We start from the raw sequence: 283,133 nt of genomic DNA, 5'->3' as shown, positions 1-283,133 counted from the left end.
TATTGAATAAAACTAGTATTTCTTAGGAACTGGTCCTCATAGGAGACTGAAAAGGATATTATGCCTTAAATTTAGGACCATCACAGTCTTTCAAAAGCATGTGTTTTTGTTTGGAGGGTTATTCTGGACCACAAAGTATATTGCTTAAAAATAAAATTGAAGTAGTCTTACAGTTTACAAATATCTTATATACTTTTTTTCCCCATATCAAAAGACTATTATGGTAGCTGTATTGCTTAAGGTAGTAGTAGAAGTTACTTGAATGTTTTTAGGAGTGTTTGTACTGCAGTCCTCAAATAGGAAGTACTAGTAATAGTAGTTATTAATCACTTCCAGGAAGGCGTATGACTTACTATGTTGGTGGTGTTATTATAGTCCTCCTCCTTTTTGTTCCTCTACCCAGAATGAACCAGTTCAGAAATACGTTCAAGAAGTGATCACTCGAGAGAAAGCAGCTCAAAGTCTGCGACCCTCTTTAGGAAGCTCTCAGCGAATCATTCAGGAACTCCGCTCTTCCAAGCAAGAGAAAAGGAAAGAAAACCGTTACCGTGTGATAGCCAGCCATCGACCTAACTGCACCGAAACAGTTACACCTGTCAGAAATGGTGAGGCGTCGATTGACGGCGACAGATCGGACTCTGAAGCAACAGAAGATGCTTCACAAAAGGAGAGCAGTGCCATGGATAAGAGTTCGGACTGCTGTGGGAAATTCCAGTTGTTTGATATTGAACAGGAAGAGGAGGTCGTAGGAGATGCCAGTGTAACTGCTGCAAACCCACAGGTCAGCAAACAAACTTAAGTGTACTTGAAGTACTTTGATATCACTGTTGACTGGTACATGTGGGCGAACTGACTGCTGTGTAAGTTTTTTTGCACTGTAAGTATTCCACTATTTAACAAGAGCTTTAACTAGAGATTTGCGAGCTGCAATATTGTACAGGGAGTTAACTTTTATGAGGATCCTTAAGTGTGCTAATCCTTAAGTGTCCAGTTCTGGGCTCCCCAGTTCAAGAAGGACAGGAAACTGCTGGAGAGGGATCAGCAAAGGGCTACCAAGGTGATGAGGGGACTGGAACACCTCTCTGATGAAGAAAGGCTGAGGGACCTGGGTCTTTTCAGTCTGGAAAAAAGACAGCTGAGGGGGCACCTTATCAACGCGTATAAACACTTAAAGGGTGGGTGTCAGGAAGATGGGGCCAGGCTCTTCTCAGTGGTGCCCAGGGACAGGACAAGGGGTAACGGGCACAACCTTGAGCATAGGAAGTTCCATCTCAACACGAGGAGGAACTTCTTTCCTGTGAGGGTGGCAGAGCCCTGGCACAGGCTGCCCAGAGAGGTGGTGGAGTCTCCGTCTCTGGAGACATTCCAACCCCGCCTGGACGCGTTCCTGTGCCACCTGCTGTGGGTGACCCTGCTCTGGCAGGGGGTTGGACTGGATGATCTCCAGAGGTCCCTTCCAACCCTATGATTCTATAATGTTGTTGAGACAGACAGATGTGTGGAGTTGGCTGGTACAGGAAGGGCTTGTACCACTCTGGTTTTCCTGTACACTGCTCTGATGTATAAATTCTCACATTCGTCTGTCAGTTGGATCTCGGTGGTTTTTGATTAACTTCTCTACCTAGAAAAGAAAACAATCTAATTTGGTGTCTTCTTATCTACCCAGATGCCTAGGAATGTTGCTTCTAGGCAAGATTCACTGAAGGAAAAGATAGTTTTGAGCCTCCCCTTCTCATACTTCCTATATAAGGTTTTATTGTATATTTTGTTTTTAGCAGAGCTCCAGGTGTTTGACAGGCTGCGTAAGCCTCTATGTCCTGTTTTGATTGGTATTATGAATTCAGTATGTTTTCAGTTGGAGGAATATCTGCTCAATATCTAGCATGGTTTTAAGTATGAAGAAGCTCTGCCTTCTATGTAGGGTTGCCCCTACAGAGTGTTAAGAAGATTTTCTATCAGAGACTCATAACTATATGGAAAAGAAGGTAAGAGGGCTGCGTATGCTTTCTTTAGTAGTCCCTTCACTGTATGTAAGTACACGTGGATGCTTTACTCTGAGGAAAACTTAAATGCTTAACGTTAAAGAAGATACTTGGGTGAGGAACAGCCCAACCAGCTGTCATCCTCCAGCATTTCTTATGGCTTATTTCAGGACTTTGCCATCAAACTTCAGTATGAACTCTCACTTTCCATTAAGCACGTATTTCAAACAGACATTTGAGATCTGCTAGTTATCTATCACTCTGCTGATTAGAAAAACAGAAATGAAACTGAGGTAGCATCAGAACTTACTAGCAGTAAGTTTTTAAAGTAAGCAAGCTTTCTTTTTCATTCTGCAAGTATTTAGAAGTGGCTGAAAGGATGGTCTGTAGCTGTTCCTTAGAATTACTTAAGTAGCTCAGGAGACACCACTGTGGATCGGACAGGAAATTCTGAAATGCTCTAGCAGAGAAAAATTGGCAGCAAAAACCTGCCTGTGTAGACCTTCAAGTGCTATTCACTAAAGCAAATACATTGGAAATAATTCATTAGGAAGGAGAAAGCATGAAGAAATGTCTTCTGTGTTTATGTTGAAGTGACAAAATAAAAAGCGTATCTGTAGGGCCTGTCAGCCTTTTCCTGTTAATCTGTCACATTTTCATTGTTTCTCCTGCACACTTTGTATACTGTAATCTGCCTGCATGTTATCACTGCTACTGTATGCATATCTTTCCTGCAGTGTTGCAAGTGTAATGCTTTACAAAGCACAGGCTGTCTTAAAACTTGTCTTTTGAACCAACATGTCATCAGAAACAGATGGGATTAGTCATATCCCCTTCAATAGTTTCTAATGAACTTGTCCCAGAAGTTTTCTCATGCTATCTGAAACAAGGCCTGCCTGGCTCTATTACATTAATTGGAAAATTCTTTGGTGTCTTTCTGTTCTAATGTTCCAAATACCAACGGTCCGATGCAAAGGTGTTCTGGTTGAAGATTTCAGAATGTCATCCTTAGCCAGCTGTTGGCTACTGTCTACAAAGGCAGTTGGCTGTACTAAACTAAAACATTGCACGACTTCAGTGAAAATACGCATTTTTTATTTATTTTTCTCAGCAGAAGACTGATCCAGATGTGATTCTTTGCAATGCAGTCGAGATGATCCGTGAGCATTTAAATGTTTCTGAAGATAGTAAAAAAGAACACCGTGAGAAAGACGAGTACGTTTATGACATCTACTATACGGAAACATCAGCCCCTGGTTGGATCGAAAATATCCTTTCTGTACAGCCATATAGAGAAGAATATGAACTGGTAAGGATGTGGGAAAACAATCTTCCTTAAATAGAGAGGTCACAAATAAACATGTTTGAAGTCCTATTGTTAGATGTTGCCATGCCAAGAAAAATCCTTTGAGATACTACACGTATGCTCAGTGAATTCTGTGTTAGGCTGCTTGTAACTGCCAGTCCTGTGTTCTTCCAGGTTACTGGTGATTCAAGCAAATTATGATATGACAATGAAAACCAAAGGGATAGTGCTCATGTACTGTGAAGAATTTGTCTGGCTTCAAATTGCCAAATAAATTTTGGCACACAAATCTAAGCTTGAAGTAATTCACATCTCATTTATGACTAGGAGGCAGCAGTTAAAATATAGTTGTAAATACGGTTGGATAAAAAAAAGAAGCAAGGGAAGTACACACATTTTTTTTTCAGTATTTTGAGGACTTGACTTTAATCTTAATATATAGATATTTTCTTGCAATAGAATTGTCCTTCAGTGATTGTGGAGTTAGGAAGTTAAATGTAAACTTCAGTCTTTCATTGTATAGATACTGTGATCTATAGACTTGCATATCAGGAACTTGAAGGTACTTTTTCTGCTTCTTGATCTATTACATGACTGCTGAAGTGAGTAGGAATTATTTAGACATTAACCTTGGCATTTAAATGCTGCACTGGAACATTTAAATGCATGACTTCACTGATTTTTTTTTTTTTTTTTTTTTTCACCTAAAGCAGATTGCTGTGCTATGGTGAATATACTGACAACTGCTCTGTGCAACTGTTGAATAACTTATGCTTCCAGTACATAAGCATCTCTTGGTGCTTTATGATCTGTATAGTATTGTATCAGGGGATGAAAAACTGCTTTCTGCCAAGTGTCTGTATTTATAGTGAATGTTATGTTTTGCGTTGATATGCAGGTAGATAATGATGACGTTCCAAGGGAAATATATGAAGATGAAGATGATGAAAATGATGAAAATAACTGGCGTAATGATTATCCTGATGAAGACGAATTCTTACCTGAGGAAGATGGGGATGGAGAAAAAGGTATGCCTATCATAAATATTGTTTGCTTTCACGCTGCGCACATTTAAGTCCCATCCATTTTTACATACCGTCTCTAAAAAAGCAACTAACTGAGCACTGCTGGGGTAGCGCTCTGCTCTTAAGGATAAATCTGCTTAGAGAAGGATCATCTTTCTTGGAACTACAAGAGATCTTAGTGTTTTTGCAAAGTCAAAATTAAGAACTCCATTTCAGGCTGCTGCACTTGCAAAAGATTGCTTGTTTGGAGAAGGAATAGATTCCAGATACTTGTGAAACACTGTCTTTGCTTTCTTAACTCCCCATACCAGTGCACTCCTGGCACAATTCAAACTTCCATCTAATACAGAAGTTAATCAGATTTTATACTTGTTAATGTGTTACTCAAGAAGCTTACAATAGACTGGTTAACCTAATTGTTTAACTTAAAAAAAAAGTATACTCTAAAGTGATGCTCTTTCTTTAGAGTCTGACGAGAGCTCCAGTGATGAGGACCAATGTTACAGGAGAAGAACATGGAACAAATACCGACAGGAGGTTCTACAGGAATTTGGATATGATGAGATACAAGATTTGGATTCTGACTAACAGCCCTTTTTTGAAGGTGAAATATATACTGAAGATGAAATTCTACTGTTGCAGTAGAACTGAATATCCAGACAGCTGCTAATGGCTATGCATAAGAATGTTGAACTAAAAAAAAAAAAAAACCACCACCAAACAAAAAAACCTGGAAAACTACTGTCTGGTAAAGACTGTGCTCACTGGAACAGAAGGAAACCAATCTTCACGTGGATGAGCTTTAAGCTAAATTTTTGCCTATCTGGCCTTCTGAAACTGCCAGCGACTAGCATGGTTCACCCTAATGCTTACTGACTAGGCTTGAGTATTAGATACTAGATTCAGATTCTAGTAAATACTAAAACCTTTTACAGTCTATCTGAGCTGTTACTATCTGAGCAGCCAGCTTAGCTGGTAGGTATCAAACAGATGGGTGCGAGTATACCACTTAACAATACAAATTTTTGTTCCAAACAAAAGATACTGTAGGCTTTAAAGTAGATTTTTCTGTCCATTCTGTAATGCTGAGGTTCTGAAGAAACTGGTTTTTTTTAAAAAAAAAAAAGCTGCATACCTAAGCATTTGTACCTGTACTGATGGTACCCTCCACATTATATATGGAGGCACTTCTTTGTCATGATGGGTGTGTCAGGTTTCACAAGAAGATCAGCATGTCTGCCGTGACAGCAAATGAAAGTTCTGGAAAGAGGAACTCTGTCCTAGTGCTTTCTACTGTGTTTGTTGCTAAGTTTCAAGTTACCTTCTTTAGGTGTGTTTGAGCATATGAAATGCCTTGATCTGTCCATTTTATTGCTGGATCTACAGTAATTTTACTATTGGAGTAGAACAATATGTGTGCATTTAAGTTGTAAATAAAGAGTTCTTGACTAAGTTTTCTTTACTCTTTCAAAGATCATAGGAGTTGGTACAGCTGAAGCCACGTTAGCATTTTAACTTGCATTTACTTTTAAAACAATTTCATCTTACCTGTTTGGACACACAAAGTATTTCAGCACTGTCCTCCTTGAATCTGTGAGAAATAGCTAACAGGATGTTAGATGTATGTCAGTCATGAGCAGCAGGTTGCAGCAGTGACTGTAGGTCAATTAGTTCTGGCTGGTGCTGTCAAGGTAGTCGAAGCAAAGTATTTTTTCCCTCGGTTTCACAGAAAGGCTAAGATGGCTGTTAACCTATGCCACAACCCTAGCCTCAGCTTACCCACTGAACAGATGTCTCAACTTAGATACCGAATTCATTCTAATCACATGCATGATCAAAAAGCTGCATTATAATAGCTAACCGCTAATTTTCATTAAATACTGAAGAGACCCTACATGTTTTTGTGCCAACAGCGCACAAAATTCCTCAGCTAGAATTAAATCCCAATGCTGCTTCATAAAGGTAGCCCAAGACTCTGTTTTATGTTAGTCTTCATCATCTACTAAAATTTGCCATTATCTGTAGGTTTTTTGTTTAAGATAACCTTGGTCAGGGAGTCAGTACAAGAATCCAAATATTCTCACTATTATTCAAGTGACAGATGCAAACGTGGTGCAGCATTGGAAGCATTGCTTCAGCTATGTTCTTGTGATTACAAGATTTAGTTCAACTTCAATGCACAAAAAGCTGCACATGTGGACAAGCTCAAGTCAACTGAGGTAAACATGCTGAAATGAGGTAAAAATTCCAGGTATGTTTTTGAAGTATATCTTGCTCCGCTGGCCAAACAAGCTAGCTTCGCATTACCTTTTGCTGCACCAAAATTCAGTATCAAGTGTCCTGATGTTAGGCTTACAGCTTTGGAATTACAAATAGTACTAACTAGCATCAGTCTGTATTGCAATACTACTTTTTATTTCTGTTTTTATTGCTATTTTCTCTCCCTGCTACTTAGCTTTCAAGATATAGTTCTGCTATAGAAGAAAAAAAAGAAAGCAGCTTCTTCTGTGAGTTTGTGGATGCTCATTTTCTAATGAACAGCACTGAAATTTAGAAATGGAATTTTCTGACTGCTGAGGTAACACTGCTAACGCGTGTTCACTGAAACAGTTCAGAAACAAATGCATGCAAGCTTCAAACGGAGCATTTTAATTTTGGAAGTTTCACAAAGCCTGTCAGAAGTTGACCAAGTACTAACAAACTAACAGGAAAGAATCATCAAATGTTAATCAAGTCTTCAGCGCCAAGGCGCTTTGTTGATTAAATCCTTGCCACGGTCTGATACCGTATTTCCACATAACATACAGAATAAAATACTTATCTGTCAGGAAGAGAGGTTGGTTCAGTCTTTAAATAATGTAGCACAACTTTATTCATTTTTCTGCTAATAATGACAAGTTAGGTAGTTCGTTGTGACCAGTTATATTCTGGGATAAGAACCAAGATAGCACAGCAAATCATCTCATGCAAACATCTGCCAGATTTAAGCTGGAAATGAGTTTTGGTCTTTTGAGTCAAAGTAGTTTTCAGTCTAACTTAAAAATGCATTACTTCACCACCTGGTTCTGCAGAAACCTAATTTGATCCATTAGCTCTTACCATTTTAATACCAATTCTGAAGAAGGAACAGTATTGACACATAGCTTGTGTGCCTGAAATGAGTAGGTAATCATTATCCAGTGAAAATATGCCACAGTTTAAAAGGGTGACGCAAGGGGACGATTTATGTGAGAATCCAATTGCAAGTACATTTTCAGCATTTCTGAAAGACCACTGGAAACAATTTTCCGATTTTTTCCAGTTCCATCTCTTCCCTTTTGTTGTCATAATTGCTTTATCCTCCCTTCTGTTGCTTGTAATGGCTTTGAATTTTTAGCTGGATTTGATTTCTAACTTCTTCTCTTTACTTGTATCCATCTCTGTTAGAACACAGTAACAGAGCAGCTGCATGTTTCGTGTGACGGCACCTGCATAGGAAATTGAAGATAAATCAGAAGAATAGCCACCTATCTCAACTCTAATTATACAACATGCATCTGAGTAATGAAAGTTAGTTGTCACGAACACTGCCTCACTTCTCTTAAGGGAAACAAACGATAAAAGTTAATACAAAAAGTGTCTTCCACTCCATATTTTTTTTTTTAACAGATAATGTTTAAAACTGTTCTGTTTATATCCTAGGGTGTTTTTCTTCTGAGGCATCCCCCCAAGTGACTGAAGTAAAATCTTTTTTCTCTATACTTAAGATTATTCTCTATAATTAATATAAAATTGGTAGAATAAAAAAAATAAACCAACAAGACCTTCAAATAACACACAGGAAAGTGACAAGATTACTGAGTATTTACATATTCATTGGCTGTTTGATTCTACGATTATGCTATAAACCTTCCTTTCCACATCCCTCATCATGGTTTTCTCACATATTAACAATGACAACAGTGTACTGCTGGAGAGAAATGTACAATTTAACTGCAACAATCCAAAAGAAGGCAAAATTCTATCTGTGACTGACATAAAATCTATCTTCAAACAATTGATTCAGTAAAGCAAGACAGTTACCTTCCATTAGCAAGGATGCCCAGCCCTTTTACAGTGATCAGCCTTGCTTAAGAAAAAGGCTTTTTGTGTGCTGATTAAAGAGAAAAGTATAAAAACGGAGGACAAAAATCTGTAGAAAGTGGGTGGTCTTTTAAATATACAGTAAATATATATAAAATCAGTATGCTCTTTTACTGGGTCTGGCTGGGATGCAGTTAACATTCTTCATAGCGATCCACATGGTGCTGTGTTTTGGATTTGTGGCTCAAACACGGTGGGTAACACACCAATGTTTTGGCTTTTGCTGAACAGTGTTTGCACAGTATCAAGGCTTTTTTTTTTTGCCTCCCACTCTGCTGTCCCTTCAACCAACAGCATGGGGCTGGGCAGGAAGTTCAGAAGGGAGATGGCCAGAACAGCTGACCCAAACTAAGCAAAGGATATTTCATGACATATAGTGTCATGCTCAGCAATAAAAACTGGGGCAGAGGAAGAAGCACGTGCATGTGGGAGGGTTTCTTCAAGGTGGCTGTTGCCTGGAAACTGGCTGCGCAATGGTCTGCTTGTGGGAGGTGGCAAGTGACTGCGTTTGCACTTGTTGGGTTTTTTTTCCCCCCTCTTTCCTTCACTTACTAAACTGTCTTCATCTTGACCAACAAGTTTTTTCACCTTTGTTATTCCTATTTTCTCCCTTATTCTCCTGCAGAGTGCTGGTGAGCGAGCGGCTCTGTTTGGCTGGGGTCCACAGACCACAAACCTCTGTTTGGCTGTGATCCACAAAAGACCACAACTCTTTTCGTCAACAAACTGCGATTCACTTATTTAATTGTCCTCTTTCCTAAGATCATCTCCATATACAAAGAAACTTACCTAAAATCTTGTTGATAAACTGAGGTCTCCTTGATGCAGGTAAATAGACTCCCAAGAAAAAGACTGGAATTCCAGATAAAGCAATGGCAATTCCAATCAATGAATTGATAGTGTCACTATAGAGTGGCACTACCACCAGAAATATTGTGCATATACAGAATATTATTGGGAAAGCCACACTCAGCTGCAGACAGAAAAGACAGAACAGAATGTTATTGAACTACTCATTGTCTACAGTTACAAGCATTTGGTGAGAATTACAGACTTTTCGCTCTCAATCCCACTTTGTAAAGTTACCTGCTCTTCCTATTATACATCTGGCTATTTGGAATCATAAGCAAATTGCAGAATTATTCTTGATCAGAATTGCTGCTAAAAATTGCAAAAGTAATCAGGTATGGTAACTTTGCTGTGTTGAAACAAAGTGTATAACAGTATGAGGTGTTTTTAGACAAATCCAATAAATCCCAGGAAACACGAATGACTTTTTCATGTAGCCTATCAACTTCAAGTATGAGAAGGTGGTAAGATGATCAGATATTGAACTGAAACACCATCAGAGCTAAATGTGGTCCACATTGACAGAATTCATTAAGTATTCCTAATTTGGTATTTCTAAGCCAACAAAAAAGGCTAACTACTATGTTAGCCTACCTAGACACTCTCCAGTTGACAGAAGGGCTATTGATTGAACTAACGTACAATAAGAGTATGCTATTACAATAATCCCTTATTCTTAGCTAGCAGACTAGCTAGCTTTCATGGTACAATATAAAATGAAAACCATGTTTTGCATCCTGATCAATTTGTAACCTTTAGGGGTAACATGAAAGGTACAGGTTTTAGATAGTACTTTTACAATATGTGGAAGAGAGGGACTTTAAACAATTCTGTAAAAAGAAATATTACCTTAAGAGGCCTGGGTCGATCTGGTTCCTTCCAACGTAGATATAATTGCCCAGCAATAGACAGACCAACAAAAAACCAATAACTGAAACTAAAGTAATTAATAAGCTTGAAGACATCTTCCACAGCCAGGTAAATAAGGGTCATAGCACACTGTCAGAAAAGAACAGGAGTCAGATAAACAACAAAAGTTTGAAACTTATTGTTTATGCTGCTTTTCGCATGGAAGTAACACCTTTTTACTCCCTGGTGTTTGGCATGATTTTACACCTCTCAAAATTCACTCTCTCAATGACAATCACCTCAATGACAGTAAATCTGAAGTTCTCTCTTGTGCTTTTTTAAAGCCTTTCTTCAAGTAATTCATATAATCACATCTGAACAGTTGAAAAGAAAAGCGATAACAACTTACATTGAAAAGCAGTGCTGGCACAGGTGTGAATCTCCCTATGTGGATCATAGACAAGAGATCAGGAAGGTGACCTTCTCGAGATCCTACAAAAAATAGCCTGAAAAACACAAATCAGAAAACAGATGTTGAGGCCACAGGTGAGAGAGAATGTATTACAGAAAATCAAAGAACAATGGCAGTCAAAATAAGGATTTACACTACTGAATTTCCATGCTTTAAACTGGAACATGGATTCAGTCCTGCTGGTAAAGATGTATTGTACAACCACCATTAAAAGACACATATAAGCTTTTAGAAACATGGTGTTAACACCCATTTTTATAAAACAATCCCACAAGTAAAACAGAAAACGTGCTATAGTAACCGAAATAAATTTCTATTTTTTTGAAAAATTCCAAAAGCTAGCAGTGAAAACATTCCAGCTTATCGCAGAATAGTTTTCAATGCCAAGCAGAAGAGATCACCAAGTGTCTAAAAAGAGCTCACTCAACCACATGCTCAAAACCCAAACACACATAATTTTATTAACGACTGCGAGTTATTCTGTATTGACTACTTCACCAGATCAGATTCACATTTGTTCTCAGTACAGAGGCACTGCGCATACATTCAATGGACAGGAAGGATGTCAAAATGCCTGAATAAATCTATTTAAAACTTTCACTAGTCACATCCATAATCAGTGCTCAGAGAAAAGCTTCTATACTGTATCTTAAGCTTTTTGACTGCAGCTTCATAGCAGTAGCAACTTTTAAAAGTTTTTGAGAAAAACTTAAAAGATACCGGGATTTTAGAAAGTCAGTAAGTTTTAAGTAAATACATTTGAAAACATGAACTTGCTAGAATTATTATATCAAGTAAAATAGACGATAACTCAACCCAAATAATCAGAAAGCCTGAGGACTTATCACACAGACAACATTCACTTGGTCTTTAATGGTACTCTGCATGCAGCTAGGAAGGCTTTGGGGAAGTAAGGCAGCGTTAAGGGCATATGTGCACACACACAGAGGTTTATTTAGGTCTGTTATTTTACTGTGGCTATTAATTACAGGTTTGGTTACAAAAGTATTTTTGCCCCTCATAACAGATGAGCATAACATTAACATGTAAAAACTTACGAACATTTGTCAAACAGAAAGAGATATGCACTACCTCGATGATGCTAGAATTGACGCATTAAGTCCACCAAAACAAGAAAAGGCTACAGCAATGGGAATTGTCCAGCTGAAGATACCAAATACCTGGTCAGCAAATGTCTAATGAAAGGGAAAAGAAAAAGGCAACATGAAAATATCTGCAACAAAGCATATGTAAAACAATGAGAACAAAGCTTTTGTAGTAAGTGTGTATGGAACAATAGTAATATAGTAAGGACAATCCATAATGCAGCACAAAGAAGCACACAGCTTTTTTTATTTATTTATGGATTCCAAATAAGCACAAACTTCCTTAGCCAAGCACCTGAACTTACATGTTCTGCTCATAAAAATAATGCTCACAAAGGAAAACATTTTTTTTTAATTTTCTCACCAATCCTGATATATTTTATTATCTAACTGAACTACAGAACTCAAGTATAACACAGCGACTACAGAGAATAAAGGACAAAAATATTATTACATATCCAAAAAAGGAAGTGCCGTATACTATGCATACATACTAGTTCAGCTTTCTGCAGATCTGTCTTTTCTATTACAAAAATTTTCTTCAGTTTTTAATATGTTGAAACCCTTGACCTCCCCTTTAAACTATTGGTCTTCATTATAACATTTATGAGCTACGAAGTTCAGTCAAAGCGGACCAACATTCAGAACTGTCCTTTATTTGTAGCATATAAAGCTGTCTGGATTTGACAGCGGTCAAGTTTTTCATTTAATTACTCCAGGAACGAGATAACCAAAAGCAGTTCATTGTGATCTGTTTTCTGAAAGTTGTTTTGTAGGTCAAAAAAGCCTAAATGACTTAATATAGATATTTATATTTCTTTTTTGTGAAACGAGTGATTGATTTTCGTGAGACAAAACCCTGGATATAATGTCAATCTTTAAACCATAAAATGCAGAAAAAACTACTGACATAAACAAAAGCTTGGCCGGTTAAAGTTTCCTGTTCTTTGTCTGGGTTGACAAAGTGCTTTGTTCAGCACGTCATCCAAGTTAAGGTTCAGAATCCAGCTCTGCTTAGCTGTAAACCATCATCTACACTAAAAAGCAAAATTTATTCCATCCTTTTGTGCAATTTAGTTGAGCCCTTGCAAAGGCAGATAGGATTTCCTGCTGCTAGGGAACAATACAAAAAGTGTATAATCAGTTCAATGGGAACCTTGCCAAAAGGTTCAAAGTCAATGCATCAACTGTGTTAGTCACCCTAATTCCTGCTAAAGCACCTCTCTTCCTGAGCTCTTTTAGTTTATACATGTTAGTATAGCTTCCCTCAAAATGGAGCTTCAACACAGGGGTGGAAAAACACACGCACACAGATTCCAACAGAAATTATAAAAATTAACACATGAAAAATATAAAAGAACTAATCCACGCATGAATCCTATTCCATGCTGAAACCAGAACATCAATTTAGCAAAAGACCATGCCATAAGAAATGTGTTCTGTATACCACAGATTACCCATTTTCAGTCAATTGAAACTGAACAAGCAACTAATAATTTAAATTATTTTATATAAAAGATTTCTGCTGCTCAGAACCCACAGTGCTTCTCTCAGATCCTTATTTGATCTAAATGGAGCTCTGAGAAATGTGGTCTCCCAAAGCAGAATGCAAATCATAATGATCCAGTGAATGGATCAAGACAACTTCCCCAGAACAAGTAAGAATGAGGACAGGATGAAAATTCTAATATGCAATTGTTGTAATATTTTAAAGGATGATGTAAACCTCGACCGCTGATTTCCGAAGCCAAACAGCAAGTGAAATTACTAGACACCAAACTTAAAACTGCTAGAGGATTTTTTTTTTTTATATATATATATATATATCTATCTCTCTACACACACACACAAAGCTAAGATACAGAACTCACTCAACAAGATGTTAGAGAATTAAGATGTTTAGTTAGGTTGCCTAAAGCATAAGCATTTAGGTAAGTAATATTAACAACTAAAGTTAAAGAAGAGAGAGAAAACATATGAATGTCATCTTATGCTGCAGGATGCAAATTAGCTAATATATCATGTGGAGAAACTTCTCCCCCCAAAAGGCAGGTTGACATTTGTTCTTTGCAAGCATTTCCCATTTCCTTTTGAAACATCTAGTAATGGGCCAGAGGCGAGACTAACTCAGAGGCCATTTCCATCCTACCATTCCTAAGACATGCTAATGTGTTTCACACATCCTCGAAAACAGCAATCCCTCATATGAGCGGGAAAAGCCACAAAGAGTTAAGGCAAAGCTATGGTATCACTGCCACAAATTATACACAGATCAAGACATTATACATCCAATTCTGGATGCAAACTATACGATGTATAACAACTGCTGATCTAGCTCAAACTCTAAATAATTAATATCCCTAGATTTGTACGAGTCAGCCCCTTCAAAAGAGAGAATAACCTAGTGACAGCCTTCACCAAACACTGTCGTTTCCAATGTACTTTCTAATGATGTAGTTGGGATTCCTGAGAGACCAAAGGGTGGAGCATTAACTTCAAGAGCTTAACTTTTCCCTAAGAGAGGTAAAGCAAAGGAGTATTTTAATTGAGAATGATCTAGAAAGTTCAGCTTGGTTTGCCAAGTAGATCTGCCTGCAAACTGATCTTTCAGCAAAACAAAGTTGAAAGGTACCTGAAGTTTGGAACTTTCTACTGATATTAACTAGCTTAACATGACAAGTATAGACCCACCTGCCTTTATGCAGGTGTTTTCTGACTGGGTTTCACCCTCATTTCTAACATAAAAATCATCCAAGTTTGTGTATCACTACTCAGACAATAAACACACTGTTATACTTCACGTTTATAAATCCTCCAACACTCCCATTTTAACAGATGCCAAGAAACGTCTTCTCCAAAGCTGAGCTAGATCCCTACAGTGTTTCTTGCAAAAAGTGTCACTGAAGCGTAAGTAAAAGTGGCCACAATAAGCATTCATCTCTGGGCATATCAGAGGGTTATTTTGCATAAGAAAGAAGGGCAGAGAAAAGTACAAAAAGCAATCAAGTTACCAAGCACATACATTACGTGCACTGTACCAGAAGAAAAAAAAAAGGGGGGGGGGGGGAGATGCAGAAATGTTAGTGGCTGCTTTCTGCTAAAACCGCAATTGTACAATCATGGATCCTCCACAAATAAGCTAGACCTGGGCTCTGAACCGAGCACCTGACCAAATCCACTTTAACTACCACTACTTCTGGGAGTAGTGAAGTGCATTTATAAAAACAAATGAGCTGGTAACAGGGGAAAGAATGGAGCATTCGCAAGGGTATGCGGAGGATGACAGAGGAGCCTACCTGGAGGCAGCTATAGCAGAAGCATTTAGTCCACCATAACAGGAGAAAGCCACCACTATGGGGATGGACTTCTTCTCAGGTTTCTTCTGAGAAAGTCTAAAGAGCAAGAAGGATTAAGAGATTAAATTGTCATCTCTGCTATAGTCTGACAAGTCCTGTAGTCCAGACTTGAACTATAACTGCTTCTAACAGCTAGGAAACAGTAAGAGAATTCAGTGGCTGATACAGCACTTGCAATTACAGATAAAGTCCTTTTATGCCCTCCCATCCATTGGACATGTAAGATATACATATATACACGCACACTGTAGAAAGACATGCACCTGGAATTGTTCCCCTTAGTTCTGATTTTTTTTTCTAAACCATCAATAGGGAATAATAATGAAGGAAGAAGCTTCCAGCCATGCACTTCTCAGCTGAACATTTCGTCATGGCTAAAGCCTTACATTACTCCCAGAAGAATGGTCAAAAACTGAATTACAGCTTTGTTTGAAGACATGAATGACTGATTTAACTACACTTTATTTTTATCTTGGGTTAGTTTGATCTCATGATCATCGGGTGGTAACTTGTGAGTGGTTTGCAAGAACACTTTTTTGTCCTTTTAAAGGTCCAAACAACAGTTCTATACAAACAGGTTGAACTAAAAGCAGCGCGAATTGCCCCACATAAAGAGCTGCCACAACAAAATACACAGGCTACTGCCTCACACCCAGTAATTCAGGCACACAGACGATTAGAAAGACCCACATTTACGTTACAAATCACAAGATGAGAGCCGTTTTCATCACACTTCGACACATACAGGAAGTGTGCTTACAGGCACACAAAAAATGTCACACTATGCTGAGAGAATATGGAGCTGTGGGCACATGCTAGGCTGGCAAAGCACTGCACAGTATTGATGAGATGGATAAATGCAAAGAGAAGGTAGTCTAACATGAGTAAGAAACTTATGAGGTGTTTCTACCAGGAAGGCTTAAAGACACCTACAGAGCCTCTTTAAGTACCTCAATTCCAGATCCTATCACACATATGACCTTTTCCAGGCTCAGTTCTATAACATTCTTACCCTGAAAGTCATATAAAGCAGTAAGGAGATTAATATACATAAACAATCTCAATAGTATCCTGGAAGCGCAATTAATTCTGCTTTGACTTTTCTCCTGAGGCAGAGTATAAATATATTCCCACATTACAAGAAGATTTGGCAGTCAGAACTACAGCCTGTTTTCTCAATTTTTAGCTTCTCAGGCCTTTAAAGAGCTACTTCCTAAAGGAAACAAAGAAACTCTGATTTATGGCAATCACAAAGCCACACATGCAAGAAAGCCACTGAGTAGATGAAGTTTTCTTTCACTGACATAGATTACATTTGTCAAGATACTGTATAACATCTGTTCAGTTTGACCAAATTAGATTTAACATCACATATATTAAAGAAAGGAGAGTGTATATCAACTAAAAAGAGAGCCAGAAAATTGTAAAGGTGCAAAAGAAAGCAATTTAAATGTTCAGGTTTCCTCTAATTCTTGTTTCCACCATCATTCTGATGATTGCTTCTACTCAGATAAAATTCTCTCCTAGTATTATTCCCAACATCTTTTCTTGGAGAAAAAGGTATAAGTGCAGTGCGAGGTCCAGCATGAAATTCTCTCTTCCTCTTTAGGTCACTTAATACGGTCTTATGGTAAGAGAAATCAGCATTACTCTACTGCATTATTATATTGCATACGTACGGCATGTAACATGTCTCTTCTGCATGGCCTACATTAAGATTACAGATGCCAGCTCCAACAGCACATCAGTTTTGTTTATGTCTTCATGGAGGTACTGCAGATACTTGATCGAAATCATCTCAGGTGTTTATCATGTTCTTAGCATTTTTAATAGCTAGCTGTAGAATAAGGGTTCAATGTTTTCCACGGTCTCTTATTGTTCTCATATTGAAAATGTTACATAGCTTGGCCTCCAAAACCAAAGAACTTCTACATAACTGGCGACAGGAGTGCTGCATTATAGCGAACTATGGTTGACTCCAAGAAAGCAGCAAATGACTTACTAAGCAGCTCTTTTCTAAAAGCAGCTGCCGGTCCCTAATGAAGAGTTCTTCCATTAGGAGGTACAGAATATGCACTTCATCCAAAGGAGCCTTACTGGGAGGTGCCAGCGCAAGCAAAAAAGGGGACATGACACTGGCAGCCAAAGACAAACAGATGTTCCTCTTCAGAAAAGAAGCCAGTGACTGGCCAAATGAAGGAAGAGAAATAATACTCAAAAGTCTAAGAGTCACGTAAGAATTTCCGGCTGAATTCAGTTAGAAAAAAGACACTCATCATTTGTTTAACTATACACCAAAGAAGAATAAAACCGCTAGAGCACACAGCCTCCCACATTCCTGGTTCACTGAGGGAGAGGGCACATCTAAGCAAAGTAAGTCTGCTCTAGAATATGAGCACGCCAGGGTAAATTGGATTGATTGATGCTGGACTTGCCAGATAGTATTCAAAGATGCAACTGAAGTCATCATCTTTAACCCCAATCTACCAGCAAAGCTGTAAAGCTCCAAGAAAGATGACAGATGGCTATGCCGGACAACCAACTGTTTGCTTCAACCAGGAATCATTTTTAGCTTTTGCAAGTAAAAGAAGTAAGCTGCCAAATATCACCTATTGTACGAACTCAATCAAAAAACCACAGACATGACCAAACACAGGAGCAGGTAAGAAGATATGTGCTGGCAGCCAGGATGATGGACCAGCCCAAAAAGCACTTGTTGAGCCAGCTGCCCTCTTCACAAACAAAAAATACAATGGCACTTTCAGATGCAAAAAAATAGTTGTTCAGTGACAGTGTAAGTTGAGATAAAATTTCTGCTTTTCTTTATTTAAAGTGTGTTTGTGCTCCAGAGTAACTGCTTCATATGCACAAAACTTAACAGTAAAGGGCTGTGATGATTTGCATAAAGAGGTAAAACAGAAGTCAACTGTGAAACTCAAACCACAATCTTTGAAGAAGGAACCGATTTTTACATGATCAGCAACCACCTGAGGAGCATTTGCAGACCTTCTAAGCTAGCTGTTGCTGTGTTACTGAAACTACTTCAACAAAAAAAGAGCTTAGAAAACTGATTTTCTTAGCCCCAACACTGGGACTATACCGCAATGAGGCTAATACTGAAGTAAAGGAAGGACATATTATCGTTTTGTTCCATATCATCCCTTGCTAAGACTTCTTTCACCTCCCAGCCACCAAGAAAAACAGTGTGTAAGGTAACGTGCAAAGATACACTATTACTAGTACTTTTTTTACTTATAATTTTTACTCTCATCATTTAGAAACTGGAAATAGCTTCCCCCCCTTTCCAGCTCAAAGCCTCTTGACTGAAATGAGTAGGAGAAAGCTATTTCATTCCTCCCCAAAAAAGCAACATGGAAAGATTAAATTTAACTGATGCTTTACTACACAAAAGGCTCTAAAATGCAGCAATATTACTACCACATTTCTTTAAAAAAAAAAAATTATTGTAATTTTCATCCTACAACTACATAGAGGGCAATAAGGAAACTAGAGCAATCTGTATCATGTATCACATGTAGAATATGTGAGCAGATCAAAATGGCTTGTTTTCATCAGATTAGGTTTTGGATTTACTTAATTCTCATATCCTTTCTTCATTCATCCACTGACCACAATGCCCTAAGTCTTCTTAGAGATTCCATTGAGAATAAAATTCTCTTCCACCACCCAGAGAAATTTCACCATGAGTGTTACATTTCTCTATTATAGGAGGGTTTTCAAATACAGACCATTACAGTTAGTAGCTTTCCCCCCACCCCTATCCACTAGAAAACTATGGGTGCATTGTGAGTGTTTTAATTTGGACTGCAAGTGCACTTTTGACGCAACTCTCACAATTGTTGCCACTTACTGCTTTTTGGTTCCCATTGTTTAGCATCAGAGCTAAAGGGAGCTTCACTTTTAGAACGGGCTAAACTGGAAGATGAACTTCAAGAGCATACCTGTTGCACTCCCCTGCTGCAGTCCAACCACACATAAGCATTCAGTCCACGGGATCTCATTAGAGGTAGTCCAAATTAAAATACTGCTTGAGTATGTACAGTGTGCATATCAGGTCCACAGTGTCAACTGTTCCACCCTACAGACACCCTTCCAGAGGTCCACACTACTGGCTAATGTATCAAGCTTAAATTTGGTTTAATAAAACTGGGCAATTAAATTCATATCAGCAATGAAAAGGAATCTTTAATGAGTCATGTGTTAAGTATTAAACTTCAGCTCCGTTTTCACCTTATCATTCTAAAAGGGATATAAGTAGTGGCAACCAGAAGACCATTGTTTGCCAGCTGATGAGACATCTCAGCAAAAACATCTTTACACAGAACATTAGTTAAGCTAAGTATTTGGCAATCCTGAGATCTAGTGAAAAAACCACAGCTCTAGACTTAAAAAGTCATTAATTCGGTTAAGTTCCATTAAAACTACACAAGAGGTAAAAACCCTAATAACTTTGTAAATCACAAACACATTTTTTTCATTAGCTTGACTAAGGACTTTATATCATTCTTACGTCTTCCTCTTTTCTCCTCCATGTCCAATACATCCTATACTAGAGAGGAAGACCTGATCTGTCCATTTCCAAGTATTACAATTTCATGTAAAATTACACAGCCACACACAAAAATAAATAGATACTCGCTTCTGGTCAAGAAAAATGTTAAAGAAAATGAAATGAAGAGTATATAAAATCATAAAAATGTAGGCCTGGGTTTCACATGTGTAGTAAAGTTCAGGCATCCATCATCCGTCCTTTATCTGGCTGCCCATTGCTGCTGCAGTGCTACCACTTGCTGCATACAGTAACATAAATTGGACAGGCCCACACTGAATCATCCCTCATCATTCCCCCCATCTCCCAGGGTGGATCAGTTTTCCTGATCCCACGCACCAAATGGCTGTATAAACCTCTGTGATGACAAAGCCAGGAGCAGTACAGTAGGCACAGAATACTCTTAGGGGATAGAGGCTGGATGGGAAAATTTCATTGCTGTCAAAGGAATGTATTTTCCAAGTCTTTGTTAGAAAAAAAACAATAGCGTATTACTTTACACAGTCCACCGTCTGTCCTGACATCTGTACTGGCTTTTATTTTTGTCTGGATTAATTAATTCTAGACAAGAATCAAAAATTCCATTGTGAGTCATGGGAAGGTACTTTATACGGTGAAACTCTGGAACAGGTTGTCAGGGGAGGTGGTAGATGCCCCATCCCTGGAAACATTCCAGGTGAGGTTGGATGGAGCTCTGAGCAACCTGGTCTAGTTGAAGATGTCCCTGCTCATCACCGAGGGGTTGGACTAGATGACCTTTATAAGGTCCCTTCCAACCCAAACTATTCTATGATTCTATATGGGATACTAAAGGTTACAAGAGAAATAAATATTCCTGGAGATTTTATTACCCTTTATCATATGCTGATTCAAAATAAAGTGTTTTCAGTCCTTGTCTTGCTTTGTTTCATTCTGAAATATTTTACCAAGTTTTTCACAATATATTTTATGACAATTTTGTATTTCCATATTTCAGCTAAAAAGAGGCAAAGAATTAAAGTTTATTTACTTTCAATACATTTTGAAATAAACATCTGCATAATTACATTTGAAATTACAAGTTGCAGCCCACATTTACCATAAACTATTTTGAAAGCTTACATTAAATATAAATATTTCTCAAACTCGAAAGAAAGTCAAGTAAGTACTTTTGCAGAACCATCTGCCTAAACACCTGAAACAAGTTTGCTGATTTGCTAAGCCAGTTTCTAATCATAGTAATCCTGTGTGGGAACAGAGTGAATACTTCCTTAATTTTGATGTATTTAAAAAACTCTCTGTCCCTTGTCTGACTACTTAAATTCTGAAAGCCAATTGGGAATGTAAAAGGGAGGAAAGCTATTTCTTTTCACCCAATTTAAATAACAAAAAAAAAAAAAGATTAAATTTTCCAAGTCTCAAGTCTAAACGATACAGTAACCAGAACTATCCAATTAATTCACTAGCTACAGGGAAAAAAAAAACAAAACACCTTCACTTTTGTTTAATGATTAGCTTTAAGCACACAACATGTTTTGACCAGCTTTTATTTAAGAGGCTTATATATTTTAATTTGATTTAAACTTCCATCCACATGCAAAAATAATGAATTTCAAAATATTAAAAATTGTTGGAATTAATACAATATTGGTAAGACAGTGATTTAAGTTATTAAAAAGGAGATACAACGCTAAACTTTATCATAGCTGAGCTGCAACACATCCATTTACAGATATGCACTGCACCAATTATTAGCTCAACAGAGTGAAGCTCAGTGCAACACTGTTCTACGTACCACTCCAGCTTTGTAAATACTACAGCATAAAGGAACAAAGACAATTACATACTAATGAATCTAATTTGCAATCAGCTCAAAGTGCAAAAGTCTCATTAGCACCTTTGCAAACCACATTAACAAGATGCATCTGTGCTTTTTTAATAAGTCTAATAATATATTACTATTATATGTTATTTCATTAACTACTTTTCTATTTAAGATTAAATTATTCACGATGAGTTTTTCTGTCCTCCTGTATTCACTGAAGTACTATTCCTGTTTTGTTCCTCAAAACGAAATGCATCCCTAGAAGGTGAAAAGTGAATAATATAGCAAAATACCACACGGTCAACTTACCACTGCCACGGCATCACTAGAAAGAACAGCTTCGACATCCAGCACTGTATAGTAAGCTATATTGGTCATAATATAGATAACAGTCACAATTGGCATAGACACTGCAATAGCCAGTGGCAAGTTCCTGTAAGACAAAAATCCCAAAACCCACAACTCAGGAAAAAAAGACCCATTAATAACACAATAAACTTATTTATTTGCATTCTTTACCTTAGAGATAAAAGACAGAATAAAGATTTCAAAACAGGTATCTCTGGGAGTGTTTGGCTTCTTTTAAAACTAGAAATTCTAACATAAAATACAGAGAAAAGAAATTGAATTTTTTGCTATAACTTAAAACCTAAATTATGTGTAAAAAGGGATTCTATGCAATTGCTCTTCATATACCCTAACTTCAGTGTTTCCAGGTCAGTAATAACAGCCTTCAAATATACATGCTTTTAAATTATTACCTATTTGGCCATGTTAATTACCATACTATAACTAGAACCCAAAGGGGCAGAGCTCTGAGTCGCTGAACTCATACTCCCTGGGGAACACTGCTGTTCTTCTAACACCTACTTCTAGAACTGATGCAGGGAGATACACTACATCAAACCAAACCCCTGATTCTCATCTGCACTCACCACTGCAGAGAAGAAACTAATTGGGCTGCATAACTGCAGAAAATAGAGATGCACAGGGCAAATCCAAAATTGCTACACAGCTGTGAATCTTGGGATGTGGTGTACCTTACTGGTAAACACATGTCTAGAAAGCAATACAAAAAAAGTCTAGAGTAATATGAAAACACTGCAAACCTCTAGATGTAAACAGACAAAACTTAATTTAAAGATGAGATAAACTCACAGCCCTGAGTCTGCAGCTCCACAGGGAGAAACTCTGCAGAGGACATGCAGAAGCAAACTTTTAATTTTAGGCTCTGGCTTTTCTCAGCCTTTTTATTTCCCCAAAGCTTGTAGGGATATTCAAATGTCTCGAAAGGGAAAGCAGAACTGAGAGTGCTAACTCTCACATTTGCCCAGTTTGAAATCAAACACGACATGGTGACATGGATGAGTATTTGCCGTGAACATGTTTTCCAGTAACAACACCACCACCACCCCAACAACACAGAAAAATGAAACACACTTTGGAAGTTTCCTCAAAAGTTTCCTGAAGCCCAGAACTCCAGCTGGGTCTCTCTGATGCTGCGGAAGAAGAAACCACCACGCTCCTTCCATATAAATCAGTAAATTAGTAACTGAGAGTTCTGACTCTGCTCCCAGGTTGCACACTCACAGTAAGGCATCTGTGAACCTCAGTGCAGACAAGAAACAGAATTAGAAACCACTTATAAATTAATTCAGAAATGTTACATAATGTAAGAAAAACCTGAAATGGCATTTTAAGGACTGCAGCACCAAAGATTAAAGCCAAAGGACTATTTAAAATTTAACTTGTGGATTGTAACTTTTGACTGGACAAGCATGAGGGCACTATGAATCAAATGAATATAAAAAAATCTGTAATTCTTGGAGTAATTTTATAGAAGTCTGGAACATCTCATTATTACTAATAACTGTCCATGAAGAAAGCTGGAATTTGAAGTTCACTTTATCAACTACAATTGTTACCAAGAATAAAGCTGGTATTAGGCACTGATGCCTATGAATAGCAAAAGAATCTAAAGAAGTTTTCATCAGCTAAATATCCTGTGAGAAAAATTACTTTCCAAAACAATACATCTAATAAAAAAGTTAACCAACTGATAACACAGAAGAATACATTAACTCTAAGAAGATGAAAATGCATTGCAACAGCACTCAAAAGGGGAGGTCTTTCAGTGGAAAAAACAATTTGAAGGACCAAACGACTGATGCAAACACAAAATGTACATCTCTTCTGAATATGTATGACAAATCTTTGCAAGACAATTTAAGGAAACACTGTCAACCTGAACTTCAGCCTGACTAAAAATAGCAGATAAGTATTTTAACTCTAAAAATAGCTATTTTATCTTTTTAATAGGTAACTTTCCTGGTTAAATAAATGCACAGCATATTACTCAGGGATAAAAGAACAAACTGCAAAAGTCAAAATCAGTTGGGAGAATGGAAAAAACTCTCTTCCACTCTCTTTCACTTGTAGCAATCTAAGCTGTTGCTTGTAATAGGATGTAAAAATGATCAAATGGGATTCTATTTTAACATAAAAGGTATCTGCTTACAGACTGACGACTGAACAAGATTAGTTTAGTCAGTCAAACTTTTAGAGCATAAATTCATAGAAAAGATAACATTCTTAAATATGAAATCAGAATTATTGCACAAACAGCACAGACTACACTCATGTAACTGTTTTACTACAATATTAACACCTGTTGTAATTAATAGTAGCAACATCTTGTACTGAAAGCTTATCAAGCACTGAATCTGCAATGGCCTGACATACTTATTCCTATCTTTTTTCTGTTGTTTTTTAATGTAATTTAAAACTAGTAAACCTTTGCTGGTGGTTGTTCACAGCCTTACCATCTAAGTATAGAGCAGTTCTGCTCATTTCTGTATAGGCTCAGAACTCATTAGTCAAAGACAGCCACAAAATGAGCAATTTGGTAACTATCAAGGTTTAGAAAGCTCAAATCATTTACCTTTCTGGGTTTTTGATCTCTTCTGTCACAAAATTGAGCGTATCCCAACCAGAGTAAGAGAACAAGGCAGAATAGAGTGCGAGGGAAATGTCTCCAATATCAAAAGAGGATCCCTCAAAAGAGTTTTCAAAGTGTGATGAATGTCCTGTATGTGGAAGAGACAATAGTAAATACAGGATAATAAAATACAGCAAGTAATTTTTTTTCAATTTGGCACACAAATACAAAAAACCTCAGAAATCCCAATTCCTTAAAAACTGCTTATTAAGCCCTTTTTGCAAGTCTACTCTGTGCTTCAGCCACGAGAATGAGCATGGCATTTAAACTACTAAAAATCATGTCCCGTGGATGATATTTTTCTGTAATCAAACACCTAGTCTGTCCACAATGGCACAAAAAGTCCAGGAACATTAAGTTCAGACAAAGCTACAAACAACTGGCAATGACAGCACTCAGGCTAAGGGTTTTTTTTAATAAGATATACATTTATAAAATAATCCACTCCATCCTTCTGTATCCTTTTAAATTTTCTATCATTTAGCCTATGCAGAAAAGAAAGATTACAGTTGATTTTAGATAACTATGACAAAACAGAACAAACTGCTAAATGAATGTTTACATTTTAGCTATGAAAAATAGAAAACTGAGAACAATTAACAAAACATAAACTATTATTGTTACTTTGGATAAAATTTTCCCATGGTAAAAGAAAAAGCACATGGTTTTTAGCACCAGTATTTGTGAGAACTTGTGCCATCTTTTGACTTTAAGCAAGTCAAGACAAGCTCATCAATGGCAGTTTTATGTATTCAGACTATTTTACATACACACACACAAAAACACCAGATACAGAAAGGCAGGCAACTATGTCAAAACGTGCCCTGTGCATTTTGGAACATCCTGAAACGCTTGGACTTCATCAAAATCGGCCAGGGGAAATATTTGAGGCCTCTAAAATATCTTCACTTCTTTCTCTTTTTTATCCTAATCAGACATTGCTATTCTCTTGGCATAAGCAGAGTAACTGCCGAGTTCGAGAAGTGAGACAATGTCAACGCAGCCAGTAGAGAACAAGCTCATGATTTACAAAACAAGGGATGGGCAGATGTGCTAAGGAGTTAACACTCCAGCATGGTGCTCACATACGCATATTCTTGTTCCGTTCACAATAATTACCTTGCTCGGGGACTTTCAACAATAACCAGTTGGAGCAAAGGACACAAATTGCCAGGGAAAGACCTTTACGGCAGGTTTGAAAGCAGGGAAATTTTTTTTAAGCTAACACACCATTAATTCTCCCCAAAGGAAGGGCTAAGAACAAAACTAAGTTCAGAATACCTCTAACTTGAAGGCACAAGGCCCAACACACACAGATTCAAGAAAATAAATAAATCCGATACCCCAGAAACTTTCTAATTCTTAATAGCTATAATAGAACTCAGGACTTGAGCAAAAATAGAGCTGTTGTTTCACAAATCGACTTACATACTCTTACAAAACTATTTTTAAGTTCAGTCACTTTCAGACTTGCCCAAAATTCATTTTGTAAAAAAAATATTCAGTTGATCTCATTGTAAAGTAGTATGTTCCTTACAGAAATTTACAGCTTTCTCCACTCCCATTGCATTTTGCAAGCTCTGTATTTTGCTGGTTTCATTTCCTTTATTATTCCATACTGCAGGCTGTAAATTGCACAACGTTGCCGAGCAATCAGTTACCTTCTTCTACCCCGTTCAAAGTCAACTGAGATAGGATAGCTTCTCATGATATAACAACATGATAACATCTAACATTGGTATTATTGGTGCTTTCGAAGTGGTTATATTATGCTTGTACTGAGGCATTTGATAAGACATACAGAAGCATTTTACAGTCTTTAGACCATTTACTCAGTTTAGCTGATAAATACAAACCTTTGCTTTAATTTTATAAGCTTACCCTGGAATATTTTAACAAGTCCGGTTATGATGATGACAATAAGTGCAGCGACTTTAGCATAAGTAAATATATCCTGCACCCGTGTTCCCCATTTAACGTAGGCACAATTTATAAATGTTAGAAGACCTGGGCGGGTGGGGGAGACAAAAAGAAAAAACTATTTGAACAATATTCAGTTTAATTCATTTTTCAAAGATTTTAAGTTATAATCTAAATATGGACTTACCTTTTATACTAATACTTAGGTTAAATTAACAAAATACACTGGTACTGAAAACACACTGGTTTAAACAAAAGAGTAGGAAACAGATGTTCTAAAGATTCATAATACACAGTTTCAAAAGATGGAAGGAAAGACCTTCCCATTCTCTGATTATATGCCCATTTTCCTAATGTTACCCCGATCAGCTGCCCTCTGCAACTATCCTGAAGCTAAAGAAACAATGACATGAAATTATTAACTTCAATTTATCAATGTTGTTCTGATAAATTAAACATTATCTATAAGTTCCTTTAGGCAAACGTATTAAAATAGTTTGTGAAAAGTTTTTTCCACTTCTGTGTTAGTCTGAGAATGAGTTCAACATCCATGGAGTATTTGCTCTACTGAATATGGTCACAGGTGATTCAAAACTCTTTTCCAGTTGTATTAAACTGTATTACTAAGTGAGGTTAGAACAGATCTGACCAAATAACAAATGCTTTACAGCTAATGCAACATTAATCTGGATTTTTAAGAACTTGTTGTAAGTAATGAGTACTCTGAATATATTCCTCCCTCTATCCCAAAATAAATCAGTGTCAGACCTATTGCACAAGACTGTAATGGAACTTGAAGTGAGACTTTCAGATTTCACAAACATTTTAGTAACAGCAGCTGCCTAAACTTACTCATATGATCAACTTCCCCAACAAACACTGCTCGAGCAGTGTTGAAATACACCATTCCCATGGCCCTCAACATTTTGCTTTCGCATTTATTACTTTTTCCTCAAGTGGAGAGCCCGACAACTTCTGCCTGAACTCAAATGCTGACTATTGAATAGGGTTCAGTATCTTCAGTATTCTTTATTGAACAAAATACTAATTGTGTGCATATTTTTTCTTATCCAGGTTACCATTACATTATTGATTCCAACCGAGAAGTTTAAATATTTTCCCCAAGTCTTTTTTTTTTCCTCTAGCTAGTAAAAAAGTGATTATATTCTACTGTACTTTTTTCTCTACAAACAATTTTCTTGTACTATGTATTTTATATATGCATATAAATAAAAACTAAACTTGATTGTTTAAGGAGTAAGGTAGTAGCAAATCAAAATTAAATTAAAAAATGAGATAACTTATTTCCCTTCCCATAATCCAAGAATAATGTGATACTATTAAGATAATAATGTACTTAGCACAGTTACCAAATAGGAAAGTAATAATTGCAAAAAGATAACAAAAGAAAGGTAATGCTCTCAAAAGCATGGCACTAGTATACTAGACAGTTCGGCCAAGTGGAATAGCTGAACGAGATTCCACTGAGCTTGGCAAGATGAAGGGAAAAAAACAGTTGTATCAAATTTCAAAAGTCAGGACTGCTGCAGCTCCCAAAGAGCCCTCAGGAAAAAAAACAACTCTGCTTGGTCTCATCTCTGCTCTTCAGTATTAATGATTCATATTATCCATGGAGTATTTGCTCACAGGATTTATTTCGGCCATTATTTTTTTAAGCAACTTTCATTGGGAGCAATTATTATTAACTCATTTTAGTGAGTTAGGGCTTGGTCTCTACTTCAGATCAGATTCTACTGTCTCTGGTATCAAGAATCTGAACAAGCCACATCCCCTCTCTCTTTCTTTTACCAAAATTATTCTCTCCTGTTTTCTTCAACCTAATTATCATTTAGGTAATTAAATTTCCTAAGAACTGTCGAGTTCTGCACCACCCCCATTTCCAAAATGAGTGACAAAGTAATGCTGTATAACACTAAGACTGATCTCACACTAGATCTAGTATTGTTATTACTAGTTCAGACAAACCAACCCACCCATTCTCACAAACAATCCCTACCTAACCAATGTTCAGACTTCCACTCCCAGCAAATTCATTACCAAAGTATTAATCGTATCCAGAGATAAGGATTTGACACACAGGCCGGGCAGAAGTGTAGGCTTTAACAGGAAGAGCTAAATGAAATTGTAGAGCAGGGGTGAGAGCCTCAGCACTGACACATGGAGCAGGGCAGAACAAGCATTCAAACCATAAAGTGGACTGTTCAAGTAAGTTGTTCCACCTACATGAGAGTGATCTTGCTGTCAAATTATCTCCAGTAAAGAAAAAGGTGCTAAATCCCCTCTCTTAGCAGCAAGTGTAGAGGACATCGAACTGTTTTTTCTACATCTACTATATAATAACTTTAATTGAATCACTCTGTCTAAATTTCTTGCTTTTTGATAAACTACTTTTTATAAACTCCCCTCAGATGCGAGATACCTTAAATAGAAGTGCAGATTCCCCTGCGCTCCTGAATCTGTGCCCTTGGGACAGTGTCTGTTTAAGGAATGCGAACATGACATTACAGGTCCTTCATTTCTTTCCTGAAGTTGTCACAACAAAATGTGGACGCATATTTGGAAGGGAGGAGGGAGACAGAGGGAACATAACTGAATAAGCCGACAGATTTTTTGGAAGAAGTTTGTTATTATTCTTCCCACTACCTGGACACAGACCGGCATGTTAGTGCTTTCCCAACAGTAACAAATTAACTTACAGAAATGGAAGGGGAAGCTCTAATGTTCACAGCTAGTTATAGCAGTCAAATATTTGAAACACACACCACTGCGCGCTCTCTCTCTCTCTTTGCCCTCTCCTAGTCCTACATAGACAACTGTAGTAAGGAACATCAGAGCTATTTCAACAGGCTCCCTGTTGCCTCAAAAAGGAATCAGGTAGGAACAGCACATCTCCTCCCCGTAGCATATTGTTGGCAGTAAAAAAGTCCAAGTTCTGTATTAGCTTTATAATAAGAGCATCAGGTCAATAGGGATAGCAGACTCCACAGCGCACCGCAAAAATGATCAGTACATGATGATGGACGGCCATACAGACTTTCTGAAAGACATTTTTCATTGTTGACTGGACATGTAAAATACGTATATAAACACTTTTAATAAGAAATACCTAAAATTAAGACATACAGAGTACAATCATACATTTTCATTCTCTTGATACAGCAGAACAGTCCTGATTTGTAGCACATGGACAGTTTTTCCTCTATATTGACTAACAGAGCTGGCTATCCGATCACAAACATTTCAAGGTTTTATGTGCACAGAAAATTTCTGCTTATCAAAACAGCTTTACAACAGGTACTGTTGTACTGATGTTACAGTTAATCATGAGCATGAAGAATAACCTTGAATGAATGATCTTTTGAAACCCTACCAGAGCACTTACTTAAACACGTCTACATTGAGAAGCTATTGTAAAATAAATTACAGCAGAATTCTATTCAGCAGAATTCAGCTATTCTGCAACAACTCTTAGACCACTCCAAGAGTATCCTGAGGTTTGATCTAATATACTTCTCTGAGGGGAAAAAAATTCTTCCCCCCATTTTTGACATGTGAGGAAACTTGGAAGAGTTAAATACCTCGTTCTGCTTCTGAATGAGAAAATGGTTAATTCACTGACCGAATACCTGCAAGTTATTCATGTGCTGGAAATTGTTCTTTTCCCCACTGTAACTCAAACCATTGCAGATTCAGTATGCAACAATCCTGGGACTTGGTAGGATTTCTTTTAATAAAACTTAACCCTGGACAAAAAAATAACATCGTAAATTTCAAGTACTTACATTCACAAGCAGCTGCTATGAGACGGCAGGCCAAATATGGAGGATCACAGGAAGGGAAGAAAGGTTGAACTACGTAGTTAGCGAAGGTGATGGCAATAATCGCCTGACTAGTTGGCTCTACAATTAGGAGTGAGGTCCACAAACGAATAAAAGCAATGAAGCTCCCAAAAGACTCCAAGATATACGCGTAGCTGGCTCCTGACTTTGTAATAGTGGTTCCAAGTTCAGCATAGCACAGAGCTCCAAAGACTGAAAAAACCCCTCCAATTGCCCAAATTATTAGCGACAATCCATAAGATTTGCTGTAGATGAGAACTCCTTTGGGAGATACAAAGATACCTGAACCGATCATGTTGCCTACTATAAGGCTTATGCCATTTATCAAAGATATTTCTTTCTTCAGTTGCAATGTATTTTGGTTTCCATCCTGCATTTCAGAGCTGTCACTTGGATCTGTCCTGTCTGATTTATTGACGGGGCTGTATTCTGCCAGTGAACTATGCGACTTCGTACAATCTGTCCTTTCTCCCATTGTGGAAAGACTGTGAATTCTCCACGACTCCAAATCACAATCTAAAACAAAATACAGACAGCTGAAATCACTATAAATTTTTTATCCCAGGAATTTCTTGACAAATCTTCTTTCCACCTTTTTACCCTATGATTTACAAACATAAATTGAGAAATTCCCTTTTGTTGTGTCACACATTTTCTTACACAAAGGTAAATTCATGATAGTTAAACAGAAAAAACAACACACAGAGCAAGAGACAAATTCCAATATAACTTAAGCTGAGAAAGGAACTTCTACCTTTAGAAAAAAAAAAACAAACAACAAACACAAACAAAACCATAGGAAGGACAGAATTAAGGGATTCCAAAGTTGAAAAGGAAGAAAGAACAGATAGAAGCAAAGTGAGGTGATATAGAAAAGCAAGCACCATGCAACCAAGCTGAAGTTCTAAGCATGAACATAGATTTATTGCAGTACTATAAAAATTAATCAGATTATTGCATTGACACATGTAAGTTATGAGTGATCTAGTAACAGGGTTGCACATATTATTGATGTGTGGGCTCTTGCTAAAAGCAATATGAAGAGATACTTACTCCAGAATTCCCTTGATCCAACTCTTGACTTTTAACTGATATTACAGTTCAGTCCCTCCCGCCTCCCCAAAACTGTTCTCAGTTCCCACTTCCTCATTTCTTGGAGTTATCCAAGAGTGCAGGCTGTACATGAAAAAACCCACAGTAGTTTCAATCCAAATTCCTCCATTAACAACTGTATTTAACAGTACCTAAGAACACAGAAATTAAATAAACTTGTTCCTCTGCTTCAGCATTGACCATTTGGAAAAGAGCCACCTTCTTCTCAAGTCTCCAGGAAATTCTCCCATGCCTTGCAAAAGCAAATTACTGCTAATAACATTTATTAGCACAAGAATATACTGATAATTAGCAGTAATTCCGAATAAGGCTCATTTTATAGAAGTTCAAGAAAGAAATAATCTATTCAAGGAACAGTCTTGTATGGAAACCACTTAAATTGCAAATGTACCTTTGATTACTAGGTTATCAGCAGCATTAAAGAATAGGCCCTACTTAATTGCCAGAATGCACTCCATTCATATGCTCTGCCCCTCATTAAACCCCCAGTGTACACTTCAGCTATTTACCACAGAACAGAAAAATTAAAAAGCATGGGTCAATTAGAATAAAGCAGCTGATGTATGGGGGGGGGGGGGGGGAAGTTTCTGCACTTTTTTTGGGTAACGCTAATTTTACAAAATGTTTTGTTATTCCAACAATAAACTTGTCAACTAAGAGAACAAAAACCCTGAGTATGGGGATTTTGAAAGGTCAGTATGCAATCACCCAAACTACATATATATCTATGTGTCCAGCAACATAGGAACATACAAGGTTTTGCTCATGCAGTTAGAGGCACACCTTTCTGGTGGGGAAACTTAATAATCATACTCTTCCTTTGTTATAAAGCCAACATCTGTATACTACAGTACAGAAAATTTGACTTGACATCCCTGAACTAGAACAGTTTTAAAAATGTGAAAATAATATTCTTTTCAATCAATAAAAACGTAATTTCTAGCGAAATGGAGTACAAATCATTTACTGAAACATATTACATGATTCATCTACAACTCATGAATCTTGTAGCTTTTTCCACATTAAAACAGAGGCTGTGTTCTTTTAACTAATGCAAAAAGAGATCCTCAATCTGTTCAGTCAGATGCCTTCTGATTTATTTTCCCCTCAATATTTCAAAGAAACACTTTAAAGATGGTTAATTACTAAATACATATTTTATCACTTATACATGAGTCAACATCTTATCTAGTGTCATACATATACAACACAAGCCATCAAACTTCACATTTTTAATTAGACTAAAAATTTTCAACCTTCAAGAAACTAAACTATGCTGTTTCAGAACTTAAATGCTTTAATGTTATAATAAGGCATCTCCAGCAAAATTAAACTAATAAGGAGAGAGGGATCCACACGTTTTCTACAGATGAGCGTGCCCAAAACTGCAAAGAAAAACAAAATCAAATTCATCTCACCAGTTGCTACCAGTTCTCCTTGTCATCTGCTCTTCCATCTATCTTGTGCCAAATTCATTTGCAACCACATGCTGGCTGATTTTCTGCTACTAGTGTAGTGGAGCTAAGTCTTCAAAAACCCATGTGGCCTATGAGCTTGTAAGATTATTGGTTTGCTTTACAAGAGAAAGTGTAGTTATTACTGTGTTAATGAATATAAATTATTATAATAATTAACTGCAAATGTGATGCAATCATCAGAAAGCATAAATGTGTAAAACAGCAGGACAAATAATCAAAGCAGATGTCTTCATGACTAATTTGACCATAAGAAGTGGATTTAAAGAACACTTGTGACCCATAAAAATAACATTCAGCTTCAAATTGAGTCTTTTCATTTCTATTTTTACTCGGACAGGACACTAGTTGCAAATGTATTTCAGAAGGCAAACCACTCTGAACAAATGTCAGTGGAAAAAATAAGACTACTACAGCTATTGTTATGACATCCATGAGATCCAGCTGCCAGTTTGAAAACATGCCATGTTCATGCTTAGCACTTCCAGCTAAAGGATTAAGCTGAGTAATATGGTAATAATTGACTCATGGATGTAAACCATCATTTTAGTGATACTAACACAGCTTTATGATTTCTTACTCCACATATCCTAATCATCATTCCCATTTCTTCCTGGAACACCTTTCAAAGTACGACTTGTGCAGAAGCATAAACACTACTTTGAGTACTCAGGCATTTTGATGATTTGATTTGATCAAATCAAATCTGACGTGTTCACACAAAGGCAGTTTTGCACTAAATCACCGTGATTTACCTCATGGTCTGAAGTTCAGAAGTACATTTAATAATTACTTGTAACTACAGGCCCTGTCACTGCTCAAATGCTTCCACCTCAATTAGCAGCAAGTGACTGTAGTTCTATACAATTTTCTTACTGATGACCTTGACTGTTTCTTGCCCTACTCTACTCTACCCAAGCAAGAACAACCACAGTATCTCTCAACCTAGCTTGTTTTATCCCCCAATATCTTTCTTCCTCTCTGAGTCTGCTTTTGTTATTTGTAAATTCAGGTACCTGCTAACAACTAGGATTTGCATGAAGGCGTGTGCAACAGCTCACTCAAGATTTGGTGTTTTCATTCTCTTCTCTGACCTTGTTTGTTTTACATCCTCAAAGCCTTAAAGGCAGGAATTGCTTATTTGCCTGAGTCACGTGTCTTACTTCACCATCTCTATGACAGGAAAAAAAATATTGGCAGATTTTTTCCTACGAGCACTTCACTTAATCTTAACTGGAACTGAACTCAGCAGCTTTGACCAACTGGAAAAAAAAAACCTACAAAGGAAGAGGGCGAGCAAAGACTAGAGAAAACTGAATCTATGTCGAGGTTAGCAATACAAAGAAAAAAAACCACATATATTAAAATTCATGATTCTGTCACAAGACCATTACCTCGGTGGAAACAGAAGACAGGCTTGGAAGAGAAGAACCAGACAGGAATAGTATATATTTTCTAACATACAACAATCGCGTAACACTGTTAGAACGATCTCTAATGCTGCCAAAGCCTTGCCACAAGACCGCTATGGCTAATGCAGGCTTATGCCTCCACACAAGGTAACACGTGGATTTCCTCATCGCTCACCCTTGTGCAATACAAAGTCTTAAACTCTTTTTTTTTTTTTTTGCTGATTGTTGCAGCTGTGAGGAATCTTTTTGCTGACGTGCATTAAGATTTTTTTACTGAAATGACACTGCCATTGATATAGAAAGCTTTGATACAAAACCAGGACAGAGTGACCTGAAACAAGGATCACTTCATTGTCTCACTAAAAATATATATTCTGATAAAGCCTATCACACTTTGGCCATGTACCAAAGGAGCTAATGAAGGTTAACGTGCAGTTAGCAAAGTAGTAACACTGCATTACGGGGTGGCATTTCTTTAAGAGAAGGGAAGGAGGAACCATCCGCCAAGATCCCCTCTCTCCCACCGAGCAGGACAGCAGCTGACCTGTCAATTGTTCAACTTGAGGTGAACCTGCAAGTGGGTTAATGACCGATGTGAAATACCAAACTGCTAAAAGCTTACTGTGTTTTGCTATACTCTTATACAATACCAGCTCATTAGCAAAGATTTCTAGTGTTCTTGCCTTTGTCTTCTGGAGTCATCTTGACTGCATAAAACAGCTCTTGCTGTAACATAGCTTTACATATATACTTCACATACTATTCACATATACCAGCTGTAAAACTCCTACTTCTGAACACAATGACTCTTACCCTTCGGGTAAGAGTCAAGATTGCCCTACACAGGCAAACAGCACGAAAGTCTTCAGGGAGTTAAGCACCAACAGAGCAAAGGTTTTAAGTCCCTGAAATGCCTATTCCTTGCAATGTATATATCTAGGCACCTCACAGTCTGAACTTTTAAGTGGGAAAGGCTTAGAGTTTGTCCAGTATGCATTTTTCTTGTTTCTGGTGAGAGAAGAATCACTTCCCTGCCATACATACAGTTAGCAGACAGGAAGCCCTTGCAACAAAAGCAATTCCCAATGTAAAGATCTAATCTGTTGAACCAAATCTTTTTGTGCTCGCATATGTAAACACACCATCTTTAGCACTATAAAAAACAACATAAACCTTTAAGCAAACAGAATTGGTTGCAACATCCATTTTTTAAAAAGGGACAAGGTGTGCTTATCATGTAAAAAGGCATGAAAGAGAAGTCACTGTGTCAATTATTCCCTTGATAGTGTATCACAGCCGCACAAGAGATGTTCAGCAAATACACATATTATCCACGTTTGGACAAATCCTGAGTAAGGCTATGAACATTAAATGAGGGAAAGACCTATAATCAGCTCACAAACAGACATTCAGTTACAAGGTCTCAGAAACTTTTCAAAATTTTCTGAAGTACCAATCCTAGACAAATCCACCTCAGTAATATTAACCTTGATTTTAAAAGAAGTTACTTTAAAATTAGGGAACTGTGCTAGGTACAAGCGGACATACCACTGTAGCTTTCACACTTCTAATTTATTTTTATATTTCCGAGGTAAAAAATAGAAGCAAGCTCACAACAACAAACTTTGCAGCAGACAGTCTTGATTTAGACAGAAGGGAGGTTGGTTTAGACAGAAGGGAGTGAACGAAGCAGGTGCAATGAGAGGAACATCTCGTGAAATGTATACAGTAAGACCCAGATAAAGACAGAAGGGACAATAATACAATTTGTTAAAATAATTTCTCTTATTTTTTATGCTGGGGCACAGAAGTGGAAACCTCTCAAAAACGGGGGAAAGTAATGTCAGAAGGCACCCGCTTACCTACAAATCTGTACCCATGTCTACTCTTTAGCTGTAACTCAGTCACACCCAAACAGACTGCACTTAAAAAAACACATAAACAATCAAAATCACTACCAAATGCCAGTAAGCAAAGTCATGCTCACTTGAGGTTATTACTAAACCCACTTCTGTTCCCTCCGACAGCTAGTTAACAGAGCAGTTACAATTACGCGCATCCGCCGCCAAAAAACATGCTCCTATAACCCGACCTGAGTACCAACCCTCATACCTGCCGGCTGCCAAACTAAACAAAACACGTGGCTCCAAGAAAACCACCCTCAAAAGTCGGGATGGGCGCGACATGACGGGCTTGTCGCCGGCGGGAACAGCGTGAGGAGACGGGCGGCCCTCCGGGTCGCGCCGCAGGAAGAGAGGAGGATCTGGGGTCATTTCGCTCCCTCGGTGGCCGCTCCTCCCTCCCCAAGCGGTGGTTAGCCTGTTTTTCTTATAAAATAAGCGAGATTCAGGCATGTTTCACGCCTCCGGGACAGCCCCGGGAGGAAGGCGGCGTTCCCCTTAGCCCTGAGGCGCCAGGCAGCCGCTTCCTTCCTGGGGCTGTCAGGGTTGAGGTACCCGCAGGTGCCGCCGCTGAGGCACCCTTTAAAAAAATTAAAATACACGGCATTTGTCATGCTGCCACTCTGCACACCTGCAGCCCGCCCAGCCCCGGATGCTGAAGGGGAAAGACGCGGAGAAGCGCCGGAAACCTCCGCGCACGGCGCAAGCTGAGCCGCCGGGCAGCCCCTGCGCCTAGCTGGGTTACGCGTCTTCCCCGAGGGCTGGGAGGAAGACAGCACCTCAGCCGCCGTGCCAGGGTTCCGCGCCAGACCCTTCCCCACCGGTTAGTAGCAGCGCGACCGCCTGGGTTACCTCCGCTCCCGCCGGCCGCGCCGTTGCCCGTCCCGGGGATGCTCGCTCGTTGCCGCACGACACGTGATGGCGGCCGCTCTGCCCCGCCCCACGGCCCCGGCCCCGGGCCCGCCGCCGCAGCTGTCGTCGCTTACCCCTCCTCTCCCCAGCAGCAAACCGCCGCTGCCTCTTGCCTTGTCTGCCTCAGGGAGAGGCCGCGGGGCCCGGCCTCCCGCCCGCTTTACCTCAGCCGCACCCAGCCGGCTGAGGAGGGCGGCGAGCTCGGAATGGGCGACCTTCCCCCTACTCCCTCCCACCCCCCACCCCCCGCTTTCTCCTCAGGCGGGCCGGGAACCATCCTTCCCCTTTCCCTCAGGCTTAGCGTTGACGGTACGAAAACGGCGCGTTTTTCCTCAGCCTCAGGCTCGCCTGAGGAGCCGTGGGCCCGCGGCCTGGCCCTGCAGCCACCGCAGGTGGAGGTTGGCTCTGCCCTTGCCCTGAGGGGGGGTGAGGGCCTCGGGGACACGGAGCGCCCGTCAGATCCCCAGGAGGTGAAATGGCCCAAAGTTACACGCACGTGAGTTTGCTCTATAATAAGGGTCGAAGCCCTTAAACCTGGCGACGTTTTGGGGCGCAACTACGAGGTGGTCAGCGCCAGCCATGGTTGTTACGGAAATAAAAAGGGAGCCCCTAAAATATTAGCATGTTCCTGCCCTCAAAAGGGGCACAGCCATACCTCAGCTTTGGCTCCAATAAAGTAAATCTAATGGAGTCTCAAAATCGTGATTAAAAGCACCCAGTGGTATCTGAAAATAACAGTGAGTTAGCAATTTGCTGTTCAGCAGATTTATCTGGGGTAGTGTAAGGAAGGCATTCTTGTTTGCCTTCCTCTGTCAGGTTAATAGTTTTAGCATGTCTAATCCAGTGAACTACAGCCCCCTCTTAATGTTCTTTACCACCCTTTTTGGTGTTCCCTATTAGGTAAAGAGAAGGTCGGTGTCTGGAAAGACAACAGGGTTCAGGAGATGTGATAGTCTTTGTCTTGCTCAAAACAATCTAATTATCCCTCCGCCAGTACATGGTTATTATCTACAGTCTCAAACAGATGAGTCAGAGGTGGACTTTTTTTCAATAGGATATACCAGGGTAAAAACCTTACAGGCAAGTAAAAATTATAAGGCTGTAAAAGAACAGGGGAAGGCAAACTATGCACTATAATACCCATAAACATGACAGTAAATGTGATGGTGGAGTCCAGTTCTGTTACCACGAGCCTTAGATTTCTGATTTCCATACTATTTCCTCTCTCAAAGCTTGCTTGTCTTATCGAGGAGGGGTTTTTTTGGCTTTTATTGTTACAGAGACAATCAGCATACAAAGCAACTGCTGCCCTCCTCTATATCTCCAGATACTCTTTACATTGTGTTTGGACAACAATGAGTGAAGAAAGTCTTTTCTGTTACAAGTTGGCTTTTTAAGTGCACATATGGGAGAGAACTACATTAGATTTATTTTCCAAACTATATGGCACAATAGCAAAACAAACTGTAATTTGCAGGTCATAATCTGAAGGAGCCTGATTATCTCAGCTCTTTTAATTATCTTTGTTTCAACTCGTTGTTTGGCTTTTTTCGGGTTTAGGTCTTGTGCAAGTACATGTATACTAAATCTGTCACCTACTAAAACTACTGTCAATGTTGCAAAGCCACAAACAAAAACAATCATCTGCTTTCTCCTGGGAGCTTAACAGCCCCCATACATGACTTAAACAGAACTGATAGAAGATAAAAACCATAGAAGACATCCCCAGAATGTAACTCAAATTTCTACAATATGAAACTAATTGATTGCCATTATAAAAATAGTATGAACCAAAAAGCAGTTATTAGATGGTAATACTGTTTAGTCATTGTTACAAATATTGATAGTACTCTGTTTTCTGCAATACTAACACAGCATCTTTCAGGTAGAGGGATACTTGCAACAGTTATCTTGCACATGATTAATGGATTGAGTGTGAACGTAAAAGATGTAGCTGATTTCAGCTGTTGCTAGACTGCCTTTTAAGCTCTCACAAATTGAATCTACTGGAGACAGTATTCATTCCTCCATAAGACGGACTCATAAAATGTGAGCTGATTATAAAATTGCCTTTAGGAACAAGAAATAAGTGAGAGCTGAAAAAACATAGGAAACAAATTATTAGGCATATGCTGGAAGTACAGAGAATGACATTTTATTTTAGAACCTTTAAAAAGATTTTTTTGAAAAAATGCTGATTTGAGATTTCAAAATAGAAGTTCACCCTTTGGATTCTGAAAACTTACAATACTGTAGAGGCTGGTATGAGATCCAAGTTAGGACATCATCATAAGGCTGGACAATGCTTCTAAAGTGTTTGCAAGTGACCAGAAGCAAACTTCAGAATAATCATCCAGATAAGTATTTTTGTCCATTTTGGCAAGGTTCATAACTTTATAAATCACTTCTTAAATTTTACTGTGGAAGCCAAATGTAAGTCTGGACTCCTTACTTGAATTCTTCTCTTCTTGCTACAGGTTACCTCTACAAACTGTATGCCTCATCCCTGATCATCCATAAATGGCGACTTGTAAGTTATGTTTATACAGGAATGTGTATTCTCTAACCGCTAGCAGAGAAAACCTAAAAAAAGACTCTGTTTCCACTAGGATTTTATCTGATACTAATTTAATCAAGTTAAGATCAAATCTCTTTTAGATAGTGAGAACAAAGTCAAACTGAGTTTTGATAAATCTGTGAGTTTTGCCCTGTCTGACTTCCTTTCTCTGACTAATCACTTAAATACATCTTAGAAAATTTAATTCAACTAAAAAAGCTCGTAGAATAAACAGATTAAATACCCCTAAGCAAACCAAAATTGAACGTGCATCAGACTAAAGAAAACCAAATCCACAGGATATTCATTAAATAGTTCTAGAACATGACAGAGCCAAGGTAAAAACTGCTGTTAAATCTAAGTGAATCTGAAGCCCAGTCATCAGCTTTGTGCTTGTTAGCAAGTTAATTCTGGTGTGCAGGGTGAGTTTAAGCATATCTTTACTGCATAAGTCCCCCAAGAATGTGTTGCTCATGCACTTAATTCATGGAAGAATGAGCATGTACTGAGCTCCTTAAAGGTCAGCATTGAAGGTGTGTTGTGTATATGTAAGTACTCATTGCAACATGGAACTTGTGCTATTAATTAGCGTGAAGATGTTGCTTATAGCCATGTGTTTGAGAGTTTATGTTGGTTCCTTTTGTTGCCACACACAGCGAGGCAGGATCACTTTCGTGCTTCTTTTGAAATGTACGCTCTGTGGATACAGGAGTTATTCACAAGCATAATAAAATGATGTGGCACAGTAAATCTGTGGCTTTAGCCAGATCCCAGCAAACGAAAATTTGTATAAGTACTTAAAGGCAGAGATTCTTTTTAGTAGTTTTCCACCTTCATCATCTCAGACAACACAGTGTCAGCCATGTACTCTGTAGTCTTTCCTGAGGACGACAGAAACAGTTCAAAAATTAAATAGTGCTTCTGTTTCTTTTCTTTGATTAAAGCTGAGTGAACTTCTTTACAAAAACAAATTAGCTGATCCTTTGCCCTGTCTTTTTTCCTTCCTCTTCCCATCACACAAACTTCTGCTTTAGGTGTTCTAAGCAGAATAAGTATTACTTACAAATGAGAGTGACTACAAGAACCGAAATGTTAGGCAATTAAAAAAAAAAAATCTAAATTTAGGCTTCTAAATTTATCTTCCTCTGCTCCTAGCTGCATGTCTCCTCCTACTCCACTGGCTTTCAGCATTTGACTGGCTCTGGCACTTGCCTGACCCCCTCTGAGAGGCAATTTTGCTCACTAAGCTCGCAGAAAACAATACTTCTGTGGAGGTTAGGTTTTTACGATCGTAATCACAAAAGTACAAATGTGGTGTAAGCTAGGAGCAGAGAGAAAAGGAAAAGGATGAGGTAGTGGAAAATGTCCCCTCAATGATCAGAAACTGAAGGATGGCCAGTGCACTCTTATTTAAATACTGTGAAGATTAGCATTAGGCCTTCTTTTACGGAAAACTTGGCTTCTGTATACTGCAGTTTTTAAAAACAGACTGTAAAATAAGCTTCAGCATCCCATCTTTTAATTTTATTTTTCCTGTCTGGTTCTGTTGCCTTTCAGGTGCCTTTTCCTTTCTTTTCACTGCCTCATCCACTCACGTCAAAGTTTATTATTTGCTTATAAAAATCTTCGTTGCACAGGATTACAGACTCTTTTTGTTCAATGCTATCCATGTTGCAAAGAGGAAGTGGGAATAGATATCTTCTAAAGCACGGACAAGTTTTCAAATGTTATCAATAAAACTTTGCTAGGAGAGCAAAGAAACAACAGCAAAAAAATACAAATCTTCACATAAATTTCAAAGGACTCCAGTATTTTTTCAGCATTATTTTGATTAATGCCCCAAATTTTCTATTTTCATTTTACTTTTTTCTTTTGCTACTGTAGTCTTCTCTATTACGACTGGAATGTGCAATACACCTTGTTATTACCAGTCAATTTTGAAGGTTTATTTGGAAAAAATAATCCTTCGTAGTTATTTTTAAAGAAATGGTTTGATTTAATTTTTCAGATAACTAAATCATTCAACTTTGATAATCCTTTGTAGTTATTTTTAAAGAAATGGTTTGACTTAATTTTTCAGATAACTAAATCATTCAACTCTGAGACCCTACCTTTGATGACACAAATTGTCTTATCTATGTTGAATTACCTTCATAAGGACCTGGCTATTTATTAATGATAGTGGGTGAATCACTGGCTTCATTTTCTTGGAAAACAGCACAGGAGTTAGAATCATTGTTTCACCAAGGCTTTAAAAGCTGCAGGCATTTTTAAGGATAATGCTCTTTCTCCGTGTCTGTTTTGAAGGCTAATAGAAGTGAATATGTATAAAAACAAGCTAAGGAAGATTTCTAGCTTTAAGAAATAGCTTCTTAAGAATAAATATTTTTTCTTGTTTCAGGTCCCAAATTAGTATGTGGGTAGGCATAGACGCTACCCTTAGTGGTAGCGTTTGTAACCCACTTTCACAGTATTTAAATAAATTTCTTTTAGATGAGACAGTTCAAAGACATCTTTTGGGTTTTTTTTATATTATGCAACTCAGCCTTCTAATATAACTGCTCAGACTTTCTTCAAAACAGCAAAATTCCTTTGTGCTACAGATTCCACTATATTATTGTCAGTCCATTTTTGCTATACTTTCTTCACTCGTGGTACCTGTCTCTGTGATTAAAAGCAGGAGCATGGAAGCTTAGAAGATCCTAATAATACTCAGTGGTAGTTACATTGATACCCTATTTGCAAGCAGCTAGTCACTAGAGGCTGAAGCCAATGTCATCATTTTGTTTGTATTATCATGCTGAGTCCAAACTTTGCAATTTAAATTCAACCAGATGTTCCTTCGCAGAGCCACTTTGAATTCAGCGTGCTACAGTACAACTCCATTGGTGCTGACCCCACTGGTGCAGCTTTGCTTTTAGTGCACTCCTGTCACTTTTCTCCTAATTACTGAACTACCCTGAAATATTTGTACAATACAAATAAATTTGTACCTTTTATAAAAGAGTTCCCTCTCATTTTATTTTGAGAACTTATAATAGCACAGTACTTCACAGTGGTGGGAACAATTGTTGGGTGAACCAGATGATAAGGACAGCCTTTATTCCCAAAACTTTCAGACTTCTGCAGGATTCTGTAGTTGTATTTGCTCCAAATTTAGACTGTCTTTAAAATAAAAGTTTTCCAAAAACATAAACCCAAAGACCTTTCTGTATAGATTCCCACACAATGTATGCAAATTAAATATGCCTATGGATGTTGACCTGAATCAATACATTTTGCCTATGAAGTGAACAGATGAATGTGTACTCCTTGAAACATGTGGAAATAGTGACAATTAAACAAGTTATAATTTTTAAGTTTATATAGCGTAGTTATTTCTTGTAAAATAAAGAAAACCATGTTGTTTCACAAATACAAGATCAGAACTGCATTAAAGGTTTTGCTGAGTACTTGCCTAAGACTGCATGTTCCATGAGTAAGGTTTTCAGAATATCTAAATGTTTAAAGCACACCTTAAAAACTGAGATGTAAAATATTTTAACGTTAAGAGAGTCTTGAAGATTAGGGAAATTGCATTTTATTGAAACACAGGAGGATTTATTGCCAGTCCATTTGCCTTTGCAATAAATAGGATAGCCCTATTAATAGATTTAGTCTTTTCACTGCTAGCGCAGTTGTTCCAATTTCTAATCCATTCTTTGTTAATATTAGAAGGTATTCAGCCCTAAAATTAAAATTATGGTTGGCTTTTCTAACTTTTCAGAAATGATTTCTCAGCAGTCTGTCTGTGTGCGTTTTGCACTTTGCTCCTTTGTTCCACACTTGGCTCTTGATTACTTGGTGTATAGTGTCCCACAGAGCAAATCGTGGTGGACTAATTAAGAACTACCAAGAGCTTCCCAAGTTATCCCCACAACTATGAAAAGCTTTTTCAGCCTCCCAGTCACATACTGTGAAGTGCCATAAAGCAAACTTTTGAAAACACTCAAAGCTGTGCTGCATGTACTTATAGGTATATTTTAGTTCCAGTGGTCGTCACTTGTGTTAAAGTTTACTGCTGTTTTTTTTTTCAGTACTATTTTTATTAGCTTAAATCCCACAAGCTAAGAGCATTTTGAATACTAGTAACATTGATTAAATGAGACATGATCATTTATGCAACACTGGTGATATAATTGTCTTTACTTTCACATGAATCTAGAAGAGTAAGTGGAAGTGAGAGCAAGTGCTTGGGCTTCTGTGTCAGAGCTCAGGCAGTATGATAAAGGAAACTAAACCTCATGGTTATGGGTGTCATATTACTGCTTGTGGAGGTCACGGAGATATTTTTATCACTGTGTCACTAGTATGGGAAAAGTTGGAAGACCTCAGCTTCTTTTGAAACTGTAGGGGATGGCCAGGTTAATTGCTAAAATGGGTCGTCAGTGTCATCTCATGCAACAGACTTTATGGTTGGAGTCCTGTAAGTGTCCTCATCTCACACTTAAATATGTTGATCTCACGTAGGTTGCTCACTGTCATGCTACAACAACAACTCTGTATTTGTCCAAGGACAAATTTTATTACTGAAGTGTTGTATCACTGGAGAAATTGTTCTTTTGGATTATTCTATGCTGGAATAACATACGTTATAGGTGCTCATAATGTTTTGTCATTAAAACAAAAAACAAAGATTTACATTAGGTGGTTGTACTGAAACAATCGGAAGACAGCTGCATTGCATGCTCTTGGAGTTAAATCCAGTGTATACTGTACAGTAAAGTTAGAGCTGTGAAATCCTGATAATTATATTTTATTTTGCTCTTTACAAAGGCTTCCTTTGTCCAAGAAAAAACGTCTGTGATTAAATAGTCAGCTGTAAAAACAGACAAGAAAAATCCTGTCTACGTGCCCAAGCATACCTTAAAGTAACAAATCCATAGTGAACCTTTACCTCTGCAGTTGTCACTATGCACTGTAATTGTTAGAGTTAATTGGCACTGTTATTAGCAGGAGAGGCCTGGCCACAGTGCGTGCACCTTCTCTTGCTACTGAAGATGAACATAAGGAACATTAAACAAGAAATGACAGCTTTCACTGCTGGGGGCTAGTTTGGGCAAAGAAATGGTGAGTTGCCGTCAGATTTAAAAAAAAAAATAGTCTCAGACCAGCTGAGAATAAATTAAATTGCTATATTGATATACTAGTAATAAAATAGCAGAAAACATTCCTACTAAACGCATTAAAATAAAATAAAATGCAACAGCTGAAGAGTTCAAACCCTATTGTTTCTCTCGTATAGAAAATGAAATCAAAGATTATCCAATTTTGGTTTTGAAAGATATGATAATATAAAACAGCACCCAAATCTCTCCTCTCTTGAATATTTCATTAATTCTATACCTAAGTGAGAGATTTCTGTAAAACAAATACATCTGCAGCTTTGAATACCAGCAGTGTCATGGTTTAACCCTAGCCAGCAACTAGGGCCGTGCTGCCATTTGCTCACCTCTCCCCTGCACTGTGATAGGGAGAAGAGGGAGAAAAAGAAAAAAAACCCAAACCTTGTGTGTTGTGGTAATGATAGTTTATTAAAACAGTAATAGAAGAGAAAATAATAATAGTAAAAGAATATACAAAATGAGTGATGCAATGTGATTGCGGATTCCTGCCCCCTGGCCAACCCCCATTTATATACTGACCATGACCTCTATGGTATGGAATACTCCTTTTGCCAGTTTGTCCTGCCTATGCTCCCTCTTGGATTCTATGGGAAGCTGAAAAAGTCCTTGACTTAATATAAGCATTACTTAGTAACAACTAAAACAATATGTATTATCTACATTATTCTCATACTGAATCTAAAACACAGCAGCTACTATGAAGAAAATTAACTCTATCCCAGCTGGAACCAGGACAAGCACACAAGTGATTTTAGCAGAGAGAACAGGTTTTAGCCAGAGATGCCAGACTGCATTTGAACCGGCTCTGCAGGAGTCAGAGCAGAAGGGAGGAGAGAGTAGTACTGCCTTTTCCCTGAGTTGAAATATTTCTTCGGCTGTAAATCTTTGTCTTATGCAGGGTTTAGTAAAACTTGTCTGGAACATGCAGTCTATCAGATTTCTGTGTGAGGTCATACCAGTTCAGCACAAATAACATTTTTTTTTTTCCCCCTATGGTTTTGTTTGCATTTTAACATTGTATGTCATACATTTTTCTTTATGTTCCTGTGGTTTCATGCAAAAAGAGGGAGGAAAATATATTAACGCAAAGAAAATCCCATCGTAAAAACGAAAGGGAGAAGAGAAGGTTCAGGGTAATAAAGAATCTTAAATAGTTTTAATTAATTTTTCTAAATTAAAAAGATTACATATTTTAGTGCTGCTCTTGGCAAACGTTTGAGGGATTGACGGAAATCTTGCTTGATAAAGATTGCCTTTTAATAAAGATGGAAAAGATGCTCATAGTATTTGAGAGAAGATGACCAAACACGATCTGCAGAGAAGCAAAAATGTAGGAGTGCCTTCTTTTCTTTTTAGAATTCACAGAAACACTGTGGAGAGTGGAAATAATCTCCAGGGCTCTTTAATTCAGGTTTTCTCTATTCCATCTTCCTGACAGCTGGCTTGCCAACAGGAACATGAGTTCACAGGTACATTTTAGTGAAATAAATAGCGATTGAGTTACAGGGCAGTTATAAATATTCATGTTAGCTCTCAGCAAGTAACTCTCAGCAAAGAGATATTCATTTCTCCCTTAAGTCACTGTAAACATTTGTATTTTGCATAAATAAACTGAACAGGCTGAGGGAAAAGACTTTAGCAAATCACTGTTGTCTATATTAAGTTCACCAACTAAAGAGCTCTTGTTCAGGTTAAAAAAAGTTCTGTGACTATTGCTAATTGCTCTGGGTGTGGGAAAGGAGACTGTCTTCATAAAAGGCTTTAAATCTTTTTGAGCAGCTGCTTGAAAGCCACTCCAGAATCACAAAGCCATAAGAACAGACAACTGGTTGGTACCAAGTACTCTGTTTCATCACTGGATGTTCACTACCTCTGCTCCAGACTCTTATATATTTTCCCTTCGCCTCCTGTTTGCTACACCAAACAAACACAATTTTATCAACTTGTCCGTAACGTCAGGTTTCCTTATCAAGCCTTCCTCTCTCTTCTGGGCTCTTCTCAGTCCGTGCTTAGAGCTGAATGCTGTTTTCCAGCTAAAACATTGCCAACATGGAATGGAAAACAATGGTTACTCGGGCACCCTGCACACATGCAAGTGAACGTGGCAGGCACTCATCTCACAGTGTTTTCCATCTAGTTTCCTGTTCTTTTGGGCCAGGACGCTATCACAGCACACGTAAGTGGCATAAAGACAGTTCTGTTGGGAACATATTTTGCAGCTATTCCAAGGTCAAAAGTCTCATACATTTGGTGGGGTTTTTTTAATTAATTTTCCAGATGTATTCCTTAGTCACTTCTTTCAGCTTTTTTTTCCCCAGGTAACATTCTAATGAGCTGAAAAAAAGCTTTGAGCCCTTTTTCATCAACAAAGGAAAACAAATATAACGTTGGTAGTCATTCTGTTACCTAATACAAATGCTTCTTGAAATCTAAAGAAAGGAGTAACTGTACAGAACTTGCTGGAGTACAGCCAGGTTACTTCTGAAAGGGTGAAATTCAGCTGTACTTTCTGCGCGTGTGGATATTGCTGTTGCTATGGGGAAAGTTCAAGACCAACAGTTGGAAGTAGGTGTTGAAATACTTTGGAATGTTACCACATTTCAAGGGGTGAAGAAGTTTTAATTCTAAATCACTAACTGCCATTTCATTCAGCCTGGTTGAGGGAGTCCACAGTTTCTTCAACTGCTGCATCTCTTACTTCTGTGGAAGAGGAAAGGTCAACCTTAAAGCCCAGCAAGGATGGCAGTTTGAGGCTATAGACCTCTGTAACTCTTGCTTGGGATGTATTCTTGGCAAAGAGAAATAATGGCAGGAAATACTGATCACAAAGTTCTGTCATTTCAGCACAAGAGCTGGAAATAATACATCTGAGCTTCTTGTCTACCATTTTTATCATGTTGGGATTAAGCAAAATGCAATGCTGCAACTACCAGCAGCCTTTCTTCAACACATACTGAATTTAACTGTACAATTAATGTATTCTTGCAGCTACACTAACTTTAATGTAAAACAAATAACTCATTAAATATGTTCTTTTCAGACCTTGTCAGGTAGTTTAATTTATGGTGGACTTACCTTCAAAATCCAGGAATTTTAATTTGGCTGACATACCAGCTGTCAAGTCAACCATGTTGCACTCAGTAAAGGGAATGTAGTACCAGGCAAGGGATTACTTCCTTTGCTGAAGAACAAAATCAAAACTATACTAAGGCCTTTTGAGCTCCAGTATAGTATTTTGGAAAGGAGACAGGAAAAGAATGAAAGGGAATATAACACAAGACAGGATTTCTTCATGCATAAAACTCCCAGCTCTCTTAGAGACAACATATATTACTGGAGGAGAGCACAATAGCTGTATAGCACTATAATCAATAAATATCAGTAAAGAAACCTAAATTCTCTATGTCTGCCTTGATGATGTTTGGGTCCTTCCCTAACATACCAGTCCCACAAGTATTTATATAAGCACTTGAACTTCCTTATAAATCTTCACATGAATAGCTCAAGTGATTAAACCTGTGCAAGGTTATGCAGAATTCAGACTTGAAACAATAAAATAAGAATCCTTAAGGTTTAGTATGTTTTCATTAATGCGTTAGTTTTTGTACATTTTAGACTACCAAAGTGGTGTAAATTTGTTCTGCATAAATTAGCAGTCCATTAATGCATTTTTTTTTAATTTTGTAGATTAGTATCTTATGAATAAGCACTTGTTCTGTTCCTCGGTTGTTCTCTGGAATTGTTTTTAACAGGCACTGGTGACAACTATCGAGTGGTATTTATAGCTTGCTTTGGTTTGCTCTCTACTGGAAGGATTAATCTCTTAGACATTTCATTCCAGTACCTCAGATTAATTTTCCACAAATTAACCTCAAACAAATGCTAGTGCAGACGTTCTTACATTACAGGAAGTATCCCAGCTAAGATAAAGGTGTATAGATAAGAAAAAGGGCAAGGGACAGTCATCTTTTTACAAGTCAGCAAAAGAAAGCTGCAATCATATCAAGAAGAAAAATATATTACAGTAAGGTCAGAAAAATAACCATCTGCCTACTCCACTTACTGTTCCTTTAACAAATCTAAATAGCTTCATTGAATTTGAATAAGACTTCTCATTTTAACATCTATTAATTCTGGTTTTGTTTTTTCTGAGTAACTGCAAGGGAGAGTTTTACTTATCCCTTTGTATGGTCAGTCCCGAAGTGACTTATTTTTATTATTCCCTTTGCTGTTTTATAGAATTACCCATGTTTTGTATTTCTCTCCTGGGATTCTAGACATTCTTCACATTCAAACCCTGTTTCTTCCTGTAGATACTAAAAAACAGTTTGACTGTTCTATCTTTACTCTTGCTCAGTGTCATTTATTCTATATTATTTTGTGATATCGAGAACTGCAGAACACAGAAGAAAAGACACTAGAAATCTTAGCTAATGAACTAGATTAGGTACAAAGGAGAATACCATAAGCTTTAAGCAATTTGATATTTCACATCAGTGATCAAAACATTACATTAATGTCTTTGTTACATAGGCAACACATTATAGGCCTTATAAGAGTATGCAATTTTGGTGAGGCAAAATGAAGTGATACTAGTTTCAGGTCACTGTATTCTTTCTAGTTTTGTGTCAAAACTTTTTATATCAACAGCAGTTTCATTTCCATAAACTAGTAGAATGCCTTAAAAAAATACAACAGTTAGACTCCCAACAGCTGCAACTGTCAACAAACCCCCAAATTTAAATGTTTATATTACACAAGGGAGAGTAATGAGGAAGCCTATGCACATGGCTACATCAACTTAAGTACGTTTATAGCAAGGCTTTGGCAGTAGCATAGCTAGTTATAGCAATGCTTTTAGACAAAGTATCAATATTAAAAAAAAATAATCTCAAACTCATGCATTGATTTCAGTTGAGCAAGGTGGCAAAAATCTGATTGTGGATAGAGTTTATTATTATTATTAAATAACATATTTAAAGAGTTCTATTCAGGCTGTTTTGAACATGAAGTAGCAAGTTTACCTTTGTTTTGTAATTGGTTATAAACGGTTTTCATGGCTTATCTTTTAAAAAATTTGGGTAGGCATGATAGTAATAGATCTAACTCTAAGGTCACAATCTATTACAAATACTTAAATTGTAAAGCTAAATATGAGTAGAACAAAAATCTGTCTGGAAAATAGGTAACTTTTGCTCACACTGGTTTGATGCCAGTTCTGCAATTAACAGTTAAGACTGGGCTTAGGTCTGGCATCAAGTGATACTCGCAAGTATGCAGCTGTTTCAAGAAAAGAGCCAAAACACTTTCTATGTCAAAAACATAATGACAAAAAAAAAAAATCAACACAGCCTGCCAGCTGGCACATCTTTCACAAAAGTATGAAGTGTCCAGCAGAACAACTGAATGGAATAATTTTTGAAAGCTGATAATTAAGTTTCAACAATATTACCAGTTTCTCTCTTAAAAGTCTGTAAATATTTCCCACAGGTGAATGATTATCTGGTTTACTCTGATTATTTTATGCCTTCTAATCAGGCAAAACACCATGACAGCAGTTCTTTTCCTCACAAGCAAGACATCCTTTTTTAGCAGAGAATGTTGAAAGTTCCCATTAGAAGTACAGATTGGAAAAAAATTCAACAGCGAAGTAGGTGTTTAGCTCCTTTATAGGCAAAACTATTTCCAACACATTCTGATAGACATTGCTTTTAATTGTAACAATATATTATCTCAAGGCAATCCTAAAGTTTAATGAATTTTTGTGAAAAAAAATATATCTATCTGTTGATGGTTCCAGCAGCATTGTAGTATGTGATGTAACAAATGTCTTATCTCTTAAATGTGCCTAGAAAACATATCATTGCTGCATTTAAAATTGCAACCCGACAAACTACTGAATTCAATAAGCCGTTTGAAACTACAAAGAGAATAGATGCAACGCAGGGAAACAGAGTAATGTGGTTTTGCATTTGAAATACTTGTAGATTGTATAACCAATTCTCACGTTAATCCAGTGCCATGAAGCTTGAAGGAATCCCACTGTGCCTTCAGAAAACCAGCATCTTATATAACCTCATTTTCATTATAATTAAATTAATCTTACTACTTTCCTTCACAGTTCAACAGAACCACCATTTCAAAATTATCAGCTTGGCACCTCTTCTTCCTGTTTTAATTTTACATTTGAACTGCAGACAGAGAACTACACGGATGTAAGGTAATAACATTTTTCCATTTAGCTTCCATAGTTTAAGCCCCATCTCTCCAAAGTGCTGCTATTAGTGCCCCTTTTTCAGAGCATATGACCATTTGTGAGTGAAAATAAAATCATTTATATGCATAATATAGATTTTCCAAGTCTTTCTTATGGCCCTGTTGAAGAAATATTTCTTGACTCTCTTAAGCCTTTCACTCTAACAGCTGGCTCAGATATGAACTTAATGGAAGGCAGTAATTTTTTTCTCCTCATCCAGTACCCTGTTGTTTGCTATCCTTATTTCGAAGGACTTAGTAACAGCCGTTCTTCCATAGTGTGACCTCCAAAAAGTCACGATCCATTTTCCTCTCTTCTAAAAAATAAGAAAATAAGGTGTCATCTGACTTGAACTATATTTGCTCTGGCACACACATTGCACTCCTCCCATCTCTGAGGTCCAAGTTAGAATTTGTTATGCCAGTCTTGGTAATTTCTGCAGGCAGTGGTTGTCTTGACCTTTTAATCCAGCCAGTTTTTTTCCACTAGAGGGCTAAAATCGTGGGCTGTAGGAAGGACTGACTTCAGTCAGTAGGGTTTGAGGAATTAATAGGAATCATTGCCATTGCAAATTACCAGTGCTCTGATGCAAGTAACAAACGGCAAAAAAATAAGTCACAACAACGGCTTGTTTACCTTAGAAGGACAGTCTGGGCAATGGCTGCCTTGTGCCAGAGGACTACATTTGGTCACTGAAAGTACAGTCACTACAACCCGTGCTGCCCTCTCTCCAAGGCAAAGGCAAGTGTCCAACAAAGCCCGAGCACGGCCAGTCACTGTAGGATAAGAGGTAATTGTTTCATAATCCATTCGGGATAACGTTTGCTGTGAGCGAAGGACATCGAGGATGTGGTTGAGGCGTCCTTCTGTCATGCAGCTGAGTATGGTCTGTCTCTGGCAGGCTAGTATTTGACAGCAGTTTCCTTTGCAGCAAGGATCTTGAGTGAAAAGGAAACAAAATGAGATAAATTAAGTGCTCTTTTCTTCCAGAAGTTGTTGGCAAGTGATAGCACCAATACCAGAAACATTAACTCCGTAAAGACTAGGAAGAGTTTGTTTATTTGCATTCTTTGTTCAAAACTAGTCCAATGTACTTTCATCTTTTCTTCAAAACTCATGAAGAGCAGATTACAGAAAATAAGTGTTTCTAAAGATTATTAAATGCTCAGATTGTGTAAGGGGAAGAGATATTCAGGTCTCATGCTTTCATCAAGCATCTGTATCAAACTTTATGCAAAGCAGCATGGCTCAACATAGATGAGAAAACTTTGTCCTGTAGAAAGTGGAAGTGGTACTTCAGAATACTACCCTGAAACTGTGAGTTTGAAACGTGTACCGTGAAACTGGGAACTTGAATGTATGTCAAAGCCAAACTAGTAACAAAAGTAATACTCTTGGCAAAACGATCAATGGTTCTGTCTCTTTTCACAAACTGATTAGACTACTTAGTACTGACACTGGGGTTTTTAGTGTACAGTAAATACCATACACCAAGAGAAAATTAATAACCGAAAGCCATTGTCATTTTGGAGAACACGCCTCTGCCATTCTGCTTTCTGGTTGTTGCCAGTAGAGTTCTGTGATGAACATTTTCTGCATGAACTAGTCTGTTGATTTATCCAGGTATTACATTATCCCTCAGAAGTAAATTGAAGTGGAAAAGGATGGCCAGCTAGATCTGAGAACTATCATAGGCCAGCTTCCAAAAAGCTAGCAAAGAAAAAAAAAAAAGCTCACAAAGCTTCACCTACAGGCAGAGGCAGGCTTCGCAAATCAGAAGCTGGCCTTTTCTGCCTCTGCTCAGTAGGACGAGCTGAGACCGTGGAAGTAAGGAAATGAATGGTCCCTCCTCCTCCTAGTCACCTGTTTCCGTAGTCAATAACTATTTCTGTAGAGGTATAAAATATGCAGCTTAAAATTAAAAAAAATTAATTTCCAGACTTAATTAATGTCTTTCACATTCAATGTGTGCTATATTTTCTGTATTTTTATTATAGTCTTTTCAGAACTGTTCTCAGCCTGAATATGAGCCTGGAAAAGAACAAGCCAACGTTGTCAGCGGCCAGTGGCTGAACTTCTGAGAACACAGGAGTAACTGTAACTCAAGTAAACTCATGAGACATTTGTATCAAGTTTGGAGGAGTTATTACACTAAATAGCTGGAAATGCGCATGAAATTTAGAGAGACCTGTGTCCTCCAAACTTGAAACAATTTATTCACCAAGATCTGGCCAAAGAGAATATTGCCTCCTCAAACTGGAAATGGGGTCTTACCTTTCACTGCTTGTTCAAGATGCATAGTTTGTGGTCTGTGCTTAAGAGCCAGTGGTGGATCCTTACGCTGACTGCTTTCTTTGCCTGCAGTTGAACCAGATAACGGAATCTTGCAAAAGGAATTTGATTTTCTCCTGTCAGAACCTGGGTGATCTAGAAAAAGTTTAAGATGAGTAAGATGAGACCCCTGAATCGAATGAAAACAGAACATATATATGTCAGCTACTGAAGTAGACTGCAACTGAAGTAAAAAAGACTTAGGAGCGTTTACTTACTACCCATTCTTTAGGCCCCTGTCAATACATCATTATTCCTAGGGAGATTTTGGCATACATTACTACACACATCTGACTTTTTCAAACTGTCTGAAGGAATTTGTTTCTGAAGTTACAGAACAGTCTATTCTGTCTGTAAGTCTGACAGCCAATGCTCAGAACTAAAATGTGTGGAAATGCAGATGTTGCTATAAGTGAATTGATTTCCTATGGCTCAACTTTTGTATCCAAAGGCATGCGGAGTACAGAAAAAGCTTTTAAGGAAATATATCACTCTTGACACAAACTTAAACACTTTGACAGGACAAATCCACATCGGAAAGCCAAAGGAAGTTATTTATGTAGGAATGGTGATTACCAGGAATCATTCACATGTTCTTGGAGACACAGGACATGTGGAGACACATATTTGAAAAACATATCTTTTTTTTTTTATTGGCAGATAACAAAAAAAAAAAATATAGTTTTCCTTGGTGGTACATGGCAATAGAAACTGCCATAGTGGTTCCCAGGAAGGATGTGTTCTGTCAAAAGCAACAGGCAATATCTGATGTATAAGAGAAAGGGAGCTGTAGAACAGCTCAAGGTTCTATTAAAAAAAAAGTATTTTTTTTAACCTGAAGAGGATTTTTAATCTTAATCAAAAGATATATTGTGGCATCTCTGGTTTTCTGCAGTGAACTCACTTCAGATGGTACCAGTAGAGGGCACAGCTGTACTCTGAGAAGGGATAATTTTACTTGGAAAATAACGTAGATATGGAACAACGGGTAACATTTATCCTTTTTTTTAGATTAGCTGGAGCTGGTAGAGACCTTGCTTTGTTGTTATATTCTGTGGGATAGTATTTGACAGACCCGTCTCAAGAATATTTTCTCTTCCTGCATTATTTGCACTGCTATCAAGTAGAACAGTAGACAAGCTTGGCACTACAATAGGAATTTTCTTGCTGGTTATGTGGTTGGTTTTTGGTGGACAGATGACCTGAAAAAGATCAAAATAGAGAAGAATTATCTTCTTGGAAACTTGTTTCTAAACTTTTTCTAAGCAGTTTTCTCTTGGAATATAAGGCAGTAGTACCACAGTGCAGTACAGGATAGGTATACAGCTGTTGAGCCTACAGACATACTTAATTCAACTTTAGCTAGTTACCTTGCGGCACTGTGGCAGCACAGATCTATAGGATAACTCTCCTAGGGTTTACTGCAGTCCTGGGTTGCTTCTGCAGCCATGGTGTCACTTAGAACTTGAGCTGTTTAAAGCTGGCTCTGATCGAGGCATGTGAGCTTCAGTTCTGTCTCTGGCTTTCACTATTGACAGGCCTGCCACAAGTGCCAAAATCACTTTGAAAATGGGAGTTCACTGCCTTTTGGAGTTATCACAAAGCAGTTGGCCTTGCTCTAAAGAAATTGGTTGCAAATGCTAGAATTTAGCCTAGAACTTTTTCCAGACATCATTTTGAAAACACTACAAAAAAAGGTTAGATTTTTGCCATTTCATTAGGACCTCTTTAAAGATAGGTTCAAAGCTACTCTTGAGTAGGGGAGGTTGTTTTTGCAGGAGCAACATCAGAGTCAGCTGCTTGGAAGAAGGTAAAGCAGTAGTTTTGTTGGTTAACTGGATGGAGTTATTGTTAGTGACGTTTTGCCCTGCAGTCTTTTTATTACGCATTGTCAGGGCTGGCAGGAGAAACAAGCAGTTTATGAAGTATTCTTATAAGACTCTTAAATGCGTGCTATGTACTCACCTCTGAATTGCACGTGCCTGTCTGCAATGTGTATGTTTCTGAACCTTTGCATGCATTAAGTGCTGTCTCCTGGAAAAAAAAGTGCAGTAACTCTAGTAAATATATGTATGTTTTGTTCAGTTTAGTTGTCAGGAGCACGAATTTATACTGACATTGACAAGTTATACTGACAATATATATTAAACTCCTAGGTGTGTCGTAACACATGTAAGTAGGCATAGAATCTGACACAACTCTACCCTATTACTGTTCCTGCTGTTTCAGATTTATTTTAAAATCCAGTTTTGAATCACACAGGGGAAGATGAGAATAGCCCTGTATTGAGAGAGATATTGGGCTAGCTATAACATGTTTTCCTTTAAGTTTCCACACAGCAGGGCTGTCCTGTGTTTAGTATGCCAAACTGTCTGCAATAAGGATGTGTCAATACTTGTAACTTTTTTCTATGTTGTACATCTGCAGCAGATTTATTCAACTATTTTATTTTTTTAATTTATATACTTCAGCACTTAGGAATCCATTTTTGGGAATATCCAGTTGCATTTTCAGAGTAATTTTGGACACTTTATTGGTTCAGTTGTTTGAACAATAAATTGTGTCTTTGCTAATTTAGCAAATAGAAAAATAAAACCTTGCTCAAGGGAGAATAAAACATTACATTATGGAGTATTTGTCTGTACAATCCTAAATAAACTTCAGGAGTATTAAAAATGACTTGGACTATAAATCGTTTATGCCATCTATTAAAACACTGATCAAGTCTGTTTTTTAATCACAGAATGTGATTGCAACATGTAGAAATAATCCAGCATGCATTAACATAAGCCCAGCAGTGAAACCGACAACACAGCACGGGTTGTGTAAATCCAGAGGGAGTCAGAATACTTGTTCAAAGGCTGAGGCATGTGTCACTAATTTCCCCACTGTGACTATCTAAGTTAACTAGATAGGATATGCTATATTTGTGTCAGTCAGATTTGTGCCAGATTTCCCATGGCAATGTAGACATATATGGAATTAGCTGTATCCCTCAGCTGTTGGCCATTCCCCATCCATTCCTGTGGTATCAGAGAACCCTCTTAGAGCCTAGGACAAGCAGTGTCTTGTGCCTGAAACACATAAATTTAGAAACGGTGAAGCGTACAAAAAAAAGCGCTGATACTAGTATTGCTGCAGCAGTTACTAATGCTGTCCAGGTTTTGGAATAAATATCTTCCTACCAGCACATACCACAAAAATTGGCCTTGGTTCTAGCCCTAATCTGACCTACTTGAGGCTGATATTTGTTCTCGCTTACCAGTCTGACTACAGCTGGTGACTAGAGAGAAGCTATGGTATTTTTATAATTGCAGGTAGCAATTGACATGGTTTCTTAAGAACCTCACCATATTTATTTTCTATAATTCCTGAATGAACCTGAAGTGCCAAAGGGTACTCTCCAGGTCTGTGGCATGTCCAATAAAACAATGAAGATAAAACATTTCCTGGTTCTGGACCACAAAGATTGCAATTGAAAGAATCAGGTAATGTCCTTGTAGGAGAACAAAAATTAATTTTGCACTAACCTTTGCATCCATCAGATTGTAGATTGCAGTGGAAATTGCCTCCTTGTTTATACTAGTCAAAATTCCATTTAGAAGGTCTACACATTCTGGAGGAGGAATAAAGTATTTTGAACAGCATATTGCATATGAAAGTGTATATATGTTTAGGCTTCAATGTATTGCAACTAACTTTACTATTAAGTTGAGTAGCTAGATAAACTACATGAAATTAGTTTAATACAACTTCCACCTTATACCTCCTCTTGGCTTCCTTTTTGAATGGATTTTAAAGAGGGGTTGCAGTCAGATTGAAATCACATTTTCTTAAGTGTTCATACAAATGTAGCTGACTTACTTGCAAAAGGTTTACACATGACTCTATAAATCTATCACGATAAAGCTATATGCAAATTGCTTCCTCAGCACTTGTGTATTTCAGCTTTGAAAATTTGCTCCTAAGTCCTCAAATATCACAATTTTAATATTTCCTGGCTATCTTTTTAGAAACAGAAGATAAACGTAACATTTACATTAAAGTAAACAATGATCACACAACTTCAAAAGGGAACTGATTATGCATTGGAATCAAGACAGGTTGATAGTTGTTGAAATAGTATATATAGCTGACAATATCTCTTCCTTTATTTGTATTCACTTTTACTTTGTACCAGACACAATAGTGGAGACAAGTACACCACCTCTGGTAGGAAGCTTCAGTTAGAAAAAAACATCTACAGTACTCTGATGATTTGAAGATTCATTGATTTAGAGTGCTAGAGTGACATTCCCAGCAAGAGTATTTCCATTACAAATCCTGCAAAGAAAGCAGGTCCTGAATGTTACCTGCAGTATGTGGTCTGTAATCTGGTTCTTGATGCCAGCACAGAGCGATAAGGTGTAACAGTCTGTTCCTCTTGGGCAAATTGCTTGGTATAAACTTTTCTGAAATGCCAGGCCGCAAACTGCTGCAGATTCCTGTCAAACCTTCCAGCAGCGTTGTCTGACCTGCAATTTATAGGAAAATGTCACTGAAAAAAAATTAAATACCTCATAACTCTCATAAAATGATATTCAGCATGTTATTTTGTGTATTTTAAAACAAAGAGTGCTTTCAAAAGCAAAAAAAAAATTAACAGTCTTGTAAATAGATGTGCTAACCTTTAACAATAACCATAGCTACTTATTGCAACAGGACATATCAGAATAAAGAACCCTGTCCAAATGTCACAAATGGCTATGTATACATGCATTGTAAACTACGTTCACAGATACCTCAGGTATACATGTAATTTTTATGGGCATATTTTAAGCACCCAGTTTTATATAAAGCCTTACACTTGCATTATAAGACTATCACTCCTACTGTACAAAAAAAAAAAAAGAAACATCTACAATGGGCAGCCACCAGATGGCAGCCATAAGGTGTAGGAACATTAAGGTACTAGATACAGTATTTCTAAGAGATCCTCAACATGTAAAATACAGGAGTCCTTCCATTTTGCCACACAGAATAGAGCCCATAGCAAAGAAGCTTTTCACACTGATCTCCATGAAACAGGGATCATTCCTAGACTGTGACAATTACTATACAATGCTTTGCAAACTATGTTCTTTAAAACTGCTCTCATCTAAGAAAGCAAGATTCCCTGCTTACTTGAGAGAATTCAGGATGAACTGGCCTCAGCATGAGGCTTTGAAATTCATGGCAACTTTAAAAATGAGCATTCTGCTCATCCAGTTAGCTGCTTGTCACTAAAGTGTTCTCCGATTTTAAAATTACAACTGTCAAATATAAAGTGGTATTCTTTCCCACTAAAGCTAAACAGAAAACCCAACTCAATAACAGAGCACTTCAGCAAGCAGAGAGATAGAAGCGGGTAAGGAGCTGCACCTTTCATTTGCAGGCAGATCAGGTTCTTTGGAAACACTGAGGATTTGTTGAGGGATCCTAATCTTTACATTCCACAACATGGAGCTGTGTGCTGTAACAGTCATATAAGGCAATGGGACATCTGAAAAGACAGTGCTGTTTGCACGATAATTTCCCTACAATAAGGGAATCTGTGAAAAAGATTAGGGCAACACAAAGTCTGACATGAACCATGGAGATAAATACCTTCAAAAGGTTTCCGTCTGCTTAGGCTCTCCCAACACAGTATTCCAAAACTGGGAAAAAGAAGGAGGAAAAAAAAAAAAAAAGAGAGAACAAACAGCAAAAGACTGTTCATTAGTGTGTGATCTCTATCTGCATTCTTGTTTCCAAGAGCAAGTCTATTGGTTTAAGAGAAAGCAGTTTTTCAAGACAAATTCGATCCAAGTCTCTCCTAGTTTGATGATGTCCTTTTTCCTGCATTTTTAAGTTTCAGCTTTCAACTGAGCTGTTCTTATAAAACAATAAATCAGTTAGAATTAAAATTAATATTTTTTTAAAAGCATAGGATCAATTACAATTATATTTCAGGTTACCACCTTATGTCCATTTGCTCTTGTGAATTTCAGAGCCTTCTGTTCTCTTTTCTTTATAATTTTTGGAGGTTTTTTTTCAAGTAATTTAAATAGCAACTGAAAGAGCTGGACTTTTTAGCAGGTGCTGACAAGCACATCAATTAACCTACCAAAAACTTGATTCTGACCCACTGCATGTCTATTTTCTTCAGCAAATTTTGATGGATCTTCAAATACTTTTTTGCTTTTCTAACATCCTAGGAAGTACTCCAGTGATACTATAGATCTACTCAGATGGTATAAAATACAGGTTTTTGATAAAAAGCTCAGTCTGCAAAATCCGAGGCAAGGAAGAGAGAAAGCAGGCTCTGGATGAGTCAGAAGCAAAGCAACCAAAAGGGGAAGAAGCAGCTCTAGGATAAACATAGCTGCTTACTCATATATCTTGTTGTAGTGCTGAATTACAATGTTTAAAAGAACACCCTCTTCTGCCTTACTTACACATAAGATAGGAAAGTGCTTGTACTTAAATACCCTCTAGGAAAGTATCGATGTAATGTGGACGTACGTGTAACTTATATGTACTTAAGTAATATCTCCTGTGACACACAATTTTGTTTTCTCTGTTGGAGACTGCCTGGACACGCACCAAGTCACAACTGAGCCTCTAAAATTATCTAAGAATGACGCACTGGAAGTTGAATTATGCCACCTGAAAGTAAGCTGCCACTCTTCCTGTGCAAAAATCTTGTGTTTGTGAACAACATCAGATTAGTCACATCGTTTATATGTCTCAAGAGTATGTGTTATTTGACTCGCCTTAAAGCCTGCCTCTGACAAAAAGCAGGAGTTTAAATTTGTTGCCTCCATAAAAGCTCTGAGAGAAGAGTGGTCATGCTTAAAGTATTTAGAATTTTAGTCCCCAGGCTGTGTCTGCCAGTTGTAAAGATAAATGTCCATACCGACAATAGCTGCAATTTGAGGTTGTCTCATTTATTGCTGCAACTATGAAGCATGTAACATGGCCAAAAGGGACATGTGGCAATAGGTAATCCTCCTCTTTTGTATAAATCACCTAAGTTAAAAAGTGTGAGTGTTTGAGAGGCTCGGTATGTTATTCCAGCAGAGACTCCATAGGACCTTAATGGGATGCTATTGAGAGAAAGGTCTTATTTTAACCTGGGCCTCATCTAGGCATCAATAGTTCTTCCTGAAACTAAAGCCAACAACAGTTCACCCTTAGAAACTATGCGAATTGTAGTTATTAGGTTTCTAAATGTATAGGAAAAAGTTTTGGCAGCTATGTTACACTTTTAAAACATTTAGGTCCATTCTATAAATATTTATATGACGAACTTTGAGAACAATTCTTAACCTTGGTATATTATTCACCAAATATGGTGAATTTCAAATTGAATTCACTGCAGTAATTGGCCTCATGCAGTAATTGGCTCAGTAGGAGCCTCATATCCTACTGCATTATGTAGATCTGGCTTTTTTACTCTAGTGTCTTTGAAAATAAGTATTTCGTCAACACTGTAGAATGTAGCAAGGACTAGGTATACCCTGCCCTTTAGAAATCCCATTCACCTGTAAATATCACCTTCCTGGGAAGGAAGGCCTCCTTCAAGTATTTCAGGAGGGAGGTACACTAAATCCTGGCAGTTTCTCAGATTGCAGTTTTGCAGGTCTGACCTCAGTTGCTGTTTCCTCCAGTCGATTAGACCGTAATCTGATATCTACAGAGATGTGAGAAAAAAAGCAAGTTTTAGTAACAATACCTCAAGTCTTGGTATTAAATGTTGACTATTAGCATAAATATACGCAACAATAGGACAATCACTGGATTTTACATTAATGGGCTCCCACCTTGGCTCTGAACTGTGTATCCAAAAGCACATTGGAAGGTTTCAGGCTGCAGTGGCAGAGAGCAGGCTGGAGGCTGTGAAGGTAATGCAGGCCTTCAACCACATCCGACAGGATCCTTATGAGTAAGGGAAGTTCTGGGTACAGCTGATGCTAAATAACACAAAATATGGGTTTTGGAAGTGTGAAATTGTTACTATTCGCATTTTCATTTGACAATAGACAGAATTACAATACAGAAGCCAAAGAACAGATTGACTGTGACTACTGTCTGTAATTTGCATGCTGATTGCTCTCTTTTGGCTGACCTTGTAATTAATTTTGTCACATAAAGGATGACTTATGTACCTCATGGATGAGTGAGTGGAGGGATCCATTGTTCATCCATTCAGTCACTATCCCCACAAGTCCATGGTACTGGTAAATCCCAAGAGAAGGCAGGAGACGTTCAGACTCACAGCGTCTGGTATTTGCTATATCCTGAAGTAGCAACTTCCACTCCCTGTAAAAAAAAAATAGCAAGGGTTAGAGGTAGATTAGACTGAAGGGAATTTCAGCTAGAGATGAAATAGTGTAGGATATGGAAATGAGAAATAACCGTATGGTTGAAAACAATCTAATATAATCCTACCAATAAAACCAAGATTATGTCATCTTCCAAACAATCCTAAGAAAATGAAGCAATCCCTTATGCAGTGTATTTTTTTAATATAACATGAAAGACCTCTGGAATCTGTAATATGAACACAAGAGCAGGATTTAAGTGCAAAGGGAGGAGAAAACTGAATTATATGGAATGCTAGATTAAGAAAAAAAAAAAAAAAAATCAACTTTTTTCCCCCTATTGTCCCCGAGAACTTGTATTGTATCCTTTTGCTATTAGTGAGATCCACATTTACAAGGAAATTATGAGCTTCCTTGCTTATCTAATGGGACCATGTTATATAAATGATATACGTTATAGCATGTCATAGCATTATATAAAGTGAAGCCAAATTCGGATTTTACGTAAGCAGTTCCACTCTAGAGACTTTGCCAAATTCGATTCAAGCTCAGCTGCTGTTGAATTGTAGACCTGAATTCAAACAGAGTTTATTTACAGAGAATAACAAAGCTTTGCTTTGATCATCATCAGAAAAATAAAGTTTTGTTGTCCAAGGACTTCACATAGTTACTTCTTCATGCACAGGAAACAGTGAACTATCAATTAGATTGGGCATTTTCATGGAAATAACTGAACTTCTGCTACAGGTTCAGTTTTTGTTAATTTTATGTTTGATTTTAAAGATCTGTTTCTCTCTACTCTATGGTACTTTTGAGCTGAAAATTCATTGAAATTAATTCAAAATTCAGTTGATTTCAACAGGCCTGGAGCTCATTCTCATTATTCTAACCAGTCTTTACATTGAGGCTTCAGTTTCTCATACTTACTGTGTTGATTCATAAGCCTGTAAACTAATGACGGGAAGCAATTCACAGCCCCACCTGTTTTAACACTTATTTCCACAAATATAAATATTTATCATCAGCACATAGTTAAACATTTTGCAGTAAAACACAGTTCATTCTCACAGCTTTCCTAAACGCTGCGTAGTGTAAACAAGAGATAAGAAAGACAGAAAGAGAGAGAAAAGCAAAGCAATGCCTTTAGTTTTAGGGAGCAAGTTTGAATGAAAGGATGGCAAATCAGGATAGCCCGTTAAATTCAAAACAAAGTAAAATGTTGATTTCTGTAACTTTAACTATTTTGTTTTGGGACTTATTTGATGTTAAGAAAATTTTTTCTTTAAACAAGCTACCAAACAAATAGCATTTGTTCAGATGACAAAATTGCTGGACTTCTGTTGTCTAAACCCAAACAATCCTCCTCCCCAGCAAAAAAAAAAAAACACCTGAAAATTTTTAACAGTTCCCAAAATCTGGCAGCATTTGGTTCTTAAAGTGTCACTAACAATTTAAAGTGTCAACTTAAGAATATTTCTATGAAATACTATTTTTGCCTCCCCTGCCTTTATAATGGAACAAATTAAATACTATTTATTTGAGTAGGACACTTGTATTTTACTTTTAACAAAAGCCACCTAAATGGCAGTGTTCTCCGCTAAAAAGAGTAGCTAGTCCGTAGATACACATCAGATACTCCTTTTTTGATAAACAGTCAGGTCAGTGCATTCCCTTAAATGCTTTGGTCTTGCTTCATCAGACCACAGTAGTTTGTGGTTATTCTTGGAAACTGTTTTTGTCACACACTGGAATTTTGTGGTCAGTAGGCTGACGCCCATCAGTTACTGCTCATTTCTTTTTATAATTAGGACATGTACACATCTCACTGCCCTGTAACCCTGACCATTATCCCTCCCTCCTCCCATTTCTCTGCTGTCTCACCTGTACACGCTGTTTTAGATTAAATTCAACTGAGATCTCTTCAGGGACCTCCAGAACAATGTAATACTATAGCATAAGGATTACTGATCAGGGTTTGTAGAGATAATTAATGACTTCAGGATTAAGCTCTACTTTTATAAAAATTTGTAAAAACCTTGGAGCTTGTTTCTCAGTATAATTGCCTCTTGGCTAGTTGGAATTTCTAGGAATGGGGATGTGTTTAGGGATCAGATGATCCTGAGGATATCATAATTCATTCTGTTGCTGCAGGTCGGTGCTGCCCACCTGCTTGGTTAGTTGGTCAAATAAGACACTTACCTTTCTGTAATGTCCTGGCTGGTCAGCAGCTTCACCGAGATCTGAGCGTTCCAAGAACTGTGAAAAGCTTTGAGTGCAAAACCTGAGCTTGTCCTGGTCAAAGTGAAACTTTCCAAATCTTCCTGGGCTACTACAGGTAATGATTTGGCCATTTCTTGATGGCTGGCTTGAAGGAAAAAATGGCAGAAAAGAAAAAAAGATTTAAGGACTACTTTTTGTCACTACGACCAAAGCACAGTGAAGTTGCACCACCCTTTACTTCCCAAATAACTATTACCCTAATCCAACAGGCTTCCATTTACCACTCTGTGTCAGACTTTCCTTATAAAGATAGGAAAAACTCACTAATTGCAAAGGAGTGTCTGGACCATAACTTGCCATCTGAGGCTGCAAGGTGCTAATTAATTGCTCATTATTATTTCCATCTGATGACTTTGAAATGTGGGGCCATTATTTATAATACAAAATGTGATTTTTAAGGTGATACTGAACTATGTAGACAACAAACTAATATCTTACAGTTACATGCTAGGCAGAAATACAGTTTCCCTGCTTCTCATGCAAAAAAAGGCAATAACTCATGCAAGTCTGTTCTGCATCATTCTTGCATCTCTTCTTTAATACAACATCACATATCAATGCAAAAGCAAGGTAAACAAGGTAAAAGGCAAATTTCTTGCTGGTGTAAGCTGGCAGAACTCTGCTAAATGGAGCCGTGTCTTCATAGCAGCCACTAATTTGGCCAGTACTCTGTTTATACTGTAACTCTCTAGGATCACCTGACTGTTTCAGACACATTACACGGCAATGCACATGGATGAGAGAGAACCTCTGCAAAGCATCACTGTATTACTACATGAGTAACATTTTTTTATTACATCTGTGAAGCTCCATTAGACTAATGAATAACCAAAAGTTGGTAGTGAATGAGGAAAATGAGAAAGCAAAGAAAACAGATGGGATAAAACCATTGGTGAGGATTACTGCAAGATCAGTGGTCAGTGAGTCAGAAGAACTCAAACTGGAATACTCCCTTTCAGAGTCCAGTAGGCTGGGGCTAGAGAAGAAAACACAAGGGAACTGAAGTAACAGGCCAAAAATTTGAAGTAATCAGTAAGGACTGTTCAGTGAGAATTGTGTCCTTCTAGAAAATGGGCTCTACAAAAAGAGCTCCTGGGATGCAGAAAGCCTGAAAGTCTTCTGACTTTGAGCACATCACTTGTTCTCCATGAGTAAAATAGAAACTAAAATCTGAAGGTGAATTAGCCTATGCTCATGGCTGAACTGCTTCTAGTTTATGACTATGATTTTTGGTTAATCTTAGTATCTAAGCTGTGCCATGCAGGCACGTTCACAATAACAGAGGGGTACTAGGCTCAGTTTCACATCTAACCACAATCAAAATGCAAATAAAAATTCATCAGCTGATTAACCAGATCAGCTTCAATGTTATTTGATTTTTTTTTTTTATTTTTTGCTTTTGTTAGATTATTGTGGTTTGAAAGCAATAGCTGCCTTAGGAACCTCACTTAGAGTTTCCGTAAAGAATAAATCCAACGTGGTGTGAGGATGACAAGAGTTTAACAAAATTTGAGAAGATTGCTCTGAATGAAGATAAATTTCCAGATAAGCCATTTACACTTCAAAATTGCAAAGACAGATCACACAGATCAACAAATCCTAAATATAAAGGAGGTAATCTGAAGGCTGGCAGGAACAAAATTATGTCTCATTTTTATTATATACTACAAAAAATAATCATTTAAATAGCCAAAACAATTTACTCAACTCCAAACATAGTACAAACAAAATCTAACAATGAATATAAAAATGAAACCATTTCTGAAAGTATCTCTTTCTATTTAAAACTGAATCAAGTAAAGCTGTAACAGGTTGTGGTTTTTTTTAAACTCTTGCTAACTGGCTGCTGAGATAAAAATAAAAACTAGCCATCAGCTCCTATTTTGTATTTGCAAAACCTAATTTAATGAGGAGATTTTCTAAAAAACCATTTCAATCTTTCTCTGTTACAAACCGTGACATGCCAAGCACCACTGTCCCTGTCTCCAAGTTTGTACATCTGTTTCCACACCTAGACTTAGAGCGATTTGCTGATAATCTCCAAAAGAGTTTAACCCCAAAATGAGAGATCTTTTGTCTATCCAGGATGCTACCCGGATTCCTAAAATAGTTGGAGGGATTAATTATGGAATATGGGACTATCATGGAATTACAAATAATGAAGTCTGTCTCTACTCCCTAGATTGCAAGTTTGGTACCAAAGCCATTTTCAGTAGTTCTGCTCTTCTGAATGCTTTCTCTCTTAGACCCTTTTAAAAAACCTCATTATCAAACCACAAACCCAATTTCTTTTGATCTTCGCAATGAAGGGTTTAATCTTATTTTTTAGTAAGACACAAAAAAATCTTGGACAACTTTGTCATCTTCCCCTAGTTGGGGAGGCAGAGGCAGGAGGGAGACTGCTATAAAACCATGTATTTCAAATTTCTAATTTAAAAGGTAATTTAAAAAAAAGTGATTCATAGCAAAGATGTTTTCCTTAGCATGAGAGAAATTCTACATTATGTTAATATTCAGATGTCTCAGTAAAAGAAATTGGAAGCAAAAATCAACTTACCTGTGGAAATACGGGCATAAAAACTATGGAACAATGGAGTGAAACTGCTGCAGATACCAAACGCGAGTCAGGTTTGAACTGCATTCAAACACAGCTCGAGCTTTCCTGTATGAGTCAGCTGCGTTGTTGATCTCTCCTTTTATTGGCTGCCTGCAAACATTGAAAATTTCCTGGTCAGATATACAAGCTGTAACTCTTTAGTGACTGCAGACGGGTTTTCACAGGCTGATTTGTTAACTGTAATTAATGAGAGCGATTACAGAAAAAGAGGTTGGATAAGTGCTTTTTACACAATGAGGAATGCCAAGAGGGAAAGCTCTAACAGTGAAAAACACCATATTGGATATAGCCCAGACACAGAAGCACGTAGAACCGCATGCAGATTGTGCAGCTGACGCTTATCTCTGCAGTAGACCACGCCAATAGCACAAGTACAAAATTCCCTTAAACTTCTTAAGTCGAGTTGATCTTAAAACAGGAGAAAAATGCTGGTTTTCTGGTTAGAGGGTAAGTAAGCATCGGGGTAACATAAGATGGCAAAGAAGTAAGGATCAATAGTCTCTCAAGTAGCCCTGCTGAAAAGGATGTAGGCTTTATGGTGGGAGTTAAGTTGATCATGAGACAACAGTGCGCTCTCAACGCAAGTGGGGAAAATTGCATACTGGGCTACACTAGAAATGCAGTCACCAAATTGAGAAAAGCCACAGAATCAGAATCACAGAATGGTAGGGGTTGGAAGGCACGTCTAGAAATCATCTAGGTAAACCCCCCTGCCAAAGGAGGTTCACCTAGAGCAGGTTGCACAGGAATTTATCCGGCCAGGTTTTGAATCTCTCCAGAGAAGGAGACTCCACACCCTCTCTGGGCAGCCTGTTCTAGTGCTGTGGCACCCTCAGAGTAAGGAAGTTTTTCCTTATATTCAGATGGAACTTCCCGTGTTCCAGTTTGTGTCCATTCCCCTTGTACTGTTGCTGGGCACCACTGAAAAGAGTCTGGCCCCATCCTCCTGACACCCACCCTTTAGATACTGATAAGCATTGATGAGATCCCCCCTCAGTCTTCTCTTTTCCAGGCTAAACAGCCACAGGTCTCTCAGCCTTTCCTCGTAAGAGAGGTGCTCCAGATCCCTGGTCATCTTTGTAGCCCTCCACTGGACTCTCTCCAGTAGTTCATTGTCTTTCTTGAACTGGGGAGCCCAGCACTGGAGGCAGTACTCCAGATGTGGCCTCACTAGAGCAGAGTAGAGGGGGAGGATGACCTCCCTCGACCTGCTGGCCACACTCTTTTTAATGCACTCCAGGATCCCATTGGCCTTCTTGGCCACAAGGACACATTGCTGGCTTACGGTCAGTTTGTCCACGAGGACTCTCAGGTTCTTCTCCACACAGCTGCTTTCCAGCAAGTCAACCCCTAAACTGTACTGGTGTATGGGGTTATTCCTCCCTAGGTGCAGGACCCTACACTTGCCACTGTTGAACTCCATTAGGTCCCTCTCCACCTAGCTCTCCAGCCTGTCCAGGTCTCTTTAATGGCAGCACAACCTTCTGGTTTATCAGCCACTCCTCCCAGTTTTGTGTCATCAGCAAATTTGCTGTGGGTACACTCTGTCCCCTCATCCAGGTTGTTGAAGAAGAGGGATGCCAACAATAACAAGAAGGGCTTCTCAGGTATGTCAACCAGAAAAGGAAGGTTAAAGAAAGCATACCCACCCTGATGAGCAAGAATGTCAAACTAGTAACAACAGATGAGAAGGCCAATATTCTCAACAACTTTTTTGCCTTAAGTCTTCACTGCCAACCTCTCTCCTCACACCTCCCAAGCTGAAGGACCGCAAGACAGGGACCTGGGGTGACAAAGTCCCTCCCACTGTAAGTGAAGGCAAGGTTCATGGTCACCTGAGGAACCTGAACATACACAAGTCCATGGGACCTGATGAGATACATCACAGAGTCCTGAGGGAATTGGCTGATGTAGTTGCCAAGCCACTCTCCATGATATTTGAAAAGTCATGGCAGTCAGGTGAAGACCCTGGTGACTGGAAGAAGGGAAACATTACACCCGTTTTTAAAAAGGAGGACCCCGGGAACTACTGACCTATCAGGCTCACTTCTGTGCCTGGGAAGATCATGAAACAGATCCTCCTAGAAGCTATGCAAAAGCACAGGGAGGACAGGGAGGTGATTCGAGACAGCCAGCATGGCTTTACTAAGGACAAGTCCTGCCTGACCAACCTAGTGGCTTTCTACAATGGAGCGACTACATCAGTGGACAAAGGAAGAGCAATGGATATCATCTATCTGGGCTTCTGCAAGGCCTTTGACACACTCCCCTCCAACATCCTTCTCTCTAAGTTGGAGAGATATGGATTTGATGGGTGGACTGTTTGGTGGATAAGGAAGTCGCTGGATGGTCACATGCAGAGGGTAGTGGTCAATGGCTCAATGGGCCAAATTCTTCTGTGTAGAAACAGGTACCAACCGGTGGCGTAGGCAGATTTCTCTACTTCAGAGTTTCAAGCTAGATGCTAGAGTTTTTATTTTTTTTTTTCCCCCCCATCAGTTGGGTAACACAGTACTAGAAAGGGACACTCAGGTTGCGGAATCTCCATCCTTTAAGCTTTTCTAGAGTCTGCAGGCAAAGCCATGGCTGACCTGATACAGCACTGCTGGTGGTCCTGCGTTGGGCCAGAGGCAGGGCTAGAAAATGCCAAAAGTCTAGAACATCTTTAATTTTGTGAAAAATATATTCTGGCCTAATTGTGTTCCTGCTATGCCCCCAGCATATACATTCACACTGCAGGTTGATGGGACTGCTGGGTTCAGGGTGGAGACTTTAGGAGAAAGCAGTCATTTCAGTTGGTCACATTTATTGACTTTCCACTACATGGAAACTGTCTGTATTTATAGAGTCTGACTTTAAAAACCAGTGTCAATGAGATTCTGTCCACAGACTTCTGTTGGTTTTGGATCAAGTCCTAACCCCCCAACAGGGAGAGAACAAGCAGTAGGGCAGTTACCTAATCCTCCTATGATCACAGGAAAGTCCCCTGTATCTAAAAATCATGTGGCTAGGGCTCTGTGGCCTGAGAGGAAGCACGCTACAAGCAGGAAGCGTGGAGTATGCCTTCATGTACAATGCATTATTTCCTGACAGCCATAGCTATCTGACCAGCATCAGCTTTCTCTGCCCGGCACACCCCTCCAAAAGTGAAATTAGTATGAAGGAGCTGAAGTGGCAAAGGTAAAACAGGCAGGCTGTGATAGTCCTGGAGAAGGCTCTAGAAGCATGTCAAATTGCTGTGGTCACAGGATCCTCCTCCCCTTGGCTTTGATTTGTCAACAACGCATTCATTTGTGTCCGTAGTCTACACTTCTGTAAAGTACATTAAAAATGTTTTCCTCTGTTTAAGGTATTAGCCTGTCAGGCTCAGACTGTACTGCAGCAGAATCACAACTGATAAAAATCCTTTCAACTAATTAAAGAAACTTCTTAGGGGGAGCTTTGTAGACAGTTTGAAGGACTTAATTTTGCAGAGATTCTTTGACACTTAAAGTAGTCTTAGATACTCCTGTATTTTTAGAATATCATGTGCTGGGGGAGCAAAGCACTAGAACAATCCTGCATTTGTTTATTCCTTTTGACAATTGTTTTCAGCTTATAAAGAAACTCAGTATAAAACTATAAAGCTTAATTTTAATCCATATCTGGAGAAACCAGAAACATACAGGCCAATTTGCAGTGCAGGTCTGAACTAATTAATCATCACTATTACTGAACGTGTTAAATAAAAAAACAGTTAGTATTTTACCTACACATAATTTACCCAGAGAAATTTAAAGTTCTCACATAATATGAAAGCTTATAAATAACGGGCAAGGAAAAAACCTGTATAGGCTCACACAAAGGCTGTCTTGTGCAGTAATTAGACAAAAATAAGAAAACTAAAGTTAGTTTGGCTGTAAGTTGTTGGGTTTTGAAGTTTGGTTTGTTTTTAATTATGGAAAATACTTGGGATAAAACCTTCAAGCAAGAAATAAAAGCAAGCAAGACAGACAATGAATCTATCTAATCGTCTATGCAAAGGATTCATTCATTGCCATACAGATGCCTAAATACATAGATGCTGGAGAAGTACAGACAGCGCTTGCCAAAAGCAGTAGCTGCTTGATGCCTAGAGACTGTGTACTATCATCAAGGATGGGGAAAGACCGAGATCCTAACAGAAATACCAGCAACTGAACTTCCAACCATATTCAATGGAAACAATGAACAGGAGGGTAATCTGAAGAGCACTTAAGATGACCATTATATGAGCATCTGCAGGATTCCTTATTTAATGAGTGAATCCAGCCATCACAACAGGATTGGAATTCCATGTAGCAGAAAATGTCTGACTATAACTGCAGGAAGACTTCAGAGATTGCACGTTATTTCTCATATGTACATTTGTTCATGCTAAGTGACAGCCTGAGTCTTTCGGAAAAGCCATGGATCTCAAAAAACCCAAAGACCAGTTTTTATTTCGTTCAGAAGACAAACAAAACTCTGAGCCCCTGAGCGTCAACGAACAAACAGGAAAAAACCACCGTATTTAAGCTTTTCAAAGTGTCCAAAGAAGGTCTTTTAAAGCCTACCCATAACAATGCAAGAAGAACATTTGCTTTTTCAAGCCAAAATTGTTTTTGTGGCTCACTCACAAGCTAAGAAAGTATATAGGGAACACAAACATGTTCTTAACATCCTGAAAGTGGGAATAGTAGTGATGCCTAAAGGATAACACAGTTTAAGACATGAGTGGTTTATAGGTCTCCCCCTCATAATAGTCACACAGAGCGAACCCAGTTACAGTCAAATTTAAAACAAAACAGTAGCTTTACAAGAAGCAGCATTAAAGGTCCACAGTGTAAGACAAAACATTAATAGAGCGAGTATGAGCAATAAGAGAATGACACAGAAGATCGAAGCAGTAAGATGACCCAAATACCAAAGCCTCTGATGCGTGTTCAGTAAATACTACACTTAACATATTTCAGAAGAGTTCCCATCATCATTTCTCAATCTGGTTATTCCAGTTGAGCATCTGTACAGGATAACTTTTGGCAAAGAAGTAGGTTCTAAGGTTTCTTTGGCCCTTCATGTATTTCAGGAGGTCTTGCAAATGAATATTAAAATGTTGTTAGGCTTTGAATTTGTGGGATTCAGATACTCTGTATTTCACCTTTATCAAATGTTATCTGTATTGCATCAGTGCAGCCAATGATATAATCATCTTGCTCTAGAGATAGAGCTCCAAACAGGCACGATACTTGCCCACTGTAATGGGATACTTCAAGATGCAAAAGTATGGTTACCACGTCATGGATTTGCAGTTGAACTAAGGTGCTTTTTTTTTTTTTAAGAAAATGGTTTCCTTAAACACCCATATGATGCTATTTTGGAAAATAGTTGTAACATTCACCTGGTCATTAACAAGATACTCTTTCTAGTTATCACAGCTACAGGCCTTAGGCAGTTTCTGTAAAATAAGCAGTGCCAAGCAGCTCTGCTAATTAAATTGTAACACAGAAATTTATTAATTCTTTACCCAACTGTTTCAAATAGTGGCATCTTAAACAGGTATCACACAATTCATGTAATGTGAACAATAAGATGAAGAACTCCTAGACTGCAGAGAGCTTAAGGTATCACACCTCAACTTGTTAAATGATTTGTAAGAAGTGCCCTAGTCCACATGCCAAGCATTTGCAATCTGTTTTGGAGCATGATATACTAAACAGTATTAAGACAGGGTGGAGAAATGCTAAACCTCCAGGTTGTCCATCAATTATGTCCCTGCAGATAAATAGTTCCAGTAAGCTAATGGTGAAATGGCAGAGGCCTAGATTGTATGACCTTGCTGTGAACGTATAGCATAGGTATGTAAGAGAATATAAGCAAGCTTTCAAAGCCTTTACGCATACCAAGCAAAACTCAAACTCTTCTAGGCAAAGGAACATCACACGCAGTCCCTCCTTGCTCCCCTAAAGATACCTGTTCCAAGGAGAAAGTACAGCCATGTTGACCAAATCCCCAAAAGAAGCCCATCCTATAGAAGAGCACAGCACTAACATCTTTACCACGCAATGCCTGCCTCCGGGATTTTCCACTGGAAAGTGGGCAAGTTTTTTTAATTGGCTTGATCCTAAGTGTTGCATTTTCTTTACCTGACAATTCTGAAATACAAAAATATGCAATTGAGCACAAATAATCAACAAAGAATTTTTTAAAAAGAATCTAATCTAAATGTCATTTTCCATTGTGGGGCTAGTTTGGGTTGGTTTGAGATTTTTTTTTTTTTTTTTTCCAAAGTTGCAATAATGTGTACATTAAAGGCATCTGAAAGATACAGATTGCTACTGACTTCCTTTTAAGTGTTGGTATAATCAAGTCTGCTTGTAGGCCACTTGCATTTAGTGACAGAAAGAATTCTGAATCGCTATAGTAAATGTCAGTGGACTTTCAGTCATCTAGGAAAACGCTCTGCTTATGGTAAAACTGTGTTCCACTAAGATTGTTTTCTATTGAGTTCATTTGGCCATTAACACACTAAACTGGAATTAAGTCCAACGCTGCTGGAGATGAGTACTTCCTACTCTTCTGTGGAAAGTAGCCAACTAACACAGAGGATCTAAAAAAGGAGAATTTACCTTCGTTTCCCAACAGTCTTTCCAACCACAAGCGTCATTGCCCTTTGCGGATCAAAGAAGCCTTTGTCAACCTGAGAAATTTTAGCTGGGCTAAAATCCATGAATTACATGAGTGATGTGAAGGGATAGCATGTAAAAAAAAAAATTAAGCAGATCTTTTTATTCCAAACAAATTTATACATTTATGGAACTTTAATCCTGGTCAAAAATTATTAATACATAGTTTTAACAAATCTTGCAGTAATCAAGAGGGTAAGTACAAGTTTCAGCTTTCATTTGGAGACTGCCAGATCAAAACCCTCTGAAAATCTATTCATTACAGACCCAAGAGTTTGGAAGACAACTAAAAAGAGCATGTGAGGACGTTTTTTATTACATGTAATCTCATTGAAAACATATTAGTTTGAGAGGTGGAATTTTTGAATGTTTGAGATGGCAACATTGCATATGAACTTCTCAAAGGAGGCTAAACATTGCAGTCTGGCTTTTGTCTAGCACTTTCTTCCAGTAAATTTTTAATTGCTTACCCCATGGAGATCACTGTCATTTCTCCTGTGAAAGCAATGAGAGAACAGGGACACACAGCAAGAGATACACGTAAGCAGTGTCCAAACAAGCTAGAGAACCTAAATGCTCTCTGTCCTCAGTACAGTGTTGCCTATTTAGCTATCTTGCTAGCTTTCTTTGGAAGCCAGTGTTTCATCTGTAGCAAAGACAATTGAGGCAAAAAATAAAGAAATTAATAGTCACATGGTTTAAGAAAATGTTGCAATAATGCAGCATAATCTTGGGACTGATATTCTGACTTTTTAGCTTCTCAATTATCGAACTATCCATTTTAATATAGGCAAATTAACTGAAGAGTAAACTACTGTTCTACTAATATAATCTTAGGTACTTTTTTGCCTTTTGCTTTTTAAATCTGAAAACAGCAGTGTGGCATGAGTGAAAACAGGCTGTATGGGGTGGACTTTGTTCTATTGTGTTCTTTCCAGGAAGCAGCAACAAAAAGAAATGACCTATTGCAAATTCCCCCTTTGTACTGTGAGGGACAGAAAACCACTAAGGCTTATCCATGTCCTGAAGCGACATATACACCCACTTCCTCTTGGCTTCAGTAGTACAGGAAAGTAGGTAGCAAAACAGACAACTGCATGGAAAACATTAAAAAGGAAACATTTAGAAGTTGTGCAAGAGAAGCTGATGACCCCTAACACCAGCAGGTTTAGGGAAAAGTCATGGTCTTTCCAGATTACGTAGATGCCAGTGTAGGCCCAGGTTTATAATTGAAGCAGCTGGCATTAAGTATATTTCCACAATATATTAAGTATATTTCCACAATGGTATGCACGTCTGCAGAAAATATTTTCCTCTTGAAGCAAAATACAACAGCACACATTTGGCGGTGTGAGCTCCAAATTTAGCGACTCTCCGGATTAATAGGCAATGGTTTTACTGCCACTCAGAAACAACGAAACAGCATGAAGGAATGAGCAAACGGGAGTCTCACAAAGTTCAAAGGGAAATGCCAAGTTACACACCTGGGAGGAATAACCCCAAGAACCAGTACATGCTGGGGGCCAACCAGCTGAAAAGCAGCTCCGCAGAAGAGAATTTTGGGGTCCTTAGTAGATAAGCAGCTGAATGTGAGCCAGCAATGTGCCTTTGTGGCACAAGGACAACAAGCATCCTGGGATGCATTAGGAAGAATGTTGCCAGTAGGTCAAGAGAGATCTTGCTCAGCACTACTGAGACCACATGTGGAGTTTCATCATGGTTAAGCAACTAAGGTTTTTTTTTTTTTTTTCTTTGCCTTTTAATATCTTTTCCTTCTAGTCTTTTTTCTAAAGACTATTAACATAATCTAAAGTGGGAATTTCCACAGTTGGCTCATGTTTGTATATGCATTCGCATCACTAGCTGCTGTCTTGTTTAAATAACATTAGAAAGCAGACCCATCAGAAAGACCAAACTCAAAAATAGTTTATTAGTAACTAAATATTAAAAATATATCTGTAGCCATAATATATAAAGTATTCTAACAGCATCCTGAATTTTATCTAGTCTCGTGCTTTTGAGCTTCCTGTGATACGGCATTGTCTAGAAAACATATATATTGTTTTTATGTGTTTCTTTTCTACAAGCTATAGAGTAGGATACAGACAGTTAGCTTGGAAAGGTTCAGCTAAACTTCATCAGTTTCTAAACGGTTAAGTTTTAAATTACATTTAATACCTGTTGTCATTAATAAATGATAAATAGGTAAATTGGGCCTGTCAACCCAATTTGAGTTGCCACACATGGTTTAATCAGATAAACAAAATTAAGGTTACCTAAAGGTTTTTCTCATAGTTTTTTTTCCCTCCCCACAATGCCATGAGGAAGTTGGGGTCAGAGGCTCACATGAGTTTCATCACTGCCTTTGCCTGCGTGCCTATAGAGAGCAGTTGCTTAACTTTCCCGCCCTACATTTTTAATAGTCAAAAATTGTTGAAACTGTGTTGCTAAGTCAGATCAGGAATAGCACAACTAGCAACTTCACTATGCTCCTGTAACTGTAAAAGCTCAGTTCCTGAGGCTTGCAGAAAGTGCAGTAGAGTCTCTCTGCAGTGTCACACTGTGATATAGGTGTTGTAAGCATAACATAGATCAAAAGAAATGTGAATGAAGCAATCAGAAAGGCTGACAAAAACTAAAAACAGAAATATTAAGTCCTACTGTGATATGTCACAGTTTATTAACAACAATTCTAACTACAATTGAATTCTCAGAATTCACAATCAAGAGTTCATGAGCTTCCTAAAGCTTGGCCTACAAGGAACACAATGCTAAAGCCCTCGTACCACATCTCAATCTCTACACTGCCCACAGTATTGTAATAATTTAAAAAGTCTGAACTATGTTTTACTCAGGAAAAAGATTCTCAAAGATACTGACTTCCCAAAAGTTGTTTGAAAATAAGGAGCTTGGTAGAAGAGAGAAAGAGAGAGAACATGTATGAAGACAAATCAGCAGTGCTACAGCCAGAGATAAGTTCTTATGGGACTCTAAAGACACTATTTGTCACTAGGTTCATGCTGCAGCTTCAATATACCTGAATTAAAAAAATTTATTAACCACAAGTCTTCAGAAAATTATGCTGTATTAATTTCAACACCAATGCAACTACTTATAATTCAAGTTTTCAATTCTTTCCATCCCAACTGCTCTTTGTCTTGCCTAACTTCACGTGCACTTAACACTACTTCTTTTGTTTACAGAGAAGCAAAAACAAACTGTAAGAGAAAGGCCACTATAATGATTTATCCTACATTGATATTATTCTATATCCGTTAGAACGCTTGTTTAACAAAAAGAAAGTTACTGCATTGCTCCTTTTAGACAACGTTCATGATTATTAGTAACAGAAAGCTGCAAGAGTGGGCTGCTCTGCAAAGGAAGGTGAGCAGGAGCCACAGGGAACAGGATACAAGCAGGGACCATGTCCTTACCAGGAAAGGTTGCAGTACTCAAGCAAGTGGAGCAGAACAGAAGAGGCCTCGCGGTCAACACACAAGCCTAAGCAAAGAGGCAGGTCCAAGAGCAAATCCCAATCAGCAAGGTATAAGCTGAGCTCAAACACACCACCAAGGTAGCTCAGAGGAGAAACACCAGCAAAAGCCTGATCTTCAATACAGTTCCTGGGCCAATGGGCAGACAGCATGTGGCTGGGTGGAGGTCCCAGATGATGCTGATGAGGACAATCAGGGACTGTTGGTGCTCCCAGGGCCCTGACAGGTCATAGCCTATCTTCCCTTATAGGTCTTTGAAAGTACTGACTTTGTGTAAAAGGGTTTAGTGTGGATTTATTAGGCTCTAATGAATTTTTAATCTGTAACTGTTCGGTAGTCTTTGGTGGGATCTGTTTTGGAATGTCTAATGCTAATCTTAAAAAGAATTATTTTAATAATATTGTATGCTATAATGCTACTTCCATGCATTTCTGATTAGCTATTGGTCAAAGCTACAGAATTTAGTATTGTTACCTGTTCTGAAAAAGTCTCTAATTTTAGTGCTCTAAGTGTCTTCTCCCTTATCTTTTTGGTGGTGCTCCCAAAAAAGCATGTTTTGACAGACTGGTGAATAAGTTTTGTTTCCTTTAGCACAGGGACTGTTTCACAGACATTGCAAGTTTCATGTCTGTGGTATCCTTCTAGAGGAAACTCGTGATGTATTTGGAGGAACTTCATCAGCAGGTGGAAAGCCATGAGGGAAGTATCAGAGAAAAAACAGTTTCTCTAGTTTCTAATAGGCTTCATGTGAGCTAGCTTCTTCCTAAACTAGGAGTTAACGCATTGCCGTCTGCTGGAGACTTTAGAAAATGAAGGCTTTGTTCTTGGTCAGTATGTAAAATCACAAAAGTCATTATTAGAATCAGGTTTGATGTGAGAATGGTGTTCAGGTAACACTGCATGTGACTTTTTGTAAAAAGCTGTCTTCAGGCCTCAGTGCTGCTTGGCAGATGGAGGAGGATTACCCTGTTCATGAAGCCTCCTATGCAGTCCTACAGTGACCGCTCACAAGTGCCTACTGACCAGCACTTGACTTGCGGTGGTAGAAGCTAAGTACTCCATGTACAGAACAAGTATCATGAAATGAAAAGAAATACTCACAGGTGAATAAAGATGTTAAAAACTAAGTTATCCTTGTCACGTGAATATACTATATTGATCTTGGGACACATTATATCCCATTTGAAAGGCTACTCTTTTGTCTTCTAAGAAAAATCAGTGTACATGCTGAATCACACAGACAACGACACTTTTTGTTTCATGAGGTCACGTGCTAGTTTGAGCACTGAAGTCTGAGAATTGAAAAACTTAAGTTATTTTTAAACTGAGTTCACACTGCTGTATCTACAAGAATAAAAAGGTACTAAAGAAAATCTATTTTTATTTTACTTTCTCATACCTCAACATAGTTTGATTTTGTCGAGCCGCCACATTACCACTACTTCTCTCTCTTATCCTTTCAGTATGAGGAAAAATATGGTTGAGTTTTTTTCTGCTATTTCATCAGTGGGGTTTTCTGGTAAATTTTTGTAGCCTTACTTGCAAAACATCCACTTTCATTCTGAGAATCTGGGACCTATTTTCAGATCCACTTTAGAGGGAAAACTTTCCCTTTCAGCATAGTGTAACATAACTGCTTGTCCTTTTCATATGTTCTGCTTGCAAGTTTAATCTCAAGATGCTTAGCAGTGTTGCATATGTAAGGCAGAAAATAAGGAATATTACAATTTAAAAAAAAATAGGGTGGAAAACTAATGGTTTGTTTCTAGCCTTGAAACAGTTCATATGTTGAGAATATTGTTGTCCTTGCTGGGCTGTGTTGTGTAGCTGCTGTTTCCCCTTGCTGCCTTTTCCACAAGTTTGCTTTTTTTGTTTTACCTCATTGCTTGGAAGGATTGTAAGCTGTGGCTGAAGCAAGGCTGATGTGCATTTTATTGTGCTTAGCACAAAAAAGTTCTCATCATAAATCAGAGAGTCGCTGTAGCAGTGCTGAACAAATAGGTATAAGGTGAAATGAGAGAGAGATACACAAGTGTTTGAAGTGGAAAGCACTACCAAAGATAGTGGTAACAACTGAGATTTGTAAGGGAATGGGAGTTACACGGTAAACAAGATGGCATTTTCTAATATTATCTGTTCTGGAAGGCATATCCTATGAGGAGTGGCTTGTCTAGTTGGGAGAAAGAGGCTGAGGGGAGACCCCTGAGGAGGTGATGGGGAGAGGGAGGTTCTTGTCTCTTCTCCCTGGGATCCAGTGATGGGACACATGGGAATGCATCAAAACTGTGACGGGGACGTTTAGACTGAACATTAGGAAACATTTCCTCATTGAGAGGCTGGTTGAATGTTGGAACAGGCTTCCTAGAGAGGTGGTTGATGCCCCAAGCCTGTCAGTGTTATAAAGGCATTTGGACAATGCCTTTAATAACATGCTTTAACTTCGTCAGCCCTGAATTGGTCAGGCAGTTGGACTAGATGATCATTGTAGATCCCTTCCTACTGAAATAGTCTATTCTCTATGGAGAGATTTAAGCAGGGAGGTGCACGGGAACTGGATTTTGAGCTTGCCGCAGAGTTGGTAGGTGAGGGAGGGAGGAGAAACCTTCAATCCTAAGGTCAGAAGGAGTAATTTTTTTAAGGCCAAAGGAGGCAGAAAGGTTAGAGGATTCCAGCAGGCATCTGGGAGAGTGGTGGCTGTGGACAAAAGGATGCACAAACAGTAGGAGCCTTAGGGGAAACCCTGGGACCAACATAGAGAAAGGTTCAGCTCTTTAGTTTATGGAGGATGATAATGACAATGTTTCTCTCCCTCCTCTGAACATTACAACAGGCTTTTAATGCTCTCCACAGCTTGCATTTAGGTTGGTTAAGATAAACCCAACGTGCTGGAGGGTTGGATGGGACTGCTGGAGAGGGCACTTTGAACCTGAAAGGCTATGATGGAAACTGAGGATCAAAGTGGTATATTACTTCACGTGGTCCAGGGTGTAAAACTAAAAAAAAAAAGTTAGGAGGAAAAGAACAGGCCTGCCTCGTTTTAGAAATGTCAACGGCTCATTCTCAGATGGTGGGGGTAAAATTATTTGTAATTCAGAAATCAATACTAAAAACTTTGTATATTCTTTTAAAAACCTTGTATTTTTTTCCATAATTTCCTAGTACTGATGTATAAATAGGGATCTTTATAGCAGTCCTGGATGCTCAATAGTCTTAAATTGAGAAGTCAGAGCCCTCATACTTCATAACTCCTACCCTCCAGTGCTGTGCTGAGGAAGTCCATAGGTGCAATCTTAATCCACTGTTGGCATCAGTGTGTCAGTCATACTTCCAGCAAGCCAGCTTGCCACACACATTCACTGTCCTTTGCTTCTGCACATCTGAGATTGAAATTTGACTTCAGAGCTTTTTTTGAGAAATCTTTTTACTCCTGTCCAGCTGAATTTGATGTCACTGGCAGTAGTAAATGAGTAATAACTTAACAACCCTGCCAGGAAACTTTCTGTTTATGGCTGGAGGGTTTGAGTGAGTTTGCTGCGTGCTTCAGCCTTGTTTCACCATGCAGAGGCAGCATGGGATCACACAGCTTTGCTCCATGCCAGCTGTAACATTTTTAGACTGGGCAGTGTGCAGTAATGCTGGACCCAAATTCCTCACATAGACAGTATAGGGGAAGGTCCTGGTCCCTTGGAGAACTGAGGGGAGAGAGGAGTTAGTGATGAGAGGAAAGGGTGGAGTGCTTTACGTGTAGCTCTCACTGACCTAGCAGAATTTATGGTTGTCCAGTACGTCATCAAGATCAAATCAAGAGGCTTATGACTGCTTTATGGGATCTGTGCTCTCATATGATCAGGTAGAGTCAAGAGCTGCAAGCATCCTCTTTTTTCCAGTTTGCATCGCTTTTCCTTGTCACCTGGATGGCGTGGAGTGTAACATACAGGCGTTAACACATGCCATTTACAGTTGGTTGATATTCTGCTGATCCAGCACAGGAAAGGGAAGGACGATCTTGTGATAGGGTTCGAAATCATAATTTCCCCTGACCTTGATGCCTCTGACTTTGATTTTGTGTGTGTCTATGGGCAAGTCACTCAGTGGCTTGTGCCTCAGGTTCCTTATCAGTAAAATTAACAAGAATATTTTTATGAGGATAGTTCCAGATTCATTTAATGCTAATGCTATTCTTGATAACCAGTGCTCATGTTCAAACTGAGTTGTGGGTACGTTCATGCCAGTAACTTGAAAAATAATCTTCTGTGGTTTGAAGCCCTCTTTATTAGTAAAAAGAGGAATGATTTTACCTTTAGGCAAGTCTACTTGCTTTTGAAAAAAATGTTGGTTTAACTTATCTGAAAGAGTATTAACAGCAGGCTCAATTTAGCAGAACAAGTATGAAATAGCGTCATCTGTGCAGCAGAGGTCACTGCTGCATTATTTGGATAAGTGTTGCCATGTGGTTGATAGGCCTGACCAAAAGGATTCACAAGAATTCACAAGAAATACTGTGATTTCAAGCAAATAAAGATTTCCCTGAATTTTTTATTTCTTGGAAACACAGAGAAAAAGCACCAGATGAGCTATATATACAGAATTTGTACTGCTGAGATTCCTCACCTGTTTGTCAAATTTGGTCTTAACAGTTGCAAAGGCTGGTAGGAAAATCACAGACATATAATACAGGAGCTATTTTCATGTCATGTCTTTCACTCTTAACACCCACATAACTGACAAGAATCAGGTCACAATGTTGGGGAGAGTCCGCTTGGCAGGTCTGTTTTGGAGACCACAGGAAAATACAGTGTTCCTGGAATAAAGAAAAGCATACTATTAAACTATCTTGCCACTCCTGAACACTCATTAAAAAATTACTGACCTAAAAAAAAAAAAAAAAAACCAAAAACCCAAAACACGCCATCAACAGTCAAATAAAAAAAAATTTAAAATTTAAAAAAAATTTAAAATAAAAAATTTTAAAATACAAATTAAAATTAAAAAGTTTTAAATTTTTTATTATTAAAAGCTTTTTATTTTTAAAGAAAAATAAAAAATAATAGCAAATAAAAAAAATAAAGTGACACATCAGTTTCCACCATATTTCATTCATTACATTTCTACTGGCATCTAGGTGCTCAAAAATCAACTATACTGGCACGACATACTAATGAAAATTTAGTTATGCATAGAAAATAAAAGGCTGTTTTCAAGTTGCCCATAAAATAAGTATGAACAACCAGAAGAGAAACACTTGACCCTAAAGAAGCTAACAGGCAGCTTTTAATTTACCCTAGGTGAAAGTTTGTCCTTTTACCCGAAAGGAAGACATTCCTAACTACCAAGAGCCCAATTCAGGCAGGACGCATGCTCTGTTAACTGCAATTCCTCATCAGCTTTTCTGCACTAGCAGCAAATTTGCCTTTTCTGTGGGTTTGACGTGGAGTATCTGTAGCATCCCTGAACTCACAAACGTGTCTCCCTGCTCCCCCAGCGCCATGCGTGCAATTACCTGAGCAGCGAGCGGAATCAGCCATGCAGGATTTTCTTCACATGCCGCAGAAGGTGACCTGGGAGAAGAGGAGAGAAATGACCCTGTTTGTCACACCCAGCCAACGGGGATAAGACGGAAGACTCCCACCCCACCTCTGCCCTCGGAAGCGGGGCCGGGACGGACCCTCCACGTACAGAGGCCACCTGGCATGAATTTCATCCCTGAGTGAAGAGGCCAGGCTCCGGGCTGGCAGAAGGATGACTCGCCTCCCCACTGCTCAGAGCTCTGTGCTGGGGACAGCCCTGCCTCTTGAGCTGTGCGGGAAGTGCAGCCCAGATGGACAGCGGATGGTCCAGCCAGCAGACTCTCCAGCTAGTTGCAGCTCCTGCTCATTACCGCTGCCGGCAGTCTTGCCTCTGACAAAAGCATGCTGCAGGCAGCGGACACCTCGTCTGGCTCCAGCTCCTGCTTGCCACAGCTCTCGCTAATCCAAGGCCCCTCTCTGAACTGAAGCTCCAGTTGATTTCAGCTCCTTCTCCCTACAAGCTCCAGCTGTTTGCAACAGTGTGGTCTTTTGACCAGGGTGTCAATCAGTCACCATCATATTTTGAGTATTATGATTAAACATCACAGCTGTAAACATAATAAAATAAATATTAACTGGTTTGTATGAGTAATTACTTAGTAACTATTCTAAGCAGTGCACAAAGAAGAGCTCGACTCGAAGAGGCCATGCGGCGTCTGAAAAGCATCTTTTCCCCCACAGACCATTGAGTTCAGCTAGGTGCGTGACAGCCTCCCGAGCTTCGGGGTCCCACGGGTCCAGACCCCCCACCTCTGGGGAGCCTCCACGCACCTTGCCCACCCCCTGCTTTCCCCAGCAGCACACAATGCCCTCCCATCCCCCTCTGCAAAACCGGCCACCTGGCTTCTGGTCTTGGCCCCCAAACCAGCTCACTTAGTGCCCATTTCTAAGACCCAAAACCCAGCTGCTGAGCCTCTGCCCAAGCCCCAAAAACGCAGGACTTGACCCCTGTTCCTGAGCCCAAAGCCACACAACTCCCTCTGTTTCTGAGCCTCAAAACCAGACACACGAGCCTGTTTTCCAGCCCCAGGAACACGAGTCCTGGTCTCCGTGTCAAGCCCCAAACCAGCTTCCCCTCTCTGCTTCCCGACCCCTTTTGGAGCATCCTTGGACGATGCTGAGGGGCAGGGGGACCGCAGCCACCCCACAGCCCGGCACTCCCAGGGCACCACGGGCACTTTAGGGGAGCGCTGGAGAGCTACGGAGGGCCCGGACCCCGCTTTCTTACCGCCGTTCCGGGCTTTATTTCTCCGGCATCGCCAGCCCCGCACCCCAAGCCCCCCAGGCCGAAGGGACACCGCAGGGAGCCGGGCCCAGCCATCCCCCTCCGACTCGACTATTCCCCCCTCAGGCCCCCCCGTTCCCCCAGTCCACTCAGGGCCCTCCCGGCCCCCTCCCACCACCCCTCAGGGTCCCCTCAGGCCCCCCGCTCATCTTGACACGGTCCAGCTGCCTCACAATGTGCTCGTGGCGGCCCCGCAGGCCCAGCCCGGCCCGGCCCGACCGAGCACCCGCCCGCCAGGCCCCGCTTTCCGCCCAGACCACCCCGCTCCGATTTCGAGCTGCCCGCCATTTCCCCCCAGCCCCCTCCGCTTCCGGAGCGGAGCGGCGCGGCGCGGCGCGGCCCGGCCCGCCCACGACGCGCGCCCATTGGCCACCGCCCGCCCCCCACTCCTCAGGTGGCCCCACTACATTAGCCAGTCGCCGCCGTCAATCACCCCCAGCGAGGCGATCCGACCAATGGGAGCGCGGCGCCCGCGCTCTGATTGGCCCACCCTCCCGCCCATCCGCCCGGGAGCGGTTGCCATGGTGAAGACGCGCCGGAGGGGGCGGGGGGCCGTCGCCGTGGCAACGGGGCCCTGCGGACGGGACCGCCGGCGGGGAATTCACCCAAACCCGGTTTTTTCAACTTAAAAACTTTATAATAGAGTTGTGTGCGGCAGCACAAACGAAACCCGTTTCGCGGTCCGGCATTTCGAGGGCGAGCCGGGCTCCCGCAGCTCGGCAGTGGCACCGGCCGCTGCGGCTGCGTGTGGGCCAGCACCTGCGCGGCCGGGCGGGAGGCGGTGCCGGGGAGAGCGGGGAGGCGGGGCCAAGGGGGCGGGAGGCGGTGCCGGGGAGGGCGGGGAGGCGGGGCCGAGGGGGCGTCAGGCGTCTCTCCAGCTGCAGTACCGGCTTTTGGTCGAAAAGTCCTGAGCTGGGACGACCAGCCTCCCCAGTGCACAGCGGGGGTGGGGCGGGGGGCGCGCATGCGCAGTACAGTGGACTACACAGAGCTCAATGCTGCCGCCTTGCGGACACAGTCTGGTACTGCAGGCGGAGCGCCGCGCATGCGCAGTACAGCGGCTTCGCAGCCCTGAGTGCTGGCGAGTAGAAGCCCGTACCGCAGCTCGGGGCGGGAGACGGGGCCGAGGCGGGTCCTATTTTCCCCAAACTGGTTTCCGGCTGCACAAATCGAGGTGGATTTGGCTTTCCCGGGAGCTTGAAATTGGCTTTTTTTTTTTTTTTGCCTTCCCCCGCCGCCGGGGATGCCGCCCGTGCGGGGCCGGCGCTGCGGTACCGCGGTTGAGCCACGGGGGGGAGCGTCAGCCGCGAGCGGGCGGTGGGGCGTGGCCAGGGAGGGCCGGGGGCGTGGTCTAGAAGGGCCGTGGGCGCCACCAGGGGCGTGGTAACAGAGGATGTGGGCGTGGCCTAGACGGAAGGGTGCGTGGACGCGCGGGGCGGGGCCACGGCGCACGCACGGCTCCCGACCTGCGGGACCGGCCTTCGGCCGCCGGGCGGCAGCACTCCTTCAATTATCCCGCTCTCAGCTCTCATTAGGGTGATGAGCGGTGAACGCTCTCGGCCCGCTTTAGGCCAGCCGGGGACCGGAACCACTTACCGGGCTGCGGGGCTCCCAGCTCTCGGCCCTGTCCGCACTCGCAGCCCAGGCAGCGACAGCCAGCGCCTCAGCACCAAAAACCTGTGGAACAGGGGCTTTCCCCCCGGGACGAGCCCCAGGGACGCCGCGTCGCTGGGCGCGGGGCACCAGGGCCGGGGGGGTGACAGCAGCGAGTCCGACCCGCCGCCCGCCCCCCAGTCCTCGGGCAGCCCCGCTCCATTGGCCCGGAGGCGCCGTCAATCCCCACCTCGCCCCGCCCCCGGGGAGGCGCTCCGACCAATGGGGGCACAGGAGGAGGGCGCGAAGGCTCGCTGCTGATGGACGTTCGTAAAAGGCGAGCGTTCGGAACGAGAAACAGTTCAATTTTGGAAAAATCTCTTTTCTGCAGTGAAGTCAAAATGACACACTGTAGGTTACGGGCAGAGGACATTATTGGAAGCCCCAACTCACCAAAATCACACCGGGACTCGCAGGGCTCTCTTGGAAACGCTGTCGTGGCCCCTCAAACCATGGGTTTTCTTGATGACGACATCCTCAAAACCCACCTTTTTTCACTCACCCCAGGGCCGGGCTCGAAAAAAGCAAATGGCCGGGGGTCGCTCCCACAGCGAAGGGGCCAGGAGGGAAAACTGGTGCCTGTTCTCGCTTTCTGGGAACTGCTTTCATGGCCCAGTGACCGAAGACAGGCCTCTGCTTTGTTTCTAAAATGACTGTTTCTTACTAACTGTCTTACTGTGTGGGAAAATAGCTGATTGCTGACCTCACTGTGTAAAAAATAGTTACTGAGCTGATGTTAGTGATAATGAGAAGACAGTCAGTAGTAGTTAATCACCAAGGATGGGATAACCGGAAGTAGTTAATCACTTCAAGATCGTTCTATACATCAATTTTATATATATATATATATATATATATATATATATATATCTACTCCTATACCAATTAGGATAGAGTTATGGCTACTTCGAAGAACATCCTTATTACCTTCAGGAAGTTGCCAAACTTACAGTAAACTTTCGCTGTCCTGAGATGACTCAGTACCTTAAAAGGATAATGCGAAGAAGGGTCTCCTTCCCCAAACGAGCACCGAGACCCTCACGTTTGCGCAGAAGTGTTTTGCCAATGCAGCAAAACTTAATACAGATGTGCAAAAAGGCTATTCCGTCATCCTAATGAATATGTAAGCCCAGGTGGAGTTACGCATCAGGTAGGCAGAATTATGAGAATCTTTTGTGTATAAATAATGGGTGAATATCCCCAGTAAGGTGCGCTAGATTTGTGGGGTTTTCCCCCTAGCACCCAATGTCACATAAAGCAATGTCTCTTCTCTAAACTACTTTTGGTTTTGAGGGCTTTTATTTCAGGGAACAGCCCCACAAGCCCTCGGGGCGCCAGGTTTTCCTGGCGACTTCATCCTCAAAACCACCTTTTTTCATTCTCCCCAGGGCTGGGCACCCTTCATTTAGGGCCTGAGATACCATGTTAGGTGCTAGTCATCTCATACGTGTGTATATATGTACATACATAATAACTACCAAAAGCTTAGGGAGAACAGTAGAGCTATTCAGATTGATAACTGTGGAGGTAGAAATCGCCTAGCAGCGAAATCGCAAGCAGAAAGAGGAGGAAAAATTAGCCATGTTCTCCCAAAGGTGCTTATTTTTGGTGCAGAAAGATGAGTTTCAGGGCGTTAGGGTGGTCTTACTAACATGATTTATTTCTTTGACTCCCTTGACAGACTGATAAGGGACTTGATGGGGCTCATTTTCATAATTGTGAGAACCTGAGGGCAGGCTTTAACGGCCCTGGGCAGCCTCACCTGGGGTCTCCATCCCAGTCTTCCCCCATCCCTGGGCCTAGAGCCCATTTAAGCTCAGTCCTGGGCCCCTGGTCCCTGCTGGAGCTGTGGAGCATGCTGCTCTATGTGTTGGGCACTGGTGTCTGCTGCTTCTCCTCACCTGTGGTCTGACTTCCCACCCTGACCTTGTCACTGTGGACCTGTTTAGCAATCTGTATCTGACCTGCGTATTGAATTCTGGCTTGACCTTGGACCTGCCTTGTTGCCATGAGCCTTCCTCGTGGTCTGGGCTCTTGGCTAGCCCTGGCTGTCCTCCCTGGGCCTGGTCATGGCAGCCTTCAGGTAAGGTTGCAGGGCTGTTTTTCCAGGTAGCTACTGATTTTCCTAAACTACGTTGGTCTTTTGCTGTTTTTTAATCAGCTTGGAAGCAATGAAATGTTAATTATGAGATAAAAAGCAAAGCCAGAGCTTAGCTTGTGCTGTGGTAACTAATACAGTAGTTAGAGCTACCAGGCAAAGTGGGTTGGTGCTTACCGCCTTAGAGAAGATGTAAGCAAGTTTTCCTTTTTAAATAGGAGTTTACTTCTGATTCTCGTTGACTGTCACAACAGTGTGTTGATACAACAGAGGGCAGAGAGTGGGTCGGACAAGAAACCGCTGATGGGAAAGGTGAACAAATAGCATGACTTAACTGTTGCTGATGGTTTGTATCGTCAAACTGTGTCCTGAGAGTCCTTTTCTTAATTACAGCATGGCTTTGGGAGCTACAGTGGAACACAGTGTATTGAAGCAACTTTCTTTAGGTCGTTTGAAGTGGGTACGAAGCTGTGCAATGAGATTACATTCTCTGGACCAAGTGCGAGGGGGTTGTTAAGATCGCTTCCCCTCAGTGACAAGGCTTCTTGGCTTTAACTGCAGCACTGACTCCATTTCTAAATATAAGCATTAATTAAAAGCAAATTACTTTTATATTTCTCTAATTTGGTTTTGATAGGGTTATAGTACAAGATCAAATATGGGTTAAATGGTTATTGAGACTCATCTGGAATTGTATTGTAGTGCTATATATATGTTTTGTGGTGGCTTAATTGGATCTGAATCTTCTGCTGAGCGTTCCTCTCTAGAAATATGTTTTTATTTCAGATCTCTGACTAGTAGTGGGCGTCTTGCATGTACGACTGTTTTCCGTAGAGCTGCCAGGGTGGGAGCTCACAGGAGCTGGAATCAAGCCCTGGTGTTGCAGTAACACCGAGCTGTTAGCTGCACTAAATGTAGTGCTGGTAACATGGTGTGAGACAAACCATTCCTCTTTGTGTTAACGCTTCAGTTGATCTCAAAAGCAACGTTAAGCAGCCTTTGTGAACAAATTTTCTTGCTGTTATCTTTCTGATAGAAAACCTGGTGTGATAGAAAAGGAGATGTGAAGTGTTAGCAACTTGAAACCCTTGACTAATGACAGCCACTGAAGTTTGCTTTTTAGGCCATTTTTTAAACTATTTTTTTCAGTGGTTCTCAAAGTACAGTTTCTACTGAGATCAGTAATACCTGCCAGGGTGTAACCTCTGAAATTAGGGCTTTGTGATTTTAAGTCACCTAGTTGGGAACATGCTGGTACTTAATTGTCTTGCCAGTGATACAAAGCAAAGCGTTTCTGGTAGCTGAGAAGTGAAAGGTGGAGCTAATACAAAGATGTTATAATGTAAAACACACTGATCTTTCTAATACTGCCTTAGTATCTGTAGTAAACTGCTTGGTTACCCTTGAGGTGGTTGGAGTGGTGTATGTGGGTACATATATATTATATATATATTTGGAAATCAGGACAGTATACCTTACCACTGTGCACAAATGATATTGATATCACCTACAAATGAACACTTCTGATAATGAACTAGAATGTTAGAAAGTTTCTGTAAGCTCAGTCTTGCATTGGAGAAAAGTAGATGTGGTAACTACAATGGAAAACTCTTTTTTTTTTTTTTGAACGTTTTCTTCTTTATCTGGCTTTTAAATTGTAAATTTAATTCCTAATGTCCTCTTGAGATGTGAGTAGTTAAAGGTTGTCTCTTCCTTATCTCAAAGTACGCTTTATTAAGTCTGTGAAAGTCTAAGCTTAGGTAATATTGCAGCTGTTCAGTGCCTGTTAGTATTTATTAGCTGTGTAATAATTTGGGCAGTGTACCTTCCTTCCTGCCTTCTGCAGGAGCAGCTGTGTTAGTTCAATGCAGCTGGTGGTTAGAGGCAGAATGTGCTATTTTAAAGAATTTGTTAGTGTGTTCTTGCCTCCTTTTACGGGGGAAAAAAAAGGCAACAAAAAACCAACCCAAAACATTTGCTCTTCTTGAAGTTTCACGAGGCAGACTTTATCATAGCTTTTCTTGGTGTACCCTTGTGCTGTATGGGCAGGAGTTGAGTGTATTGTTCACTTTGTCGTTACGGAGCCAGAACACGCGTTGTTCCTCTCCTGGGAACACGGTGGTGTGGTGTTGGCACAGGATTTGTTCTGCCCGTTGTAACTTACAGCTATATTATTTCAAAAGCAGAGTCCTATATAGTGCCTTTCATCCAGAAAGCACCTCTTACCTGTCTGGTACCTGCTTTTCCTCTCTCTTCACACCAGCTATTGTTTGTTTAGCTGTTCTGGCTGCAATGGGATGGTTTCTGATTGAGCTGGGCTAAGCAGACTGTCTTCACAATATTTATGTATGTATAATGCAAATAATAACGGGCTGAGAGCTAGCAGCTTGTGAATGTTACTATTTTGCTAATTCATCAAGCTTTAATGATAAAATCTGAATTTGACCATAATACTATATCTAAATTTCTCTTGTCACTGGACTTAGAATGTCTTCAGTGTTTTGTTTTTCTTTCCCCGGTTGCTAATGTTGCTCAGACTGACCTGCCACAAGATGGCACTTCAAGCACCCTGATGGAATCTGTTCCTGTTTTAACATACAGGAAATCATACTGCATTTTAGATCTCAATTTGTAATGTGTTGCCTTTGATTTTTCAGTGTCTTGGGACTGGAATCAGAGTGGACACCTGCATCCCCAGGTAAAAACCCTCTGAGTGCAGTCACATCGCGTGACCTCATTTGGACTATCCTGTTCCGCTTTTATGCTTGTTAAGCTGTTTTCCTTGGAAATCTCCCATCGAAATGTGGCTTGGTCAGTGCTGTTGTGAAGCTGCATGAGATGAAAGCTTCAGGAGGGATGGCTGCAGGCCACTTAATACAGATACGTGGCCAGAAGTCTTCTGAGGGTGTCAGCTGGAGTTCACAAGGGCCATGATGGGTTTAGAAACATGACAATGAAGTACCACAGGAAGAGAGGGAGTTTTTTTATGGAGGGTAATATACCTTATTGATTCAATACCAATGTAACTGTATATAACTTTAAAAGCACTCAAGAAACCATGAAAATATAACACTGGCATACATTTAGTTTCTATTGTGGTGTTAACATACCGAGCGCTGGGATTTTCAGATTACTCATCCAGAGGCATGAAAAATATACTTACATATTTGGAAAAGGCCTCTAATTATGTGGTTAAAAAATAAATCAGATGTTCATCATTATAGTCTGTAGAAATTATCTCTTTAAACTGTTTGTATTAGCTTTTGAAGCTGTAAAACGGGTTGCAATCTAATTTTTCTCAGTGCTGTACAAACATGCTTTGAAAAATACTCGCTGCCCATGTAATATAGTTACAGTCAGAGGAGAGGAAGTTCAGAGAGCTCAAGTGACTCATCAAATGTCACTCAGGTCCGGAGACAACCTTAATATCTGGGTTGCTTTTATCTACTGGGTAATGCTTTTGTTAACTAACAATGTAAACTCTTGGTTTCCTGTAGATGTCTCCTGTTACTCCTCTGCATCTTGCCCACTTTCCATAGAAATAACTCTTTTAATGCTAGAGTGATTGCGTCAAGACACAGGACTTCTGAATCTTTCTACCCCTTGCTTTTAAAAAATTGTGTTCTGAGTTTAAATTAACGCTTTTAATATCTAGGCATAGCTGAAAAGCGCTCTGTGGGACTGAACACACAGAAGTAAAGCCCCTTCTGCTCCTGTAAGGTGACTCTGGCGCTGTCACATCCTCCAGCAATTTGAGTGTTGGGCAGTGAACAGAGAACATCCAGGGAGCTATAACAAGCTGTGTAACCCAGTTAATCCTTGACGAGGATAAAAACCTTTTTGTCCCTTGGAGGATGCCTTGCTTACTGTTAATTTCCCTGGGGACGCACAGGTCGATAAGAGATCATGTCCCTGGGCAGACTAGGTTTTTGCTCTAATACAGTTCGCTATCTTAGGAAGCTGGATGCCTTTGCGAAATAACAGGCTTCTGATTTCTGTAGGTGTGAGTTTCTGTCTTTCACAGTGTCTCAGACTTGTTCAGATTGGACACTTCTCATTCAACAAAACACTGGAACCCTTTCCATTTTTGAATTCTCAGATCTGAATCTTTTATTCTTTGACTCTATGGTAAAACCGAACTTGGAGTTGAGGGGACTGTGATTGCAAAACTGTGGGTACTGTTGTCTTGATTGAGTTCTGTACTACTGGCAGCTGAACTTCATATGTGAGTTGTCTTCAGCAAGTTTTTTCTTGTTAATCACCCATGATGAGGAGACTTCCATTAGCCCATTCCTTGTTTCATCAGTGTGTGCATGAGATGCAGGTAAAATCCAGCTTAGAATATAAACAGGCCTTTTCAGACACAACATGATTTTTCTGAGATCTGATAAAACACTCTGAATTGGGGCTGTTAGTGTAAGGGTAAAGGTAAAGAACTTGCTGGCAGATGCTTAATAAGAGGAGTCAGGGAGGAGGAAGCGAACAGAGGAGTGATCGGTGTGGGTGAGGGCAGTGTCCTGGCTTTCTCAGCGTGAATGAAAACCTGGAACTGAAAAGTTAAAAATGTACCTGTCCACCTCAAACTGGCGCTTCACAGTTGCCTGCCCAGCCTTTGTTAAGGGGCTAAAAATGTGCTGATGCTAGACTGGAGAAACTAGAGTCCATCTGTGCTGCTCTCAGCAGCCGTCAGGGAACTGAAAAGAGCAGCTGAAGATGTTTCGAAAGCAAGAAAGGGATCTCTGAGCTCCTGTTTTCACATAAATGGAAGCAGCATGTGGTGGACTGCAGCAGGCTTGTGTTCAGATCAACTCTGAATTATTTGCACAGGCTGCTGCTGTGAGCCAGGGGAAGAAAAGACTTGCAGTTACGACTTAAAGAAGCTGCTACCATAAATACAACTGCAAGCAGGTTAAGGCTTCTACAATCTCTTCGTTTTTATTTACTGACCCAGAGTTTTGCACAAACATTTAATACTCTTGCATCATGTACGGCTGGGTATTTACTATGTGAGTAGTCATGCACCTTCTTTCAGGTCTCTTGTCCTCTGAGAAGAGTCTGAGTAAACGTCTTTGGTGGAGGTTGTCCCAGAGACAGGTTGGGAGCACATCTGTAAGAAATGGAGAGGGACTGGCAGCCCATGGAGCCATAGGCTGTACTTCTTTTAACTGATGAGCATTACTGTGTTTTACCTATGTGCATGGACTAGAAAACATGTTTCTGGGCTTTCCTCTGATAAATGTAGGATTGAGGGAGGCCGGTCCAGCTCCAAGCTCTAGAAAAGACTTATGCTCACTCTTAATATTAATTTGTCGTCTTCTGTGCTTAGAAATGCAAGTGTGTTTTCTAGGGAAAAAAAGCAAAGCCCCACTAGAAGAGGAGCAGTCTGATCCTAGATTGATGAATCTTCTCTTTGCCAGGTTTCTTCCTAAGACTTTTGAGATCACTGCCTTGATGTATGGAAAAACATTATACCTTTTTTTCTTATATTACAAAAGCATCATAAAACATCAATTATATAGGAAGGCTGTCCCAAATGCCCTTGAAACTAATTGTAATGCCTACCTTTGCTTCAACAGGCCCTTCTATTTAATGTTGTGTGATTTGGCTCAGACCCCTCTTAAAAACAAAGCATGCAAGATGTTCCAAAAGTAAGTTTTTGGGAACGTTGACAGGCACCTTCACCCCGATAGTGTCATTCTTGTTAGTGTTCCAGATGAAGAGATTGAAGTGGGTAATTAACATGTACAAGCTGCATTTACAAGCTGAAAAAATGTTTATTGTTTTATCCCCTAAAGACTGACTACCTTGCTCAACACTAAACTGCGTAAAACCAGGAGCAAAATGATCCTAGTTTTTATGAAGAACGTACTTCTGAAAGTAAGGAGCTAACTGGCTAAGGCTGTATGCAGTTCTGCCAGCTATCTTATGGTATCTCAGCTAACAAATTCCCTTTCCTCCATCGCTGATACTCAGCCAGGAAGAACTCCTTTGGGATACCTGATACTTAGGCTGTTATAATGAAACTCTAGAAACTTGAAATTCAGGCTCGTTTTAATGTGTTGCTCAGACACTTTTTGTATGCCTTGGACTTTTTTCAAGACGGCTTTATGTTTAGGAGTTTAAATAAACAAACTAGCAAGGTTTTGCTTTTGAGTGAGAGGGGTGTGGGGTGCCTGCTGGCACCTCCCAGCAGGGGATTTCCTCAGTAGACAAAGCATCTCTGGCAACGGGGGCCAGCGTCCTTCACATGCCATATGCTATGATCTGTATTTCCCAGTTTCTAGAGCAATTTTGTAGTGAGCAGCGTGCTGTGGAATAGGATGTGCTGTGTGATACCTCTCTCTGCTGGTGGAAGCCAGCTGCTGCTGAAAAGAGCAAGTTTCCTCCATGGAGCTGTTGCCACCTCATCAGCTAGAGATGGGTTTATCACCCTTATGGCTCTTTTTCTCCCCCTGCCAGCTGCACCTAACGAACCCGGCTTCCTGTGCTCGGCACGTTCTTTTGATGCACCAAACGCTTTCAGCAAGCTGCTGAAATATCTGCTCTGCTCCAGGGAATATGCCGGTATTATCCCCAAAGTGGTATTGGGCAACCGATTTCCAAAGACTCTGGCAGAATCTTTAAAGAGCTGGAGTCGGTATTAGGCAGAAGAGGTTTGGCGTGGAGTTCTGCCTGGCTCAGTTGTTTCATTTCCCAACAGAGTCCCAGACACAAGCTCTCTGCTGTGTGACATGTTGCTTCTGACAAGCTTATACCTGCACCAGGGCATGAAGCCACCTTTTGCAAGTTTTAGAAAAGTGTGTTGCTGCCTGGCTGTAGAAATAAGGAACAGGAGAAAGGGGGGTGGGGAGGAAAGAACACTTGCTAAGTTTCAGTAAGGAATTTTTGTAGGGAAAAACCCTTGGAGGCAGCATGGTTGTCCTGTATGAGTCATCTGAACTCCATACATGAATTGGGTAGTAAAGTCACCGTTCGCTTCTCAGAAAATTAAGTTAATTATTATTTCTAGAAGATTAGGAAGAGTGGGGGAGAGTGGATAGATGTTTAACAAGCTGACCTTCCAAAGTTCATGGAAGTAATTTCTCAGTACAGGCTAAAGATAAGATCAGAACCTGTAGGACAAACATGCCTCCAGACTAAGTGCAGCTTACAAAGAGTTTTAATGCAAAGTTCAACGAACTTGCTGTAATAGGCTGCTTGATTTAGTTGTTCACATATATACTAGGAAATAAATGCTTGTATATTGGAAAATATGCGGAGTTTCTGTAGAACCTGCAATTCTGTAGAAAATTGTGACATCTTGGAGAGATTCGAAACTGGAAAATAATGTAGCTATACAGGTGCAGGGATATCTAAATCATAGACTGTTCCTATAGTGGCCTATTACAGAGGGATCGCTGGGGGTTTTCAGCAGGAATGACTGATATAAAATGTACTCTCTCCTGGTGATGCTGACGGGTGCAGCGGCTGCAGAAGAGATGCCCGTTTACAGCAGAACGTGCCCAAACAGCCCTTGGGGTAGGTTACAGGGTGCTGCGGAGACTGCAGAGGCATCTCAGGTCAAAAAACCCCGCTGGCAGCACGCAAATGTGAATTACTTCCTGGGGGGATCATATTCCATAACTAAAGATGAATAGGTATTGTAAATAACTGTTACAAGTCACTTGTTCTATCGTATTAGAAAGTTTTAGCACTTTTTAATGAAGTGCTCAGTATTTGTGATCAGGCACAGAAAGGTGTGTGACATGTGTTTTGTTTTGGTTTTGTTTTTTTTTTTTTTTCTTGTAGCACAGCCAGAAATCTGGGTAATTCTTGTGCTAGAGTAGCCCTGTGGCTGAAGTGCAGGCCAGGAGATCTGGGTTCCCTCCTTGGCTCTGTTATGGCAATTACCAAACAGGCACTTAATCTCTGTGAAGTGTTTGTGTCCTTAAATGATTGGGAGCGTTTACTTGATGCCCAGTCGCACCTATGTGGTACTCGTGTGACAGACTGACACTGCGTTAAGATCAGAGGTTTTCCTTATGTTACGAAAGTCTCCTCTTGTTTTGTAAGAGGATTTCTGCTGTTATGTGTTCATTTGTGTGCAACCCACTTATTTCTTTGGACTTTTCTATTTTCTACTATGCTTTTGTGTACTTGAACTGTGCAATCTTTGAGTGCAGGACAGGTTTGCTTGTGCTTCCCCAAATACACTTTACTTCCAATGTATGAAAGCATCCCAAAGCTAAGTGGTACCCAGAATCCTGCAGCAAGGTTTTATGGGAAACTAAAAAACCCACATATCTTCTAAAATTATTTTTCATTGTAATAATTTGCATTAACACGGCTGAAAAAAAATCATAAAAATTGGAGGGATATATGGCAAGCTTGCATAATTCTGTAGATGAATGTAACTCCAATTATTTTGCTAAAGCTACTTTTGTCGTGTTCTGCCTCAAGGTCACTGTCTGCCATAACATTTGCCCTGAAGTGTAAAGTTTTGAATCAGCAAAGAACTTGAGGCTTTCTAACAAAGACTTTCTTCAGGAAAAGTACTTGGATCACATGTCTGCCCTTAACCATAAGGGCAGCTGCTCTCTTGTAATCACTTGTATGCTTAAATTCAAATTAAAATCCATGAAACAGAAAAGGGAAGTAATTACAGTTAACTGTTTGACAGTGATAGTTTTTGTTACCTTGCAAAGCTTGTATGAAATGCAATTTATTTGCCAGTATAGTTGTGCTCGTAGTTGGTATTTTTATTCACAGGCTGAATTGAAGAGTTGAATCAAGTGTCAGGTGTACTCATGTACTCTGGCAGTGGTTTTGGTAAGTAATGTGAGAAAATGAAAATTCCTTCAAGAATGGAGTGAAGTCTGTTACTTTCCTGTGTTGTTTTTTTAGTCTTAAGTTCAAATTGTTACAATTTAAAAAATATTGCGTAAGTGAAGAAGTAATGTGCTTTCTTAGTGTTAACATTTCATCGTATTTAGATGCGACTAAAATTACTACATGTTTTCCACTGAACTTATAAATTCTTTCAACCGGTACTTTCAGTGGAAAACACTTGTTGAACACTCAGTTTTCCACTCCGGAGTCCTCATCCTTTTTTCAGTCTCAACAGGTGTTGAGAGTTGTGTTTTGCAGCGCCGGTCAGCATGCTGGAGCCATTCTGGGCCAGGAACTGGATTCCCAAGTGGCCCAGAACATGCTCATGGCAGGATGTGCAACTTGATTTTTATTTTTTTTTTCAGAGTCGCTTTGACTTTGCAATGCGCCGAATGCTGAGTGCCAAAAATCTAGGAATTAAGGTTTCTATTACAGTTTACCATATTGGGGACATCAAACACAATTAAATTGACAACTGCCCCGTGGCTTATTGTTGCTGGCGAGACGTTTGTGAATGTCTGGCTGGCTTTTTTTCATGGTCACTAATAGAGAAGTTTTTAATACAACTAGGTAGGTGCTGTAGGGATGGGAAAAGGGTAGGGGAAGATGGGAGGGAGAGAAGAATGAAGATACAGAGTAGGCCACAGTGGAAGGTGGGGTAAGAAACAACAGATGGAGAATGATGTGGTACAGCAGTGACTTAGTCATATGCTGGGATTGTTGGCCTGAAGCGGAGCAGCAGCGCTCACAGGAAGGTCAGCAGAATGGGCTGCTTTTCTAGCAAGTCTGCGTGCAAAAGGGGGTTTGACACTGCGGCGCGAGTAGCACACGTGCAGAAGACTTGGCTCTCCCAGGCTCAGCAGCCTGGTCTGTGTTCCCTGGTGGCAGTAAGGGCAGGGAGTACTTTCGAAGTCCTGCGTGTTACCTTGGTGCCGCTTAATATCCATTGTGCCTAGTCCAGATTAGCCAAGGGTTCAGTACATTCACTGGCTCTGCATGTTGCTTTGTCTCTTTCAAATAGGTATGAATAGCAGCCACTCCTGAGGCGAACCTAGGAGTGACTTTGCATACTGTGTGACTTAAGTGAAGATGTCTGCTTTTTTTCAGGTGGGAAAATAAGAGCAGATCAAGAGCAGGCCGGGGGATGGAGTGCAATCCGAGCTCTTCGTGCTTCTCTACTGTGTTTACCTAGGGCCACCTGCCTCCTGAGGTACAAGGTGAGAACATGCTTCTTCCCACTCCCTTCAGTCATTTTGTTGAGGTTTCTTTGTGAACCAGAAGTATCCAGAAATTCTCCAAGGCTTTCCACTTTGCTTTTGATCGGGCATGCGGGTGCATTGGTTTGAAGAACAAGCTGTGCAATGCTTCCGTACTGTTATGTTACTTCACACTTTTGCACAATTCCTATGTGTTGTCTCGCCCGCTGGCACAGGCCCAGGCAAGGAAGCTCAGTCAGAGCAGGGGCTAGCTTGAACTTGAATCTAAGGTCATGATAAATAGTCCCGTGGAACTGCCAGCTCAGTGCTTGCTGGTAGTGAAGCAAATCAGGTGCTAGGAAAGGATGGAGGCCAAACCAGAAGGCTGCTGCACAAACTTATGGTTCATCTGTGCTTAGGTTACTGGATGTGATGGCTTTTTTTTCCTTTTGGTGTATGAGAGATCTGCAGAAGGTCTAGAGGAGGCAAAACAGGTTGATATAAGATACTGAGCGGTTTCTGTAGTGGAAATAAGTCAGAAGACTGAGAAAGAAGTATATAGAGCTGAATAGTGTGGAAGGGGGTCAGTTGTGTAATCTCTCTTCAACCTAAGTACTAGAGGCCATGTGCAAAATTGGTAGGAACTAGATAAAAATAAATGGAAGGTGCTATCAAGTGAATAAAAACCTCATGAGATTCCAGCTGGTTCCCCCAGCTGCAAATAGTTGGAGGTAGGGACAGATGCAAGACAAACATCATAGAATTGCCTAGGTTGGAAGGGACCTTTCAGATCATCGAGTCAACCATCAACCTAACTCTGACAAAAACCATCACTAAAACATATTGCTAAGCACTATGTCTGCCCATCTTTTAAATACCTCCACAGATGGCGACTCAACCGCTTCCCTGGGCAGCCTGTTCCTATTCTCTTCTGTGGGTGTCTGTTCATACCCACAGCTGGGGATGGGACACCAGGCTGGATGGACCTTTTGAGTCAGTCTGGCCTGTTTTGTGTTTGTGCCCCTCCAGGCAGTGCAGATACAGTGAGCTCTAGGTACCCAGCGTGCCAGCTTGGGCACGTCTTCAGGCACAGTGAGCTGCAGCAGCAGGGACAAGGACATGAGCTCCCCCTGTCATGGCAGACTAGCTCTCATCTGCAGTTATTGCTGATAGCCTAGAATGTTAATCATAGAATCACGGAATGGTTTGGGTTGGAAGGGACCTTAAAGCCCACCCAGTGCCACCCCCTGCCCTGGGCAGGGACACCTCCCACCAGACCACGTTGCTCCAAGCCCCGTCCAGCCTGGCCTTGAACACCTCCAGGGATGGGGCAGCCACAGCTTCTCTGGGCAACCTGGGCCAGGGGCTCACCACCCTCACAGCAAACAATTTCTGCCTCAGATCTCACCTAAATCTCCCCTCTTCCAGTTTAAACCCCTTCCCCCTCGTCCCATGGCTCCCCTCCCTGCTCCAGAGCCCCTCCCCAGCTTTCCTGGAGCCCCTTTAGGGCCTGGCAGGGGCTGGAAGGTCTCCCCAGAGCCTTCTCCAGACTGAACCCCCCCAGCTCTCTCAGCCTGTCCTCACAGCAGAGGGGCTCCAGCCCTCCCAGCATCTCTGTGGCCTCCTCTGGCCCCGCTCCAACAGCTCCATGACCTTCTCGTGCTGAGGACTCCAGAGCTGCAGGCAGTGCTCCAGGTGGGGTCTCACCAGAGCAGAGTAGAGGGGTAGAATCACCTCCCTTGACCTTAACCTTCAGGGTGTCAGAAGTGCAAAAGAAGGCTTCAGATAACACCCTGGTCAGAGCTCCCAGGGAATTGATATCAAAGATAGCTCAGGCTTCGGGTCACCTTGGTGCCCTGCTGTGCACGTATCGGTCCAGACTGATCAACAGAGCAGGTCAGGTACTTCATTGTCACCGCTCTGCTGTGTGGCTTCAGCCTTGAGGTAAAGGGTCGCTTAATATTACGATCTGCAGGTTTTTTGGTAGAGGTTTTGTTTGGTGATTCAAATTTAGCATTTTCACAATCGAGACAAATATTGACTAGGGGACCAGAATCACCACCTCCTTTTCATCCCTGTTTGGGACAGTTTCTCTGTGGGAAAACAGGAAAAATCGAGGCGTGCTGCAGCTGGTCTAACAGCTGCCAAAAATGTGAGTGGATTATAAATGAGTTTTTCCTCTCTATAGAGTAATTATTGGCAAGGGTATAGGACTAATCTAGTGTCACTCATCTCTAGTCTAGAAATAGCTGCTTGATAGACAAAAAATAAAGCAGGAAAAAAAATGCACCCAAAACCAAAGTCATTCAAGCAAAAAAATTACACCTGAAGCAGGAATAATAAGCTTTTGGTAGAATAGCTGGGGAGGAGAAGCCAGGAAGACACCTTTAGTGACATTTCTTCCAAAAAAGGAACTTGAACACGATCTTCAGGGGATTTTGGGTTTTAATCTGTTAGATGCTGAATGTGTATATTGAAAGATAATTCTTGCTACAGCAGCATTGCATGCTTGTTTCATTGACCTATGCTCAGCTTTAAGCTTTGATATGTGCAAGAACGGATGACTGTCAGCTAAAGCTGGAATTACACTAGGTATTTCTAAAACAGGTGTGTTGGGGAATTAATTACTGAATGGCTTTATCCTTGTGCAGAAATCCTTCCTCTTTCTTTCCTATAAATTGACTGTGCCAAATCTTTTTCAGAGTTCATAGTGAATATTTTCTATGCCCCTAAACCACAAAATGACCCCAGAAGATATGCATGTATTTCAAAATAGCACATTCTCTCTTACAGCAAGTGGCAGCTCCTTTCATGTTCCAGCCTCCTTAAACAAGTCTAGAAATAGAGCTGTCAATTACAGGTGAGAAACCTTGACCTATGAAATAATTTTGTTACACTTTAATGCATTACTGTTATACTGTGACTAAGTGATAAGATTGTCTTTGGAAAAGATACTGGTTTATCCAGTTTGGTTCCAGAATGGTTCCAAGGGACTTTAAATTTCACTCCGGGCAGTCAGTGTTGCAGCACGTGGCACTACTCTGAAGCAGAACTGGGGTCTAAGAAAAAATTACATGTAGATATGTCGTGTCAGCTGATCTTTCAATGCATGTGAAAGCCCTGTTAAGAGGAAGGGACTTGCATGCTAAAATCTTAGAATTTCCCAGAGACTCTTAAAGTTACAGCAGAAGGAAAAATGTCGCGAGTCGGGAACATGAGAATTGGTAACCTGGATCTAAGCGGCATCTACTCCTGATAGTCGCTATCAGCTGATTAAGATGAGGATGAAAATAAGCCCTGAGGGTAGGAAGTTGCAGGATAATGCTAGCACAGTCCTCTCCTAAACTCTCACAGCTAAAAACTACTGTGCTGTGCTGCAGAAATGCTTTTTTTCCCTTGAGAAAATCAGTGTTGATGGCAACGCTAGCTCTGGATGCCCTTAGCTGTACATGTTTCAAAGCCTTTCAGGAATGCTACTAAATCCTTTATCTTGATTCAGTGATTCTTGATAAAGTAAAGGAAAAAAACTTTGAAGTTAGGCTAAAGAGCTGCAGAGTGGCTTAAGCTGTGGTGAGGAAATGAATCTAAGAAGCTCCAAAGGCTTTCTGCAGCTCTCTGAAATTTTGTGTTACTGAATTAAACAAGCTCCTTGCATTGCACGCTCCTTTTCCAGTCTTGAATCGCCCACTTTGTATTTGAAAGTCACTGTTTTGCCTTGAGGGAAAACATGTACAGAAAAGATGCTCAGTGCTCATGCTTAGGCTGTACCTCCTACTTCAAGGTTTCTTTTCTGTTGGTTATTCCAGTCAAGAAACCGATGAGCGTTAGCTTTTTTGGGATATCTTCTGCTTTGGGGCATATGCTTGCCAAGTTGCTCTGTCTGGCACATCATAATATGATAGCAGCAGCTTAATAAATTAAGCTATCAGTTGCTAAATGCCAATATAGAACATAACTGAACACTGACTAAGACTATAGAGACTAAAGGCTGTGTCTTCAAATGATCCTGCTATCCTGAACTCATGTAAATATTTATGAATATATTGACATTAAGATAAGAGGAGGAAGATTCCCTACCAGCTTCATGTGCAGTTTAATCTTTGACTAGGTCATAGCTGCCGTTTGTTTGAAATGAAAGTGCACGTGTTTACTTTTGCCCCGAACTGCATCAACGTTGAGACCGTGATGGAGGCCTGAGCGCCGTGCGCATGAGCTGAGCTTTCCTCCATGTGTGGCACTCGGGGAACAATGAATCCGCAAAGGCCCAGTGCTTCTGGGAAACAGGCATGGCTGTAGCCCCTTGAGCCTAAAGGCTCTACCTCTTTGCATCCTACTGTTTTTTGGAAGAAAGCATGTGTGCTGGGAAGCGGAGAGCACACTAGATCTGGCTGTCATCCCCATGCACCGTCATCTGAGGAGAGAACAGCAGTCCTGGCCTGTTTTCTAAGGGGAAAGGGGAAACGCACACACAGCCACCCAGCGCTCTGCACTGCTTTTCTGCACGGGCACTTCACGTGCGAACTCAGAGTGACTGTATTTTTGCAAGATATCCACTGCCAGTCTCACAGGACGGTGGGCTACTTTGTACTTGCTAGGAGCGTCTCTTTCAGGGCGTGTTTATGTGAACTAGCTTGATCTTTGCTAATGCTCTCCATTATTGTCCGTTTAGCCTGGAGAGAGAAGATGTGCAAGATCTCCCAGTAAGGCACTAGAGGGTCCACACAAGTCCTTACTGCAGAGTAGCCAAAGATATGACTGCATGAATGCAGACAGTAGAGCTTCATGACCCTCCTGGGTAGTATGATTGATTCTCGCCTCCCCAGGTTTATTTCTTAACAGATGTTTTCAAGACACAGTGGTGGAAATGGCTGCTGCCTCTGGACAGCGGAGGGTGGTGAAAATCTCCAGTTTGTTCTCATTGATTTAGGGAGACAACCCTCTTAGAGAATGATTTCATGGTAATGAGTTCAGAGCAGGGAAAAGCAAAATTCGCTGTTTTAAAATAGCTCTAGTGAAATGTAAGGTTTTGCTTTTTACTTTCTTCAAACAATTTTCCAGGTTACTAGGACAAAACCATTTCAATCATTTATCTGACTGGGAGGTCAATGTCCCTTTGAATAACAAACAGGTGCGGTGAACCTTTACTTCTCTCCCCTTGGACCCAGCTGCCTAAACATGGCAAAAAGAAGTATGAGCACAGGACAGATACAGCCTTGGCAGGGACACGGGAAAGAGAGACACGCGCTCTGGGCTAAATCTTTCTTTAGAGGAAGCCATGTGAAAGCACGAACGCATGTAGGAAGTCACAAGTATAACTGGGAGTGGAACTGCCTCTCACACATGCAAAGTTGCCAAAGCTGCCTTTTCTGTCAAGCCTAGCAACTATCCGGGCTTCCCCATGGCTTTTACCTCTGTCATTTGGCAGAGCAAGTCATGTATTTCAGAGACCCAGCTGCTGTTGGAGATGGTGTGGCCACAGCTTGCCTCCTCTGCTTCGGGGCGTGCCAGGACATCTACGGGGAGCATCTTGCTGATGTCGGTCCAGGTTACGGTGTTGGTGACAAATGTGGGCTTCTTATTTTTTTGTTTTTTGGGGTTTTTCTGAAGTTAAAGCAAAAAGAATCCAGGTAAAATGTTTCGGGAACTGATGCCAAACCACTTATTATCATGAAATACATGGGTTCTAATTTTGGTGGATAAACTGACCTACAGTTTTGTAGGTGGAAGTTTTCCTGTGTGAAAAAGGTGGAGATGCTTTAGGCAGCGACAGAGCGGAGCTGGATTTTTAGATACCGCATGGAGATTATAAAGAACAAAAACACTCGGACAGGCTTTCCAATACTTGAATTTGAGATTCTGCCTTAGATTAAATGATCTGCACGGGGGTGTGAAGCACTTAATGTTCTCTTAGGCAGAAAACATGCAGAACTTTATATTTGTGTTTTACCATAATTGAAAGAAACACCAAACCATCAAAGCACTACTGTGGCCCATGGAGGGCCAGACTGGGAGTGTTCCTCTAATTATGAAAAACCAGCAGAACATGAAGTTCCATCATGTGAAACGATGTAGTATGTCTTAATCTGTCTCGGAGTTGGTACACCTTAAGTCTGGCTAGACAGGTACTGTAAGAAGTGTCCTGCCACGAGCTGTCTGCAGCAGAGATGACAGCAATGAATTCTGGCACCAGAGGGGTGTTACTCCTTAAGCTCCCCTAAATCAGGAGACAGCAGAATCGGGGCCATCTGACAGGTTTCATGAGCAGGACGTGGATGGGTATAACTTAATGACCTGAGGTGACAAGTCAATTGGTCACAAGGAAATTTGTTGTGGTAGGGGATAGTTCAGGTGCAAAATGTTCTCCCCAGAAAGGTGCTGTGGCATATTCCACAAATTTTACTTTGGTAAAACATAGCATTGACTTTTTGGAGTTCTGAGAACTGTACTGTGGGTGACCTAAAGGGAAACAAACTGACCTTGGCAACAAATGCACCTGGGACTGCTGATAACTGTGAACTGCGGAGTATGACCTGAAGGTGGAATGCATGACCCTCAGTGAAGTCTGTCCCTCTTCCACAGGCCAAAACCTTCTGGGGGGGATGGAGGGGGACACACACACGGGACTGACGAGTGTTTTGAATTCTTCCTGAGACCCTGGTAGGCGATGATTTGCCCAGCTAACATTATGTGCAAGGCTCATCCATATAAAAGCAAACGTAGTGCTCTATCCCGTGCTCTGTGTTTTTTGCATGTACAGAGGTAGAATGGATCCATTAGGCAGCCCTTAATGTCATGGGTCCCATCTAAAAAAAGCAAACAACTTTTTTAAAGAAAGAACCTTTTCACAAGCTACTGCATAAGTATTATTTTGTTTTTGCATTCGGTGGTGTCTTGCTAATCTAGCTTAGTATCTGTTTTCTGGATAATGTTGATTAGAGGCTAAACTTTACTATTTTATTTTTAAAATGAAAAAGTTTAACGGAGAGTTTAGAGGAGAAACCCTTGCAATTAATTCATTTTGTTGACAGTTTTCACTTAAGCCTGACAAATTCAGGTGGAGATGTAGATTCCTCAGGCCTGAGCTGGAGTATAGTGCAATACACCTCCATGGATAAGTCTATAGACTAGTCGTTTAGAAGAGGGTTGTTTGTTTTTTTTCTGTAAAAATCTGAAGCCCTTTAAAGACCGTTAAATCTGTGCACGAATAAAATGTTTTGGTCGGTTTGTGCAAAGTAAGAAGTTAGTATTGTTGGTCAGCTGCATACTCTGACAGCTGTGAAGAGAGATGGTGCAAAGTCACGCTGGGAGTCTCTATATAAGCTTTTTACTTGGGCAGTGAACTAATCTGAATGATGCTGCTTGTGATAAATCAGGAAGAAAATTTAAGTGGATTGCATAAATTTGTAGGTCAAAGGCTGGCTGCCAGGCCAAGTGCGGATTGCACAATTACTTCCTTTTCTGGAAAGTTTGTGTGGACCAAAGCATTGGGCTGAATTATTTGTTTCCAAGCAAGGTACACAAGCAGAAACAGGAATATTGATATCTATTCCACGTGATGTGTCGGTTGGGAGATCTATAAAAAAGAAGCCCCCAAATCGCTGTATTCAATGGTCTTATTGTACAAGCAAATAAAGGACAGTGGGTTATTGTTGTACATTAACTTTTTCCTGTAAATAATTGTACTGTATGCAAAAAATATGGTAGAGCTTGTGGTTTGGGAAAGTCATCCTGGCTTTATTTGCAGAGGTAACAGAGATTCTAGTTTTCCAAATTCTAGTGGGAGACGGAGAGGATCTCCTCTCCTTGTACATAGGGGACAACTTTATTTCTGCAGGCTTGCATGTATAAATATTCCTGATTTTACTGCTTATAAAGCCTGACAAACCATCCTATCGTTTCCTCTTGTGTCTATGCTATGAGCAGCCATGGCCTTGAACGTCTTTGCTCTAAAACGTTTGTCATGAAATACTGATAGATTGAAGATAGTTTGTGAAAAAACTAGTAACAGGACAGTGATAAATCACCTAACTGAACAAATGCCTTAGTTTCTCTGGAAGATTAATTTTTTCTTGACTGATATGAATACGTTTGTTATTTGTGAATAAATGTCTGGATAATGGCATATAAAAGCCTTTGCTCCTGTCAAAAAAAAAAATAAAAAATCAGTATGAGTTACTTAAGAGCTCTGTGCAAATGCTATTGTGGATAAAGAGACCTTAAAAACACAAAAACCAACCAAACAAAACCCCCCCCCCAAAAACCCCACACAAACCAAAACACCCCTCAGTCTGACAAGTATTTACTGAGTCAGATTTTCCGAGGGATCGCTGTTAGTTAAATTTTAAGTGAAAACAATGGCTTCGTATTTATTAAAACAACTTATTTTGGTGGAATTACAATAGATTATGAAGTATCCTGCTTTGATGTGGATTGTGAGAGTATAGAATTCCTTATCAACTGTTTTTTGTTTGTTTTTTTTTTTTTAATGTCACGTGGTTGAAAGTACTGGTTATCAGCAGTCCTCCTGATTCTCTGGAGACAGTAGTTTCAAAATAGATGGCCTCAGAGATAAAAATATGCAGCACTTAACTACTTGAACTGAACACTTTGGCACAGATTTCTTTCATTTGTTAGGGGCACTTTAAATTTAGCAAGCTTTATCAATTATTCTGCTGAATTGAGTAAGACACCTTGGATGACAATCCTGGTATGTTGTAAGTTTTACAGGACGCAGTCTGACTCATTTTACTGCTACTGTGCAACAGGTTTATAAGGCTTTATCTCACTCAAGAAAAAAAATATAAACGGAACCCTCTATTTACAGACCCGCTGTATAATATAATAAGGTGAAAGTAAAACCACAGACTGGTAGGAAGAAAGTCATCATGTTTTCTTGTCCTTTCTGTGGCCAAAAACACCGCTAGTTTTAAAACAAGCACACAGTGCTGTTCTAGCACTTTTATCGCCACCTCTAATTATAACTGGCAGCTTTTCTTTTAAATACAGAGGAAAAACCCAATTCTCCCAGAGGAAGCATTGCATTTTATGAAGCCTCAGGTTTTAATTTGCCCTGAGGGCTAAAAATGAAGGTATTTGTTCAGTGCAGGACTTCTGTCATGCATGGACCCTAAATGCCTTTTTTTTTTTTTTTTTTTGCTGTAGTTATGTAGTCAGCTGAATGTTACTGAGGAAGATCACTACATCATTCATTCACAGGCTGGGAAGGGGAATATTCCTGCTGACTCATGCTTATAAGAAATTTCCTTGCTCCGCCTCCATTCGTTTCAGCTCCTCCTCTCCTCTCTTCATGCTGGGAGCCTACTATATTTAAACAGCTGTCCTGGAGCAGAGGCAGGATTCAGGGCTTGCGCTTTGGTTGGCTTTCCTGACTGTACAGGCGCTTTCCTGAAGATCTCGCTTCTCATCGGACCTGCTGCCAAAGGTAAGGAGGCTACAAGTAAACGTAGAGAGCTCTAGTCCGGCATACTCTAACATTGCTTTCTGAATATCGCGGGGGTGATGTTATTTTTTTTTATGTACCATAAAGGTGATTATTTTTTTTTCCACATGCTTTAAGTGTGTTGTATGGTAACTGGCCTGGCATGTAAGAATGATAATGCAGAGCATGTGTGGGAACAAACTTCTGAAACTTGTAGGCAAGTATAAAATGTAAAAGCTATTGAGATTTCTGGTTTTGTTTTGGTTTTGTTTGTTTGTTTTTTAAAAAGCAATAATGAATTAAACTTTTAAAAACTGCTGGTGCAATGAATGGGTTGGTGAAGAAAAGAAGCTGAAGAAAACCGTTACCTTTGTGTTAGCATTGTTCTTGTTGAAACCTGAGCGTCATGATAGCTCTTCCAGGCTCTTCCATTATTTATATATACTGACCCCACTGCTCTCCTGAACTTTCCCCATGTGCTGTAAGGGCCATAGTTGGTGGGCCACACTTGAGCCAAAGTCTCATTGATGTTACAGGGGGAGCTACTTGCATATGGCTGATGGAACTTGGCTTTTTATTTCTGCTGGAGACCACACTTAGTGTCACTGTCTTGCTAAACACACCTTTTGCTTTTTTTCTTTTACTCATTTAAAACCTGTTTCAGTTGTGCAGCCGGGAACTACTGGGGGGCCGGACTGACCAACTTTGTGAGTGACGGTCCCTCCCGGCTGAAGGCTGTGTTGGGAAGGGATGTGGAATTTGGCCCAGAATGAGCTGGGTCCTTTTCCAAGCCAGAAAAATTACGTAAGGTCACATAGACACTGAAATGCTTTGGAAGCAGCGAGGAGATAAATTGCAGAGCTTGCAGCATGCTCCCAAATGAAGAGGAGAGAGATATCCATTTAAAGTAGGAAGCCGAAAGCAGGAGCCAAAACAGGGATCAGCATTGCTGAGTTGAATAAGCGTGAGTGCCTGGCAGCCTACCTGATGTAAAAGGAGGGTGAGAAGAGCAGTCTTAGGTTTCTTGCTAGCTCAGGCTTTCTCTGGCTACTAACTAGTTCTGGATAGATTTGAAATGAACTTTAGTGTCCTGTGCTCTTTCCAATAGCCTCTGCAAGAACAGGCTTTCATCTGCTACGCTGGATTAGCTGGACAGGTTATCAAGGGATATCTAGTCCCTTGATTTGAAGATTGCCAAAAAACCCACCAATTTACAATAATCTCCCTTTACTTCTACTGGCAAGAAAAATGAACGTTCAGCTTGGAACTGAAATGCCTGAGATGCTCTGAGCTCGGTTTTACCCCCAGAAATCAAACGTTTAGCCTACAGGATGGGAATAGCTGTTCCCATAAAATACAAAAAAAAAAAGGCTGTCAATAAACAAGCTCACCATCTGAGCTTCTACTAAAAAGAACTATTAGCTACAAATTGTAGCTACAGGATGCAGAAGGGACTTCTCCCATTTGTGAAGTCATGCCGGGGTAAACAGAAGCATCTCTGATGGTTCATCTTGATAGAATTGTCCAGTGTCAAACTTCAGGAAACGAAGCGTGTAGCACTACAATGGTCATTCTGGGGTTTCATGAACCCAGATCCTGAATAAAACCATGGCTAAAGAAGGTCATGTATGTGCACAGATCTAGTAATTTCATTGGAATAACAATTGTGCTCCTCTAGCCATTAGAGTTTAGTTTAATTCCAGCAAATGCTCCTTTTGCGTGCGTCAGAAGTTACAGGATAGAGGAGGAATGCAAAATGAGGGCAGTGTTATCACCAAGCCCGTGGCTGCTGGCTTTGCTCCCTATCAGGGTGGGGTAGGGTGGCTAGTGTGGTGGCTAGCAGCCAAGGCAACCTTCCTCTAAAGCAAGCAGGGGTGCCAGCCTGACTTCTGCTGTCTTGAGCCTTTTTTTTTTTTGTCCTCTTCAGGCTCCCCCAGAAAAAGGCTGGCACACAACAGCACAACTTTGCTCCCGAGCCTTACAAAGGGGCTTTGCAGGCTCGTTATTTATATGCTGGGTTTGCAGCTCTCCTGGAACTGTTGCCATGCGCTGTGCCGGGTCGGTTCAGCAGTCCTTGCTTCCAGCAAAAGTGTTACGGATGTTGCTGGGTTACCGCTGTCTATGGAGCGCATATGGTCTTTATGCGAACGCTGCTGCAGGCTGCTGCGGAGCAGAAACCTGGAAGATTGCTTCCAGAGATCTTGCTTTCCCTCTCTGGACTCCCAATAGTTTCACAGAGACAAGAGGTGCGCTCTGTATTAGGAAAAACTAATGAGAACTTGTTGTCTTGGGTAGGGCAGCCATGGAGAAGGATTTATTTGTTACCACGGAGAAGAAACTTCTGCTAAGCTTCAGATAGGTACTGAGGTTTAGCTGGTTTGAGGGAATACCTTACTGGTCACACCAGCGTCCTGTTCTCTTGGTGTCCCTGGCCATCCCAGGTGCTAGTGCTGGATTCTACCAGTTGCAACTCCAGAGCTTTGTGGTGGGGAGTTATTTGGGGGTAAATTTACACAACAGTCTGCTGAAAGTGGTGCAGGTTTTAGTTCCTGTGGCAGAACCTACCCAAAAAGCTGGGGAAATACTTGGATGGTTGGGCTGTGCTCCTGCAGCTGGCGGGGTTGGGCTCAACGTGCCTTAAGGGGTTGATGCACACCTTGGTATAGACACAACACATGGGAGTCTTCATCTTTTGTAGTGCACCCAGCTACCTTTGAGTCTCAGGTAAACTGGGAACCTTGAAAGTTTACTTAAAATCCAGCTCGCTTCAAAGCTAGATGCTTGAAATGACGTGAATTAGAGAGTACGACTATTATGTCTTTTAAGTGGTTCTTGCCATGTCAGGCAAAATGCATGAGAGTCTTTGACTGATGCTTATTGAGTGGTAATAGGCAACCAGTAAGTGTTACTACACTGTGATCTAAAAATTTGGACAAAGCTGCTAGTTCTGAACTCAACTTGCAAGACTAATTATGTGCCTCTCTACTCAGATGAACTTGGTCCTCTTGGAATAGCTCTGTCTAGCCCAGCAATGGCCGTAATTGGGGAATGTGAGAATTGTCACATCCTTGCAGGCAAATGCACTTACAAGACTCCTCTGGAAGCCTGGAATTCTGCAAATCCTAAACTTGCCTGTGGTTTTTTTCTGGCTGCTCCTTCCGTCGCCAGGGTCTTGCTGCGTTACTGTAGTTGCTGGTGATGTAAATGTCAGGCTTTAAAGCGGAGCATTACGCCTGTAGGACGACACTTGCTGCAATGCCTGTGTCAAAGGCGGTGATGTGCCAGACCTGATGGGAGCGTGCAGCGCGCTTGCCAAAGATCTTTCTGCGCTTGGAAAGGGCATGGAGAGCATGCCCTGCTGAACAAAGCCATGCCACTCGCGGCATTTTTTTACTTAGCTTTCCAAAATGACAATAGTGTTTTTATAAAAGAACTGTATTCTCTGTAGAATAACTTAAAAGCTTATGCTGAATTTAAAAAAAAATAAAAATTAAAAATCTCATTATTATTGTGGTAAAAACATATTTTTAACCTCTTTAGATTAGAGACAGTATACTTGAATTCCCTGGAAAACTAAAGTAGTCGTTACTTGACGTGGTGGGATTCCTGCAGGAATGGCAAAAAGCTTTGAGTTGCTGTTCACTGAATATCTGCATAATGATTAGTTTTGTAGATTCTGCTCCAATGACACCTTAGTCTCCAAGAGAATTGTGATGTATATTTTTAAGGACTTGTTATTAACCTGTTCAGACCTAGAACTCTCTATTTTCTGGAAAATTTACAAAGAAGGCTCAGGAACTAAACTAGTACTTAACGAAAAACCCCTGTAGTGGTGGAATGGTATGTGTTTGAAAATGCAGCCAGGAGGCTTCCAGCCTTTGCACAGAAGTCTTAAGTGAGGTTTGCTGCAATTATCAGTAAATGCACGATTTGCTTTAAAGAGTACGAAGTGTTTGTGATAATTATGACAATTTTCTACACAGTACAGGCAAAAGTGATGGTTTCATTAACAAGCTGCAACACTTCAGTTACTGTAGTTGGAGGGTTCCTGAAGTTGCTGGCTGTTCTGGAGGGACTGGAATTCATGTGTGGAAGAGAAAGATAAGGCTTCTCGCCATTTTTTTTTTTTGGTGTGGTGTATAATCAGGAATCATCCTATGGTTTTTGGGCAGCAAGAGGAGAAAACGATAAGTAGTCCTGTCCTGAGTGTGGAAGTGTAATGTGCTGGTCTGCAATGCAAGGATAATACTTTAGATCAACCTGGGTTTGTGAGCTGTAGAAAGTCATGGGCTTCTTTGTCCAAAAGGCAAATAATTCAAAACTTACTTGTTTCAACAGGTGGACTCCAGGATCTAAATGCTTCCGGACAGGAAGATGCACGCATTATTGACCAGACCGCAAAATAAGAGCGGGTTCAAGCCGCTGCCTGTTGTGATCATAGGTGAGCTTTCTCCTGCCAGCATTGCTGTGTTCTCTCCTGCTGTTGTCGCTTTGGGCTTGCTGTTTTTCAGCTGTTGTTCTGTGTGTTCTCACTCAAACCAGAAATGTGTGGCCACAGTTTCTGCATCCTTTCCCTGACAGCCAAACTTTCCCTAGTACGAAGAGAAAGATCACTAAGAGTTGTGGGAAGCAGGGAAGCAGGTATCTGACAAACTAAAACATATATTTTTTTTTTTAAATAGTAAAACTGGTAACCTTTTGGGCATCAGTTCAGCTGAGCCTGATTTTTCTCTGGATACTTAGAAGGGTTTGAAATCTTTTCCACTACAGATAATCACTTCACAGCAAGTTGATTTGCTATCTGTAGTACTTGAATTGGAGGTGTGTTTATGTGATCTTTTATCTCCCTCCCCATTAAGTGTGTTTAGAAAGTGTTCCAGGTGCTGTTAAAGTTTCTTGAAACTTTTCACAGAATTATTTTAAAATGCAAGTCAGCTACACTGATATATTTTTTTTTTTGGATGGATGTAGTAGAATGGTAAAAAGCTGTGGGTTTTCTGGCAGTTTAGCAGACAGGTTAGGCAGTAACTGTCTCGTCTCCCTTGCAAGGGGGGAGGTTTGTAATGGGAGGTGACTCTTGGGGCGAAGCACTCGCGGTGATGTCAGTGCCTTCCCCTCTGAGACCCGCCGCGGGCTCTGCTCCAGCGCAGGTGCCGGACCCTGTTCATCTGAGCACGTGTTTAAATGCCTTGCGGAGCCAGGTTCCTTCCTTAGCTGTCATCTAATTTATAGCCCCCGGGAGAGCTAGTCCAAAGTTAGCGCACCACATAAATCACACTCAGTCCTTGCTAATGGTGAGTTTGACAAGGACACTCCTGCCAGCGGGCTCTAGTCTGAGGGTGGCTTTGTACTGCCCAGTTGTACGAGTCTGGAGGTGGGAGGGAGGGTGGTTTTGGTACGTCCCTAGTGCACCTATACAGAGATCCAGCGCGGAGATGTCGCAGCAGTGTGAAGATGTGCTCTGTGAAGAGGCTGTTGGACTGAAGCAGCTCAGCTGTTTCACTGCAGCTGGACATTGCACGCAGGTTCCAGCTGCATCCCCAGGCCCCGCTCCAGGCGGGATGTGAGCTCCCTCCGCTCTGCTGGCAGCCTCAGCAAAGCAGTTGCTTTCGAGAATAGTTGGAGCTCCAGAGGCAGCTGTACTTGTGACCATCCATATCAAACTTAAACGTGGTTCAGAGTAAATACTTTGCGTGTGTCTCTGAGCGGTGTGTGCACTCAGTTTGGTTTAGGCACCTCCTTGTACTTGCTAAAGCAAAGAAGTAAGCTGAAAAGTGTTATCTTTTACTTTAGCTGCGGTTTAGTTTGCTTTTAATTTCTATTGCTTTTGGATAAGTTTTCCTGCAAGTGGAATATTCCACACACTGACCTGAAGCCGTCCTTGCTCAGCACAGCAGACTTTGACCCCAGCTGTGGTGTGTGCTGCCCTTCAGAGCTCAGCCCCCTGTCGGCTTTACAGCCCGAGCCTCCCTCTGTCTCATCCCCACGAAGCAGCCTTTGCTCCAGTCGCTCACACACGCAGCACGGGCGCTGTGTCAACACGGCCTGCTGTGTCACTTCAGCTCTCCGCCCCTGTATCATCACTGCACGCTGGAACCAGGGGTTAGTCACACACTAGTGAGCAGCAGAGCCGGAGCAGCTGGGGAAGCTGACACCTAGTTATGCAGACGCCGTAAAACATTAAACATGCTGGACAACAGCCATGTGAAAACTTTCCACGGGCTGCTCTCACTGGGCTTTGGCGTCACATCTATCAAGTTTTTCCACTGGCTGTTGGGTGGTCAGCAGGAGGAGTTCAGTCATTCGGCAGCCTGCTCAAAGGGCTGTATTCTGAGGGATTGTCTTGGTGTGGCAGAGACTTTTATTTTTTTTTCCCTTAACACACTCCCTGCAGTACCATGGTGGGGCTGAACGCGTCCTCAAAACCCGTTAGTCAAAACTGCTATTGCCAGATATCCCTTATTAGATGGGATTTCTTGCTGAGCAGAGCGGTTCCCCTTCACTTCAATAGTCACTGTTTTTTCTGGACTTTGTATCCTGTGCATGATGAAATACCCTGTACTGGTGTGAAATGTGCATCCAGGAGAGCTGTGGCCCCCCAGTCAGTGTGTGACCAGTTGCTAAACATTTGAAGATGCTAATGAGCAGTAACTCAATTCATCAGCATGCTAGAGACTTCAGGCTTCAGGTGATGTTAACCTCTGGCATGTTTAACCCAATGTCTCTCCAGCAAGGTCTGAAGACCTTGCAATGCAAATAGATGCAACTGAGGAGGAGAAGGGGACGTACGAGGGTAAAATGATTTCCCCAACTCTATCCAATAGGTCAGTGGTTAACCTGGAATAGAAACTCACCTGTATCCATAGTGGTCTCATGCCCTTTGAATTGGTCCTGGATATTAGAAACATTCCTCAAAGGGCTGCTCTGTCTCCAGGAGTATAAATTCTTCTCCATTGTGTCTTTTTAGGGAATGGACCTTCAGGAATCTGTCTCTCATATTTGCTGTCAGGCTACATCCCATACTTCAAAAGAGACTCTCTTCATCCTCATCCCATTCTTCAGAGGAAACTGGAAGAGGCACCAGATGTCTCCATTTTGGACCAGGTTCGTGTAAAGAGAAACAGTATAACATCATATAAAGTGTCCTAGGAGTACAAATGATAACCTCATTTGACTTTTCAAAGTACACAGGCAGAATAAGCCTTAGGCAAAGTACTTTTAGTTGTCCAGATCTCCCTTGTAGGAAATGCCAGCATTGCTACTGTCTCTTGAGGTAGTCCTTGGGCAATAGCAGGGTCTGTGTGCCAGTAAATGAGCTTCACAGAACACCAAAACCACTGCCTGGAAATACCAGAGTAACAAGCAGCCTGCTGCCTGGCAGGACACGCATTTTGAGCATCTGATCTGCCTTTCCTTAGGATTTGGAGTATCTATCTGAAGGCTTGGAGGGACGATCCCACAGCCCTGTGGCTCTTCTGTTTGATACCCTTCAGCGTCCAGACACAGACTTTGGTGGAACAGCAGAATCTGTCCTCACCTGGTGGCATGAGACCGAAAGAGCCATCCCCCACCTGGTCCTTGGCAGAAATGCTCCGGGAGGTGCCTGGCATGTAAGTGAATTGAAACCCAACTGCTTGGGGCTGCATGTGTTGACTGGAGAGGCAAAAGCTCCTCTATGTGCCAGTCAGCCACGTTTGATTTCACGTATATAGACAAGCAAAGGTTTAAAAGGAAAAAAGCATGAGAGGCTTTTTATATTTCCAGTCTGTTGGTCTCTTTGGAGATGTGAAGAGTTTCATCCATGACAGCGAATCAGAGGAAATCACTGATTTCCTGATCTGTGCTGTATTGAAACATGACAAAATTGCATTTTGCCTCTTGCATTAAATAACTGAAAGCTATTTTGCTGTGTTTCTTGTTCCAGTCTATTGAGGGCTCTATGGTTACCCTGAGCAGAGGTGAATGGATGGGACTCCCAGATCTCCCGTTCAAAGACTGGCTGAAGCAAAAGAGAAGGTAAGATAGCTATGGGGCAAACATCCAGAGGTTTTTTGGGAGCCTGGGGTGGTCTCCTTGAGTGTAGCTACCCATCTGTTATGGATGATTCTAGGGAGAGAAAGCACACCCTTCCACCCCCCAGTAAAAGTCCATTCTGCATTCAGTGATTCAGGTAAAGTTGCCGTGCTGCCTGGAGTGTGTCCTTCTCAACACCTACTGGGGAGGTGGATCACAGTGACCATGAGTTCTGCATAAAGCTGGGAAAAGGCATGGTCATCTGACTTGTGTGTCCTCTGCTGCCGTCCCTAATGACGAATACAGTCAGCTCAGCTACTGTGCAGTCTCTGGGGTGCTTCTGCTCTCGAAATGGGTAATCTTAAAAAGCCTAGGAGTTAAAAGTGGAATGGAAGCAAGATGCAAGAGAAAGGCAGCTTTCTCTAGCAGGAATCCCATCCCTAAGAACATGGTTGCTCGTTTGTGCCTATGTCCAACAGCTTGTGGGCCCGAGTGTTAGCTCTATGTACCAGGAATAACTTTGCCGAAGTCAGGGAAACTAGATAAGTCTTCTCTGATAGTGCCGGGATAGATGGCCCTAGGATAGATTCAGTGGAAGAGGGGAGAAATTTCAGCCTCTTACTTAACTGCTGCTTGACCTTTGTTTGTACTGTATTACAGAGGCCTCAGAAACAACAGAGCCACGGCAGAAGACATTGCTCAATATTACCAACACTATGTGGTGAGGAAAAGACTGCAGAAGAATTTCAGAGCTGGTACTGTTGTGACCTCTGTGAGGAAAGTGAGTGCAGAGAGCATCTCCAGCCATGCACAGAAAGATCTGCAGGAGAATAGTGACTCGCTCTGGAGCTTCAATGAGAGAAGTACGGAGGTCTTCCAGGTGGATGGATTTTTCAAAACTGTGAAAGGCGTTAAAGAGCCCTTCTCCATCTATGCAGAGAATGTGGTCTTAGCGACAGGAACATACGATAGTCCTACTTGGCTTGGGGTCAAGGGAGAGAACCTTTCCTATGTCCATCACCAGCTGTCTGCCCTGGAGGAAGCCGTGAAGAACAACACTGTTGGCATCATGTCAGATCCAGTCTTGATTGTAGGTGCTGGTCTGACAGCTGCTGATGCGATTCTCCTTGCTCACCATTGCAATATTCCAGTAATCCATGTATTTCGGAGACGAGTCACTGATCCGGGTCTTATATTTAACCAGCTCCCCAAAATGATGTACCCTGAATACCACAAAGTCCATCAGATGATGAAAGAACAGTCAGCTGCTTGTGCTGGGCCCTATGAGCGTTACGTTAGCCTTCCTGAGCATCACGTGCTATCCTTCGGCAACGACAAGAAATGTATCTTTCAAGACAAGAATGGCTACCAGAAAGTTTATAAAATTTCCATGGCTCTTGTTCTAACTGGCTCGAACCCCAACCTCTCCTTTCTGCCGAATAACGGCATCGACTTGGCAATGGACAGTGGCCAACCAGTCAATCCAAAGAGGAATCCCATAGATGTTGACCCGTTCTCCTATGAATGCACTCAGGAGAAAGGGCTGTATGCTCTAGGACCTCTCGCTGGAGATAACTTTGTACGCTTTGTGCAGGGGGGGGCTCTGGCTGTTGCCAGCTCTCTGTTAAAGAAAGCAAACAAAAATCCCCCCTAACAAAACAAAAAATATCCCTGCGCTAACTGTGTCTGGGTTACTGCTGTTTTCTTAGAGAAGCAGGTCATCTGATTTGTACATCCTCACATGTAAAGCCCGCTCCTGGTATTCCTCAAGGTTATGCAGGGAGTTGCGAAGTTCTTAGTAGCTGAGCTATTTGGGAAGGTTAAGTCACCACACAGAGTGGGTTTCACACACGGCACTGCCTTCAGGCCCTGGGGATTCAGCTCCTTTCCAGCCCAGCTGTGCATAAAGGCTACAGGGGCTTTGAATCTTGCGCCTGGAAAAACAGGGGGCAAGACATGGATTGCTCTTCTGTGCAACACCTTCCAGGTTGCTGAAAACTGAATTGGGGAACAATCAATGTTAATTATTTCCAGACAGCAGGCTGACAGCCCTGTGTCTCTCAGTGTCTTACAGTAGCTTTTTCATGAAACAGAGTAAGCCGATGTGGTTTTATTAGCTCCCGTAGCTTGGCTGTATGTTCCTATTAGGCCAGAAATTGCTGAAAGATGTTGCAGGTACCTCTGGCACATGAAGTGGTACTCTGCAAACAAAAACTGACATAAAACCAGTCAAAACTGTATTGTCTCATTGACACCAGCAACAAATGATATGCAGTATCTTTTTAATCAAGGGATTCCTGTGATTGGATTTTTTTTTTCCCCCTCCTTCTTGAGAAGGAGTGATACTGATTTACAAACACTTGGTTTGCCATCTTGCAGCTTTCTACTTTCGAAATCCTAAAATTGCAACAGCCGAATTCTTGGCAGCTGCTGTTCTGCAGAGACAGCAGAACCAACGGGTCTGTATGTACCTGCCCAGGTGCTGTGTGGGGCTTCTGCTGCACAGAGGATTTCAGAAAGATGCAATATGTTATACGTTGTATGAATTCCTAATGTAATGTGATTATTATTATTTTTTTTCTAAAGAATACTATTTCTGTAGAGGGGGAATTGGCACAGTCACTTTCTGATAGTTTTATGCTACATACAGCAGGTTTTTTTAATACTAGTTTTCTAAAAGATTTGTATTGGCAAAACATTTTGTGATGGGCTTTCAGTCAGTGTTTTGATGAGCTGGGGTGGGTGGGAATGATGCCTTGTGTTGCAGAGAGCATTCTCAACAGACCTGTGGGACCTTTCACAGGAAAAATGGGAGCCATGGCTGATCTTTGGTGTAAAGACAGGCTCTGCTTCCTGTGCTGCACTGAAACTCACCGATGGGGCAGGATGCTGCTTGTGTTTGTAAAGCCGAGTATGTGGAGACAGAAGCTGTTTGTAAATGAATCGCCCTCAGGTTGGGATGTACGAAGCGTGTACGTGTGGTATTGCTGTATCGCGCTCAAATGTTTTTGCCACTGACTGTTCTTGTATGAGATTTGTCAATAAAGTGATTTCAGACTTAGTTTGTGGTTTTGGTTTGGTTTTTTTTTTTTTTTAACTCTGACTTTGAATCTCTGACGCAGAGAAGATCTAATGAATTGTTCCTCGGCTTCCTGGCCAGCACCAGCTTGTGGTTTGTGCCTGCTCAATCCAGCAGCTTTCCCGTCCCCGGGAGCGCACCGCTATGGATTTGCTTTCTGTGCGTCTTCCTCTCCCCAGCAGGATGGGGAACCCTTGTAGAGGGGTTTGGAGTATCCACCTCTTCTGTGAGGTTAAAACACAATAGGAAACCAAGCTCTTTGCCAAGCACGTTCTTGCCTGGGGGATCTTAGATTTCTTTCCTGTTACCTGCTGTTGTCTCCTTTCTGGAGAAATCCTGAGTCAGGGCCTAGTCCAGTAAGTCAATAAGACAGTTTAGATCAGAAGGAGCTGTTGAAGGTCTGTGGTCCAACCCTAAAACAGGGCAAACTTTGAAGTTAGACCTGGCTGCTCAGTGCCTTATCGGGGAAAGCTTTGAGTATCTCCCAGGATGGAGATTGCACTAGCAACACTTGATTGCCTTGTTCAACATCTGACCACCTTTGTTGAGAATTGTGGGCCATTTTCTTCTCTGGTTGAAGCATCCCTATTGCAGTTTATTCACTGCATCTTGGGGGGGGGGTTGTTTGGTTTGTGTTTTTTTTTTCATTGCACAGCTCTGAGAAGAGTCTGGCTCAAGGTGTTAAAACACCATCCTCATTCTCTTTGGAAGGCTGAGACTGGAGAGCCCCCAGGATTCTGGGGGCGCAGATGTGTGGTGTGGATGAGTTTCCTGGTCTAATTGCCACTGGCCGGAGGGGTGGCTCTCTTTGGTAGCATTGCTTTAAATGAGGTGACGGTTGTTCCCCTGAATCTGGGGATTCCTGAGTGTGGATAATATAAGATGGCACAGAACCATGTGGTTTGGGTACTCTGTTCGCCCTGCCTTGTGTTCCCCTAAACCAGGTCCCAAGCCAGTGCAGGATTGTGCTGTTCCTCTCCTGCAGCTGAACTTTGCTAGAAAGAAATGGGTGATCACCTTTCTAAAAATACCGGTTTTGGCCAAATCTCAAATTCCTACATCGAAAGCAAACGAAGTGGAGAACAAAAGCCAAAGGGCATCTTAAAAAAACAAACAAACAAACAAAAAAAACCAACCAAGGGCCATTGGAGTGTGCTGGAATAAGGGTGTAGGGTTGGCGTCAGTGAAATGCTGCTCTTCCCGTCACTGAGGTCAAGGTCACAGCGTTCATGCTGATCATTCCTGTATCCCGTGTTGCATGACCATGATCTCATTTGCCCTGCACTGGGGAGCTCCTAATGAGGGCAGCAGCCTGTGCCTGCTTTGGGGGAGCTTGAGTGGCCGTGTTTTAAATAGCCAGCTTTCTTGTCCAAGAGGCTGAGCTAATTGCCTGCCCTACGTAGAACCAGGAAGGGAAGTGGTTTTTTACAGCTGATGCTTAGAAAATATCCTACTTTCTGCCCTGGAGGAATGTGGGAGCGGAGGATCTCAATGGCAGAGGTAGTGGTTTCCTCATCAACAATGACAAGTCCTCGGGGCAAGGCTGTGCAGCGCTAATCCAAGTTGTCGTTCAGTTCTCTGTATCCAGGGAGACAAATGTGAATTATTGTTCCAAAACATCAGCCATGAGAGTCAACAGATACCGGCTTTGTTATGTGTGGGATTCACCCGTGCATTATGACCTTGACATACAGCATGTGATGGGACCAGGAAAAAAACTAGTCTCCTGAGCGTTCTGCCCGTCACATGCCACTGGTGGGAGTGACGCAGCTTTGTCAGGCGAGATACTGAACGCTTTCACCACCGTTTCCATTGCTGCACGTGAGGCCCATGTGCAGTTAGCTGGCCACCTGGGCGAGTTCACTGGCTGTTTGAAACTGGAGATCGCCCTGCTTCCTTTCTCTGTCCCCTGCAAGTCCTTCGGTGTCCCCTCCCTGTTGCCCAGGGGGAACCTTCTGCAGACATGACGACCAGAGTGGGTCAGTCTGGGAAGCCTTGAGCAGCTCCCTGCTCTGCTCAAATTTGGGTAGAGCAACGTTATTTTTATTCAGACCTCTGGCTGCCGCTGAGAGGTGATGGTCATCACTCCACGACAAGGGCTCCATGTTGGGCACCCATTTTCTGTCCTTCAGAGTTCCTCGGCCTCCTTTGGTTTCCTCCACAAACTCATCAGTCCCCAGTTCGTGTCTTTGCAGAAAAGCTCCTGAGACCCACTGGCACTGGCCAGGAACAGAGGAAAAACATGCACCCAGAGCAGAAATTCAAGGCTTTGAAGTTTGCCGACAAGACCAAAAAAAGAGAATTGTGGGGGTTTTTTGTTTGGTTTTTTTTTGTGTGCTAGCAAGTCCTTGTAGTCAAGGCTGATGTGTTTTAAATAAACACACTTGCGGGTGTGGCAGAACTGACTGTACAAGTCTAAACTCAGGTACCTTTTCTTATGCAATTAACGTGCAAACTTACTGCTGCTACTTTTTGCTTTGGTGAAGGACTTAGGAGATGTCGGAGCATGTTCGTTGTGAGCTTTCACTTCTCAAAGGAAGGGGAAGGTATCTTCTTTTTAAAAGGAGCCGTCTTTTACGTATCATCTGGGTTGAAATTATTTCAGTAAAATATTATTTCATTCTTGGGAACCCCTCTGGTTGCTCAGCATTCACTTTTTTTGGCCACGCTTCTGTCTTTGAGCACAGGACTAAATCCAGCCACGTCTTGGCCAAACCGCTCTTATTTAAAAGGTCTACAGAGCATTATGATGTATTGCAAGTCCGATGATGCTGTAAATCTTAGCTTTATAAGGACCCTTAGGGAGCTGCCAGGCTATTGCAGGCTGCGGTGCCTTAAATTAACCTGCTTTATTTGTGAAATATAGATATTTGTGTGCAGGCAAGCAGCCAGCGCATCACTGCTGACTGGCAGCTCCCAAGTTGTGCTTGTAATGGGGGGGCACTTGGGAGCGGGGCAGTGAGGGGGGGTCTTCTAGCAGAAGGGGTTTCAAGCTGGAACCAAGCCTGGCGGCTCCAGGGAAAAACATCTGAGAAGTGGGGAGTTAAGAAAAGGGAAGGCAAATTTTGTTGGCTGGATCCCACCTCCGCCAGAGCCTGGGAAGTTGCAAGGATCCGCTGCTCAGGGAGAGTTTCCTTTGCCATCCCTGGGGACCAAGCCCTGAGGACCAGGACAAAACCTGGATCCTCCGCTGTGCAGCTCGGAGACAGGGAGATTCCGCTCTGGCATGGCAAGGAGAACGTCTCACAGCGTTTCTGCCTTTGGCCGTATGAACGTTCCCTTCTGCTCCACATGGGCACCCACAGGGAGCTTGGGTGGTGCCGGTATATACCAACATATCGATTTACAGGAGCCTGTCCGAGGAGGCGCAGAGCAGGCAGCTTTCTGCGAAGGGAGCAGAATGGATTTTGTTTTCCAGCCCAATTTTTTGCTGGTCGCATTCATTTCTTGGAAGCGCGGACGGTTCTGCCTGATGTTACAGCTGTGCTGCAGCAGGCTGGAAATGAGGGAAAGGAGGGGAATCCTAAGCCAGGCAGCAGGCGTGCACGGGCAGCGTGGCCCTGCTCCGTAACCGGCATCACCGCCAGCCGGGAAACCCGGTTTGGAAGGTGAAAGCACTATTTATTTAAGATATTTACCCTGCAGGTGAATTTCCACATCTGGGTCTTGCTGGAAGCGAAGGGACTGGTGAAATAACCGCGGGAACCACCTTTAGGAACTGGGATGCAGCTGGGCGGCCAGGACGGGGCTTTTGGTGCCAGCCCCGCTGTTTTTGGGGGTAAACAGAGCTGGTTTGGGCACAGCATTACATCGGGGCCAGGTCAGAGGGGGTTCGCTGGGTGAAACAGCGGCTCACTGCAAGCCAGGAATGAAGAGGCGGATCAAGAGGGGTTGTGAGGGTGTAAAGTTACTGCTGACAACGAAGTGTGGGGTTTTAGGGTATTATATTGGGTAAGTCTCCAAATTTCAGTTGCGCTTTTATAGCCCACTGAACCTTTTGCCAGGGAGGCAAACCTTAACCAGATGATGAGCAAAGGGCAGGATGAAATCATTCCTTTAATGGCAGAGAAATACAAAACCAGGAGAGCTGTGCTTTTTTTATGAGACCACAGACACAGTTTCAGGCCTAAAACATTCATTCTCTTTGAGAGCCAGCCCAGCGGAGCAAACCTCATTTGCAACTTGGCATTAATACCCGAGTTATCCAGTATTACCGTAACTCCGAGTCAGCAGAGGTCTCAGAGGCTTTCAAAGCTAATAAACTGGCCGGTAGAGCTTTCGGCTGAAAAAGGCAGGGAATTTGTATGTCAGAAAAAAATTCCTTGATGTTTATCTGGGGTAATAAATGGACTTTTCGGTTTAAACATTAAGGTCTAGCAAAAGCAAGCCAATGGCAAAGCGGTGGGATGCTGAATGTGGATGTGCCAGGGGATGCAGTGCTGGAAGCACCACGGGCTGCACCGGGTTCAAGCCGTCCCCTGCAGTGTCCCCTGCTTGGGGACCACAGGGGACACAGGGGCTGAACGGCCGCCTCCAGCCGGGAGGAAAGGGGTACATGCGATGGGCATCGTGACATGGAGGGGGGTGAGAGGTTTGTCTTCCCAAGGCACCTGCAGAGATACAGAGATACAGATACAACGTCGGCACGGCCAGAGGGGTGAGAGCCCAGCCCCGGGGCTGCGGTGTGAGCATGGATTCCCAGCTCGGATGTGGTGATCCAAGTTTTCCCCGAGCCCTTTCCAGCACCTGTTTGCCAAGCTCCCTTTCGCAGGGGTCGCTGGAGCAGCTTTCTTGCAAATGCTGCTCTTGTCGCAGCATCTCTGGCAGCTGCCCAGGAAATTAAGGCAATTAATGAGCAATAAGGCACATGAGCGGTGAGAGGTAAGGGCGCTGTTTCGTATGAATGAATTACACGTGATTCACGCTGCCTGAAGTAACCTATCTGCAAAAACACACCACGTCACCCGCATTGCACGTTCACGAAGTTTAAGCAAAAGAGACTTCTCAGGAGTGTGAACAGCTGGTCGGATTTTTTGCTGGCGGGACTGTAACTAAGATGGCTTAAGGCAGCTTATGAAAGCAGGCAGCACACAACCTCTGCGATATATTGACCCCAACAAATGTGTAAGAGTAAGAAGGTTTTCTCCCCTGAAAATTAAAGCTTTAAAATCCTCCCTCAGTGTTACGTAGAGGTGGAAGTAAGACCTTTGGAAATTTTTCATTAGAAAGAGAGACAGAAACCAGTTTTCGACCGGGGATTTATAGCAGAGCCTCAGATGCAGCGCTCTGACGTTGCGGTGAATGCTGTAACTGCTGGGATTTAGGGGTGGATTTCTGGTTCCCTTTTTGGCGAGCGCTTCTGTCTCAAGGCCAAGAGACATTTCCAGGTTTGTGTTTTCACCAGAGCTGGTCTCTTCCCCTGCATCACTCTGTTTTTTGGTGAACCCGTGTTTGTAAGAAGCAAAAAACATTCCCAGGCGGTGCTGTGGAGGCCTGCAGCAACCACTTGCGCCGTTTCGTGATTAAGGGGACTGTCATCCTGAGGCTGATACAAGTAAGTTCACGTTCCAGGAAATACAAATATTTATATAAATATTTTTCAGGAAGATGGAGAAGCAAGTGTCTGAGAAAAAGATAAAGTTACATAAACACATGTTATCCGCCTGACGTAACACTCCAAATACCTCATCCACTGAGTAATCTGGATGTGACATAACGGGGGCGCTGGCCGGGAGCCGGCCAAGTGAAATGTTCTCACCCCGAAACAAAGGAAAGCAAACCGAAGGGAGGTGGAATCTCCCGTTCCCAGGCTGCCTGTCCCCTGTGACCTTCCTCGCGCTCTGTTACATCCATTTCCAACAAAGGGCTTTTTTTTCCACCCCCTCCCCCTCCCTTTAAACAATGCAATGGATACCCCTCCATCCGTGTGCTGGGAAGCGGCTGGCTGTTCGAGCCACTCTTGGAAGCGATGCGGCTCCGCTGGAGCAGCTCCCGCTTTGCCGTGCGCAGCTTTCTCAGCCTTAGGTGGAGGAAACTACGGGGCTTCGAAAGCAATCCTGCAGCTGAAACAATAAAGTCTTGCTCTGGTCAGATATCATGAGAGATGAACCATCTTCCTCGCTTTCCTTGTGTGAGCAGTCCCAGTAGGCTTTGAATACCGCACTGATAAGGGAAGTGGAAATGATGGAATGGAGGATGAAAGTGCTTATTCTGTTAAGGGCTGAATGACTGAGTCCCAAATTCTCCCTCTTTCCGAGGCCAGAAGGTCCCAATGGTCCCCACTTGGTGAAAGAACCAACACTAAGCATTTTCTAGATGGAAAAATAGTTTCTGTATTCCTCTGATTCCCCAATACTCAGATTTGTCAGGATGATGTTTTGTGAATTATTTACTACAATCAAAGTTTGTATGACAGGGGAAAAGCTCAGCAAGAAGGATGGTGACTAACGATGTGTATTCAAGTAAACACAGGGAGGAGGTGAAGGGGAGCATTGCTGTTCAGATGGGATTTTTTTTGCTACTATCAGTAAGGGGACATATTTCTTTCTTTTTTTTTTTTTTAAATTTTCTTAACTAGTAATGTATTACGTGTAGCTCCAACTGTCCTTGCTCTTTCCCCAAAGCACCGGTCGTCGCCGCCCGGGGCTGGTCCCCGGCAGCAGAGGACGGGACGGATGCTGCGTGCCCTGTAACGCAGCTCTTCGTGATGTAGCATCAGGCGCTTTGCTGATGGAAATTCGACATAGCTCAGGTTTGAGATCAGAGCATAGCTGTTCAGGTGTGGACACAGGGTTTGCTTGGTGCGGTTACCTCATGCTGACAGCCTTTAATTTAACGAATTCAGAGCCGAGACGGCTGCCTAAACAGAGAACAGGGGGACCTGACAGCCTCGTTTCCTACATCCAGTTTTCTCAGCTCACATGCTCTGATTTCCCCCCAGCTCCCACCAGGAATCTGGGCTCTTCTCCTCAGCTGTGGTTTATGACAGTTTTGAGTCCATATCGAGTAATTCCTCTCACCACCCACCAAATATCTCGCTTCTCCCAGGGCATTTGATCACACCTTGAAACTGCTGCTGCCCGTGTTTTCTTTTCTGACAGCTCTAACAATAACAAATGGGGATTATATTCTCTATAAACGGTCCACCCCAGGAGATCTGACTGCCGGCCAAGTTTGGCTTCAAAATCCTTACCGTGGCCGTAGGTAGGCAGCCACCCCACCTACAAGAAAGGTTTCATAGAATGGTTTAGGTTGGAAGCGACCTTAAAGATCATCTTGTTCCAACCCCCCTACCCTGGGCAGGGACACCTCCCACCAGACCACGTTGCCCCAAGCCCCGTCCAGCCTGGCCTTGAACCCACCCAGGGATGGGGCAGCCACAGCTTCTCTGGGCAACCTGGGCCAGGGGCTCACCACCCTCACAGCAAACAATTTTTTCCCCAGATCTCATCTAAATCTCCCTCTTTCAGTTTCAAACTGTTCCCCCTCGTCCCATGGCTCCCCTCCCTGATCCAGAGTCCCTCCTCAGGTCCTCCATCAGGACCTCCTTGATATATCCAGTGATGGGGTCCCGGGTCAGCAAAGAGGCCTGACCAGAACGGGCAGTTGAAGGGAAGAAAAGGTGTAAAAGGCCAAAAGGGGACAAATCTGAAGAAAATAAACTATTTGAGGAAACTTCCTTGGATTTGGGCTGGAGAACCTGAAGGTGGCAACTGTGGTGGTGTGCAGGGTGCTGGTGTGCCTGGCCTCCTTTGGAGGCTGCTTCCATGTACAGCTGGCACTGGGGCAGCAACCAGCTGGGCACGGGCGGTGTACTTCTTGCTCTCCTTCCGATAAAAAATGCATCACGTTCGTGGAGGAGGAGGAGGAGTGAGATTATTACAGGGAGCTGGGAAATGACTGCTTTTTATTGAAAGCAGACATTTCCTAGGGATGCTTAATTGCTCTTCACCAACCCCACGCGGCCCTTGGACGAAGCCTGTCCCTGCTGGATTTTTAGCCTGGGAAGGATGCTTTCCTGTGCTCCACTGTCACGCAAAAGTGGTGTGTTCAGACTGGCCTTCGTGGGAGCCACGGGTACACCCGATGCCTTCTTCTTTCTAGTTCTTCTCTCCTTCTTCGGCAGTCATGAACCCCTTTGGGGCAGGGCACGGGCATCCTCGCCCTGATCTGGGACGTGCAGTACTGTATTTATCACGGCTCACTTGCTGCACGGCCAGCATTCCTCCTAGCATGCCTGCAAGCGTAAAAACCTCCTGCTGCTAGCTGGTGCTTGTGTTTCAGTAAATATGAAAAGAAATCATGGTTTATTTGTTGAGGGAACGGCCCCAAACATGGCCTCCTGGCAGTATCTAATCTGGCTGTCAGAGATGGAGGGCGCTGCCCACGCTTCTAGACATTTTGTGGCTGACCCTGGGCCAGGCTGTTATCTCAGTGCGCTGTATCCTGAGCTCTGGTTCTAATGTTGGCATGTGAGCCATCCCGAGGGATCGAGCGTGGGCAGCTGGCCACCCAGGGGCAGGATGGATGCAGGATGGCATCACGTTGTCTTAACTCCACCCTCAAAAGTCATCGAGAAAACCCCCTCTTGGCAAGTGGACTCAGAAACGCGCTGGACTGTTCTGTCAGCCAAAGCTTTTGGGTTTTGTTGTAAAAACGGAGCATCCAGCACATTGCTGGAGCCTGCCAGGGCGGGTGAGCGCTGGTGTCTGTGGTGGGGGCGTAGGAGGCAGCTTTGCTGTTGGGGACGTCATGATTGCCAGCATGGAGCTTGCCAGCACGACGGAATATGAGTAAGAGCCATAAGCTGGGGCTGGGGAAGGGGCTGGGTTAATAAGCCAGCATCACCCACGTGGCCATTTTCCAAAATGCCAGTCCTTGGAGGGACTTTCCAAAGTCCCTAGAGGGACTTTTTCCCTGGCTGCTTCAGGACTGTGACATAGGGCAGGTCGTAATTCCAACAGAATGCCTCCGGCACCTATCGATAATTTATCTCCCCGGTCCCTGAATTTCCTGGCAATGAGATTAGTCCCAGCAGCACATGGCTGGCGCAGCCACACTGGCGTGGCTGGCCCTGCTGGGGTCCCTGCAGGCGCCCGGGGGCTCTTCACCAGGCTTCGTGCCCTCTCCCAGTCTCATTCCACCTCTCCCCGAGCCCACAGCCCGGGAGCCCTCCAGCCTGATGGGTCTTGGGGACCAAAACATGCCCATCCCTCCCAGGAGCGGTTGTTCGGAGACACACACCTCCCTGCTGCAATCAGAGCCTTTATGTAATTTATGTTTGCAGCAGGACATTAAGGTGTGCCCCGTAACGCTATAAAATAAACAACTCTGGATCCTTTGTTTTAACAGGTCTGAGACTAATAGCTAGAAATGCCTCACAGCCATAAAGAATGAACAGCGGGACAGGAGCGCTGCACTGAGAATCTCTCTGCTGGAGGCAGGATAGTCTTCAAGTCTGTAATGGGCTTCTGGAGTCACTTGCCATAATCCTGGAGGCAAAGGTGAAGCAGTAAATCTGCGGTGACTCAGAGTGTGCACCTGGTAGAGAAACCCTCAGAAACATTTCTGCAAGGCACCAGATTTATTCTGGCTGGTGAGGCACACTGGGGGAATCCCTCTAAAATGTCCCAGAAACGAAGGGAACCTAAAAAAGGATCCGAAACAACCCATGGATGCCATCCATAAGCAGTGTTCCTCTGCCAGGAAAAAAACCAGCAGTTTTTCAGGTAGTTTATCTCACTGCAATTGAAGATTTCTGTACTTCCGCAGTCATGGACGCAAGCTTTATTCTATTTAACTTAGCCACTCCTCACAAACCTGAAGTGACACCTGGTGGCTCTGTCAGCGGGGAGCCTTGTGCCCTGGTACCCAACATCCTGCCTGATGCTTGCGCTTCCTGGATGCTGGTCATGAGACATGGGCTTCTACCATGTCAGAATCAGCGCTAAGGAGCCCGAGAAAGAAACATCTTTTGAGACAGATCCTGCTACAAGGTACTCAGACAATCTGGGTGGCATAGGAGAAGTTAGGATTATAGCATGGCTTCATTTAATATCTTTATTTCTGCCATTTTCATGGGAAAAGTCATGTGGTAAATAATTAGCTTCGTATTTTTACCGGTGTGTCTCATGCTGCATGGTCTCCTACTGAAATATATGGACCCTCAGGTGCACCTAGGAACTGGGAATGAAAGCAACATCAGAAAGACATCACAATAGGGTTTTTTTTACCGCTCAAATTTGCGGTTTGCTTTGGATCTTTTTCCATGATCTTCCAGAGTTACCTGGAGATTAATTGCCGTCCTGTATCTTACCACCCGAAATCAGGAAGTAGCAGACAGCGAGGAAGGGTAAACCCCTCCCGGTATCTATCACTGGTGCTGCAAGAGGGATTTCTCTGGAAATCCGTGCCGGGGAGCCCCCAGAAGATGCTGTCCTCGCTATGCTGGTGGCTCCACGCAGTGGCCTGGCAGCGGGAGCAGACAGCCCCGGCTTCGCCAGCGATGCTCAGGGTCTTCGCACAGGAACGGTGTGGAGATCTCCGTCACGATATTCTGGACATCGTGTTATGCAATTATCTGTGTACAGACTGTACAGACATGCCTTCAAGGAGGGGATTAGGTGTTTTGCCAGTCCCAGAGCACCGATTTGGACTTGCATGGGGTGGTAAAGCTGTCGGGACAGGTTTTACTGGGAAACAGTTTTGGGCTTCTGAAGGTGTGATTCAAACCCTAATTAAGAGGCTAAAACCTGTGTGGCGTGACCTGGGATGCACCCGGCGGTGGGAAAGAACAACTTTAAAAATGCCAAAGTGTTTAATTAAAACCGCTTAAAATCAATATTTTAGTGAGGAAACACTAAATGAGCACATTTGGCTGCGAGTTCTAGTGGAAAGCAGGCTTTCAGTCCTGCTGAGGTGTCCGTGTGTCCGTCCCGCAGCAGCACAGCTCCCTCTCCCGACTGCGGAGCCCACGGGCGCTGGATGAACCCGGCATTGCGCTGGCTGTGACACTGGCTGGTTTCTGCAGAGCAGAGGGACTTTAAAGCATGAACGCATCGCATCCCCACCTGCCGGGAGGGGGTAGATAAAGACATCCCAAATCCGTAATTATTTCAGGTTCTCCACTGAGCTGTGTAGCCCAGTGGGACCTTCCAGATCTCCAACAATCTTTTCCAATTTCATGTAAAGAAAAAAGATGTCTATTTTACAGCGAGGGCCGCTGCCTGAGGAGGGGGGGGTGGGCAGGGGTGTCTGCTGGCAGCGCCTCGGTGCAAGGGGTTTCTGACGATCGCTGCAGCCTGGTCACTGCCACCGCCCTCCCTGCTGCCACCCCGTGTCCCGGGGCTCTGTAGGGATGCGAGCAGGACGGGTACTATGCAAACACGCTTTGTGCCTAAAGCACTGATACACCCCTGTGTCAATCTGCGATGCTCTGACCTTTTAGCACCATGAAGTGGTCTTCAAGTCTTGATTGTCCACCTTCCTCAACAGCAGATAACTTGGATGATCCTTAGAAATACAGTATTTCTGCTTGTACAAGGGTTTGACTAGCCCTGCTTGTGTTGTCCAAGCAGCTTTAACGCACCAGCTTGGCTACAGGTAGTTTGGATAGGAGTATGTCCCCTGGAACCAAGATCAAGTTCCTTACGCTGCAAACCTTATGGTGAGCTCCATCCCCAGGTGCAGTGTTCCGTTAGGATGCTGCGTCTGTGCCGCACTTTGAGAAGCCCACAAACCAGGTATGGGGCTGGAGAGGCGGGCACTGCAAGTGGATGAAGACATGAATCTCACATTCTCATCAGCCATGATGCACGACCTGCGTTACCCCACAGAGCCCAGCTGGGGAAACGGCCCAAAACTGCCCAAACTGTACTTGTCAGAGGAGCTGTGCTTCAGGCAAGGGAGCACGGGCTGTCAGGGAGCTCCAGCTGGGGAGCCAAAGCTTCAGACGTGGCAGACAGCTGAAACGCATGTCAGAGTGCTGTGGTTTGAGGAAGCCACAGCAATTTATTGTCATTCCAACAATTATTCTCTCTCCCCCGACCCAGGAAGGGGAATTGGGAAAAAACAAGGAAACCTGAGGGTTGAAATATAAACAGATTTAATAGAATAAGACTAAATAATTAACATGAATAACACTAAAGAACCAGTACTGATCCCGATACCAACATAAACCACACGAGGACTATTCCCAGCCCGTTCCCCAGCAGAAGCCGTGCACTCCCCGCAGGGACAGCCAATGTGGGACCCTGCGAGCGCTGCGGCTGCGGGAGGAAGGGAAGGGCTCAGGGCTGCGGCACCGGGGCGAGGAGTGCTCAGGATGGCAGCCATCAGGGGAGGGAGAGAGAGAGAGAGAGAGAGAACTCCTCAGCAAACTTCCTAATTTATACTGAATGTGCCGTTCATGGTATGAAATAACCCTGTTGGCAGCTTGGGGCAATGCCCGGGTCTCGCTCCCCCTCGTCCCCGCACCTCGAAAACACCGAGACCTTGAAACCCGCACCCCAGAGCTGGTGATAAAGTAAATATTGTCACCAATTTAGACACTGGAGTCTTCTAAATGTGCAGTTTTCCCAGGCATTAGAAGAGACCATACTGAAAAGTAAAATTACTGAAAGAGAAGTGAGTCCCGTCTCGCTCAAACCAGGACACAGAGCCTTGCCACCACCCCCCTGCGGGACCCTGCTCTCCGGACCACCGCTGCCGCTGGGCACACGGGGATTTTTCGTTGCTGCCAGGGGATAATAAACCACCAGAAAAGCACACTTTGGGGTAAGGCGGTGGCTCCTTGCAGCCCCGGCACCGGGCACTAGATGTCCCTGCGTGCCGTGCCGCGGGCGCGCACCCTGCGGTGCCTCACAGGCCGCCGGCGTGACATTGCCACGGGACGAAGGTGGCCCTTGTCCAGCTCTGGCCTTGCAGGATGGAGGGGACTTCATGGGCAAAAGGCGCTTGCTGCCCCGCTTGTCTTCGTGCTCCCCTGGGGATGCCAGGTCAGGAGCTCCCTCGCTCGTGGGGCGGGGGGGGTCGTTTTCCATGAGATCCCAGCGAGCTGTCGTCCGAGCGCAGCCCAGCACCTGCGGCTCAAAGTCACTTAATGGCGATTTCGTTAAATTATTTCAAGAGCAGCTCTTTGTTGTGGGAAATCGATAGCTGCCTTGCAGGTCTGGTCATGTCTCGGTGAAACCCATTAAATGACATGAGTGGCAAACGGAGCAGCATTTTAAAACAGGGTTGCAGCCAGGAAACCCAGCATCTGCTTACGAAATGAATTTTTTTGTGTGTCCAGCAGTGAGCAGGACCGGAGAAATGGCAGATGTTACTCACCCCAACTCTTAGTGAATAATTACTGGAGCGGTGTAACGTATAAATAATTTCCCCACTTCTGTCACTTCGAGGACAGCAAATAAGGACAAATAAAATGCCACTGGAAAAATGAGTGTGCCGGGTGCCTGGGCAGCAAGGAGCAGCCTTGAGTATGCGACTAAACTGATGGTCTCTACGTGAGAGCCTGGCTTGCTCCTGGAGGCTGCAGCAGGCGTCTTTTGGGGAGCCCTGGCAGACCTCCCCTCCTCGTCGCCCGTGTTTGCTGCTGGGCCGTCTGCTTACCCTGAACCTCATTTCTCCCAAAATCGCTCCTGTCCTACAGCTCCAGCTGCGCTTTGAGGACAGAGAGCAATGCCGCAGGAAAAGGGACACTCAGGCAAGTTTTGTGCCCTACTGAATAACCTCCACGCATTCACAGCTTTAGCCACAGGCTAAATATGTTAAGAATAAGAAAGGTTTCTATTTTATTCCTTTAAAGCGAGCATCCCCTGGGGCAGCTCAGCCAGTGTCCTGCCATGCCCCGGCTGAGCCTGAGACTCTGCCTCGGCTCTCGCCAGGGGCTTTGCCATCGTACCCCATCATATACTGGGTACAGCAGAGGGAGTCCCTCTTATATTGAAAGCTGCCAGATTTTTACCCTCTGAGCAGTAATTAACGGTATTTATTGTCAGTTAATAAATTGGGGGAATCTTGTCCTCCCACAAATGGGGCTAGAGGTGGTATCTGCTGGGCAAAGGAGGAAATTATTTTAGAAATTAATTACAGCGGGCATGAGCAATGGGAAAAATGCCAGTCCCTCCCTCCCCGCCTTTGCTACGAAGAAGGTCGATAGCTCTAATTTCAATACATTCTCAGACACATTTTGTTCATTGAAATGGTGTGAATTAACAGTTTTATGTTGCCATTGGGGAGGTCCATTATAAAGTGGCAATAATTTATTTAGGTGCAATAACTCAAATGTTTTTTTTAATTATCGGTCATGCCCACAGACATGCTTATAAATCTGAAAGTCTACAATTCCCCTTTTCTGTGCTTTTTATACTGTTATATACGATCCGACACAAGGTGTACCAGGGATAAGAAACAAAGGGTAATTTTGAAAGGTCATCAGAAACAGATTAGTTTATTCCAAGGGTTCTTAATAGTTCTGACCTAAGTTGCACGTTGAAGGGAAAAATATTTTGGTCTGCTTTATGTAAATGCTATTACAAGCAATAAACACGCAAGAAAAATGGTACAATGTCTGTTCCCTACAAGTACACAATCACAGGTTCTATCGAGTCCGTGGCCTGTGACTTTAAGCAAGGGCAGGTCGGTTTTGGTGTTAAATGCTCGTTTTAGCCATTGCCAAAACAACAGAGCTGGGTAATGCCCCCTTAATACCCAAACAACAACTCAGCACCCCACCCTCAGAATTTATTTAGCAGCCATCAGCGGAGGGGGCTCCAGGCTTTGTGCCTTCTGCTAGGAGTTCACTAAGTTTGCCTGCACCTCAGAATAACAAAAATGCAATATTCTTTGGTTTTTTAAGGTTTCCACTCTATAGTGATACCTTCCCTGGGGAAGGCCGTGCCTGGAGCCGGTGTGGAGCCCCCAGCCCAGGTGTCCTGAATTTCACAGGATGCCCGGAGCCCGTGGGCAGCCCCAGCCAGGAGCTGTGCTGCTGCTCCGGGCTTGGGAGAAGCCATACAGCTCCAGGGCCCTCTCCGGGATGAGCCTCTGTATGCCTTGGAAGGTGAGTCTCTTAAGATTTGGAGGTTTGATTATTATTTATTTATTTGTTTTTTGTTTCTTGTGGTCTTAATTCCTCATACTGCTCTGGGGAACCCTCTCAGAGCTCTGGGGAAGTCTGGGCATCTGGGGATTGTGATACTAGAATCATAGAATGGTTTGAGTTGGAAGGGCCTTTAAGGGTCGTCTCCTCCAACCCCCCTGCATTGAGCAGGGACATCTTCAACTAGGCGAGGTTACTCAGAGCCCTGGCCAGCCTGACCTTGAATGTTTCCAGGGATGGGGCATCTCCCACCTCTCTGGGCAACCTGAGAGTGTCTCACCACCCTCAGTGTAAAAAAAATTCTTCCTAGTATCTAATCTGAATCTCCCCTCTTTCAGTTTAAAACCGTTCCCCCTCGTCCCATGGCTCCCCTCCCTGCTCCAGAGTCCCTCCCCAGCTTTCCTGGAGCCCCTTTAGGGCCTGGCAGGGGCTGGAAGGTCTCCCCGGAGCCTTCTCTTCTCCAGGCTGAACCCCCCCAGCTCTCTCAGCCTGTCCTCACAGCAGAGGGGCTCCAACCCTCCCAGCATCTCTGTGGCCTCCTCTGGCCCCGCTCCAACAAGTCTACATCCTCCTTATGTTGGATCCAGAGCTGGATCTCCTAATGCTGCAGGAGTTTTACTTGATGGTGAGGTTAGTGCAGGTCATTACAAGGTTCCTCAGATGTCTGGGGGGCGTTGCCTTTAGGCATAGGACCAGGAATAACATGAACTCTCGTGCTGCGCCTGGTCTCCATTTGCAGGAACCGGGTGCGTTGGATGGGCTGTGTAATTCCTGAAAAAAAGTCCCTGAGGAGGAGATGTTTGGGTGCAAGCAGGAGTGCTTTAGAAGGGATTTTTTTTTTTTGCTCATTAGCCTAACCGCAGTTGGAAAAGGTTCTGTAGATATTTAAAATCAAAGTCTACATTTTATCTTCGAGCAAGCACCAGTGTAGCACTCTTAAGATCAATGGGATATAAAACGGTGCATTTGAAGCATTCTACTTGCTCCAGCTCCTGCCCTGGTTGCAAGGCCTGGGTCAAAACCCCCTGACCGCAGCGACTGGGGGGGGAATCCATGCTTTATTAACAGAGTGGGCAAGCTGTGTTCCCCAAACCATGAGCTCTGAACCCCTCAACTTGCAGAGGGGAGGGGGTTTGTTGTATTTTTAGGTGTTGACATACATTGCACGCATACATGGTTTCCCCGAGTCTTCTTCAGTGCAGGCCGGTGCGTTATCTCGGCACGGTTGGCAGCGTGGCATTTTCAAGCTGGGGTATAAATTTGTTATAAAATCACCTGGTGATTACACGTGGCATTATAATAAACCTAAATTAGTGCAGGGACTAACGTGGCATTTCAGCCTCCGGGCTGGGAAGGCAAAGTCCTTCTGCCCAATTCCCATCTCTATAACGGGGTCACCATTTCCTCTTCCTGCCATCGAACCCTTGGATTAACCTCAATCCCTCAGTCATTAGTAAATATTAGTAAGTCATATGTGACATTTTGCACTAAGTGGGGCTGCAGGTCCTGCCTGTTGGAAGTGTTTAATTAAATAAAGCTCCCCGCTGGGCGCAGAGGGGCAGGGGGGAGAAGGCAGAATTCAAAGGGGAGATGAAAGGCGCTGCCTCTGCCTGCCACACCAGGGTGCGGGCAGGACTTCTGCTCTGTCTCGGACCTTTCTTTCAGAGAAGCCCTTGGGTTCTTCAGGTGGCCCCTCATCTGTAATTGCAGCTCATGGTTTGAGCTCCTGCTCCAACGGCCTTTCCAGAAGCTGCTGGAAAATACTGGGCGTACCACCTGAATAAAGCCCCCGATGAAAGCTTGTAGAGCAAATGTCACCAGTGATGGGGGTGAACCAACACTTTGTGCCGAGCACCGTGTGGACCAGGGAGGGAAAACTGCTGGGCCAGCATCAGGCGTGAAACTGGAATGGCCATAGCCTTTTCTTGGGACCTCAGACGTTCTGAACTTGGAGCTGAGGGTGTGGGAGAATAGCTCTGGTCTCTCCCAGCTGTCAACAACCTCCCCGTCCTTACTGGGCCCTTCCTTTGTAGGGCTGCGGTGGTCTGGGACCCGGCGTATTCCTGGCAGGGGCAGCAGTGGGGAAGCTCGCTGTTCAATGTCAGGGCAGAGAAGGTGGAGCCGGAGCTGCCGCCGTCCCTCGGCAGCTCACAGTTGCCGCTGTTGGGCAGGGTTTGAGCTCGCTGCCTGCAAAGCAACCTGGAAAGGAAAACGCCAGTGGCTCAGGAGTGGAGACAGCAGGCTGTGCTGGGCTCTTCTGCCATTGGGTGCTGCGTGGCTTGATTGCTCTGGGTCTGCCAAGAGCTGTAATTAATGTTTGCTGCTTTCACTGGGATGCGCTTTGCCTGGATTTAACCGTGCTTTCTGTTGTCTCGTCTGTGTTCTCTCCTCTTTATTCCTGTGCTGCTCAGCATCTGCGTTCTGCATATGCATAAAGCTTTCAAGGCAACCAGCGGCTGCTGGTGGTCCCCCGCTCTCCACCTTTAATGAAAGAGCAAAAAGCGTGCTGGATGCCAGGCAGCAGCAGCTAAAGAGATGCTCCACCGTCTGGCTGGAGAGGCAGGCAGGTGTCAAAGCCACATTGTCTCCACTTGTCCAGCACTCGTTTGGTTTCTTCTTCTGGGTGATGGCTGCATGCCGGGGACCTGGGCAGTGCAGTGACCAGTGGCACAGGGTGTCAGGAGAGGTTGGCAAAGCCCCGATGCCTTGGCTGCAGGCGTGTTTACTAATGCCTTAGTGGCTGAAACTTTTTCTATCTAGATCCATTTAGGGAGGTAAATGAGTATTTGAATGCCATAAAGCTGGTTTTGACATTAACAAGAACTGATTTTTGACAAAAGCACAGAAATAGCCCCAAACTTCCAAGCCAAGTAATGAATCTTCTTGGCACACAGAAACAAAAATTCAAAGAACCTTATTTATAACTTATTCAGTAAATAATTTTAAATAACGAGCGTATAGTAATTCTAAACTGGCTGTGATTAATACAGTCTGAAGCAGCCATTTAGCGGAGGGATGTCTAAAAGAGAAAGAAGCCTATGAATAATCTGAGGATTGTAAAAGTACGAAAAAAGCACCATAATTCAGGCCATGAGGGGTATGGGCTGAATGGTACCAGCGGTAGGTGTATAGGGATCCAGCCCTCCTAAGCCCGTGGCAAGGATCATAAGATGTGTCTTGCCTAAATTATCTTTGCTGTGAGATGTAAGTGGGGATTGAGCGATGGCTGGCTTGCGCGCCCGCCTGCTCTGAGCATCCCTGTAAACGAATGCAGAGCTATTAAAGTGCTCCACACAGCTCCCATGAGCCAACATAAGCCTCCTGAAGTTCCTCTGTTTTCCCCCATTAATTTTACATTGCTGGAGAAGAAGGGAACCCTGAAAGGCGAGAGCTGGCTGAAAGAGGGGCTCAGCCCACGGGTATCCTGGCCCACTGTCACACTTCTCCATGCCCCACCTATTTATGAGCCTTTCGAGAGCTTCCAGCCATTATCCATGTACTCCAGCAAAGAGAACTGGGCTCCCGCTTGATTTTCTCTGAGCAGCAGCTAAGAGGAAAGTGCACGTTCCCCTTCCTGTCGCCTCGAACGCAGAAGTTTCACCTTAATTTACCTGAATAAAGATGGGTGGTTAGAAGAAGAGACTATATACTACCCCCAGCGAGACTTTGCTGGGGTGTCTGGGCTCTGGTGCACTGCAGTATATAAGCTCTGTTTAAAGAAATAATTTATTGCTGTGTTTTGTTTTTTTTTTTTTTCTCTTGAAGCAGTAGCTGGTCAGGCCTTTTGGAGTGATCGTGCTGATCCTCATTTGAAGATCAGGCATCGGGCTGAGTGTGGGAAGCATGTAATGCTTGCACGGGGGTGCTGGGCTTGCTGGCTCATGTGTCGGAGGTGTTCACATCCAGGGACCTGACCCCCCCCCCCCCCCCCGAGAGGGTCTGGGTTGGAGCTCTCTGCCTTTGGTGCCTTTCTGGGTCAGAACTCGAACAGGGACCGTCTCCTCAAGTGTGGAGGGCAAGATTTAGTGTCATTTTGGCCAGAAGACTTACTGCCTCTACTGCAAGTCTAGATCTTGATCTGTGTAGGTGAGCACAGGAGTATCCCAAAGGAATATCCCCGTAATACAGAATTACAGGATTGGAAATGTTTGTCCATCTGAATGCTGTGATTATCTCTGTAGCCATGCATGCTGCAGTACCCCAGCTGGAATCGCTGGCTATTTGTCGTATAGGGGCTTTTTGGAGTTGGGGTAGGGGGTCAGGGGCAAGTTTTATTTTCCTAGCAAGAAATTTGTTCCCTGCTGTCCTTGCAAAGAACTGCTAAAATCTGTTGTGGGGTTAGGGAGGCTGCAGCGGGGAGAGGACATGCCATAGGAATACTCATTTTAGACAGAAAATGCCTAAAAGGATGGTTTGTGTTGGAGCGGGGTGGGGGGGGCTGTATGGGGGTGGGAGCACGCAGGCAGCACCCAGCGGGGCTACTCCGGGGCGACCTACCCCCACCCCAAAAATCCCCCCGGGTCCCCCCGCGGGCCCGCCCCTGCCCGCTGCCCGCCGTGTGGCGGTGGGAGGAGGAGGAGGAGGAGGAGGGGGGAGTCCCCAGCTCCGGCATGAGGCCGGGCTGAGCGATGTGCGAGCAGGCAGCGCGCTACTGCCGGGCGGGCGTGCAGAGGCTGCTGCGCAAGCCTCCGCCGGCGCTCCGCGGGCTGGACGGGCTGCTGCGCTGGGTGGTGGCCAGGATGGGCGACAAGGCGGTCGCCGAGCGGGAGCTGCTCAACCCGGGCGCCGCCGCCGCGCAGAGGAAGGGCACCTCCGTCATCCTCGATGTGAGTGGTCCCCCCGGCCGCCGGGGATGCACCCCGCGGTCCTCATCCCGCACCCGCATGCCGGCTCCGGCCGCTCCCCCTGCCCGCATCCGGCACCCGCTCGGGATCGGGGGTATTCCTCGGGTCCTGCACCCTCATGGACCGGTTGGGGACGGGTTATATCCCGGGTCCTGCCACCCTCGACTGGGTGGGCACGGGGGTGCGTCCTGTCCCCTTGCACGGGTCCCGCAGCCACGGACCGAGTGGGCATAAGGGGGAAGCCCGGGTCCCGCAGTCTTTTGCCCGTGTCCCGGGTCCTGCACCCATCCAGCCAGCTTGGGATCGGCGTTATTTCCCGAGTTCCGCATCCGAGGGACTACGCCCGGGTCCAGCATCTCCCGGATCAGCTGGGCAAGAGGCTGCACACCGGTTCCTGTACCCTCTTGCCCAGATCCCGCACCCGCAGAGGCTGCATGGGCACAGGAGTGCACAGCGGCTCCTCACCCTTGTTGCCGGATCCTGCACCCCCCGGTCGGCTTGGCATCAGGGTTATTCCTCGAGTCCTGCACCCCCGGCCGGTTGGGGACTGGGTACAGCCCAGGTCCTGCATCTCCCGGACTGGCTGGGTGAAGCTGTGCAGCCCAGATCTGGCAACCTCTTTTCCAGGTCCTGCGCCCCTGGGCTGGCTGGGGATTGGGGTGAAGGCTGGGGATTGGGGTGAAGCCTGGGTCCTGCATCCACTTGTTCAGCTCTTGCACCTCCCGGACTGGCTGGGTACTAAGGGTGCAGTTCAGGTCCTGCATCCCTTTGCCCTCCACACTCTGGGACAATTGGGAGTAAGATGCACCCTGGTCCTGCACCTCCCAGGATGGCTTGTCATGGGGGTGCGCTCTGGGTCCTGCACCCCCAAAGTGGCTCTGCGTGAAAATCCAGCCTGGATCCTGCATGTTTTAATTTTAACCCGCTGGGCATGGAGATGCAGCCTGTATCCTTTATCTGCTTGCCAGGATCCTGCACCCCTGGGCTTGCTGGGTGTGGGGATGCACCCTGTTTCTGCACCCTCTGGACTGGCTGGGCATAGGGGTGCACCCCAAGTCCTGTATCCCTTTCCCAGTTTCTGCAGCCCCTGGAGCAGGTGGATGGGGATGCACCCTGGCTCCTTAATTGTGATATTAGCTTGACCAGATGGGGATGCAGGGCTCCAGGTGCTGCAGACCCCCCCAGTCTTGCACTGTGGGTTGCCCCCAGCTTAGCTGTGCACAGGGGTGCTCCCAGGTCCTGCATCTGCCCCAGGTCCTGGACCCCCGTCCCTGAAGGGCTGCAGGTGAGAGGGACGGTGGAGCGGGAGCCAGGCAGCGTGGTCCTGGATGTCTGCAAGTGCCTGGGACCTGGGGGTCCCTTACCCAGGTGTGGGGGGGCAGGCAGGGGTGTGCTTAGTGCCTCGGCTGTGGTATTTATAGACTTCCTGATTAGGGAGCTAACGAGGCTATTTGCACTTAAATGAATTGGGAGAACCGGGTGGAATCAGCCGGAGTGCAAATGCTGTAATTACACAGTCTTCTTGCAGTATCTAGTAATTAAACACATAGATCCTCAGCTTTGCTATCTCCTAGCTTTAAAAAAACCCCAACAACTTAGTGAATGCAAAAATAAGCTACTGAGGCATTGGCTGTAGTAAAGGATAACTCATGCTCTCCTCCAGCCTCCTCAGAGTTAGGCAGTTGTAGCTCTTCCAGGTGAGCCCTTGCATTTTCTAAGTAATTGCTGAATCTTCTACCTCGTCCCTGGTAGGCATTGGCATGGGCTGGTGAGTCCAAAACTCATTACATCTCTGAGCACCCTGGGCTGATAGGCATTTCGGTTCCCTGAACCAACCGCTCCAGCTGTGTCTGTTGAAAGCAGCTCGGAGAGCAGAGCGGGATGGGTGAAACGTGCTGGCCGGCGGGCAACTGCCAGCTGTAGGAAATGCTGCTTCATGGGGAAACTGAAATGACAAATGAAACTAATACCCTTACGTCTTTTAAGTTAGCTTGCTTCTCTTTCCTTTCTCTCCTTTTTTTTTTTTTTTTTTTTTTTTAACCTGCCCTGAAATTACCAAAATTTTACAAGAATCTGGAATCTGGGCTTCAAGAGCATAAATGCAATTGCGAAGCAATGTTAAATTTATGCAAGAGGTTCTTGAGTTAGGACTGTTTTTCCACGAAAATGGTATCTTATCTGTTCAACTTTACCATCGTATAATGGAAGTTTTTTCCCCCCCACTTTGAGGTTTGAGCTGAGAAAATGAGCCACGGACTTTCAGAATGGCTTAACCGGTAGGAAATACAATAGAGCTGGGTGTGCAGCTCCTGATCCTTTTTCCCCTTTCACAATGGGTCTGGGAGCCCTTTCTCACTTGCTGAAAGTAGAAATGGATGCTGGAAATATAAGGTTTGAGGGTTTGTTTGGTTTTTTTTTTTCCTCCCCTCCTCCCTTAGAACTTGCTCCTCTCCTTTTTCTGTGGTTCCAATAGAAACGTCAATTGAAGCCGTGGCTCCGCTCTAAGAGGCTCTCCAAGCGCACCGCCAGACCCTCCCTTTCATACAACGAGCTGAAACACGGGAACGCGCATTTAGGTTAATTTTCACACATTAGCAGGAAAGTAACAAGGATCACCCTGAATCCTCAAGGATAGGAACGTATTTTCTGCTTAACTCCTTCACGTTCTTGTGTTATGTGGATGTGCTGGGGAAGCAGCGAGTCCCAGCCTGGCTCCTTGGTGGGTGGGGATGAAGTAAAAGACCTGTAAGATTTTTATATTTAACTAACGCGTTTGCATGCGCCTGGTGTGCTATGTAGGCAGTTGATCGGGGGCTGGGGAAGGAGGATTAATCTTGGTTTTGGCTATGAATTAGATAAGATGACGCTGACGCTAATGGTACCTTAGTCACTTTTTCTTCCTCTTCTGTTCCGGCTTTCTTTTGACTCAGCCATCCCCAACATGCTTGTTTGGGCTCCTCCAGACCGTGAGGGTGGCTGGTGGGTCAGTACAAAGTTCCCTACGCCCTTTCCACCAAAGAAACAAAATTGTGGCGTTGTGGGGCAAAACTGAAGGCTGGGGAAGAACAAAATACAACAAAGGGGTTGGATGCCTTCTGCCATCAACCTGGCTACTGCCATTTGGAGGCTGTTCTCAGTATTTTTCTTTTATTTTGCTTGTGTCTTTTTAGGTAACAGTTAAAAAGGTTGAATAATGTTTATTAGTTCATCTCAAAATCATCGATTTCCAAGTGTAAAAAATGGCTAAAACTGCAGATTAACTAAGCCCTTTGTACAAACTAATGAAGAAGATACGCGAGTCCTAAGCGTTGCCTAAAATAGGCAGCAAGTAAAACTAGGAAGTGATAGATGCTCTTCAGTGGCGGTAGTAGATCAAATGGAAGTGATGTGTCATTCCAGCAACCTGGAAAGCATCATTTTGCATTTAATGGTCAGCTCTGACAGCGTCAGTCAAATCAGCGTAAGGGGCTGGGGTTGAGCAAAGGGCCTGCACCCGTCCTGCACTCGCCCTCGGGTGTTGCTGCTGTTGTTTGCTCCGTGGCTCTGGATTGCACCGTCTCCACCTGCAAGAGCCAAGGGCTCAGGGTTGGCAGCGCATGCAATTTGCTGTAGACAACTAGCGCCTATCCACAGCTCATGGTAATGCTGCGTTCTCTATCTGCCCTCTGGGCTGCTTGAAGATGCCCTCCAAAGGCTCTGAGCTTCTCCCTGCATCCCCGAGGACAAAACCCCTTTGTCCTAAGGAAGCTGAAACTCTCACAGGTGCTGCTCGAGTCCACGTGTGGCGGTGGTGGCATTTCCAGTCCAGAACAAATCTGCAAATGTCACAAGACTTATGGAAGGGAGAATATAGCGTGTGTGGGGGATAAGCCTGTACTAGACCGTATTTGCTGAGTGTGGATGAGTCCACGTGCAATAGGGAGCTGCTGTGGATGGCTCCCACGGCGTGGAAATGTCTAGACAGGTATCGCTCTGTCTGGGAGTACTTCAGTGCCGACTTACTGACTGCCCTTACTCGAGGGTCAGCCTTGGGTATGGGTGAGCATCCCCGTGGCAGGACTGTGCGCTCCAAGGGATGGTGACATCTCTGCCGCCTTTCTGGCTTTGCCCATAGCGAGTGGATGAATTGCTTTTTGGCTTTATTTTAAATGTCCGTGAAGAAAGCAGTGCCATTCATTTCAGGCCAGATGAAGCTTTTTGTTTAATCTACTCTGTCTTTTGCTGAAAACCAATTTTGATCCTTGTCTGCCTCTTTCCTTCTTCGACAAGGTCAGAAAGATCATTTCAAATCCAGCTCTCCTGCTTATGGCTGCTCTTGCACCCTCTCTTACGTAGCCAAATCTGATTTGTACTTCATCCCCGTGAGACTGAGTGAAGTGTTTGGATAGAAGATACAGAGAATTTGGTTGTGCCAAGGGTGCATTTCCAAACGTAGATCTCTGAGCATCTATTCTGCACCTTGTGTACCTGTCCAACTCTGATGGGCTTCCTGCTTCTGATACATTTGAAAAGGCTTGTAATAGTTTTCATACCATTTACTTGTTGCTTCTCAAGATCGTTTTAGCATGTCCTCCTATACTCTTGTATTTAACGACTGGGATATACCTCCCTGTCTATTTTCCTCATTTGGAGTCAACTTGGATTTTTCAGTTCTAGGCAGCCCCTTTGCTCTTATGTTTAACCTATTACACTTTTGATTTTTAGGCCTGAGTTTGTCTTTGAGTCTTTTTTTTTTTTTTTTTTTTTTTTGTAAGTGAGTTACGTTTTCTCAAAGACTCTGGTAAGGTGCCTCTAAAAAACTGTCAGAGTTTTCCAGCTCTTTTGTCAATGATGCTGTTTCCAGTGTAAGCAGGTGCTTGAAAGGGAGCTGTACCAAGGGCTGATGCTGGTGGAAAAGTAGCTTCTAGGGCTGTGAAGGTGGTAACATGGAACGCACTCTTGCCTGTCGCGTGAAACTTTTATTTAGGACAACAGGGGAAAGTCTAAGGAGAAGGTAAGGGTGAAAGGAGGAGCTAGGACATGGTGTAAACTGCTCTCCTCTTGAGGAGGAAGGGGCGGGAGGGAGAAGGAAAAAAACCCAGGGAAAAAAAAAAACAGGAAGAACAGGAATGTAGGAACATAGCGATCAGATCAGCTGGGGTTTTATGTACCTCTGTGTATCTGGATGCTTTCTCATCCATAGGCTTTCCTCACCCAGGAGACTTAGGTTGTGTTTGTCCTCAATTCTGCGCTGAGATTATGATGGAAAACGAAATTCTAGCTCGGTTGCACTCTATTTGAAATCAACATCATATTAACCTGCTGAAGGGATAATAAACTCTACAAACTCTGTAATAATTCTTAGTCTTGTTAGGGGAGTGCTTGTGTGAATTCAATAAAATTGCTGAGAAAACCTCTTTGAAGCTGCCTCCAGCGTGGCACGTTCTCATCCAGGAGCTTTGAGCAGGCAGAACTGAATGTTTAAATTCGAAACTTGAAATCACCAATTCTTTTTTTTTTCAAGTTTATTATTATCAAAATGCTAGCGTTTTGAATTGCTTACTTCTGCCAGCCAAATATCTGTAGTAGCCATTTCGGAGTACAGCAAAAATGTACATTTTTTTTAAAAAGCTATTATAAATCTTCACCGGGGATTCTAAATACAATAGATTTTATATTCATCTAAACACCTGGTAAATGGAATGAGTATGCTGCAGGCAGCAAACCGCGTGCATTGCCCGTGTAAATCCTATAAAATGGGTTAATCTGGTCCATACTGTGGGCATCCCGTGGGCTCAGCGTGCAGCTCCGCCTGGGGCTTCAGGAGACTCCCGTAATAAAAGCGTTAGCCAGTGGGGGAGATGGTTGCTGCAGTACTTTTTGGACCGGATAATTTCTCGTTTATCCTCTGAAGGTGGCGCGTTGGAGAGCTGGGGGTGACGGAGCAGAAAGAGCATCCCCGTTCAGGCCACTGGGGACGGTCCCGGGCCGGGGTGGCGAGGCAGGAAGCCAATCGCTACCCAGCGCATGGTAGGACAGGGCCTTCCTCCATCAATATTTCATGGCCTCCACCCTCTCTCAGCTCTGCCTTCACTGAGTCTCAGCGACTTCTGCTGCCGAGCCAGAATCGCACCCACGGAGTCACCGCAGAGAGCGGCCGCGGGGCGGGCCAGCTTTGCAGCCTCTGTGTTGGAGGTGGCGTGGCATCCTCCTTGTGTATATTCCCTTCTTCCCGGAGCTGCTCGGTGGTTCCCTTTCCCCGAGCTCCCTGGGAGCCTGGCACCGAGCTGCCCTCAGGGGTTTGCCCCTCTCCAGTGTGAGGGGCTGCAGTTTCCCTTCCATCACCAGGTCCTACGCCTTTCCCCTTCCAAAAGGTGTAAAATCTTCCCTTCCTTTAATTCTTCCCCTTACCTTACCTTTCCCTTGCCGCATCCCTCCTGCAGCGGAACAGCTAATTCAAGAGGTGAAAGGAGGGCATCTTCAGGTTGTGTGTGGGAGGGCACAGTTGTTTGCTGAGCTGGAGTTGGGTCTTCACAAAAGCCATGATTTTGGCAGCGTTACCGAGTTATCACAGGGTATGTTGTGTTTTTATCAGCCTCCCGATGCTCGTTCCAGTGTTCATACCTTGATGTACTGCCTCCCTGTGTTGACAGATGACTTTATCTGAAATGACTTTCCCGCTGGGGTGTCCTGTTTTAAATTTTTTGTATGCGTGCAAATTTTTAGGTGGTCCAATTAAGTTGGAAGAATAAATCTTGCTCATTAGCAATAAAAACTAAACAGCTTGGTCCTGTAGAATAATCCTTTGTAGGTAACGGAGCTGATGTGGTCTTCCATCAAACCGGTTCATTTACAAATAGTCATACTTTCTAGGAGTACCTGGGGGGTTTAGAGCCCTAAGAAGTTCACTTAGTGAAGCTGCGCATCAATTCTTACATATCTTAACATTTCTTCCATTTCTTAATTCCCCCCGCTTTTGCTATGAGAGTTCCTTGCGAGGTTGGTGGTTCCACAGTGCAAAATGCTGCAGATTGAGCCTTTCTCCCACTGTAAGCTACGTTTTCCCTATTGTTTTTGCCTTCGCGTTCTCCCTCTGCCAGTTGTGCTTAGTGGGGTGGTGATGTCCCACAGGACCTTAAAATAGACATCACCGCTTCTGCGTTAGACGTGATGTGATGTCTTTGTTTCAAAGCAGCAGGAACGGTAATGGAGGGATGTGGTGATGAAACAACAACAACAACAAAAAAAACCCAGAAAAAATCAGCATCTAGAAAGAAAAGTGCTCATCCGGAGGTGCTCAGGGGGAGTGAGGAGCTGGGGTGTCCAAGCTGGGAGAAGAGGAATACTTCATACTGTTGGCAGGGCATGTTGTGGGCAGATGGGTGATGTGTGCCAAAGCCAGGGGGCTGGCTGAGGTCCTGCTTGTCCTGCGTGGCTTCGTTCTTACTTCCTGTAGACAAGCCGTGACTGGTTCATCCTTCAAAATCTATATTTAACCCCAGTGAAGTCCGTAAGTATGGAGCCAGGTGTAGGATTTTCCCCAAAACCTTCTAATTGCCCTAAAAACAAAACAAAAAAAAGGTCGGAAAAGGTCAGCCCAAGAAGTAAGCAGTTTTGGAGTGGTCGCAAACCGAAATTCTGGTAGGGATTTTCTGACCCCCTCTTGAAGCTGGGGCTTGGTGACTCCACCATTTGGGTTGGGCTTAAGCAGGGGGTGTTTGCCTCTGCTGAACTATGCCAGAATGTCCAGCTTTGACTTTGCCCTATGCAGCCTCCGAAGAACCTTGGGCAAAGGAATGATTAATGCTGCTTGATTAAGCCATATTCACTTAAATAGCACATTCTGCAATTCAATTTGTCTCTTGGCTTTCTTGTTTTGTGCAGTGGTTTCTCTTCTGATTTTTTTTTTTAATGATTTTATGACCCAGAAAATAAGAGATTCCATTTTACAGCTGACTCTGATCTGTCCTGCTGGTGCTTTTATTCCCTCCACAGGGAAATTTCTTTGTACAGCCAAAATCTCCGCTCTTGCTCAAATTAATAGGGTCAGGTCTGAAGAGACGACAAGAATGTTCTTCCTTTTCTGCCCAGCTTATGAGCATGTTAATTTTTTGGTAATTTATGGCCAAACCTGTGCTAGCAGCTGTTTTTGGCAGGAACCGATAACATTTCAGCCCTTGCACAAATCTTTTGCTATTAATTGCATTCTATCAGGGGGCTATTCCTAAGACGTGACTAGTCAGAAAAATAGCAGTTGCTTCTGTCTTTCTCCCTGGCAAATTCTACTGTACTACACATTATCCCAATTTTTTTTATTTTTTTTTTTTCTTCTGAAAGGGCTATCTGATTCCTCTCTGTGGGCTGTTCCGCCACACTGTAGTTTTAAGTCTAAATATAATCTCCTTCCTACGCAGGAAACTTGCTTTTTAAAAGAAAAAAAAATAGTAAATAATTTGTTTCAGAAGTGCAGAACTGTGAAACTTGGTTTAAGAGATATTATCAATGCTAGAGAAATTGGCTGGGCTTGCTGCATAGCTGTTGTAGGCTTTTTTTTTTTTTTTTTTCTTGTGTTGGATCCATGTTTCTGGTTTTCCTCTGTGAGGGAGATGGGAAATGCTGGAACTGCTGTTTTGCCTTATCTTTATTTTGCTAGTTAACTCCTTTTCTACTGGTTAGTCCAAAGCCAAACTGGTGGGTACTCTTCCTGGAGGTCGTTGTCCATTATGTGGGGTAGAACATGGTCCTGCTTCTAAGGTGTTCACCCTTTCAAGTTGAACAACATAGTAAAAATGTTTCTCTCTTTCTCTTTCAATTCTAGATTTTCAGAAGAGCTGACAAAAATGGTAAGTCTGTGCATTCATCTTTCACATTTCTTAATTGAACTTTTGTCAGTATTACCATGTTTTGTCATAGTAACATCTAACGGTTTAAATGTCCTTCAGTTTACTGGGCCTGATGCTGGTATGTTTTAAGCCTCGGAAAAAGTATTGTTGTTTCTTTGGCTGAGATATATTCTTAGAGCGGACGTGATACTAGTGTGCAAGTTGGCATGGCAACATCTGCCATGTTTGGGGCAATTTCACAAAAAAAAAAAAAAAAAATCACAGTTAAGTAGTAAGTAAGGATCCACCTCTTGGTAATCTTGGAATAGCTTTGCAAAACCGATCCGATCTGTGAATATTAGTCTGGTTCCCGAAGGATGTGGACACACATGTTGAGGGTGTACTGGTGTGTGTGTTCAGCCTGTGCCTTTAGAAAGCTGACCAACTTTGCTGAAGCCTAATCTTGTCCCGGTTTGGGGAATAACAGGGAGGGGTCGTCTTTAGATGACTTGGGATCCTGAAAGGAGAGAGCTGTTGCGCTGTGAGATAACGTAGTTATGGGGAAAAGCAGCAGCAGGGTCCAGTCCCAGGATCTCTGACAAGCAATCTGATTTTAGCCCCTAGCTAAAATCCCAAGACCTAGTCTCCGTCCTTTCCCTGTTGTACGAGAAAATTAAATATGCGTCAAACCAGAGTGTGTGTGCGGAGGGACAGGTGGGAGGCTTGTGCAGAGGAGCACAGGGGAGAGTCTGGTTCGTCCCGGCCAGATTTAAAAGGGAGGTGCCTGATTTCTGCAAGAGCCTGTGGGTCTGATCACTGCCCCCAGTGAAGGACGCTGTGAGCTGGCTGGCACATAAGCAGTAAATGACCAATTAACACGGACGTTTGGTTATAACAACCGACAGTAATAAGCCATTGAAATGGGAGTGCTGGGGAGGGGGGCTGGTGTGGGGGAGAGCACTCCAAATGCTGATTTCTGGGGAAAAAATGAATTTGTGCTCTTAACACCCAGGCTGTCATACTTCACAGCATCCCGAGCACTTAATTGTTGCGTAATTGGAGACCCGGAGGTTTTGCCGGACGAAGTATGCGATGTAGGCACTGAGAGAGGCTGCCTGCTTGCTCTCTGCTGGCTGGTGCCTGCCCCGTGGCGCCGAGTGCCGGGGTCGCCAGGTGGTCGTGAAGGCTTACCTGCCGCTCGCTCCCCGTCAGACTTCTGGTGAGATGCAGATACCGGGTTAAAACCTCTGCTTGGTTATTCCCATCTCAGTCTGAAGTTGAAAATACAACTCCAGACCTCGACCTATGAAACTGTTCCTTGCTGAGCCTGCGTTTAGCCTCCCTCCTGCTGGAACCTCCTTCCACTTCCCATTACAGCCTCCGTGTAGGGCAGCTGAAACCAAAAGCAGGGGTTTTTCTTTTCCACAACAAATGTTACTCAGCTGAACGAAGCTTGAAAGGATGCACTTTAATGTGCTGGTCTTGATGTAGTTACTTCCAGTGACTGCTTTTCAAACTCTGCCGAATGATGCTGCGCTTTTGTTTCAGTCTCAATTAAATTCATAACAGCTGCCATGGGGCTGAAGAATTGGAACTCAAAGTACAAAATCTTGTCTTGGCTGTTGTGCCATTATTAAGGCCTTTCTAGGGTGGGCGAGTAGAGCAACTCAGAAGTTGCTCTTGAAGCTTTGCTGTTCCTCGCTCACTGCGGCACGATGGAAGGAGCTGCTGCCTGCCACGGCAGACAGACACGTCTTTCAACCCAGCCAAGAGGGCGAAGCTGCCATTTTGGTGGGGTTACCACATCACAAGGTTGTGGGGGTTAAATTTTAGCGCAGCTCTCACCACAGGGACAGTTCTTTTGGTGTATTTGGTAGGTGCCAGTGACAAGCTTGTGAGTCTGTGTTTTGTGGCGTGGGTGACAACATGGGGAAATGATGAGCCTTTGGACCCGCTGGGTCCGGCCTTGTGGTGGGTCTCTGAGAAGAAGGATGTACCTTTGGAAAACTGGTGACTTTTGCTGACCAGTTCCCTTGCTGTTGTTGAAACCCATCCAAAGCTCCTGTTTTTGCAACGTTATATGCTGTTACTAACTGATGGGCAAACACTCCTTCAGTGTTTTAGCATGAACAATGGGCAAAAGCCAAACAAGTTGCTTCCAATAGCAAGAGCAAACCTGTTGTTTTTACCTCTGCCCCTTACCCTGGGGAAAAATATGCCCGGCTTCTCCCTGGATGTCGTCTCCCTTTGTAAGGCTTGAGGAAGTGATCCACGTGGATAACAGGCAGGATAACTCCCCTGCATGTGCACAGGAAGACAACGAGCGGCTCAGGTCCAGTGTGGTGCTTAAAAGCATTTTCTTGTCCTGCTCATTCGACCGGAGTGGGTACAGATGCGAGCAAAGCGGCAGAGATTAATACCCCAGAGCTGACCTCGGGGTCTCCATCAGTCACGCTGGGCACCCAAACACCTCTCCATGGAGCTGCTGTCCTGCCCAGCAGATGTACCCTTCTGGGGACCAGGTACCCTGTAAAGTAATGCCCGTGGGGAGCACAGCTCCTGGATGAGCAGTCTCTTTTGTTGGCCATGCTGTGAGGACATGAAAAGGTGTCCACTCCTTTGCAGGTATTCCCCTGGGTGCTGTTTGTCTGAACATCTTTGTTTCATGTTAACCAGTAATATCCCAATTAAAACTCAAACAGGGATGCTTGCATGCATCAGAAGAACTGGAGATGCTCTTGTCTAGGTCACAAAAATGCTGAAATGAGTGTGGACTGCCAGTGACACGTCTGCCACTGGGTAGCTGCTACCGCATTGGGTGTAACGGTGATGGGCTGATGTGTCAGGACCCATAACCAGCTTGGGGTGGTGTGAACAGGCACCAGCAGGACAAGCCCTACCCTGATGCCTGGTTAAATTGGTGGATCGTTGCCAAAGATGGTGTGGGGCAGGAGTTTGAGCGGGTCAGGGTGAGAGCTGTCACTGCCGGGGAGCGGCAGGTCTGAGCGCTGGGCTTGCAGGGGGAGAGGAGACCAAAGGCTCTGAGCGCAGGCACAAAAGGTGCCCCCGAGCCCTGGCCAGGCTTCTACCTCCAATTGCTCTTCTGAAATTTGTCCTGCCTCTTCCTAACCCTGGCTGGGCACTGCAGGGGGGGGGCACAGCTGGCTCTGTCAATGGAGGCCAGATGTTCTCTGAAGAAAGAGTTCATCTCTGCTTCCACTCCCATTGCTCGCAGTGCAGGTGACCTACAGTTACAATGCCTGGACAACAAAACTCTGGTGGTGCTCTCTGTGGGAGTGACGCTGCCAGGCAAATGGGACGCTGCCTTTTCCTTTTGATGACCTGGATGACAGGCTGTCACAAAGCAGTCTGGACCGAAGTGGCAGCTCCGTCCCACGTTGTCTCCTACAAGGTGAGATGGCCGAGCATATGTCAATCTCGGCGCAGCTGCTTTCCGACCCCACAGAGGAGGGTTGTTTCCATAATCTTGGGGCTGTCTCCTTGAAGGACTGTATGTCCTGCAGTGCCTTTCCCTGCATTTTTCCAGATGCTGATTTTTGTTTTTTTTTTTCTCCTTAAGAGAACACCTGTCAGTCATGGTGGCCAGCTTCCCCAGCCATTCCTATTTGCTTAACTCTTGATAACAGGGTTTGCCACTCATTGTAATTAGCTCAGTGTGTTCCCCTGTAGCCCTTTGGGGTTAGGGCTTCCCATGGCCGCCCCTCGCAGCAGTCGCTGCAGGAGACGTGCAGGAATATTTCCCTTGGCACAGCCTCCCCACAAACGGCAGCTCAGAAGTTTCCAGAGCCAGAGGGTAATATCTTTGCATTTAATATCCCTGGGGATCTCTTTTTCACAATTTTCTCTTTGCCGTTCCGGCCTTTAATTTATTGATTTGTTGAAATTCAGTCTTTTCATGGCTTTACCTGGTACAGCTCCAAGGAACAGTGGAAGCATCAGCCTGCCGCTTGCCTGTCTCACTGCAGGTGGCCCGTCTGCCAGGCACAGCCCTCCACTGAAAAACGAAAATCTTACACTTCTAGATGTTTGTCAGAATCCCAGGAAAGGGCCCAGAGCCCCGGACAGGCTGCTGAAAACACAAGCTCACAGGTTACCCAAAATATTTCACCCTGTTAACAGGCTTCTGCTGTCTCCACACCTGCAGAGGTTCTGATCTGGCAGGGACTTTGCTCCTTTTAATTAACCAGCTGAGACAGATCGTTATCCGGCGCTGCGTGCTGGTGGCACACTGGGGAGAGAGCTCCCAGCGCAGGGAGCGTTGGCAGCTTTGCCCAGAACTGGTGACTCTTGCTTTCCTCGGCGATGCTAAAGCTGCTCTCGTGGACCCGTGTAGGAGCCCTACGGAAACAGGTGAGGGGGAAATCTGAACAAAACTTCAGCTCCTGCCATCTAGTTTAACTAGAACATCCCATTTAACTTTTGCCATCCAGAGATCAGATAATTAAAGGGTCACTCAAACTACAGGGCAAAGGGAGGATTGTAAGCCTAAGGAATTGTGGCATTTAGTGTGCAGCTTCCTATGGTCATAGAGGTCATAAATTTCTAAATGTTTTCAGCATCTTGATTTTATTTTATTTTATTTTTTCCTCGTCCTGGTAAAAATGGCACGTGTTGTGTTAAAGCAATGTGGCTGGTTCAGACGTGGTAACTATGGAGCCTGGGCGTGTGAATTCAAGAGCTTCTCCCTCCTCCCCTTCCCTCCTCGGCGTGAATTGTTAGTTCATGTAAAATCAGATGTTCTTGGTGCAAGATGCTAAAACACATTATTGTTCCTGCCATGTTCAGGTACTTGTTTCAAGGTGACTCGATTCAGTGCCTGCAGGTACTAAGAGACTGCTAATGAGGCAGCTCTTGCTCATTAAAAAATGTCTTGGTCTCCTGCCCCAGAGAAGTGAGATTCTGTCCCTAATGCGAGCTAAGTCCCCAGCCTTGCCTCCATCAATAATACCAAGCATCTGGACTTAACAACGATCTGTGTGATAAACTCAGCAAACACTTTGGAGAGCCCACCTTGAAATGGGGAACACATTGGAGACATCTGGAAAAAACTGGCAAATGGTCTGAAAAAAGGCAAAGGGCTGGGGTGGAACCTTCTGGCAGTGAATAATTCAGCTAGCTCTAGTGATGCTTTGCAGGGGCATGGCTGTTAGTCATTCAAAATAATCTTTCTCTTCTGTGTAGGAGTGTTTTTCCTTTCTCTGCTAATAAATCCACCTACTGTCTTGTAATCCTCACGGTCCCAGTAAACAATACTTAATCGTTTAATTGGCATGTGGTAGGAAAATGGAGGCATCTTGTTTTAGGCTGGTGAAGCAGAGCTGTCAGTCATCTGAGTTATCTACTGTGTATTTTAATCCTCTCATTAGGAAGTTGTTAATCAATTATAAGTTAAATAGCCCAGCATTCTCTTTGAAAGATTACGACAGTTTTATTTTGACAGAACAGCCTAATTGCTAACGATTCATTATAGAAACGTTGCTTCCCAAAAACTGGAGTTTTATTATCTTGAGATCTCCAGTCACTGCAACTACCCAACTCCCATGTCTTGTAACTAAACATGAAGCGCATCCAGCTTTAATCTTGTGGTTTAATTTGGAGCTTTAGCTATAATTAATAGATGATGTTCATGGAAATGGCCGTCGGTCTGCCCCATCCATGGGGCTGGCTTGCCAGGCACTGGGGGTTAGGTGGTTTCCTCTGCTGTGGAAGAGGAGAGATGCAAATGTGCCCAAAACTCTGCAAATGGTTATAAAGCGCCTACAGAGCATGGCGGGAGGAGCTGATGGTGGTGCAGTATTTCACTTGACAGTGACCGGGGGTGAGTTAACATCGTGGTTCGGTCAACTTGGCACCTTCCTATTGCTGGTGTCCTTTGGGCTTCCGCACCGAGAACGGGCCCAAATGGTTGTGCTTTTCCCTTGAATTTATCACATCTAGAGAAGGTGTGGATGGGAACGGAGCCATTCAACACATGCTGTCTTGGATAGCTTCTGCTATTATCAAAACCTAAATACAATGGAGTGTGAAGATGGATTAAACTAACTTTGATTATAAATTTAACACAGAGATCTGGAGGGCAAATGCTGAGAGCAAGCTTCAGTTTTTAGTCAATTGGGATGATCAGCTGAAGGCCTGTAGAGGACATAGCAGAGCTAATAAAGGCAAAAAGGAAGCATGAATGCGGCAGGAACAGGGGTTGGAAAGGGCTTCTTGGTTAAGAGCCACCGAGGGCGCTGGAGCTGTGCCCATTCCTATCTCAGTAGGGCTTGTCCTTTAAATGGCTGCCCACAGCTAGCTGTTAGTGACTTAAGAGCTCATTAAAGGAGATGGATGCTGTTATTCTTTGTAAGTAAAGGTCTGCATATCCCAGGGTTGCAAGCCTCAAGGCAAATTGTGCTACGAACGATTGGGGCACATATGGAGCCAGTTGCAAACGGGGAACATAAATATCTTTGGACATCAGCATCACAACAAACTGGCTAGGGAGCCAGGATCGATGGCGGTGGCATTGTGCCCTTGTGAGTAAAGCAAGCTCCGCTTCTCACCTATAAACCAGCAGCGTTGCTCTGCCCGATGGCTTTGTGCCGATAGTGCTGGTGCCACTGCTGTCTGTGGCGCTCACAAGCTTCTAAAGCTGGAAAAAGGCAGAAAAAGAAAGACGAGGAAATTAAAAGCCTGAAGGTTCGTTTCTCAGTCCCAGTTTGATGTGTTAAAGAACTGAGGCACGTCATAACTGTTGCCTAAGTAGAAACCAGCCTTGTTAATCAGCAGTATGCAAATGAAGAGACTGATGCTTGAGGTTCTTCCATGGATTGGGCTTCTTGGTTAAGAGATAGTGCTGGGAGAGCAGGGAAAGCCCCGGGCCTTCCGCGGAGGGAGAGGGCTGAACCAGTCCTGCTGTGGTGGGTCTCCAGAAGAGTGATTTCCAGCCCTTCCCACGTCCTGCTGTGTGCCTGTCCTCGTTTGTAGGCAGAAACTGTTCCTCTAAGGACTTTGGGGCTCTGGGAAATTTGCAGGATTTCTAATGGTGGCAGCTTTCAAAGTCTCACCCGCCCTTTCCAACCCCCACTTGGAGAAATGATTTCGATCACCTCCAGTGAGCCCAGAGCAGGAAGAAATTGGTGTGTGTTTGTGGATGTGCTTATAGCTCGAATTCACAGCAACTGGACCCCCATCGCGGTGGAAACATCTCCTTTCCCCCTTTCACTCTGAGAGTGCCCCTCGCTGAGCTTGAGTCGTTAATATGGAAATTGGGGCAAAAAGGGGTTCAAATGCCTCTTCGGTTCTGGCAGTGGGGGAGCACAGGGAAACGCAGGCAGAGAGGGAGGGAGAAAACTGGCGCTGGCGAGCAGGTTGTCCAAAGACCCCATTTTTAGTGTCGACTGCTTTATGTCCTCGTGGGCTCCTCATCTGCAGGGCTACAAGTTACAGGAGGCACTTTGGGGTCAGGAAAATGGGAACACAGTCCGAGCCCAGCCCTGCTGTTGTGACATGTGCTGAATGTCGTGTATTGCTTGCGTGGTGTCCTGCCTGTGTTGGGGGTTGTACTTTTAGTCCTTTCCTTATTTTGGGAACCCAAGAAGCTGTCACCGTTCAGCTTGCTCGCCCTGCCAGGGCCCGTCATCTTTTTTTTTTATGGTATCTGACTGCTGGGCAAAAAACTTTAATTCTGGAGCTGTTCTGAGTTTAAAAATAGCAGGCATCTATTATTAATTACCTTGCTAATTTATTGAAACACTTTTGGAAAACTGCTTGATCGGAATTTAGCATGGTAATTGTCCACAAGGTGGTTTTAAGACTTGGAAGTACTTGTCTCCTCGCCTTCATCCATCAATCTGAGGCCCTTTGGCAAAATAACCTTGCACAGGACTTGAATGGTGGTCAGCAGCTGGGACTTCAATAATACGGCACCCAAGGCATCAAGGAAGAAAAATGAAGACATGGTAGCTTTGGGTGCTTTCATCGGATCTTAAAGAGATGCCAGGTTAGGACCGTGATACCTCCATGTTATGTATCAGATTAAAAAAAAACCCAAACGCCTAATAAGCCTCCTGTAGCACACACAACTCTTCCTTCCACAGCAACAACTCTGCACTATTTTGAAATTATGCTGTTCCTGTGAGGTCCCAGGAGCCTTGCGGTCCCGGCCGTAATCCCCTTCCACTCATCAAAAACACTTATCTTCCAGACCTGGGTAATTACCTTCTGCGTGGCTACTGCTCCTCACGCACAGGGAAAACCTTGAGCTATTCATATCCCGCTGGTGCGTCCAAATTAAGTCATTAGTTCTAAGTGCGAATATTTATAATTCTTGCATAACAAAAACAGTATTAGCAGCCACCCACATATAAGTGGAAAAATGCAGTGATGAATCAGGTTTTCTAAGTATGGGTAAATCTGCTAGGTTCTTTCATGACCAGGTGACCTGTATAAATGCATTTATCTTTTTCTAAAAAAAAAAAAAAAATAAGATAGTCTGTATTTCATGCAACAATCAAAAAGCACCTTGTAAAACTGTGTAATGACGTTTATTTACCAGGAGAAAGTTTGGATCTGTTTTCAGTTATTTGGACTCCTGTATAATTTCCTGGCTTTCTCTATTGTACATTCAATTATCCTTCCAAGTCCTTGCAAAGTTCACAGCACATGGTTTTGAAGAGATGACATCTGTTTAAATCGGGACATGCTGTTCCCGAAATAATAAACAAACCTATCAACCAGATGACGACTCTTGAGATCATGTAGAAATTGTGAAAAGTGATTGCTGGCCATGCTCTACAGGCTGTCGCTAGATGTGTCCGGCACTTCTGTCCACCCTTTAAACCTGTGAACTCAGTGGACTGAGTCAGGGCTTGATTTTCATCATTGACCAGCTTGAAAGAGCAATTCTCAGCTGCTTGTGCCGTTTCAGAGCTGCTTTTTTTTCTTTCAGCAAAAATACGAAGGTATTTGCTGCACACTGTGTGCAGCACAAGTGAAGAGCTGAGATTTTTTTAGGACTTGTTTTTCTTCTTGTGTCTCCCCTCATTAGCAAATGCATATTAGAACCAAGGGGTTTTAGTGGTTTTTTTTTCTTTTTTTTTTTTTTAAATACTTTTTTGGCTGGACCACCATAATTCTGCAAAGCAGGTTTGAATTGAGCGCGTAGGGTTAGGATTTGTATCCTCATGTGCTGCAGGCTGACAGTTTTGTAGCAGTCTGGCTTTGATCTGGGCCCACGTGTGGTTTACCTCGTGCAAGGCTTAAACCAGGTGAAGTTTAATCTGGGCAAGGTTTGGATACAGCCCAGAAGCTCCACCATGAACTCAAGCCAATGGTGTAGCCAGGACACGAGCTTTCATTTCTGCAACAAAAACGTCCATATCCCACCTGTTTTTGCACAGCATCAATTTATGGCCCATCGCTCTCTAAAATATTCCTCTCCTGTTCCTAAAGCTTTTCCCTGCTAAAAGAGCAGGCTACCAGAATAGAAGGTGTCATGGAAGCCTTTGTGGATGGTGGGCAATGGAGGCACTGCACGTGTGGGGATGGTGGTGATGGGGCTTCCCTGCATGGGGGCAGTCATCCACAGCTGGGAAAGTTGCTGTATTTAAACAGAGTGCTTGGCCTTCCAGGCTTGCTGACGCTTCAGCTGGTATTTGACAGCTCAGGTGCCCAGCTGTTATCATGCAGAATGTCCTTTCCTCATTATCCAAGGTACAAATCATTGGCCATAGTTGCAGCGTTGGTAGCCATCATCTGTGTCCTCCACCTTTTGCAGTAAAACCTGCAACTAGATTGTCAAGCCAGTCTCAAAGACAAAAAAAATTAAAAAAATCACTATCACCTAATATTTGGAGTTCCTCAGCCCTGCTTGCCAGCCTGCGGGACTCGCTGCCTTGTGACTACAGCATATTTCCAGGTTGGGCTGTCCAAGGGCTGTGCCGGCAGCTCCTGGCTGCCCTCTCTGCCCAGCACCTTCTCTTCTCATGGCTGCTGAGCCTTTCTCTCCACCCTCTCTCAAAAATTCAGCTGCTGTGCAAAACCCACAGTAAGAGTCAATCACTGCTGTAGCCTTCAAGGCTTCCTGGCACTTCTGTGTTGATGATAAATGGATTTGAACCTCAAAGACAGACAGATACCTAAATGCACAGCCTTTCACACCTTCACATGTTCTTATTAGGCTATACCTCAGTGATGCTGACCCGAAGGGCTGTCTTCCTACGAGCGCTGTCTGAGCAAAAGTATCCGTCCTCGGGCTGTTGCTGATCTCTGCTCTCTTCCAGACCTCGCTCGGAGGGGTCAGACGTGGAGGAACAGGCTAGATCAAAGCTTTTGCATTGAAAAGCACCTACCGTTCTGCCCCGGTGCCTGGATTTCCAGCCTGACCCATCAATCAAGCCTTCCTGCTGCCCGCATTTATCTCCGTTAGAGGTTCAGGGTGGTCCGAGACCCACCTGCCCACGGGCATCCTCCCGTGGTTCATCAAACCTCTTCCCCTCAGGAAACGTTGCTCCCCCTGCTTAGCAAACGCTGATCTGGCAGAGCAAAGAGGTGTTCGGGCTCCAACTAATTAATGCGATCGTGTTGCACTGGGAAGTGGGGCAGCCTGGCTCTGTTCAGCCTCTGAGGTGGGTGTCGTGTGTGTGTGATGGAAGCTGAGCGTTTCCATATGCCCTTTTTCTGCTGTATCCCTTCTCTCGCGTGGATCCTCTTTCAGTTCCTCTAATACAGATTCAAACAGCAGCGTTCGGGTGTCCCCAAGAGACGTGGGGAGGGGACATCAAGCAGGGGGTACTGGCAATTTGAGGCTGAGCGTTTGATCTGGAGGGCAGTGTTTCCAAACGCTCACGCTTTGCTTTGAAATGCACCAATTAAGGTTTGACACGCGACATAACCCAAAGAAGACGAGGGTTATTTTCTTCTTCTCTCTGTGGGGCGGGAGATGTGGGCTTTCTTCTACAAACCTCATTAGAGACTTCAGGCTGGACAGGAGCGAATGGTATATATTATGGTGACAGATTTAATGGCCATGTCGCAAGTTGTGGAGGGTGGGAATAAGCGATTATGGTTGCCCAAGGAGATTTTGGAAAAGCTGCTCAATTAGCCAAGAGGATTTTTATAGACATTTTTTTCCGGAGCCAAAGTTGAGAGATTTAATTGGGGGCTGCACAGCAAATGTGTCTACGTGGCACGATGACGGCCAGCAAAGGGCACTATGAAACATTTACGGAGCTGTTACCTGCTTGCGATCCCAAGCCAAAAAGCATGAGCTATATTGGTAGTGCCTTGAAAGTGGTGGTTCTTGCTGTGGCTTTTCTGGAGCACGGAGATCGCTGGATGCTGCCAGCTGGCCCGAAGAGCTGTGGCTGTAGCCATCCTGAAGGCCGTTTCAGTTAAAACATTACGTTCATATATTTTCCTTGCCGATGGGTCAGTCTTTGTGCAAAGCCGCCCTGGCGTCTCTCCCTGCTGAGTTCATGACACAAACCCCAGACCGACCTCAGGCTCCTTGACCGGGTCAGCTGTTGGGAATGTCCCTGTGGACTGGCTGGGGAGCAACCATCGAAGACCAGAGAAAGCCAAAATAGCAGGGCATCCTTGAGAGGCGATAGCTGTGAGGGCTTTGCGGGTCTGCTGAGATGTGGCTGCACCTGATACCTGTGGACGGGGACACAAATAGAGCAGGTTCGGCGGGGAGGGGGCAGCTTCTCTGGCTGCAGCAAAGCCATGACCTCATGGAGATGTGACTGCCATGTCTAACCTTACTGTAATGCCGTGCTCTGGTTTCAGGAGAGGAGGGCATCTACAGGAAGGTCTTTTCTGCACGGAACTGGCAGCACGAGGTGAAGGGAAGGCTCCAGCTGTAATGACAAGCCAGGGAACTGATGGATGTTGAGGGCTTAGCACCTAGGGCGCTTTTTGATCCGTCTCATTAATATCTCATGTTGCCGTATCTGGGAAGCTTTTCAAAGCAGATCCAGCAAATCGATATTCCTCCTGCTAAATTCTTGATGTTGTTTTTTTGGCAGCGATGAAATTTTAAAGTGCTTGGAAAGGAGTTTTGCAACTTGGCTGGCCGTAGTAGTCTGACAGGTTAAATGGGTGCAGGCTTAGGGGACTCAGCTGATGTGTAGGCGTTGACCGCAGGGCATGGCTTGGGTGCAGGGACAAGCTCCCAGGGTGGACGTTTGCGTTTTGAGTGTTGGGAGTTGAACCCTACAAATTGTGGGGCTCTGGCCACCTTGCGTAACTCTCTTCTCCTTTGGCAGGCAATGCTTGCTGCTCCCTTGCGTGTCGACGCTAGGTGTATAGCTCTGGTTTGAGGCTCTTAAATCCTCGTGATCTCTAGTTTCATAGGTGCATCTGCTCCTCCCTGCTCTGTATTTCCCTCTCTGCTGGCTGTATGTGTCCTCCAACAGGGGGACGCAGGCAGCAGGGACCTCACCAGACACCGGACCTGACAGTGATCTCAGGAACTGGCAGCCCCAAAATTGTCCTTGAAAGATCTGAGCCCCTTTGCCACAACTGACCTTAAAAAAGGCTTGGGTTTGTCCTGCTGCCTGGGTGGGAGGGTGTCACTGCCACAAGTGTTTCCCAAGCTGTGTTCAAAGGAACAGGGTGGCCGTGAGATGACTTTACGCATGGCTTCTCGTTAGCGTTCAGTGAATTTCCCTTGGAAGCACTTATGCACGATGCCGCCTTTAGTGGAGAGATGTTCCAGCTGGGATGTTTTACCTTGTTTTAAACCGGATCAGTGATGTGCTTTGTGTCCTCCTGGTGTATTACAAATGAGTGACAAGGTGTGGTGCAGCAATGGTGGTTCACACCCAGGTGGAGGTGACCAGCACACAGGAACTCCTTAAAATGCCTTTGCCGCTGCTACAGGCATCTTGCGTGACCCCCAGCATGTGTTATTTCTCTTGCCACCCCACCTAAATCTCACGTACGGCTTCCATCACTGCTTCTCTCCCTCAGTAGCGGGGCTTTCCTGTGTTTTCCTGGGAAGGACGGTCCCTCAGGGGCAGTGGTGCAGTTCCTGCATGGAGGAAAATCGCTGCTTTTGCCTCCTGCCCCTGGCCCCGGTGCCTGTGAGTCACCCTCCGCTCTGGGCAGCCTGCGAGCAAGGGGCAGCGCCGGGCTCTGGCATCACTTTTAATTAGGTATCTTCTTGCAGATCAGCTGGTATTTATTGAAGATGGTTTATTACAGCTGTTAAAATTAAGTAAGGCAAAAATTAAATCCAGAACAAATACACCGCTGCAAGTAATCCTTATAATTCGCTAGCAATTTTTGCCAGACAATTGCGAGAAAATAAGTTCTGGCAGCCTGCGTTCAGGCAATTGGCCAGGAACAGCTATAAATCATGTGTATCTGTTTCTTCCTATTATCTTTCTCCCTCTTTTAAAATCCACGGGTTACCAGATAATATACATTGGAGAGAGGGGAATAATTATCTTACTGACTTGCATCAGGGAAAGAAATGTCTGAAGTTAAAACAGTCATACATCCAGATCAGAGATCCAGCAAGGATCAGCAAGGACAGTCTGAGGGACAGGAATAGATAATTTTATTTTTTTTTCCTGGGAGGATGTGTTAATAAAGAGTGAAAAACAGATGTTCATGGACCTGAGACGCGGGAGCCTGGGTGTCTTTAGTCTTATTCTTGGTCGTCCGCACTGCGGGAAGGTACTGTGTCACTCTGGAAAAAGAGCCTGCAGTGCTTTCAGAGAGTTTTACAACTGGGGATCGTTGAAAATTGTTTTTAGAGTGGAAATTCCTCTTCTGTGACCCTGCTGCAGAGGGGGAAACCTGTCTGTGTGCCGGCCGAGCCCCATCCGGAGCGCGGCTGGGAGGGAGGATGCTCTGGCCGTGCTCCCGCGGCTGCTCAGCAGCATGTTAAAAGGCTGGTACACGGTGGGCTCGGGTTCAAGGAACGACTCAGCCCAGGCTTTGGCTTTGTATCTGAGGTCGGTCCCTGCTGCCAAGTTTCTGCCTTTAATTAGAGAGTGGCGTTGTGGCACCCAGCCCGACACAGCGCAGGCGCGCACCGTTCCAGCCCTCTCGTCACTCATCGCTCCCAAACCTCAGCCTGTGACAGGGGCCGGATTTCTGGGGCGCTGCTGTCGGTGATGATCAGAGCGGGAGGCTTTCAGGCACTGCTGGTGCTGGGCATGTAAACGCGGGATTTCTTTTCCTCAGGGCAAAATAATTGACTCCAGGAGCCCGCAGAGCCTGTGTACTCTTTTGGCACATGATGGTTTGGTTACGTATTGCTCTGCTGTGCCGGCACCAAAGCAGAGGTTTGTGATTGGTGTGCTAATAAAAATAAGTACGTTGAGACTTGTTGTCCTTTCCAAAGAATTTTCTGTTCCTCATGGAGATGTTACTTTCCCAGCTGGCTGGCTTGCTGGCTGTCAAACATGCTACACCGTTAAGCAAGGCTGCTTTTCCTTCCTCCCCTTTGGAGCACCGTCAGTTGCTTTCTTTGTTTCCTTACACCTCCCACCCCACTTTTGAAAAAAGGTTGAATCAACGTTGGCAAATAGTCCAAGATTAACCGAAATCAGCGTATTTACATTAATAGGCTCCTCACAGTACAATATGCTTTGTGCTTTCTTAATCCCTAATACACACAGGTTAGGAATTAATATCTGATGCCACTTTAGCGGTTTGTCATTCCTAATAGAGCACGGAGGGATTACTTTTGGCTCTGCGGGGGATAAACGGGGCAATCCGCGCTCCTGGCAGGTGGGAAAACTGCAGGATGGGAAGGCACAGCTTGTCTGGCCGGGTTTCAACCTGGAGAGCAGGAGCAGGGGGATGCGCTTCTGTCCCTGGGCTTTATGGGGTTCAGGCCTTGGCTATATGATTCTATATGCAAACTCAAAATGGTCTTGTGACACTTTTGTAGCTGGAGCGCGAGAGGTATCAATTAATGCACTCGGTACGTGTTAAGCAGGGTGGGGTGGGGGGAAAGGTGCGTACTATAATTGGAAGTACTTGCTTGCACAACACTGTAAAACCAAGATGAAACATTTATATTTTTCAAAGAAGGGAACCAGACTTGTTTCCCCTCCCCTGCATCCTGTGATCTAGTTATTGGGAAACAGCAGAGTTTAGATCTTGCAAAAGGAATTCCGAAGTGGGAAACCAGAGGGGGAAATGGTTTTGTTGCATTTAACTGTAAGAAAGAAGTTATAAAGGTGGGACTGCGCATAGTAAGGACTATTAAAACCTCCTATAAGAATAGCTGACGCTGTGAGCAGACACGGTGATAAATGCTGAGATCCTGGCGAGAGGAGGGGAAAAGGAAAACCCAGCGGTGGGGGATGTTCTTGCAAAGCGAATGTGGCTGAGGCAGGACACGGACACTTGAAACTTTTCAAAAACCAGTTGTTGCTTTCTAAATGAGGAGCTCGACATTTTAAAGGTCAGCAGCCAGGGAGAGGGCGACGCCGGTGAGCAAATGCAGTCAGAAACTGTGCTCGCTGGCGTGCCCTGTCCTTCACGCCGGGGTGTGGTGTTGTCTAATCGCCCGGGGAGGCAATTTCTGGAGATGTTTCCTAAAAAAGAGAGATTTGCAGAATGCAGATACCAAAATGAGTGAGGATACTTGGTGTTTTTCCCATTTCTCCTCCCTCTAGGGGAGGTAATAAGGGGGAAGTGGGTGAAGAGAGACCTCAGGGCAGTTTGAGGGTGGCTTTGGGTGGGGGAAATGGCAGCAGAAGGTGCCTGTTGGCAGGGGGACCTCTCTGCAAGACCAAGGCAGCGGTTAACAGCAGCAGCTGCGCACGTGGCCCCTGCCTCGCTAACTGCTGGGGGCCACGGGGCCATGTGTCCCGTGGGGGTATCAGTGTCAAGAGAACCTCAAGCCATCGGTTGCCGGAGACGCTCGCTTCCATCCCGTGTGCTTTTTCCCAGAGCCCTGAAATGAGCAAAGGTGTTCATACAGCAAGAGACCGAATAACCAAGGAATAAAAGGAAGCAGTTTTCTTATGTTCACAAATCACTTCAGAACAGGACTGGGCCATTGCAGTGTAGCACAAGTACGTTTTGTTTTCCCCCTTTTTATAAAAGCAAGAATGAGGACTAAACATTTCTCACAGCACTGCTACTGCAGCACTCGCTGCGGGTACGTATGGGCTGATCTTGTGGTAGGAGACAAGTCATTCTGTTGCACAAACATCCCGCGGGACTTGGGCAGGTAGGAAACCGCTGAGCACGTCAGTGGGCTCCACGAGAGAGACAGATGAGGTTTGGGATTAGCTTCTCTTTAATTAGGGTGGAGATAGCAGGAAACGGCAAACGTTGTGTCATCTCCTGTGCCAAATGTCATCCAAGCCCTCAGTCTGATGTTTCCTATGAACACACGGCACCAAACCCAGCGACACTCTGGTCTTCTTCAGCCAGACCTTGCTCTTCGCTGGGCGGTTTGCTCTGGTTTCCCTGAAGGGGAGCTGTATCGCGGGTCACCCTCAGATGGGCTCTGTAGGGCTTGCTGGGACACAGCGTCTGTGGCCCCTGGGGACAACTTGGCCACTAGCGCTACTTCCTTCTGCCGGAGGCTTTGCCGTAGGTCTGGCTGGCACCACGACCAACACCGACGGTTTTGTAAAGGCTGTTCTGTTTCCTACATCCTAGATTATTCTTACGTCCTTTCTCTTTGTATGTGATTAAGACACAATTTTTTCAAGCTCACATGTGTACAGTGAGGCCAAGAGGTCCCTAAGGACAGGGGGTGGCTCAGAAACCCTGTTAACTTCACCCGTAGCTTTCTGAATAGAACTGGTCTAGAAATGCAGCTTGTGCTAACAGTTTGGAGATGCAGGTAGGTTCAGTGGGGTTCCTGCAGGCAAAGGGGAGCCCGGAGAGAGCTGTGCTCCTCCGAGGCTGCGAAGGTGTTTCTCTGCTTTCTGAAAAGCTTTTCCATGACAGGTTTGGCAGCGATGTGTGAGCTGGAAGACAGAAGACTTCTCTGTTAACTGCTCCTTTGATGGAGCTCTTAGATGAGCCTTCTCCTGCACCGGGATGCTTATTGCTTCAAATGGGTCCAATCTCTGCTAATAAATCACCTCCTTGACGCGAGGAGGGTTTGATTGACAATCACAGGAGATACCATCCAGGGCTAAACCTAACATTTTCTAAATTGGCTAAAGCTCGTAATCGTGAGTATTTCAAAGAAATACAGTGTTCCCTCAAGCGTTTGTATCGCCAAGCCAAGCAGCCCGCAGTGAACTCTCTGCGCACAGAGCGACTCCTGGTTTTTCTTTGTCGGTTGCTTGGTTTATCTTTACTCCCATTGCAAGTCCCGAGCAGAACGGAGCAGGGCTGTGCTCCCTCTCTCAGGACACCAAAACTTTGGGAAAAAAATGTCAGCAGTGGTTCCCGTGGGTAGCCTGTGGAACTTTTCCTGGGATGGCGCTTCTGTGAAATATTGATGCTGTTGGGTTTTGGTGGGATGCTTTTTAAACTACAAAATGATTCTGTTACCAGAGCATGGGGGAGAAGAAAGCTCTAATGAGTGTGTTTTATCTTGTAAACTCTCTTGAGCACCACCGTAAGTGCTGGAGGCCCTACATGCTGCCAGGCTCCTGTCTTAATTCCGTTCTGCCAAAAGCAGAAGGTGGTCCACGCTTCACCCTTATGTCAAACAAGTTGTGTATCTTGACTTTTGTGGCCCGCATTCCTGTTTCCCTCCTTGTTCAGCTCAACATATTTGTTTCCCAGCTGGTGCCCATGCCAGCCTCCATCGCTCCCCGCTCTGTTCTCCAGCCATCATCGCCTCCAGGCTTCCTAAGACCTTAAAGAGAAAAGAAGGGAAGAGAGCGGCAGTTCCCGGTGCAGAGGCTGCTAACGGTGCTGCACTGGAGGATTTGGATGTGCCGATACGAGGAGCGTTGCTGGGTGTTCCCATGGGTGCATCACTTGAATCCCGGTTAAACCTGGAGGGTGGCTCGGGGGAGCTCTGCATGGCAGAGGTCTGCGGCAGCCGCTGGTGGCATCTCCCCGCGCTGCCCGTGTGCCATCCCCTTGGGATGCGGCCAATGCCGGGATATCGGTGATGAGGGAAATGCCGCCTGCTGCTGCAGGTCGCGTAGCTGCAGCCCATGGTGCTGAGACGGCGTGGAGAAAATGTGGATTCAGCAGAAGCTAAGTAGCACGCAGCATTAAAAATTCACAAAGGCTTCTCTGAAACTGCCGGAGAAGCGCTTTAATGAGCTGCAGCAGGGCTGGGGGCGGGGAGCGGGGGACCCTTCTCCAGTGCTGGGTCAGGAGCAGCCCCCGTGCGCTGGTCGCCCCCATCGGTTCATGCACTGACGGTTCTCAATTTTCAATGAAAAACCATACCAGAGGGGTTTTTCTCTTCTTTTCACACTGTCTTAGGAACTCAGTGGAAACTTACTCGGGTTTGCTGTAAAACAAGTAAAATAAAAATTGAGAGGGTGTTGCCAGTGTTCAGGGGAAAATGTTAGGATTAAACCGAAACACGTCGGGTCTGGTATTTTCAGATGTTCCTTTGAAAGCTTTCTCTAAGAAGAGAAGCCAGGTGACCCCATTCTTCCCCTGGAAAAACAAACAAACAAACAAAACAAAAACAAAAAAACCCTGAAAAAACCTTGTGGGCATTTTTCCAATTGGCTTTGTCCTTCAAATACTTTTTTTCCCTCATTTTAGTCGAGCCAAATTCAAGCTGAAGACCGGGCTGAACCGCAGAGCCCTGGAGCCGGTGTCTGGGATGCTGGAGACGGGGGCTGAAAGGAGCCGACTGGGAGATGCTGGGATGGGGAGGGGGTCGGGAGGGTGCTTTGAAACAAGGAGTTTTGGGTTGGTACACAGCTTTCCCTCTGCCTTTCGTGCCGGTACTAACGGGCTTTGGCTGCTTCTGCAATGAAATGGTGAGTGGAGCACGTGGGACGGGCGCTTGGGGGATGCTGCGCCGTGACCTACTTGTTCCACCAGCGGCTGGCGCGGGTCTGCCTTGTGCAGCTCGGTGCTGCGGGGCCTCTCCTTCTCATTTCATCCCTCCTTTGTTTAAATTTATATGTTGCCATTTGTACTTTATTCTCTCCAACGTGGGGGCATCGTGGAAAACACAGCAAAATATCGTTCCCCTCCCTTAAAAGTGAAAAGCATAATAAGAGCCATCTTGTTGTTTTGTTTTGTTTTTTTTTTTTAACCTACTTTTGAAATGAATAACTACAAAAATAAACAGAAAAGATATCAATGGTGGAGCTCTGTTAAAGGCTAGTAGCAGAAATATGTGATTAAAGATGTGCTCGTTTAATTCGCTGGAGCATAAAAATGAATTTAGGAATTATTTTTTTTCTTTTTTTTTCTTTGCAATCTTTTCAGGGCGGATGCGCCTTCCCTGCAGGACTCTCTGCTGCTGTGCTGCTCGGCTGGTTGGCTGAAGCAAGCGGGTGAAAGAGCATGGAAAAGATCTGCATTGTTTGCTGTAGAGATGTTAAATATCTCTTGAGAGGGCAGAGACAGCCCATCCTGCCCTGGACAAATACCTGGAGACACCGAGTGTAGGGCTTATGTTTGTTCTGTGAAAACAAAGGAGAAATGCCGAAGCTTATTAAGCAGGAGCAGGAGCATCCCGTGGGGAGGGACTGCTCTGGCTCTCACTTGTGCAGCAAAGATTAGCCAAAAAAAGTAGTTTCTGGAGGAGATTCGGCTGTTGGCAAAGGAGTTTCTCAGAGAGGGGCCATCAAACACGAGCAGTAATTCAGTTTAGAGCCGTGAAATGTCTTCAACGGGAATTTTGAGACCGTTGAGTTTCAAGAAATGAAATGTTCGGGTTGCGAGAGATCAGCGACAGAGTCAGGCTTATGCCTGGACTTCGCAGTCCAGGGGTTAAGACAAAGCAGCAAGTTATTAATTATGCAGGTTCTGATTTGCCATTCAAATAACTTCTTGTCGGTCCCGGCGCAAGGACGTGAATGTCCTATACGCTGAAAATGCTAATGCAGAAGGGTAGCTTTTTCTGCCTTCTGAGAATGCAAATGAGGTATCTGCTTTGCGAGTTAGTTTAATTTGCTGTCTTCATCTCTGCACAGCTTGTTAGCGGAATGGAAAGCTGTTGATGCTGCCAATGCAATCTGGATATTGTTTCATGGGACTGCAGAAAGCCGTGAGTTTGTAGCTCTCTAATCCGCGGTAATTTGCTGCTAATTTGTCAACAGTCAACAACTCCGGTGGCTACTGCACCAGAGCAGCCAGGATGCCGCTGCTTTCCTCTTACCGGTGTTAGTCAAAGGTCATTTAGAGCAGTGCTTTTCATCTGCTGTGTGGTTTACTAAGCACAGAATAATGCTTATTTTACAGGCGGGGAAACAAAGCCGGGGTGTCACCGCTGCCCGTGACAGAAACCAGGTGAGGTTTCAGACCTGCCCATGACTGGTGGCTCCTTCCCGACTTGGGTTAGGTTGACATGCAACTTCTGCAGATCAGGAAATCACATAAAACGTTCCAGTTGCATTCACAGCAAAAAATTTTTTAACTGTCTTAGCCCTCTGCTTCCCCAGGAAGGGCAGGAGCTGAAACACTTGCCTCTTCCCTTTTTTTGAAGCTGGGTGCTGGGTGTAATGAGCTGAAAAGAGCGCAGACCCTACCTTGGCCCTCTGAAATATTCATCTGCACCTTAGAGAGGAGAAAGCAAGCGAGAATGGCTGCTTAATGAGGAGCAGAGGGGGATTGGGGCTGTTCGGTGCCTGTTTCTGAGCTTTCCAAGAAATCTGGATTTAATAGGCTATCGCAGAGCTGGGGTGTATTGGAGTTGGTAGCACTGGCCTCTGCTTCGGGTTGATTGAAACTTCTGTATATATCATTCCAGGTTCACTTTTTTTTGATGTTTCTGCCAAAGTTTAATGATAAAGTTTGCAAACTTCTGTGCTGGCAGTCTGCCTGGAGCTGACGGTTCCCCAGTGTTTCAGCTAACGCGTTCCCAGTTGGGGCATGGCGCAAAATCACCTACGTTGTCTTTCTAAAGCTGTTTCTGACCTGTCCCCACTCAGAAGCAGGGACGTCCATTTGGCAGAGGAGGGTCAGTATGATGCCAAGATCTTCCTTTCTTTCTCTTCCAGTGAAATAACACCCAAATTCGGACAATATTCTAGTCTTAGAGAAATGGCTACGTGCACGCTTGCTGGGCAAGCTTGCTAGCGGTCGGGCTGTGCTATCGTCTGCTCTGCTGCAAACATAGTCTATATGGTCCTCTCCTCTCGCCTCCCTCATCAGCTGTTTTGCTGCTCTTTTGGGAGCAAGAAGGGCCCTGTGCGGACTGCGATGCGTCTTAGGAACGCGTGAGAAGTTACTGTCAGTAAGCGATGGTGTTTCCCCACGTGATGTGACTGAAGATGAAGAACCTGCTATCTAGAATTTTCTGCCTCCTCTCTCTCCTGTTCACCGTGCTCTTTGGCAAAGCATCCGCTGCGCTGTCTGAGGAGGCCGAGTGCTGGGTGCGTTCTGTGGTCCAGATTTGCTGTGGGGCTCCTCATCTTTGAGCTGTTCCCTAAATCCAGTGGGGTACAGAGTACATCTGACAGCTGTTCCGGAGCTGCTGTGCCAACGCTGTGGCTGCTCCAGCAGTCTCCCAAGATGATCAGTCGTGCCCTCCCCATCTGGCTGGGTGCAGGAGGGAGCTGTGACTCCAGGGTCTGCTTTTCAGCGTAACAGAGCTTTTGGCTGCCCTCGCAGAGGTGGAAATGAAATGACCTACTGATAAGCTTGAGAAGTGATGTTTTGACTTCCCTACGGAGGAACCCAGGTTTCCCTCTTTGCTGCTGAGCATGGCAGGAGGTCAGGCACTGGTGTGTCTATGTGATCAGTCCTCAGTCTCCCGGGAGAGAAGGGACTCTGCGATACGGTACCTGTGGTAGCTTCTCAGAGGCTTTTTGTTCAGCTAAGGTGAAGGTAACCTGGAGTTCAGGAATGCGTCAGCTCCCTTAGGGCCCCATCCCGTTGTTGTAGGAGACTTGAAGGAGAACACGCCGAGTGCCACCGTGGTTCTCCATCCCTGCCCATCACCCTGAGCTTTGTGCCTTTTAGCGTATCCCGAGGGAAGCATCTGGAGGAGGACCATGGCGTGGCAGGGGTTCAGAGCCTTTCAACAGCCTGAAACCATGCGTAGCTTTTGGTGGAGGCGGGCGGAATTGCAAAAAAGTCTCCCCAATAAACCGACTGCTCTGCTTGGGTGGCGGCAGAGCTCAGTGGCAGATTTAAATCTCTCTCTGTGATTCCCAGGCCACCTCGATTGTGCAAAGAAAGAAATACTTAACCTTGCAGGGTATTATGTATAACACCGTGGTTTGCTGGGACATAGGAATTAACTATTTGTTGCGTAGGAAAATAGCAGCAACACTAGCGAATATTCTAATATATGTATCCAAATATCAGTTTTTCTCACATTGTTTATTTTAGTGTATTGTTGATGGTTTGTAGCACTTCCCGTGCAGCATAGGTTTTTTTTAGGGCGCTGTAGGAGGCAGGTTCTGTTCTCTTTGAGCAAGGTCTCCTTGGGAGAATTTTGCCTTAAATGGAAGGAGGAAGTTTTGAAGTCAGGATTTACAGCTTTGGGATGGCTGGAGCACGGAGTGGTCTCACATTAACGACAAGCTGTGCTGTCTTTGTGTTTTATTTCCCCTTTAGATCAAATGTTTGGAGAGGCTGTCAGTAGCTCGGGCGCTTTGACCGGCAGGTTTGGTAGTGAGAGCTTGTGGGGTTTTTGAAATGCAACTTCAAAAGTTGAAGTTGAAGAAGGGGTCTGCAGCAAGGCTGCCTGGGCAATTAAACAGGAATTTTGGGGATCGAGTAGTAGGGATCAAAGGTTGATGGTGTTTGAACCACTTCTCTCCATACAGTCTTTTCTTAAATCCTAGTTTTGTACTACTGCATCCACAACTCCAGTTCAAAAAGGAGAAGGAGGAGGGAAGTGTTGGGGAGGGAGGACGCTGAAGGCGCATTAATGGAGAACGTTCGGGCCAACAGAGAAAGATGGGGCTGAGTACTGCTGGAGAGAGCAAGGCAGGTGTTTGAATACGTGGAGAACCAAAGCCTTTGGGAGAGAGAATCGGGCTGTTTGGGTCAGGTTGTCTCTTCATGTGGACGATTTACCAGGAGGTTGGTTCCTGTAAGCTACAGTTCCTTTTCCCGAACGTTTTCCCACTGGTCTGCCCTGAGCTAGACCAACATGTTCATGTACAAAGCGTCCCGGGGCCCCAGATCGCCTGCGGTTTTCATAAATGATTGCAGAGCAGCAGCAGCACGTGGAGGGGCTGACTCAGTCCTGCCTTGCGCTGCTGCAGATGTGAAGCAGATCTATTGGAATCAGCTGCTGGCGTTCACTTTCTTTTTAAATGGAAAGAAAAGCAGTTTAATTAGCGAGAGGGAAACTGACACAGGTTTTCCATAGGAAAACGGTATGGAATGCTGGCACCTCTGGCTGAATCCTCTTCTAAATGTTTGGGTAACTTTTTTCTTACAGCCTCTGTTAAGCAGCGATTGCACTGAGCCTGGGCAGGCTGTTTGCACCCTGGGAAAATCTGATCCCAGCATTTAGTTCGTAAAGCACTGGGAAATCCTGTGGAAGACATTCCTAGGCTGAAACATCTGAAGTCAATATGTTGGGCGAGTGCAGAATAAAACCCATTTAAATCGGTTCGTAACAGCAGGGTGAGGATTGTCTGGGAAATGGGGGAAAAAAAAAGTAGTCTTCGCAAAAGACAGTGGGAGAAAACGCGCTGTATCACTCCTGCATGTCTCCCTGCCTACCGGCCTACATTCCCTATCTATCTATAGCTACTATTAAAAAGAATTTCAAAATTACTTCTAATTGTAGGATGGCAAAAGGCTTGATTTGAAGGTAAGAGCTGAGCAGCTTGATGAAAATTCTGGCGTGTTAATGGACATCGCTGGGTGCCCAGGCTGTTCCTGGTGAGATGGAGAGGCAGGTTTCTGGCTGCCACGCAAATCCCCACTTTCCCCCAGGCCAAGTCCCGCAGGGAAGGTTGCCAGTCCTCTGCTTGGTACACGCATACTCATCACCCCAGACGAGAACCAGGCTGTAACTCATTCCTCAACATCTTATGCTGACTGATGAGGTTATTTTGAAATGAAAGTTGCTTTTCCCCCTTTTTTTAATGGAAATGAGAAGGTTTAACGCTGGCACAAAAAGGAGCCTCAGTCCTGCTGTATCGGTGCATGTAAAGGATTTTTAATACACACCCGTTCCAGTTGTACCGCGAAACTGCATTGTCTGCTGCAGAGGAGGAAGAAAAAGACCAAAAATGACTTATGTATTTTGTTTGATGAGCTCCGCGCTTTGGTACAGAGAGAAGTATCTTCAAATTCCTGAAAAAGAGCTGATCTTTATTACTGGGCTGAATGCCCAGGGAGGGACATTGCCTGACTTCTTAAGAGCTACTTTTTCGTTTGCCACGTGCAATTTGTGTCTCTGTAAGGTCCTGTCTGAGCATAGAAAGGAAAGATGTCCCAGGAAGATGAAAAATCCCAAAGGTTTGTGTTAACACATGGCAAAAAGAAAATGGCGATGCTGAAAGTGGAGCTGCATGTGGCAGCCTGCTCCGCGGCGAGGAGCACGGTGGGTTGTGCTGGTGGGAGCTGTGGTGGGGTCACAGGCAGAAGACAAGAGACGCTACCGTGAAACTGTGTCAATGGCAAGAAGAAAAGCACTTATCAAGTGTTTTCCCATGAGTTGAGTAAGCAGCACCCCAGCCCCTGAAGTTTGGTCCCTGGCGTTGTCGGTGTGGGAAACTGTGGCTTCTCCCGTGCTAGCCTTTGCATTCCCATGCCCGCGTCAACCAGACGGTCCCATCAGCAATGCCAGCCGGCATTAGGAAGCGCACAGGCGCGTTTCCAACAGATATTATCAGCTGTGATAGAAACATCAATCTGTCTCTCAGGTTATCCGTGTGCATGGCTTGGCGTGGCACCAACCCTGGTGAAAACATCTGGGCTGGGCATCCGTTACCTTTCCAAAAAAAGGTGATTTTGAAGTCATGACTTAAATTCCTTTCACTAGAAAATGACCATAATTGTAGTAATTTCCTTTTAACAATGTGTGTTCCATCTCATCAGCAAAGACGTTTGCAGTAGTTCCAGTGGCGATGGCACCATCCTTGTGAGGAGCCACCAAAACACAGGCTGTGCTTCTCCCGCAGAGCTCCCATGGCATCACGGCTCCAGCCAAAGCTGGGGGTGAGTCACCAGCCCTGCTTCCAACTAAATTCAATTGCCCCCGAAGCAACACTGGGATACTGGAGGCAAAGTGGGCGGATAATTTTCATCTGGCTGCAGGTGACTTTGGGAGCAGAGGTCCCCCTTCCTCAGCCAGCAGAAGGCTTGTGCAATGCCGTGCAAGGTGCAGTCCCAGACCTTTGGTGACGCAGGGGATGTGACCCATGAGCTTCTCCTGAGAGTGGCAGCTCAGCTTGACAGGGGGGTCCTCCACCGGCCGCCCCAAAGCCACAGATTAAGATGTTGGAGGACATCAAGACACTTACCGGGACAGCATCTAGGTAAAAAAAGAAAGGTCTAAAAAAACCCACACTGAATTCTTCTGAAAATGGAAGATGAAATGGCTTTCTCCAGGCTTAGGGACCTATTTATATCCTTCCCTCCATTCAGTATGACTTCCCCTTGCATCTGATTCTCGGGGTGCAGTTCCTGGTGCCTTCCGGGTGTATCTGTGTTAGCCACAGCCCGGGGAAACAGGGTGATAAGCGATGGATGTCCCTGCTGGGACAGGGGGAACATCCAGTTTTAAAAGTAGGTTTTGCAGCTTAAAACCTCTGCTAACAGGGCTATTTTGAGGTCTCACATTTAGTGTCTGATCCGCATCTTTCAGATCCATCACAGATCACATCTCTGGACCTGGAGGTAATTTTTCCTGACAGCCCAGGACTGGAAAATCAAGTCTATATCCAGGTTCATTTAAATGAATAAAAGTGTTCCTGCTGACTTCTGAGGGAGCTGTGGGTGAAGGGGCCGGGGTAGAAAACTAACTGTCCATGTTCTCACTGGCTCTTGTATCTGCACACGCATTTCCCAAGAAAGAAGAAAAAAAATGAAGTTGTCATTTTTATTCACAGGCCACAATAAAATCCAGTTTGCTTACCTGTAGCTCTGCTGGCAACTGCACACTAACCCGGGCTTAAAGCATTCTAGAACTTATACAGTAATAAAAATAAGTAATGAAATATATTCATAATATAGCTAGAAAATATATGAGCAGGCTCAACCTGATGTAATTGGAAATGGATTTAGCAAACTCAGGCTCAGAACAGTGACCTTATATTTTGTAGATGCTTTAAGCTATTTGTATCGCTTGAGTGAATTTCCAAAAACTCAGCCATCAGATTTCCTATATTTTGGACGATTTATGATTTGAGTTTGGTTTTTCCCCTGGCTGTGTTAGTGGGTGAGAGCAGCCTTATTGTGCGAGTTAGAAGGTGCAGAAGCCGCCTCCAGACTCCTCAGATTTTCACGATGGCAAATGGAGCAATAATAAAATCCCATTTGGGGCTTTCTGATGTTCTCCATTATATCTTTGGTTAGTTTTAACTTTGATAACTCTCTTTGGCAGGTAATTTGCTTTGGTCTCTGCCTGCAATTGAGTTATTTTGAAAAGCTAGAGTAAAATGAAGATTAGTGTCTCGGGAAAAAACGGCAGAGTAACTGTAGCCTGATTATCTCTTTTCTCAGTGGTGGCATTTGTCCTTGCTGCCAGCTTCGGTGTTGACTTCAGGTGCTGGGTTTAAAGGGGGAGGGCTGTGCGCAGGTGGAAGCAGGTTGCCAGCCTTTGGTGTGGTCACCCAGATGAAAAAGTCACAAGTCACAAAGACTTCTGTAGGTCTTGAAACTGCTGGAAACTTTGTTTTGTTTAGTGAGATTTGGTGTGGAATCTCAATTTTTCTATTACCCTTGCTATCAGAAGTAGCTGCCTAGGACTGACGTGTCCCCAGAGGATCTCCTGCAGGGCAGGGCACGGGGCAGGTCGGACCGTACGACTGACGCTGCCACTCTGGTACGACACCTGACGGTTTGTCTGGAGAAGTTGTATCTCTCCAGCCCAGGAGCTTTCAGCAAAAAGCAGGTTTCTAGAAGGCTTATCCTTTCTTTGGTGAGCGCAGACACTTCTGCATTCAGGAGAAGCTTGCTTTTCTGTGACTTTCCTGATAAGGCTGCTCCTGGACCACAGCGGCTCCATCGGCTCTTATCACAGCCCCCGCTGGCAGGTAGACCTGGTGTCTGTAATGTGGTCAATCCTCCTCACCCGGGATTTTCCACCAGTTTAATTGTAACTGCCAAATCCCAGCCCTGTCTGCGTCCTCTTATCTCTCGAGTTCCCCCAAGGCTTCCTCGTCGGCTGGGCTCCAGCAACCCGCTGCTTTCAGGCTACTTGCACAATTATAGATATGCAGCTCAAGGATTATCTCGTTCCTCTGGAAGGCTTTTGCTTTTGTGTGTTTGCAGACAAGTATTCCCCCTTGTATGAAATAAGGATCAGCTTTAAGCTGGCTGGTACTTTAAGGCGTTATTTGCGGGGTGAAAGTCTTGAGCACTGTTTAAGAGGGAAATTTGTACTTTTATTCAAATTCCTGCCAGGGGCCAAACCCTTCTGTGGGGTCTCCAAACAATGAAAATTAAATTTACTGTCCTCTCCTCCTCCCTCTAGATCCTCCACCCGTCCTGTATTACTTTGGGCTGTTGAATGCCAGTGAAAAATGGGCACGTGTTGGTACCTGTTCTCACCTGTGACTCCAGAGGCTGCGAGATAGGAGTCAGAGCAGCATTTTAACACAGATTTTAAACACCAGCATTTCAGAGGCTGCAGCAAAAATGCAGCATGGCACACATTACTCAAAAAAAAAAAACCAAAAAAAAACCAGAACCCAAACCAAAAAAACCCAACAAGAAAGAGTAAAATGAAAGAGCAGGTTACAAGATACAAACTAGGTAAAGGAAAAAGACTTTTTCCTTGAATTTAGAAACACTTTGTGCCTTTCAGAAGTGAGCAAACTGTAAATTCAGATTAAAGTACACTCCTGGAAATAATCACTTGCTTTTACAGTTTCCCTTTCCTAGTAAGTGGATTTATGTGACTTTCCTGGGAATTTACTTCTGCCTGCCCTCTGTGCGGAAGGACAATTTTGAGGTGGAAAAGTACTCATTTATGGTTTACAAGAAAAGTGTACCATATATAAAGAACTGTTAGGCCCTCATGAGGCAGGAATGCCGTTATGGTTTTTATGTTGGTGCTTGAAGACCTATTCATTGTCAGTCAGGATCACAAGAAGCCAAATGAGCCAGATCTTGATCTTGGCTTAGGATACTGCACAAACAGGAGCGCTGTGGGGGAAGCTTCTCATCCAGCTGTGGGGATGGATGGTGTGGATGGGGCTCTTGCTCTGGGCACAGCCTTTCTGAACCCCTCGGGTTAACCTCCAGGTGATGCTGGTGGGATGCTTCAAGCCACAGGCACTTGTTGAAGTACAGATCACAGAATCGTAGGGTTGGAAGGGACCTCTGGAGATCATCCAGTCCAACCCCCTGCCAGGGCAGGGTCACCCACAGCAGGTGGCACAGGAACGCGTCCAGGCGGGTTTGGAATGTCTCCAGAGACGGAGACTCCACCACCTCTCTGGGCAGCCTGTGCCAGGGCTCTGCCACCCTCACAGGAAAGAAGTTCCTCCTCATGTTGAGATGGAACTTCCCATGTTCAAGTTTGTGCCCGTTCCCCCTTGTCCTGTCACTGGGCACCACTGAGAAGAGCCTGGCCCCATCCTCCTGACACCCACCCTCTAAGTGTTTATAAGCGTTGATAAGGTCCCCCCTCAGTCGTCTTTTTTCCAGACTGAAGAGACCCAAATGCCTTTCTTCATGAGAGAGGTGTTCCAGTCCCCTCATCATCTTGGTAGCCCTTTGCTGTCCCCTCTCCAGCAGTTCCCTGTCCTTCTTGAACCGGGGAGCCCAGAACTGGGCTTTAGTTTTCTGCCATCAGAAAAATTGGACCCGTGCTCCGAGCTGTGTATTGGTATTCTGCACCCTGCCTGCTGCAAAGAGGTCACGTTCTGGGGAAGGAAGGCAGGAAAACAATATAGGCAGCTGCTCTCTCTCTCTAGCCATTGTGGTGCTCTGGAAATGATACCCTTTTCACTGTAGATTTTGTTCTCCTGCTGTGTTCCTTTCGTAATTGCCAATTAAATAAGTATCTTGGGCTCGATTTATCACTGGTCTAAATTTGTCTGTGTCAGGTAAAGCAAACTGGGTTAGCATTTGGCAATGCAGGTATGTTTTAGGAGCAGCAGACTTATTTAGTTTGGGGAAGAAATATTGATGAGTATGTGGTAAGTTGGCTAATTTTGTCCTCTAGCATCATTTCCTGAAAGAGAAGCAACAGGGTTTATAATTAGTTTGATTAAATAATAAATGATACATTCTCCTACTGCAAAGTAGGCATCATTTTCAGTCTATGAATCTTCTGTGGATATGAATGGAGAGACTCTAAATAGTACGTGACCTGGGGTAGTTATTCCTCCCTGGGCACTGCTCCACACCAGAGCACAAATTAAAGTTTCTTTAAAGTTTCTTTTGTGTCTCTCCCATTGCTTTATTGCTGAACTCCATAGGAGCTTTCTCCAGACCTCATGTCTATCTGTGGCTTTGAAGACGTGCTGTACCTGTCCACAGCACACAGACAAAAGCTCAACATCTAACAGTTAAGTGTGAGCCTTTGTCCCGCTATCAGCAAAAGTTGCAAAGGAGTCCTTCTTGCATCCCCTCGTACATGGATATGATAATTTTTTTTGTTCTTCCCTGGTCATTTAAGGAGGCTGTAGTAATCCTAGTATTAAATTAATAATGAATTAATGAATAATTAATACATAAAATAATACACAAAGTGTATGGCCAGATTTTAAAATCTGGATGATGTTATTTTTCAGTCTCTGAGTTTCCCCCGGGCACTGGCTTTCTCCAGGGCCACTTGGTCCAGCCGGAGGTGAGGCTGCTGAAGTGCCCGCGCGCTTCTGCCCAGAGCCGGTATCCAAATAAACATTCGAGGATGAGCTTGGAGATTGCCGCTAGAATGAGCGCACATTCCTCTCTAGGCGCCCAGGAGAACATCATTAAGCCTCTGCCTTGTGACTCCTTCGCCTGCCGGTGGGTTTGCCAAAAGGCAGCCAGCAGCCTGTAGCCCGTATGGCCGGGCAGATGGATCCTGTGCGTCATCGGGTCCCTTTAGAAGTAAAGGCACAACATTACGGTGACACAGCCCTTGTGCGTTTGAACAGCTGACAACTGAAGCAAGGCATGTCTCGTTATGCTTGGTAGCTGCTATTTTGCGTTTTCTGTCCAGAGCTGGGAGATGCACCATGTTGGGGAAGATGCAGCTGGATGGAGATGGCGAAAGATACTGCTGGGTCTGTCATTAACCTCCAGCCCTGGGTCTTTCCCTATCTATTATATGTTCCTTAATGAGCATTCTGCAGCACTTGAACACAGGGTAGACAAAACACTCCACAATTTCTTAAACGTAATTCAGTTTTAGGATGATGCTTGCAGGCTTTCCTCTTTAGGCTTGAGTCATGCTTTGGGTTATAGCCCAATTAGTTGCTAACGACATCCACACCCAGGAGCAACTGCAGCTTCACCTGCCTCCAGTGCTGCCCTATGGCCGGTAAGAGGTTGTGCCCTGCATTGGTTGAGGGTCAGTTCTGCAAAAGCACTTGGAGTTAATTTTTGGTCCGAATCTTTAAATCTGAACATAACTCTTGATTTTTCAGTCGTCGTGCCCCTCGCTTTGCCTGTTCCCTAACGGCGGCTGTGTTGCTGTTTGCAGATGACGGGAAGCTGTCCCTGGAGGAGTTTCAGGCCTTTTTCTCAGATGGGACACTCAACGAAGAAGAACTTGAGAAGCTCTTTCATACCATTGACTCGGACAACACCAAGTGAGTTCCCTGCGCTGACACATCCTGGTTTCACAGGGCCTTCGGATCATTGCATTAGTGTGCAGCAGCAGTGCTGCTCTGGAGAGCTAAGCACCGTGGAGGCTGCAGGGGTGCAAAACTTTGCAAAAATCTCCATTTCTACTTGGTTTGTGTCTCCTCATGATGGCTACCGTGACTCCTGTTGTCTTGGTGGTTTTCGCAGGCCATTTTCTTTAGTGCAACCTCATCTTTATGGCATCTGAAATGATGCTTAGTTTTACTCGTGATGGTGTTTAAATGGCTCTTCAGCTTTTGCACTTTATCTAAAAGCTTTGCTGTGCTATAAAAGGTAACTGTGTGAATCTCTGTAAGCATTGTCTCGTCCAGCTATTTTACACACAAAAAACTGGAATGATTTGTGGTCTTGTCTCGTTGTGATCTGTCTGCATCCCCCGCACTTAGACCACGCCTGCTTTGCCTCCCATCCAAAATATCCCCTGGCACAATGATCACTCTAGCACTGGATAGAAACCAGCCCCCTTCTCTTCAAGGTGGAATTCAGTGGTGCGGAGGCCAGCCCAAGCCCTGCAGCCGCTTTGCCTCTGCTCTGACCCCAGAAGCCTGGTGCGGCCGTACTTCTGTTCACACAAAGCCTGTGCAAAGAGCAAGGGGATGGATCATAGCATGGTTGTGGTTGGAAGAGACCTTTAAGATCATTGAGTCCAACCATCAACCTAAAACTGCCCAGTCCACCACTAACCCATGTCCCTCAGCACCATGTCCGCCCGGCTTTTAAATACCTCCAGGGATGGTGATTGAACCCCTTCACTGGGCAGCCTGTTCCAGTGTTTGATAACCCTTTCGGTGTACGAATTTTTCCTCATATCCATCCTAAACCCCCCCGGCGCAACTTGAGGCCGTTTCCTCTTGTCCCATCGCCTGTTCCTTGGGAGAAGAGACCGACCCCCCCTGGCTACCCCCTCCTTTCAGGGAGTTGCAGAGAGCGAGAAGGTCTCCCCTCAGCCTCCTCTTCTCCAGGCTGAACACCCCCAGCTCCCTCAGCTGCTCCTCACAGGACTTGTGCTCCAGCCCCCTCACCAGCTCCGTTGCCCTTCCCTGGACACGCAGGAGCAGTTCCAGGAGCAGACCGCGCTGTCTGCATCGCAGACGCAGTAGCAGCAGGGGAAAAGGATGGCAGAGGAGGGCACTAGGCGTGCTTTAGCTTGATCTTACATCAAAGTTGAAGCTAAATGTGGCACCTGACTGCTCTCCCCGAGAATCCAGCTTTTGCAGGCTGCGCCCAGCTATCAAATTAAGGTGCCAAACTCATTAGCAGCCCCTCTGCCTGCCTTTGCTGTCTCTCCATCAGGTCCCTCGGACTGCCTTTGCCTTTGGCGGGGTGTGAGATGTTTGTGAGCCCCCTGACAAGGCTCTGGCACCGGCAGTGTTCAGGACGGGCACAAAGCCATGGGGTCTGTGGGGCCCTGGTGGGAGCCGCCCCTGCCAGCAGCTGGTGGTGGCACTGGGCACCAGCACAAAGGACACAGCCCACTGCTGGCTTTTGTCTTTCCAAGAGGAACCCATCTTCAAAAGCCCGGGTAGGTTAGGCTGTTTGGAAATGCAAACGAAAGCCAGCTTTGAGTAGTATTCCAGCGTGACTCTTATGCCTCTAGAGAGAAGAAATCTGTCCAAAAAGCAGATGAAAAGAGAATCCAATTTCAAATGAGAAGTCTTGCAGTAAGTGCTTAAAAAAATAACGGTCTGGTTAATTGTAAAACCTTCTGGCAGCAGGTAGATAGAGTCTTGCCCATGTGAGTGGTGCGTGCTTTGCCACCATCCAAAACATCCCCTGGAAAGGAGTTGTTCTAGAGTGCGCTGGCACCGAAGCTGCAGCTGTAAAACCCTTCAACCCGGCACAACGGCTGCTGCTGAAGGTGTTCCTGAAGGCAAAGTAAATGTGGGCTTCTCAAAATCCCACCTTTCCAATGTGTGTACTTCCCAAAGTTTATTCCAAGATCAGAAATGCCGAAGACCAGCTCGGCATATACTATTCACTGAATAATTAATCAAAGGAGCTCAAGTGATCTTGTTACGAAAATTAGCTGGGAATGGTCCATCCCGTCTAATGGTTCCTGTTCAATGGACATGAGGTGCTGCTGTATGCGTTGTGGGTCTATTTATCGGGCTCTAGGTGATGCTCCGGGCGGGCTCTCTATAGACTCTGGGAATTGGGTGCTCACCTGCCTCTCTTCTGAAATCATTTATAGTGTTGCCTGAGCTTATCAGCTTTCACCTGGCCTTTGACAGGATGGAGACAGCTGATGTGTCAACCAGGCTGCATGGGGGTTAGTGTGCAGATGTTTCTTCTGGCCTTCTTGAAATGGGACATTAGGTTGCAGTCCGGTTTTCCTTGGGGACTGGAGAGAATGTGCAGCTTGCTCAGAGCCTTAGTAAGGGATTTCCTCTAAACTGGACAGAGAGAAAATGTGCTATTTCTCAAGTGTCACGCACCAGTGCTGCTGGCAAGGAAGGTCTTGCTGAGCAGCTCCTGAGCACGGCAAGAGTTCCCACAATTCAGTAGCACCTTTCTTCTGCCAAGCTGGCTTGATTCAGTCACCAATACCCGCCAGGGACCGATGCTTGCGCAGAGCAGTGCAGCATCTGCCGTTCTCAGCTGGCAGGAGAAGCAGTGAGTTGGTCACCCTTCCAAGTTAAATCCTGGCATGAAATTGGCACTTGCTTATTGATTTGGAAAGCATAGGCACCCACAGCAAATTTGTCGAGTTGGGGGAAGAAAATATTCCTCCGTTTTCTTTTCTCTGCGAGAGCGCTCTCAGTCTCCAGAAAACCTATTTCGGAGCCGAGCTTCCTTCTGCAAAAGGTGCTTTTCCCTATGGAACGAGGGGTTTGCTTGACTTGCAGTCTTGCGTCTGGTACGGCCCTTGGAATTGTGTGCGCACTCTTCACCTCGCCCCGTCCTCTGTCCTCCGCAGCGTGGGTCGGCAGCTCTGCCGGGGGGCCGGGTGGCAAGGACGCTGCCCCCGGGGCCGGGGCTGCAGTTCCAAGTGCTGCTGCCACCGAGCAACGAGGAGTGGAGCGGAGCTTTCATTTTTCCATCTCACAGGGGAGCATAGGAACAGTATTAGCTTCATCTTTCCAAAAGGCTGCTTGAATGACAACCATGTGCCGTTTGATAGAAGTTTGTTTATTTTTGAAGCTGTTTTTTGATACTTTGTTTTATCTGTTTTCCTCATATTGCCCATGATGTTTGTTTAGTGTGCAAAACAGTTTGCTATTGAAATTACATTACAGCGAGAGTAGAAAATGAAGAAAATTATGTTCCTGCTGATTATTAGTAAGTGCTGTTAGCAGCCAAATTGCAAAACGTTGATTCGATTTCCTGGAGTATTTTTAGGAGCAGGGAACTGCCTTACTGGAGTAGACAAAATGAACGCCTGTATTGGTTTCTTGGCTTGCTTTAGCTGGGACGACGGTGGAAAGGAGAAAAGTTGGGGCAGATGGGTGGGAAGGTGAGTCTGGTTAATGAGGGAGCAGCAGCTGGGCTGCTGTGGGGCGTCAGTTGCAATGTGCTGCGGCGGGGAGGTGGGCTTCTCCTTCGGGAATTACGGTCCTTGGTAAAACACTGCGTTGCCCACAAGATGTGTTAAGCAGGATGCTGAACTGAAATGAGATGCTCTGAATAGCCCAGAGGCATTAGCGAGGCTCCTCCTTTCTTCTTGACTGCCCGGGAAGTGTCTCTGGGAGGTTAATGATGGGCCTGGGCTCCAAAAACCGCCATGGGGTTTTTCTTACTGGGTGTCTCTGTAAGAGAACCCATGGCAGGGTGCGAGGACTGCGCTGCAAGTCCCATCGTTGCTCGTAATTTCATCTGGCAGCAGGAACGTGCGAAATGTGTCACGTATTTCAATCCTTTTTTTTTTCCTTTTCTTTTCTTTTTTTTTTTTTTTTTTGGCAAAATTATACTCATAAACCTGCTGTTGCTTAAAAGCAGTGATCAAGCGGTGCTTGCCTGTGCGTTGCTCAGGCTGGCTGCCCTCCTTCCCTCCTCCCAGCTGAGGCAGGAGGCAAAAGCGAGGTGTTGCTAGGTGGTTTTTCATTATTGGTTTTAGCTGCTATTTCAGGAGGTTTCAGCAGTGCTTTATGGGGAGCTGCCTGAAGATTAATGGGGAGGTAATGGTATGTTACTATTAATATCGATGCTACTGGAATTGCACAAATTATGTGTATGATATGTAGACAGACATATTTTAATATACTTACCTTTGGTTTAGTGGCAGAACAGGGCTTTAGAAAACATTAGATTGGTGTTCCCCTGGGAATTCCTGTTACATGTGCAGAGAGTTATCTACAACTTTTCCTACCTCTTCTAATATATATCAATTTTAAAAGGAAAAAATCATTGCAGATGAGAAGTCAAGCCAGTTTTAGGATCACGAATGTCCAGGTGAAACCTTCTCCAAGGGATGAGGTGAAGCTACTGGGTGAAGCTTGCTTTGCCTGACCCACAGGTCCCATCTTGTCCCAGCTCCCTGGGCCAGCGCTTACACCTGCTCTCCTTCCCCTTGGAAGGAAGGACCTCTCAGTCCTTGTGAAAGCAGGGGGAGGTCGGACGTGGCTGTTGACCAGACTAATTTAGTCCTGGCAGGGGATTTTAAAAATTCCTTTTCTATCTATCTATCTCGTGCGTTTTTCATGGCTGCAGAGGACGATCCTTTGGGGAGAGATCTGCTCGCTGGAGCAGGACTTCTCTCTGATGAGCTCTTCAGGTCCATTCACAAGGAGCCAAGAACATGGCATTAGCATTCTGCTGCTCTGTCGTTTGTTATCTCTTTGCTAGGCTTATAGCTCTTCTTTTAATTGCTTTATTTCCCCCCCCTCCCCCCTCTAAATGAGCTCTTCTCTCCAGTGGCAAACACTAGAAGAGGTTGGAGCATGCACGTAGGATAATTAACAGAAGCGGTATCTCTTCTTGGAAGCCCTTCACCGCTTCCCCAGGCTGTCACTTTTGCTGGAGGATTGTGACAAATGGAGAACTGGAGACAATGGGGTTTTCCAGCCTGTAGCGCATTCGGCAGTGTGCCGCCTCCTGCCCTTCGTGGTGGTTAGATAGGGCTGTGCTCGGACAGGGGGTGGATGGGTGTCAGCCTTCGGAGACTGAGAAACATGGAAGCCACCTTGGAGACATGGAGCCACCTTCCTCCCCCGAGCTCTCGGCTGCTCAGATATCACAGGGAGCTGGATTATAAATCCAGAGTAGTTTGGGGTCGCTTTGGGGTGCAGGGCTGTGGTGGGGTACAATGAAGGCAGCCCGAGTGCTGGCTTCAGCCCCAGAGCTAATGGAGACGCGGCTCTGCAGGGCCACCCTGGGAGCAGGTAACGATGCTGATGAGCTTCTCTACCTGTGCTAATTAGTCCCGCGACAGAGACTGCTGTGGTGGCCTAGCCACGCTGCTTCCAGTGGTGGAGTCAGCTCCAGGGTTTTGAGAGCCCTGCAATGCTGGTGCAGAGAGGGTGGGAGCTTTGGGTGGGAGCTTTTGCAGGGAGATGGGGCATACATGGCCCTGCGCAAGGTGTTTAAATGTCTGCAGTTCCATGCGGAACTGTTGGTGGGGACAACCTGTTGCTTGGCGAAACGAAGCTGATGAGCTGGGTCCATCCCTGGGCTGGTGCGGTGGGACCTCAGCCGCTTACTTAAGGTTGATGGAAGCAGAGCAAACGAGGAGGGACAAGCCTATGTGTCATTGGCTGTTAATTGTGCAGGAGAAGCTGTTAATATCGTGTCAGCACTAATGAGGAACAGGAGCTGGGGCGAGCTGCCTCCTGCATCGTGAGGTGTGGGCTGTGGTGCGTGTGGTGCCGGCGGCAGGCGTGCGGAGCATGGGTGCCGGGAGAGCCAGGGACCGCGGCAGCCTGTGCTCCTCCTGCTCCTCCTCCAACCCAGTTAGGAAACATCCCCCAGATCTTCTCCCATTTCTACCCTCCGCAAACATCAGCAGGGCATTTGCGGAGCCAGAAGCTCTCAAAATTGGGCTGATGCTTGCATGGATGAATTTTGTTTTTTCCGTTATTTTGATTGCGATACCCAGAGAATAAAATGGGTTTACATTAGACCTTGTGCAAACGCATAAGGCTCTGTGCCTGTGGCTATGGAGCCTGACGCTCTACAACGGTGAGCAGCTTCCAAAGAGTGGGAGGAGGTGTTCGCAAGGTGCTGCCGGTGTAGCTGGGGGTCCAGACTGATGCTGTTCCCCACCAGAGGAGCCAAAGGAAGATGGAAAGATGGGGAGGAACTCTTTTTCAGGGAGTGGAGCAATAGGACGAGGAGTAGCGGTTTTACACTGGAAGAGGGGAGATTTAGCTGAGATCTGAGGAAGAAATTGTTTGGTGTGAGGGTGGTGAGCCCCTGGCCCAGGTTGCCCAGAGAAGCTGTGGCTGCCCCATCCCTGGAGGGGTTCAAGGCCAGGCTGGACGGGGCTTGGAGCAATGTGGTCTGGTGGGAGGTGTCCCTGGCCAGGGCAGGGGGTGGCACTGGGTGGGCTTTAAGGTCCCTTCCAACCCAGACCATTCTATGGTTCTATGACTCTATGTCTTGGTAGCAGCCCTGCAGCTCTCTGGCTCGGTGGTACTCTGAGCTCTGAAAACTCCTGGTGTTCGTAGAAGAGCAATGTGACATTCTGGTGGGGTTAGAGGTGACGGCAGAAGAGCTCAAAATCTGTTCCCAAGCAAGCGGCGAATAGCTTGCAAGGAAGCTTGATGTGTGCAAGGCTAAAGCTATGCCTTGTGCTCCATCTGATAACCTGGGTAGAAAGGGAGCTTCACATCATCACAAGCGAACATGAGGTTCTCAACACCCTCCTTCCAGCACACAACCCTGCTCCACACCTGGACACCTTCAGGACCTTCAGTCCTGCAGCAACTTGCTGTCCTTCTGCTCCGGTAATTGTTTTCCTCTGGTGGAAAAGGTCTGTTGTTACCACTTTGCTTGGATACCACAGCTGCCCCGGGCATACCCTCTCAGATGCTTTGCCTTCCCATGACCTACATCAGGTTTGGTGTCCTTTGGTGATGGAGGAGACTCCATCCGATAGATGTGGGCAGGGAGACTTTAGCAGCAGTGCTCTGCTGCCCATGCTTTTCTCCAGGTTTCTGCCACCCAGCCCTCTCAAATTTGAAAAGAAAGTACTTCCTCTTCTTGGGCAAGGAACAATGATGATTATGATTGGGCATTTTTTCCCTCTTTTTTCTCCCCCTCCCTCATCTTGGCTATTTGCATTGCAAACCTGGCTCAGTGGCGTGCCGGATTCGTCTGGGAGCCCAAAGCCCACGCTACGGAGATGGATGTGCCCATTGAAACCAACTTAATTTCTGAATATTGAATGTTCTCAATTAGCTCTCTGGGAAACAAGCTACGGATGGTATAATCAGCTGAGATTTTGATTAACTGATTCAAGAGACAATTCTTGTCTCTTCTGAAAGGGACAAAATGATTGCACAAAAATTATATGTCTGGCTCTAATTCCTGTCTCTCGAGAGCGTGGGCATTTGGTGGAGTTTGTTCTTTCTGTTTATGTGGAAGATGTTTTTTGAGTCCTAGCTTATTCTTCTCTAAGAAGAATATTCTTCTAGCTTATTCTTCTCTAAGAATAAGCTAGGACTTGTCACTTATGCTGTACTCTGCTCTACTTTTCATCTAAGTGAAGAAATACTTGGTGCCAAAGTTGCGTGCTGATAGAGCCGCAAGACACCTCAGGCTCATGGGAGAAAAGGGGTTTTTAAAACAAATCGCTCGCTGGGAAGGTCATCGGGAGAAACACGAGGCTGGAAAAACTGCACAGAAACTCATTTGAGCAGACGTTTGAGAACATTTTTCTGTTTCTCATTGTATTTCCCAGGCATTTCCCCAGGCAGCTGCTTGGCGGGGTCCCCGGGGGCAGCCTGTTCAATACCGTCGGCCAGGCGGGTTTAGCTGTGAGCCGCGGGCTGGTGTTCGCTGTGGAGGGCGAGGACCGGGGAGGGTTTGTCTGTGCACACAGAGTGGAGAAGCATCACACCAGAGGGCTTTCCAGCTGGGAACGGGGCTCGGCAGCTTATTTTTCGGACTGTGCAGGGGCCCTTCTACGTCAGGGGTTTTCTTTTCTCAGGAATGGAAAGATACTGAGATCATGTCTTAAAACCGTAAAAGTGACTAAGATATTTAATTTTAATCAGCTGCTCGTATTCGAGTCACGTAGGCATTCAAAGAGGTCGTAGCATTTTGGTTTAAGCTCCAGTCTTACGAATCTATCCATGTGTTTTTCCTGAATAAATGTGCGTAGGGCACCAAGACCAAGCAGCAGACGTGTCCTTGGTAGGCAGAGCAAGCGGTCCGCCTTGGGACTGAGTGTGGGGAGAGATTTTTCCAGATCATTTTTCAGTGGCAGGAGAAGAGACTACTTAGGAAACAAAGATACTGGGAAAATACAGGCAGCGGAGTACAGGGGTTTCTTGCTTTGCTGTTCTTTTACTAGTTCCCTGCCAGCTGTGTGTGACGGATTGCTGCTCTGATTTCTTCCTCTCCGACGCACAAATTTGATCATAACCAAGATACCTGCGAAATCTAAAAGGAAGAGCAAGCTGATTTAATTTTAACTCATGCTCCCAGTGTCTTACTGTTTGCTTCTGGCAATTAGCAAATCATTCAGCTGAGCTCCAAACAACTACTTTTTCTCTGTCTCTTTTGCAGCTCAATGTGACAGAGATTACAAATAGAAATCAGATTAATTCAGGCTTCCGTATCAAGTAGAAATAGGCAAAATGTTAAACATTCATTTGTCAAAAAAGGCCATTTCTGACTGACTTGTACTGTTGGCACTCTGTGCAAAAAGGCCCGAGAGACCCTCTGCTCGCCCCCAAAAAAGGAGTATTTCATTGTTTTAGTGGTTTGCTTTGAAAAATGAGCTAAAAGAAATAATAAAAGGTTAAAAACATACACAAATGGTTACTCTTTTGAAGGTAACAAGAGGACCAGAGAAGCTGTGTCTGCCCCATCCCTGGAGGGGTTCAAGGCCAGGCTGGATGGGGCTTGGAGCAACGTGGTGTGGTGGGAGGTGTCCCTGGCCAGGGCAGGGGGTGGCACTGGGTGGGCTTTAAGGTCCCTTCCAACCCAAACCATTCTGTGATTCTCTGACCAAGAAGCAGAGGGAGGTTTGTGAAAAAACAGCTGAAGTATATAGCTTTGCTGCGAGCCACAGAGCCATTGATGGGCCCCTGTGAAGGTGAAAAGCCACGGCGTCCCCTGGCTCTCTTGCCCAGGGAGGATGAGGCCAGCAGCACCCCGGGGCGGCGGGGTGAGGGCGTTTGGATGCAAACCGCTCTTTTCCGGAAAACTCAGCCCTGCAGGGTCCAGTACGGTAACTGCTCTGAAATCCAGGCAGTGGTTTCCAGTCGCTGTTATGAATGCATAAATCTTTTCCGCCTTTATAACTGGTTTATCGCTGTGTGCACTTGTGTCTTGGGGGTGTCTTGGTTTTGTCCCCGCCTGCTTCCCCGCCGTCGTGGTGGGCACTGAAGAGCAGCGCTGGCTTTGCGAGTGCCCTCACGTTCCTGGCGGTGGCATTTGGTGTGGAGATGACCTGAGCCCCTCCGGCATCGCGACTGGGAGAAGAAGAGGCGCTGCATAAAGGTGATCCCTTATCCGCTCGCACTGCCACCGCAACCCAGCAGCCCTGGCTGAATGCTGATTAGGCTTTAACATGCTTGTGGATGTTGCTGGCTTCTAACAGAGCAGCCGGGAAAATGCTATTGAACTGGCCAAACTGGGAAAACACTCGTGGGGGGTGGATGGGAGCCTATCTGGACAACTTTTTGTTTTGTTGTTTTTTAAAGCACTTTATCAAGCACTCCATGGCAGGAGGGCTACCTCGTGATTCCATAAATGAGCATCATAGGTTGAAAATACTCTTTTCCTTCCTGGTTTTCCTTTTTATTTTTCCCCTCAACAGGGGATCCCTCTTAGAATAAACTGAAATAGTGACAGTAACTATCCCGGTAATAGAGTTGACATTACAGAGCCGTTCAAATGCATCGCAAGCAGCTGGTATTTAAAAGTCTGTCTTGAGGCTGATGAATTTGCAGAAGCCTGACAGCAAAATTGATGCGTCGTTAACTGGGACGCAATTGCTGTGCTTACTGTTCATGGAACGCACGGGCGAGACGAAGAGCTCGGTTTGAAGGGGGACGTGGTGCAGGACGCAGGCTGGTGACACCGGCTCTGCCTGGGACCAGGCTGCCAAAATTAAATGATCAGTTATCTCAACGATGGAAATATCTCAAAAAATCATGCTGTGATTCTGAAGTGAAGCTGGTGGAAATACCCTGAGAGCAAAGGGGTCGCCCTGTGCTGCCTCTGTGCTGGCCACGGTGTCTACAGCCCATCGTTCCGAGGATTATAGTCCCCAGTTTTACCCTCCACTGCCTGGGGATAAATTAAACGAGAGCTGATAGAACCTGGCGTATATACACACCGGTCCCAAGTTGTGTATATAATAATTGGCAACTTAATAAATTTGGAAGTGCCATCCCCCCTAGCCGCTAAATTACTTGTAGGCTGAAATTAAACCTGCATCCTCTTTTCTTTGATGTGATACTTTCCAGATCAAGTCATCCATCCAAAAAAAAAAAAAAAAAGTTAAGGGTTTAGATGCAATTTATTAGGGATTTGGCACACGCAGAGACTTGAAAATGTTTAGTACTGTACTAAATGTCTGTTTTATTTAAGGTGATGACTGTGCTCAGAAACCAGCTGTTGGATTAAGTTTAGTAAATCAGCGTGCTGCATTGATATATTTGTCAGGGTATCAGTTGCACTGCAAACAGGCATTTTATTGTGTTGTCGTCTTGTCCGGAGATTTTATGAGCTTTTCAAGAGATTTTTCTTTTGTTAAGTGAGTGGTTAGAGGTTCTGGCCGCCTCTTACAAAGCAGAGAGAGATGATGTTGATTATTTTTAATAGCCTGTGAAATGGTCTTACAAGGTACAAAGAGGGATGCAAGAGGAGCCTTTTATCACCCAAAATTTTCTTCTGTGGGCAGAAACCACCCCACCAATTTTTGCTTTTAACACGGGTGGCCCGATTGGATACGTAACGTGGGAAAAAACATCCCCTTGCCCACAACTGAGTGGCAGAAGCCTGTGGTGTCCCTGAGTGCAGGGTGCTCCGCGGAGGGCAGGATGGAGAGCTGCCGTGGGACATCTCTGCCTCGGGCTTCTCCTGCGCTCCATGGAGTCTGGGGACTTGGATTCATGAGCAGCACTTTGCGGAAAATTGCACCTTTTTGCTGTGTGTGTGATGTTGTTAACATAGGGAAGCGGTAGGGCCGGCGGGGCAGAGCCGCACCGGTGCTGGGCCCGGCTCGGCAGCGGTACCCAGACCCCGGCGCCGGAGCTGCGCGACAAAGCGAGACGGTCCCGCATGGGCTGACAGCCCGGAGTGCCATATTGCAGTTGGTGATGAATGAACAAACAAATGTCTGGTACGCCGCAGATGCCAGTTTATTGCCCCTGCCTTTTTTTTAAAGTGACATTTATTTCTCTTACAACTAATGAGAGCTTAGAGCGTGTTTTCCAACAGCATGCAGAACATTTGTTTCATTTTTATCCCTGTTCAGTCACTTTTCTTGGTGCCCTTGATGATCAGAGCTGGGTGTTTTGTTCTGTCAAATACTTCGCCGCAGAGAAAATGTGATTTTGGTTGGCTTGAAACCACTGATGGAATAGAGCGTCTGGTCTGCGTCAGGGATGGTTTGCAGCTTGGGATGTTCTGGGGATGCAGGGGAGGCAATTGGGGTCTTCACCGTGCTATTTCTGACCCGGACCTGCAGCTGCAGGTGGGAAATCAGGTCCCGCGGAGGCTTGCGTAGGGCAGCCCCGGGGCTTCATGCATATCTATGGCTGCAGAATAAATCAGTGAATCAGTATGGCAAGGGAGCGAGGAGCTGAACCGGCCTTGAAATGTAGCAGCAGGTTGGAGTCTTTAAAAATGAGAAACTAAGCAAATAACATGTTGTGTTGTAACGGTCTCTATCTTTATGGTAGATATCGATTCCCTGAAAGGAAATGGAAACTCTGAGAAGCTGCGCTGCTGAAAAAGCGTATTATGAATGGAGGGGCGTTTAATGCTCCGCACCCTGACAAAGTGCCGGCGTTGGTTTTATCAGCTGCAGGAGCGAAAGCAGGAACATCACCATTAGCAGCATTATGGTCAGGCTGAGCCCCAGTGTGTGAATGTGGCCCGGTGCTGCTGCACCTCCACCTCATGCACAGCCCTCGGCCGTGGGGAGGGGAAGGGGGTACGTGGCCCGGGAGGGCCGGTGGGGTCACTCCTGAGAGCCTGTGGAAAGCCTGGAGGAGAGTTTTCCCTTTTCCAAGCCTAGGAAAATCCACACTAAAAGCCTTTCCTCAAGGACGGTGATGAGTGTGAAGCCATGTCCGAGGTAAGGGGCTCTGCCGGGAGAGGTGGGGGTGGATCCCATGGGAGACCAGCAGCCAAGATGGAGTCGGATCCCGTGGGAGACCAGCAGCCGAGATGGGGTCACGGGGGACAGAGATGCTGGCCACACCTCGGCTTGGATAGTTTTGGACTTCAGAGAGTCTGTTTAGCAAGTTTAATAGCCTCTTCGCATCATATTTACGAGGTTTATTACTGCTACAAGGAAAATGCAATTGCTTTGCGGGCCACTGGCCAGAGAAGAGACATTTTCCCATCGCATCCCTAATTACCGCTCAGGCCGAGTGCTATGGCAACCGCCTTTCTGCACCGCGCTGCCAGGCAGGACATCTGCACTCGGGTTCCGCAGATTTTGGAGCAGGTCCAGGCTTTTTTGGACCTGTTGCTGCCCAAAGTGTGCCGCCCACCTGTGGGATTCAGCGCCATGATGAATCAATTACGAGTTAGTATTCGGTGCTAACCAGCCTTTTTTCTTTTTTCTTTTTTTCCTCCCTTTTCCTTTTCAGTCAGAGCTGGAATAGCCTTCCTAAGGCACTTGCCTTATGCGGAGGTATGAAAGCTGCTCCAGGCTGAATTCAGCACCTTCTGGCATGGCGGGAAGGATGCCAGTGTCTGCTTGGGAGCCCTGCACCCTGGGCTGCATGGTGGCCATAAGGCGATGTGGCACTGTGCTGAGGGTGAGACTGTCCCCAGGAGAGCCACCACCCCGGGGCTTCCACATCAGGGAGGAGGAGGAGGAGGAGGAGGAGGAGAAGGGAGTGAAGGTCTCCTGCTGATCTTCCCCATCATGCTAGAAGGTCACTTAAAGGAGACTCCTTTGTGATGCTGAAACCCCAGATGTGGGTATCTTGAGATGCTTTTTGTCTGGTTTGGGCATCGAGAGCACTACCTGCGGGTGCTCAGCAGGGAACCAGGACCTCGTGAGGTCTCTGTGTTTCTGCAGGCAGAGCAGGTCTGTCCTGGCCTCCCGGTGCCACACTGCAGCAGCTTCACAGGGACTCCTTGTGTAGGGAGGGAACAGCCTTGAAGCATGATGAGTAAAGGAGCGTGTTTTGTCCTGAGCCTGACAGATGTACCGTGCTTGTTTGTATTGAAGGTCAGTTTGGTTTACCTTGAAAAATCAGTGTTTTTCCAGATTGCTGGCTTGTAATGAGGACTCCGGTGCCCTCGTGCACAACTTCGTGCGCTAACATTTCTGATGCTTGTGGTCTTCTGGGTTGAAAATTGGATACGGGCAGTGTCTGTATTAATGAGAATGCAGATGGCTTATCAAGGTGAGGAGCCACGGAGAAAGCCATGTGAAAATACCAATATGAAAATATTAATATTCAGTGGGTCTAAATGCGGGTTTGCTGTGCAGCCCGGCTGCTGCTCACCTTCTGTCTTGCTGAGCAGCAAGTGTGGAAAAGAAGTGAAACGGTCCCTATCTTGGTTATCATCTGCCCAAATCCAGAGGAAAGCCTGTGCAGGGAGCAGGAATGACTTCTGCCCTGGGTTTGGGTGGGCAAAACATCCCTGGGGACACTAGATTTCACCCTTCAGACCAGTGAACAAAAATACTGCTGATAGCAAGGGCAAGTAGGAGGAAAGAGATTGTCTCCCAGAGTACCTAGTATGTGTTATAATCCCAAATCACGCACCATAGGTGATGAGGCTCTTCGTAATACAAAATCTATATGTGAAAACTTCATACAAAATCCTCCTTTTACTTCTCTCTGTTTCTGGGCAATTTTTTGTCCCTGTTTTTAACTCTCTGTGGTATCAGCGCTTCGGAGAAAACAGCGGTTGACTGCTGGGCTTTCAGCCCCCCTTGCTGTGCTCCCCAAGCGCTCGATGATGGAGCAAGTGCCAAGGCAAGAATAAAGTTATTAGTTTTGCTTTGGAGAAGGCAGCCTTTCTGTCCCTTTCAGGAGCCGCGGTGGGAGCTGTTCCCGTGGGTCTTTTAATCCAAATCATTGTGCTCCGGTGCTGGAAGTGTCCCAGTTTTGTGGCGATCCACATGGACTCTGTTTTACAGAATGACAGAATGGTAGGGGCTGGAAGGGACCTCTGGAGATCATCCAGTCCAACCCCCTGCCAGAGCAGGGTCACCCACAGCAGGTGGCACAGGAACGTGTCCAGGCGGGTTTGGAATTTCTCCAGAGACGGAGACTCCACCACCTCTCTGGGCAGCCTGTGCCAGGGCTCTGCCACCCTCACAGGAAAGAAGTTCCTCCTCATGTTTACGTGGAACTTCCTATGGTCAAGGTTGTGCCCGTTCCCCCTTGTCCTGTCACTGGGCACCACTGAGAAGAGCCTGGCCCCATCCTCCTGACACCCACCCTTTAAGTGTTTATACGCGTTGATAAGGTCCCCCCTCGGTTGTCTTTTTTCCAGACTGAAGAGACCCAAATCCCTCAGCCTTTCTTCATCAGAGAGGTGTTCCAGTCCCCTCATCATCTTGGTAGCCCTTTGCTGTCCCCTCTCCAGCAGTTCCCTGTCCTTCTTGAACCAGGCAGCCCAGAACTGGACACGTTTCATGTAACGTGGATTTGGGGAGAAATCTCTGCCTGCAGTGAATGGTGAACCCTGTATCAGCTCATGCGAACGGGGCTCTCCTCCACCCACTCGGGGCATTGAAATAGGTGCTTCCCCCTGCCCTGCTGGAAAAAGCAGAGCTGAATGAAACCCCCACTGGGTTATTTCAGACGCGCTGCTCACTCTGTGCATTGGTTGTACCGCACCCTGTGTGGGACAAGCGAGCCTGTGCCTGTTCATTCGCTTTCGAGTTATTCCCGCTGAATCACACCGCAAAATACGTTTCAGATTTATTTCATGCAGGGAGCAGGGACATTTTGGCAGGAGATGAAGACCACCCTTTAGAGTAAGAGCCAGGTGGGCACCAGAGCTCTGCCTGCCAGCTTGCCACAGCTAAAGAAATGGAAGCCAAAGCTGACATAACGTTACGAATACTTGTCTGTCTGTGTCATTTGAAGCTGCAGCTGGCTGTGGGCACGTCTGGCTGTGGGCAGCCTTGGCATGGGGTTCGTGCTGTTTCTTTGCATGTGGCACCTCAGATTTTGGAAGTCTTTGTTTGACTAAATATCATAAAGGTGGTGTGGTTTTTGTTGCAAAGCCAGTGGGCAGGTGAAGGAGGTCCTTGGGTAGGTCTTGGTAAGGATTTAGCAGGATTCTCCAGAAGAGTATGATGAAGGGCTTGGGAAGTTGCTTAGTTCTTTAGAATTAAAGTTACTCAGCTCCTGGCTGGCATTCAGTATTTGGTATTTCTCATGGTCTGCCTGCAAGAATTTCACTCACTCTGGGGTTTGTGTAAAAACGTTTCTTTGAGTTCCGAAACGAATGATCAAGAGTGACCATCTGTGACCCTTTAGTAGGCATCTGGATGTACATTTTCCACTTCTGAGGCGCTGAGATAACACAGCGCTGTTGCTGCTGGGACTAGAAGGCGTAGCATCAGATATAATAATACTTTCCAGCTGCACATGTTGTTTTTTAGTCTTTCCTAAATGAAAATGAGTTTTGCAGGTGGCTAACGCTAGAGGATAATTTGTTTCCATGCTCGTTTGAAGCCTTGTAGCAAACCCAAAGCTGTGAATGGAAGATGGAAATAGAAGTAGTACGTGATTTCAGAAAAAAATTCCATTTTCTGTGCTGCTGAAGCAACTAAGCTGTGTGGCTGCTGATGCAAACCTTTCATCTGCCCAAGTAAAAGAGTTATTATCTTCAGCTGAAGCTGATCAGGTGTTGAGTGGCATTTGAGCAGCACATCCAGGCAGCGATTTGCATGAGAAATACGCTGTGAAGATGAGACTTTGATGTATTTGCAACTTCTGAGTTCCCATTATGTTTTTGATTGTGCCGCCCGTAGGGAGAGCCTGGGACATCTTCCCATGGCTGAGCTGGAACTCAAGAAGGGAATTTCACGCCCCCGCTCCTCCATGTTATCTTTTCCTTTCCGAGATAACTTTTCTGCTCCTCTCTATAATTGAAGAGAAGCCTGGAGAAACGCGTTAACAGCAGCAAGCCAGAGGCCATCAGCCTTGCCTTAGGGAGACAGGGAGATGCTGGGAAAGAGAGGGAGAGATGCTGGATGGTAGATTCATGACCATTTTGGTTGGAAGGGACCTCTGCAGGGCTCTAGTCCATAGCAGCAGGACCATCACCAGCACTGGACCAGGACAGCCCTGGCTTTGCCGTGCTGAGCCCTGAAGACCTCCTGGAATGCTCGCTGGGTAACGCCTTCCAGTGCTGCGCTGGGCTTGCTAATTAAGAGCTAAAGCTAATAATCAAGGTGCGAAATTTCCAGAAATACCCTTTTTTCCCCTGCTGGAAAATGCTGATTTGCTTAAACAAAGTATTGGGCTGATTTGTATCAATGTAGCAGGAGCTTCTGACCCGAGTCCTGGAGGTTATGTGGGGGACGGGCACTCACCCAGAGGTGCTCAGCTTGAGCTCGTAATCCCTGGGCTGTTGGACCCCCAGTGGCAATGTGCCGTCTGTCTGGTGTCACCACCCCACCTTTCCCCGGGGAGAAAGTCTGAAAAACAGCAGGGTGCTTCAAGAAAGGCAGGCGGGGAAGAAAAACAGCTTAAAAGTGCTTTGAACCGATGGAAAAGCAGCAGAAAGTCGGTGCAGGGACAACTCCTATGAAAGCCCCGTCCACCAGATAACGTGCAGTCAGGGACGCGGCGAGGCGAAGAGGTGACTTCCCAGGGATCCTCGTTAGCTCAGGCGCTCATCAAACCTCGTTTTAACATTGGGTGGGGTTTTGGGGGGAGAAATGCATTTCCCTCTGGTGTAGGCAGGAGGCACAGCGATTACTCCGGGCAGCCACCTCCTCTTGCTGGTTGTGCAGCAGTAATTACCCGCTGGGCAAATTCACTTAATTAAGCCCACTGAGGAGATGCTCTCGCAGCATGGTTGTTGCTCTTTAAACTCCCACATACGAGGGAGGAGTATCACGCTTTGAGGACTTTTCTTTTTCTTTGAAATAGCTGGATGTGAACCAGCAGGGAAAACTATTTCCCTATTGCCAGTATGTTTATCTGGTCAAATTATCCCCGTGTATTTAAATGGTGGTGGGTGGTGAGCAATAAAACAGTCCTTTTTTTGGCCAAATGAGCCTTCTGGCTTGGATTCTGATTTTTCAGAAGATGCTCTAGGTGGAAAGCTGAGCTCTCGTGTTTGGCTCGTATTTCTGTCGGAGAAATTAGGTCCCAAGAGGCAAATGGAGGGTCTCCAAAGTATATCTTTGCCTTGGAAAGTAGTCTCAAAGGGTGCACACCCCCACCAAAACTGTGGATGGATGCTTGTGCTGTGCCATGCTACAGCTTCATTGGTTGGAAAACGGAGGAAAAAGGCCTGAAACTAAAAAACACTTGGATTTTCTTGATTTTTTTTTTTTATTCTACTTTGAAAGAAAGACTTTTGTTTTGGAAAGAGATCAGATAGATGTGGCCTCTACTATGCAGAAAAAACTGTGTAGCGCAGAAGTCTTTAATGATTTCTTCATTTAAAGTTTCACTTGAACATTATTATATTCTGCTTAGTTGGTTGGGTCGTGGTTTCAATAAGTTTTCTAATTAGTCACACTATTAATGTAGAGAACACTTAAAATTAAAAGCTATTTCACAGCCAAGTGTTCTGGTAGCTGCAAGATTTTTTTCTTTTTTTTTTTTTTCTGAAAAAAAATGAGAACAACTTGTTGTGATTTTTCTTTTTGTGGCTTGCAGGAATGTTGACTACCTGGCAGCTTAAAAAAAAAAAAATCGGTAGCTAATGCTCACCTAAATGTTTTTATGTCAAAGGGCTTCGTGGTACGCGGCCGCTCCAAAAATCTCTGCTGAAGGGCAGCGCTGGGATGAAGGGCTCGGGATGCTGAGGGTATTTGTGGGGAGCTGAGGCTTGGAACCCAGATGCTGAATACTTGCAGCGTAAAAAATCCTACTGGCATAACCCACGTAGTGCACTTCCCATGCGTTGTGTTCCACCCACTTTGGGCAACACAACCCCCGTGACACCAATGGGGACGTGACCACCTGTTAGCAGCGTTCCTGATGGACGCGCTCCTGCAGGATGGAAACATCCCAGGAAATGCCATGGGTCATGCTCAAGTACCCATTGATTTCTCCTTATAAATTTTCACCTGAACATTATCATATTTTTTATGAAGATAACTTACGACTTCAGTAATTTCTTTGATTAAGCTTATTCTTAATGCAAGATGGCTTAAAATTAAAAGCAGCTTCTCAGCCAAGTTAACATTCAAGCGCAATTAAGTTAAATAATATGATGGCAGGATGTGAGGAAATAAAAGACCATTTTTTGGCAGCAGCAGACCAATTATTACAATGCAAAACCCCGTGGAATACAATAATAGATTTCTTTCCTCAGTAACGTGCCCTAGCTGCAAACCCATAACCACTTCGGTAGGTGTTTATAAACACTTCTGAAAAATATTATTTAAGGACCTTGTGGGTGGTGCTAATGTAAAAACTACTCCCGTGTATGTTCCTGAGAGTACGGGTTGACCTCCCAGCTCCCATGAGAACTTTGATGAAAGAGCAGCTGTCGTCCTCAGGTGGACATGGGGCCATGCTGGTGTTGGAAATGCATCTCCTGTGTTTCTTCCCCCACCTGAATTTTCTCTGCCGACGGATTGCTGAGGCTCCGTGTTAGCAATCACACGCTGCCAAAGCGCTGTGGACTCTTCGGTCAGGAGTCGGCTCTTTTGGGTAGGGTTTCGGATCTGGATATTCAATGGGTTTGGGCATGAGAACATCAGGTCAGGGAAACTGAGCTTGCAGCCTCCTCCATTTGTTTTTTTAAGATTCACTGAAGTAATCCCAAGGTTTGAGAAAGATGATAAATCTCCGAGGGAATTAAGATAGAGCAGTGCGAAAGCTCATTTTGCAGAGATGCACGTGCCGCCTGTGCCTCTGGCTGAAGCTTGTGCAAGCAGCTTCCACGCCGTGTGTCCTGAGCCACAGAGGTGACGGACATGAGGGATGACTTTTGTTTTATATACCGTGACAGACAAGAGTTACCCACAAGGGTGTGTGACTCAGTAACGTGCTTCTACAGCAGGAGACGGGTTGGGTAGCACCCTTCTGGCAGCCAGCATCATCACAGGATGGAGATGTTGGTGTTCGCTCCGGCAGGTCCCACAGCTCAGGAGGGTCGGTGAAGGCGTCCCCAGTACCGTGAGCGGGGGCTCTGCTTTTGGGGAGAACCTGGGCACAGCTGGCACTGTGGATTCGGGGAGTTTCCTCCCCAGATATCACCAGCGCACACATGCGTTTCTGGTTAGCTGTAATGCACCTGGCTAATGCGCCTGGGAGATGAAAGGCATCTAGAGAGGGACCAGCAGGGCCCCTGCGCCGCATCTTCTCAGAGCGTAAATAGAAAAAAAATAATCTCCTATATCAGTGTCTGATGTCAAATAGCATTATCGAGCTCTCTTGATAATGCTATTTGAGGCGGAAACGCAGGCTGTGCCCCGTCCCGCTGCCCCAGCGAGGCTGCTCCGCCCACACGTGGTCTGACCCTGCTGCAGAAGAGGGCAAAAGATTTCAGAGGAGATGAGATTTTCCTTTGCATCGTGAATCCTCGATGACAGGGTCCAGCGATCCCAAATGAAGGCTTTCCCACCGCGCACCCTCCCTTCGGAAGGATATCTCATCCCGAGGGAGGGCCCGCAGCGAGGGAAAGCTTCAGGTGCCAGAGGGAGGGAAGGTCCCAGGGCTGGGAGCGGATCTGTCGATCAGGGCTCGGTCGGGCGCTCGGGAGGATTTTAGGATTCAGGGCAGGGCCGTGCTGATGAAAGCAGTAGCGAAAACATTCCTTTCCCTAATCCACTTACTTTGACAGGTCAGCCAGAGCAGGGATGAGTTTGGTTAAAGAAATAGCTTTCCAGGACATAAATGGATTGATAAAATATAATTCTATTAAGAGATCGTTCCAGTGCTTGATCAGCTCTAATAATTGTGTGGGAATCTGAGGCACAACAAGATTAGCAGCAATCTTTATTTCTGGAGCAGGTTGGCTGTTGAGGTGTTGTTAGGTAAACTAAATGTCCACGTATTAAGAAGTAATTGTGTGATTTTGTCCGAGGGAGTCGGGCGGGAACTCGCGGGAACTGTGCACAGCCCCGTGGATGCTTCCCCAGGGTAGAATCGGGAGGGTTGATCCATCTGGGAAAGTAAATTGTGCACATTTTTATTCCAAGCAAATGGGAACAAACAGGTTCCTGTGCCACACCTGACTGGATATGTGGGAGGAAGGCAGGGGAGTTGCCGTGCAGGGTGGGTACAGTCCCCCATCGGCACAGGTCCCCTTTTCCCCCTCAAAATATCCAAAATAACGTGTGAACCCGTCCCCACTGGGCAGATGCTGAAGATGCAGAGTGTGGGGTTGCCCTGAGTGGCACCAGCCATTGCCTTCTCCTTAGGTTGTCCCTGGGGATGCTGAGGGGTGGCTGACATTGCAGGTGGGCATCTGGGGTTAAGCCTGCAGAAATCCGAACTGTATCCTTTGCCTGTCCTTTACGTTACAATCTTCTTTCTCTTTTTTTTCCTGCTTCCTCCCCTGCCTCGTCCTCCCCCTCTTCCAGCAACGTGGACACCAAGGAGCTGTGCGGTGAGTGCGGTCCCTCTCGCGGGGCAAAAACGATGGCTTTTGGTGCACGTGGGCTTTTGAAGGATGCATGAACCCGTCACAAAGCTGGGGGTGCCGTGGGGGGCTGCGGAGCGGGGGGTGGGGTCCCAGCACTTCTGCTGCTTCACCCCTTATTCCATAGGAAAATTGACAAAACTTTCCTTCATTTTCGTGCAGCACAAAGGGGGTCAGAGCTGAGCGGAGCACCTGGGTCCCCTTCAATAACGAGCCAGAGTTTAATTTCTGGCGATGTCATGGCTTCCAGCTCCCCTCTGAAGTTCAATAAAGCAGTGTCCCTCTGCAGTACCCGTAACGTGTTTCTCCTTAGGCAAACCTTCGCCTGTCCCAGCAGGATGCCTGAGGAGCGCGGCACCTCTGCCGCACCTCCCACGGCTCACAGAAATTAAAGGCTGAAAAGAAAATCTCTGATAACGTTTTGTCCCACACCTTGACCAGAAAGGGAATATTTCCTGCCGGGATTTCTAAAGGGCTTTGCCTCTGTGAGAGCTGACTCATGCAGAGGACTCCTGCTGCTCATTCGGGTGTATTTTTCCATGGACACTTGGTATTGGGAAATGTTTCCTGCGCCCCAGCTTTTTGGGAGGAGATGGGGAGACAGAGGTGTGTGGCCTGGCAGAGGGCTCATCCACCTCCTCTCCTCCCCTCCCGTGCCAGGATGTGGAAGCCACCTCAGCAGGTCCTCACCGTTCGCCTTCATTGCTTATATGTAAATATAAGAACGTATAAATATACGTATAAAGAAACTAAGCCTTTCATAAAGTCCTTTTGGTTTGCTGACGATATGATGGGCTTGTTCCCATCTCATTGCGTTAGGTCTCCTTGCCACGTGACCCAAGAAACCGAAACCCCACAGGTTGTACCATCACCTTTGCCAGGAGACAGAGGGGTAGTAACGACATTGCTTGTCCCCCTCCCTGCTTTTTCCTTCAGTCTGATAAAAACCAGAAAAATCACACGGCTGTTACCCAGCGTGATCCCACCTCGCTGCCTCTCCTGGGGGTGACGCTGCCAGGAGAGAAGGGAGATAAACCCACCACCTCCTGCTGGAGCTGGAGGGGATCGATCGGTGTGAGAGCCTGCCTGGATCACATATCTGCTGAATACCTGCCCGTGTCTGCAGTTTCTTGTTTGCTTGCTCCTCTTCTAAATGTTAGTTTAAATGTAAAACCTCATTTCGGCAAAGTGGAAGCTGTGGTCTCTCTCTTGAGAGGGGTTGCGTGTTGTAGGATGTTGAGGGCATCTTAAAAGCGATTTCTTGATCCCTGCAGCTTCTGTGAGAAATCTGATATGGCTTAATCCATATCAGGTACCATCTTATAAAGTTCTGGGGCTTTTTTTTCGTGCCGAGAAGTGCAACAGTTCACCAGCACCTAGACTGATTTAAACGTGGTTGTGTAGCTCCTCACACCCAGAGGAGGTCCTGTCGCAGGACGGCTTGCAGAACTTGATATGCCCAGAAAATGCATGTACAGTTTTCCTTTACCTTTAAGATCTGCTCAGTTTTTCTTTCCCAAGCAAAGTAATAATAAGAAGAATAACACGAGTAAACACGCTGCAGTGAGGATAAGCTGTTTGGCTTATCGTGGAACAGCAAACAGCTGCTGTCAATCACGCTGTGACATTCCGGTTTCTGCCAAAATCTTCTTCCCCTTGGATATGTTCTCAGGCTGTAAATAGCTATAGGCATTTCTAATTAAGCCAAGAGAACCTAATTAGCAGGATTGTTTCCTGGAGTTTGTGTCTTGTTGCATTCCGCAGAGATGCCACCTCGGTGTGAAGCTTCATGTCTTAGCACTAAGGAACGGCGCCGGTGGCTTTTAAGGAATGGTTTTTAGCTGTAGTCTGTGTCAATCACCCAGAAACCCGGTAACTTCGCATCAACGCTCCCGCAGGAGAGATGAGGATGGCACAGGGAAAGCGTGGACTCCCTCTCGGTGGAGAACACGTGCTTTTGGGCCCAGCTTGCAGCTCCCTTCTCTTTTTTTTGAGGCATATTTTGCTCTCGGGAGCCCATGCGACCTGGGATTGCTGGCTGAGGCGCAAACGGCATGAGAATGTAGGGGAAGATGTAAGGCCAGTCTCAGCGCCTATAAGCTGGGGTGAAGCTGGCAGGTATTTGGATGCTTTGAGTGTTAAAGACTGCCAAGGGAATGGAAAAATTTGAGCCTTCTCTCTCCATGTTGGCAATAGGAAGGAGAGAGACAAGATATAGTCAAATGCAGAAGTGGGGCACGGAAATAAAGCACCCGCTCCTTTATTTTCAGCTGAAGCTACTGTGCCTTACATCTCTTTTTTAAAATGGTCCCAAACTTCACAGGAATTGCACCACTTCCCATCCCTGCAAGACAAGCTGTGACTTTGACTCAGGATTATAGAATATAAAAATATACCTGAAACCACCCTCTCATTTTTTTCTTTCCACCAACGAATAGACCTTGCTGCGTCACGTAGCCTTGAAGCGTTAAGTTACATCAACGGTTCCCATCATGTCCCTCTTGGTTTTCCCAGACTATTTTGCTGACCATATGGGAGACTACGAAGATGTCTTGGCCTCGCTGGAGACGCTGAACCTCTCCATCCTGAAGGCGATGGACTACACCAAACGGGTGAGTCCTCCTGACTGCGCCATGTGCTCCACGGGCTCGGGGCAAACGGTGCAAATGTTATCAGAGCATCTAAGTCCCAAGGCTTCATCTCGGTCAGCAGTGTTGTCTCCTCGTGCCGGTGCATTTGTGCGGTAAGTGGATCGTTGCAGCAACAGGACGATAGTGGGGATTTTTTGTTTTAACAGCAAATGAGTCATGAAAATCTTGGCCAGATTGTGAACCAAGGTGCCAATGTCGTGTGCCGTAGATGGTGGCACAGGGTCTTTGTGGCAGATCATCATACCTTCTCGGCAGCCTTCCTAAGTCTGAAGGTGCTCCTCTTGTCTTCAGACAACACGGCCCGTGGGTCTCTCCGAGTGGGATTTTCAGTGCATGAGTTCTTGTTAGCATCACTGGGAGCGCTTTTGGAAACATCGTGTTACAAAGCTGCCATTAAATGCAGCTCGTGTGTTGGAAGGCATCCTGACTTCCAGCAATAGGGTTGTTGCTGCGCACGGCTGCAGTGTTGGAAGGTAGGGGGCTGTGCGTTCGAAGGACTACGGGGGAAATGTTCTATTTCATATGTGCAGGGTACCTCCAGCTTCTTAAAAAATCCACCATGTACCTTTATGGTACCATTAATAGCGGACTACTAGACAGTGGCACTCATCAAGAAGCACGCTGAAGTTTATTTTACAAATATCTAGAAAATCTGAGCTGATGTACCGGGTAAACATCCCCGCTGGGAGGTGCACCATTCGTTTGGGAGGAGAGAAGCGTTTATAGAGCTCTTGCTCCTTTGAAGCCGTTTCCTGGTATTTCCATACCACTTAATAAAATAACCAGGCTGTATCGGTGGTATTTATTACCTCAGGGTAATCAGTCCTTCTCCCACTTTTACCTTCAACCGCATTTGCATCATTCTTTTGTGCCACGACGAGAGAAAAGTAGCTGCTTTCCTCCCCCAGCGGTGATGTGGTGCGCTGAGGACTGAGCCAAGGAGGGAGGTGTGTGTGTCTGCTTTTTCCAAGCACCCGTAAGGGCTTCCCGATTCAGCTCCAGCCCTCCTCCGAGCAATCCGGATTGAAATCTCCCTCCTGCTTATCTTCGAAGCTAAAGGAGAAACGCAAATTACTCCACATTTCAGATGTGGTAATGATAAGAAGTTTTAGGAGTCAGAGTGGGAAACAGCGAATTTCCCTCCCTTCTGGTTGCTGAGTAAAGATCCCAATTTCCTTGCTTTATCCAAATCCGTCCTTTTTAATGTGTGTGAGGAGGGCAGCCTGGAAAGTGAAGCCATATATTTCACATGTTGATGTCTTGCCATAATAAACCAAAGGCAAAAGTTTCCGGCCGAGCACCGATCTGTCTGAAGTGTTTGTGATTTTTTTTTTTTGGTCATTTTTACAAATCGGGACAACAGTAATAGTTCATTTTTTCTAATTAAGTTGCTAAGTCTGTTCGTGCCTCCATATATATTCATTATTAGCAAATTTTCTGGCAGTCAGATTTGCCAACTATGTATTTTAAACGCTTGTTAACATAGATATCTCAGTAATTCACTCCCGCTTGCTATTCATTATGCCTTCCACCATGACTTTTCGAATGCGAGGTTGATATATATATGACTAATTCCTCACAGCGTTTTGCAAGAGGGGGATGGCTTATGCCTTGTTTATAAAGGGATCTCACATGGGATTCCTGAGCGTGTGGGTGTTGCCTTGCATAGGAAATCGCAGCAGAAGCGGGATGGTTACTCATGATCCCAATCCGCTGGGATGCATGTCGTAAGATGAGCGTTTTTCTCCTTCCTGGATTCAGTGACTCGTGGCAGGATTCACCTGCCTTAATTGCAGCGGGTAAACGTTATGTACCAAAAGGTGAGCTGCTCACCCCCGTCTTGGTCTTGTGGAGGGAACCGGGGAGATCCAGAGCGCTGGAGGCATCTTCCTCCTGTGGCCCTGAAGGATCTCAAGGCAGACATCTGCCTTCTAGACGGGTAAAGCCAGGTGAGAGGAGTGTGGCCCCGGCACCCCCTCATCACCCCCATTTTATCAGCCCGTGGGTGTGCTGCTCTTCACCTCCCGGCAGACTTTTGGCGAGCGAGCAGATGGAGCAAGGCTCCTTCACGGAGAGGAGCTGGCTAAGAAGCACTTCATGAAAAACATCATCTCCCTGCTGTGATTTTGTGAACAAAGTGGTACAAACCTCATCAATGATTTATTCAAACACAGGCGCTTTGTTCAAGTAAAGAACTGACAGGGAAAAAAAAACCCAAACCAAACAGAAAATAAGCTGTTGTAGGTGATAGGGAAGCTCATCTCCAGTGTTCAGACTGGACAGGCTTCCAGGCAGCATCAGAAGCTTTTCCCGAGTGCAAACCATTAGTGCTTTTTTTTTTTTTTTAGATGTGAGATTTTTTCACTATATGTTTTCCTTAAAAAAAAACAAGAAGCATTTGTTTACTGGACTTTCTGGTTTTAGTGTCAGCATTGCCAAAACATAGTGTGAGAAGAAGGCTTCTTAGCATCCCAACTGATAAAATAACCCTGCTGAGATCTTCTCACCAGGCGCCAGCCCGTGTATGTTCCCATACCCCAGCCTGGGGGACGTCGCAGCGGTGTTTTATTTCCTCCAGGGCTGGGCTCACACCTGCAGGGTAAAGCTGCAGCCCCCGGGAGAAGATTCTCCATCCCAGGATTGCAGAAACCGGTGTGGGCTATCTGATGGGTCCCTCCACGCAGGCCTCCTTCTGCTCCACCTCCTCCAACCAAGGGCCCGTGCTGATGTCAGGATGTTTAGGGGATACGTACATATAAATATATTTTTAGAAACGCTGGATCAGGGAACAGACTGCCAAAGCAGCAGGTTTTGGTAGGAGCCCAGTGTGGTTTTGAGCCCCCCCCGCCCCAGTGCTGGAGCCCGTTGCTGTCTCTGCAGCGTTTCCCCAAGGCCGGATCCTGCAAAGGGCTTGGTGCTGCTGCTGAGCACCCTGACTCGTGAGATGCCCCTGCTTCTCCGTGCTAAAATAAGTATCTCATCAGCTGGAGAAAACTGTCAATCATTTGAGAGCGCTCCTTATGCCCTCTCTCTCCCCCCCATTAAAAAAAAAAAAGCGATAAAAGATAAATGAAGCCTCACCTTCTTCTCTGTTGGCTTTCTGACGAGAGGGGCTAGATAGCCATGGTATTTAATTGCTGTTTATATTTCTCACCTTAAAAGACAACTGATTATTTCTTCCTCATAAAAGGAGAAAGCAGCAATTATCTCGTGCTGGAGGAGCTCATAAAGTATCAGCAGTAATTAGATTCAATAGTGGAAGGTCTCATACAGCAACACAAAATCTGTCATTGTAATTATTTTCCAATACAGCAATGTCCGTGCCGCGCTGAAATGATGGGAAACGCAAAGTTAAATTGGAGAAAAAGGAAATCAACTTTCAGCATCTAAAAAAAAAAGAAAAAGCTGACGGCGGAAGACGTTCTCATATAATTCTCATTTACTGTTTTATAGTGCGGTCGGCAAATATCAAAACCAACGTGACCGGGAAGGACGCGATTGGTGTGTCTGGTATCGGTGGGAGCTGGGGGGCTGGAGCCGGGTTGAGCTGTTCCCCCCACTCGAATACTGACACCCCCCCCCCCCGCCTTGGGCTGTGGGACGGTGCCCAGTCGATGTCCCCACCATCCCCGCCAGCCTCGAGGGGGGACAGGAACGGGGGAGTGGGGGGACAGTGCCCAGGGAGCTGGAGGGACAGTTACCACTCAACAACCCACATGCCCTGGGAAATGTGCTTTAGCTTGGTTAAAAAAAAATGAAAAGCACATTTTGTCGTTTTTTTTGAACCCAAGAGGCTCAATTATCCCGGTTCCTGCTGGGTACGGCTCCCATCCCCTGCCGCACTGGGGTTGCTCCTGCTCCCCGCTTTTGCCAAATCAGCATTTTGCAGCACCGAGCATGGAAAGATTAGCACAGCTGACCTTTAGCGGTGAGGCACACTTTAAAAGAAAGCTGCAAAGAAGTCCCAAAAATGCTGAGTGAGGAATGCTCTCAAGGACAAAGCAGCTCAGATTTAAGGTCAAATCGTTCCTTCCTGGAGAAGCTCCTGTTGGGCACCGGGGGGGTCCAAGACATGCTGGTGGCTGTCCTTGGTGTGTCCCAGATGGAAGGAGAGGGCTTGGAAAGCAGAATTGCACAAAATCAGAGCCAAAATTGCAGCAACCCCCCACACATATACCGTAGTGAAATGGGGGTGATCTCTCTGGTGGGATGGTGGAAAGGCTGCACGGCTCTGCTCCAGCGAGGCGAGGGATGGGTGAGCGGAGCAGGGGAGGGGATGCTGACAAATCCAGTGGGAATACAGAGAGTGGCTTCAGGGAGGAGAGACGGGCAGCAGGAGGGGTTTATGGAGGAGGCCTGAGGACCTGCGGGTGGCCCTGGACCATCCTCTGCTTGAAGTTCAGCATCGCCTTTGGTCCTGGAGCAGGGCACGAGGAGAGGTAAAAGATGGTGTTTTACTCCTTGCTTGCTTGCTGCCAGCTCCATTGCCCTTCTAGCACTTGCCAAAATCCGTTTAATGGACCGGGAGTGGAAATACGACCAACTGGTGACACATCGCAACCCCCCGCCCCGAGAGCCTTCTTGTGTCAGGTTGCCAAATACCACATGTGTGCCTTGTGGACGGGCACCGTACTCAAATCAGCTGCAAATACATTTTCCCCTGAGAATCATTATTTAGCTGAGAGAATATGTAAATCATAAAGGGAAAACTGAGTGTACTGACCCTCCGTGCCAGCTGCTGATGCTCCAGCAGCGCTGGGGAGCCGGGAGGTGTGTACATACGGGTGAATAGGGGGCTGCCTGCGTTACTCGTGAGTTAAAACTGTTCCTGCTGCCATTCTCCCTTCTTGTCTCTGCCTTATGACATCTTGTCGCTCCTGGGGCTCAGCAGGAGCTGCTGCGGTGGACCTCCTCTCCCCATGGCCACGGTCTGCCCCAGCCTTCAGCACGCTGCCAGGGAGCGCTTGTTTGAGCAGCTCGGTTACAGCCCCAGAGCGAGCACCATCTGCCACCAGTCTTGGATGCTGAAAATGATGGATGGATTTTTTTTTTTGTTGCTGTTGCTTTGTAACGCAGTCCAGAACAGCAATATAAAGTGCTCTCATTTGCATTCTTACCTGCCAAAATTACGCTTGCCAAATATGATATTGCTCTTTTTTGAATGATGACACCTCAAGATAAAATAGTCAGTAGAAATAATCCTTAAAAAGAATCTTTTCCTCCTACCCTCTTAGCTAATCCTTTATCTCATCCCTTCATTTTTACTTGAGCAGGTTTTCTCCTGCTCTGCTGAACAAGCTTGGTGTTCCTACCAAGGTTGTCTGAGGTCCCTGGAGCAGAGAGCGTTCCTGCGGCAGGAGGCTGGCCCATGGCAGGGTGTCACAGCCACACGCTGGTACCTGCTCTGGGCAGTGCCCAGCCTAAACAGTGTGAGCTGCTCGGGGCTTCCGAAGGTGCTGGGAGGGCTGGAGCCCCTCTGCTGTGAGGACAGGCTGAGAGCTGGGGGGGGTTCAGCCTGTTGAAGAGAAGGCTCTGGGGACACCTTCCAGTCCCTAAAGGGGCTCCAGGAAAGCTGGGGAGGGGAGCCATGGGATGAGGGGGAAGGGGTTTAAACTGAAAGAGGGGAGATTTAGCTGAGATGTGAGGCAGAAATTGTTTGCTGTGAGGGTGGTGAGCCCCTGGCCCAGGTTGCCCAGAGAAGCTGTGGCTGCCCCATCCCTGGAGGGGTTCAAGGCCAGGCTGGACGGGGCTTGGAGCAATCTGGTCAGTGGGAGGTGTCCCTGCCCAGGGCAGGGGGTGGCACTGGGTGGGCTTTAAGGTCCCTTCCAACCCAAACCATTCTATGATTCTATGATTCCCATAGACATCATGATCTGGCTCCAACTCAGCTCGCACCGAGCCATGGTGGTTACATGAGCATCAGCTGAGCTCTCCTGGTCTAGGCTTGAAGCCCATGGGATACCACTGCAGCACAGCACTTCTGTTGCGTCATCTTTCATCCTGGGCAAATTCGTACCCTACCAGACATCACGCTGTCCTTCAGCGAAGTGCTTCTCTGGCTTCCTTGCTGCCCAACGCGGGAACAGCTTATCTCCTGGTACTTTGTACCTGGCTGAACCCCGGGAGATGCTGCCCACCTTGCCATGGTCTTCCCCCTTGGAAGCGTTTGGCTGTTCCCTAGGGGTCAGGATGTTTGCTCAAATGGCCCTTTGCTGGGGACGAGTTTGCCTTTTCTGAGGGGACTCAGAGCGTCGTCCATCCTCACCTTTGCAGCACAGAGAGGTCTGCCTTGGTGGGGTGGGAGTTGTTTTGGGGATTGTTAGCTCCTTTTTCGCCCCTTTCGTGGGTGGGCGGTTTTTTTGAATCACTCCTATAATGCAATTAAAGGTGTATCCATGGTGAATGGTTTTGGCTGAAAAAAGAAAGGAGTGGGAATGCGGCAGGAAATTTTGAATGTAACTTCTCTGGTCAGAAATGCTGAACAGTTTCAGTATCAATTTCTATAGCAAAGAAAAACGATGTGGATTTCTGGAAAAGTTATGGAACTTTATATTCCAGTAATAGTGTAAAAGGAAAAGAGGCATGTTTGTTTAGCTTATCAGAAAGTATTTCTGCAACTCTTCCCCAAAATTAATTTTAAAAAAATATTGCACCACAAATTTAAGCAGTAAGTGCTACTCCAGTTCTGCAAGAACTGAATTTCCCCCAAGTTTTCTGTTCATACTCCAGGCCAGAAAGCCGATTCTCCGTGCGATGCCATCCGGAGCGACTGCCTTGCCAGCCCCGCAGGGCTGTGTGTGAGATCCAGCCGGCCTGCCAGTCTGCCGGGGAGTGTGGCGGGGAGATGAATCTTAAGAAAGTCTCTCTTGGAGTTTATTTTTAGACGAAGATGTTTATTCACTGCTCTTCTGCTTGTCTGTCGCTGCAAAATTTATGTCCCTCCTCTCACTCCGAGAAGGAAGAGCATCTTCACTGGAGGTCCTGCTTGTGCTGCCCTGGCTCTCACAGACCTCCTGTAGGACGTGGTCTTCCTCCTCCTCCCTCCCGTTTTAAGGCACTTGCTCCTGGGATTAGTTAAATTATATGGTGAGGGGAACAAATAGTGCTTCCCCATGAACACTACAGGCATGGGGCAGAGTGGCTGGAGAGCTGCCTGTCAGAAAAGGACCTGGGGGTGTTGGTCGACAGCCGGTTGAATGTGAGCCAGCAGTGTGCCCAGGTGGCCAAGAAGGCCAACAGCATCCTGGCCCCTATCAGCAATAGCGTGGCCAGCAGGACTGGGGCAGGTCCCACCTCGAGTGCTGTGTCCAGTTTTGGGCCCCTCACCACAAGAAAGACACTGAGGTGCTGGAGCGTGTCCAGAGAAGGGCAACGCAGCTGGTGAGGGGTCTGGAGAATAAGTCTTCTGAGGAACGGCTGAGGGAGCTGGGGGTGTTCAGGCTGGAGAAAAGGAGGCTGATGGGAGACCTTCTCGCTCTCTGCAACTCCCTGAAAGGAGGGGGTAGCCAGGGGGGGTCGGTCTCTTCTCCCAAGGAACAGGCGATGGGAAAGAGGAAATGGCCTCAAGTTGTGCCAGGGGAGGTTTAGGATGGATATTAGGGAAAATGTCATCACGGAAAGGGTTGTCAAGCATTGGAACAGGCTGCCCAGGGAAGAGGTGGAACTACCGTCCCTGGAGGTGTTTAAAAGCCGGGCAGACGTGGTGCTGAGGGATGTGGGTTAGTGGTGGGCTTTGTCGGTGTTGGGTTGATGGTTGGACTCAATGATCTTTAAGGTCTCTTCTAACCATAGCAATTCTATGATTCTATTCTATGATTCTATATATCTACCAGACGTCTTGCCAAATAGCCTGAGAGCATCTTTGAAGGAGCCACCAAAAGGAAAGGCAGGGACCAAGTCAACACTTAACCAGCTGGCACAACCAGGCTGCGCCTTCAGCAGCTTGACCGTCCCACGTCATTACGTCTGCCGGGTCTTTTGAGTAGGTCCTGTTTGGAAAACAAAATCTGTACTTTGCTTGGAAAATGGAAATAAAATATGTATTAATTTACGGTCTTGTGGATACTAAATACAGCTAATTAGGAACTTGTGTGAAGGGAAAGGCTAATTATAGCCAGAGTGTTCAGAAGTAGGAGGCCAAGTCTGTTCTTTGCCTGATAAGTAAGTGGACAGGGTGCAAAAATGCCATATGCCTCTTGATCCATAGGTGACCTCCGGGGTGTGCTGCATAGCACGTGCGTGGGCCAACAGCTGCCTGCCCTTCACATCCACGTGGCTGCAGCCAGACATGGTGGTGTTATATTGCAGCAAGGAGCTTTTCTGATAATGAGAAGAGGGAAGTCCTGTGACAAATTGCTTGGGAAGGGTCCAGGGCTGGAGGCCTTCAGGACCAGACAAGGCAAACGTGAGCTGCGAAGTGGCTGATGCCAAGATTTATAAGAGGAGAATTTTATAGCGAACGACTTTTAAAACCCATGTGATGCCGTCTTTACTTTTTTTATCTGAACAGGTGTCTCATTTGATTTTTTAGAGCCTTTCGGGAAGGCTGAGGGTCTTTCATATGTTAATGATTTCATTTATCAACTATTTAAGTGTCTGTTCTCTTCAGGTTTCTTCTACTGATTATGTGCCAGGCAATCAGTTTTGGGTCTCCGCTTTTGAAGGGATTTAAGAGTCGGGTGGAGGGAAAGGAGCGAGAGGCAGGTCTGAGTGTTATTCTAATTATAAGAAAATATCTCTTGGAAGAAAACAGGCAATTATGAGCAACGAATTTAAATCAGCCACTCGGAGGCTACAGCACAACACATGCCTGGTGGTTTTTAAAGGGGTGAGGGGGTGGAAGATAACCTCTCCGTCATCCCGGAATGAGGTTTGACAGGGGTGTTTCATGGCCTGGCAGTGGGTTTGTTGTTGGGTTTGGGTTTTTTAACTGGAGGGAAGGTGTGGGTGAAACAGAATTGGCTTTGGTTTCTGTTTGAAAAGCCTCCTGCGTTCGGTGCCATCGCTCCGTGGGCGCGCTTTGGTGGTGGTTGGAGTTAATAAAAATTGGAGAAGCCGTCAATGTCCCCAGGCTTGGTAAATGTCAGCCAATTTGGCCGATGTTGCTGAAAACCAGGGCTGGAGAGCCCCATCGGTCAGGCGGTAACACTGCGAGGCAAGGCGAAGGTGCGGGGCTGTCGCAGGGGGGGTCTCTGAGTCGTGGGTGGCGCAGGATCATTTATATTTTACATCCTGTAGTCTTAACGAGATAAATAGTGACCTTTAAAAATGCCAGCAAAGAAACTTCGAGATGCTCAATAACATCAAAAAAATCTCCTTTTTCAGCCATTTGATACGCACAGGCACACAGCCACGAGAGCCCGGTTTTAGGCATTGGTTCGCAATGCCCGGTGAGGGATGCTGGGCACCGGTGTTGGCACCAAAATCCCAGCTGTGGCTTGCACAGGTAGCACGTCACAAGGGTGTTTTCATTACTCTGTGCCAGAATTTGGGCAGATGTGGGGCAAGTGCATATGGAAGTGGAAGGCTGGAAGAGCCGTGGCGGGGCTTTGAGCAGCCTGTGCTCCGATGTGTGCACCCACCGTGTGAAGAAAGAGATGGGATGGGGCTCGGACCTCAGCCTGGGTAGACCAGAGGACCCAGCACTGGGCGATATTTCCCCAATTGCCGGTGGCTAAAGCAAGTTGTCCTTTTCCCACGCCTTCCTTCTCTCATTTTTCAATGTCTCTGGCTCACGCCCCGGGTTGTCAAACAGCGAGGCTTTCCGAGGCTCTCCTGAGAGCCGTCCCCTGCAGAAATCTCAAGGCCGTCCTTTCAACGAGGCTTTTACGTTTGCTCCTCGCTGCGGATGCGCGCAGCCGCCCGTTCGCAGCAGCAGACGTCAAGGCCGGGCGCCGGGGACGTTGCAGAGGGAGAGATGCCTTTTTTCACCCTCCTCTGCCTCTTTGGAGGCCACCACGCTCCTTCCTCAGCCGAGGCTTGCCAGCGAAACACTCTGCGGCAGGGTAGTATCTGTGGTGCCGAAGTCTTTCTAACCTTGAACTAATGGACCAGCTGGATGGAAAAGAGCAGGCTTGGAGATGTGCCTCTCCAAGAGCTTCTGTCACGAAGCAGCTTCATTGCGCAGCAATTATTATATTATCTCCATAAATATTTTAGCTTCTCAAGCACAGCCAGGAGGAAATAACTCTTCAGGGTGGAATTAATAAGACCAAACCTCATTAAATCTCCCTAGGACAGACTGACAAATGTTTTAATAAGACGATGGGAAGGATTCCTTTGGAGCTGGTCTTCTTAATGACTTGTTTTTGCAAGGCCGAGTAAGACATTTGCCAGGGGAGGGCCTGAGGGACTGCTGAAGAGGCTCGGTCTGAGCACACGCGTGTCAGACCCGGCTCCTGCGAGCAAATGTCACAGCTGGGTTGGCAAACGGCCAGAGGTGGTTAAATGGAGAGAGGGGGCGGGGAGGGGGGGGAACGTGCTGCTCTTTTAATTTCAGAGCTATTGGACTGACTGGCCTGCCAAAAAAGTACCAGGATTCCGCGGACACCCCGATATTCCTCTGCCCCGCCTGGCGTAGCTTCGTGCGCAACATCCATCCGTGCAGAGCGCCGCGGTGGTGGGGAGTTAAACTGAGTTTTAAAGGAATGTGGGAATCGCCTCTTTAATTTTTCCTAAAGCTGAACTAAGATTATAGGCTGTGGCAATAAAATCCAAACGTTTAACTACACGCACCCTCACAGCCTTATATTCTTAGCAGCTGGCACCAGTCCGTGTGCTCAGACAGCACTCGGCTTCATAAATATGGTTTTCCAAAAGGAGCAGGACCTGTTCACAGGAGGCTCGGGAAGGGCTGGTCAGGGAATTGTTCCGTGGCGTTCACCGGAGGCAGGCTGTAGAGCCTTGGAGAACAGCAGAACAGTGGAGGCAAATAGCAGCACGTTACCCCATTTATTTGACACATGGATTGAAATGGAAAAGCAGCCGGTGCGCTCCTTGCACCTCTGGAAGGGAAACGGAGCGTGGGATAAACAGCACGGAGCGAGCGGAAAATCAGCCGATGGGCTCGGAGTAACCGTGGGCAATACAGTGCGTCCATCAGAGAAGAAGACAAGGCAGCGGTGGCGCAGATCTCGCTGGAAAGGGACAATAACGGGGAATGGCTGTAGTGCTTGGGGCAGCAGCGGGGTCTCGGGGCGGGGGGACCCGGGTGCAGCCCCCAGCTCCGTGCCCCGCTGCATCCAGCCCCCACACTCTGGCACGGCAAACCACGTCCCAGAAAAACAGCACTTTTAATTAAAAGAATAATCCAATCAGCTGCTCGAAGGAGCGTGCACAGCTCCGTGTTCAGCAGCAGGAGCCCCTGGGGGCCCGCGTTAAATCCGTGAGGAGGGACACTGCCCCCAACCACCGGGAACAGCCGTTCCCTGCCGGAGCCGTCAGATCCCCTGTGCCAGCAATCAGCGCAGGGCTGGGCGCGAGAGGTAATCAAAACCTATCCGTAATTATAGCAGGGCCTGTTTGAGCGCCTGATTAACATATTTATGCCTTGGTTACGGGCAGGCTGCTGGTTGCAGGCAGGCAGCAGCCGTGGAGTTTGGGGGGGTGGGTGGGGGGACCGCAAAAGAAATTGTTTCGGATCCCAAATGAAATGGTATGTCTTTGCCAAGGAGATTTATCGATTTAATACACCCTCCTTAGCCAGAGTGTGGATAGTGGAAGATGTGTTAAATGATAAAATAGTTGCCTGGGCGAAGGGGTGGATTTGGGCCGGTCTGGGGCTCTTTCCAAAGGCTGCCGGCAGAGGAAGATGAAGGGTGAGGTGCCTTCACAGCGAATTCAATACACTGCCTGTACAGAATTGTTCAGGTGTGATGTGTATGTCTGTGCGTATATATGTACAGGACCATGCTTGGAAAGAATACACACACACATATATATATCTAGGGTATATTGCACATTCTGAGCGAGTTGTGCCTATTTTTCTAGGGATAACAGAGACCGTCCAGCTATCCAGGAATATTTGTGAAAGCATTCAAATTTTTTCCCCCCATCCAAATGCTCAACAAATGTTTTCGCATCCCTGCCTTGGCTCTGTTGCTGTTTATTCATCTGGCGGTGGTGCCTGTGCTTCTCACGGAGGGGGCCAGTGCCGTGCTCCACCAGCTCCGCATCGCTGGTCCCGGGGCTGCCTGTTCATCCCTCTCCTTGCCTGCCCAGGGCGAGGGAAAACAGGGCAGGACTTGTCAGGAGATGTCTGAGCTCAATGTGGTGGCCCTGCTGTCCCGGGGGCAAGGGCTCGGTTTGCAAAAACGCAGAATCAGCCCCCTCTGTAGCAGACGGGGAAGGCAGCCAGCCCCAGGAGGCTGCGGGGTCTCGTGGCACGTCGCCCTGGTAAAATAAGGCAAAATCCCCAAAGGGGAGAGTGAGGAAGACATCGAACTTCAGTTCCCCTGGTGAGGCAGAGGCGGTCCCGAGGCAGTCCCGATGGGGACACTGCTCCATCTTGCTCCTCATCCCTGCTCATCCGCGTGACTGAGCCGTGACTCACCGGCTGTGCTTGGTTTCCAGGGGTTATGAATCTCCATGATAACAACCAGCAGGTGAGCGGGTTTTTCTAAGTTGGCTGACCTTGTTTTCAAACACCGCCAGGCCGTGGAGGAAGGAGGAAGGATCTTACCAATGCTTATAGATACTTAAAGGGTGGGTGTCAGGAGGATGGGGCCAGGCTCTTTTCAGTGGTGCCCAGGGACAGGACAAGGGGGAACGGGCACAAACTTGGACATAGGAAGTTCCATCTCAACATGAGGAGGAACTTCTTTCCTGTGAGGGTGGCAGAGCCCTGGCACAGGCTGCCCAGAGAGGTGGTGGAGTCTCTGTCTCTGGAGACATTCCAACCCCGCCTGGACGCGTTCCTGTGCCACCTGCTGTGGGTGACCCTGCTCTGGCAGGGGGTTGGACGGGATGATCTCCAGAGGTCCCTTCCAACCCTACCATTCCGTGATTCTCTGAGATAACTTGGAGGCGACACTCGGTCTTACGGGTTGTGTTTCTGAGGTTTTGATGATCTCCGGCCAGGGAGATCCCCCCTTCTCCTGCCCAGTCTTCTGACGCATCTCCCCGTATCCCGCACCGATGCCGGCTTTCCTCCCTCCGACCCAGACGTCGGATAATGGTGGTGCTGGTGGAGCACACTGGGCTGTGCTGGGGAGCTCTGGGGCTGTGGTCCTGCTTGGAGAAAGGCTGAAAAGGACTGGAAAAGGCAGGGTGCCATGGGTGCTGCTAAGTGCGTCCCCCAGACCCAAAGAGCATCCCTTGGTCCTCGGGCAGATCTGGAGCGCCCTGAGCTGGTCCTATCTCCGTTGGATCAGTGTCCTGGGACGGGCTGTGCTGGTGAAAGACCAACTCAGTGCACTGATCCCTGCCCTCCTTCCCCCTTCCTCCCTGCCACCCAGCAGGGCTACAGCAAGCAGCTGCAGCAGATCATGGACACGCGGCACTTTGCTTCAGCATCACTGTCCGGCGGTGCTCGCCATGTCATGTGTGTCCCCCAGAAATACTGTGGCCGTGACAGGGAGGGGAGCAAGTTTTTTTTCGTGTTACAGAGAAGTCATTAACTGCCACGCTAGTTAGATGCTCAAAAAGCCACCAAGAAACTCATGTTCCCCTACCAAATCAGGGGTGACAAAGCAGCTCTGCCACCAGTTTCCCCAGAAGTGTTTTTCTTCAGCTCATTCTTCTTTTATGATTTAAAATAGGAGATAAAGGCCCTCTGGGTACTTGCGGAGCTGCTCCAGTTGCCATGGAAATAACCCTTGTTAATCACTTCGCCATAAAACAAGAATAATTTGCTTTGGGGAGCTTGGGGTACTCACGTTGTGCCGCTGTGTGCTCAGGTAACTGGTGGTGCTGGGACCACTCCAGTCTCACCCCCAGTTTGGTCATTGCTGGTGGCATGGAGGGAGCCAGGAGTCTCTGTCCCCATCTCATGGCACCAAGAAGTCGTAAGTCCCAGAGGAGTCCTGTGCCAGGAGGTGCCGGCACGCAGGGACGGGCTGCCCGGTGAGGGTTTGCCTGGGCCACGTGCTGTCCCAGCAGGCACCGAAGGGTTGGAAAGAGCCTGCGGAAAACATGATGCGAGTGAGTCTGGGTTTAGAGAAGTCTTTTTTTCTCACCACAAGGTTTTTTAGCTCTGATGCTGAGTGGTTAGCTTCAGCCGGACATGATGCGGCCAGTGGCCTGGCTGGTGTTGGGCTGGTTGGGCTGGGGTCAGACCAGCTGGGCTGGTGTTGGACTGGTTGGAGCGGCATTGGGCCAGTGCTGGACTGGTTGGGCCAGTGTTGGACTGGTTGTGCCGGTGTCGGTCTGGTTGTACCAGTGTCAGTCCGGTTGTGCCAGTGTCCTGCCTCTGCTGGTGGCTGGCAGGAGGCAGAGGAGCAGGACCATGCCATGAGCAGGATGTAGCAATGCTGTGCTGGGGAAGGGGCCCTGGGTGCTTTGAGCAGATCACTCGTGCTGTTAAAGCATTTTATTAGGTGTTTTTCTGTCTTGGGAGGGTTTGGATTACCCCGGGAGCTTCTGTTGCTTGAACAGCTTGTCCTCCTCCACCAAAGCTCCCTGGGAACAGCCTGCCTCCTGCTGAAGGCATTCCTGCTCCACGGGCTGGCTCCATCCTCCATCTAGCCTCAAACGGACAGGGCTTTTCCTCTTCTCCCTCTTCAGAAAAAAAAAACCAAATGCCGAAATATGCTAAGTCTCTTGTCTCACAGTGCGGGACCCGGGGGAGGCTGGCGGAGGACGGGGGGAGCTGCCAGAGCTTTCTGCCGCTGGCTTGAAGGCATCTGCAGCTCGTGGCTCCCCGGGGAGAGCCACGTTAGTCATCCCAGACCCCTTTTACTTCAGCGCTGGGTTGCCCGTACTGTTGTGGGCTAAGGCACTAAACAACACACTGAAGCTCCCAGGGGAGGGATCTCCAAAGCACAGGAGGGGCCATTTCCCGTACCTGCACCCGCTGGCTCTCGCCGGGCAAGGCAATTGTAAAGTAATTTAAGATCACAGTAAAGAAAGCAACCATGGGGAATCACCTCTTTACGTTGCTTTATTTATCCATAAATGAAGCGGTGCTGATGTGCCTCCCTGCCCGCCCTCCCTCCCATTGCAGCCTCCTCAAGTCTGTCCCAGGGGTGACGGATGCTGGAGGGGCTACGTACTGGGTGACCTATAGATCCTGGAGGGCTATATTGCTGGGTGACCTGTGGGTGCTGGAGGGCTATATGCTGGGTGACCTATAGATCCTGGAGGGCTATATGCTAGGTGACCCATGGATGCTAGAGGGCTATATGCTAGGTGACCCATAGATGCTGGAGGGCTATATGCTGGGTGACCCACAGATGCTGGAAGGGCTATATGCTGGGTGAGCTATAGATCCTGAAGGGCTATATGCTAGGTGACCCATAGGTGCTGGAGGGCTATATACTGGGTGACCTATAGATGCTGGAGGGCTGTATGCCGGGTGACCCATGGATGCTGGAGGGCTATATGCTGGGTGACCCACAGATGCTCTAAGGGCTATATGCTGGGTGACTTATAGATCCTGAAGGGCTATATGCTAGGTGACCCATGGATGCTAGAGGGCTATATGCTAGGTGACCCATAGATGCTGGAGGGCTATATGCTGGGCAACCCACGGATGCTGGAGGGCTACGTGCTTCCCGTGGGGTGGGACAGCCCGTGCTCATTCCTCCTGTGGTCCTTACAGTCGGGGACACAGAGGGGAGGAGCTTGCGGGTGGGATGTTGGACGGATGCTGCCCCAGCCGGGTGCCCGCCGGCACTGGGTGGTCGGTGCAGGGTCTCACCGCGCTCCCTGTCTGCCTTGGCAGGTGTACGAGAGCGGCAGCAACGTGGACCAGTTCGTGACCCGCTTCCTGCTGAAGGAGACGGCGAACCAGACCCAGTCGCTGCTGAGCTCCGTGGAGAGCGCCGTGGATGCCATCGACGAGCAAACCAACCCCGCCAGGTCTGCAGCACCGCCTGCCCTCCTCCCCGCTGGTTTGGGTGGAGGGAGAGGAGGAGGATGGTTTTGCGGGGCGAGGGAAAACACAGCAGACAGTGCGCAGGAGCAAAGGGGAGCTGGGCGAGCGGCTGCCTTTCCCTTTGCCTCCCTTCCCAGCTTCCCGAGAGCTCTCAGGGCTTTCCTCCGCCGCCCTGTCCTGCCCTGTCCCTGACTCTCCCGCAGCTCGAAGGGTCCCTCTTGACCCTTTCACCCACGAGCGGTGCGGGGAGGGGGATGCAAACCAGGGGGGCAGCACCCCAGGGATGGACTGGGGGGCACTGACTGCACAGGGCTGCATAGGGGGCTCTTCCCCAAGCAAAGCTGTCCAGGTTGAAGCGTGGGCGCCAGTGGCACGGCAGCTGTGTCTGGGGTGTGCTGGGGACGGTCCGCGGCAGGTGGCTTCCCGTGCCAGCGATACTGTCCCTCCTGCTGGGGCACCCAGTGAGTGAAATCCTCCGCAGGGGCAAAAGGTGCTTGTGCATGGGGGACAGGTCCCATGTGAGGGGACCGTCCCCATCCCAGCAGCCCAGCACATCTTACCAAGCTTGGAGAAGATGGAGGAGATGCTTTCAAGATTTCTCAAGTGCTGCTAGGGCTAAAACATAAGGGGTACCCGTCAGCATAGCCCAAACCTCAGCGGAGCCCCACCTTGGTGTCACAGTGTCACTCGCCTCCCCCGAGTACCATCGTCACAGGCTGTAAGCAGGACAGGTTGCCACGGAAACCGTTCATCAGCTGCTCATGAAGCGGATCCATCTCCTGCCATACCTGCTCAGGGGATGCCTCGGTTTCCCTGAGCCGCGGGCAGGCAAAGGGACCAAGGCTCGCGGACCCCAGAGAGCGAAAATCCCAGCCTCTGGCTGGGACGCCACACGACGTACCCGAATGCTTCATTTCAGCCAGGTCTCGGCATTTTGGGTTTCAACACCAGCATCAGGAGCGTCCCAGGGCAGTGTCAGCGGGCTGGTCTCGCAGGAGCCATTGCATTTGGGACACAGTGAGACCCTGGGCAGCTCTGGTGACATCTCACCAGCTTTCCTAGGAGAAATGCACTGGGTTCCATCACCCCGCAGCGCTTTCTTCTCCCCCTTTTGGAAGGAAACTGCTGGCCTGCAGCAAACCTTGCAAAAAACATGTGGAAAAAGCACAAGCTCCTGGGAACCAATGCGGAGGAAACGAGTCCAACATCAGACGGAGCAATTAGAGCCCATGAAAGACTTTGCTGGCTTTTATTTGCTGACATGTGGGCCCAGTTCATAATGAGGAGTATTGTAGTTGTTTCCTCATGGTGACAATAGCCAAAAAAAACCCAAAACCACCCCACGAAATATAATCTCACACATCTGCATGGAGACAAAGGGGTGGCCTAAAAAGCACCAAAATAAAGGGCCGTAAGACGAAGTGCAAGAGCAGAGCATCCAAGCCTGAGACACCTCATTAAATTGTGATTAAAAAGAAGTCTCTGTCTGTTCTCGCCTAATTTCCTGCCTATTGACGGGGGATTATTCAGCGCTGGCAGTGGGATTATTACACAGCCTGTAGCGACCGGGATGTTCCTGCCACCTTTATCGCTGTTCCCGCTTCCTTATCTTGGGGATGCTCTTTGGCAGCAGCTCGTCATGTCCCTGTGTGCTTGTTCAGGTCCACACCAGCTGAGTTTTGGGGGCAACAGTAGCCTGGACATTGCTCCCTCGGCACCAATGGAGGCAGCTGGAATTGCCCGGGGTAGCCAGAGAGGGTAGAGAGAGCAGCCGGCTGTTGTTGTGCTGTCTCCAGCCGGGAGCCAAATGGCTGGTGAGAGATGCCAAGAGGAGCCAGGGCTCCCGGGCACCTCCATCAGCAGGCAGCCAGCGCAGAGCTGCTCTCGCTGGAAGGAAACGCTGGAAACCCCTTGAGCAGCTCAGTCTCTCCCTCTGCGGCTCAGGCTTCCCATCGGTGGAGGAGGAAGGAAAGAGGGGGTCATCCTTCCCAAAACCCATTCCCATCTCGCTGCACACAGATGGCGGCTGCAAACCCTGGTGGGGATGGCAGGTCTTAGCATCCTCTCTGGCTTCCAGATGAACGAGGGCCTGGGGGGACCGCTGAGGAGCTGAGGCTGGATGGTCTTTGATGTCTCAGGGGTACGTGTGTGCACACCCACTCCTTTTCTCCAAGAGGTGTTGCAGGATGAGCCAGGCCAAATGGGCTTTGTAGCCCCAGAGGAAGAAGCAAGGTAGAGGAGATGCTATGGTGGATGTGTCTCCATCCTCCAGGAGAACCATTGCTGGACCCTCTTGGTGGGACACCAACAGCCCGAGAGGATGAGGCCAGGTGGAGGAGATGCTATGGTGGCTGTGTCTCCCTTTGCCAGGAGAACCGTTGCTGCAGCCTGTTGGTGGGACACCCAGCCGGGCGGGCGGATGTTCCCTGCTCATGGGCAGCAGTTCGGCCATGGGCAGCCTGTGTGGTGCCCGTGTGACAGCAGCTTTTCCCGTGTGTTAGTCACCAACGCCATCCGACTGCAAACCCAGCCCCGCTAAGGTGCGGCCAGCTGGCCGGGCACAGCTACCAGTGCCCAAAAAAGTTGCGTGTGTCTGTTCAGGGGAGAAGAAGGTTGTGACCCCCCCCAGACCAGGTGATGCTGAAGGACGGGATGGGAGGGAAGCCCACGCTGCCTGTGTGCAGTGTGGGCACTGCTGCTCTCCATGGGGTCTGGCGTCGGTGGCAGAGCTGCCAAAAAGGATGCTTGTACCCGGCTCTGCCCTCCCTGACGGCCCGTGCGCTCTCTGGTTGCAGGCACTACCCCAGCAAGGCTGGCCACGGTCTGATGGACACCTGGTACGACAGCCCCGTGCCCAGCTACTCTCCCACCAGCCGGATGGTCCCCAGGGATTATGGGAAGAGCTTCCAGACTGGTAAGTGGTGGCCTCTTCCCAGCTGTGCTGGCAGCCTGGGGTGGCCCAGGGTGCTCGGGGAAGGGAGCTGTGATCCCCGCGGCAACATGGAGGTGATGCTCAGCGTCCCCGGAGGGCAGCGGGGCTCTCGGGGGTTGCCCATGGGTGCCTCTCGCTCCATCGCTGCCTCCCGGCTCCCCGCAGGTTCCCCCGACACCAAGGCGGAGGGCCTGGAGGGGCAGATCAACAGGCTGGCCGAGTTGATCGGCAGGCTGGAGGACAAGGTAAGGGCCAGCGTTTCCATGCGTGGGGCTGTCCCTTGGGTGTCCTCAGGGGCTTGGAGGTGGCCATGCCCATCCCTGTGCCGTGGTGTGCACAGGCCGCGGGTGGGAGCTGGGTTGCTGCTGCTGGTGTTGGAGGATGTTAACTTCTGATGAGCTGCCAGCAGCTATTGGATGTAGAATGATTAACTGGGCGTTTATTTAAACAAGAAAAAGACATAAGGAAGAAGTCAAAGGCTCTTGTAGAGGCAGTCTTACTCCATCTAGGGACTGAAGGAGAGAATGTTTCAGTGCAGGAGGTGTTTCTGAAATCCTCCTGGTTCTCATTTTCAGGGCAGAAGGGGAAGGGAGGCAGGAAGGCGGGGAAGGCAGTGGTTCAAGGCAGGAAAATACCGATTGCGGTTGCCAAAGAAATTAAGAGCATGCCAGGGTCTGGGGAAGGCACAAGTGAGCATTGAGGAGAGGTGGGTACCCCTGCTCCTCTGTCCCCGGGGCAATTCAGGGGCCGTGACAGGGTGACGGCTGTTTTGGGGCTGATGCGAGGAGGCGGTGTCGGGGATGTCTGCGGGGCTGGGAGCACGGGGAGCCTTGGCAGAGGGTCCTGACAGGAGGGCGCAAGCGGGTGTTGGAGCCTTCCCCTGTGGGGAAGGGGACATGGTCTGTCATGCCAAGTGCCGGGGAGGGGGGACATGCAGCTTCAGCCCACCCCCCTGCTTCAACTCCCCCCTTTTTCCCAGACTCTCTGGTTCGACCTGCACCAGCGGCTGTCGGACAGCGAGAGCACGGCTTGCACGGTGAGAGTCCCGCTGGGCTGCTGGGCTGTCCCTGCGGCATGGCATCCCACTGGGGTGGGGGTGGGGGTGTATGTCAGTCACCCTGTTTTTCGGGTCTCACGTGCGTCTGTGTTTTGGGGGGGGGGGTGCCCGGCAGTACCTCCTCCTGGTGCGGGACGAGATGACGGTGTCGCACAAGCACCTGGGCGAGTTCAGCAGCTCCCTGAAGCAGTACCTGAAGAGCGTGGCCGGGGAGCGGGATTGCTTCCAGTGGGTACCGCCGGCAGACGCGCCTTGGGGGGCCGGGGGCTCGGGGGGGTTGGGAGGGTGCCCAGCAGCCCTCGCAGCAAGGGGCACCCCACCAAGTGAAGGACTGAGGCAAAACAGCCAGGATTTGGGGGCGGGGGGGGTGGGGGTGTGGTGATGCTCAGCTACCAAAACTCTTTTGCATGGACTCGGGGGTTCTCCCCCCTCCTGGGCTGCTGGGGCTGGGGTCACCCCTCGGTGCCCACCCTACGGGGCGCGGTGGGCCTGTGGCTGCAGAGGCCAAGGCAGGAGGGAGGCGCCATGGCTCGGGGCTCACCCCTCTCCCGGCTCCTGCCAGCATCACCGCAGTGAAGCTGCCCGATGGGGTCACCTTCATCGTCTACGAGTTCTGGGAGACTGAGGAGGACTGGAAGAGGTAGGGGAGGGGGCGCAGAAAGCTCGGTTTTGGGTGGGGTGCTTGGGGTGCGGAGGGGTGTTGGAGCTGCCGAGCCCTGTCCCCTGTCTGGCGGCAGATCTGGTTCTCTGTCCTGGTGTTGTCCCTGTAAGAGGGGACAGGGGCCTGGGGGGGGTCTCTGCGCATCTCCCACCTGGGGATGCCTTTGGACATGGGGGCCGGGAGGTCTCGCTGTGCTGGACCATGGCGGGTGCTTTGCCCAAGGGGAGGGTGTGTGGGATTGCTGGCACCCAGTCCCTGCCGGAGGGGTGGGGGGGGCTGGGATGGTGATCTGGGGGGGGAGGCTGTCACCCCCTCTCTCCCGCCCGGGCACAGGCACCTGCAGAGTGCCACCTGCAAGGGCTTCCAGCACGTCAAGGTGGACACACTGAGCCAGCCCGAGGCCATCTCCAGCGTGGCCGTGCCAGGTAGGAGGGCGGCCGCCCTGCGGGGTGGGGGGACAGGGACCCCCGGGTGGCCAGCACCGCTCTGCTGTCGGGGAGTTGGGGGGGGGGGGGGGCACAGGGTGGGGGACAGCGCGGGCTGGGCTGCGGGGGGGCGGACAGAGAGGGGTCAGGGTGATGCGGGGCCGGGCAGGGGTGACCCTCCGGTGCCATTCCCCCACAGCCGCCTGGTGCACCCTGAGCCGAGAGTGACCGCCGGTGCCGGGGGGGCCGCCAGCGCCTGTCCCCGCTGTGGGGTGGCTGCGATCCCCAGCATGTCTGGGGGGGGGGGGGTGGGTGGGAGGTGTCGATGTGACCTGTCTGCAGTGAAGGAAACCCCCGTGTGCGTCCCCAGCACCCCAGAGATCCCCCCCACAGCTACCCCATCACCTGGGTCACCTCTCTGGGGGGTGTGGGGGGGGGTGTGTGTGCGTGTGTTCTGGGGTGGGGTGTCCCCCCCGGGATCTGCCAGGGAGGGGCTGGCAGGGTTTTTGGGGGGCAAGCCTCAGGCAGGGGCAGGTGGCGTGCGATGGGGAGGGGGCGAGGCAGGGGCAGGTGATGAGGAGCAGGGGTGGGAGTGGGAGGCTGGAGCTCCCCTGGGGGGGGGGTAAGCTGGGGGTCCCTGCATCCCCAGGGCCACCTGGGGAGGGGGCTGGGGTGTGAGGCTGTGCCTGGCACAGCGTGCGTGTGTGCCTGCAGGGACGGGGACCCGTCTCCCTGGGCGGGGAGGTGGGTGTCAGGGTGGTGGCAAAGGGGGATATCCCTTAGTCCTGCGGGTGCGGGTGGTCCCAAGGGGTTTCCTTTGTGCGTGGTCGGTGGCAGCGGGTGCCTTGCAGGCGTGGGGGTGGCTGCCCCCCCCCCCCACCCCCTCCCCCCAGCCCCCTTGCCTGGGGTCTGTACGTCTGTCTGTGTGTCTGTCTGTCCGTCTGTGCGTGTGCAGCGCTCGTCCTGCCCCCACCCCGCCATGCCCGGGGGCCCCTCAGGGTGCGTGGCGATGCCCTGTCCTGTCTTTATTAGCCGCTGTACACCGGCGATGATGATGCCAAATAAAACCACGATGGGATCCAGCGGTGTAGCCGTGTCCAGGGTGATGGGGCTGGGGGGGTTGCAGTGGGGGGGCTCATGGCGGGGGTCACGATGGGGGAGTCCATGGCCCCTCAGCGCAGCAGCCCCAGCACGGCCAGGGCAGCGCTCTGCCCGCAGACGAAGGCGCCGCCGAGGACAGAGAGGACGCCCCAGGCGATGAGAGCAGCCCTGCGGGGACATGAGCAGGGGGACGGTGGGACAGAGACAGCCCCCAGAAACGTAGCACCCCCGGCTCCCCCGGGTGCGGGCCCTTCCGCGGGGTCTCGGCCTCCTGCGCCGTGCTGCTCCGCATCGCTCCCGGCGGGTGGCCGAAGCCCCCAGCAGCCCCTGCGGCTCGTCCCCTGTGCCCGCTGCAACAACACACGAAACCCGGTCAAAAGCCTGGCAGCCGCCACCATGAGACCACCCCAGGTTCTGCCTGCGCCTAGTGGGGCACAGACCCGCATCGCCCCCACCCCTACTGCCACCCTTGTCCCCTCCCGGTCTCCATCCCCAGCCCTGCCACCCATGGGTCTGCATCCCCCTGTCCCCCCCTTCCCCGGGCACACCCCCCCCCCCATGGCTGGACACTGAGCCCCTGGGATGCAGCACTCACCACCAGACCCCGCTGCTGCTCCGTTGCGGGGCCATCAGCACCGTGCAGCCTCCTGAGCTGCCCCGGGCAGGCTGGGACTGTCCCCTCGCTGTCCCCATCACCCCAGCTCCTGTTGTCCCCACTCCTCCAGACGGCGCTCCCGGGCTCACGCCCTGTCGGATCTCCCCGAGGGACCGCTCCAAGTCCTTGTTGCCCACCTGGGTGTCCCTGCTCGCCTCCTGCCTTGGCCCCCCAGCACTCTGGGGGCCACCCTTGTCCCAAACAGCCATGGGGCCCCCCCAGGGCACCCTCTTGGCCAAGACCCCAAGGTCCTGGGGGTGCTGCCTCCAGCTGCCAGAGGGAACAGGACTCCCCACATCACCTCCACCCTCACTCAGACTCTGCTGCTCCCCCGCGGGGACACGATTTGGCACACGCTTACCCCAAAATGGGCCAGCGCCATGCCAGGGTCCCCCTGACACGGGCTGCTGCCGTACCCCCAGCTGCTCCGGCCAGGAGCGGTGATGGGGACGCACCGCCCTGGCACAACAGCCGCTGACCACCTGATGGCACCGTGCCCCTCTGTCCTCCACCCTGACCCCCACCGGGCACCCCAGTGCCCCCACACCTCGTGGCTCTCCATCCCATACAGCCTTGCAAGGGGGCTGGTACCCAGACACCCCCCCCCGATGCCTGGGCTCCTCCCCGATACCCAGGCACACTCCCGATACCTGGGCACATCCCTGGCACCCGGGGTACATCCCAGATACCCTGGCACATCCCGGATACCCAGGCACACCCCTGATACCCTGGCACAACCCCATTGCCCAGGCACATCCCCAATGTCCGGGCACATCCCCGATGCCTGGGCTCATCCCGGATACCCAGACACATCCCGGATACCCAAGCGCACCCCCATTGCCCGGGCACACCCCCAATGTTGGGGTACATCCCTCCACACCCACCCTTCAGCCCCACCACAGACCCCACATCCCCCAGCAACTGCTTCTGCTTTTAGTGCCTGCAGGTGTCCCAAAGCCTCCCCCTCCTCCTGGGGCTCCCACCTTGGCCAGGGTGACCCCTGGGGACCGTGCCCGGGCCATGGGATGCTGCACCCTGCCCCTGCCCCGGCCCCCAACCCGCAGACACTCACTTTTTGCGTGGCCCGATGTTTCGTGTCCCGGTCATGCACACCAGGCACAGCCCTGCCATCATCACAGAAGCTCAGCCCCACCACCATGGCACCCCTCACCCAGGCCCCACCGCGGCATCCCCCACAAGCACGTCCCCCGCACCCCCAAAACGGGGCCAGGATGGGCCACCCACCACCACAGCCCCCCTGGTTCCTGCAGCGATGCTCTTGGCACCGGTGAGCCCTCCCCTCCCTCCCGTGGCTCACTCTTGCCTGGGAAGATGAAGATGAAGAAGGCGCTGATGCCCCCGATGAGCTCGATGACTTTGCCGATGTCAGGGACGAAGAGGGCGATGACGAGCGTGGTGGCCATCCAGGCCACTGTCAGTGCCACCCGGCTCCGCTGCTCGTGCGCCTCGGGCACCGCCACGGCCCCGCACTTGGGGGTCACCCACATGTCCCGCACCACCGACCTGGGGGGCATCAGGGGGGTCACGGCACCCAGCGGAGCTCCACTGGCCAAGGAGGGGGACACCCAGCTCGCCACCGCCCCCTCACCTGCCCAGCAGCACCACAATGGGGTAGATGGTGACGACAGAGATGCCGAAGAGCAGGCGAGCGACGATGACAACCGGGTCGTTCCCTGGGTAGGACATCAGGACGTCGGACGCCACGGCCTCACCGAAGGTCATGTAGCCATAGAGCCCTGCCGACGGGGCAGCGATGGTGGGCAGCCATGCCGGAGAGAAGGACAGAGGAGCCCGAGGAGGATGGATGAGCCCTGGGGACAAGGGACCCCTGGGGCAAGGAGGGGGTGAAGGGCTGCGGTGCTGGGGTTACCGGTGAGGGAGTAGATGAGCAGGCAGATGAGCATGGAGAGCACGGAGACGGCGACCCAGTGGGAGAAGCTCTGGTTGCGCATGCTGCTGTAGATGGCCACGCAGGCCTCGTGGCACTGCAAGGCACGGGCGGGACAGTGCAGGGACAACCCCCAGCACCTTCCCTCCCACCCATGGGTGCCCTATCCCACTCTCCTCTGTCCTGAGGGGCTTACATCCTGCCCTGCAGCCACCTCTCTGTCCCCTTCCCTGGAAACCTCCTTGCAAGGGATGGTGTCCCCCTGGTCCAGCATGGCTGCCAGCACCACCCCGGCAGCCGGGGACAGTGGGGACAGGGTGACCTACCTGGAAGCCGAAGCAGATAGTGGGGATGACGCTGAAGACGGAGGCCCAGGAAGAAGCCCTGTGGCACGGGGGGAGGAAGCGCAGAGCAGAGGGCATGAGGCACCCGGAGGCAGAGGGGACCTTAGTGGCATAAGCTGTGATGCCTGGATGCCACTGCGGGAACCTCTCGCCTGGTGATTTTGGGAGAAGGGGGGATTGCTGGGGTAAAAGTTAGGGCTGAGGGCTGGGCTGCCACCCACCCACCCACCGCTGGCCCCAGCTCAGACCCCCCTGCCACTGCAGGCCACCTGCACTGTCTCCAGCCCTGCCCCATGCCACTGCTGACACCACAGGGGACAGAGTGGGAGGGATGCGGGGTGACACCCCCCACCCCCACCCCCCACCTGGAGGGCTGGGGGGGCTCAGGTGAGCCCAGGCTCTCTGCCTGCAGGTGGTACTTGAGGACGATGACCAGGGTGAGGTAGCAGGCGGCCAGCGTGCCCAGGATGCTGCCGGGGCATGGGAGAGTGTCAGCACATGGACCCCTGGCACCTGGGGGGGGGGGGGGTCCCATGGCCCCACTGGGACCTGGGAGGAGGTGGCATGGGGCACAGGGTGCCCAGGTGGTACCTCGAGTATTTCTGGAAGCCAATCTCCCTGGGGACGGAGAGGGGGAAGATGACGAGGATGCAGAGAGCCGAGAGGGTGAAGCGCTGGTCCGCGTACCAGGGGGGCAGCGGGGGGACCCCGCTCAGCGTCCCGTTGGGGTACAGGGAGTCACACACTGTGGGGGGCAGCGGGGGGGGTCAGCTGTGCCCCGAAAGGTGGCCCGAGGGGGTCAGGACCATGGCAGGGCCAGGGAGCCCCACGTCCTCGGGGTGGGTCCCAAGAAACCCCTGGAGCTGCCCCCAGCCCACACGGGACCACCTTCCCCTCACTCCCGGCACTCACCGGCCCCGAGTGCGTGTGTGAGGTCAACTCACGTTTCTCCAGCTGGTCGCCCACCACCCTGAGGAGGGCCACGGAGATCATGAAGAGGTTGAGGAGGAAGCAGACCTCGCAGAGCTTCCCCACCGCCGCCCCGCACACCGCCCGGACGACCCCCTGGTAGGTGGGCTGGGCGCTGAGGGCCGCCGCGTAGCCCAGCACCGCCAGCCCGCTCACCAGGAAGACCAGCGAGCCCTGCGGGGACAGAAGCACCAGCCGGACCCTCCGTCACCCCCCAATCCCCCCGGAGCAGGGGGATCCAGCAGGGCCATGGCCAGGGACCAAGTTGCCTTGTGGCCCTGGGTCACACGGGCCAGCAAAAGGATGGAGAAGCAGCCGTACGGGATACTTTGTGTTTAGATTTGGGGGTTTGAGGACATGGAGGGGATCAGCCACCAATTTTATTTCGGGTTGAGTTAAAAGCCAGCTAAAAGGGTGGCTGCGGATGCCAAAGAGCATCTCTAAGAAGGAGAGGGTCCGCACCAGCACCCCCAAAAGCCGGAGCAGGAGAACCCCACCATCCCTTTGCCCCGTTCCCCGGGCCGGCAGGTTCCTCGCTATCCTCAAGGGGCTGCGTTCCCCGCAGCCCCTCGCCCCCGTCCCCCGCCCCGCATGGGGCACCCCCCGGTCGTCCCCCCCCTTACCATCTCCACCAGGAGGGCGGGGGCGGCCCCGCCGGCCCTGCTGAAAGCCCAGGGGAAGCTCAGCAGCCCCGCGCCCAGCGCCGACTTCAGCATGATGAAGACGGCGCCGGCGGAGGAGAGCCCGGCGCTGCCCCCCCGCCCCGCCGCCGGCAGCAGGGGCCGGCCCTCGCCCGCCGCCCGCTCCATCCCGGCGCCTCCCCGGCAGGGCTCTGGGACGGGGGCGGGCAGGGGGAGCGCAACCCCCTCCGCCCCCGCGGACCCCCCGCCCCCGTGGGGAGGGGGCAGGAACCGGCCGCGGGATCCCCCTCCCCACCCCAACCCCCGCCCGGGCAAAGCCCCGTCCCGATCCCACCCCCGGCTCGGGTGCAGGGGTGGGGGCATCGCCCCGAAACCCCCCCGTGGGCCAGCGGCGCGGGGGGGGACGACGACGGACCACGGTTCGTGGCATCCCGCTGGCCCACGTCCCGCGGGCATCCCCACGTCCCAAAGAGCGGTGGGAAAACCAGCAGCGCCAGCAGCTCCCTGTACGGGGCCGGGCTGGGGGCTCCCCGGCGCGGCTGGGTTCCCTGCATCCATGGAATTCCCACCACGGGGCATTTTGGAGCATCCCGGGCCGGGGGGTGGGGGGGACGGGGAGGCGGCTGCAGGCAGCGCCCGTCGGGCCGTTTGGCTGGTGGATGCGCCACTGCTCGCGGGGCGCAGGATGGGGCCAGCACCCCTCCGTGTCACCACAGCAGACGAAAGCCCACCGGGGTGCTCCTGCCCGCCAGAGACCCTATCCCTATCCCATCCCTGCTCCACACAGGGAAAGGGGGTGCCAGGATAACAGGATGGGGCGACTGATGCTGCAGGGGACCCGCATGGGGGAGGCTGCACCCCACGGGGGACGAGGGGCCCGTCCCCTCCAGGGGGGGACACACAGGCAGCAGCTCTGTGCCGCTGCTGGTACATGCCCCCGCCCTGGGCTCAGCACACGGGACCCCAACGCTGGCTGACAGCCCCTAATGCATTTTTGATTTCCCAAATATGCACCCTTCTGATCTCAGTAAGACGGATAAAGAGACTTTAATCAGCTGCTAGGAGGAATTACGGATGGCTAATTGTGCCTGCCACCTCCACTACATCTCTGCCGCCTACGGGGCTTATAACCATTTAGAAGGGCCCTTCCAGGCCTTCATTAGCTGCACACCAAAGGCTTCAGAAATAATTGGCCTCTACGATTTAGAAATTGGCCACTGGGCTGTAAAATACCAGCCACTGGGAAAGGCTCTTATTCGGACTGGCGCTTTGACACAGCTTGACTCTGGTTTCAAGGCTGCAGCGGAGCTGTAATCTCTCATTAGCGTTGTGCCGAGAGGAGCGAGCCTCCTCATTAGCACCGACACCAAAGCCTTCCAGGCTCCCTCCGACTGGAGCGCCTCAAATCAAAGGGACGCAGCCCACCCCCCATGCCGGCACAGACCCCCGGGCGGTTTCCCCGCTCAGTGGCTCGGGGCTCCCTCACTCTTATTTTTCCCCCCTTTCTCCCATTTATCTGGGTGCAAGCCATAACCCGAGGGTCCCTATGGTTCGGCAGCTTCACCCACTGCTGTGTTGCCTCAGCAGGTGCCCTCCTCCCCTTACTTTTCTGGAAAAAGGGCTCCCTTCGTTTGAAGACAGTCAAAGGTACAAAGGTGCCTTTGTTTCGGACAGTCCTTGTTTCGGACAAATGAAAACGCAGACATTAGGCTTTGCTACCTGCAACGTCTTCTGAGGTCTGGCCCTTGAGATTTTACACCTTTACTGACAGCTCTTTCACGACCAGTGTGACTGGCAGAGCTGTGGCTGGCTGCTCGTCCCACGAGAGACCCCGATGCCATGGGTGAGTCGGACAAAATCCCCTCCCCGTCAGCATGGACAGAGCGGGAGGAGCAGTGGGCCCCAGCCCCATTGGGATGGCGCAGCAGCCCAACCTTGGGACCGTCTCCTCAGCCCCAGCGAGCTTCCACTAACAGCTCCAAAGTGAAAGCTCAGTCCCTCCTCTGGCACAGCAACAGGATGTCAGCTCTTCCAGCGCATCTTCGGAAGGGAAGAGGCAGGCTGGGGAGAGGCAACCGCTCTCCAGGTTAGGGAAAATGGGTTTTCCTGATCCTTTCTGCAGGACGCTTGTGCACTGTGAAACCTATTCCATGGCCACCTCCTGGAAGGTTTGTCCCAGGCCGCATGGAGAAATGTTCTCTCCAGCAGCGCCCTTCCCAAGGCCCAGCACCACCATCCATGATTATAAGCCCCGAACAGGGTGGGTGCAGTCAGACGGCCCAGCAGGGCTGTCCCTGGCACCTTCTCCCTCCAGCCGTGTCCAGGGCTGTGCAGGAGCCGACGAGCTGCCCAAGAGCCCACCAGTACAAGCCACTTCCCTGCCTGGGCACCACTTTGTTCACCGAGGTAGCCACCAGCTCCCTGCTCCTCCTGGGATAAGGCACTCTTATTTGGAGCAGTGATAAAAGCAGCTGTCAGGGGAAAACTCGCAGCTTCGCTACAAAAGAGAAGCCATTTCAATGATGGCAACATTCACCCACACTGCGTGGCTAGGGGCAACTTGTGCCTGCGTCCTTACCTAAGCCCATAACAAGTCGTCGGCTTTCAAACAGGACAAACCAAAGGCCAGAGGGCTTTTGGCTTTGTGACACACCACACTATGCTGTTAGGTGCCATCCACGCCAGTTTCTTACACAGCTCCTCACTGAGCTGCCCTTCGGGAGCTCTCTCCTCATGAGCTGCTTCTGTGGTTTTGAAGGTGCTCAAAACTCTGGGCTCACTCAGGGCTCCCCTTTAACGCTCCAAAGGAAAGTCTACAGCCCGGGATGCTGCTGTTAAGGATAAAGAGATGGGGGAAAGAGGGGGAGACATGAAGTGTTTTCTCTACTCAACAACTTGCGCTCCGTGACTGGCAGTGGGAGGAAGGGCCATCTACCACATTGTCTTAGCTTCATATAGATAACATATTTATTGAAAATCTGCTTCACCAACAACGGTGAAATCATGACCAAAAATTACAAAACATCATGGTAGTTGGCTTTATAAAAATAAACTGCAGGAGTACGCCTCACCGATTTGTACTGGTCTCTCTCGCCCCCTCCCTCCTTCAACGGTGTATGTTATACTCTTCAGCATAATACCATTCTAGAAAATTGCATTCCGTCCAAAAAAAATGCACTTGTTTTTCCTTAGCAGAGGCCCTTAAAGTGACTTTTCCCCCCGCCCTCCCCAACAATAAATATAGAAAATAGCCTCTAAACAAATAAATTTTAGTTTGGTCAGCTTAAAAAAAAAAGGTCCATTTTCCCCTCTTGGGATATGTAGTGACTAAGCAGCCATTTAAACAGTATTCAAGTCTTTGGTGGCTTCGGCTGCTTAAAGCTGCAGTTTTATGTACAGATGATCAACTGAGGTCCTTTTTTCTTTTCTCTCCAGAAACCAAAGACTATGAGATGATGTCAGGTGTGAATCACCAGTAAGATCAGTGCCGCATTCGCTGCACTTTCACTGGGAGCGATGGATCGCCCGGCAGAGCAACTGGTCAAAGGAGGTCAATCTTTGGCACACGAGAGCTTTCAAACAGAAGGCGTCTTTGGTGGATGAACCTGTTGCATAAGCTGCGGTCGCTTCACTCGTGGTTTCCGTCTCTTTGGCCTGCTCTTCGCTTTGTTGATCTGCACCACAAAGAACGCCAGAACCACCATGGCACCAAGAAAAGCAAAGACCGGAATAGTCTGTCCCACATCCTGGTTGTACCGGCCTGGCATTATACCTAGAAAGGCAAAGAGGTGTGGAAGCGACTAGCGACCGCATGAGCTACGAGTCTTCGCAGTATTAACGCTACCGACCCAAACGATCTGACAGTAACTCTTGTTCAAAGACGAAACAGCTATTAATCGGATTACATTTCAGACAAGAAGATTAACAACTGCAGACCGATTACTGAAAATAAGACAGGATGCTAACGTTACAGAAAAGCACGAGTATTTCCACCTTGGCCTATCCGGGCACATAAGAGTGTAACCCAGATTTCCCCTGCAACAACAATCTCCTGTTCCGCATCAGAAGGGCCATGCAAACGCTTGACCACAAATTCACCACTAAGCAATTTCTATAAATCACACCAAATCCTGATGCCACGAGGGAAGTGACTTTGTGCTTGCTCCAGAGGCTGTGCGCGCACACGGTGAGGATGAGCTGTAGAACCAAACCCTTCGGTTTGACAGGCATCTTTTGGTCTAGCAGCTCAGACTGCGAAAAGGAGCATGCATGAGGCTTTTGAGCTGCTTCCAGCTGGGCCTGTAGTGCCAAGCGAGTACAGGAGAGCAGCCCGCCATTAGACTGAAAGCCGTTTCAAGTGCTCTACATCATTTGTAGTGTAACACCTTGCCCAAAGCACCATTCAAACTCTTCTGGACTCCGCTTTTGTGCACTCACACAAGGAATTTTAACTCGCAGGAGGTACCTAGCCACAGCTCCCAAGGAGAGGGACTGCTGCTGACACCCGTCGGTCTGAACAGCACCAAAATAAATCTCAATTACCCAAAAAACACCCACCAAAATCTTCCTCCCAGTATGACACGCATGTTTTCTTCTAAATAAACTATTCATGTGCAAAAATATTTCTCTCGGGCTTTTACAACACAGCCATACTATTATTTGCACGTTTTTCACAACTGAAAATAAACACATGGCCTCTTTTCCCCCTGCGCTGTGTTTGTTGCTTTTTCAAAGCTTATACAAAAAGCAAAGCAAAACAGCAACTTTCACTTTTTTCAATATTTACCTCCAGGAATGTCCCATGCTCCACTTTCTCCAGGGGACAATGGTCTCACTTGGGGTCGGTTCTGTCGAAAGCTGGGCAGAGCCACTTTATCAAGGTCAATTGACAGTAACTTCTGATGTTTCCAAAGGTTGCTAGAAGAAATTTAAAGACAGAGGTGTCTGCCCGCTTACTTCAGCAGCGCAAGGAATTTTGTAGAAAGATACAGAGAAAGTGACAGCTGGAACCTACAAATAACTCACTAGTTTGGACCCAAATGATAATCCGATCTGTTCTTTAGGTTCTGCAGTTTGCAGGCCTCTGAAATTAAATTCAGGCGCCACAGGGACACACTTAGATTGGCAACTACTAACAACTCTCTTTTTTGCACACAGAGTACCAAAAGTTACCATTAGCAGCTCGGCAGACAAGTATGGGCTACACGCAGACACATTTTCCTTCAAGTGACTGGCAAATGATACACCAGAGGCAGAGTTAGGCAAGCTGTCCAAGAAGCTGCTTCAGAAAACTATTTCAAAGGCACACGGTGACGACGGATTTAAGCAAGACCATTCACTCTAACTTGGGATCACTCAATCACAACAGTGAACTGACTTGTGAAGCTATTTTTAAAATCCCACAGTTTCAGTGTAGCTGTAAGGTGAGTCAGAATTATTCACTGAAGAGCCATTAATCGTTATTTCCTCTTTGCAATCTGGCATTTCTCTCGGAAAGGCATTCCAGCTGTCCCTTTCCAAAACAGATGGAACAGATAAGTTTTCAGTTGAACTCAAAAGCAAGACTTCTCGTACAACTATAATGAAGATATACACTAACCTGGGGGCAGTTTCGTTCAAAGGCTGTGGTTTGGCCCAGGACAGGTGAGGACAAGCAGGAAGGGACCGGGGTTTAGGGTCTCCCAAGTGAGCCTCGAGCACCTTTGAGTATCGATGCAAATGGTTACCTGCAACTCACAGCAGAGACAGACTGGGTTACCAAAAGACTGGTAGGATACGAGTCACCGACATTTGCCTCCGGCTAAACAGAGCTGCTGTAAAACCTGGAGCTCTCTAGAGTAAAGGCGACTTGTAGCTAAATCTCGGTTCAAATTAACCAAAGGGTACCTTACAAAACAGTAAGACTGTGCTCCTACAATGATCCAAGTTTTGCTGGCAGCACGTGAGACAAGACTGAACGCTTTATACACTCTCCATAGCTAGTAACTAGAATGCTCCCTAGAGAACTAGGCATCTGAAAATTCCTACTCTATGAACAGAACATTTTCCTTAGTCATCCCAACTGTAACATGACAAATGCCTACAGTAAGTGCTCTCTTCTAGTAAAAAAACATGTTGTAGAGCTCAGACCAAACTAACCTTACTGGCATATAACTCAAGGGGTCTGCCTGAGTCTTCCTCAATCCCACCCTAAAATTCCCTCAGTTGCAGGCTCTGCTTGGAAATTAAGGCTCTCACCTTCCATCCGCTCGGGGAGAGAGTAGCCTGCTCCTGACGGCGGCCGCTGTCTGTTTTCGGAATGGCTGAGACTTGGTGGTGTCACCCCGTAGGAAGTGTACTGCAGGAGGGAATCCAGGAGCCAAAAGCAATCTGTGGATTTCATAGCCCCAAAACAAGACATACATTATTGCATACGCACAAGATATGCACATTTAAAATGGCTTATCTTTCTGTTAAGAAGGCTGTAATGACATTTAGACATGCCATCAGTTTTTCTGGCTCTTGTTTTTCTCTTTCTGAAGTTCTAGGCCCAATTTCAGAAGGATTCAACTTTCAACACACTCCCCACATCCACACCCCAATACACAAACACAAAAATAATCCCTTCAGTTTCAAGGTATCTTCTCTTGTGTACCAAATCAGGCTCTTTTGGGGAGCAGGACAGCAGGAACAGGTCTCAAATATGAGAATTCCAGGTTGTGCAAGGCCATCCAAGTCCCTGCAAAAATTACGAGGTTTTTTGGTGTTGAAATAGGAAGCTCAGAGCTTCTGATACCATTTTAAAGAGGGAAACAGAGAACTAACTATTTTTTTTGAAAGGATAAAGTACCTTGCAAAGAAAAGTAAGAACAAGGTGGTGTATTCAGTTGAAAGCTATGACTCATTTGCTTTCCCAAGCTTAAAAAAAATAAATAAACAAATGAAGGGGAAAGGTTCCGGCTACGTCCCAGCTAAAGCAAAAGCAGTACCTACGGCAGCTGTGGTACAGACCAGGCTGGGCACCAACGCCACAATATACTTGATCATGGTTTTCCTTTGCACTTCAACAGCGCATGAACCCTCATTTTGATTCTCTCCTGAATTACTACTACCTCAATCCAGAGCCACCCCTAAGAAACAAGGAGTCCAGGTAGTTAACATCACAATTCTCTAAAAATTCCATTTGCACGAGTAGGACAATGCCTTATCAGCTATTTCCACCACTCAGCAAACTATTTTTCTCAGAACTTCTCCCCCCAGGAACAGTTGGCGGGGAATGGGAATTAATCCTCATAATCCTGGTGTCCCTTAAACTCCCACCTTTGATATTTAAAGAGGTCAATCAGATTTTAAGGATTTATATTCACAAATGTTAGGAATTTACCTCAGTTAAAGCCACTGATGTCTCTGCAGGAGACATAGCTCCTGGTTCACAACTTAAAAGCTAATTTTAAAGGATTTCTTTAGAGCCTTCCACTTTTTCTTGCTTCACAGGTCACACTGAATTTAACAGCATTAGGGAGGTCACAAAGCACCATTTTCTATTACTTAATTTAAGGCTACATATCTTCTCTTATGCTACGTGCTTTCAATAACCTACAGCGCATAAGGCACCGATACGGTGGTGTGACGGGAACTCACTGGAAGCCACTCAAAGACAGATAAGTAGAAACTGCAGAACTTTCAATGAAAAAGAAAATGTTTGGGAGAAAAAGAAATGAGCTACAGACAGAGAGCTCCCTTAGGCAGTAAGTTTCTTTAAACTTAAAGAAATTAGACAAGGGATGGATTACATAACCCAACATTTTAAAATGTCAGTGACAAAAACTTAAAACAATTATAAATATACTTTTCATCACAAAAAGAAAATTCAGGTTGAACACCACATTCAGTGGAAATGCAGAAAAAGACCTCACATATTGCATTATCTTCGGCTTCTCGAGCCACAGATCTACCAGCTTGTGCTTTACATGTCATGAGAAACCCAATCAACCTCTTCAAAATTTTAAAAGTCAGATCAAAGTGCTGGAAAAAGGTTTTATAAGGATCAACCACATGGAGAGAACAGCTTCTCTGGGAGTCACAGAAACCATATGCGCACGCAACTCACACACTTGCCACCCAAAGTTGCAAACAAGCGCTTTGAAAACCCAAACAGGAATTCCTACTTTCTGACAAAATTACACCAGCTGGTCTGTGTCAAAGTAGAATAACCTGAAAATAGTAATGCACAACTGAAATGTTGAACATTACCATACATCCTCCCAGGAAACACTGCTGATGCGCAAACTCAAAAGGTAAAATCCATTCTACTACATAAACATTCTGAATATGCAACTGGGGAAAAAGTGAAGGGGTCCCCTAATGGCCCCTTCCCAACTGCAAATCAAGCATGTGTAACAGCATTGCTTTCTGGAAACAAAACCACCCCAAAGCAGCAAAAAACCCCACCCCAAAACCAGCCCCCAAAGCTTGTGGAACAGAAAAACAGCCAAGTAGCCTATGCGGGGGGCAGGGGGAATGCTCTCATCTATCAGGGGGCTATTTAATGTGGGGTGCTCTTTTGTTGTAATGGCACATTGCAGCGTTTTCAGTAGAGCTCTGCAGAACTGAGATTAATCCCCAGTTTGGAATATTTAGAGATTCCCTAGAAAACAGCTGTAAAAGCCCCACTGGACAGCTGTCAGCTTAAGACAGTAACTTTTCCTGCGTGTTGAAGCTTACAGACCTTTCTGTCGATGGCTGTCATCCAAGCAATTCGAGTCACCGTACAAAACAATTCTGCCACCACCTTCGGAAGGAACTTGGTAAAGTCCCAAAATAGGGACATTTTCAATTACAGCAGTCTCCTGTTTTAAAACTTCAAGACCTAAAGCAAAGCACAAATAAATTTCACAGCCCGCAGAGCATCAACATCAGTTTCCCTGTAAGTCAACACAGCCTACACTGCAAACTTACAAATGCAGTTATGCCACTCTTTCATGTAACATATTTATGCAAAATATTTTCAAAAACCCTGTGATGTTACAATGAAACTGGCTCCAAGACCCTGACTGTGAAATTTCCTACGGATAACTAATGTTTTAATTTCTTTGGTGGAGAAGCAGAAAAAGACCTCACAAGCTGGATTATCTTCAATATTGTCAAACAAAAAATCCTAATATTTTCAGCAACAGGTTTAAAATCAAAATGATCTGCCTTACAAATTGCTTTATGTTGTTTTAGTCCTTCTGCAGAAATCTACAGGACACAGTAACCTAAAAATGAGCCATGACAATGCACACTGCTCTTCCCCAACTTACTTTGCTGCCATGCCTACCTATTCCTACAAGAAAATTGGCTATGGAACCTACAAAAGAGAATAGAGACATTCCATGAAATACCACATCTGTCTCTCCGTAAGCAGCAGTTCCAATACAAAGGCTTTGATTTAACCCATTTAAAGCAGCCATTCAGGGGAAGCCCATTTTAAAGACTGCTGGGCTTGCATCTCTCTGCAACTCTGCAGTTACTAGTTACCCTTGTGCTTTGTCTGTTCAGCTTTCAGTTCAACAACAAAGAAAAGGTCTGTTTAGCAAGGATACCTAAGCCAAAAAAGAAAAAAAAAAAAAAAAAGAAACTCAAGTGAGTTTTCCCACTTTCCCCCCCCTCCCCGCCCTCCCCAACTTGAACCTTTGGCAAATTTTACTCCCTCCTCACCGCAGCCGCTCCTTGAACTGGCAGGTAGACCCAGTTTTCATTACGTCCAGCCCTGCCACGTCTCAGAGATCGGCTTCTCAGCCTTTTCTGGAACACTTATACCAATATTGTAAAGAGCAATTTTTGAAGGAGTATAATTCAAAAGCCTGCCTCCAAAAGCACTGCAAGCATCTGAGTAATAAACCGGCAACCTAAAAGACGTGTTCGCAAGATATTTACAATTTTAACCGAGATAATCGATGAACAGAAAAGATGAAAAAAAGCACAGGAACCTTCCCAGTGTGGATGGGTACATGCAGCAAAACCCAGAGGACACCTGGCTATAAACCTGCCGTTTGTACCTTACGAATCCATCCAATCATTTTATCCCCTGTGAACTGAAAGCTCCGATAGGCAGCAGGAGCGAAAACACCCCAGTTCCTGAAGGAACTAAAATGAATTCTGCAGAAAGCTGGTTTTAGGTTAAAGGTTTCCCACCTCTAACATTCATTTCAAAAAACAAAATAAGACAAACTTCAAATTCAGTATTTAGTCTCCTTTACTTTAGACACTGCCTTCAGAAAGTAAAAGCAAAACAGAAGCGCTCTTTTGCTTCATGACTGCAACGAAAAGGACCCACCAGAGAAGGCAGGTCTAGCAGGCTACTTGTCAAATTGACACTCACTCTCCCTCCCTCGCTCCCCCCCTGCCATGCAGATGTGTTTATATACGGCAAACACAATAAACGACTGCATATATACACTTGGATGTTGCTGTACTACACAAAAAGTGCACACAGAGCCACACTGCAGCTGCCTGTTAGGCATCCAACGACATGTTCTAGGCAAAATGAAGAAATACCTACCCTGCCGATGCATTTTTCCCTCCATTGTTTTTACACCTTTAGACTTCGTAGCTTTCCTTGTGCACCAACTCCATAGTTCTCAAAACACAGAAAAAAGACAAGGAAGCACATACCTTGATCCTTGAAAGTGTGTGCAATGACAATGCCATCTTCTGGAAACTTTGCAATACTGCATCCCGATGCGTAATTCACTGAAAGACATACCAAAACTGCAGTTTAAAGACTAAAAATGACGTTCCCTCCCTTCCCACCATATTTCAGTGAGCTGTTAGAACAAGCATAGAAGAAAATATTCCCAAGAACACTGCTCTAAATTTGCGTATTTTGACCAATATGTGTATTCACAGAGAAGGCATTTCTAAGCACAGCTTTTGCAGGTTCACCTTTACATACTGCTTTCAAATCTTTCCATTTAGGAGACTGACATCATCTTTTTTAAACTGAAAAGCTTAATCAAACGCCATGAGAAATGCAGTATTTCACACTAACAATCATTTTTTATACTACAGAGAACCTGCCTCCTTCAATCAATGCTGGTGAGTATAGAGAGACCTCAACGCTGGTGCCTTCTCTTTTCACATACACTTTCCAAATGAGCCAGTGAGAAGACAGAGATTTGGAAACAATGCTTGAAAACATCAAGTGACTTGATCAGATAAAAAGAAAGACCGGCTAGACCTAGAAAGTCAGAAAATGGTAAGGTGTCAGACCTGTGGCCTAACCACAAAGTTTGCACTTGAAACCAACCAAACATATTCATTTCAGGGGGAACAATTCAAAAGATTACAAGAACAGGAATTTACAAAACATTTCAGGATGTTGTGATGCATGTCTAAATCGAAATTTTGGAGGAAGAAAATCAATAGGGACGTCTTTCTTGGAAAATGCCAAATTTCCACATAATTGTAAAATTAAAACCAAAGGTTTCAACTTAGCAACTAATATTTATAGTCCAGACAAATACAGACACACCCCAACAATACTGTGCAAAGTATCAGCACCTGGAATGCAAGCCTCAACTGAGGACACGCATCACCTGATCTGAAATTTTTTCACATAGAGTCTACCAAGGAAGTAATCGTTTAAGCATGTTTATGAGACTCTTCTCACTGGATCTGAGTGGTTCCCTTGGTTCTCTCTCCATCTCATTCTCGCAGAAAACTATTTTCCAAACAACGCACTGTAGCCTGCGTCGGCAAGAGACTGCAGTACTCACTTTCGTGATTTGCCATAGTAAAATCGCCTTCGTACAGCCCATCACTAAAGGCCATATTCCAGACAGAAAGCAGATCATTGAGAGCTGGTATATTAGCACCTCCGGTATCAGGCATCCACCACTGTCTGTAAAAATTACAGCGTAACACAGTTCATTAGTACGCAGAATACACTCCTACAGTTTGTACAATGAAAAGTCAGGTGTCTTCCCCCATGCAGGCTTTTTCAAAGTCACTTAAATAATGAACAACATCTCAAAGCCCAAAGCCTTATTTAACTCCAGGGGCACGTGAGCAGCTGTCTCTCTGACACCAATGCTTCTGAGCAAAAGTTAAGCAATACTATTGTAAAGTTCTCGGTGCATTTCTGTTCCATGGAAAACTTTATTTGCTAGAAAGAAATTCAGTCTTACGCTCTTTCTTTGGCTAAGATGAGGCAAAAGCAACAGTCACCATAATCTGCTTCTCATTTTTCTAATGAAGCAAAACGTTACTTGCTCACAAACTGCAGAACAGATCTTTCTAGCTGAACAGTAACACAAAACAGGCTGACAATGACAGTAATTATGAGGGTGTCTATCACCATGGGTGATATTGGTGTATTTTCTCTTTATATGATAGTATCAATAATAGGCGCATAACCTGGCGATACTGTTTGCAATGCACATTTTCTTTCTATTCTGCTCCTTGAAAGTGAAAACAGATCCATTTTTCTTTGATTGTCAGTCTCCAGCTTCTTACTTCTTTTCATTGTAAATGTTTTTCTTGGCTTTAAAAGAAGAATACATTACCAAGGGGGCCTTCGCAATCATGATAAAATAAGCAGGTATTCTCCTTAAGCTGCTGCTTAAGGTCAATTTTGCTCTTCAGGTAGTCCCATCTCACAGGTATCATGCAAGTGCTGGAGTACAGCGTATCACATTTGGTATTTTTAGGGTAATATGTGCATAAAATCGCAATTCTATGGCATTTTATTTCCCAAAGAACTGACACAAATCAATACCTTGTGTTTTCATCATAAAACTTGACTTTTCTCATCACGGATGTGTTATACCAGTCACTAAACACTATAAGTGAAAGTCCATTATCAACATCCCTCCTCAGCTTGGTGATCTCTTCAGGAAAATACTCTTCTTCACTGTCCACCATCAGTAAAGTCCCTGTGCGTAAAACCAAAAACAAGAGTTCACACCAGGCTGGTCACAGTAATGTTATAGCTGTTCACACAACCCACGGCAAAAGTCAACACAAGCGCTCATTTTGCACCACACCTGGTCCATGTGCCCTGCTCTGGCAGCTCACCTAAAGAAGTCACATTTAAGGATGGGAAATATAAGACAATTCAGTTTACAAGTATATCCAAAAATTAGTCTGGCAGCATAATATGCTTTTTAAGGGTGTTACTTACAACTCGTGCTTGTATAGTCTCATGAACTGAATGCCCCCATATGTCAGGTATATATTTTGCAGTTTGGTCTCACCCAAATGCTCCATAAACTGAGCCAAACTGCGGCAGAAGAGGACAACCAGGAGATTCACCGCTGATCCAAATGAAAGTGCGCATGTAGATGCACCCTAGTGAGAAGGTGTTTCACTGCTCCAATTTTAACCCCACTCGCGACTGCAGATTTGCAGCCAGGTAGACAACAATTATTCTGAAACTTGGCTTGATTTGGATCTTGAAAATCACAGCTGCATTTTAGTAGACCTGACTAAAGTGCCATTGCCACTTTCATATAACCCTCTCCCACTGCTGTCAACAAGCAAGCTCAACTTTCTCTACATCACTGAAAAACACAACCAGAAAAATAACTTTTATTCCCTGAAAATACGTTTATGCTGTTAGATTGGTTCTAAATATCAAGTCATTTTGCTTCTTCACTTTCTGACTGCCCAAAGAGGTGGTGGAATTTCCATCCTCAGAGACAACGCAAATCTCGACAGGACAACACCCTGAGCAATCTGATCAAGCACTGATGCTCGCCCCGCGTCTCACAGTCTCTTGTAATGAGGCCACTTCTACAAGTCCAGGCAGTCTGCATTTGGAAAGCCTTCTGATAAAGATCCTGTAGAAACCATGTTAATGACATGGACGATGGGACAGCGCACCCTCACCAAGTCTGCAGACAATACAAGCTAGAGAGAAGTGGTAGACGGACCACAGATCACTGCATTTTCCCACTCACTTCTTCACGTTGAGGAAATTCTGAAAGCCCAACAAACTACTAACGAAATGAGGTACAAGGTAATGGTGAATCAGAGGAGAGAGAAGCAGCCTAATGTTGCTCCCTATCAACTATAAAACTTGGTGGTCTCAGAAGAGAAACTATTTTGTTAATTTTTTAAAAGGGTTACCATTTCTGTATCTAGTCGCACATTCGGTGAACTCAAAAAATAATGGTGAGATATTTATTGAAGAATCAAGATAAACAAAAGATTACTACCAACAACCTTTCCAGAACTAGAAAGCTGTCAGGAGAATGCATCCTCACTTTGCAGTCCACTGAAGAACGTCGCAGCCCAAAAGAGAAGAGGGTCCGGTTGGAGCATGTCATGGTTAAATACATGGGGAAACTGGAGCTGAAAAGAGCATGGACTGCTTGGTTGTGCCCTGCCTGGAAAATCTATCAAATCTCCTTCCTGATGAATGTGAGGAAATAAGCCACATACTGCTTTGCTATCACATATGGCTGAATGAAATACTTTACCAGCTCTCTTATCTACCCACAAAAATCAATGTTTTAAAATGCCGCTGCTGAGGAAAAAAAAAAAAAAACCCACCAAAAACTAGAATGGACACTTTTGATTTTAGTCTGCTATTCACATCATGCTTCACTGTGACTGTGCCAAAATCTTTTGGCAAATACAGGTCTGCCTTTGTGGGACTGAATACAGAGGGTTTTCTAACCCACTCAGAGGTGGTCTTTCCCTCTCATTTTTTCATAATGAGGATAGAAAACTGCACTAATTCTGCTAGACTCCCAAGCAGTGACACTTCCCACAAGTAAATATCAGCATAGAAATAATAAATACACCCACTGTTATAATAGTATTTTTCTACTACCACAAGAATTTTCCTTTGCATCCCCACAAGTTTTGTTGTTCCAAAACCCAGGTAATTTTAGGAAGAAGTTAACAGTATGGAGAACAAGGCAATTAACTGGTGCTTACCATACTGACTTGCATCAAAACATGTAAACGGGGAACCAAGAACCTCAACAAAGTACCCCATGCTCCTTAGGTGCTGGTACATGTCCCTGAAGTTTGTGTGGATATGGTCACCATTCCTTAGGAAAAGAGAAAAGTGTTGAAGACAATTAAATCTGTCATGCAGAAATCTGATTTTAATCTTCTAATTATAGATTACTCCCTAGCTTCCTTTCTAAAAGGTCCATTTTTTTCAAATGATAACCTGCAGTTTTCCAAGCACGATCTCCTCTTTGCAAAATTCTTCACAAATTAACACTGGTTTCAAGTGCTACAGAGAAGTGTCAGTTATACAGTCAAAGCTAGAGATTGAGCATGTTTCTTACAAAGCACAATTCTACACCTTTGCATCGCACCATGGAGAAACGCTGCTGCATTAAAACCAGATGCTCCTCACAGGACTTCCTCTGCACAAAAGAGCCAGCAGGAGCAGTTTTAACTACTAACTGGAAGAAGCACACAGGACCGCGGTGTAAATAATTGCTGAAACTCAGCAGAGACTTCCTCCTCATTTGCTTATCTGCATGCTCCAAGCAGCTTTCCCAAAGCCTATGTCTTGGTCACTGACCCAATTAATCCTCACTTATACACTGGTGCAAGATTCTTCCTATGGATGGTTTCCCTCTCCATCTATGGAAGAAAACAGGTCAGCCCTGCTTCGAAGACAGTCTCCCTCAACAGACAAGGGGTTTCTTCTTGAGGATTCAGTCTTTCAAATTGCTCATGCTTTTTTGATCAGCGAATGCTGAAGCGGCTAATAACGTGTCCCCCTTAACTTCCCAGGAAAAATCAGAGCAGAAAAGAAAAACGCTACACTCTGAAAGCCAAACAAAAATCTCAGTGTCTTAAACGTGCATTTTAAAAGCCTTTTAATTTCATGGGAATAAAACCACAGAGCATTAAAAAAAAATCCTGCACCAAAAGCATGCAGAGTCCAAGTGCTTTTCATGGATTTCTTAGACAAGGTAATCCCATGCCACACTGAAAAAAGCAGAGCGCTCTGGCATTCAGTAAAATTATCCCATATCATTAACACACAGTCAAGAAACACTGATTTAATAGAACCTGAGATAAATACCAATCTAACGGATCATTCTTCATCCTCAAATTATCCCTGGGGAAGTATCCTGGTGGATAACGGAGATTATGATATTGATCCCAAAGGACTCGCTTACTACGAGGTGGAGTAGGAATAATCTTCACTTTTATTGGAAGCTTCACCGTTGAAGTCTGCTCTGCACCATTCTTAGACTGAAGGACAGAACAAAATACAGTGAAATCCCTTTTCCCCACAGGAATATTAATCAGTTAACTGTGGATTGTAAAAGACCAAAAAAACGGAGGTATCAAATCTACTTTTAGTCACCAGTACCAGCTCTGGAGACAGAGAGATGACTTTTGCCTTAAATCACCATAGTATTTTTTAGTAGTATTTATATTTATGCTCAGAATGTAAAATACTTAAAATATTTTACAACTGTGACTTGGTTCAACCATTTAAAACCTTAAGAACTTCTCAGGAACAATTAAGCATGGTTCTAGAAGAAATATACTTAAGTTATCTCTTTTTCAAAACATGTTACTTAGAATTCACAATAAACAAATGAAATTATGAAGTTTGTCTCAATGAGAGGTTTTCTGATTCTAAAGCATATCCAATTCCCAGGTTAATCCTGCTGTCAACTATAAAGATTATTATTTGTACTCTTCAATTTCCTGACCCCAATCTAATTTACGCTTCAAATGGTGGGACGAGGGCAACCCCTTAAAAAGAAGGTAGTTGCCTATCGGGAAGCAGTTTTAATAATAATTATCACAGAAAAACCAAAACGCACGGAACTTACTTCATTTTCTGCAGGGGATGATACTGTGATCATAACATGACCTTGAGCAATGCCTTCCCAAGATGCTGCTTTCTTTGCTACGGAGATGGAAATGGCTAAGTATCCAGACCAAGGCCACAAAACAGGGGAATAGGAGAAAGCCACTTCGATATTATCCCCATTTTGGGGGAGATAGGGTTGCCAGTCTGGCTGTGAAAGGAAGAATACAGAACACTGGTAAGACAGTATTTGCAGTCACAATATTTTTGCACACATAGCCCTCTTCCTCTGCACAAAGAAATAACAAATCTTAGCTTTTCTGAAATTATGTCACATTTAAAAATGTCCACAAAGCCCAAAAGGTTGGTGTTGTGTCGGTGAATCAACTTAATCCTTAATCCTGACAGCATTAACGATCTGACTACAGGCTTTTCAGAGGCAGGACTCTCTAAGACACCACATGAACAGCATGCTGCCTAAGTGCACCCGTTTTAGCATTTTACAGTCCTGTGCATGAATTTATTGGGAAGAACACAAAATTTCCTTTTGGTAACAAAAAGAGCTATTGCTATAACAGACACAGGCAAATTACATCAGCTGTGTCTGAGTACTGCCATAAGCTAATGATGTTGGATAAGAGCTTCAATACCCTTTAATGTAAGCTTAAATCTAAAACAGACCTCAGGATTCACACTAAAATGTTGAAATTAAGCTCATTTACACTGAATAGAGTTTTGGGATAGGTGCCTTATTTAACTTTATAATTTCCCAAATCTGTTCTACGTTTAAACTTACTTAAAGCTTCATGAAAAAAAAAAATCATTAAAAACCTCCCTAGTCAACCAACATGCTCAACATCACCGGTGTAGAAGAACAGGTTTTGCAGCAGACCTTGGTAAGTCAACACATTCAGGTCATTCTGACCCATGGAAGAGGCATGATTTATAATGTCCGGATCCTTTATCGAGACTGCTTATGCTCCAGACCAAAAAAAAAAAAACATAAGGAAAGGCCATCCAGAAGATTTTAACTGCTATCAGAGAATACAAAGAAATCTCTAAGTACCTGTCAGTCCAAACTGGTTTTACAAAGGTAAAACGCTACACGCCCCTGAAACCAATGCATTGCTTGAAAACTTGTTGACAGTTCACGTTGACAAACCTTACTAATCTGGGCGCGTCCTTTAAAATCAAACATTGTGCATCTCTTGCTCTCAGCAGTTAAGAAATTTGATTTGTTCTATGAAATTTATAGCTAAAATAATATTTTCTGGGAAGCTTTTAGCAACATTAATAGTCAGGACATGGAACAATGTCCAGTCTTACCTTGTCTACTATTCTCCCAGTGACTCCCATTCCATTAAGAATAGTAACATTAACAATAGTTGGCATCCCTCCATAGTATATGGGCTGAGAACAATAGGGCCACATGTAAGGACACTCTGTCAAGTCAATATAGCTTGGGCTCAAACTACAGCAGGATGGAGGAGGTAAAATTAAAAAAAAAAAAAAAAAATCAATAAACAAAAGAACATGCCACCATACATAACTATGAAAAAATTACAGATAAAACATGCCAGTCCTAATTACTCCATCAAGCTCTCACCTCGCTTCCCAAATCTGCCCCAAAATCTTTTTCCCTCCCTCTCTTTTTTTTTTAAGCTTCGTGAAAAGATTTTCACAAAATAAAAGAAACTTTTCGTCATAGTGAGAACGTTCTTATTCTGGAAAGTTAAAGTTCAAGTACTTTTCCATTGTGTTCTAGGTTACATTATTCATAACATCTGAGGCTAAAAGAGAAATTAAATTTAGCTCTCACAGCTACTTCACCCCCTACACTGCTATAACTTACACAGAAAATACATTGAATTTTCATCCACTCTTGTCAAAATTCGTGCTTCACGATTACATAAAATCTGTGCAAGACCTCTTTGTTGCATAAGCACAGATTGCTCAACTGAGTTGCACATGCATCACCTGCTCTCTTACAAGAAATAGAGCAGATTATAGTGTATCATTGATTAATTAAGGATTAAAATTAACCTGGCCTGCGGTTTATAGCTGTTGAGGATCTGATAAGCTCTCAGAAGATCCAACTTGCCATGTCCTTGTTCAAACATGTTGACTCCAGGAAGTCTACGTGCTGACGCGATAAGCGCCTGCTTCATACTGGCTGGATTCACCATTTCACGCTTCTGAACTGTGCTGAAATAGGAAGCAACACATCACATTTGGTGGTCTTTATTCCAGTTTCTAGCTAGTGCTGTAGAATGGTAAACTCTGCCGTAACAGTCATTTGATTTAAAGAAAATGCAATCAAAACCACAGTTGTTGTGAGTAAGATCTACAGTTCACATTTGTCTATTATTACTTGATTTCTCACTGCAACAGCTGAAGAAGAGTGACAAGTTTCTGACACATTTCTCTTAAAAACTAATATTACATGAATTTTTCTCCTTACAATGTGCTCCATGACTAGCACTCATTACAATCAGGGTAGTATTTTTATATACTAAATAAAATATTCTGAAAATCAAAGCCTCTGTAACTGGAAACTTGCTGGTATCTTTTGCAACATGACTTTTCTGGGGGGAAAAAAACAGCTTTGTTCGAAGAAAAACAGATCGTTTTACAGAGCAAATACGATGATGACTTTGAATTTTCGGCATAAATGTTTTTCAAATAAAAGTTCGTCTCATGCTTATGTAGTAGCAATGAGAAACACAAAGTACAGACTTGCAACTTCCTTCTAAGTTCTTCAGTGTGCAACAGATGACTTATGCAAGCGGATAACAGCCATAAAACCCTAAATCCTATAAAATTTATAAGTACTTAGATAATTACCTGCTACAGGTGCCTACTTTGAGCAGCTGCTCAAAGACCAGGACACTCTTCTACAACACAACCAACAAGCTCAGCAATTCAAAATGATTTAAAAATGTGACAGAATTACTTCATAGTACTCTTCTGCTTAGTTACATTTTCAAAGACATAACTACCACTCAAAACAGTTCTGAAGTTTTTCCCAGGAAACTTGGAGCTAGTCAGGCAAGGTAATGTCTCAGGCGGAAGAACCGTGATTTTATCCTCCAAGTTTGTTTTCCTACATCTAAACACAATTTAGGTTTATTTGGTGGGTTCCTTTATAGGGCCTTTTATGACCCTCCTGCATCAGTATCTTTATTAGAGATTCTTATTTAAGACTTACCTCACTAACAAAGTAACAGCACCCGCCACCACAGGAGATGCTACACTTGTCCCAGAGAGAGAGCGGCATCCACCTTTCATACCAGAACCTCTCACTCCAGAGCCGTAAGTAACAATATCAGGCTTCACTCTACCGTAACCTCCAGGCAGCTCCTGTGAAAGAAAACAGACAGATTATTGCTCTAATACATAATGAACACTGGTTGCTTCATCTGGGCATTTAAACTGACTGCAGATCATTCAGAAGTAAGATTATCAACTAAATTAGGCAAGGTTCAGCATCACGGAATAGCAAGTAACACCTGAAGAAGGACTCAAGCTGTTTATGACTAGTTCTCAATGTTTCAACATTAACATTACTGCTGATTACTTTAGTACCTATGCTAAGCATGAAACCACTGACAAAATGGTAACCATACCGCTACCTGGCTAATGAATGAGATGCAGCACGAACAGAAAGATAGAACAGTCCCCTTAATCAAGATCACAATGCAATCTCCTCTGAAATCACGTGTGCAGTACCTGTCACTTCAGTTCAACAGGCAAATAAGTGCAATGTTACATGTAGCATCTGGAAACCCTAGGATTTTTAAACTAAAGGACAAGAGCAGGCTTTCGTTTTTGCATATTTAACCACACAGGCAAGTCCTCACCGTAAACCAAAAGGTACTGTACATTTTACAAATACATCAAGAATGTCAACAGTCGTCAAGATTAATAATGAGAAACCCTGCAAAGAATATTAAGCTTCTTGCTTAAAGACTTACAATCTCTTAACTCTTCTGATCTTTGATGAAATCTTTTATCACTGGTTACTCCAAAGCATACCATCTGCACAGGATTACCCCTTCAAAAAAGACTCCCTTGCCAAGGCCCTTATTTTGGCTGCAGGTATGGCTGGCCCTAGTCAAAGTATCTTACCCAAGTGGTCATTCCCCTAGATGAAAAGCGAGCTATGTTATCTTCAAAGTCAATGCCACCTACTCCAATCACATCCATTTGGTCAGCAGGGTTATTGAGAGTCCTAGAACAAGTTGGGAAGTAGGAAGACCAAAAAAACAGGACAGTCGTAAGTTTATCTTGATAATGGACATGCGGCCATCAGATTTTTGCCAGACACTCTTTTTAACCTCCACAGAAAAAAATCTGGTTCTACCCAATACATGTATACTTACCAGTGAGAGCAACTTTTCAGGCAGTTAGTAACTCAGCAACTAACCCAGTAACTATCAAACCATGTATCTTGAAGATAAAATGAAATCTATTTTTAAGCATTTATTTTAGAAATATACCACAAATCACTCTGGTTTGATCCCTTCTATATTCCTTAAGCCCAAGGTCAGTACCCAAAGATGTCTGCTCAAACTAACAGGGAAATGTCAGCTGGAAGTCCTGCCATTCTTCTTTTACGGACTTTCCACTGTTTCAATGAAAAATATTTAGCTAAGTACTTCACAAATTGCTGTACTACTACAGCAAGTGATAAAGACAGTGGAAAGAGGGAGTTTAAATCGAATCACTTTCTATAAATAGATTACAGCAAAAAGGAGGAGGCAAAACTTCCTGACCAAGCACAACTACTTCCAAAAACATATAACAACAACATAATTGCTTTTCTTTCAAGTGGTCATTGAAACTTACCCATACAAAGGGCCGTCATTGCCAATAGCAGAGACCATGATGACGTTGTTAGCTGTCAGTTCCCATACCTACAAAAAATAATGTACAATAAGGCTTTGCCACAAAAAAGAGACTTTTCTAACAAATGTACACTCCATGGGGCCTGACATAAGCCAACAATTAGTCCAGCCCCTCTCTCTTATTGAGACTTACGAAATACATCTCACTGGTATATTCAGTATTAAGTTCCAAGCTTTCTTAAGATTACGTGACCAACAACCCAGTCTCAACAGCAACACTGCTGATAATACAAGTTTAGGTTACACCAAAGGAAAAACTCCTGCCCATAACAAAGCACTCCAGATACTGAAGTCAAGTTATTCTGAAGCCCCCCCCGTAATACTCTGGGGAGAGTAGCGAAGTCACTGTCAAACTAAAACTCAATGCAGACTATCATAAAAAGAAGGAAGAATTTCTATGCCTCAAATCCCTTAATTACTCTTCACAAAGAAAGATTTTATCCTTTTTTAAAACATAAACTAATTCACTTAGTGCTTTTGAAGGACAGAAAAACAATTCAGGGAACCATGACATTTACGAAGACAAAAACTAATTGTGTCTTATCCTGAAACAAATCTCTTATCACATAGCTGAATCAACTACCTATACTTTTTACCTATTTGTTCTTAACAATTTGCTGCTAAATGCACACTATATGTATTTTTTCCATTAAATAAATTAACCATGAAAAAAAGTAAGCGTAGATTTCAGTTAAGCTTGTTCTATTAAGGGCCCACTTAGTTGCCGGCTTGGGAGTCACGCTTCCTAGCAGCACATACAGTAAAAGGACGTGCATCCATAGCTCTGTGAATATTTTGGCTGTGTGTGGGTTTTTTAAAATCCATTCCTTAAATATATTCCTAAAAGCCTGTATGCTGTACAAAATTTCTCTCGTGCAAATGAAACTCCACAGAACCTGTCAGCAGCTGTGGCAAGCAAGTAGCTCTGCAAGTCTAGCATTTGTGTGAGGGATATAAACGCCATGACCACTTTATTTCCTCGTACTAACCTTGTCAACAAATGGATGATCCATGAAGTCTGGCCCACCAATACTTAGATTCAACACATCTATCTTCTTTAAAATTGCATAATTGAAGGCATCCAGAAACCAAGATGTATATGAGACCTATGTAAGAAAGAGGGGTAAAAAGCTGTCATTGGAAAATCCAGCAACTCCATGACAATACAGACTTCAGACAGAGAGGAGAAAACAACACCAAAATAAACACAAAAGTGACAATGGTCTCCTAGTGTTTCTAGTGCTCAGTACATTTGAGTGATTGTTCCAAGACCACACAGATCAGACTTCTACACCTTATTTCTGAAAATACGCCAGATTTGGAAACTGTAAGATATCTTTTAGTAAGTCTCTTTCAGATAGAAACATGCATCCTTCTCACTTATCAAAGAAAATATGTTAACATTTACAAGTGCTTGCAATATTCCCACAGGAAAGGATTAACACAGCATTCATCTGGAAAGGCAAAAATTGAAACACATGTGAAATAAGTACCTGGTTATTGGTGAACACTCTAAAAATGTGCAGTTCTGCATTTGGAGCAAATCCCTGGCATTCTCTCATGCTGGCTATCACACCTGCTACAAAAGTCCCATGGCCTAAACCTATCACAGGGAGAAGGAAACATAATAAGAAGTTAGAAGACAAACTATTTCATTGTCCAGGATTGTACTGTTAAACACTGCCTATACCAAAAATCACATAAATCTAACAGACTTTACAACAACCCGCAAACACTGGATTCAGTCCTAGTCTTCTTGAATCCTATTTTGCTACTGGGTTCACTGGGGCCAGAATTTCCAGCACTGTCTAGCCAGACAACCAGCTGATGAAACTCAGAGTGATACACTCTCCAGTTTACCTGCTCCTGATTGCTACCGGCGAAATCAAGAGCCACACAAAGTGATCACGAGAGAAAGAGGTTATTTTGGAAAATGCACATAACAAGGCCAACGTATTTTTACATAAACTTCTTAAACGATTTTCATCCTGACTGCAATAACCGTATTTGCTAAGGATGAAAAATAAGAAAACACTTTTTTTTCCTCCCCTCAAAAAAAAAAAAAGCTTCAGCTTTATAGGACTGCGTGCATTGTATTTCTGTGCTCCAAATCTGCCTGTTCAGCAACCATCTGGGCAGAGAACTAATAGCAAGTTCTACAAAAAGCACGTGCTGCAATGCCAAGAATACTACACAGGATAAAACTACAGAGGTGCACACAAGACTGAGCAAGATATGCATACACCTTGAACTCTAAAGGGATTAAACTGCCAGCTCACTCACTGACTCAGAGTGTATGAAGTTAAAAATCTGTGAAAGCATATGGTCAGGGAAAGCTAGGGTCAACATGAAAACACACTGCAGAGAAAAGAAAAAGTTCTTTGGAACGTTGATGGGCATGAGTCAGCACAGTGTTTGTTGATGAAAACTATATAGATTATAAAAACTTTACAGGAAGGTGCCAAAACTCTGATTAGTTTAGGACTGCACAATAAAGAAGGAAAATGCTCTCCCTCATAAGTACAGAAATATGTATGCACTGTGAAACAGCAGAATACATAAGGAATAAGAACGAAACAGCTTTGCGGGGTTTGCTCTCACCTCCATCTACTTTCACAATGTATTTATGCCTGCATAATGTCTTCTGGCCCTGACTTTTTTCAAATGCTATGATGAAACGCCACTTATGATTCAAAGAAGACTTACACAACACCCTTCTGGAATCTTAATACTCTTGGTTGAATTTGGTATGTATACAAAGTGCTTGGGATGCTGCAAAATTAAGCTTAAAATCTCAAGATAGATATTTTCAACAGATGTTAGCACCACAGCAGCAACGACAGTTTTACAATGGGAAACAGAACGTGGCAGTGTCAGGAATAGTTGGATAATTGTGCACAGTAACTCACCGTCATCCAAGGTTCTCTCATTAGTCCAGTTTGTTCGCTCCTTTACGTTTTTGAAATGTGGATGTTTCTCACTCAGACCAGTGTCAAACACCGCTACTCTTACACCAGCACCTACAATAGAAACGGACCACTTTTTCTGATTCAGCTTGATAGCAAATCCATTCTACCAAGTCAAAGAAAACTTTTATGTTTAATGTAGCATGCAATTTACAAGCTCTGCCAGTTACAGATCTTAAAGAAAACATATTCCAATTCACAAATTCTACCACAGATCATAAATATGATCAACTTCTCTTAAGTACAGTACACAAATACACAGAAGAGCTCTCCATAGTATACAATGCATCTCAAAACAAAGTATTTCTCAATCTTTCCGGAACTGGCACCCAATGAGAGATTAACACATAGGAGCTAATTAGCCTTTCCTTACACTTCACTTGTTTTTTCAAAGAAGGTAATTGTTCTAAGCCAAGAGACAAAAGCATACCTGTGTAACCCATCTGCCAGAGGACGTCTGCCTGCAAGGTCTGAGCAACTTGGCGTGGGATAGCTCTCAGCAAACGCCTGCTCGAGTGTCGACCTGTTGCATGCCAAAAGCCAGAACCTAAAGAAAGACTTGCTCTTCTCAAGGGTCGAGACGACTGCCATTTTTGGGTCCACCTGGTTTCATTGCAGTGCAACATTGGATCAGCTACGCAGAATGAGGATGAAGAAAATACAGTATGAGGAAAACCACAAAAGATTAGCTTTTTATGCAAATACACACATCATATTGCTACAACAAAAATTTCAGATGAGTATCCATTTTCCCTGATCTAAATCAGTAAAAGCTTACGTTTTATCTACTAGAGATATAGTGGCTCACAGTCTCCGTTAACTGACTGCTGCAAAAGAAAGGTTTCTTTGTTGTAGTTGGAATTGTTCCAACGCTTTAGCAAAGGTATGACAAGACCCTAATAATTTTATAGGCAAAAGAACAGATTTTTGTAAATTAAATAAAACCTGTAAGGCACTTCTCATTTGTGTAACACTAAGCTGATGGTCCGAAATAAAGGCTGAGAAGACTTTTCCAAAGCAGATCTCATGCAACCACACAGAAAATTACTTACACTCTGAATATTTGAGCGATCGGAAGACCTTCCGCTGCGGTGTTACACGCTTGATGTTTGGATGATCTTCCAGTGTCAGTACTCCATCTTTCTGTTTCTCATTGATCTGAATAACTTCAAAATCACTAGGATAGTCACTGGCTGGGTTGTTGCGAGGTACAATCCTCCAGTTCTCAATATCACTACTTTTTAGTGCACTTGAAATAAATTTACTTCTAGCTTTAGCTGTGAAGTATCCATTAAAAGCCACAATATACTCTGGAACAAGAGCACAACTTATCAGAACTGATGTTTAAGCAGCTTACTTGTGCATTCACATCGCAAAGGTCCAAATATTTGTGTTTTAATTTATCCAGAACAGATAATCACAATTTAAATCACTTTTTTGTTGCTTTTAGAAATCTGCAATTTATTTCTGCGCTACATAATGCTTTTCTTTTTTTTTTTTTTCATCAGGAAATTTGCAAAATACGATAAAAACCTTTGAAAGGAAGGCAGAATTGTAAATATCATAGAAAGGTGAAAAGATGAGGGGGAGCAGGGGAGAGGTAACAGACTTACTGTTACATCCAGCAATCCAAACAACTGCTCGATATGCCAATTCAATATGCTTCTTGACACGTATGATTCAAAGACATCTAGCCTCTAGATGGTATTGAGGTTTAGTCCAAATTACTGACACCAAGTATGACATGCACAGAAGCTGGTCCCAACAGTTTAGTCCTTGATCTGGATTAGTGATTTGTGAGCGGACCTGAGCCCCAGCGCACACCGCCACATTCACCACAGTACGTCTTTGGCTAACAACGCGCAAAAATGGTTCCACGGACATCCTGCCTCTAAGCACCCAGGCACATACACAGATTCACTGCAGAAACATTACGGGTGCCTGAAGCAGCAAGTGGACACAGGGTCAAGGTGTCCTACTGCTATCCTTTGACATATCAGCAGTAATACCTGCCAGCTTTGCCTTTCATCTGCTCCCTTTGCAATTATCTTTGCAAGTTTTCCACGCATGCATTACTGCTTCCAAACTTTTTCTTGAACAAACAGACAGAGATTTACGGTCTTTCTCACACCTTCGAGGCCGACTTGTGGTTACATTTCATAAAAGAGCCTCAAATATACTACTGGCTGGGCTGAAACAAACAGCTACTAAACACACCAAAGTGACCACACTTGCCCACCTGAGCCTTCACACTCCATTCTTACTTTTAACATCCTCTTTACTCCCCTCTCTCTCGTTCTTTAAATCTTGTCTCCAGTTAAACCGAGAACCTTTGCAAAAAATCTGTTTCTCTTTTTGAATGTAGAGAATCTAGCAGATGATATGCTTCTACAGAAACTCTTTGAATGTCACAATGTCACAAACACCACAAATCAGTAACATACACTTGAACTTCATAGGGTTGGGGTTTTTTTACTGTTTAACTCTTTATTACCATGCTCCACGACTCTCGAAGTGAATTCCACTTTCAAAGTAAGGCGAGAACATCCAGGACATATGTGAGCCTCATGAGAGGAATTCCCTAGTCTGGTACCGAAGTGTTTTTTGCCACAGAGTAAAATAACAACCAGAACAAACCAGATGTTTGCAAACTTCATGGTCATAGAAGAAAATGGTTTCATTCCAAAAATTCCATATATTCAAATCACAATTTTCTTCCTTATAAACTAGTTCATTTTTGTTTCAGTAAACGTTGCTTTCACTGTGCTGATCAACTGGATATTCTTAAAGCTGTGTCCAAAATAAGTACAGAGATTTCATGGTCTTTTGAGGTAAAGCCTTATAAACAGGCTCATTTCTTTCTACGCTTCTTCTCCATTTTGTATGAAAGGATTCGGTCACTCAGGATGTGGTAGCTGAGTCCTGTACTCCATTTCTGATGGCAAAGTTAACTCCCTGGAAGAATTAGCAAAGCTGATTGCAAGCCAACCTGTAAGGCAGGGCAATATAGAAAATAATTAAATTCTCATTTGTGCAAATATATAGCCTGAAAAATCACAGAAGACAGACACCTTTGGCAGTTAGTATGAGAAATAATATGGGAAAAGTTGTTCATATGTTTATTATTTTTTCACAAATGCTCAAGTCTTTTCCTTGCTCACCCAGAGCACATGTGGAACACTCAAGCATTAACCTGACAATAGAACGGGTAACAGTGACAACTGAACTCTACCACCCTTTGTGCAAGAGGACTGAAAAGAAAAAAACGAAGTCAGGCCCATGCAAGGAAAACGTAAAGTGCAAAATAAAATATTAACATGATAAAAAGCGTCCACCGACACTTAAAAAAGCATGGTGGCTTTTTTCCAATCAGAAATGCGGCAAATAGAAATTCTACTATGGTACGCCATTTTACACAAGGAGAATGAAATTCAAACTCTATGCCAAGGGCTGGTAAGGACAGGAAGCAAACTTTCAGTCCCTGCGCTTGTAAGAGAAAATCAGCATGAAAAAAGGATTTTGGATTTTCTTGAGCTGGAATGTGAGTTACTACAACGTGGGGACCTGAGAAAATAAGGGCTGGGGTTATAGGTGTAATAACGTGAAGTTAAAAGAAAGCATTGAAAATGTTTTTCATGCGGAGGGGAAGCTTTTTCCCTTCACGTTCCAAGGTATGGGAAGCATTTGAGAAAAAACTGCAATGCTAACATTTTTAAAAATTCCAAACATTTAACCAGCAACCGACAGATAAAAAGCCATTGTGAGATTAGTGAAAAGAAACACTTTCATCTGGTCTGTCGCAGCTCGCGGAATAGCAGCACAGAGCTATACATTGCTGCAGTGACCAGGATTGACAAGCAGGAGTCTTATTAAGGAATTCACGCTATTTAGGAGAACGACAGGCTGAACTCACAGCACAACAACAGAATGATCAAGTCCGCACGCGACAGCTCTTTCTTAATTTTTATTTAACTTTATTTAGCATTCTGAAGTATTTCCTTACAACAGGGACAGAATTCTCCTCTACTTCTAGCTGACGGCAACCACCGCCACAGCAGCTCACTGTGAACTGCTTGTGATTACAAAGTTTCCCCTTCCTCCCTAAATTAGACACGGTCAGCGTACACTAACTGCTGATCTTGGCTGAGCTCTGCCTACCTTATCACTGCGTTGGTTTATAACCCGTAATGCAATAAAATAAAACAACTACCTACGCTAATGAGCAAAACAAACATCCTTATGGCTGATAACAGACTGTATGTAAGCATGATGCTGAACTACGACAGAAACCAGGAGCAAAGGAACAACAGCACGCTCACACCTTTATTCTGTTTAATACCCTTAGCGTGTGGAGCTGGACAGGGTCTTAAACTTGACAACTTCTCCTAGAACAGCGACGTTTGGAGCTACTCCGCGGTTTTCCCGAAGCGAGGGCAGCCCAGACCGAGCGACGGGATCTCCTCAGAGACGGCCGTCCGGGAGAGGCCCGGAGGCAGCCGAGGAGCCATCCCGTTCAGGGAGCTCGGCTCCTGCCACGGAAAGACGAGGCAGCCCCAGAAACGGGGGGCGCCGTGAAGGGGCACCGGGAATGGCCACCGGCTGCTGCAGGCCCGGGTGCTGCCCGCCCCGCTCCGCGACCCCCAAAGTTTGACAACACAGCGCTCCCCCCACAACACACACACACCGAAACGGCGCGGCGGAAGCAGCAGCCCCGCCGCCGTCCCGCTCTCCTCGCCCACCGCCCGCTCACCGTGCCGCCGCCGGGCCTGCCGCCGCCATTTTGTGCGCTGTTTACCACAGCGCTCTCGCGAGAGCCCCATGGCGGCCCGCGCATGCGCACCCCGCCGGGGGCGCGCAGTGCGCATGCGCGGGGAGGCGCGATGGCGGACCGCGAGGGGCGCTTCACGCCGGAGCCGGTAAGGAGGCTGCCCTTTGAAGAATCACGGAATGGTTTAGGTTGGAAGGGACCTTAAAGCCCACCCAGTGCCACCCCCTGCCCTGGCCAGGGACACCTCCCACCACACCACGTTGCTCCAAGCCCCGTCCAGCCTGGCCTTGAACCCCTCCAGGGATGGGGCAGCCACAGCTTCTCTGGGCAACCTGGGCCAGGGGCTCACCACCCTCACAGCAAACAATTTCTGCCTCAGATCTCACCTAAATCTCCCCTCTTCCCGTGTAAACCCCTTCCCACTCGTCCCATGGCTCCCCTCCCTGCTCCAGAGTCCCTCCCCAGCTTTCCTAGAGCCTACTCAGAACAACTTAGAATAAAGTTATTTACAAACAGATTTGTACCCAGTCTCTTACTGGATGGGATGACCACTAAATTATTCTCTACAGAACCTACTCATAAAAGCTTCGTGGGGGACGTCACTGTTACAACTCCAGGTTCTAACATCACCAGTCCACAGCTACTGTAGAGGAGCAACAGATACCTGCTTTGTAATCACAACTGCATTATTCAGCAACAGAATGCCACTGTTGTACGTCCTCCAGTAGGGATTTCAGGGAGCAAGCCAGGGTAGTGTACTGACCTCCCATTGTCACCATCAGGAAATACAGCACCATAACATTCAAGCAGCAAATACTAACACAAATGAGGGGAGGATGCTCCTTGGGCATAAGATACTGTATATTTCAGTATAACATTACAGAAGCGGCACTAAATAGCCCATGATAACATAAAATACAAAAAGACTGACACCATTCTTCGTAAGTCGTGTCCCTCTTTCAGGTAGCAATTATGAGTACACAGAAAGGACAGCTTTCATGACTCTCAGATGTAGAGCCTGCAAAACACGAGCCATGTATGATACCAGATGACTTCTAGTAAGTACATATGCATAAACATATTTATTTATATAAATAAAAGCATCAAAATCATAGACCATCAAAACTTCAATAAGGTTTATTATCATCTTAGGTAACCAAAGAGTACTTTAAAATCAAATATTACTTCTTCATTATTTTTCTTTAGCTAATGTGTTTTTACATTCTTTATTCAATTTCTGCAGCCATATTTCAGACTCATGAAGCAATATCTCAAGTATTATCAAGATCATTCCCACTTGGAATATGAAAACTTATAAGCTTATCTCCAAATTCCTTTACAGCTCTGTAAGACCTTTTCAGTCATTTAAACAACCTCCCAGTCTGTGTTGTCATACACCTTAATTTTGAGAAGTTCCTTAAGTAACATCATTCGAAAGCAACAACATTTGCACTTAGAACATACAGAACATCTGCTGTTAAAAGACCAGAAAAGTTATGCAAAACTACATAATAAAGACAATACAGTTGACTGTAATTCTCTTTGTGAACAGCATCATTTTTGGGGGGCCCATTTCTGACAAATTTGGAGAATTCTCAAATTCTGTCAATTTTACGAGTTGACATCATGTAGCGCTATGCACGAAACAATTTACTGTCAGAATTAAAACTATACCTGCTCCTGCCCAATTACCTCGAAGAGAAAGTGAACAGAGATTAACCTCAACAAGATCAACTCTTTGGCGTGGAGGAAAGCAGAGGAGGAGCTATTTAATACGAGGATACAGAGAGGATCCAGACTTCTGATGTCTAAGGTTACACGTAGCTTGTTGAGCAAGATATGGATAAGTTACAGTAAGTCCGGCGAGGTTCACTAAACATTTTTGCAGCACTCTGATCAGAATATAGCACTCGTTACACAGGACGTCTAGATATTCCTATTTCGCTTTGTGTGTTAAAGCTTCCTTCCGTATAATTCTGCAAAAATACATTGCAAACCATGCCCAGATCCATTCAGGTAGGCGCTCACCCAACGTGAACTGTGGAGAGGCACAGGGAGACGAGAGAAGAGAAAAAGAAGAAAGGAAGGCAGAGATTAAAATACATTCCATTAAAAAAACCCCAGTTTCTCAAATTGCCACTAAAGCAAGGCAAAACCTGCTTAAACATCAGCACCTAAGCCTTAAATTCAACCCCCTGAAAGTAAATACATTTAGACATTTTGGAAGTAGTACACACAACAGAGCTGTTAGCTTCTGCAAATAAATCCTGAAGTGGCTTGTTCAAGTTTGCAGCAGCAATACTGTCCACTTCCTTTAATTGCCGCATCTTGCCAGAATCCTTCCCGTCTCTTTATTTCTTTTGGACTGATCCTCACTTCTTCAATTCCTTCTACTCGATCTAATGCTATAGAAAGCCACTCAGTAGGACACATGAGATGTGTCTAATGTTAATAAAGTTACTTCAGAGCCCAGAGTCTGCCTCCAAAAAATGAAAACCTAACACAGAGAGGACCTTTTCCCAGGTAGCTCAGGATAAAAATGTGGGCTTTTTTTCCTGCCATTATTCCATCCTCTCTGTCCACTCCTCCCCAAAGTAGAAATATGCTCAATAAATTAAGATTGGAAAAAGCTACTTCTGCTCATAGAAGACAGTGAAATGTTTGCCTAGTTAGCAGCACCCCAAGTGAAATGAGACACCCTGTGCTTTTGAATTAAAAGTTGTCTCTTTCCCATTTCTGCTGCGCATTTCAAGTGGGAATTGGATTCACACTCTCGATTCTAAAAATAAGCACGCCCGAGCATAATTTTCTAAAGCAGAATTAGTGAGAAAATATGGCACAATGCCTTTAAGTCCTACAATATATTGCACTTTTTCAGAATCCAAGCATAATTTTCATTCAGACTCCTAGGAAAGTAAACGGCTTATTTACTTCTATTGACAAACAGGAAATAGTTTAAAGAATTCTGTTACCTTTATCGCATGCTTCCAGTATCCAGTAGTCCTTGTGGATATCCCAAGAGTAGAAACAGCATGACTTGCATATTCTTCAGCAGAAGGAAAAAAGAAAGATCTCTCTGATGTAATGCTGCTGCATGCTACCATTTTTGTAGCAATTATAAACGGGGTTAAACTCTGAACAAAGATTCCTTTTGAGGCATACTCATAATGTAGTGCTCTACTGAAATAGTCCAAGTAGGTCTAGAAAGACAAAAGCAGAAAGAGACATCTTTTTTTCTTTCCCTTTTTTTTTTTTTTAAAAAAAACCAGTCCAGTCTTAAGGCAGAGTTTTATATAAAACATTGAATAAATAGTATAGAAATGCACATTTCTAAAGCATTACCAACATTGGTATTTGTTGCTATTTGTTTGCTAAAAACCTGCAACAGTACAGTAACTTGCAGGACAAAGCTACTGCTTAAATCTCTGATGTGAATTTAACAAAAAATCCGACAATTTCTGCTTAAAAACAATACAGAAACATTTATTTCCTCTAAAACAAACACCTTGTTTAGTTTGGGGGCATTGTCGGGGACACTCCAAAGCAAACTATACATAGTGTTTTCAAAAGTACAAAATGAAGTCCCGTTCTTTAATACACTTACAGGTTAATTTCAATTTCCAGCCGATCTTCCCCAGAAACTAGTTTAATTACTTCCTGGGACTCCCTTACGCAAAATTAAACATGCATTTGTTTACATGTATCTGTATTATCTCCTATAGTTCATCTTACGTTTACAGAGTAACATAAAAAAGCGCAAGCCTGATAACTGGGGTTGCTGGAATCAAAGAGACGGGAAAATGAGCATGGCTTGGTTTTATCAACGCAGCAACACTGACACCCCACTGAAGCTGCTGCTGCACTGCACACCCGATTGCCCTCGAGAAAGAGCATTTTAGACTCAGCTTCCAAGTGAATGGGTTTCTGCTCCCAAACAGCCTCACAAAAGCACCATTCCCAACAAACTGTTGTGAGAGCATCTTCTACAAATGCTCTTACGCCTGCTTTAAGAAAACAAAACAAACCAACCAACCACTTCAAACACCTTAACAGTGTAAGGCACAGAGAGGCTTAGGATGCTAGAGCACCTTGTTCCCACTTCTGTGCCAATGTACAGAGGCCAGGCTTTCAACTGGATTGCTGATCTAGGATTTGGATTAATGCTGGCAGCTAAAGGAGGAAATCTGGTATACTTGGTTTTGTTCTGTTCTTTTTTGTTCAGGCCTTTTACTTGTTTTGGTTGTAGTTTTACAACTTTACAACAGTCTTAAGCCAGTCTCCACACTGAAGAAAACCTGCAAGGAATTTTATACCTTGGGGCAATAAGAGCTCCAGGCAAAAGGAAGTACTTGCAAGAGTTATTCCAGGAGCAAGGCTGCAGAGGGGTCAGGCTACAGCAGAGGGCACCCACCCACAGCTCGGTGCAATAACTCGTGTTTAGACACCGGATCAAGACAAGATCTTTCTACAATCTCTGTTGCTTTTGTGGATTCAGCAGCAAGTCATCCAGCGTAAATCCACATCCCCACGTGCATTTGTACTTCCAGCATCACCCAGCTGCCCCATCCTATTCATTACTGACTGGATCTCCTCAGGAAGAATAATTACCGGGGGTGGAAGTTATTTTCCCTTCTCCCCAAATATGATACAGACAACGATGTAAGAAGCCTTCTGCCCCTTGGTGTTAGGTGAAGCAATGGCTGGATTTGGTCACAGCCCTTGTCACAGCGGTAATTTTAGCAAATTCTTGCTACCCAATACTAGTGTGTAAACAGCTAGAGGTATGTCTGCACAGTTCAGCTGAAGGAGAGAGAGATGAAATTCCTGACCCTTTCAACGGCTCATAGAACTGCCACTTTGCTTTGTGCATCATTCCTCTGAGGAAGGTAACATTTTTCCTAGAACTACCGTTATGCCACAGTTCACACACAATCCAGATAGCACTGACTTTGGTTCAAAGCCCAGTATTGGTGAAGACAAAGAGTTTGCTGCATATTACATGTAACCTTCACCTCCGATACTTGAACAAATCCCTAGAAAACTTTCAAGTATATTTGGATATCTGTGCTGAATATGTTTACAACCAACCAACCTATAATGCATCTACTTTTCAGTGCATACCATTAAACATTACACCCCAACTTACTTTAGAGGCTCCATAGATGGTGAACATTGGTGTTGGCTGACAACAGGATGCAGAAGAAACATTCACAATTGCCCCTTTCTTCTTCTCTACCATGCCCGGCAGCACAATATGCACCATCATGTTAGCAGAAGCAATATTAATGTTGATCATGTCCCACAGCATATCCTCAGGCAGGTTGGTAAAATAGTCCGGGTAAGAATAAAACATTCCCACATTATTCACCAAAATGCCAATTTCTCTGTCTTTCAGAGCCTCCTTAATGGCTGGGTAAGGCTCACGCCCCTTGCTGAAGTCAGCTACTATGAAGTCTGTTTCCACTTTATAGGTTTCAGATATGCTTCTAGATACAGCCTCCAGCTTCGCTTTGTTTCGGCTGATTAAGATGATGTTGACACCACGTTTTGCCAGTTCTTCAGCATACGCCTTCCCAATACCGTCTGTGCTACCTGTAATAGAAAATAAAAAAACAAGGTGAAAATCAGAGCAGCCCTAGCCTTCTCTTTTGACAGTTCTTTCAATTATAGTTTTGTTCCCTTCTCTGAAGGTCACATGGCACTGAATGTAGCGATCTCAAAACCACAACAATAAAGATAATGTTGTCATAGAACCACAGAATCGTTAGTTCCCCTGATCCTCCTGATGGCCCTTCTTGTAGAGGGGCGTCACATTTGGTAACTTCTAGTCAGCTGGGACCTCTCCGGTTAGCTAGGACTGCTGAGAAATGATGGAAAGTGGCTCGGCGAGCACTTCCACCAGCTCCCTCAGTACCTACCCTTGGGTGGATCCCATCCAGCCTCATAGACTTTTGTGTGTCTAAGAGATGTAGCAGGTCGATAACCATTTCCCCTTGGATTACGGGGGCTTCATTCTGCTCCCCATCCCTATCTTCCAGCTCAGGGGGCTGGGGACCCCGAGAACAACTGGTCTTACTATTAAAGACTGAGGCAAAGAAAGCATTAAGTACCTCAGCCTTTTCCTCAGCCTTTGTCACTATGTTTTCCCCGGATCCAATAAAGGATGGAGATTCTCCTTAGACCTCCTTCTGTTGCTATTGTATTTATAGAGACACTTTATTGTCTTTTACAGCACTAGCCAGGTTAAGTTCTAGTTGGGTTTTGGCCCCTCTAATTTTCTCTCTGCATAACCTCATGACATCATTGTAGTCCTCATGAATTGCCTGCCCCTTCTTCCAAAGTTTATAAACTCTCCTTCTTTTCCTGAGTTCCAGCTAAAGCTCTCTGTTCAGCCAGGCCTGGTCTTCTTCCCTGCCAGCTTGTCTTGTAGCACATGGGGACAGCCAGCTCCTGTGCCCTTAAGATTTCCTTCTTGAAGAATGTCGAGCCTTCCTGGACTCCTGTGCCCTTCAGGACTGCCTCCCAAGGGACTCTGTCAACCAGGCTCCTAAATAGGACAAAGCCTGCTCTCCAGAAGTCCAAGGTGGCAGTTCTGCTGACCTCCCTCCTCGCTTCTCCAAGAATTGAAAACTATCATTTCGTGATTGCCAAGATGGCCTCCAGCCATCACATCACCCAGAAGTCCTTCTCTGTTCACAAACAGCAGGTCCAGCGGGGCACCTTCCCTAGTTAGCTCCCTTACCAGCTGGGTCAGGAAGTTATCCCCAGCATGCTCCAGGAACCTCCTAGGCTGTTCCCTCTCAGCTGCACTGTATTTCCAGCAGACGTCTGGTTAGTTAAGTCCCCCAAGAGAACAAGGGCTAGCGATTGTGAGACTTCTCCCAACTGCTTACAGAATATTTCACCTGCCTCTTCATCCTGGTTGGGCAGTCTATAACAGACTCCCACCATCATATCTGCCTTGCTGGCCTTCCTCCTGATTCTCACCCATAAACACTCGACCTTATCATCACCTTCATTAAGCTCTAATCAAAACACTCCCTAACATACAGGGTCACCCCACTGCCTCTCCTTCCTGGGCTATCCTTTCTGAAGAGTTTACAGCCATCCACTGCAGCACTCCAGTCATGTGCGTCATCCCACCATGTTTCTGTGACTGCCAGTAGAAACCTTCTGCAATCCCAACTCATAGAAGTTTTATATTTTCTATGACAACAACAGAGAGCTTGGAGAACCTTAATGAAAGGTAAGGATGTCACAGGCACATGACTTAAACCTTGCAGAAGAACCCGAGCACATGTGAAAAGCCCATAGCAAAAAAATAGGATCTTGTCTGCATCTCTCTCTGCGCTCATATGCATTTGGAGTGTACCTTGTAATTTTGGGGAAAAAATGTTCCGTCGTGCTTTCCCAGCGGTTAGTCAACACTGAGCTCACCCATCTCCCGAGGAAGTGAATTTAGTAAGGCACAGAACAACTGTCACTGCTCATGCTGATGAACTTGCAACCTGAGATAATGCAGGCCCAGCTTGTGACATAAAGCTCACCCAACAATATAAGCTAGCAAGTTTCACAGCATCGGCACAATATGCTATATAAACATAAGCAAATATACTGCTTCAGTCTCTTACCAGTGACCACGGCCCACTTTCCGTACCGCTTGACAAGATCAATCTCGCCGCCCAGCTTTGGAATTACATGCACCCTCAGCATGCTGTAAGTGTTGAACGCAAGAGAGACACACTTCCTGACCGCGTACCAAGCTCCAACTATAGCCAAGGCCTCTACGTAAAAACTGCAGGAGCGGCTGATCTCTCTGTACAGGAGGTAGAAACGATCCACTGCAGCCATGGTGATCACAAGCCTGGAAAAAAACCAAGAGAGACAGGGGCAATTACAATCGCCTCTTGGGCCACGTAAACTCTTCAGACTGAATGGATAACCTTTAAGACTCAGCACAGTGCAGTCTGAGCACCATTTTGATGCAGAAAAGCCATAAAAAAAGTTGTGTATCGCCTACCACCACCCTCACTGGTTTAGCTACTGTTTAGCCTTCGTTCAAGGGTTTAGCTATTAATCAGTTATACTGCAATGACACTGATCAACGATGCTGTAAATTTTAACAATTCAAATCCAAGCAGATAAGGGAAGCTCAACATGTAAAAACTAGTTTTTGGAAGATTAAGATCCATCTATAAAGGAGGCAGGGATAACGAGCAGGAGAGAGCTGAGCACACAACAAACAGCAGGCTCTCCCAAGCACAGAAGGCTACACGAGAGCCACAGCAAGCTGAGACAGACACGTAACTTTGGTCCCCGGTGCTACCCCAAAGCACTGACCCTTTCCCAGCAAACGCACCGCATCTGCGTGTCCTTACGGCTCGAAAATCCTTCGGCCACCGGCCGGTGCCCCGCATTAACGCTACACGGCACACCGGCTCTCACTAGAAAGCTTGCTCTGCCTCACGAGGTTTTTACTAGTGAGCAACTTTATGAAACAAGCACAAACCTCAACCGCCGCCTCCTCGGCAGCCCCCATCTACAGCCGCAGCCGGCACCGCCCGCCGCTGGCTTTAGTCCCGCACACACCACCCGCCCCTCGCCCAGCCACGCTACGGGCCTCAGGCCTCACCCCCCGACACGGACAGCAAGCTGGGGGCCCGGCCCACCACCTCCGCCCCGGCCCTGCGCTCCCTGCCCCGGCCCACCACCTCCGCCCCGGGCCCGCGCTTCCCGCCCCGGCCGGCTTGTACCAGAGGGACCCCTCGCCGCCGCTCACCGCCGGCCGCGGGGCCGGGCCCTCCCGGCGGCTCCCCCTGCCCGGCCCACCGCCGCCTGCGCCTGCGCGGGGCCGCCGGCAGCGGCCGCGGGGGCTTGTGGGGCCGCGCGCGGCGTCGCCATGGCGACGGCGGCGGTTGGGTCCGTTGGGAGAGCGGCCGGGGACCCCAGCAGCGGGCTTCGGGTCTCTCCGCTCCGTCCCCCGCCGTTTGCGTCTCCTGCTGACCCGGAGGTACCGCGGTGAGGACAGGAGCGGCCGCCCACCCCGTGCGCCGGGGCTTGGGTCCGAACAGCCGGCCCAGCCCAGGTCTCGGGTCAGGTAAAGGGAGGTTTAACGGGAGATACCATGGAGTGGTTGGGGTTGGAAGGGACCTTAAAGCCCACCCAGTGCCACCCCCTGCCCTGGGCAGGGACACCTCCCACCACACCACGTTGCTCCAAGCCCCGTCCAGCCTGGCCTTGAACCCCTCCAGGGATGGGGCAGCCACAGCTTCTCTGGGCAACCTGGGCCAGGGGCTCACCACCCTCACAGCAAACAATTTCTGCCTCAGATCTCACCTAAATCTCCCCTCTTCCAGTTTGAGGCCGTTACCCCGTGTCCTATCATTACACTCCCTGCTCCAGAGTCCCTCCCTATCCTTCCTGTAGGCCCCCTTTAGGGACTGGCAGGGGCTGGAAGGTCTCCCCGGAGCCTTCTCTTCTCCAGGCTGAACCCCCCCAGCTCTCTCAGCCTGTCCTCCCAGCAGAGGGGCTCCAGCCCTCCCAGCATCTCCGGGGCCTCCTCTGGCCCCGCTCCAACAGCTCCGTGTCCTTCTGCTGTTGGTGCCCCAGCGCTGGAGGCAGCACTGCAGGGGGGTCTCACAGAGCGGAGCAGAGGGGCAGAATCCCCCCCCTCGCGCTGCTGCCCACGCTGCTGGGGATGCAGCCCAGGCTGCGGGGGGGTTCTGGGCTGCCAGAGGACATTTCCGGGGCGTGTTGAGCTTCTCATCCACCGACACCCCCAAGTCCTTCTCCTCAGGGCTGCTCTCCAGCCATTCTCTGCCCAGCCTGGATTTGTGCTTGGGATATAGCAGTGTGCTCTAGAACATGAGTCTTGCCTAGAGAGCTCCCAGGTGACAGCAGCAAAACATGCAGGGCTGAAAGGTAAGGAGACTACAGCTCCTCTTGGGAGCCCACCGGGCTTGCAGTGAGGCAGGATGCAGGCTGTGCCTTGAACGGGCATGATCACCGCGTCCTCAGCGTGCCAGCTTCAAAAGGGGAAAAAGTGACTCCCCAGTGAATAGCCCCAGGTTGCTAGCTGTGAGCTGGCTTCATCATTTACTCATATGTTTTTTTAATCTGTAACAGGTTCTCCTACTAAGGCCTTTACACATTTTGACTGGAAGTTGGATTGGAAGTCAAATACCAACTTGGATGATGTTTGTCTAAATCACATATCTTAAAATGCAACCACAAAATGGAGACTCAGGCAAAGGCCTTGGAGGGGAGGTTACTGTGCAGGAGGTGTCAGGAGAGTCTGTGAATGACACCAGTAACAAAGCTACCCAAACACAAAATGAAGGCAGTTCTGTCAACACAGGTGAGCCCTTCCAGCTGTCTCCCTTGGGTGAATTTAGGGAACTTTAGTGAACATAAAGTCTAGAAACCAAGTCTGTCGTTACTCCCCTGGATACAGTATGAATTTATTGTTTCTCCCACTGAAGTCACTGAAAGTCTTGCCATAACTGAAGATTACTCAATTGCTATCTTCTTGTGCTTTTTTATGGTTTTCTTTTCTGTTTCATTTTCTTCTTGCTGGAGAGATACTTTTTCCCGTGTTGTAATCATACAGCTAGCGTGACCTCTAAATGTTTTAATTACAATCGTATTTAAATGAGCTGGTACAATCATTTTGTTTGTACTGTCTCTTTTTAAGTGTACAGACTAGAAGCGCAACTAGAAGGTCCAGAACAAGAATCTGAAGAGAAGAGTATTGAAAATGCAAGTAATCAAAGGCAGTCTAAAGACAGCTTGGAGTATAGCACTGGAGACCCCTTCCAACGAATGCAAAAGGGTAAATTTGTAGAGGATCTAGACTAACAAACAGTGCTGGAGATGACTCATACACCATTACTGTAGTCTCTTTACATGGAAAGTTAGTAGTCTTGTTAAACTCAAATTATTGTTAATTAAATGTAATCTATAGTAGCTGTCTAAGACCATAACAACATTGGTGCCAGTACTTTATTGTCACTGTATGTTATAATAATCTTAAGACTGGTGGGTACTACCCGACTTCCAGATCTAAAAAAAAATATGCAAATTTCAACAATTTATTTTGCTACTAATTTTACTACTTTGCCTTCTAAAAAAGTTGATCCTTTCCATAAAAATGCCAGCAACGCTTCCTTCTTGAAATTCATATTCAAACGCTCTTCAATATTTCTCTAAGGTAATTGCCAACGTGATACTTTTTCCCCACCCATGCTGTTAAACTGCAGCTTGTTTTCTCATTTACAAAGATGTTAAAACTCAAGAGAAGGCCATCAACTGTATGTCCAGAGCAGATCAACAGAATGAACAAAAATCAGATGGTGATCACAAATCGGTAACCAGCTCATTCAGTCAAAGGACAGAAGTAAAGAGCGGCTGTGTAAGGTAACACATTGTTTGTTGATGTTTTCTATTTAAATCTTGGCATCACTGAAGTCAATGGGAGTTTTGCTACTCTACATGCTAATGTTAATTCAGGAGAATAATTTTGAAGATGAACTTGAGAATAATTGATAAATCAGAAATATTGGTGATATTTCCAGCATCCGTTCAGCCTTTTTTTTTTATGTCCGCGGTAGCAAACTACATTCTAACTACCTGATGTAGTCTATTTTATGGATCTGGAGAAAATTGTGCAAATGCTTGTGGTTGTCTTTTGTCAGTAGAATTGACCGTTTTTCAGCATCGGTTCAGAGAATGCATTGTATTAATTCATCACAATGTAAATATTACAGTTGCCAAGATAATTTTTAGCAGAGGAAATCCGGAGGTACTTCAGATGGGTACCAATAAGACACAACTCCTTTGTAAGATCTGGCTATGATTTTTGGTCCAGCCTAACCGGCATATGCTGCAATGGCTGTTAATTAATATGAAATGAGATTATGTTATTGGGGAGTTATGAAATGGGATTATCCTCGTGTTATCTCTGATTAAGCACGTTGCAAGCAAATAATAAAATTAAACCCCATATCTGGTACTATTTAATAACTTTGTTGAAATCTGGTCACGTGGGCTTGTAATGGAGTGATATATAAGGAACAATGAATATTTACCCTCCATTCCTGTACCTGCGTGTTGGTGAAAATTCGCAAAGTTTACGTTGCTGCTACCGTTAACATAGCTGTGCTATTGGAGACAGTTACAGTCCTTCAAGGTCAAGGGAAAGCCTCTCACTGAGTTATCAGGAGGTAGGTTGGACTGTGCTTACCCAGAAAACTTCATTCTCCTGGGGTAATCAGCCTGGCACGCTTCAGAATTAAGTTCTTATGAAGAATGATGGCAGAGAGCAATAACTGCACATAAGATAGCGTTTTGAAGGAAAACATTTTATGATCCTATAAATTGCCCAAGGATGCTAATAATTTGATTAAACGCCACTATAAATAGCACAATGAAAAACAATGGGATATACTGCACGTAGCTAGCGTACGATAATGTAGCTGGGCTGACAGCACAAGAAAACAGAAAAAAGATTTTGCTCACAGTTTATAAATCTTTCATTCCTTCAGAGATTTATGTCAGGCATACAGGGCAGTTGCAGGCTGACAAACGTATTTCACATTGCCCCAGGAACTCTATTGACTAATTGACTATTACAGTTTTGTTCTTCAACAATACTGAGATTTTTAGTGTAGTAAGTAAATAAATCTAAAAGCAAATTCATTATGATAGGTTTAACTTTCATTGAAGTTAAAGTTGAAGTTTCATTTTAACTTTCATTAACTGCCTTTACTCAAGTTTTTTTGTTATTTTCAAAATATCTTCATGCCAAGAAAATCTTAGTGTTACAGACCTTAGGCCTAAAAATACTTATGACCACAAACGCAAAGTTCAATTTGTTAAGATGAAATTTAGAAGCAGAAGGTAATTTTGGATCATTTAACATTATACTTTAAGTGAGGGATATTTACTAGACATTTGATTCTGGAATTTTGTTTTACAGAATCTAATCTTTCTAAGCAGGAAGATACAGGTATTTTCGGCTTTGGAATGTTTTTGCTAAGTGTTTTCTTGATGGGTTCCCAAGTTTCTTGTCTGTAATGTTACTAAATTTTATGTAGCCCTGAACACCTTGCCTCCAAAATGAATGTCCTCTCCTGTCAATGTCCTGTCATTTCTTGCAAAGTCCCTGCTTGGGGACTACCAGCTCTATGAAACTGTTGACCCAGTGCTGGCACAGAGTCCCACATAATGGTATAAGTCACCCCATCAGCGGCTCTTTGCTGCAATCCATTTCTGTTTGCAGAGTTTTCAGGCCACCCATGTACTTTCTGATGGCTTCGGGGCTTTGCTGTCCAGCTGACTGCCCTGTGCAGCTGTGGCCTCGTTTGGCCACTGTTGGCTGCCAGCCCAAGTGCTTTGCCCCTGCACCTCTGCTGTTTCACGCTGTAGCTCTCTGCCCAGTGCCTCTTGCTGAGTCCTCTGTCTCAGTGCTATTCCAGAGTCGGCATTTCATTAAAACGTTAGGTTGATAACTGTTGATTTTTCTAGTCTGAGAAAAATGTTGCGTATTGGCTATGCCACCAAAGGTCCTGCACCAAAGCAGCAAGGATTGGAGCAAAGAACTGGAGAGGAAGGAACCAGAATCTAACATAGAACCATGCTGCTCTTTTCCAAGAAGATGGACTCTCTAGTTCCCTACCCGCTTTCCTACGTACTCTCTGGTTTTTAGCAGAAGAGCCTGGTAACTCACTTCCAACAGGTAGAAATGGAAAACCACTCTAAAAAACTACTACTGCTTTTTTATTTGGAGTATAGCCTTGAAAGCTGTAGCTATTTCTCTTGCATAAAAGAGCTATTAATGATGTTGCGTTGAAATCTGTTAAAAAACACAAAGATTTCAGAATGTGCACTGAAATGCATTTTTTGTTTTGCTTCTGCTTCCCGTTATTATTTTAGAATGACAAAAAAGATTCTGCGAGAAATCTGTAAACAGCAGAAATTATACTTGACCCCATACTTAAATGATACACTTTACTTACATTATAAAGGTAAGATGTGGATGTGACTGTTTAGATTTATCATTCTAAGTGGTATTTTAGCTCAGCATCTATTTTACGTCTCACCGAAGTAAGGTATCTAATCATTCTTTTAAATTAGAAACATAATTTAATTTTACATACATTAGTGCAATTGTGAAACCAAATGAGTCAACATGAAGGTAGAAAAGTGAACTGATTATAGACCTAATTCACATTGTGGAGTCTTTCAAAGGATCAATAGGAATCAAGGGAAACTTTTTTTTTTTCTCCCCAAAACATTAGCTTCTAAGAAATGTCTTAAAATACTGGTCTAGGTTGCATTCAGAGGAAAATACTTGTATTTCTCAAATGTGTTTTTATAAAGAAGCTGTTTTCCAGCTTTGGGGACTTTTTACTGCCAAATAAAAATGGTCAGGAAGGAAACAAACAGTAAAGACTCGCCGCATGTTCTCAAATGCTACTGAAAGTAAAAGAAGTTGCTAGAATGAACACGGATTGTCCTCTTATGATCTTTGAGCAGGTTTTTGGATGATACGGTTAGCTGGTTCAGGTTAGCATAAGAATTGTTTTAAATAAATAGCACATGCTAAATCTACCTTCTACCTTTGGCCTTGGTTTTGCTATTTTCTCAATATGTACGAGGTATAGACCAGAACAGGTACCTATATGGTTTTGCCCTTTATGAGCCAGGTACTGTACCATTAATTCAGTGGAAATATTGGCAGCAACTTGAGTACAAGTGTTCTCACAGGCTCTTTTCAGTAGCAGTGGTTTAATGAAATTTACTCTTCCAAAGACTTGTTTTCAGCCAATGCAATTTAATTTTAAAACATCTTTTTCTGCAGGATTTGACCGCCTGGAAAATCTTGAAGAGTATACTGGATTGAAGTGTTTATGGCTGGAATGCAATGGCTTAACGAAAATTGAGAATTTGGAGGCTCTGACAGAGTTGCGTTGCCTCTACTTGCAACTCAATTTGATTAGCAAAATTGAAAACCTTGAACCCTTACAAAAGCTGGATTCCCTCAATATCAGTAACAACTACGTTAAGACCATTGAGAATCTCTGTAAGAACTGTTGGTGCAACATGGTTTAACCTATAATGAGTCCATATTCCTAAGCTTTGACTAAGTTAAGCTATTATTAGTGGCAGTAGTTGCAACGGGTTTTTTAATTCATGTTAGACTTTTGCACAATCTCCCATACCAAAGTCCACAAGGCTTCTGATGAAGAGTTAAACCTATGTATTTTGCAATAGGTGAGAATACAGAAAAGACATAGTAATTACTTTCACGTGATACCTAGGACAATTAAGTAGTTTTTCCTCACTTCTTAATACCATCTCAGTACTTACCTGCATTGCAGACAGGCTGACAATCCAGTTTTCAGCATTCACTTTGCAGTCAAGATGCGCTTTGGCAGTTACAGACATGATTACGAAATCTTTTATGTCTGTTAAAGGATTTATTCCATCTTCAGCAGAAAATAAAAAAGAATTCCTCTACATTATCAATTGTAGATGTTAGATGTAGAACTCTGTAGTACAATACTCTTGTATTCCAAGTCACCCACCCTCAATAAATTATACCGGTCCATCTTCCTTGGGAATACAAGCTCTTGCTTTTGTGTAACTGACTAGTTTGAAAAGTGAATTAAAAACAACCACCATCGTAAAACCAAAGAACTATTTTTCCTGGGGTGAAGAAAGCAGCTTTGGAGCCCTAGCCAAAACATACATAGAGTAGAATAAAAAATTTAGGCAAAAAGCTCCCAATTCAATAGAAACAATTATTTTGACAATGCAGTTTTCTACTTGCTCCAGAAAATCCTCCGTGAAGCAACGACTCTTACCTTTCCCCTCGTTGTCCGACAGCTTGTCTGAAAGTCCTGCAGACTCTACAGATCGCTCACAATAAGTTACAAGCGGTGGAAGACATACAGCACTTGCAAGAGTGTCTGAGTATTTCTGTCCTCGATCTTTCCCACAACAATCTAAGTGATCCAAATGTTATAACTATTCTGGAGACCATGCCTAATTTGGTAAGCTGAATATAGCTGGGGGTTTGTATCATGTAGGTGGGTGAATCCCATTAAATGGTTTTGTCGCGTGGTCCAGGGCACAATAGGTATCGGTCTAAAAGAAATGTTATTAAACATTATTTGTTTGGGTTTTTTTTCTAGATTACCTGTAACACCCAGGATGTTTTATTCACTTCTTGGTTTTGAAATGATAGGGAAAGAGCATATCCAGATTGGGGTATTTTTTGCTGCTTGACTTTAAAAATTGTTTCCCTTGTTTCTCTAGCGTGTGCTGAATTTGATGGGAAACCAAGTGATAAAGAAAATTGCTAATTATAGAAAAACACTTATTGTTCGACTAAAACAACTGACATACCTGGATGACAGACCAGTTTTCCCAAAGGACAGGTAAGAAACAGAGGCATCATCTTTACCTTTACACAGTACTAAAGCTCAAATGCTAATGAGCACTCACCCATGTTTTGTCACAGAAGAAAAGGAAGATTGACTGGTATAATTTATTGAGGGTGGGTGACTTGGAATACAAGAGTATTGTACTACAGAGTTCTACATCTAACATACCTAGGAAAAAAACCATCTATTTTTTAACATGAGAATTAATTCTTGAACAGAGTTGTTTTACGCTAAGTCTGTAGACCAGGGGCAAATCGTGATTTCAACAGAAGCTGAACGAGCGTCTGGAAAAGCAGAGCCAAGATGAGCACTCCTGGCAGATCTCTGGTGGTGTAGTCACCTGCATTTGGATATCTTGGTTCTTTTGTTGCAGTTCTGCGTAAAAGATACGATACATGTGCATCCCTGTTGTGTAAGGGATTGTCATTGATGTATGCTTTTTTTTTTTTAACCCTTGCAGCTATTTTATGCTGTTGCAAGCTATTTTAAATTTCTCTTTTATTACAAAGATGGGGTTTTATAGCTATATTACGGTGAGCTTTTGTGTTTTCATTAGAGCCTGTGCAGAAGCCTGGGCTGTTGGAGGGCTTGAAGCTGAGAAAGCAGAAAGGGAAAAATGGGAAACCAGAGAGAGAAAAAAAATCCAAGATAGTATCGATGCTTTAGCAGCAATCAGGCAAAAAGCAGAGGAAAAGAAAAGACAAAAGTCTGTGGAAGAAAGAGATGAAAGTGCAAAACGTGGAAATGGAGGTGCAACAGACATCCTAGAAGGTTTGTTGTTACTGTTTTGAAAGATGGCTGTGTCTGCTTCAATTTGAATGTTTAAAATAAATGAATAGTTCCCGAATGTTCAGAAGCAGGCTGATGCGATTTTTGGAATATGTTTATGAATCTTCTTTTCCCATACTAAGTACTTTATTAATCTTATTGTATCTTAGATTAACGACAATGATTTTAAGCAATCATCTCCCTTCTCACTGCTGATGAAACAGAAAAACAAAAAACTACTTTTTGTCCCAGCATTTCAAGCTCTTGTGCCCTTTAGCAGAGCAACCAGATGCTGGTCAGGGTTCCAGCAGGCGTTCATGGGTGGAGGCAAGCAATTACACCCCAGCCGTGATACTTCCCCAAGATGCAGAACAGGGCTGGCTTCAGTAGGCATGTGGGCTCCAGTAAGTCCCAGTGCTAACCGCCTCACCAGTCCCCATCCAGGCACCTCTCCGCCGCTGCGTTCACCAACAGTAAGAGCTTCAGCCTAGAGCCGGCAGCAGTGGTAACACAGGCAGTAAAAAGGTCTTTAATGATTTGCTTCACTTACTGCCCTTTTTTATGCCACAAATTCTCCAGTCACATTATTCGGGGAGGCATACATTTACTGCCAGTAATAGGTCCCAACCTCACCTTTCTAGAGAAGTATGTGTGTTTCAGGATAAATAGGATTGAAGGCAAATAAGGCAGTGCTGCAGTGCAGAGTAACTGCAGCATTTGTCACTGATCCATCAAAATGCTTAAACATATACTTAAATATGTAGTCACTTGTGAGTCTTCTCAAAGTTATCTATAGATGCCAGACGATTATTTACTATAGTGTTTTCCCTCGATGAGTTTTTTTGCTTGGGAACTGTGTTTGCTGGGGAGTTGGGACGGGGAAACCCACAACATTGCTGCGGTCTTGGGAGGACTGCCGGCTGATCCATGAATAGCTGCTCAAAGTAGGAGCTTCTGATGCATATTTTAGGCCAAACTATTAAGATCACATAGTAAAGTTTGGATATTTAGAATGAGTAACTCAGCAGCTGTAATGAACATGTTTCTTCTGTACTAGCACCGACAAATTCATATGACAGTGATGGAAATTCTAATGCATCAGAGACTTCAAATATAGCAGAAAAGGAAGAAACTCAAGAGAAGAATGAGAAACTTAGAAATGAAAATTTTGATGCTCGTGATGAAGTGACAACACTTCTACCAAATAGGGAAGATGACACAGATTTCCCATCTGGAAATATTCCTGCTAGGATTCAAGAGGATGCACAAGAATCAGACTCTTACAAATACTCAAACTTCAACAAGATGACAGACGGTAATGTACACAGCGAAGAATCAAACCAAACTGAGGAAGCAGAGACGATGAGCCGAGCTCTGTCTTAGTGTAGCACCGCCTCTGCCGTGATTCAGTCCAACTGATTCATAGATAAGAACTTCGCATTAGATTTCCACAGTGACTACTTGAAAATCAAGTAATACTGGATAAAATATTCTTTAAATACAACAAACAAAAAAAATGTGGAGGGCTTAACCTGCAACTTCTGCTACTTAAAGTGGAATTCCACTTCTCCTACGTCCCAGGTTTAGCGCCAGGACAGGAGAGCTTACAGGCTTCCATTGCTCCCCCAGAAACTGTGGGGTCTGTCTGCCAGCAGAAGCTGGACGTCACTCTAGAGGTGGTTTTTGTGCCTTCACAGGTGGAAGAATGCTTTTGTAGATTTGTGAAATATGTTATCGCAAAATGCAAATACTAATGTATACAATGTAAGGGAGACCAAGAATATGATGGAAAGCTGTGAATTCTGCAGTGGTAGCCGGGTCCCCAGCAGTTTGGTTCTGCAGTGCTTGCTGTTGCCATATAGAAAGTCTTTTATTCAGTTAGTTCTCTGCATCTGACTACTGTTTATTCTATAGATCTAGCAAGAGACAAGGCAGTTACTGAAAAGGCCATGCTTCCGGAACTGGATGAATATGCTGAAATTGAACAGATCAAAATGGAGACACCGGAGAAACTTTATCTTGACGTATGTATTGGATTCAGATTTTGGGAAGGTCAGGGTGGGTATTGTCTGCTCCCAAATGAATTCTTGTAACATCCTGGCTAATAAAACTATATGGCCAGGTTTCTAAAAATGGTCTACTATTAGGAAAAGTAAAAGGAAAGAAAGAAAAAAACCCCAAAAGTAAAGTTGTAGGGGTATTTCTTCTCTCCAGTGCAGCACGTTTAAAGAATTTACCACTGCTTCCAAAGTTTATTTTGTCCTTTGGCCATAAATCACCTGAAGTTGACCTTCTATCTCTGTGATATCTCAGAGGGCTCTCATTTAAAAAACAGAAATCACAACAAAAAGAATCTAATGGATACATGCGTCCTCATAGGCAAAACTCAAATGAAATATGCAGCTAAAAATGTGAACTGTTGCAGAAAAAGTATAAGGAAGAAATAGCCACCCAGTCACTGTAAATGTTAGCTAGCAGCATCAGATATTATAAATTCATTCTCAAAATAGAACTTTTAGGAATATTTCCAGGAAAAGCAGAACGTGCATTATTCAGGTATATAATTAGCAATTTATATATTTAATACAGTCTTTATTATCTAAGATTTCTATCTATTGATGCAAACATTTAAACATGTTTAACCACATTTAACCATGAGGAGGACATGGGTAATGGCAGTGAAAAATACAGCAAATACATGGCACCGCAGCACGCTCCTTTGCTCAAACTTGAACGCAGTCCAAAAGGAACTCTTCAGCATACGTGCATGGACTGGCTTTTCACACATAAAAAGTGTGACTATTCTAATTCTACAGAAGCAAAAACCAAACCCAAATCACACGCTAATACACATTTCAGTGTTCTATGCTACTTCCTTCTCCAAATGACACTTAGTAATGGAAAGAGCTTCTCCCAACACCCTCCAATACTTACGCTATTGCAGATTTTCCAAGGAGGCTTAGCGCTGACATAGCAGGGAACAGCCGTGACGATGCCAATGGAGAGAAGCTCTGGAGCAGCACTGTCCTCTTTATTCACATCCTGGAGTCCGTAGATACCCTCAGTAGTAATATAAGGGAGAAAAGTGGAGGAGGATTTGTAATGCGGTGGTTATGACATCCCTCTATCAAGCAGAAACAAGCCCATGTTGCTGCACATGCCTGGGTGGTGTTTGAACTACATTCTCTGTACCTAAACTAGGATCACTTTTAGCAAGCGATTTTGGATTGATCTGCAAATGCGCCCTGCTGATTGGAACAAGACTGACAGCTTTCCTGTTGACATCAGATTCCACCCATTAGCATTAGTCTCAAATCTTCATTTGTACATTTCTAATGCTATTCTTACAAACCTGTGTGCCTTCAGAGTCCCTTTTCCCACTGATGAATCATCTTGTGCTTGTCCTCAGGAACTGCCCGATTTAGAAGATATAGATGTAAGTGAATTTCCCCCAGAAGAGGAAATCTTTGCTCAAAAGGTAAGATTCTTATTAATTCTAGTGATGAAGCTTGCCTAAACACATTTACAAATGTTTTGCAAAATGAGGATAATCATCTAAGTTGTGACATGCTGTTTTGGGAAATACAATCGGTTATGCACTTATAAACTAAAATGGATGTTTCAGCGGATCTTCTCTATCCACTTGTAACTCCTTTTTTAATTTGATTTTTTATATTATTGCATTGCAAAAATAGGAGAATGAAAAACCTAAGATCAAGCAATGCAGCAGTTAAATAAGATTAATTTCTTAGTAGCATGTAGTGTTTTAATGAAGATTGCTCTTAAAATGTACTTTACCAGTACTAATACGCTGCAAAGGACTGAATAGATAGTACAAATCACCTACTGCTGAATAAAATCAGACTTTTCAACTGAAAACACAGGGAGATTGAAACTCCTCTGCTCCACCTGGGGCTGGCCAGATACAGGCCCACACCAGTGTTGTGCTCGGACTGATCTGCTAGGCAAAAACCTAGAAGCAGAAACAAGAGGAAAAAGAAAACGACAGAGATTAAAAGCCTGGCTCCAATTCTAGTGCTGATGTAGACTCCTCCTTGCCTTGCTGGAGCCAGAGACTGATGCAGTACGTGTTTTCACAAGTCCCTCCAAGATAACGCAAACCTTTCCTACAGTCAGTGTAAGGCCTGGGATTTATTCACTCTTTTGGCCACAGACTCCTAACAGCGTTGCAAAATGCCTTGGCCAGCAAAGCCTACAATTAAGATAAGGGAACAAAGAGGATTATTGAAGGAGTATGTGTTAGCAGCTCTCACACTCGAAAGGGTGTTCAGTTCTTAACAAGACAAAGAAGCCCACGCATTGCTGAAATTCGTCTGCTTTTTATGAACTGGTAATAGTCTATGATCAGTTCGTCGCTGGTGCCTGAGAAATAGTTAACCCGAGATTTGTCCACAAAGAAGCAGAGCTATGGGTATGAAGCACGTCCCATACCTTTTGGGAGAACAGCACAGCAAAGCCGACAGCTGTTACGTGGAGCCAGGAGATAGTTACCCACCTTTTTGCTTTTACATCTAGAGTAACATATTTTCAATTGTTTTCTACCTTTATGGCAGGAATGTCACCCAAAGATTGAAATAATTTCTGAAATGACAAATGACAGCGATTCTGCATTAGAGGAAAACAATAAAAGCATGTTTGAGAATTCAGTAGGAGAAGAAATTTCAACAGCAATTTTTTCAAATGTGCGTAAGATACATAAAGAGCATGAAAAGGAGCACTTAAGACCCCTTGTTGAAAGCTTCGTCACAGAGCCTGCTAATCCACACAGATACCTGGAGATCGTACATAGACAAGCAACCCCCTCAAAACCCTTGATACAAGAGGTTGTCACTGAACCCGAGGGTAATCTGCTGTTGTCACCCGTCTGCGATCGACCAGGTGGCTCAAGCCCATGGGAAGGGGACGGTAAGATTACAGTGACATAATTAACCACAGAGGAAAAGGTGGGTGGCACATTCACAGTGACAGTTCAGCTCTTGTTGAAAACATTTTTGATCCACTTTTAGTTAACAATCACCTCTTCCTTTTATTTATGTGGGAACGCTAATAAATTAGGAATTAAAATGCTATTTTCTGTTTTTCCATACAGAAGTTCTTGCTGAGTTTTATTTAAATGGTTTTTAAAGATTGGGCTCTACATTTCTTTTTCCAGTATTAAAGACCACCGGTGAGTTTCATTTGCCTTTTGCCTTCATGCTTTAACAGGGAAAGGCAGTGATGGGGAAATGGTGTGCCTGGCCGAGGGCGAAGGACGGCCTCACGAAGCACAAGGTGAGAAGGACCCTGAGAGCGAATTAGATTAAAAAAAATACAGACCTAATCCGGAGCACAGTGCCTGGCTGATTGCATGCGGTTATGCTCAAAATGCGGAGTTCAGCGCCGGGACCCTTAGTTAAAGCTGACGTAACACTTACTGAGGTATAAAAACCCACCACCTTCAGGCGGGGGGAGGCTGCTGTGGCCTCCAGCATCCCCCCCTGAGGGCAGAGCCTGTGGCTGCGTCAGCGTGAGAAGAGCCCGCAGCCCTCTGTGACCCGCAGGGAGCCAGCGCCCGTGGCCCCACTGCCAAACCTGCCGGGGGTCCCTCGGCTCCAAGCTCTTCGGGGCAGCTAGCAGCGTTCGCTGCCTTTGAAAGCGAGGGCACTACTGTTTTAACGTTAAATTCCACTCTCTCATGTCATTTTTCCCCTTGCATCCTTCTAGAAATTACTCAGTTAAATGTTTATATCTTTGGGTTTCATTACGTACATAATGAAATGTAGTTTCAGTCCATAATGCAACATGTTTCTGTCATTTGGGCTAAATAAAGATTCTACCTGTAGCCAAATATATTTTAACTTGTATCATCTCCTTACAAATGTATGGCATATCAGACAGACTTCAACGACAAATGGAGATTGCTTCTTAAGAGGGTATTTTACAGATCTGATATTCATAGACATTATGATTGTTTATGCAAAAATAGATGCAGAAATAGTGTCCGTGCACGGAAAACACAGTTTTACCTTTCAGGGCAGTCTGTGATGAAACATAAACTTAGCTCTGCCATTTTCATCCTTTTTCCTTGTGAGAAGTGTCTCAGGATCTCGATTTCGAATATAACAGAAAACTAAATTGGTCAGTAGTGGCAGAAAGACAGCCTTGGCGTAACAAGCTGCCCAAAGGAATTCTTCCATTGGCTTCTCGTTTACATCGCAGCGGTATCTTGTGCCAAAGTGAAACAGAAGATAACAGCAGGGATGCCCCAGCTGGGTTCTCTCTTCTTCCCTTTCCCCTTCCCCGGGCCTTCTCCCCTTTCTGAGCTGGAGAATAAAACGAGGCGGTGGAGGCTGCTGGAGAGCAGCCCTTCCTCTGCGACACCGCAAAAAGGGTTGGGGGAAACGGACAACTCTTGGCCAATTCTGCCGAGGCTTTAACGGCTCTCATTCGCTTCACACGGATGCGGCTGTGCTAGGCAGGCAGAAAACAATTGTACGCTGCTTAAGCGCCACATAAAAGCATCGGCCTCATCGGCGACGGCTGATGCTGTTTTTGTGGCATAGCCACCCAGCGCAGTGGCAGCAGCAGAAGGCAGGCTTTAGGTGACCTCGCCCCACTAATCATACCCAAATTTAGGTGGATGTCTTTTTTCATATTTCTATAAATCTCTAATAATTTGTAATAAATAAAATTGCACCGGCCCCGTACGTGTGCACATTTAAAGAAAAAAAAATTACTAGGGACTTGTTGAAAAGCTGTATTTCCAATTAGCTGGGTTTAGGTGCCATCTGGTGGTAAAAGAACCCGTCCTAACTAGAATGCAAAATCATCGTAAGAGCTCTCAGGGGAAACAACACGATTGCTTTAAACTCCAGCCACCGTCCGTGAGTGAAAACACACTGGTAAAACCCTTGGCCTCCAGGACAGAGCAGGAGCAAATTTAAAAAAGTAATTCTAAGAGTGAAGTTTGAGCTCTATTGTCACTAAAAGCAAGAAAAAAAAAAAGATTAAAAAAAAGTGAGTCAAGAACTATCGATTCTTTGACTCTGATCCTGACGGTACCTGACATCCTCACACCGCCCAGCGTTTCAGTTTGAAGACCTCGGCTGCTGCCTGAGCTGTGTTTAATCGCCCCATTTTACAGGCCAGATCTCTGCCGTTTAGCGGCGCTGAGCACAGCCACCAGTGGCACCCGCGTTATCTCACTGGGGCATCTTCCTGGGGGCTCTTCACTTGAGCAGGACTTGGGAAGGAGGGAAAGAGAAAGGGGTAGGCGAAAGTAGTGAGAGGAATGCCAGAGCAGGACTAAATGAGAAAAAAGAAACGTATTTAATTAGTGTTTTCTGTAAAACTTTACAAATGTACAGCATAGTGCAAAAAACGCAGTGTCAGCACATCACCTTCAAGTAAAATTAACAATGTAAAAAGCCAAGGAACGCAAGCTTGCTTCCTCCCAGGAGCGGCTCCCGAATACTGTTCCTGCCGGTTCCTCTCTCACCGTCAAGCTCCAATCTCATGGTTACAGCAGAGCAAAAAGCCTAAAGGAAAACCCAAGAACCATCCCAAGCGGCTGCGCGCAGCGGGGGCGATCTGCTGCCGGCACGAGAAAAACTGGCGCAGCCTGAGAAGACGGTGCCAGGCATCCTGGGTGGTTGAGCTGCACTTTTGTCTGCTTGCAAGGAGCTCTGCTGGGATGGCTCGTTCTTCAACCCCAACGAGACAATCCAGGAGGACACCGAAGCGTATGTTTGACCCCGAGCGCGTGACAGGCTTCATGAAAACACGGGAAAGCTACTCAGGAGCTTGAAGTTAGGCATGTGCTTAAAGACCTTATTGGATCGATACATTCAGTGTTAACGAGAAGGCAATCTCGCGTGTGAAGGTTCAGAGAAGGATGCAAATCTTCAAGGGGGATAACACACGTGTTGTCAGGTGATAGCAGACAGTTTTCAGTTACCCAGGAGAAAAGAGGGAAAGAGAGTGCAACTCAATGACTTCCCATCGCTGGAAATGACAAAATACAGTGGGAAATGGGCTGATCTGGGTGGACTTTCTAATCACAAATCCATCAAAAAGGAAAACCTTGTCCATGACACACTCAAGCACATCATCTAAATACCAGGCCAATGGGGGCTGCCAGAATTTTCCCCTCAGTCCTGAACACAAAACCAGCGTCTGGCATTAATTCCGAAGCGCTCCCAACCTCGCTTCTGCAAAGACGGCGCCACCAAGGCGGTGACGGAGCTGCCAGCACACAGTGGTCGGCTGGAAAAAAAATGTGCTCAAAAGCAAATGTTTCTGAACTAAGCCATATGTT

General features: G+C 45.2%; 9 protein-coding genes and 2 long non-coding RNA genes across 23 annotated transcripts in view; 6 read left to right on the top strand and 5 right to left on the bottom strand.

Annotated features, from left to right (window-relative positions):
- Positions 1 to 5,765, top strand: part of SLC7A6OS (solute carrier family 7 member 6 opposite strand) — a 6,446-nt gene extending 681 nt beyond the window's left edge. Inside the window, exons 2-5 of one of the 2 annotated variants that reach the window (XM_054200981.1) lie at positions 404 to 781; positions 3,094 to 3,291; positions 4,187 to 4,316; positions 4,780 to 5,765. In XM_054200981.1, the coding sequence (XP_054056956.1) occupies positions 404 to 781; positions 3,094 to 3,291; positions 4,187 to 4,316; positions 4,780 to 4,901 (828 nt within the window). In that variant the 3' untranslated portion in view covers positions 4,902 to 5,765. The remainder of the gene's footprint in view (positions 1 to 403; positions 782 to 3,093; positions 3,292 to 4,186; positions 4,317 to 4,779) is intronic. The other variant, XM_054200982.1, reaches the window with a different exon arrangement.
- Positions 5,766 to 5,911: 146 nt separating this feature from the next.
- Positions 5,912 to 37,127, bottom strand: SLC7A6 (solute carrier family 7 member 6). Of its 4 annotated transcripts, XM_054200978.1 has the most exons (11): positions 36,973 to 36,992; positions 36,332 to 36,546; positions 30,163 to 30,735; positions 26,321 to 26,446; positions 24,383 to 24,527; positions 21,751 to 21,874; positions 11,698 to 11,801; positions 10,543 to 10,639; positions 10,134 to 10,283; positions 9,225 to 9,408; positions 5,912 to 7,780 (listed from the first exon to the last, which is right to left on the bottom strand). In XM_054200978.1, exons 3-11 carry the CDS (start codon positions 30,692 to 30,694, stop codon positions 7,686 to 7,688), a joined length of 1,557 nt encoding a protein of 518 aa, XP_054056953.1. In that variant the 5' UTR covers positions 30,695 to 30,735; positions 36,332 to 36,546; positions 36,973 to 36,992; the 3' UTR covers positions 5,912 to 7,685. The 4 variants fall into 4 exon arrangements, with proteins under 4 accessions (XP_054056953.1, XP_054056954.1, XP_054056952.1 ...); XM_054200979.1 differs by lacking the exons at positions 36,332 to 36,546; positions 36,973 to 36,992 and adding an exon at positions 37,107 to 37,127; XM_054200977.1 differs by lacking the exon at positions 36,332 to 36,546 and having other exon boundaries at positions 36,973 to 37,111.
- LOC128909380 (uncharacterized) lies at positions 36,816 to 82,420 on the top strand. The gene is made up of 4 exons (XR_008466354.1): positions 36,816 to 36,943; positions 39,510 to 39,562; positions 50,876 to 50,974; positions 82,222 to 82,420. It is a non-coding gene; the product is annotated as an uncharacterized LOC128909380 (long non-coding RNA).
- Positions 50,964 to 66,652, bottom strand: LOC128909377 (receptor-interacting serine/threonine-protein kinase 2-like). 2 transcript variants are annotated; one of them, XM_054200974.1, is made up of 12 exons: positions 66,503 to 66,652; positions 63,865 to 64,030; positions 61,510 to 61,663; positions 61,165 to 61,314; positions 60,886 to 61,034; positions 58,967 to 59,016; positions 57,694 to 57,855; positions 56,872 to 56,957; positions 55,307 to 55,375; positions 54,375 to 54,543; positions 53,285 to 53,437; positions 50,964 to 51,948 (listed from the first exon to the last, which is right to left on the bottom strand). In XM_054200974.1, exons 2-12 carry the CDS (start codon positions 64,014 to 64,016, stop codon positions 51,626 to 51,628), a joined length of 1,617 nt encoding a protein of 538 aa, XP_054056949.1. In that variant the 5' UTR covers positions 64,017 to 64,030; positions 66,503 to 66,652; the 3' UTR covers positions 50,964 to 51,625. The 2 variants fall into 2 exon arrangements, with proteins under 2 accessions (XP_054056949.1, XP_054056950.1); XM_054200975.1 differs by having other exon boundaries at positions 54,417 to 54,543.
- A 24,285-nt stretch (positions 82,421 to 106,705) lies between the features above and the next one.
- On the top strand, positions 106,706 to 117,919 carry OSGIN1 (oxidative stress induced growth inhibitor 1). Its single transcript, XM_054199604.1, has 6 exons — positions 106,706 to 106,848; positions 111,184 to 111,286; positions 113,813 to 113,949; positions 114,264 to 114,455; positions 114,770 to 114,861; positions 115,519 to 117,919. Exons 2-6 carry the CDS (start codon positions 111,202 to 111,204, stop codon positions 116,510 to 116,512), a joined length of 1,500 nt encoding a protein of 499 aa, XP_054055579.1. The 5' UTR covers positions 106,706 to 106,848; positions 111,184 to 111,201; the 3' UTR covers positions 116,513 to 117,919.
- Positions 117,920 to 137,668: 19,749 nt separating this feature from the next.
- NECAB2 (N-terminal EF-hand calcium binding protein 2) lies at positions 137,669 to 222,854 on the top strand. The gene is made up of 13 exons (XM_054200291.1): positions 137,669 to 137,866; positions 146,682 to 146,706; positions 177,554 to 177,662; positions 198,758 to 198,783; positions 201,331 to 201,428; positions 217,348 to 217,484; positions 220,296 to 220,414; positions 220,598 to 220,677; positions 221,412 to 221,468; positions 221,605 to 221,717; positions 222,052 to 222,129; positions 222,484 to 222,575; positions 222,775 to 222,854. The coding sequence occupies exons 1-13, from the start codon at positions 137,669 to 137,671 to the stop codon at positions 222,801 to 222,803; spliced, it is 1,161 nt and encodes a 386-aa protein (XP_054056266.1). The 3' UTR covers positions 222,804 to 222,854.
- Positions 222,855 to 223,747: 893 nt separating this feature from the next.
- SLC38A8 (solute carrier family 38 member 8) lies at positions 223,748 to 228,362 on the bottom strand. The gene is made up of 10 exons (XM_054200451.1): positions 228,177 to 228,362; positions 227,529 to 227,727; positions 227,176 to 227,329; positions 226,950 to 227,054; positions 226,567 to 226,624; positions 226,223 to 226,337; positions 225,941 to 226,088; positions 225,656 to 225,855; positions 225,404 to 225,455; positions 223,748 to 223,844 (listed from the first exon to the last, which is right to left on the bottom strand). The coding sequence occupies exons 1-10, from the start codon at positions 228,360 to 228,362 to the stop codon at positions 223,748 to 223,750; spliced, it is 1,314 nt and encodes a 437-aa protein (XP_054056426.1).
- A 2,771-nt stretch (positions 228,363 to 231,133) lies between these two features.
- Positions 231,134 to 255,515, bottom strand: MBTPS1 (membrane bound transcription factor peptidase, site 1). 2 transcript variants are annotated; one of them, XM_054198128.1, is made up of 22 exons: positions 255,327 to 255,515; positions 253,885 to 254,142; positions 253,263 to 253,466; positions 252,776 to 252,886; positions 251,360 to 251,469; positions 250,856 to 250,972; positions 249,808 to 249,875; positions 249,088 to 249,190; positions 248,168 to 248,319; positions 247,003 to 247,164; positions 246,286 to 246,430; positions 244,982 to 245,170; positions 244,216 to 244,388; positions 243,102 to 243,217; positions 240,934 to 241,090; positions 239,933 to 240,057; positions 238,830 to 238,907; positions 236,902 to 237,042; positions 234,432 to 234,563; positions 233,794 to 233,920; positions 232,981 to 233,111; positions 231,134 to 231,966 (listed from the first exon to the last, which is right to left on the bottom strand). In XM_054198128.1, exons 1-22 carry the CDS (start codon positions 255,511 to 255,513, stop codon positions 231,770 to 231,772), a joined length of 3,183 nt encoding a protein of 1,060 aa, XP_054054103.1. In that variant the 5' UTR covers positions 255,514 to 255,515; the 3' UTR covers positions 231,134 to 231,769. The 2 variants fall into 2 exon arrangements, with proteins under 2 accessions (XP_054054103.1, XP_054054104.1); XM_054198129.1 differs by having other exon boundaries at positions 233,794 to 233,926; positions 255,072 to 255,466.
- A 214-nt stretch (positions 255,516 to 255,729) lies between these two features.
- On the bottom strand, positions 255,730 to 266,446 carry HSDL1 (hydroxysteroid dehydrogenase like 1). 4 transcript variants are annotated; one of them, XM_054198134.1, is made up of 6 exons: positions 265,941 to 266,075; positions 265,232 to 265,464; positions 262,747 to 263,192; positions 260,573 to 260,800; positions 259,629 to 259,638; positions 255,730 to 255,821 (listed from the first exon to the last, which is right to left on the bottom strand). In XM_054198134.1, the coding sequence occupies exons 1-6, from the start codon at positions 266,015 to 266,017 to the stop codon at positions 255,730 to 255,732; spliced, it is 1,086 nt and encodes a 361-aa protein (XP_054054109.1). In that variant the 5' UTR covers positions 266,018 to 266,075. The 4 variants fall into 4 exon arrangements, with proteins under 4 accessions (XP_054054109.1, XP_054054108.1, XP_054054107.1 ...); XM_054198133.1 differs by lacking the exons at positions 255,730 to 255,821; positions 265,941 to 266,075 and adding an exon at positions 266,380 to 266,446 and having other exon boundaries at positions 258,652 to 259,638; XM_054198132.1 differs by lacking the exons at positions 255,730 to 255,821; positions 265,941 to 266,075 and adding an exon at positions 266,354 to 266,444 and having other exon boundaries at positions 258,652 to 259,638.
- On the top strand, positions 257,697 to 263,227 carry LOC128908276 (uncharacterized). Of its 2 annotated transcripts, none has more exons than XR_008465894.1 (3): positions 257,697 to 257,748; positions 258,564 to 258,658; positions 262,996 to 263,227. It is a non-coding gene; the product is annotated as an uncharacterized LOC128908276 (long non-coding RNA). The 2 variants fall into 2 exon arrangements; XR_008465893.1 differs by lacking the exon at positions 262,996 to 263,227 and adding an exon at positions 258,844 to 258,982.
- A 101-nt stretch (positions 266,447 to 266,547) lies between the features above and the next one.
- Positions 266,548 to 280,742, top strand: DNAAF1 (dynein axonemal assembly factor 1). 3 transcript variants are annotated; one of them, XR_008466397.1, is made up of 15 exons: positions 266,548 to 266,697; positions 267,726 to 267,957; positions 268,294 to 268,431; positions 268,880 to 269,015; positions 271,533 to 271,624; positions 272,461 to 272,682; positions 273,489 to 273,655; positions 273,921 to 274,042; positions 274,605 to 274,819; positions 275,874 to 276,131; positions 276,731 to 276,840; positions 278,226 to 278,294; positions 279,391 to 279,519; positions 279,606 to 279,742; positions 280,043 to 280,147. XR_008466397.1 is itself a non-coding variant. In XM_054201244.1 (14 exons), exons 2-14 carry the CDS (start codon positions 267,822 to 267,824, stop codon positions 280,138 to 280,140), a joined length of 2,115 nt encoding a protein of 704 aa, XP_054057219.1. In that variant the 5' UTR covers positions 266,548 to 266,697; positions 267,726 to 267,821; the 3' UTR covers positions 280,141 to 280,742. The 3 variants fall into 3 exon arrangements, 2 of the variants coding, with proteins under 2 accessions (XP_054057219.1, XP_054057221.1); XM_054201244.1 differs by having other exon boundaries at positions 279,391 to 279,742; positions 280,043 to 280,742; XM_054201246.1 differs by lacking the exon at positions 280,043 to 280,147 and having other exon boundaries at positions 279,606 to 279,755.
- Positions 280,743 to 283,133: the final 2,391 nt, after the last annotated feature.

This window comes from Rissa tridactyla, chromosome 4 (genome assembly GCF_028500815.1).
Source record: "Rissa tridactyla isolate bRisTri1 chromosome 4, bRisTri1.patW.cur.20221130, whole genome shotgun sequence".
NCBI classification, from domain to species: domain Eukaryota; kingdom Metazoa; phylum Chordata; class Aves; order Charadriiformes; family Laridae; genus Rissa; species Rissa tridactyla.
This window is presented reverse-complemented; position numbering and strand designations above follow the sequence as displayed.

Excerpts from the sequence above, each read along its gene's own strand:
- SLC7A6 (XM_054200979.1), bottom strand. The coding sequence starts at position 30,694 with ATGGGAGAAAGGACAGATTGTACGAAGTCGCATAGTTCACTGGCAGAA. Across the intron at positions 21,875-24,382 it reads GAGATCAAAAACCCAGAAAG|GAACTTGCCACTGGCTATTG; the intron begins GTAAATGATTTG and ends TTTGTCTTACAG. Across the intron at positions 10,284-10,542 it reads TGCCAGCACTGCTTTTCAAT|TGTGCTATGACCCTTATTTA; the intron begins GTAAGTTGTTAT and ends CTTTTCTGACAG.
- LOC128909377 (XM_054200974.1), bottom strand. The coding sequence starts at position 64,016 with ATGGCCAAATCATTACCTGTAGTAGCCCAGGAAGATTTGGAAAGTTTC. Across the intron at positions 59,017-60,885 it reads CAGGAAGGTGATATTTACAG|TTTTGGAATACTGTGTTGGG; the intron begins GTGAATGGGATT and ends TCTTTTTCCCAG. Across the intron at positions 55,376-56,871 it reads ACAATCTGATGGATGCAAAG|GAGACAGCACTTAATGCATG; the intron begins GTTAGTGCAAAA and ends TTTTTTTTCCAG.
- OSGIN1 (XM_054199604.1), top strand. The coding sequence starts at position 111,202 with ATGCTTCCGGACAGGAAGATGCACGCATTATTGACCAGACCGCAAAAT. Across the intron at positions 113,950-114,263 it reads ATGTCTCCATTTTGGACCAG|GATTTGGAGTATCTATCTGA; the intron begins GTTCGTGTAAAG and ends GCCTTTCCTTAG. Across the intron at positions 114,456-114,769 it reads CTCCGGGAGGTGCCTGGCAT|TCTATTGAGGGCTCTATGGT; the intron begins GTAAGTGAATTG and ends TTCTTGTTCCAG.
- NECAB2 (XM_054200291.1), top strand. The coding sequence starts at position 137,669 with ATGTGCGAGCAGGCAGCGCGCTACTGCCGGGCGGGCGTGCAGAGGCTG. Across the intron at positions 137,867-146,681 it reads GCACCTCCGTCATCCTCGAT|ATTTTCAGAAGAGCTGACAA; the intron begins GTGAGTGGTCCC and ends TTTCAATTCTAG. Across the intron at positions 221,718-222,051 it reads GGGGAGCGGGATTGCTTCCA|CATCACCGCAGTGAAGCTGC; the intron begins GTGGGTACCGCC and ends GGCTCCTGCCAG.
- SLC38A8 (XM_054200451.1), bottom strand. The coding sequence starts at position 228,362 with ATGGAGCGGGCGGCGGGCGAGGGCCGGCCCCTGCTGCCGGCGGCGGGG. Across the intron at positions 226,338-226,566 it reads CTATCTGCTTCGGCTTCCAG|TGCCACGAGGCCTGCGTGGC; the intron begins GTAGGTCACCCT and ends CGTGCCTTGCAG. Across the intron at positions 226,089-226,222 it reads GCTCATCTACTCCCTCACCG|GGCTCTATGGCTACATGACC; the intron begins GTAACCCCAGCA and ends CCCCGTCGGCAG.
- MBTPS1 (XM_054198128.1), bottom strand. The coding sequence starts at position 255,513 with ATGAAACCATTTTCTTCTATGACCATGAAGTTTGCAAACATCTGGTTT. Across the intron at positions 249,191-249,807 it reads AATGACGGCCCTTTGTATGG|GACTCTCAATAACCCTGCTG; the intron begins GTAAGTTTCAAT and ends AACTTGTTCTAG. Across the intron at positions 237,043-238,829 it reads ACACACTTTCAAGGATCAAG|GTCTTGAAGTTTTAAAACAG; the intron begins GTATGTGCTTCC and ends GCTTTGCTTTAG.
- HSDL1 (XM_054198134.1), bottom strand. The coding sequence starts at position 266,017 with ATGCGGGGCACCGGCCGGTGGCCGAAGGATTTTCGAGCCGTAAGGACA. Across the intron at positions 263,193-265,231 it reads AAAGTGGGCCGTGGTCACTG|GTAGCACAGACGGTATTGGG; the intron begins GTAAGAGACTGA and ends TTTCTATTACAG. Across the intron at positions 260,801-262,746 it reads CCATCTATGGAGCCTCTAAA|ACCTACTTGGACTATTTCAG; the intron begins GTAAGTTGGGGT and ends TTGTCTTTCTAG.
- DNAAF1 (XM_054201244.1), top strand. The coding sequence starts at position 267,822 with ATGCAACCACAAAATGGAGACTCAGGCAAAGGCCTTGGAGGGGAGGTT. Across the intron at positions 269,016-271,532 it reads GTAAAGAGCGGCTGTGTAAG|AATGACAAAAAAGATTCTGC; the intron begins GTAACACATTGT and ends TTATTATTTTAG. Across the intron at positions 276,841-278,225 it reads CGGAGAAACTTTATCTTGAC|GAACTGCCCGATTTAGAAGA; the intron begins GTATGTATTGGA and ends GCTTGTCCTCAG.